At 48.6% G+C, this 278,035-nt stretch overlaps 15 protein-coding genes and 2 long non-coding RNA genes across 36 annotated transcripts; 5 read left to right on the top strand and 12 right to left on the bottom strand.

Moving 5' to 3' along the window:
• Nucleotides 1-7,500: 7,500 nt before the first annotated feature.
• Nucleotides 7,501-14,403, bottom strand: RGS21 (regulator of G protein signaling 21). 3 transcript variants are annotated; one of them, XM_090146127.1, is made up of 5 exons: nt 14,337-14,403; nt 11,587-11,663; nt 10,812-10,978; nt 10,133-10,340; nt 7,501-9,326 (listed from the first exon to the last, which is right to left on the bottom strand). In XM_090146127.1, the coding sequence occupies exons 1-4, from the start codon at nt 14,345-14,347 to the stop codon at nt 10,137-10,139; spliced, it is 459 nt and encodes a 152-aa protein (XP_090002253.1). In that variant the 5' UTR covers nt 14,348-14,403; the 3' UTR covers nt 7,501-9,326; nt 10,133-10,136. The 3 variants fall into 3 exon arrangements, with proteins under 3 accessions (XP_090002253.1, XP_090002252.1, XP_090002254.1); XM_090146126.1 differs by lacking the exon at nt 7,501-9,326 and having other exon boundaries at nt 9,822-10,340; XM_090146128.1 differs by lacking the exons at nt 7,501-9,326; nt 14,337-14,403 and adding an exon at nt 13,208-13,288 and having other exon boundaries at nt 9,822-10,340; nt 11,587-11,648.
• A 5,076-nt stretch (nt 14,404-19,479) lies between these two features.
• RGS18 (regulator of G protein signaling 18) lies at nt 19,480-29,118 on the bottom strand. Of its 2 annotated transcripts, none has more exons than XM_031595786.2 (5): nt 28,477-29,118; nt 27,696-27,797; nt 24,825-24,889; nt 22,639-22,805; nt 19,480-20,408 (listed from the first exon to the last, which is right to left on the bottom strand). In XM_031595786.2, the coding sequence occupies exons 1-5, from the start codon at nt 28,593-28,595 to the stop codon at nt 20,151-20,153; spliced, it is 711 nt and encodes a 236-aa protein (XP_031451646.2). In that variant the 5' UTR covers nt 28,596-29,118; the 3' UTR covers nt 19,480-20,150. The 2 variants fall into 2 exon arrangements, with proteins under 2 accessions (XP_031451646.2, XP_031451647.2); XM_031595787.2 differs by having other exon boundaries at nt 20,146-20,408; nt 24,825-24,886; nt 28,477-29,110.
• Nucleotides 29,119-51,504: 22,386 nt separating this feature from the next.
• RGS4 (regulator of G protein signaling 4) lies at nt 51,505-57,088 on the top strand. Of its 2 annotated transcripts, XM_031595783.2 has the most exons (5): nt 51,538-51,844; nt 52,871-52,975; nt 53,892-53,953; nt 54,754-54,920; nt 55,440-57,088. In XM_031595783.2, exons 1-5 carry the CDS (start codon nt 51,801-51,803, stop codon nt 55,689-55,691), a joined length of 630 nt encoding a protein of 209 aa, XP_031451643.1. In that variant the 5' UTR covers nt 51,538-51,800; the 3' UTR covers nt 55,692-57,088. The 2 variants fall into 2 exon arrangements, with proteins under 2 accessions (XP_031451644.1, XP_031451643.1); XM_031595784.2 differs by lacking the exon at nt 54,754-54,920 and having other exon boundaries at nt 51,505-51,844; nt 55,440-55,644.
• A 713-nt stretch (nt 57,089-57,801) lies between these two features.
• Nucleotides 57,802-65,439, bottom strand: RGS5 (regulator of G protein signaling 5). Its single transcript, XM_031595785.2, has 5 exons — nt 65,230-65,439; nt 61,766-61,876; nt 61,129-61,190; nt 60,859-61,025; nt 57,802-60,596 (listed from the first exon to the last, which is right to left on the bottom strand). The coding sequence occupies exons 1-5, from the start codon at nt 65,271-65,273 to the stop codon at nt 60,435-60,437; spliced, it is 546 nt and encodes a 181-aa protein (XP_031451645.1). The 5' UTR covers nt 65,274-65,439; the 3' UTR covers nt 57,802-60,434.
• Nucleotides 65,440-65,458: 19 nt separating this feature from the next.
• On the top strand, nt 65,459-69,033 carry LOC149916811 (uncharacterized). The gene is made up of 3 exons (XR_016469124.1): nt 65,459-66,531; nt 68,424-68,564; nt 68,637-69,033. It is a non-coding gene; the product is annotated as an uncharacterized LOC149916811 (long non-coding RNA).
• A 137-nt stretch (nt 69,034-69,170) lies between these two features.
• HTATIP2 (HIV-1 Tat interactive protein 2) lies at nt 69,171-72,041 on the bottom strand. The gene is made up of 5 exons (XM_031595782.2): nt 71,787-72,041; nt 71,610-71,717; nt 71,321-71,458; nt 70,025-70,086; nt 69,171-69,594 (listed from the first exon to the last, which is right to left on the bottom strand). The coding sequence occupies exons 1-5, from the start codon at nt 71,946-71,948 to the stop codon at nt 69,369-69,371; spliced, it is 696 nt and encodes a 231-aa protein (XP_031451642.1). The 5' UTR covers nt 71,949-72,041; the 3' UTR covers nt 69,171-69,368.
• A 5,248-nt stretch (nt 72,042-77,289) lies between these two features.
• LOC116230532 (P-selectin-like) lies at nt 77,290-86,583 on the top strand. 5 transcript variants are annotated; one of them, XM_090146119.1, is made up of 17 exons: nt 77,290-77,380; nt 77,751-77,848; nt 79,462-79,845; nt 79,917-80,024; nt 80,187-80,369; nt 81,951-82,136; nt 82,255-82,440; nt 82,578-82,763; nt 82,882-83,067; nt 83,205-83,390; nt 83,984-84,169; nt 84,303-84,488; nt 84,940-85,125; nt 85,249-85,371; nt 85,769-85,799; nt 86,103-86,196; nt 86,310-86,583. In XM_090146119.1, exons 2-16 carry the CDS (start codon nt 77,791-77,793, stop codon nt 86,155-86,157), a joined length of 2,430 nt encoding a protein of 809 aa, XP_090002245.1. In that variant the 5' UTR covers nt 77,290-77,380; nt 77,751-77,790; the 3' UTR covers nt 86,158-86,196; nt 86,310-86,583. The 5 variants fall into 5 exon arrangements, with proteins under 5 accessions (XP_090002245.1, XP_090002244.1, XP_090002247.1 ...); XM_090146118.1 differs by lacking the exon at nt 77,290-77,380 and adding an exon at nt 77,513-77,630; XM_090146121.1 differs by lacking the exon at nt 77,290-77,380 and adding an exon at nt 77,519-77,667.
• A 10-nt stretch (nt 86,584-86,593) lies between these two features.
• ATF6 (activating transcription factor 6) lies at nt 86,594-160,178 on the top strand. 3 transcript variants are annotated; one of them, XM_031595780.2, is made up of 16 exons: nt 86,594-86,801; nt 86,925-87,001; nt 88,430-88,526; nt 88,830-88,924; nt 89,417-89,546; nt 89,702-89,908; nt 92,304-92,524; nt 98,727-98,912; nt 99,024-99,115; nt 110,254-110,397; nt 111,932-112,051; nt 113,013-113,115; nt 113,678-113,742; nt 117,465-117,576; nt 144,044-144,128; nt 158,174-160,178. In XM_031595780.2, exons 1-16 carry the CDS (start codon nt 86,732-86,734, stop codon nt 158,380-158,382), a joined length of 2,013 nt encoding a protein of 670 aa, XP_031451640.2. In that variant the 5' UTR covers nt 86,594-86,731; the 3' UTR covers nt 158,383-160,178. The 3 variants fall into 3 exon arrangements, with proteins under 3 accessions (XP_031451640.2, XP_031451639.2, XP_090002250.1); XM_031595779.2 differs by having other exon boundaries at nt 117,462-117,576; XM_090146124.1 differs by lacking the exons at nt 144,044-144,128; nt 158,174-160,178 and adding an exon at nt 120,731-122,447 and having other exon boundaries at nt 117,462-117,576.
• LOC116230535 (uncharacterized) lies at nt 123,299-148,661 on the bottom strand. Its single transcript, XR_004167256.2, has 3 exons — nt 147,109-148,661; nt 129,676-141,972; nt 123,299-129,524 (listed from the first exon to the last, which is right to left on the bottom strand). It is a non-coding gene; the product is annotated as an uncharacterized LOC116230535 (long non-coding RNA).
• Nucleotides 160,179-160,368: 190 nt separating the features above from the next.
• OLFML2B (olfactomedin like 2B) lies at nt 160,369-170,532 on the bottom strand. The gene is made up of 8 exons (XM_031595778.2): nt 170,347-170,532; nt 169,403-169,666; nt 166,936-167,043; nt 164,808-164,972; nt 163,871-164,099; nt 162,415-162,945; nt 161,994-162,170; nt 160,369-161,738 (listed from the first exon to the last, which is right to left on the bottom strand). Exons 1-8 carry the CDS (start codon nt 170,488-170,490, stop codon nt 161,137-161,139), a joined length of 2,220 nt encoding a protein of 739 aa, XP_031451638.2. The 5' UTR covers nt 170,491-170,532; the 3' UTR covers nt 160,369-161,136.
• Nucleotides 170,533-178,526: 7,994 nt separating this feature from the next.
• On the bottom strand, nt 178,527-184,197 carry HSD17B7 (hydroxysteroid 17-beta dehydrogenase 7). Its single transcript, XM_031595770.2, has 9 exons — nt 184,024-184,197; nt 183,734-183,937; nt 183,558-183,650; nt 182,762-182,876; nt 182,045-182,239; nt 181,504-181,608; nt 180,133-180,189; nt 179,569-179,667; nt 178,527-178,919 (listed from the first exon to the last, which is right to left on the bottom strand). The coding sequence occupies exons 1-9, from the start codon at nt 184,056-184,058 to the stop codon at nt 178,824-178,826; spliced, it is 999 nt and encodes a 332-aa protein (XP_031451630.1). The 5' UTR covers nt 184,059-184,197; the 3' UTR covers nt 178,527-178,823.
• Nucleotides 184,198-184,327: 130 nt separating this feature from the next.
• DDR2 (discoidin domain receptor tyrosine kinase 2) lies at nt 184,328-193,380 on the bottom strand. The gene is made up of 17 exons (XM_031595767.2): nt 192,353-193,380; nt 190,316-190,413; nt 189,623-189,725; nt 189,291-189,522; nt 189,070-189,217; nt 188,897-189,002; nt 188,612-188,795; nt 188,302-188,545; nt 187,919-187,981; nt 187,613-187,743; nt 187,080-187,290; nt 186,735-186,958; nt 186,480-186,616; nt 186,058-186,249; nt 185,744-185,978; nt 185,344-185,493; nt 184,328-184,874 (listed from the first exon to the last, which is right to left on the bottom strand). The coding sequence occupies exons 2-17, from the start codon at nt 190,401-190,403 to the stop codon at nt 184,737-184,739; spliced, it is 2,586 nt and encodes an 861-aa protein (XP_031451627.2). The 5' UTR covers nt 190,404-190,413; nt 192,353-193,380; the 3' UTR covers nt 184,328-184,736.
• Nucleotides 193,381-193,477: 97 nt separating this feature from the next.
• On the bottom strand, nt 193,478-198,162 carry UAP1 (UDP-N-acetylglucosamine pyrophosphorylase 1). Of its 2 annotated transcripts, XM_031595768.2 has the most exons (10): nt 197,853-198,162; nt 197,559-197,763; nt 197,202-197,377; nt 196,747-196,919; nt 196,232-196,425; nt 195,980-196,123; nt 195,694-195,882; nt 195,416-195,463; nt 194,013-194,079; nt 193,478-193,939 (listed from the first exon to the last, which is right to left on the bottom strand). In XM_031595768.2, exons 1-10 carry the CDS (start codon nt 198,145-198,147, stop codon nt 193,847-193,849), a joined length of 1,584 nt encoding a protein of 527 aa, XP_031451628.2. In that variant the 5' UTR covers nt 198,148-198,162; the 3' UTR covers nt 193,478-193,846. The 2 variants fall into 2 exon arrangements, with proteins under 2 accessions (XP_031451628.2, XP_090002243.1); XM_090146117.1 differs by lacking the exon at nt 195,416-195,463.
• A 2,190-nt stretch (nt 198,163-200,352) lies between these two features.
• UHMK1 (U2AF homology motif kinase 1) lies at nt 200,353-211,901 on the bottom strand. The gene is made up of 8 exons (XM_031595761.2): nt 211,532-211,901; nt 210,892-211,184; nt 208,109-208,300; nt 207,116-207,210; nt 206,209-206,285; nt 203,869-203,967; nt 202,857-202,945; nt 200,353-202,370 (listed from the first exon to the last, which is right to left on the bottom strand). The coding sequence occupies exons 1-8, from the start codon at nt 211,821-211,823 to the stop codon at nt 202,224-202,226; spliced, it is 1,284 nt and encodes a 427-aa protein (XP_031451621.1). The 5' UTR covers nt 211,824-211,901; the 3' UTR covers nt 200,353-202,223.
• Nucleotides 211,902-212,031: 130 nt separating this feature from the next.
• Nucleotides 212,032-243,360, bottom strand: NOS1AP (nitric oxide synthase 1 adaptor protein). Of its 3 annotated transcripts, none has more exons than XM_031595755.2 (12): nt 243,193-243,360; nt 237,380-237,451; nt 225,983-226,075; nt 225,664-225,737; nt 224,823-224,931; nt 224,520-224,661; nt 223,330-223,487; nt 222,657-222,824; nt 220,863-221,028; nt 220,105-220,254; nt 213,218-213,479; nt 212,032-213,140 (listed from the first exon to the last, which is right to left on the bottom strand). In XM_031595755.2, the coding sequence occupies exons 1-12, from the start codon at nt 243,295-243,297 to the stop codon at nt 212,693-212,695; spliced, it is 1,947 nt and encodes a 648-aa protein (XP_031451615.2). In that variant the 5' UTR covers nt 243,298-243,360; the 3' UTR covers nt 212,032-212,692. The 3 variants fall into 3 exon arrangements, with proteins under 3 accessions (XP_031451615.2, XP_031451616.2, XP_031451618.2); XM_031595756.2 differs by having other exon boundaries at nt 220,105-220,251; XM_031595758.2 differs by having other exon boundaries at nt 225,664-225,722.
• Nucleotides 214,189-215,367, top strand: SPATA46 (spermatogenesis associated 46). 2 transcript variants are annotated; one of them, XM_031595764.2, is made up of 3 exons: nt 214,189-214,294; nt 214,487-214,594; nt 214,817-215,367. In XM_031595764.2, the coding sequence occupies exons 1-3, from the start codon at nt 214,189-214,191 to the stop codon at nt 215,287-215,289; spliced, it is 687 nt and encodes a 228-aa protein (XP_031451624.2). In that variant the 3' UTR covers nt 215,290-215,367. The 2 variants fall into 2 exon arrangements, with proteins under 2 accessions (XP_031451624.2, XP_031451623.2); XM_031595763.2 differs by having other exon boundaries at nt 214,484-214,594.
• A 15,240-nt stretch (nt 243,361-258,600) lies between the features above and the next one.
• On the bottom strand, nt 258,601-277,775 carry TMEM121 (transmembrane protein 121). Of its 6 annotated transcripts, none has more exons than XM_090146116.1 (2): nt 277,759-277,775; nt 258,601-261,066 (listed from the first exon to the last, which is right to left on the bottom strand). In XM_090146116.1, the coding sequence occupies exon 2, from the start codon at nt 260,553-260,555 to the stop codon at nt 259,617-259,619; it is 939 nt and encodes a 312-aa protein (XP_090002242.1). In that variant the 5' UTR covers nt 260,556-261,066; nt 277,759-277,775; the 3' UTR covers nt 258,601-259,616. The 6 variants fall into 6 exon arrangements, with proteins under 6 accessions (XP_090002242.1, XP_031451614.1, XP_031451612.1 ...); XM_031595754.2 differs by lacking the exon at nt 277,759-277,775 and adding an exon at nt 276,861-276,996; XM_031595752.2 differs by lacking the exon at nt 277,759-277,775 and adding an exon at nt 272,142-272,317.
• Nucleotides 277,776-278,035: the final 260 nt, after the last annotated feature.

The raw sequence follows: 278,035 nt of genomic DNA, 5'->3' as shown, positions 1-278,035 counted from the left end.
GCTCAGAAACTGAAACGTGCCAAATCAAGGTGAAAAAGCAAGTGGAGAATGTGAAGCAGGGACAAAGAGTCTGGGTTAAAAAAGGACTCAGTAGCTCTGTGGTTTAACCTGGCAAGCGGGTTAACACCACGCAGCCCTTTGCTCACTGCATCATGCCAGGTACCATGAAGGAAAAAATAAATCTGTCACAGCTAAAACCAAGATAAGGCGATGTGTCAGAATAGGAGATGATCAGAAAGTCAGAATTCTTCCTTAGGAAAAATGCAAATAGTTGCAGTATTTACTTTTGCTCTTTACTCTGGAAGAACTGAAACTGCTGCTGTCACAGAGATATACCCCCAGCAGCCAGCCAGCCAGACATCACTTAGTCACAGGATACACGGACTCTGATGTGAGGGAGATCTGAGGCTTCGTGTGTGCCTCCCTGCACCCCAATTTAGCCTGTAAATCATGAGCTCTCTCAAAGAGAGAGAGAAAACGTACTTATCTAGCTTTCTCTAGTGGTTGACTTTCTGTGCTCCATTTTGCATCTGGGCAGTGCGTGGCAATGTGCAGCTTCCCTGTTCAGTGCCTCTGCTGGGGGATTATTCAGCCTGTGTTGAGCTTAAAAAGCACATAAGGAAGTGTGCAAGGGCTGTAGCAGTCTGTAGACTCCCACTGAGCCCTCAAGGTTTCAGTTCTCTTTATACAAATTGCTGCACACAACTTTGTGTATATATAGTGTCTTTCGTGGGGAGAGTGTGAATGAAAGAAATTTTTCACCCGTCTTCTTGCCAATATCTAAACTGATTTCTAAGATTGTTTCTGAAGAATTCTAGATCTGTTATACATTGTCCTCCTCATGTTTTTTGTCGCGTTCCCTCTCTCCCACTCCTCTTTCTGCCCACCAGCTGCTAGATGAGCGTGTGTTTGAGGGCATTCTGCATTGGCTGTCCTTCTTGAGGAGATGGCATGTGACGCAGTATATCACAAGTATACAGCAGAAAATGATTAACAGGAGCATAGCGGGCTAAGGTTAAAGAAACTGTTTAAGAAACCTTCCTTTAATTAGCTCAATATATCTCCTCTTTCTGTTTCTCCTCTTGTCATGAGTTACAACTATTTAAAATAGCATCAAGGCACGGGCATTTAGTTACCATACATGATAGATATTTGCGAAGATTATTTGACAGCTTGTAGTCAACATTGCCTTATAGAGTATGTGTGAGAAAGGCTGGAAAACAAACGTCTCAGGTACATAAGTGCCTCCTGAGTGGAAAATGTTTCACCCCAGGAACAGGCTGTGACACCCAAAGCTGAGTGGATGTTTAAAGGCTGGCTTTCAAAACCAAAGGAGATGGTAAAAAGTCCATCTGGCTATTTTGGCAGGAGTCTGTATCCATCAGGCTGCTGCAGGACAAATTGTTTTTCATTCCTCTAATCACCCCATGGGTCATTTTTATTTCATTTTATTTTTTAATCTGAGTCGGAGGTGGAGAGGCAGCACAGGGTTTTGGTTGGAGAGATCAGGATGTGCAAAGGAAAGACTGCTAAACAAAGGGTGGTCTTGAGATGCTGTCAGAGCCTTTGTTTAATGTTTTAATCACCTTACATTTTACTATTCAAGCCTTCAGCTTGAGCTAAACGCGTCATCTATTGGAATCTTCCTATTTCAGACTTAATAAATACAATCCCAATGATTCTCCCTTTGTGATTCATTGGGAGTCTAGAAAGTGGGATATTGGCAGAGACAAAGATATCAGAGGGTCCGAAGTTCTTGCTTTAAATTGGTTTATTTGTGCATAGTTTCTGTACCAGCTTTTAATCTTCTTTTTGCACCAAAACTGATGCTTGCTGTTGGTGAACAAAACAGGAGCAGGCGTGAGTTTGAGCTGGAATGTGGCAAGCAGCTCCAAAGCCACATTAATGTGAAGACATCCAGGACTTCCCTGCACACACACTAAGCAGCCTGTTAACTCCCATTTTCAAACAAGAGGAGTTCTATTTCCTGCTCTGTGTTTGCAAATCAGTCAAAGCTGTAAGAGATTTGTACCTAAATTTCAATACCCTAAGATGGACCTACAACAAAGCCCAAAATTTGAATGGAATCTTCATTTTCTGCAGTGATGTGGTGAAAAGGATGAAGGTGGCTGTGAGAATAGGCTAAATGGTGCTTGAAGCAGTGCTGCTGTTTAAATACCAGTCTCTGAAAAATCCAGAAGCATACAGAAGGGCTCATTAGGACCAACGCATCCAGGTCTCCTAAGCTGAATGCTCGAATCTGATGTCTCCACTCAGCTTAGCTAACCTTGTTTCAGTGTCTTCTTGCTCCCTAGGTTAGCTAATATTTGTGTACGTGAGCAACTGCAGACCAAGAAGGTTCATCAGTGACTTAGCATGTACACAAAGTGATTTTCTGAAGTGCTGGAACACTGGTGTGCAGCTTCCATGGAAACACACTTAACGTTTACCTCAAATATTCTATGACCACAAGTCTATGAAGCACATTACTTTCTCTCAGTGCGCAGGTAAATCTGAGCATAGCTCAAGCCTCTCATCAAAACAAATGCTGGTTATTTCTGTCTCAGGAATACCCACCGTCTTAGTGCTGTCTGCAGAGCTGCCACTAGGTGGTACCATAGGATTTTGTAGATGTCGAAGAGACCATACCAAAAGTAAAATTGTCTTAATATCCGTGTAATGTAAAATAGATGAGGATATGCAAGCCAAGCCTTTCTTTTAAGATAACACCCTTGTTTGGAGATAGCACTCTTCAGAGAACATTGATTTACCCCTGCAAAGGCAGGAATGGTTGGGAGGACAGTTGGTCCTGGTCCATTTAAAGGCATTTACCTGAAAATTGTGGGATATTTAGGAGTTAATGGAGCAGGAAGCCAGCACAGTAGTGCAGTGTGAGATCTGAGTGCCCACAGTCTGCAGTGGCCGTGTAGCAGTGGCAGGCTGAAGAGGAATTGCAGACACAAAAAGAACTATCTATGGTGAAGACCAGGCTGCCCAAAGCCACATCCAGCCTGGCCTTGAATGCATCCAGGGACAGGGCATCCACAGCCTCCTTGGGCAACCTGTTCCTCTTAAACAAATATCCAGTTGAATAAAGAAGCTGTTGCACTGAGGTGCAAAATGTTCTCCAACAGTACTGATAGCTCACACCTTCCAATCAACTGTATTTTAAGCTCTTTTCCCTCCAGTATGTTAATTCACATTTATGAAGCTGTCTTCTTATAATTTTTGTCTTCATTCTGCTTTATGCGGTTTCCATGCAATTGCATTGTACTGCCCACCTCCTTAAGGCCCCTGGATTACATTTGCATATGAATTTCCCTCACACTGTGAGATCAAAGAACTTAAACATCTTGAATGAGTTTTGTTTCGTTTTGTCATTTCTCTTTTTTTCACGTGGGCTGACAAAGAAAGAATAATTCCCCAGGAAAATTTTAATGAACAATTATTACAAAAATAAATAGTAACACAAAAAGGATATTGGAAATTATTACTAAAATACTGTAGCGTGAGATACAGTGACTGTTTCTATTTTTGTAATTATTAAACTCATAGATACTGCTGAGCAACCAAAAATTCCTACTGGAGTCCTCCTCCTATGTCCACCCTTACCATTCTTCCAACTCCAGTATATATACATTACCTTGCCATACATGGTTAGGTAGTTTTAGTCCTAATAAAAAAACTAGAAATATTCCTGATGAAGAATTCAGCATCACAATAGAATGTATTTTGTCAGCGCAGAGAGATCAACATAAGCTGTAGTATGAGAATGACAGAAAAAAGGCACAAATCAGAAAGAATGAGGTGTGACACAGGTACAGTTCATTCTCATAATTCCTGTGGCAGAATGTAGAACTTCTAGTACTTCCAGTATTGATTAACTATCAACCGTGTTGAATAGTGAAAACCATTTGTGAGTGTAAAAGGTGTCTGTCTAGACCAGAGTATGCTGCACTTTTTGTTTGACATGAAAAGACAAATATATCATGTCACAAAACCTCCTCTGTGCCATGTGGCAAGCTGCGTTTTTCATTTTATTCTACTGAACGACAAAGCTCTAGAAAGAAATTCAGTAGATACAAGGACCTTTCATGACTGCTATGTTAAGTCCTTCCATCAATTGAAATGATTGCATTTGGGTCAAAATCCAGACCATTTGTTCTAGAATTTAATTAAAGGTATTTTAGGTGCTTAATTTTGTGTGTTTGCTGATAGTGCTTCAAGACAAGTGCCAAAGAGACTTGAAGAATTCTCTTCATATTGATGAGCCAAGGCAGGAAGGCCAAATGTAGAACTCAGGAGCAAACGCTAGTAATGCAAGCACTAGTCTTAGAGGCTGCTAATGGCATTTTATCAGGCATCCCCCAGTTTATGTACCATTGTGTCACTGCAGTGAGCATTTCAGGTCTTCTGGTGTCAGCCTGAATTTGCCTATGCACCTTCTCTACTGGTGTTTGAAATAAGAAGCCTGTGAAAGGAGCTCATCCTGCTAGCTGCATGAATTTTTGAGACTGAGATTTTCTTTCATGATAGACTTTTTTAGATTCTTTATCCTTTATCTGTTTAGGAGCAAATGTCCCTTGTACCATTCATGCAGTTTATTTGCTTCAGTTAGTCACAGAAATATATCCAGATTAGAATTACTAAATAACATTATTTACACATGCTGGGAGATTAGAGACTATTGCCTGTAGTTAATGTAGTGCAATTCTGTATTTCAGAGGGAGAAAAAGGTAATAACACATTTTAAGTAATGCTTTTATTTTTTTCACACTAATTTGGTGAAAAATTGAAAGGTGTGTACAGGGCAGCTCACCAAAGAAACTTCAGCCTAGGGATTATTGACAAGTGAGGGAGACTGAGTTGGGCAGTCTCTCCTTTCTGTATCCCTGGACTATGCTGGTGTCAAAACAAATGAAAATAGAGGATACTTTATTCAGAATACTACATCATGCAGTTGATGATTTCCCTTCCCATACTCTTTTCTGTGCTAAAACATTCTAAAGACAAGATAATCACGTGAAGCTTTTCAAGAAATACAATTTAAGAAGTTTTTTCTTTTCTTTCTCCTTTGTGATTCTTCAAGGTATAACCATATTAGAAAAAAAAAAAAAAGTTTCCCTAGAGTTTTATTGAGTACAAGGTTTTGTTTGTCTTTCCAGTGTGGTTATGCGTAGATGGGAACATATACATAGACCAAAATATAGCTTCACATGCAAACCTAAATGCAAACTGGTGTAAATGGGGAGACAAATCCAGCTGTAGTCACTTTATATGCAAATATAAATGCAGTACAAAAACTAAACAAGGCAACGTCCCGTCTGTGATAGAGAAATGATATCACTGCAATCAGAACCCATGGCAACAAAACAATAAAATAAGAGAATTATTTACTCTATAATTGTCTCCTTTTTCTCACTAAAGATCAGAGCATGCAGGGCTTCCTCTGAAACATCTAGGGATGCATTGAGTCCTATTTCTGAGATCAAACTGTAGAGGTTGAAGAACTGGAGAAAATGAAAAATGAAACTGTTCTAGGAGGTATTTACTTTCCAAATGAACAGCTAGGAATATTTGAAGTAAAGCTTTTAGGGATATTTTTAGTGCCACGTTTCTGTCTGTCACTAAATGAATGTTTCAAATGGAGTGATTTTACTTCATAATTACAGTATCGAACAATTACAGTTCCTAAGCACCATAAAGACAGAACATCACGCTCTATTTGAAGGTAAACATGAATGAGGTTCTTGTTTTTGTTAACGAGGTAAGGAAACTGAGACTTCTCGAGCAAACTGAGATCTTTAACCAATGTAGGAAATGTGACTATTCTTCTTTTCACGGCTTCTCCACCCTTGGCTTTTAGTGCACCAAAAGGCAGAAGATGCATTCCATACTTCAGGCCCATAATGTGCTTCTAAGTCCCACATGTAATACGAAGGGTAGCTGTCATTCAGGGGTTAAGGTGTTACGTGAGGTTAATGGTGCAAAACTGCTCTCAGGTCATCCTAATGTGATGCTCATCTCATTTAAGCAGCAGACAATGCTGGAGAGATTCTCTCTTTTGAGCTTTTTGTTCAAACTTCATGTTTGGATCAAGACTGAAATGAGTCTGGGGAGGTTCTTGTGCCAACCCTGTGATTCAGTGTATTGGTGTTCAAGTCGTTTTGTGCTCTGTAGTTCAAGCAAGGAATTTCCTGACAAAACAGAAAATGCTGAGTCTTCAAATCCAACCTTTGCAGAGGTGTCATTGAATTTCTCCATGTGGAAAAAATGGCACCCATTGGAATTCATCAACGCTTACTGAATGATTGTAGAGACCAAAGAGTGGATGTGAGCTCAGTGAGGGGTGGATGGTGCATTTCAGCAGTGGTGACAGTGGGTCACCTCCACTGCTACAGATTGCTACAAGTGAGGAGACACTACTTTCAGAATAACCTCTCTCTCTTTTTTTTTAATATATTTTTATTCATTTCTTTTCTGTCTGTTATTATTGTGTCTTTAATTGTAATTCTGGGGCAGCCTGGCCATGATGTGCACATGATGGATCTGACAGAGTCCAAGTGCCTATGCTATGTGCTGTGGGAGGTTTAGAAGTGTCACTGCGTGCGGGAATTCAGTTCTTGTTGATTTGGGTTGTTGTTTTTTTTTCCAGTAACATGGTGTTATTAAGAAATAAATTGCACTTTGAGTTTATTCCTACCATTTGTATTTTGTAGCTTTTTTTTTTTTTTTTTTGGTAAATCCACTTCTCGTGTTCTGAAAGAGATTGAGTCCTTTAAAGCATAACAATTCTCAGAATTGAGCTTTTTGCGTGAGTGAAAAAAGGAACCATCACTATACTTCAGTGAAAGCAAGCAAGAGACTTGCAGTACAAATGTTCTTTCTAATAGAACTCTCTGAGAGTGCTTTATATTTAGGTACAACAGTACTTTTTGTCCTTATGGACAAAGCATAAGGAAAAAAACGTCTTTGGCAATGAAGATATTTCTCTGCCTGATAGTAAGAGGCTTTGGTCAAAAGGATCACCCAGAAGCCTGAACATCTGTAATGCCTTCCTGTAGTGCTGACACGCTCCTTAAATATTAACAGGCACCCCTGTCCTGCGTGTTGATGTTCCAAATGCAGGTAACCTCTCCATTTCACACTTGTGCACAGCAGGTTATAGAAACAAGCCAAGATCACTCTTGGAAATTCTTGGTAAAGCTGTGAGATTTGGGCAAAGTTCAGCCTTACAAGTTGTACTTTAGTGCCTGGCTTTTTTCCTCTGTCAAATTACCGGGTTTGGGATGCTTGATTATGACTTCTTTAAATGTGAAAGTCATAGACGTAGGGAATGAACAAGAATAAAGATGACTGGCTCCCATCTTTCACATCTAGACGTTTTCAGATGCTTTGTGAAATGGATCTTTAATAATGCATATTTTGTATTATATAAATATTCAAAAATCCAACTGCTCAACTCCAAAACACTGCAGTACGTAGTAAGAAAATGCTTTAATGATTTGAAAGATTGAGAATGCACATCAAATTATCATATACAAATCTCAAGTGATCGTGTATATGTATTTAAAGCAATCATGCAAAGTGCCTTCTCATATTTAAACAGGAGACAGAAAGATTAATTTATAAAGATTTGAATGGTCTGCTCAACAATTTTTTTAATTTACTTCGTTGATGTAGTTTTAATTAGAAGATTATGGAAAAATTAGTATTCTCTATTATACTTGAGTTGTTGATAACCCTTAAAAGTGTAATCACTGTACATTTCTGTTTAAGCATCCTAAATTAACTGAAATAGTGTTAAAATCCTCCATGATACTTTATTACAGAATTGCTAAAATAATATGTTAAGAACGGTTTATTTTTTTAATGATAATTAGGCTGATGATCAGAGAATTAGTCAGATATCCACTTCTCTGGATATAGTCCATGTTCATCTGTGCAGACGTATGTGTTTCCACTGAGGGTTTCCCACTATTTCTTTATAGAGTTATCAGAAAAAAGATAAGGGATTATTTTTATGAAGATGGACTATTTTTTTTTTTAACTTCTCTTTATCCTGTATTTTTGGTCAGGAATTAGAGATCCCTGGCAGCCTCCTGCTCTACTGCTCTCTGGTTTTCTTTGTGGAATGTGTCAGGAATGTGGAATTTGAAAAAGAGCACTGTCAGGCATCTGTGATTTCATTATCGCACATAGAATGATTGAATCATAGGATGGCTTGGGTTGGAAGGGACCTCAAAGATCATCAAGCTCCAAACCCTCTTCCTCAGGCAGGGCTGCCAACCTCCATATCTAAACTAGAACAAGCTATTTCAAGTCTCTCTTTTCCTTAGATCACAAACCATTGGTGCAGCAGATTTTTCGGACTTCCTTCTTGGCCCACTAAGAAAGGTGACTTGACCTCACCTCTTCTGAAAACGAGACCTGGATTTTTAAGAGGGAAAAATGGCTTGCTATATATTTGAGTAAATTATGTAATTTCAGCAGTCCTGATTACTGTCTTCATCGTGACTTCAATCAGCAGAAATTCCCCAGTGCTGAAAGGATACCGAGACGGTGCCCAGGCGGAAGTTGCGATTTTCCACTGAAGTTTCATTGCAAAATGAATGGTAGCTGCGGGGCTGCCGAACAAAACCACATCCTCCTTGTAGCTCAGCCTCGGCTCTCATGTTCATTTCTCTGCTAACCACTAGTGCTGAGGAAGAACGAATTGAAAAAAAATGCAGAAAGCCAGAAGAAAAAGTAGGTGATAGAATAGGCTATGGGTATTGGAGAATAGCAAAAGGATCAAATTCATATAAAATGAAAGTTACTAGGGTTTTTTTTGCTGGTTTAGTCTTATTGTTACCTCTTGTATTTAGAATTATTTTCAATTGTGAATATTCCTCCTTCTCCATATAGAATATATTTTTCTTCAGGAATATATTACAGTTCATTCTTCACCTAAAAATATGCTATAAATCTTTGAGGAGCATTGAAGAAGATCACAGTGTGCACTTGGAGACACCCAAAAATTGCACTGGAATCCTGTCATTTCTTGTGACACTATGACAAATTCCACTTAATATGGTTACTCCACTAAAACTGTTCAGTGCTTTTCAGGCTGGATATTAGGAGAAACTTCTCCAAAAGAGCAGTGAGGCATTGAAACAGGCTGCCCAGGGAGCTGATGGAGTCACTGTCCCTGGAGGTGTTCAGGAATCGTGGAGATGTGGCACTGAGGGACGTGGTCAGTGGGCAGTATTGGTGGTAGGTGGGTGGTTGGACTGGATGATCTTAGAGGTCTTTTCCAACCGTAATGATACTGTGATTCTATGGGTCTGTATTTAATTAGGAAAAAAAAAAAGTAGTCATTATTACCATTCCTTCGCCACGAGTGTAAGCATACATTGTAACTAGTGCATTTAGAGAATAAAAGTAAATTAATCGCTACTTGAAAATGTATGAGGAGAAGTTTACTCTGTTTTTTTCCTCCAAATAGTCAGGTAGTTAACAGATGAGATGTTTCAGTGAAAAAAACTAAGTGAGATAAATACAAAGGAAAATGAAGAGAGTCGTGTTAAAGAGCATGTATTATGAAACACCCCTTTGCTCTGAATGCTAGGAACATTTGTTAGAAAACAGCTTTTTGTTAAGTAATGCCCTTAATTCATTGTCATTCACAGTATGGCATCTACCACATTTCTTCTTCTATTTTGAGTGGTGTGGAACATGTTTTAAAGAGATTTTTAATTTTTTTTTTCTTTACAAATAAGTAGATGAAAGGGAATAAGTGTATTCAAGTCCCATGAAAGGAATTTATTGAGTCCGTACTTCTAACAAAAAACTGATGGTAGACCACAGAACCAGAACATTTCACTTATAAAACGCAAAATCACTGCAACAAATGAAGAAACTATTGGAAAAAATATTAATTGCAAAATTTTTACTAAAAAAACTCAACTGTCAGCGTATTCCATTCTGTTTCTAGAATATTTCTCCACCAACTTTGGCAGAATCACACACATTAAAAACAAGCCAGTTAAGAGTTCTGCTTCATACAATCACTTTAATAAAATATTACCTGTCCTGAGTTGTAACAGGAGGCATCTACAAATTCATAATCACTCAGGCCTCTAGCTTTTACCTTCTCACAAAAATGGGAGCCACCTTTTGTCATTTCTGTTGTCTTGCTTCTTTGCTAGGTCCTTATACTCCTTTGACCTTAGAAACCTGGGAAAAGAGTCTTTTGCCATGAGACTATAGATTAACCTCTGGGCATCATCAAAACAACTGAGGGTGGGTTCTGAGATGTTCTGAGAGATGTGATTTCTTGTATGGAAGTCAATATTGATCTGTAGGAAGGAAGGAGGAACAAAATCAATATCAGTTGGATTGGAATGCTGAGGTGTACAGGACACAATCAGCTTCTGATTTTCCTCCCACATACCCAAGCTGATGCCAATTGGCAGGGAGGTCATCCCTTCTTTTTCTAGCATTCCAATTTTTCAATTTTATTTGGTTCTTAGACAATTGGCATCACTGGGGGAAAAAAAAAAAAGTGGAAAACTTGATTTTGATTATTTCATCTTTTTGCCAGACCAAATCCTATGAAGTACAGATCACCAAAGAGCAAATTAGGAATTTGAGCAAATCAGGCTCTGTTTCACATGAAGTTTTCCACCTGGTAAATTGCTGACATAACAATTGAAGGACAGCCAAGTTGAAATGAGTTTTCTGTCATTCCAGGAGTTTGGGATTTGAACTTTCCATTCGATTCCCATCCTCAGTCAGTACCCAAAGTACATGCAAAAAAAAATCTTTACCTCCTTTGGAGCATCAGGTTCGATAAAGTCAGCATAAATCTTTTGGGCTTTGGCTGCGATCTTGGTGGAAGACGTGGTTTTTTTGAAGTCCTCACAAGCCAGCCAGAACTCTACATTCTCCTCACTGAATTCTGACTTCAAAAACTTCCTAAAAGCTGCCAGGCCATCTGGAGAAAAATGCGTGAGACTTGAGGGGGGGAGGGAAGCTGAAAAATCAATATAGATTCTATACATGTGTGCATATATATGCAGGATATATATTGTCACTTATGTTTCTGAAGTTGTTTTGCCCACCAGCCAGCAGCTAGCCCCAGGAGGCTCTTATGGGGAAAATAAGTAGGGTGTGAAACAACAGCAGTGGTAAGGTGATGAAGGGAGTTCTGCCAGTTATTAACAGAGGAAGGCTCCCAATACCTGCTTCGTGTGAGCCGGTCTCTCCAGTGCTCATTATTCAAAAGGAAATCAGGGTCATGGTGGTCTATAAGAGGATTTGGAGCAACTAGACAATCAGGGATGTGAGGCTGACCCCACTCTAAGCATCGTGCTGAACATTAATTTGTGCTGTGGCAGTGTGCTGCTCTCAGAGTTGAGGCTAGCTAGCTCCTATGCCACCTTTCAGGTGATGAGTTTCAATCTGAGCAAGGCTTATGCAGCAGTACTGTGGCTCAGAGTACATGGTGAGGTGGGCAGACAGCAGTGTGCAAACCTGATGGCAACGTCTGCGAGTTGGTTTGACATGGTTTTGTTATTTTTAACACTTTTCATGTACTCTTACCTTTATTAGCAAGTAGTGTATCCACAGAGTCAGACCAAGCCAGTGTTTCTTCTGTGTTTGACCTATGGAAACAACATCTACCCTTGAAAATAGCATCGTGATCTTTTGCCTGTGCAGGCCATGGCAGCTACTCTATCATTTGGATATCTCATTGAGGGAGCATTTTTGGGGGTGGAGGCATAGAGGACCTACACTCATAAAACGGAATGTTATTTGACACTGGAAAATTCATTCAAGAAACAGCATTAATAATGTTTGCAATTGGTTGAACTACAGTAAAAGCATAGGAGGGATATTAATGTTCTAGAGTACTGAATTCCTTCTCAAGTTCAAATGGATTAACCATCAATATGACACTTACTGCTTGGAATGAGTAGAATTATCTAAACAATTATGCTAACGCCGGTAGCATTATGGGCTTTTTTTCTCAGTTTCTTAGCAGTATGAAAATCTGAATACATGTAAATAAAGGTTAAAGTAAACACTTTCAGTCCTACTAAACTTGTCTTTGATTGAAATTAACACTTTATGAGCTTTTAATTTAAACCTCCAGCAGAGAAAAGTAACTCCCTCGATCAGTATTATTGTTATTGCTTACAATTTTTGTTTGGAAGAAAACGGTTTCTTAAAAATGAAGCACTGTGCAGAGATGTGCCTCTTAGCACACAGCTTCTGATGGAATCAATGTGTGCTTACCTGCTTTCCTGCATGCTATTTTCCTATTTGATTTTCTCAATATCAGGCATCTCCAAATGAGTGTTAATCTCGTAACTACCATTTAGCAATAAGGAAGAATAAATCTGATTGGTGACATTGGTCATATTCTGTTTGGTAAGGAGTATATTTCATCACTGAACCTCAGTTCAGTGGTATGCAACTAAAATTTTTTTGCTGAGGAAAAATTTAAAAAATATATAAAATGTGAAAGATATCCTCCAGCAAATCTTGCAGGCAGGTCATTTCAAGAGTCAGTCAGTTCTCCACGTAACCTCTAAGGACATGCAGTGAAAGACAAAGGATTTATTTAAGTCGGTATCCTGTTATCTACTCCAGACAGACTGAGTAGGAGATTTTTTCAAACATCCTTTGAATTCTACTGAAATTAATGCACATTTAAAATACAATTGCTTAAAAAGTTCAGAGGGAACAAAGAAGAGGTTTTGCTGACATTTTGCACTGAACAAAGAACCCAAATTAAATAGTTTAAAGAGCAAGCCCAGAGCAGAGTAATTGAGTAAGCCATTGATTACTCCCTCCCCTCCAAATTTTAGATACAGATTTTCTATGTAGTGAAAAGAGGATGAAAACTCTAGAATACCTAGAAAGGTATCCAACAGATCCCTGCCTCATGTTGCTTTTATTGAAACTGTTATATTTTATACAAAGATCTTGAGAGGAAACCAAGTTTCCCACCCTGTGATTATCTATCTTACACAGGTTACGATGGCATGGGGGTTTGAAACTGAATTTACATTCCATGTGAATGCAATCATCACTTGACTTTCTGGCAGCTCTGGAAATATTTGTATGCATCTTCCCTCTATTTGGTAGTAAGGGGGAACTGAACAGTTTGGAAGTGTTTTGTTTCAGTGCAGTCAAAACAAATCATGGAATTTCTTACAGACACATAAATCATATTTTCTGACTAGCCTCTGTTCCTCAAGAAAGCTCACAAATTAATTGTTGTGAGGCTGGGCATTCTGTGTGCAAGGCAGGCAGGAAGAACCAGAGGTGAAGGAGGGCATTGTTGTGTTGGCAGAGCATCACAAGCCATTGGCAGTGTCTGCGGTCACGATGGGTGGGAAGCTGGGATATGTGAACAACAGAGTGAAAAAGGATCCCATGTACCACTAGTGCTATTTTCTATGTATATTTGTCAAGATCTTATGTGATTATATGTAAGGAAAATGCTTTTTTACATGCAGTGAGGCATGGCACAGGCTCCCCAGACAGCTGCAGGTGCCCCATCCCTGCAGACAGCCAAGGTCGGGCCAGGTGGGCTCTGAGCACTGATGGAGCTGTGGGTGTCCCTGCTCAGTGCAGGGAGTTGGACCAGATGGCCTTTAAGGGTCCCCTCCAACTCGAACCATTCTGTGATTGTATGATTCTATTATGGTGCCACCACGTACTGTAACTGCAGTTATATTTATAATGATTACAGTTGGTTTCTGCACTGACATTTTTAAAAGCAAGTGCTTTTGGAGTTGTTGGTTTACTTGTATCCAGATTGCACAAAATGACATTTAAATAAATAGAAGAAAATGATATACGTATTTATAAATATGTATGCACGCATACAGGAGGGAAACTGGAGAGCAAATACATTCAGTCTGGATTGAAAAACAGAAATGAAAGCTAAATGTAGCATCACGTAGTGCTTTGTGGGATGTTGTGTGCTAATGAGATTAATCAGCAGAGAATTTCTTTCAGTGACAGTAATAAATTCTAATTAAATATAACAAATTTGGGGTGCTTCAGCAGAACAAAAGGCAAAGATAAGATAGTACAAACATAATTCTGCTTCTCTTCATCGTCAGTAATACTATTTGATTTAACACTGATCAGTCAGAGAATGATCTCACTGATTTCGTTGGATTTAGATGGGAATGGCAAGCAGAAGTGACAACAAGGAACCAAAATCATCATTTTACACTGTAAGGGAGAAGGAAAACAAAAAGTGTCCATATCATTTAAAAGATGACCATCTCATAAAAAGCCTAAGATTAAAATAGCCATAAAAAACAACTCACTTCACTGGCATTTTTTGTTCCACTGTCTGACTGTCACGGGTAGGGCAGAATTTCTTTTCCTGACTGATCTTCAAGCTGAAGGTGATATGATAGCAGGAACAATACAATTAGCACGTGCGTCCCCACAGAGTACAATGCAAGCTGACAGACTGCTTTTAACACCTCCTTTACAATTTTCTCTTTCAGAACTACAGCTTATTTTTCAGCAGTGGCCATGCTATCTTACAGTTATGCTCTGAACAACATCTTATTAGAGAAATCAGCTTACTGTGGAACAGCAGGATGGAAAATAGGTTCAGTGCACCTAGCTAGAAAATTCTTCATTGGATTTCTTTGCTCTTATTATTGTATCTGCTCTAAGCACAGCTGCGACTTATCCATTACCTTACTCATCTCGAAGGTCTAAGCCCTTGAAGTGCTGTCTCTCATTTATTCAAACAAGTCTTCTCTCACTGATGCTGTTACAAACAATGGGGTCGTGTGGTATTTGAAAACTGTAATGCAGCAGTTTCTTCTGCTCTTCCTGATACTTCATTTGGTGTGATCTCTGCGAAGAGCACCACTCTGTCCCAGAAACATCCTCATATAATTTTTCCTTTTGCTGTCATATCTCTTTCTTTATTCTTTTCTTCTCAACACTTTTCTTTCTCAGTATATTCCTTGCTCCCTTGCTCTCCTGAACAAGGAAGCTTTTACTTTCATGCCTCTCTCCTTGCGGTGCTGCCTAATCCTTTGCTGCCCTTACCCAGCTCCTTTTATTCTCCTTTAATAGAGAAATATATATATATGTATTAGCTTGAGAATAAGATGAATATTGGTAAAAGAACAAGTGGATATAAACAGTAAAAAATTTTCATTGGGAAAACAGAAGGCTTCAGAAAGTGCCACTGATAATTTCCCCCAGTGGGGTTTTTGTCCTCTCTACTTCTCTGTACTTCAAATGTAGAGACTGATACATTTATGAAAGAGATTATTTTACATTATTGCCTTTGATAATAGGAAACTATTATCAAATACAGTGACCCAAGGTACCCCTTTCAGCCCTACTTTCTTAATACTGAAGAAGATTTCCAGCAGCAAAATGAAGCTGTTGGGTTTTTTTTTCCTGCAAATTTCTTATCTTTGAACTCACTTGCTTCTAAAGTAATAATAGAATGACAAAATAAGAACTACCATCTTTATTCTCTGCCATTAGTTATTTGGTCTAATTTGCACAGAATATATACCATGAACTATAAAATAGTGCCAGACAAGACCAATATTTTACTGAAATTTCATAAGGAGAAAAATTGTCTCGGTATTACAACGCATCCATCAGCTACTTGTGCAAATGTGTTGGTTATTCATAACACACTGCATCAAACAAACAAGCTCTCTATTGACCTGCAATGGATTTATGAATGTGCTGCCTTTGGCAGATGGTAACAGAGCTAGAACTGTAGGAAAGGGAATGTGGATCTGTTGGTTGCACATTTCGTCCTTCACCCCTATTACTTGATAAGGACCAACATCCTTTATGAAAAGGTATTGGCTGATTGGAGCAATTAAGCCTATCATCTTGTGTTCTGCTTAACCACACCTGAGCTAGATGCTACTATTTCAACAGGCAGTGTAAAGCAACTCTTCAGCTCGCACTATTGGTGTATTAATCTAAGAAATCACTTGCATTTTTTTATATATTCCTAAAAGAGTTGCCTTGTACTCACCTTAATGCAATGTGAGAAAATGCCCCACTCTCCCACAAAAGTTTTAAGTGTGTTGCTGTCAGGTTCAATACCTTAATGCCCTTCAGCACTTGGCCTTTGTTGAATCCATTCCACAGCCAGGCTTGTTGGATCACTCCATATAGCATAACCTCAGGAGGAAAATGAAGGTTCTCTTGATCCAAGCAATACAAGTAAATGTAGATTTACCACGTTTCTTAAGTTGGAAGATGACCTAGGCACTGCTGGCATCCTAGTGAAATGGAACCACCTGTCATAGCAGATGCAAATACATTTTAATCACAGCACTATGCAAATGCCCATCTTCCACCTTCCAATAATATGGCATGGGCAGCTTACAAATGCATTTTTTTTTTTTTTCCATGTGAATAACTTTGTGTATCTTCAGTATACCACAGAGCTACTCTGCATAAAGAAATTAGCTGTTATTTTCCACCCAAGCAATGTGTCCCTTCAGGTAAAAGATTTGATTTCCAGAACAATCTGTCAAAATGTTTTACATCGTGTTGTGCTCCTTATGCACATGATTTCTAAGTGCTATACAAACACAAATGTTGACTAAAGGAGAACTGGAAGTAATTCTCAGAAGAAAACTATGGAAGCTTGATGAGTTTAAATTAGTACTAGTCAGCAGATTGTTTGTCCCAGATCTTGTCCTGGATGAACAAACTGCTGTTTTTATAGCAGCAGATTAACAAAAATTCCTATTTGCACAAGAAGCCTGTATGGTGCAAACTTACAGGGTGGTATCAGAACCTTGCACTTGGAGGTAATATATGAAAAGTAGGCATGTCATAGAGAGATCCTGAGCCATAATTCCCTGTATCAGTTGTCTTTTGAGTCGTGCCTTGCTGGCAGTGTGTCCCAAACCAGGCTGGGATAGGTAATGGATGAAAGGGAAAACCAATACACCAATGTTTTTGATTGTGAAGAAACAAGTTTCTAAAATACAAGAAAACAGCACAGTGAATAAACAGCTGCTTAGGAACTGTAGTTATGTTAGCTTTCAGCTTAACCTTCTGTTCTGTTTGAAAACTAGGTATTAACTTCTACAGGGTTGTTTTTCACGCTACTTAATTTTAACTAAGTTTTCTAATGAAGTCAAAGATAAAGTCTGAATCATAACAACTCCTTCTCTTGTGAGTTGACATCTGAGATGTTTACGCCAACACAGGTTGTTTAGGAAAGCAGAGATAAAAGCTTTAAAGTAAAAACAGGCACCCTCACAGCTCAGTTATCACTGGCTGGTGTTAAAAAAAAAGAAAAAAAAAGAAGATGTCAACAAGACAGCAGGAGAAAAGAAGAAATATAGGCAAGCTGGATGTTGTATAGAGGGCTGATATTTATATCTTTGGCATACAGCCACACAGGAGCTAAATGGTCATTTGATTGAGACATTTGACTGTAATGCAAAAAAACAGAGGGGGGTCTAGCACAGGTATCTGAGCAAGGTGTTCATGCATGAGCATATAAAGCATATAATGCACTGAAAAGAAGATGATTTTATGCATTTTTTTTTCAGTTGGATCCTTTCAGTGTTATGCATGGAAAATAATTTGGAAGGGAGAGGGAGCTGTATTCAAAGTTAATTAAGGCAGCTGAGCAGCTGGGGACAAAAAGAAAGGAGAGAAAAAACAACCTGTCATTTGTGAGTCACTTACTTGCCTCTATACACCACAGCTTCTAAGAGCCACATTATCAATTGCCTACAGTTGTGGTAGAAGGAAACCTTTCTTTTCCTTTGAGATTCATGATGTTAGAACTCAGTCCTCTTGTTTCTTGTCAGTACAAATATTAATTAAGTTGTCATTTGCACAATATCAAATCCCAAAAGCCAAAGAAAAGATGTGAAGATGTGTATTTTGATCTCCTTCAAGCTAACAACAGCAGATAATAATTCAGTTAATTCAATGCATCTAATCAGAGCAGGTAAAAGAAAATAAACAGGCAACAAACATCTGTGCTACAGAATTCTGTAGATTATTTCCCTCATACATTGGAGCTGGAGACTTCACATATGTAAGGAATAAAGTGAAGTGTTTATTTAGGGTGAAGTGTTGTTAAGAGGTATTTTGAGAGCTCTTACTGAATACTGAACAACACACACGAATCCAAAAAGCTGCTACATAATGTACTTCCCAATAAAAATATATACCCAGTAGGTTTCGTATGTGTTACATCAAGCCAGCTAAACAAGAGGATTTATTTAACTGCTACATTGATTCTGCCAAACCTAGAGAAGCCCAGCCATGATTTCTGGCACTGCCCATGCTATAAATACATCCCTGCAGAGCTAGCCTTGAATCTGATCAATCCTGTCTCTCTGAAGCATGGAGAAGTGTCACGGACTTCTACTCAACCTGTTTAGTTCATCTTCCAGCACTCGTTTTTCTGCCACAAGAAAAGAGTCTCCTCTAGAAAGCAGATAATTTGTCCTTTTGGTTTATCTTTCTGCCCTTTGTCTTCCTTTCTCTGAATTTATCTCGACTTTCTTCTTATAGTAGTTCCCATGGCCTCAGTCTGCTGTAAATCATGGTTCATAATTATCTCTGAAAAACATACATGCATAAGTAGCTTACCAAGAATAGCTTAATTGTTTGTTGTAATTGCAAAACTCATGCAAGGGACTAGCACTGTCAGTACTACAGAATGATGGCTGTGAGGAAGGCCTCCCTGGCGATAAGCAACATTTTCCATGTTCCTGTGAAAGGAAACAAAGGCGCCTGCTGACTTTTATTTATCACTGCAGACAGTTTTGAGTAACTGCTTGGGTTTTTTGCTAAGGAGGAAACATCTTACTCAAAGTACTGTATTCGTCATTTCTCTGGGTTTTGGAACAGTAGTAAATGCGTGTATTCTTTTACATTTGTTTCATCCACAGCAAGAGCAAACATTAGATTCTGTGAAGGTATGAAGTAACGTGATCACCAGTTGAGAATCTGGCTACAAACATACAGGTTTTATGCCTGTGTTGTATCTGACCCACTGTTATCTCTCAAGTGAACTATCAAGTATGGCATTTGAGAGCTGGATGTGACTGTGGGCAGCCTGGTCTAGTGGCTGGTAACCCTGCACACAGCGTGGGGGTTGAAACTAGGTGATCATTGTGGTCCTTTTCAACCCAGGCCGTTCTATGATTTGAGAGGATGCCAGTTATGGAGGTGAGCACAGAAAGGAGCATTTGTGTGCAGTATGGATAGTCAGCTTTAGGGCACAGAATTATGTACTGAGAGCAACGGTTGGTTGTGTTGTTTAACTGGCTTCATACCTAGCTTAGCATGGGGAGAAAAGGACGCTTCCTTCTAGACAGACATATGCATCCACATGACCAGATGTTTAATGACACGTGTTGTGTTAAGAGGGCATTCTTGGCCATTGACTCATTTGGTTGGGGGAAAAAAAAAGAGAGAGAGAGAATACAAATATTTGATAGCAACGCTAGTTTATACAGCATAGTTTAAATATAAAGAAAAGATGTACATAATAAGAAAAGAGTATATAATATATCCCTATAAAAAAAATTAAATAGACATTATTATCATCCTCTTGAAATATGCAATAGCTAAATTTTAATTATGCAGTAGCTGTAGTTAAAATCCATATAATTTTTACATTTCACCTAACTAATGTTCCCATGTGTTTTGCAGTATGAGAAAATACTACAAATATTCTATGCTTAGTGTAGGAAATACTGCAAAAAACAAAATCATGTGCAAAGGTTAGCTATATAGATTCAAACTGTGACGAAACTGTCTTACAATACAGGCTCAAAATACATGATGGGTGTAATCAAATAGCGTTTTAGACAACATTTTTACGTCAGAAACTCAGATTCTTCTTTCTAATATGATAACAGCTCCTGCTTGAGTTTAAAAAAAAAATACTGTACAAAAGCTTCACATGGCATGTCTCAGGAATAAGTTGCCTGGTTGTCTACAGTAAATGGGATTACTCACTAGCAACAAAGCTATGACCGGGTATGAATGCATGCAACTTTGCTTGCCACTTATTTACACCGCCTAAGGATTTGTAATTTATAACACATGTACAATTTGCTTGCAGTAGCTAGAATTCATGAGAGCTGAGTTCCCTATTGCCAGATGGTAAAGTCTGGTCGCACACCCTGGAAATCATTGACAGTAAAGGACCGTGATCGTCTCCTAAGAGTGGGACGACCAGGATTTCTCCCCTTAACCAAATTCAAATAAAGATCAGATCTTAGGAAGCGTGGATAGCTGTCTTGCTCCATCAGCCTGTAGACTGTGTTTTGTGCTGCATCAAAGGTGGTAATGACGGGCTGTTCAATATTCTGACTTGTAACTTCTTTGGTTTTAAAGTCCAAATTCACCTGGAGAATGAGGAAAAGTGTACTTGTTTAACGTGCATTAACACAATTCTTTTGTTGTCTGTAGCAAAGATACATTGGTGAAAGAGTTTCCTGATAAAAAGGACTTTGAATCCTGTATATTACTCAGTATTAATGCCATAGAGTTAGTGTATTCCTTTTCAGTTATGGCTGCCAGAAAGTCTACACAAATGTGTCACTGGTACACTGAAGAACTGCTAAAATATCAGTTAAGATAAAACCAACACATTTTGATGTGGTAGTGTCTGATTAAAAGTAACTCACTATCAGCAATCTTGGAATAGTTGCTGCCGCCACGTTTTACATCACCAGCCTAAGGCTGGACTCCTTCCTTTTTCATTTAACATACATGTAGGACTTTGTCTCATTAGAATACACTAGTGTATATTAAAAATTTCTAGATGCTGTATGGGGTTTTGATGGCAGGAGGACGAGAAAATTGTAAGAATTAAAATATTAAAATAATTTTAGTGAGTTTCTGGAGGCTCTAGAGATGTGGAAAGCATATCAAAATGATCATTTATTCCATGCACTGGTGCATTTTCCTGGGAAGATTTCACACAGAAATCATAGAATCATCGAGTCATAGAGCAGCTTGGGTTGGAATAGACCTCAAGGATCACCAAGCTCCAACCCCCCTTCTGCAGGCAGGGCTGCTAACCTCCATATCTAATACTGGATCAGGCTGCTCAGGGCCCATCATTATGTTACTCTTGGTCAAAGTATGACTTCTATGCTCTGTCCCTTCCCCAGCTTTCTTCCTGCTCACCCTTTTGTTTGTCAGTCTCAAGGCATGACAACATCAGGACTCAATGTCCTACCATAATTGCTCATAGATTATTTAGCAATGATAAGTTCCGGCTCAAATAATTAGAGAACCACCAAATGGCTTGGGTTGGAAGGGACCTTAAAGGTCATCCAGTTCCAACACCCTGCCGTGAACATGGCAGCCAACCACTAGACCAAATTATGGGTTTTTCTTTTTATGTAAGGTCCACCCACTGAGATGCTGCAGGAGAAGGAGTAAAAAAGGCTGTAAGTTTTGAAAGTGGAACTAGTAAGCCAGGCCCCTGTCAAAAGTGTATCTGAATGTTATATATAGTCTGTGAGAATTATGGGTGGAGATTGCACCGTTTTGTAATCCTTCTATTGAAATAAGGATTACACTTATTTCACCTTTGTTACAGGGAAGTAGTAGCTGGAGTTTAACTTCTGCTATTCTGACAAGTTTAAAAAAAATATAAGGGAAAGGGAGAATTGGCAAGTGCCATGTTTCTGCTCAACCTTGACAGAATTAGAGGAAAATGTAAGTACAGAATATCTACTGAGGAGGCTGAGCTTGATTTCAGTAAGAGTTCATCATCTCCTTCCCAGAGCAGGCAAAAAGAAAAAAAAAAAAAAGTGTTCTTTTTGCTCATTTACAATATGATTACTTCATAACACATTTCAGAAAAATGAAGAAATTGTAAATATTAAGACTTTTTGCACTACTATAGTAATAAAAAAAGGCCTTTGTGTTAATTAGTATTGACATATCAACTTGTTTTTATCTGTAGCAAGAATGCTCAGCCAGAGCTTTGAGGATGGAGAACATTAATCGTGAAAAATCTTTGCTTAAAACGTTATCACTATCATTTAAGGGATATGTTTAATTTAGTAAATTCTTCTAGCCTCCTTCAGTCCTTTGGCTTATTTAAAACAAAAGCTTCTGAGTCTGAGCTGTGTAATCATTTGACAAATAGTTTAAGGGAATGGGAGAATTATTCTGTTGTTCTGGAAGCAGCATTGACTACAGACAGATAATACTTCTTCAAAAATGCTGGCTGATACGTTTGGTGGCAGCATTAACATTTATCAGTGCTATTTTTCACTAAATGAACTGTGTGTGTATATATATCTATATGTACATATATCTTGGCTCTATATACCAACAGGAATCTTTGATTCCCGTGATGTAAAATTCAAACTCAGAGTTCTATACTTAGAAGAGCAATATGGAGTGGGTTTTGTAAGGAGTCTGGAGATGAATAAACTAAGCAATTACTTCCAGGCTTCCTTCCAAAGCTTTGACATGTAAGATACAGTCTCCTTAAGTCAGCGACAACACAATTAATGGTTGTTACTGTTTCTGGACACACACTTCTTAAAAGCAGATTTCATCAGATGCAGTTGTGAAAAACACTGTGTACGCTGAGGAATGTTTTCACTGTACCTCTTTTGGAGCATCTTTCCGTATGAATGTTTCATAAATGGTCTTAGCTTTTGGGAAAAGTTCGTCTGTAGTTTTGCTTTTCTTGTAATCCTCACAAGCTATCCAGAACTCAATGTTCTCCTCACTGAACTCCGTTTTCAGAAATCTTGTGAAGGCATCCAATCCATCTACAGAAGGGAATATTGAATTGTGTTAAATGAATATATATATATATATATATACATATCCTTATCAGACAGTTAATATCTTCAGGCAGTCTAAGCAAAGTCACAAAACGGGTTGTGCTCCCTTTAAATTACATTGCAACATAGATCATTATTTTAAATTGCATAAAGGCTTTAAAATAACTGCATGCTGTAACTCCCATGACAGAATTCTCATTATTGATTGCCAAGACCTTAAGAATGTATAAATGGAAGCAATCAAATCATCTGTATGTATCTGGAAGTGATGGAATTTGCCAAATATCAGATTGAATTAGGTTAACCCAAATGCAATGAGAATGTCTGCCCACTGCAGCTGGATTATGTGTGTGTCCCTCCAGAATGGAAGGATGATGACATATGTGCATCTGATACCTATGTAAGCAATGGGCCATTTCAAATAATGGCCATCTTGGATCCTATTCCTGTTTTAGGACCAAACTGCACCAAAACTGACAAATTCTTTTCTTTGGTCCATTGAACATGTTTTTGTTTTTAAGATTTTGGTCTTGCAGTCAGAAATATTTGAACAATATTCAAATGTAATAAATCTCTGTCATAACCATAACGAAGAGTCAGTTCTTTCGCCAAATATTGCCTCCTATAGCTCTTATTATTTGTAAAGCAAATGATTGTTGCCTTGGTACACTTTGTATGTCCACTAAATATTCAGTGCTGAATCAACCATTGATTCTCAAGAGTTTAAAACCACTGAGATTGTGGCTCTGGATGGATTTATCTCTATGAAAGGGAGTACTAAGGATGTGGGTCAGAAATGCTGCTCCTAAGCTAGAGTCTTGACATCTCCAAACTTTTTAGATCCTCTGTAGTCCATTTAAATATCTCTTATTTTCCCAGAGTTAACAGAAGACTAAAATAATCTAGCTCCAATGTAACAATCAACATTTAAATCAACATTTAAGGGATGACTTGGCTAAACTTTTTATATGAAGATCAATACATTCCACTAAGAGCAATGTTTCCATAATGATCAGTTCACTCAAGTTCTCATCTTCAGGCAAAGTCCCAGTGCCAGTAAGTTGTTTGACTAAGTTCAGAATGAAACTTGCAGACAATATACAAAGATACAGTATGATTTCCATGCAAACTCAGATTTTTTTTTTTGCTATTTTTATCTTGGATAAAAAATTTGCTATTTTTACCTTGGATTAGAATGGAGAGGCATTTTCTTTCAATTTCTCCCCTACTATAAGCTTATTTTAATTTTATCCCTATGTCACGCGTGGCTACTTATCCCTAATAGAAAAACAATCACTATAAAATGTTTAAGAACAAAGAGGCTGTCACTTCATGAAAGATGAACTAAGAATACTGATGATAATACAAAAAAAATTAGCCTTTATTATACAAGCTGTATAAGAAGACTGGACAGGAACAACGCGATACTGGGCAGAGGCCAAATGATGGATGAGACTGCCAGCAGATTTCCAACCATTTTTTAAGACTGCCATTTGGGATTTTAATGGTAATAGAGCAGTTAGCTCATCAGAACATAGCTCTTCTTTTTGACAATACTGAAAAACGTAGTCTAGAAAAGACAAGATAGCCTTCTGCTAATGTGAGTGAATAATGTTCTAAATAAATGATGAGCGTGCCACTATTATAATGGATTTTTCCAAGAGTCTGATTAGAATTCATACAGCAGAAAAGCATTTTATTCATTACAGAACAATTTAATTACCTTTGGCTGCCTTTTACTAGTTATTGCAGAAACTCTTCACTTCCTATCACTTTGTCCAATAAAATACCAAGCTTAGAAGTTATTTTCAACTACGTTCAGTAGTTGACAGCATGCTGTAGCCTAAGCACATGAGCAGAGCAGGAACACATGCTGCTATAAATGACCCAACGTACCTAATTTAGGTAACTGACAGATCTATTTAAGTGCACAACTGCGTTTTGTAATTTTCCATCAATTTTCCACCAGCATAGTCTTCAGAAAGAGAAGAAAAGAGTACTAACCTTTCTGGGAAAGCAGTTTGTCAAAGGATTCTCCCCATTTCATTGCTTCTTCAGGAGACACACTGCTTAAGAAACAGAATATGGTTTTGTGGAGCTGTGCATGCCGTGTATTCATCAAGTTATTTTGGTATGCTATCAATTACTACTATTGCTCTGGACCATTTCACAAAGTGATAAGGTTCTGTTGCTGTAGGAGCTCTATTACAGACTTCAGAAACATAGAGTGTAATGTTTTCTGACTCTTTCCTGAAGTTGCCTCTTTTTTTTTTTTTTTTTTTACCTTTAAAAAAATAAAAGATCAGAGCAGAGATTTTTCTTTTGTTGTTTATGTTGTGCTTCTGTGAGGAATCTTTGAGGAAATAGAGGTGATGCAGTATGGCAAAACTCACAAGGGAAGCAGGTCAGTCACCTGGTTAGTTAGTAAAAATGTTCTTGCAGAGATGTGGTTGTGAGGCTGCATTACCACAGCCTATTTGTGATGAAGTACGGGAAGTTCAATAGGCTGAAGATGAAGCTGTAGAGGTCTGGTTTAGATGATAGTTTTCTAGGGTATAAGCACTTACAGTCTGGTTTGTTCACCACAAACATCTTTCAAATGTCACGTTATTCTGAGATGCTGCACTTAATTTGCAAAACTCCACGTATTCTTCATCATCTGTGCCAAGTTAGATCTATTTCTCAATTATTTGCAATATTCTGTCTTAGAGAAATATACAGGTAGGAAAAAAAATAATAATTTTATTCTTCCAAATAAAAATCTCAGGAACCTCTTTGTTTTTGTGCTGCATAGGTTATTCCTATACATACACATACAATGGGACACTACAGGAATTGGCACAAGGCTGGCATTAACTTTATCATGCTAAGACTATGCCTTAGTGAAGAATGAATATTAACATTTAGAACCATTTTCATTTGGTGACATAGCATTGTACTCTGAGAATGGAAATGTCCTCATTTAAGCAGCTTGTCCAGGGTTAGTTGATAGTGGAGCTGAGAACCAGAAGAACTTGTTCTGCATTGAGCACTTTTGGAAATGATGCCTCTTTCCTGCCCCAGGCTCACATTTTTTCTGCTGCCTGATTTACACAGCTTGGGTTCCCTTGGCAAAATCTGTAGTCACATAAATTTTAGATGAAGGGAAATTCCAATGACTATGAGAGGGAATTTAAGCTAGTAATGCTCTCAGTTTTGTATAAAAAGTAGAAGGAGGATTTGTATTTTATACTTTTACAGGTGTCATGTGTCTCCTAGCTGAAGTCATTGCTTATAGGAATGAAATTCTTAGCTAGGGAGAGACAAACAGTTCTCAAGGCGTACAAATAATGGAGAACTGAAATGTGAAAAATGAATGTAGGCCAATAAAGCAGGGGAATTCTGGATTCAGGGAAAGCGAGACCTCGTTCCCTCACAGAGTTTTTAATTATGGGAAGTACAAAGAGTGCAGTTCTCTGAACTGTGCGTGCTTGTACATCTGGGAATAATGGGTTACTACAGCCACAGAAGTGAATTTGGTAATGGTGAAAGATAAGCCCTGACAGCTTCAGAGCACATACACAGTCCAGTAGCGCACAGAATGCTGGAGAAGTTCTTTGCTGGAAACTCCTAGTGTGATTTCTTCATTTTCTTTTAGAAAGAAAGTAGCTTCACAGATCCCCAAGACATTGGCACACCAGGGGGTGCTGCCATAACAAAGAGAAACCAGAACCTGGGTACTCAGCCACCCAAATGAAAATGAGCACTGAAAAGGTATCATCTGCCTACAGGTGGCATGGAGGCTGTGCTTTCTCATTTTAGGTCCAATCTTAGCACAGTTTTACATGTCTGGAACTGAGGAACTGAGGAACTGAAAAAGGTTGTTTGCAACACTCCTTTACCTTTGTTCATAGCTTCAAGATTTTTTAAGTGAACTGTAGAACCACTGAATTAAGCAGAACAGCACAACAAAAAAGTTGGGGGGGGTTGAGGGAAGCAATGAAATCCTACCCTGGGAGTGTGGAGAGGAAAGTCTTCCAGATCATGAGTACTGCTATCGTTTGGATAGCCACGATATTACACATATGAGAAAGCATTCTGGTCAAAGCAGTCGGCCCCTAAAGCAATAATTTAACATTAACAAGACTTAAAAATGAGATAGGAATCTCTGAAGTGTTCTGCATTGGAAAGAAAGGAGCTGCTAATTTTTTAGGCCTTGGAGCTGCAGTACATCTGCAGTACTTTTCATCACTCAAGACCTACAAATGTAATTCTTCGTGTATCTCTGAGATTCTGGTGTCCTGGTGAGGTCAAGAACTAAGTTCTCACTGAATTTAACAAAAATAATATTTCACTCTACATCTTTGTGGGAAATAGTGTCACAGAGACTATTAGAGCAGTGTTTAAACATCAGTATTTGAATTTGGGAGACGAGACAGTGTTTTGTCAATACTGCAGTTATCAAGGAACTATACATCCAGTATTTGAGATGCATCCAGAATTCTTTGGAAAATCTGTTTTCTCGAGAGCTATATGATTTCCTTCTAAACAGTAACTTTTCACCTCCATTTCTGAGTAAATGCTTGCTTGGGATAACCAGTGGACTTAGAAAAACGCTGTTGGCATGAGTAAAGATTTTTGTATATGTGCACATGTGGGCTACAATCTGCACTTAGTGGTGTGAAAAAACTACTGGTGAGTTGTTTTGTTCTATGCCAGATAATTCTATACTATCTGTATGCTTGAGTTAGATAGCCAACTTTAAATGAAACGGATTTTGAAAGTATTACTCTCTGCCAAGTCTGAATGAACACACGCATATGCAGGAAATGTTCTGGGTCACACTGAAACTTCCTAGAAGGAATCCCCATCGTCTCTGCCTTTTATAATGCCTACCTTGATGCTTTTGTCAAGTTTGTCGGTTTACCAAGATGTTCAGCTTCGTGTAATTCAGATTTCTGCAGGAGAAGGCTCAGCCTGTTTCTCTTCTGCTTTGCTCTACAACAGAGTTCAAGTAGCTTTTAAATCAACTTTGTTAAAAGGTTTTTTTTTCCAGGCATTTTCTTTGACTAAAATCTCTGCCTCTGCACCACAGGTCCACAAAGGTTATCTTACACTAATATTTCTAATACTTCCCCTATTTATATTATTCACGTTAATGAATTTCTTTTTCAAATATTAACATGAATTGCATATGAAGCACAAGCAAACAGAAGTGGGAATCTCTTTGTTTTTAATGCATTTTCCACTAATTTTGAAGGAGAAGGGTAAAATTTCATATTAGGGACATGAGCACAGTTCATGAACACATGAAACAGTTGGCTCAGCATCTTCTACTTTTAATGTTCTGCAAAGAAAAAAGGAAGCAGTGCTTCCTCACGCTTGCAGTCTTTACAAAGAATATTTTCCAGATCATACTAAGGATTTAAAAAGCATTTTTCAGAACTCTGTGAAACCTGCCTATCTTATTTACCTAGTTTATGTATTTGTTTCTTGTATCTAAAAACTATTTCCTTAATGAATAAATATTTCATGTCTACAATTCCCAGGCTTGCAGTTCACCAGTTTTACATACGCTGGTCAAGATGAGAAAGATCTGCGCCCTAAATTCACACCACGTTAGAAGAATCCTCTGCATAAACAACACTCAAAGTGTCAGCATGACCTTAAAACTTACCCGGGCTTGCTTGCTTTATTTGGCTCTTCTTTAACTGTTGATTTCATGACTTTGTAATAGGATTTCTCCTTCGAAGCAGAAATGTTCAGTTGAGGGAACAAAAGAAGTGGGTTCTCCATCTTCTAAAAAAGCTTCCCAGTTTTACAGAACGCTTCTCTGAGTTCCTTACAGCGGTTTCATCTCTATACGTGGTGCATTCAGCAAGGCGTGTCTCGGGCTGGATTCCCCCAATTGGCTGTAGAACAGTTTTCGGAGCAGGTTGTGGGAAGGAGGAGGGTTGCCACCTTAGCTGTCGGTGCAGCTGCAGGCACACAGGACAGAAGTAGAGTTCTGCTTTTACAGTCGTCATTTAAGGAAGTGAGATTACAACTCTGCAAAATGGCCGTTGCTCATACGGACAAATGCAGCTTTCAGCAGAGCGACTCCTGGTTCTGTGCTTGTGGAACTCCACGGCCTAGAATAATTAGGATGATGCCACCATCTTCTCCCAGAAACGTGTGAGAAGTGCGTATAGCTCCTCTAAAATGAACTTTAACGAGAATCACTTGTAGTACAAAATGGGTAACGTTACCCTTATGCTCCTAGAAGAACTTCCAGCTGACCTTAAATTGCCTTCTGCAGTCAGATGCCATATGCTGAACACAGAGTTAGCTCTACCTACAACATGCTAACTGGAATCTCAGCATTTCTGAGGCTACAAGAGCCTGATGAAGCAGTAGTTGATAAAATATTTTTGTAAGCAGAGATTTTGTTTTTTGCACCATTTCTCAGAAGTATCGAAGACCTAATTCTAATTTCAAGCTTGTCCACTTACAGCTTCTCATTTATCTTTTGTATCTATGGCTTTATTTTCACTTACAATCTCCCAGCCTGGATAAAAACTCTTTCAACACACACAAACACACACACACACACAAACACACACACACACACACAAACACACACACACACAAAGTGACTTCTTCTCATTTTGATACCAAATAACCAAAAATTTCTTATTCCAATATGCATAACCTAAATGTGCTAATTTCTTAGGCTAATTGTCACAAATTAGCTCTTAATGTACAAGCTCGTTCTTGGTTAAATTTCTCATTCTAATACAATTTGTGTTGGAGATGCCACGGGAATAATAAATCTACCAAAGAAACCACTGTTAGTTGAACAAGAGGTTGGAAAAGAGCAACTGGCATGATGGTCCCAGAGAAAGTCTCCTTGCTATAGCTAAGTGATACCGCAGTTCATTGAGTCTTCCTCTTCTTAACAGCAGTGACTCATTCTGATAACTCAGATAAGATACCTGGCCTTGAGGAGAAGGCATGACCTCATCCCCTTTCCACAGTGTTGGCTAGTTCTGTGCACTCACTGACATTCTGCTAACTTCAGGTCCTACCATGGCTCCTTCCTTGTGGCTGCAGGGCTGAGGAGGAGGGGAAGTACTCAGAATCCAAAGAATTTTAAAAATTTTTTGCTGCTACTCCAAATTCCTGAAATATAACATCTCCCTCTCTCTATATGTATATACTGATTTTGTTGGTTTTTTTTTTTTTTTAAAGGAAGAGATAAAAAGTACCCTGTGTTACACATTTTAAAATCAGACTGAATGGAAAATCTTCAGTGCAAAACTGCTTTTTGTAGCCTGAGCACCTTTGAGAAGAAGGGCTATGGTTTGAAACATTTTCAGTTTCAGAGTAGGCTTACGTATCATATCCTGCCTATTGAGAACTCTTTAACCACAGCTTTCTTTAATAATATATTCTGCATTTTACTAGTAAGTAAAAAATAAACAAAGAAAGCATGATTTTATTTCACTGTTCCTTAACAGAGATGGTCACATGAAATCTTTGTTTTCAGCTTTTACAGCTCTGTAATGCTGTCTAAGTGCTCATCTGTCAGTGCATGCCTGAAGGCCTTGTCCAGTCCACTCTTACACGACTCCAAAGCAGACGATGTTTCCTGAAATACGGCTGTGCTGTAGTGTGACAGTGGTATCAGTCCAAATGCAGCACCGTGGTGTGCATCTCCTGAGAATTCAGTTGGACATTTTGAAAGGAAATACAGAATCACTGCAATCGGTCTTTCTCTCTCTCTTTTTTAAATTTTTCCATTAAAAGAAAGCTAATATTAAACCCTGTCCCTGAAGTAGCCAAATGACATTAAAGTCAGCCTGTGTTTTGTCAGCGATGGTGCTGGTGCTAATGGTGTTTTGCACTGCAGGCTGCAGTTGTTATAGCAACGGTATTAATGACCCTGTAAGTGCTTCTGGGATGGTTTATATACTGCAAGATGATGAGCTAGAAAAGCGAGTACGTTATTTTAAGCAGGAAAAAACAGACCCGGAATATGATGTTGATGACATGACTTCAGCCTAAAAAGCTCTGAAGAAATTCAGGATGCGAACTGATGTCTTAATTAGCAACCATTTTTCTGACCTCTGAAACATAATTGCAAAGCTTTCACAGATAATTGAATAGAATATGTATTTTCAGAAGTACCTTTACTTGACACAAACAGCAAAATTGAGTAGATCACAAAGTGCAAGATGGGAAGCACTGATCTCTTTGGGCCTGTTCCTCAGCTGAAATGTCTCTGCACAGACTGCTGTCAGGGTTTGGTAGGGATCCAGCTCAGCTTGTGATTCAGTCATGCTTGAGTTAAGTAGAACTTAGAACTGCTCTCTGTGAGAGAAATATTGACTGGATATGTAATTTTTTTTTTTTTTTTTTTTTTTTTGTAAAGGTGAGCTCTGAATAATTCAGATTTTCATGTTAGCTGAAAACAAGTGAAGTCCTAACTGAGCTCAGCTCAGCGCTGGGAACTAGAACACAACCAGCTTCTTTCTAACTAGAACACAAAGTCGTTTCTTTCTGAGCGACTCCAACACATCTTTTGTCAAACATATTTTATTGCCAGCCCAGTACGTGCAAACCTTGCCACCTTCACATCCATACTTGTGTTCCAGCATTGCCCAAGCTTCTCCAAAACCAAGTTCTGCCATCGTTCTTACTCAGTCCCCTTCCACCAGCTGTATGCCTTCTGTGGGGTTACGTTTATTTTCTGCTGAAGGGAAGTGATACCCATCTCCATGCCAAGAAAAAAAAAGCAACAGTGTCCTTATTGTCCTGTAAAGAGTAAGCACAGCACAAATCTTCACTGAAGAACATGGGTTGTGAAAACGTACTTCCATGTTTCTCCTTATTGCTATGGTATTTAAAGAATGGAAAATGAAAATTACATCTTTTGGATGAATTAATATTTGAAAAATAATTCTGCGACTCCTCTGAAACACCTCAACTTCTATCACTCATCAATATTTATTGACTACCTGTTATTGGAAACTGTTATTGGAACTACAATTTAATAATGTTCTGATCTGATATATTGTTATTTTGAACCAATACCAGAGGGAAAGAACTTCATTGTACACCTCAAGTAGAGGAGCTTGCAGTCTGCTACTTCTGTGAATGTCTTCATTGGTGTGCCTAAAAGATTCGTCACGATGTCAGAATTTGGCATGTGAGATACTTCCGAGTCACTGGAAGAGAGCCATTACATCTATGCATAGTTCACGTTACAAAACCTTTTGCTGCTGCTGTTTAAAAGGAAGGAAACACAATTGCATTGCTGTAGATATGCATCACAAACACAAACACAATGCTTTGCACGTGCGAGACAGGAGTGTCGAAAGAATTTCGTAAGGCATCTGAGATGAAAAATCAAACTCAGTGCCGGCTTGAGAACCTCTGTTATTTCAGCACAACTTCTGTAATGAAAAATGTTCTCATCTGCACTGTGCTAAATTTATTATTTCGTCTTTTGAAAGGTCAAAATAAGAAAGTGAGTCTGCAAAGTTCTCAGCAGCATTCATTTCCTGCCTGCCCCGTGGCTCTACGGCCTGCATCTCTGATTAGTTCTATTTACATAGTGCATACATCACTGTCACAATTAATCTGCAGGAAGCTGGTTTCCCAGCCGAACCGCTCCGTGTTTACAACTGGCTTTCCACAAGTGTATTGCGGTGACATCAGCTCTCATCAGACAATTTTAATGCTCAGCTTCCGGAAGCGCTCACCTTGGATGCTCTTACACATTTTAAAGTGTTTTTTTCCTGGTGTGTATCCACAGGAAATGTCGAAGGCGGGAATGTACTCTTAATCCTGCCCGAAGTATCTGACCGGAATTAGGTATTACTTACAGAAATCCAGATGGATTCTTGATGTGACAACCTTCTTGTTTTTTATTGGCCCATGACATGTACTGGGCTGAGCATTTTCTGCTCCTTCTGTGCAAGACGTGGGAAAACAGAATGGAGAAACTATGGCTTAGTAACCTTCTGCCAGAAAGCAGCAAGCTCTGGTCCACAGACCATAAGTCATGAGATGAAATTCCCTACAGCAGACAAGGGAACAAAATCCTTTTTCTCACACTTGAGCCCGCTGTCAGTAAATTACTGTGTGGCTTAAGCACAGCCATCAGGTGTTAGAGGTTAGCATGGAGTCATAGAACGGTTGGAGTTGGAAGGAACCCTTAAAGGCCATCTGGTCCAACTCCTCTGCACTGAGCAGGGACATTCACAGCTCAGAGCCCATCCAGCCTGACCTCAGCTGTCTGCAGGGATGGGGCACCCACAGCTCTCTGAGCAACCTGTGCCAGGGATGTATTAGAAAAAACCTTCTTCCTTATAACCAATCTAAATCTCACTGCTTTCCCACTCAGATGATTTGGGGATATCTCCAAGATACCTACAGCATAGGTGGAATTACTAGGCCAGGAATTGTCCGTAACACAGAACTAACAAGGCTGTGAGGAGCATTTCATATTTAAACAACAAAGAGAGCTGCCGCAGGGCTGGGAGAGCAGTCAAAACGGGTTCTGAAAGTCATACCTTAGGTATTCAGAATGGAATGAGAAGGATGTCTAATTGCAAAGCCTCCCTTGATGGTTGCAGAGCTACATTGTGTGCTCCCTTTCTCAATATCAGTCCACAGTGATACAGGCACGCAGACTTTTGTTAATTTAAAGCACAGCTAAGATTTTTGCAATACAAATTGTTTCTTCTTCCTAAAAGTGCACTGTTCTGATGTCCGATTTAGCTGATGGTGCTAGGGTTTAAAAAGTAGTATAGTTAATTGCTCATGGTATGTTGTAGATATGAGCAACCACTCTTCACCTTGTACTATAGCAGCTGTATGTACTTCATGCATTCCCCATTTCTACTCTTGCTGTTGTGTCCATGGCAAATTTCCTTACCACCTGGGCACTGACTAGCTTTTAGCCCATGTCAGGGTGTGCTTCGTTATTATCATAGCTTTCCTGAACATTGATCATGCCATCCTGATATTTCAAAATTAATTTCTAAGCCTAATCCCCATCTGGTCCTGCCTGATGGTCCTGTATTTCTGTCGTCTGAGTTTCCCTGCCACATCTAGAAAAACTGTAATTGCAAAAGTAAGTTTTGCAAAGATTGCAGAGAATGCTTCCTCAAAATGGAGGAAATGTGATACTTTCAGTATGCACACCAGGAAGCAAGCTATTCCAGCCTCTCAGTTGAGGAAAAACAGGTGATCATTTCTCAGCTTACCCTGTCAATTTGATAAACGTATTTAATAATTCTGCCATTTCTGGAGCCACCAAATCTAATAGAAATAATGTATCTGTTGCAAATTGGCCCAAATTGCCTGAGGATGAGAATTGTTAAGTCTAGAGCTCGTCTTTGTGGCATTTATGAAATAATTTCCATTCTAGTTCGCAGTGGCCACACACTATTTTTGTAATTTGTAGCAAAGATCTGCAGACTGCTTTACTGCATCCACGTGTGCCTTTCACCTCCTAACTTTATACACTGTCACTGAGGTTAAGTAAGGCTTGATTTTTTAACAACTTTGCCTTCTGATGACCAGATTATCCCCAAAAGAAAGGTGAGAACAGTTGTAGGCTCTCAGATGCCCCGCAGGGAAGGGGCAGGCAGTGTAATAGCCACATCTGTCCCCGTGCTCCCTCTGTTGGAACAACTCTGCCATGTCCTTTCTCCTTCAGAAAACGGGCCCCAACAGCCCTATGTGGGTAACAGTGGTTTTGTTCGAGTCCAAGCACCCTGTGTGCAGTGTGAACCCCTGTATGGCAGGCGCTTTCCTTCCTTTTATTTTGGTCTGGTGCTGGGCTTGCCTGATACATCCCATCAGAGGGTTTTTGTTGTGACAGCAGAAACACAGAGCGGTACGCAAAGGACCTAAAACACTGCATTATTTAGTCTGAGCTCTGGTGAATATTTTGCCGAGTGAACACTCCAATGAGAGGAGCTGCTTTATTTCCAAGAAAGGTTGTGGGAGCAGGGCAGCAGGCCCAGGGATGGGGAGAGCCCCAAAGCCACCACATTATTTGATGGGCAGGAGCACAGTGCTGTGCTGGGTGCAGCCAGAGCCGAGCAGCCCCTTCTGCTGATTGAAAAGTCCATGACAGCTCTGCTGGGCACTCCAGTTCCTAGCCTGCAGGCCCAACATGGCAGCCTGGATGGCTCTGCCCTATGTGACAGCTCTCTCAAGACTCCATCTCCTGGTATTTCCTTGCCATGCAGTATTCCCATGTTTCCTGATGTTATTGCCATGCTCAGAGCTCAGAAAAAAAATCATTAGTACTGCAGAAACCTTCTGTCCCTGCTGAGAATTGACAGAGTGCTCTTTCCTAACACCTGTCCAGCCTGCACATTTTGCTTCTGATAATGCACGTCATTTGTTTTTTGTTTCTGCTGCTTTCATGGCAGGACTGTGCAGACGTGGCAAAACACACAGATTGCTCCTGATGTTTGTACCTGGGGTCATTTTCTAGTAACTGAGTGCGTGCAGGAACCTGCATAATCTCAGTTGCAAAAAACAGATGGGCTTTGAGCTGGGGTCCTTTTATGGCTGCTGAAGAAACGTGTCACTGCTCCACCTCTGTGGTTGCTGTGCTATATTCATTTAGTGATGGTTATCTGAGCAGAGCTGAAAGCAAGGAGCCCTAACCCCATCCCTGGGGCAGAGCCAGGGCAGGCACTTCAAAGTAAAACGCCAGGCTTGAGCCTGCATCAAGTGGAGGAAAAGCTCTTGCACACAGTTGAGCCTCTCTATAGTCTCTCAAGCTCCTGCAAAACACACTTATTTTCAGGTAACACCTTTATCTGAATCTCCTGCTTATCATCACTTTGGGGCAGTTAAGATTGCGCCAGGTCTTGCTTTTGCTAGTCATGAGCTGATCACATTTTAGCACTGAAGCTGTAAAATGATACAAAACAGTGCAAACAAGGGAAATCTCATGACTTTGGGACTGGCTGTGCCCAGATTGTGCTCAGGAAGCTGTAGTTTGCATTAACCACCATCTTCTTAGGTGGGATAGGATACTCCCCCCTTTGCTATAATACTGCCTGCTTCAGCAGCCAGCTGGTGCACTGTAAGGCTGCATGTGCTAGATGTGAAATGGTCCTATGGTATGTTTATCTTGACACAATCTGACTCACGCAGGCCTCTCTTCGATCAAGTTGCTGACAGACATGAGTCATACAAAACAAGTGGTCTTCCAGTGACCAAGGCTCAGCCCTCAGTGTTTAATTGCAGCTGGATGCCACAGAGATAGCAGGAGGTGAAGGGACACGGTGTCATTTGATCTGATATTGAAAGAACAAGCAATAATGCTGTGGCCCTGCAAAGCTTTGTGTGGTCTAATTAGTCAGGGAAATAGCACTGCTAATTGGACAAAGCTGGGTGTGGTGCTGTTACAGCTATCTTGGTGGTATCCATGGAAAGGAATTCTTCCTGACCAAAATTAACAACCTTCTAAGACTTTCCTAGCATGCTTGGTTGAAAATTCCTTTCAGTGGGACTTGACACCATCTGCTCCATAGAAAGGGTGCACGGCAAATGTTGAAGCTATCATTGCTTTGTGTAAGTGTTGGACTAGATGGGCCCTGGCTCCCTTGCAGCCTTGGAGACTGTGACTCTGAACTCAACTGCAGGGTTTGAGAAACTTCCCCAGCACAAACAAGCCATTGAGTTGTCTCCAGTGAGCCAGAAACTTGCAAAGCAATAAATGGCTCAAATCTCATTGATCATTGTCTCAATCCAGCATAGCAACTCTGGGAATCATATCCTGGATTCCTCAGCAGGCTGTACTGGGTGCTGCAGGTCCTTGGTAAGAGAGCTGGGGGGAAGCACCTGTCTTTGCCAGGGTCAGGTGCTACAGCTGCTGCTGTGTCTGAGCAATTGGCAGAGGTGCATGTTTCAGGGAGCAGCTACACAGAGACTGTGTTCTGTTCTTCTTGTCAGACAGAGATCGTGGAGAGTCATTTAGCTGAAGATGGGCAGAATCAAAATATGCGACGTTCACCAAAGCAGATGTTTTGCGGCATACCAGCAGTGGGCAGTCTAAACCCATTCTAGTGTCCTCCCAGTTTCCAACCAGCAACTGCACCCAGAGAGGGAAAGTGTCCCCAGCTGCCAGGGGAAAGCACGAGCTTTGCCTTGTTCTCCTGATCTCAGGTAGCAGCACAGTGGCCCATTGGCCACCATTATCAAAGTAGAGCCTGCTGGCCAGAGAGGAGCTGGCTCTGTGGAAGGGAAAAGGTGAAAGAGCTTTGATTTATTTCTCGAGACAGTTGAGACCATTTCTTCCCACTAAGTCACAGTCCCGAGCCCTTGTATTTTTCATGTTTCATTACAAGTATTTGTAATTGTATGAGTGGCTTTTGAGGCCAATTAAGCCTTCATTTGGAGGCTGCTCTGGATGCTGGAAGCTCTCCATTAGTCTGGGTTTCTGCCAGGGAAAAACACTACATTGTCTTTAACAACTGCACCAGCTCCTATCTGCTTAATGTTGATTTTCCTACTAAGTTCAGCTAATACTCTTCTAATTGTGTGAGCTGGGCCTGAAGCCAGGCTGAGTGAGTTTTGCTGGCTACTTCCTCGGCTGAATCAGAGATGAGCAAATCTCTCACAAACAGTTCAGTGTGCACATGTTCAGCCCCATCTAAATAGTGGCTGCTTTCCCAAAAACTGACTCAGGCTGCATTGTGCCTCACATGTTGACTTCCCAAGACAAGTCATGCACAGTCATGAGCAGTGGATGCTGGAGAGCACACTCATTGGAGCACTAGGGGCCTGGCACTGCACACAGCTTACACCATGAGCTACCAGAAAGCGTGCAGTGCAAATCAAAGGCCAGCTCACATCTCTGCTTATGGATGAGCCACAGACTAGGAATTGCTCTGCGGGCTATTTGAAGCAGGTGATACAGCAGAAACTGCCCAGGAGGGGCAATTCCTTCCAGAGAAAGGTCGCTAACAGATTCAGTGTGGGATGCCCCCTGCAAAGTGTGGGTGACAAGAGCCTGAAAGCCAAATGGGATTTTGGCTTTTAGGACTAAAGGTAAAGGCAAAACATCAAACAAAATCGGTGTCACATTGTACTGGCAGAGGGAACTTTGGTCATCATCTGGTAGTCTTGCTGAGAAATAAGAGCCATTATCAGCAGATGACTGACAGCCATTCTAAAGGAGACCAAGGTGTACACATTTAGTGTATGCATTCTGTGTGCACCTCTCAAGCCTTTCCTCTCAGATTCTGGTTCAAAATCACATCTGATTAACCTTAATGAAATTTAAGCAAATGTGTAGACCCACTGCTGAGTAGGGATGAAAGTAAGCACACCCAATGTCCCTTCTGCTTAAGGTGTTTGATACACAGAAAGGAAATTTTTAACAGAAAACTAGACTTCCAAACAAGTCATTATTGTAGATGGTTTCCTGGTAGCATGAAGAAACAAGAGAGAGCTAGGGCTCTTTCAGTGCCAAACTGGAAACACTAATTGACTTTTACTCCCTGAGAAAGAAGATGTAGCCATGACAAATAGCTTTGTGGTTTGAATCATTAGAGACTGAAGAGAGAGCTGCTAGTTAATGGGACTCTACTGGGCAGAAATGGCTGTATTAGGATTGCTGTGAGCAATTTGCAAGATGTGTTTGTAGAGCATAGGAGAAATCAGCAGGTCCCCAGCTGATACCATGTGGCCAGGCAGAAAACAAAGAGATAAAGCAATGAGACTGGGAAAGATCATAGAGGAACTGGCAGCACCTGAGGACTGTCCTCCTCTCTGGGGCAGGCAGCACTGTACAGTCTTGCACCAGGCAACTGCCCCTCACCTGCCCACAGACCAGGAGCTGTGTTTAAACTCGGGCTGTGGTCCTCACTCTTCTCCTGAGCTCTCTTGTTACATAGGTCTATCTCTAAGCCCATCTCTTGCTATTTCTGACAGGCCTTCCTGGATGTCCTCTGCCTGTCGGTAGCTCCCTGGGCTGCCTGCTCTGGGATGATGCCTCTTAGTTGAGAGCACAACCTCATCCTCATCTCCAGTCCTTCTCCCACAGCTCCCTGACACAGCACGTTGTGCAGCAGATTTCTCCAAAGAAGATGACTCTCGAGGAGGAAGGATCTGTTCTTCTGTCTCGTTGCCCCTCTTCTGGAGGAGAGCTGCCCTCCAGCTATAGCAGCTGAATGTGTTTATTTGCTGAAAAAACAAAGTATGGGTCTGATGCTCCTTATTTAACATCATAAGCATTAGAATTTATTCTAGCTGCTGGAAGAAGTGAGCTCAGAAATAATTCAAGGGTCAGTTTTCTAACATTAGACTGGAATTGTCTTTATTTACTTTTACAAACCTGGCCAAGGCTCAAGGCATTCTAATGTTATGTATTCTTCAGTAAACACAATTAACTGGAAACTTAGAAACACTGATTTCATTCTTTCCCTTGGGATTGGTCACTATGAGCTGTTTTCTCCAGCCAGAAATTCGGATTCTATTTCCCCATGGGTGCAGCGTGCCTGGAAGTTTATGCAGCTCTAAAAATAATAATAACAGTAATATAAAGCGGGGGAAAAAGAGATATGAAGTAATAGAGCCCGTGTCCTCTTCATGAATGGAACATCATATCTAGAGTTTCCCCAACATGTCTGGGCCAGCATGGCTTACACAGAGAGGCTTTGGCACTGCAGAACTTTACAGAGCAACTGGGGAGTGACCTGGCTGTTGGTAGGTTTGATGATGTGGGTAGCAAGCTGCCTTACTGCAGTGGCAAAGCAGCAACAAAGCTTGGTACAAATGGAACAGCCTGGATTGCAGAGGGCAGCTGTACCTTCCAAGCTGAAGACAGGTTGCCCAGAGCCAGTGAGTTCCTGCTATCCAACAGCAGCCAGGTGTTTGTCTCTGCAGCAGCCAGGCAGGATCGTTAGGAGCAGGAGATCCTGTGCATACAATGTTTAACCAAAACCTAGATGTGAGTGCTAAAGCTGGACTTTAGACTTCTGTTTTATCATCTCCTGATAACTCTTGGCTGAGGAAATGCAGAGAGCTTCATCAGCCAGAGCCTCAGCAAGGTGGAAAGAAATGAAGTGCACTTGTAGTAGAAGTTTTTCTACCTGGTAGTTACAAGCTCCAGTTGATCCAGTTCAGTACTTCATGAGCTTACAGCTAGAAAATCTTGTCTACTGTCTAATCCTTCCTTGTTCAGGACAAACATTTCTTGTCCTAGCCAGCATGAACATGGTGAACAGCTTATCGTCTTCATCTTTGCAACTGCAGCCTTTTATGGATGTGACATTTAGGTACTTGGTGTATCATTAACCCGTGTGCCTTTGGTTTGCTCACATCTAGATGGAACAAATTCTCATTTTTCCATCTTTCCTTGTAGATCTGTGATCTGGAGTCTCTCCAGTAAGTCTACAGCCTTCTTGAAGAGCAATACCCATCTTGCAACCTCCTGCTGAATGTGTGAGTAAGGCAGAACATATTGATTATCCCACACAAAAATACACATGAGATTTGTGACAGAAATACTAAGGTTGAAGTGAAGTTTGAATGGAAATGTTTGTGTAAACACTGAGAGAAAGAAGTGAATGAATTTTGAAAGAATGGCCAGCAGTGATAATGAGGAGCTCCCCTCCCAAGCCCCAGTTCCTGGGATGCCATTCCTGATAAAACTGGAGGATGTGTTTATGGCAGGTCCAAAAGGTCTGTGTCCTGCCTGATAAGATCACAGCTTGTCAGCAGAAGATCCTACAATCTGCTGAGAGGATGCCATTGCTTTTTCTGACAGGCCACCAAAAAAAGAGACAAATCCTAAGCAAAAAAAAACAAATGTAGGGTTGCAGTCTGGAAGCAGCTTGGTGTGTTTCTGAGGCAAAGGACCACTCCTTAACTACCAACGATTTCTGCTTTGCATGTGGCTGATCTCATCCAGGCCCCTTGGACTCTCACAGCGTGGTGCTGGTGAGTGTGCAAGGGTCTGGGTGAAAGAAATGTGTAAGAGAGGGATTGAGGGATTGTATGTGTGTATAAAATCAACTTCTTGTTGAGAGTTAAAAAAAAAAAAAAAAGACGACTAAAAAGCCCCACTATCATCTCCTCCTCCCAGAAGAACTCTCACTGAAATATATTGTGCAAATATTTCTACACCTAGTGAGAAATATCTGGTGTTATTAGCAAACATCTGGTATTAACCAGCATGAATGAACCCCCACTAGCATGAATAATACTTCAGATAGAAAAGGAGAGAGTAAGGGCTCAGAGCAGTTTGGGAATGTTTCCAAATAACTAAGAATTTTTGACTGCAGTTGATTTGTAGGATGGCAATGGGGATATCTACAGCACCAAGAGGTCCTCCATCCTGCATCTACTGCCCTTCTGGCTACAAATAACATGGGCTAAACACTTCAGATCTGAGAAGTATGCCATGTTATTTGTAGCCAGAAGGATGTTATTATAGCTTCAAGCTGACAAGCCTTGGCTTTTGCACCTCCGGAACCTTTTCCATTCCATTTCTCCAGCAACACTGTGCCATCAAGGTCCTTGTTGTTCTCCTTTCTGTACCTTCAGGTCTTTTTTTCCTTTGATCTCTTCTGCTCCTCCCATGCAGTCCATTCCCTTTTTCTTGTTGCTCTTGCAAACCTTTCACGCTGCTGCATCCCAGCTGCCTTTGTTTTTCTCCCTGGTTGCCACTATCTCACAGCTACCTGCTGTCCCGTGGGCTGCTCCCCATTGTCACAGCTTAATGAAGCTTTGGCTCTATAGTCCTACTGTGCTTCTCAGTGCATGGACTGACAGCCTTTTTTCTCCTGTTACAGACTGCAGCATTTGCTGTAGGGCTCTGCTGATCTCAGGCTACAGGTAGTGTACCTTTCCCCTCCCCTGAACAACTCCAGACATATACAAAATGGGAAACTGAAGAAAAAAAAATTGTTCCCTTCTTAGAGCTGTTCCCATTCCCCTTCCTTGTGTGACTCATACAGAACAAGGACAAACTGATTTTAGAGCTAATGTCTTTAAAATTAGAGCCCACTTGGGTCTCTGCTGCTGACAGAATCCAACTTGCTTCTCCTACTGGACTGGTCGTTTTTGGACCAGGTGTGCAAGGATTAGAGAGTTTAAAGAACAGTCAAATGGCACAGCAGCACTCAGCCTGCATTATCCAAGAGCCGTGTATAAAGGCAATCCTCAGCTGGATACAGGAAAAATGGAAATAAAATAGGAGCAAAACTCTCTCCAGTCAACACCAGTGGAATAAAACAGCTAAGTTTAGTGCTGTCATATTGATGTACCCTGTCTATGAACGTACATGATGTGGGTGTCACCTGTCAGCAGTGCCTGCACCAAGTCCTTTTGACAGAACAACCCTGGGGATGTGTCACTGGCCAGAAGATACCAAAATGGAATGTGGTGACCCTAGGGCAGTGAGTTCTTGAGCAGAAGCAGGCTGAGATTTCGTGGGAGATACCTTGCCTGTGCCGTGCTTTCAGGGGTCATGTCCCTGTTTGAGCAGGGGATGCCCGTGCTTGCAGTCCTTTCTCCATGACTTTTTTTTTTTTTTTTTTCCCACTTTTGTTTTGATAAATGTGTAGTTGCCTCTGCTTAGGTTCACATCTAGTTGGTCAGAAGCAGCTTCAAGATTTGTTCATTAACCTTCAAGGAGAAAAATCCTGTTGGAAGATGTTTTTGCTTGATACAGAAAGCGTCAGCAGACAGAACAGCACTGCAGAGCAGTGAAAGCATGCCTGGGATGCTGCCTTACTGAGTCTCTGAGCATCACAAGGGTGTGAGCACAGCGATGAGCAGAGAACCGGGCTTGGGGGGCTTGTTTTGATTTCTGCTTTGGCCTTCCAACCCAACACACTTAACACACATCAGGGAACAGACAAGCAGACACTTTGTTCTCATATCTTGCAAAGTCAATCAGTTGCATAATAGGAATCACAGAGGCAGTGGGAACGTGATGAAGTGCAGGGGAGGAAAACATCAAACATTTTATTGTGGCTATGGGTGGATGAACCCTCTCACTGCCTGAGTTATTTTTCCCAAACTGCCTATGAGCCTGTTTTGCATCAGCTGCCTGTCACTCTGGATGCAGCTCAGACTGCAAAGTAACTTCCCTGGAGCCCCTACCTTTTAGAATAGGAGAGATAAGCACCCCCAAAAGCCTCCAGAATTACTTAGAGAGTTTAAATCGGCCAGTTTCCTTTCCATTAGCCTCACAGAGGGGCAGGGATTGCTTAGTGCCTGTGCAGCACAGTGCTCTGAGCAATACCAGCGTGGGTGCGAGATCAGTGGGAGCAGCACCACATCCAGGTATTGCCCTGATCTCTTGATTCAAAGGGATGACCTCCTAAGGGAAAGTGACCTTTTTACTAGGGTTGGAGCTCCTGCAGCTTGGAAGAGGTGTATAGGCCACTGGTGTGGTGTGATGCAAGTCTGTTCCTGTGCCTCTCATCTGAAGCTGGGCTGCACCAGGGATTTGGCTAATTTGGTAGCCTGAGCTCTTGGCTGTTTCCTCTCCTGAGGTTCTGCTTTTCATTTATCAAAAAGTGCTTAAAAACATAGCAGATTCATAGAGCTTATTTAAAGCTTGATCTGCTAATGAGCCCACATCAGAAGCGACAGGCCTCCACGCTGGTCAGAAATTACAACTGAGGGTCAGCCTGAAGAGGCTGTGTGTGCTGTTGGCAGTGTCTGACTCTGATGAGAAAGAAAAGCCTCTTTGTAGGTCGTTGCTGACTTAGAAAATGGCTGATTATTAGCCTGTTCTTTCCCAGTGCAAGGTCTGATGTGGAGCCTTACCAGATGCACTGTATGTGCCTGCTGGCAGCTTTGGGAGAAGGAGGCTGAAGAAAGCAGGTTTGCAAAGTGGAGAGTACTGGGGTGTATTAAAAGGAGAAAGGCTAGAAATAAATCACTCCCATATGATGCCTTCCACTGTCTCAGGCAATTTTCTTCTTTTGCTAACAAACTGCAAAGCATTTGCTGTTGACAAGCACAGCCAAGAGCTGTGGGAGAATATAATGACTGTGAGGGGCTTCTGGGCTTTCTCGCTCTACTTTGCAAATTTATCTCTCATCCTTGCGATATTAGCACTATTTTTAGCTTATCTTAGTCAGAGAGAACATAAGTGATTCTCCATTATGGATCTCAAGCTCAGAGTAATAGAGATGGTTAGGGATGTGCTAAGCAGAAGGCTGGTGCTGGAGGCCCATGCACAACACAGCTCCTCCACGTGCTGCCCCAAAACCCTGGGGTGCTGCCTTTAGTTCTAATCAGCCTCTCTTGCAGAGCAGCGAGGCTGCTCAGCACGTGCACAGGCTCCCTCCAGGGACAGCCACATCTCTCAGGGGATCCCTGGCTGTCAGTGTTCCCAAGGATTGGATTGATCAGATACCATGGGATGCATCCTCCTCCTTCCCACAGCTCATCTCTTGGGGTTTTTCCTCACATAGCCTCCTCTCCCCTCTGTACGTCACTGACCACTTTTCTCCCTCCTGCTCTCCTCCCTTCCAGCTCTCATGACCCCAGTCTTTCCCCTTTGTGGCCAGCAAGGCTCCATCCTATTCCTCAGCCTGACCTTCCCTCCTCAGACACTCCAACATATTTGATGCTCGCACAGCTGGCTTTATTGCTGGGAATTTGGTAGGACACATCTCATAGGGCAGATGTGAACGCAGAATGTGGCATGACAGGGGTGTGAGACCTCTTCAATGACAGGTGCTCTCTGTAACAAACCTGGGTCTGTATCTGACAATCCTTTCCACCTGGGACTAGCCCTTGGAATTGGACAGCAATCTCATGAGAGAGCTTTGTGGGTGGCTGGGCTGACTGCAACTGCAGTATTGTTTCAAAAAACAGGGAAACACAATTTCACAGTGCTATCCTCACTTGCAGTTTCCAATGATGGACAAATAAACACTCTGTGTTTAAGGCACATCAGGCACTCTATAGATGATAGCAATTTATACGATGATACACTGAACACTACAGCTCCCTTTGGAGCCATGCTCGTCTCTACAGTGATCTGAAACAGTGCCTTGGATCTGAACATTCCTGATCTGAGAATGTGTAGATCCAAAATGCACCTTCTCATGCCTACCTCTGAGAATAATCAAGGCAACATTTCCTTTGGCTCTTGCACTGCATCCTAGGGACCACAAGTCTTCCATGGTTACCAGTTTAAGGACTCCTGCTATGTGTCTTTATCACATTCCTGTTTTGCACTCCAGAGATGCTGATCCTTGACAGTCCCAGCATGATTGGCCAGGCTGGATGTGGCTCTGGGCAGCCTGGTCTAGTGACTGGCGACTCTGCCCATAGCAGGGGGGTTGAAACTAGATGATCCTTTGAGGTCCTTTTCAACCAATTCTATGATTCTATGACCAGTTGCAGTGGTCGTTATTTTGTCTGCACTGCACCTTGCTTTACAGGAAGAGCTCGTGGCATTCCCAGAAGACCTCCTTCCCTGGGCTGCCTCCAGCTTTCAGCAGCTTGAGTGTCTCCCCGTGACACGGCAGTGTGACATCCTGCAGCAGGCCCTGCATTTGGCACAGCATCACCAGGCACATGGACTGCTCTTGGTCACGCGTGCCAAGAGTGGAAACTGTGCTTCTGCCTGGCATCTCTTCATTTATTTATATTACATTTTAATCGCTTCATTTAGAAGCCTTCCCCTGTGGAAGTTTCCGAGTGATCCTACTTTAGAAGAGCCGGTTATTGGTGCTGGGGCTTGATTCAAACCAGGTTCAGAGCCCCTCTTTTTCTTCCTGCGTCGACTTATGCCTCTGTGGAGCACCACAGCACAAAGATGCTGTGGGATGGCAGGCTGCAGAGCCACACAGATGAGCCTGACTGCAGCCACCAGCATCCAGCCTGCAATCCAGGCAAGCACGGCTTCAGAGGAGACAGGAAAAATTCAGCCACAGCCATTCTGCTGAGGAGGTCAGAAGGATGAAATACAACAGTATGGAACATTTATTTCTTTTTTTCTTTTCTTTCCTGAAAAAGCAGACATTTCTAAATGAGGAAGCTTTAACTGCTGTTGCTCTCAGCATGATGCTGCGAACATCAGCTGCCTGCACAGCTGAGCACTGTGTGCCATGGATTCTGCTCACAGCTTTTCTCCATATTTTTTTCTGTGGCACAGTGGAGCTCAGATCTGCTGTAAAGTGCAGCTGTAACAAGCATTTTAAACAAGAGGTGCTGGAAAACAGCTCATCAAGCAGTGGCTGTTTTCTAGTAGTTTCATTGCATGTCTGTGACAAACCGTGTGCCTTTCTGTGCCACCAGCCTCTGCAGCAAGCGACTTTTTTCCCCAGTGCTGCAGTTCCACATTTTTGCTACACTGGATGTTTACCATTTGCAGTTTCATCTTGTCTGATTCGCCTCCAAGACACGGGTTGAGGAACTTCAGGCTGGGATCAGCTTTTGTTCAATGCCCTCTCATTTGACTGCTTGCTCTTTGTGATTCCTCAGCCAGCAGCCTATTGCCCCGCTGACAGCTGACACCTTTTAGAGCTGCACTCTTGGCATCACAGAATGCTTTTGAATAGATGCTCCTCTGGTTGAGGTGCTATCCTTGCTTCTGTGTTCCCTTAGCCTGCAAACGCTCTGCATCCCCACCCACAGACTTGCCAGGCATCACCTTTTAGATAGCCAGTGTACCCCTGAGGCAGGCACTGCAGATGCTTGCTGCTTCCAAAGTGCTGTTTGTAAGCACGCTTAGAGAATTAAACATCCAACCTGTGATTGGAGCAGTGAGCAACAAGCTGTGGCTGCGCAGCCGTGACCTCACTACAAAGTGTCCCCGGGGCTTTGCTCTCCTGAACAAAGCTGTGTCCTCATTCCCTGGTGTGGGCCTCTGAGGTATGGCAGCTCTAATCCTGCTCTGCTGCTGCTGGAAAGATAAGAGGAGAGGAAGGAAGGGAGGAAGGAAGATCAAGGCTGCAGATCTCGCCAGATACACAGCCATGAAAGATGTAGGCTGTAACTTCACATCCTCCAGTGATCACCTCAGCAGAAGATAGCTCAGCCATGTTTAAAAGTCAAGCTTTTCAAAGCTATAGACAAGAAGTCCCTGCACAGCTGGGTTGCCAAGGCGCAGGAAGAGCAGGGAGTGTTTCAGCTGTATGTAAAGGAGGTGATGCTCATCATTCCTGATGCAGCCATGCTCTCTCCCTTCTCACTTTCTGCCTCCTCTGCATCCTTGGTTATGTTCATGTGAAGCAGTCAGCCCATCAGTGAGAGATGCCCAAGGGAGCTGCGCACAGACCAGTGTCCTTTAGCTACTGGAATTAGCCTGGACAGGTGGTGGTGCCCAGTCCCTGCAAGCACCCAAGGTCAGGCTGGATGGGCTCTAAGCACCTGATGGAGCTGTAGGTGTCCCTGTTCAGTGCAGGGAGCTGGACCAGATGGCCTTTAAAGGTCCCTTCCAAACCAAACAATCCTATGCTGCTATGATGGTGCCAATCTGAGCTGTCCCACCTTCACGTCTCACTGCTGCTGCCTTGGTAGGGTATTTCCCAGCAAGCAAAGAAGCTGTGTAGTCACCAAGCTATTAACCTTTTGATCAGTGCAGGAACACTGGTAGCACAGATGATAGCAGACCCATCTGAAAAGGAGGTGATGTAATTGATACCAGCTGACATGATTTAATGGAAAAAAACAGACCTTTTCTAATGAACCTAATAGTGCTTTTTTTTTCTGAGACTGATGTGGTGATAAAACAGATGAGTCTGACTTGCTGTCAATATTTGGGTTAAAATACTGTAAAATCCATATTAAATGGACTCAAACTGGCTGAGACATTTCAAAGTGTTTTTAGTATTTGGAAAGCATCAGTGAAGAGGCATATGGTAGCTTGGTTTGTGGTCCAGTGTTATTCAAAACTTTCTGAGTGATCAAAAGGAAATGTTTAATGGGCTGTTAATCACAATTGATGATGAGATGGAGATCTGGGAACTGGAAGGCAAATTACTCAAACTGCAGCTTTTTCTGCTGTTTGATGCCCAGAAACAAGAGCAGTGGTCAGACAAAAAACTCTTTGTTTCATTGGCAAACCCAAAACAGGAGAAAAAAGGTCTGTTTGGGCAGAACAAAATTCTTCCTTTGCTACAAGTTTAAGTATTTTTTTCTGATTTTTCTCAGCCTTCTTGATAGCAACAAAAGTAGGCAACCCAGAAACTAAGGATTGAAGAAAAAGCAATACCCCAAAACAACCACCACCCCAAATGAGTAGTATGTAATATAGGCACAGTACAAGTAGGAAATACTTGGGAGTGTGGAAACATTGAATGAGTTGCTTCTTTGGTTGTATAAAGCCTATGAAGATGGAACCTGCTTCATGAATAAGCCAACATCTACAGAGCATCACTTCAGAGAGGAGCAGGCTCAACAGAACAACTCAAAGCTGCATCACCTTTAAAAGTTCATCTTTATCGTAGACAAGAAAAGCAAAGAGGTGACTGGGTCAGCCTGGAGATAAATCCACTCACAGAAATTCTGCGTGTAAGCAGCGAATGGAGCATGTGGCAGCAGGGTGAGTCATGGCTCTTGTCAGGGCTAATTGAGGAATGGATGCTTTCCCTGCACAGGCTGCCTTGGGCTGCTTACCAGGGCTGTGGCTGCGGTCATGCATGAAGTCAGGCGCTGCACTGCAGAGGCAAGGGACAGTTCTGTTTCTTTGTGCTGTGGAATGCCACTTCTAGGAATCCCTGTGCTGGCTGGGGGACCTGATGGAGACAAATTAGGCTTTTCCATGCATCTTTGAGAGAAGCCAGGCCCCGGCAGAACCCCAGGACAGGAAACGTGGCTGCTTGTAGTGTCAGATGCAGGCACACACAGAATTGACTCATCCAAACTCACACCCAAACAGACCTTCCAGGGCGCCCTGCTCCCAGGTCATTAGTGGTAATTCAATCAAACCATGCATGTGAGTGGAGAAGATGTGGTCCTTGTCAGCAGAACAGTCTTATTCACTGACGGGTGTACTGGAGAAGGAATCTGTGGTGGGTGGGATTCCATGCAAGAGAGTGCTTACAGGCAGGGAGCAGGCATACTGCCATGGGGATGCTCAGCACCCAGACACATGCTAGGGCAGTCCTGAGGAGCCTGGCAGACCAGCAGGAGCAGCAGAAAGAGGTATCCAGCCTGTACAAGCCTCAGCAAGGCACAGCAGGGAAAGAGCCTTGTGCTGCAGGGAGGGCAATGGCCTCTGGTAGCTTGACGCTGGGCAATGACCACAGGAACAGTACTTCTACGCTCCCAGCCTCCTCCCACAGCCTATACTGCGAGCTGAGGGACACATCCTGCACTGCTGAGGGATGCATCCCACACACACACTAGTGGGGGAGGTGGATGAGCATGTGTGTGGATTGTTCCCTAGCAATAGTGGCAGGAGAGAAAGCTCTGCTTCTCGCTCTATCTCCCAGGCCACTCTGAGGAATTCCTTGGCATTTACTTCGTTTTTTTCAGGCTTTTTTCACTTCTGACAGCATCATGTTTCAAGGCTGTGGCAGTATTCGTTAGAGATGTTTTGGCAGGGAGCCCCCAGCCTCGTACCCCCTGCCCATCCTCACTACTGACCTCCCCACCCTTCTCTGTCCGCAGGCAAGGCAAGCAGAAATTGCATGGCACACACAAGAGCTGCCATGCTTCCACTTGCAGGGATGAGATCTTGGCATCAAGAACAGCCCCACCTGTGTGCTGGGAGAAAAGGGCTCATACAAGGGGTAGAGGAACAGATAGAAGGGGAATATTTCTCATTGGGGACCATCTGGAGCAGCTGAGACGATACTGAACTTCAACAGCTGGGAAACACAACGGAGAGGAGAAACACAACACAAACCCACGCTCCTGGCAGGAGGAACAAACTGAACAAGCATGTGTTAATGAGCTGGAAAGAGCAAAATTTTGAATGCTGCAGTTCTGGGAGTCTGCATGCCCAGTCTGGAGAAGGTGGTCTTAATTGCAAATTGCCTAATTCTTAATTGCTGTCTGTTGTGCTGGCAGTGTTAGAAAATGCCTCTTGTTCTCACAGCCTTTGGGGTATCCAGAAGGTAAGTGAATGTTGAGAACTGCACAGGAAATGTGCTTACTGTATACAGAAAGTGTAAGATTCCTAAATTTCTGAATACACCCATTTGCAGAAAAACTGCAGAATTTCTGTGTCCTAGACACAGGTTCCTTGGCTTAGCAAGCATGAGTGTGCTACAGTCTGCTAGCAGCAGCAGAATCTCACAAGTGTAAGATTAAAATTAATTAAATCGTTTAATTGCTCAATTAAGTAAGATTTTTTTCCTTGGCCATATTCTGCTCTTTGACTGTTGAAACAGGAGACATCAGAGAGCTTTGGCACCAGCTCTGCAGTGCTCTGTCACTCCCTACAGACCCACCCAAGTGCTGTTGGCTCACCAACACCCAGATGAAGTGTGACAGCGCCCTGTGCTAGAGTTAAATTATAGTCCAAACAGTGTGGGAACTGCACAGCTCAGGTCTGGCAGTAGTCACATTAGAATAAAAGCATTTTAAGGTTTATTGGAGCACTTAATGCTTCACTTAACGAACATCCAGTGCAGGTAACGAACTGAGAGGATGCAGTGTGCCAAGGCAGGTAAGCTAGTCCAGGAGTTGGGTCTTCTGTGCTGCAGGCTGGAGGTTGTAAAGATATGGGAGGGAAGAACTTACCCCTGCACCTTTTCCAGGCTGTGGGCAAAGTGTTTCAAGTGTCCTTGGGAGAGGGAGCCCAGCAGTGGGCAATGTGGGCAGACAGCCTGCTGCTGAACTGAAGTTGCTTTGTTTTACAGGAGCAGCCTGTGCGCATGATGGTGCATGACACCTCTTGTAATGATGGTAAAGACTGTGCTGAGCAGCAGCTCAATAACTATCAGCCAGCTCTCGCTTCCAGAAGGGTGCTTTCAGCTTCCTTCTGCCTTCTGCACCCTCCTGGAGTCATTCAACTCTCCTTCAGAACTACACCAGAGCCAGGCAGTGCAGCCAAGCATTCCCATGCCCAAGTGTGTGGTGCGTCCATCCTTTAGCACAGAGCAGCCTCAGTGCTGCCAGGAAGTCCCCTCCGAGGAGGCACTGCTATGCCCAGTGTGCTGATGAATTCTCTCCCCTTGGTGATCAGATACACTGGGTAGCAAGGCCTGGCTTTTGACTGGGGGCAAATGCAGATGAAGAATTGAGGTGTTAGTGATATCCGTATATGTAAGGCAGCCATGTTCTCAATGTCTCATCTTTTTTTTTCCTACTCATATGCATGAGCTGTCCTTAAATATAAATGTGCTGGGACTAACTCATTTTGTATTCCAGTGGTGATGTGCTCCTCAGACCTTTTCTTTCAGCCTGATCAAAGGTGTATATCCACACGCCTCCAGAATGAAAGTACCCAGTCTCATCTGCCTGGGTAGTTCCCTGGTGAATTCACATTCCTGTTTCCTCACAGCTCCAGCTTCTGCATTTGCTGAGGTTGTGGGAACCAATGGGGTTTTGAATTCTTGTCCCTTATTTTCACTAGATTCCTTTAAAAAGAATGGGAAAATGAACTGAGGAACTGACAGAACCGATTCCCCTGACCTTTTTCACTGTGCCCCTCTGAAATCTTCCCCCAGCTTTTATCAGCACCATTCCATCTTTTGAGACAGGGGAAAACCCCTGGAGCTTTTTCCGTCCTTTGCAAAGAATCCACCCAGCCACCCAGCTTCGTTTCTGGTAAGGTTTTCAGTCCCACTCAGCCATTTGTCTCAGCGTATACGTCACCCTCTTCCTCTTGGGTGGGCAGAAGGGGGACGGTGCAGCTGCTATGCTGGCTGCTGACTGGGTCACTGAGTGCTGCTGGGCTGGCTGGGCTAGGCTATAAAACAGAGCCACACCAAGCAGCTGGCTCACAGGCAGACCGAATTCTGCAGCCAGCAAAGGACCTGCACAGCCCCTGCTGCCTCCTGCCTTGTGATTATTTTTTTCCTGGAATACAGACCTGACCTTGGGAGCAAGATGTGCAAGGGACTCGCTGCACTGCCAGCCACTTGCTTAAAAAGGTACTGTTTATTTCCGAGCATCTCTCGTGGTCTTGTTTGCCTGGAGATACGATGATGCACTTTGTGTTTGAGGCAGAAGTACCAGATTTGGCTCTGATTCCTTTGTAAGATTATATACAAATGATGGTTTACAGGCTTTTTACTGTTAGTCAGAAACAGAATTGCCTAAGGGATTTGTACTGAGCTGTGGGAACGCTAAAACCATCCTTCCCATCAGCAAAACAAACAGCTCACAGCATTGCTCTGCCTTGATATTCCTGTCATCTGCTTCTGCCGCAAGCTTTGCACCCCTTTTCTGCTTTCAGCTCTCTATCTCTGGTGAGTTTCCTTTTCTTGATTTCTTTGAGGGGGAAGCAAGGCAGACATGATTTCACAACAACTGGGGCTCATTCCCCAGAACACAGCCCGAGTGCAGAAACCAAGCTTTGCAGGAGCAGGAGACAGGGGTTGATGTGGGGTCTGGCTGTGTCCCATGTGTGGCACTGGCCAGGCCACCCCTGTGCTGGCTGAGCTGCCTGTGCACCTCCAGCACCATGACCTGCCCCACAGCACAGAGGGTATGCCTGCTGTCATCTGGGGAAAAAGGCTGCCTGCTCACCATGGCTTTGGAAACAAATAATACTGACACCCTCCTGCAGGAAGACATTAGTAAGCATAGAATCAGACACCAGTAGCTGGGCAAGTCAGTTCAGGGAGAAGCAGCAGATTTAGTGATGGTTTTCTATCACAATATTTTAAGTGTAAACAATTAGTAGTAATACAACAGCTTCTCCCCTTTGCCCACCCTCCCTGTAGGCTGACGGGCTCAGCAAGATGATGCTCCTGAGAGTAACATATGAACACTTTGACTCTGCTGTATTTTGTCTAGCAAATGAAACAAGGAGTGAAAAGCCAGCACTGGAGTCACTGGCTGTGACCTGCTTTGGTCTAACCAAACAGTGCTGAACAAGCTTACTGCAGGCAAGGTGGCTGCAGAGGGAGTTGTAGTGCACTATTCTCATGTCATTATTGAATCGTTTCTTTCAGTGCCAAGGATATGAAGCATCGTCTGGGTATCTTGCTGCAGAAGTCAGATTCCTGTGACTATGGCTCTTCCCATGGCAAGAAGGAGAAAGTATCTCCAAGCCAAAGGTAAGAGCCATGCTGCCATGCAGTTGAGCAAAGGTTGGCTGCATTGTGCTGTTTACTCCTGCAGTGAGATGGAGTCATTAGCATTTCTGCTGCTGCTGCTGCTTCTTAGTGCCTCCTGAAGTCCTGTGTGTTTGAATACAGAATTGAATGCACTCTCAATAGGTTTGCAGATGACACCAAGGAAGTGTCAATCTGTCTGAGGGTAGGAAGGCCCTACAGAGAGATCTGGACAGGCTGATTGCTGGGCTGAGGCCAATGAGATGAAGTTCAACAAGACCAAGTGCCAGGTCCTGCACTTTGGTCACAGCAACCCCATGCACTGGTACAGGCTTGGGGCAGAGTAGCTGGCAAGCTGTGTGTAGGAAAAGGATCAGGGGTGTTGGTCCATGCTCAGCTGAACATATGAGCCAGCAGTGTGCCTAGATGGCCAAGAAGGCCAATGGCATCCTGGCTTGTATCAAAAATAGTGCATCCGGCAGGACCAGGAGGTGATCATCCCTCTCTATTGAGCTCTGGTGAGGCCAAAAACAAGTGCTGTGTTCAGTGTTGGGCCCCTCACTACAAGAAAGACATTGATGCCCTGGAGCGTGTCCAGAGAAGGGCAACAAAGCTATGAAGAATCTGGAACACAAATCTGATGAGAAGGGACTGAGGGAACTGGGAGTGTTTAATCTGGAGGAGGCTCAGGGGTGACCTTATTTCTCTCTACACCTACCTGAAAGGGAGGCACTGGCAAAGGCTACCCAGGGAAGTGGTGGAGTCGCTGTCACTGGAGGTGCTCAAGAACTATGCATATGTGGCACTGAGCTATATGGTTAGTGGGCATGGTGTGAGTGGGCTGATGGTTGGACCAGATTTTCCTAGCTTTTTTTTTCAACCTTAATGATTCTATGATTCTCCCTTTTTCTCCTGACAGGGTTAGCCAAGAGGAAGTCAAAAAGTGGGCAGAGTCATTGGAAAATTTGATCCATCATGACAGTAAGTAAAAAGTTTCCTTCTGCTGATGCTGATGCTGAGGAGGAGATGCTGAGGGTCCCACCAGCAGCCAACATGCCTAGCAGTCCCAAGAGGCTTTGGGTGTTATTTTGTGCCTTTTAACAGCACGAGGTAGCTCCTTTGGCCTGTGGGAGGGGTGGTGAAGTGTGCTGTATGTCAGATCCAAGGGGCAGCGAATGTGGTTGTAACAAGAATGGGGCTTTGGCTGACTGCTAGGCTGTCCCTTTTGTGAGGGCAACTGTTCCACTCCTATGCCAGATGATTTCAGGAGCAGCAAGACTGCAGCACACAGTGAACATTGGGTTAAACAAGAGGCAGAAAGCAGAGAAGCTATTTCCAGCTGAGTCCATGGGAGACTTTGTCTTCCTGTCAGTTCCAGACCACACTGATGCCCTTGAGGTTTCCTTCACGCCATTCCCATGGCCTGATACTCTGCAGCATATGCTAGCTGGCTCCTCATGGCCTTCTGGGAGCATGCAAGTTGCTTGTGTTCTGGCTGAGCCACTGAGGGTCACGGTGTGAGGGCAGGCAGCTGAGGACCCACGTCTGACATCCCAGTGGGACCTGCCTGAATTCCAGCCTCCTTTGGCCTGCACGAGCTGCTGCCGTGGAGGCTGGAGCTGCTGCCAGCAGAGAGGAATTGCTCAGTCAAGGGTAACACAGAACTGCTGTTTGCTGAGGCATATGGTGTTCATATGTGTTGACCAAACCCAGAAATTAAAGCTCTTACCCGCTCTGATTTTCCTCTATAAACCCTATATATCTTCCTCTATAATCTGTAGGAGGTCTGGCTGCTTTCCGTGCTTTTCTCAAATCTGAGTACAGCGAGGAAAACATCGAGTTCTGGGTCAGTTGTGAGGACTACAAGAAAACCAAGTCACCAGCCAAGCTCAGCCCCAAGGCCAGGAAGATATATGATGAATTCATCTCTGTGCAGGCAACAAAAGAGGTATGTGCACAGAACATTTCTTGGGCATAGGTATCACCCCAGGTCCTGAACCAGGCCAGAAATAGGGAAAAGAATTCTGGTAGTTTCACAAGAAAGGTGCCTCTTCTCTTGTGCTTAGCAAGGAAATGGTGTCATCTTTATTGTGTTAATATTTAACTTGGATAGAGAGAAAGTGGATCTAATTATGTGGCCATCCCACATGCACACTCAGGTGGGAAAAGCCCAAGAGGATGCTGATTCCCAGTGTTCCACCTGCTCCCAGTGTTCCACCTCCTCATGAGATTGCTTGAGTTTAGTGGCAGGCTGAATCCCAGAGGAGTGTGTGTCAGTCTGCCCTGACAGTTCATCTGGCAGAAGAGATGCATTGGTATCCATCTGCAAGGCTACAGGGTGTCCAAGGGTCATTTCAGATCATTGCCCACACGGACAGATTAAGTTCACTTGGTGGAGTTAGGAGGCACTTGAGTATGCTAACCATTCCTGGGACAGATGCTGTGATGCTGTCCCTTTGGCCCACAGGTGAACCTGGATTCATGCACACGGGAGAAGACGAGCCACAATATGCTGGAGCCTACACTGTCCTGCTTTGATGAGGCTCAGAGAAAAATATTCACCCTCATGGAGAAGGATTCTTACCGCCGTTTCCTCAAGTCCCCCTACTACCTGGACTTGGTCAGCCCACCCACAGCTGGCTGCGGGCCCGAAAACTGCAAAAGAGCCCACGCTCATGCCTTAGACTGTAACTCTAATATCATCTCCCAGTGTGCCTGAACCTGCAGCGAGGCCAGGAGCAGGCTGGGCTCTCGTAGGAATATATGGCAGCAAAAGCATTCATTGGCATGAAACAACAGAGCTGTCTTCAGTAGCTGTCTTATGTCCCTGTTGTGTCCCGTGTCATGCAGCAGCCAGCATTTGTAACCCAAACCAGGCTCAGTTTGTGTAGCAAACCCTCCGACTCCAACTGTGTAGGAGCCCTGGGGTCTGTCTGATGTGAGAGTGCAGTGAGGTCACTGTGGTTCCATTTCTGACAAACACTGAGCCCAGGAGGGTGGGAGCAGCAGGGAAGGGGCACACATACTTATACCTAGCGCTGGCCGTAAAGGGAACAGTCTTGTGATGTCACAGTGTGACACTTAGCAAGGAGCAGGGAGGCAAAGCAAGGTGATGGGGACTGGTATCTCGCTCCCCTTCTAATCAGCAAGAGCTAAGGTGGGAAGGAAGGACTTGGTCTGGTCCTTAGCTGTTCGTATAGCTCCCAGCTATCAGGCACAGGAAGAGCTCCACTCTTTCTTGAAGGGAGATCAACACTTTCAGGCTAGCACACAGTCTTCTATGGTCATTACACAAAATTGCATGAAAGCTCTCCCCGAACTGCTTTTCCCTCTGTAGCATCTAGATGAAGTTGGCTAAGTTATCTTTTTTCAAGGCTACACAGAGCTATTATCAGGGGGAGGTTCAGTTTTTTGAATGTAATTGTACTCTTCATGATCCCAAACTAAAACTACCATTCCAATACCATAGCAGAGCAGAAATGAAAAATGTTCCTTCTCTTCCAGACAGCTGTATATTAGTAACTCTTGAATGTAGGTTTGCCTGTCCTGACTTGAATGAAGCAGTTTGTAATGGACTAATACCATTACCACAACAGCTGAGGAGGGAAGGTGCTGCTTGGGAGTACCTGAAATATTTCAGGGTTTTTTTGTTTGTTTGTTTGCTTTTTAAGTTATTAATGTAAGTTATTCATGTCATCCAGTAGTTGCATTACTCACTTTTGTCCTGAAGATGGTGGAAGGGGTGTGCTGGCCTCATTACTGCTCCTGGGCTCTGGTCATCCTCTCCCCAGCTCTCAGTCTTTCCCTAGCTGGAAATTGCTGCTCTGACAGCCATACATTCCTCGCTCTGCATCCCTCAGACAGCTGTCCTCACAGGGGTTCTGACATGGCAGAAGGCTGTGGTGCTTTGAGGCCCACACAGAAGCGTCTCTTCTAACATTTGCTTTCTTTTGCATTTCTTCGTGTGCTGACACATACCACCCTGCATGTTCAGCTGCAAGATGGAGAGCTTCTAATACTCTAAGCATAGCTGAGCATGTGGCTATGTTTTATTTGCCTCTGGTACTGGGAACTCTTGACAACTCTTGCAAAAAAAAAAAAAATGTATCGATATTTAAATAATAATGAATACATATTAAATAAAACATATTTGGATTAGTCCCTGCTAAAGTGCCATTGTGTGAACCCAAGAATGCGTGGTGATGCAATTCACTGACTAAAGTTACTCTGAAAAGTCATTTCACAGGTGGCTCTGCTCCCATTGTTTTAAATCAGGGAAGGGTGAAGCAGCCATTATACCCCTACAGGTGTGCTCCCCCGCAGAGGAATCTATCATCTTGGGGCTGGGAGTAGGGGTAGGCTTTTGGGGATCCATGCTGTTCCTGACAGGGAATGCCCACCCTCATCACAGGGCTGGGGTGAGCGCGGGGCCACTCATGGAGGGGGGAACCTCCTCATTGCAAATCCCTGGTGTCCCATGTGCCTCTGCAGCTGGGATCTCCCCTTCCCCAACTGCACATCAGAGCTCCAGAGGGGAGCACACTGCAGCTCAGTGCTCAACCTGACTGTGTGCCCAAGCACTACAGGTGTAGAGCTGCCCACTGGGGGATGCCCAGACTGTGCTGGCGCCAGGGGTTTCCTCCACTCCAGTCTCGTGGGGTGATATTTTTATTCCCTTTTCCAGTTTCTTGGGAAACTGACACATCTGGCACAGCTGAAGCTCTCAGAGGACTTTGCTGCTTGCCAGGGCTTTGGGAGTACCCTATGGAAGGTAAGGACATACTGCCCCTTCAACACAGAGACAGAATAAATAGTCCACTGAGACAGTAGCAGAAATAAATGTTTATATGTGGATTACTGAGTGGTACAAGAATGTGGGTTAATGCAACCAGTTCCTCAGTGCACACCAACATCCTGCATCTTAAAGCATGGAAACCACATGGAGAACGTCAAACTGAGAAGCAGCTCCTTGGACCTGTAAGGAGCCCATCTTGCTCCAACCTTGGATGTTGGCCATGGCCCTCTGCATTCCCAGCCAGGGAGCCCAGACCAGTGGCCAAGGGCTGGGGTGAGCCCTGGGACACCCTCAACCACCCATGGGCACCTGTGGCCATCCCATGCTGGCATGGTGCTGGGGCCCAGGCTGCATCATGGGGTTGCCTTGCCCCATGGCAGAGGAGGATCCCCAGGCACCCTATGGGCCTTGGCGTGCGCAGTGCCAGAGCCATGGCACAGAGTGGCTTCTAAGGGTGTGAGGGAGGATGCACCTCTCTTTTCAGCAGGTGAGGGCCTGAGGTTTCCCTTGGTGGTGTTGGGGACCATGCTAAATCCATTTACTTATCCCTCAGACCCCAGGCACTGTATCCTGCACTTTGATTCACAGACTGACTGGGATCTGGATGCCAATATTAAGACTATGTTTATGTGTGTGTGTATACTTAAGTATGGATGCAACGTTATAGATGTATAATGTCATGTGAAGAGTGCTCATATATATGCCAAACTTGGTAAAAGCAAGAGTGACAAAATACATGAAGCATTTGCTACCAGAGATATGATGGTTGGTACTAACTTGGCAAACACTCCTGGGCCTGCAGAAAGCCTGGCCATGCGGTGCAAGCATCGCTATGTTTCCAGGTGAGCATGCCCAAACGAGCCTTCTACACAAACACAACTTCACAAGAACTCCGAAACACTTTGGGGGGCACAATTCATGGCCGCCCTATTCCTTGCTGGAACTGTTACATCACCCCTAAAGCAAGTTTCCAACATTTTCAGCAGAGGTCGAGCTGGGGTGGGATTCCCAATGGGACCGTTTCACCTCCATGGCCTCCAGCTTTCTTTTGGGCATTCACATACCCCAGCCCTGTTTTCCTGCCCCACGCAGAGCTGCTGCAGCCAATGACATCCCAGGTTTTCTTTGCACATTCAGCTTCCGGTAGAATCCAAACTTCAAGAGTGTCAACATCAGAGTTCAACTGTGTGAGGGTATCTGGAAATAGCTGCCAAAGCATTCATGGGAAGTAAAGGTCTGGGTCTTTCCACGGAGAGGCCTGATTGGATTTGCATTTCTGTGCTGTGAACAGGGAGGTTAAACATGCCAGACTTGGTTATGGTAGCATCTCTTCATGAAGACATGCAGGTGGTGGTGGGGATATCCTGATGGCGGGGCTGCCTGAGCCTCCTGCCCACTCCTGTCATGCATCCATGCTGAGGTTATCCCACACCTTTGGGCAGCTTGAGCCACCCCAGAGGACTCACCAGCCTCACCCTGCTGCTCCAGCTCTGACTTTCCCAGCCACTTGCTTGAGAGGAGAAAAAAAGCCACTGCCAACATCATGCTTATGGTTGCCTTCATCTTTCCCCTGCATCCCCTCCCTGCCTGGAAAATGCAGCCCACTTCATGTGGTATTTTTATTCGTTGCCGTAGTGACAGTGTGTAAATATTTGGGTTTACTGAGGTTTTGATCCAATTCTGTAAACGCTGAGGAGGCTTTGTGGAGCCTCATGGCCTAAAGTTTAGCAGTCTGAGTGCGGGTGAGTGCAGGCAGTGAGTCCCTGCCTGCTGCTCCTTGCACATGGATGCTGCAGGGATCCCCCAGGGATGGGGCTCAGATCATTCCACATCCAGGAACTCTCTGTTTCGGGGCTGGATGAGGCCCCAGCTACCTTTTGCATGTGCCTTTGCCTCATCGTCAGATGCAATTTCTTCTGGTAGCAGACAGCAGGCTGGATTTGGATTGCTTGAAAAGATGTGGTCTTTTAAGAGATGGCCTTGTGGAAACACATGCCCTGGGCAGAGAGAGGGAGACAGAAGAGAGAGGCAGGCTACACAAACTCAACAGAGTTTGTTATCTGTTCAAGAAGATGGGGTTTTATTGTTCCAATGACATCTTTGGCTTTGCTGTTTGCTTGCTTTATGTTCCCTGGAATTTGCTCTGACGGGTTTCACCCAGCAGCTCTTTTCTCCCCCAGCATGACAGTCCTCCCTCCTCTCACCAGTGCCCCTGGTTTGGGTTTGTGCAGAAGTATCGCTGTGGCATGCCTGCTGCAGAGAAGCAACCAGAGAGAGAAGCAATCACAGCAGCACCCCCAGAGATGCCACCTGAGTATGGCATCAGCCATCAGGGCCACAACACCAGGCTACATGTCAGCAGTGGGGATGCAGCTGCGGGCTGGAAACTATGAGCTTGGTACATAGGGTTGCTAAACAACGCCAGTGTTTTGAACTAGTCAGGCCCTGGAGCATCACCTGGTGCTCCTGTGAGCTGGTCCTCTATGGAAAAGAAAGGAGACACTGGGCCATCTGAGTGTCCAAAGCACTGAGGCAGGTGTTTAGCAACATTCCTACGTACTCTTGTAGGGTGGCATCATGAAAGCAAAGTGGCTATAGGAGTAGGTGCTGAGACAAAAGCAATAGGGCTGCTCGTGGTGAGCTGCCTCGTGCAGCCTGGCCGCATTGCTACTTGATTAACTCCTGATAAAACTCCGACCGCACGAATCTGGGCAGGGAATCTTTCTCCATCAGAGCAAAGATCCTCTTCTGGGCCATATCAAAGCTGCTCGGCGATGGCTCCACCAAGTTCTTCATGGTCACAGCCTTGGTGAAGTGGTCAATGTTCACCTGCGATGGGAGCGTGAGAAGGATGGGAGCTTCACATTTGTGAGGGGATGGTGGCATCACCTCACTTGCTCCATCCCACTAAAAGGTCATGGGGACAGACCTGGCGGGTTCAGCCAGGCAAGAGCTGAGGGTGGCTGCTGAGTCTGCAAACAAGGCACCGGAGCTGCTGCAAGCCCCTTGGCTGTGGCACAGCCTGCCCTGCAGCCATCAGCTAGAGGAACCCCCATCCCTCCCAGCACCGTCCCACCCTGCAGCCACCGACCTCTTTGGGTGCCTCGGTCTGGATGAACTCCTCGTAGATCCTCTTGGCCTTCTCTTCCATCTTCATAGGGGACTTGGTCTTCTTGTAGTCCTCACAGGCCACCCAGAACTCGACATTCTCCTCACTGAACTCAGAGCACAGGAAGCTGCGGAAGCTGGCGAGCCCATCTGCAGGGGTCAGGCACTGCTGAGCACTGGGGCATCCTGAATCCCCACTGCACACCAGGGGAACATTGGCTGTGGGGGGGCATGGTCACAGAGGGGGACTTACAGGGGTTCTGCAGGAGCTTCTCCAGTGAGTCACGCCACTGCAGGACCTCCTCTGGGGATGGTCTGAAGGGGTAAAGAAAGCCTGGGTAGCTCATGCTCATCGTGCAGCAGGTGGTCATTCCTTAAAAATGGGGAGGGATGGAGTGAAGAGCTCTGGAGAACTGGGGTGATGGGTCACCAGGATCTCTGAGGCTTAGTTTAGGAATAGCAAGGCGGGGTGCCATAGAATCGGGGCAAAAGGAAAGCACTCCCCATTGAGGGACCAGTGCAAGTCAGACAACTCAAGTCATGATTTTTAAAGTGGAAATGAACATTAGGCCATGTGAAGGGTGACATGATGGTGACAGTGCTGAGGGATTGTAAGTGCACTGGGGCAGCAGCTCGGATGTCCTGATGCCCAGGCTCACAGTGAGGCTGGGCTGGGGGTAATAATGGGACTATTGACTATGTACAGGACACCATTCTGCTTTTAGATTTAAGTTAACTTTTCTTTTAAAGGCTCATTTTGCCTCCTGACATGATTCTCAATCCACCCACTCCACAAAACTTGTGTTAAATGAATGTGTAATCTCAATGCAAACTGAGTTTTGTGAGAATGCTGCATTCCATGGAGCCATGCTACCCAAACCCATGCTCACTTCACAGCCTTGGCTGGCTTCTCCGGCTTCTCCGGGTAGGGGATGATGAAGTCAATGGCCGAGTCAGGCTTCTGAAGCAGTGTGCCCAACTTGGTCTTGATCTCCTTGGCCCTGCAGGAGTGAGCAGAGGCAGGTCAGGCAGGGATACAAGAGAGACCACAGAGCTGCTGGGGTGGCACAGCCATGTGGCCAGGCACCCAGCCTGGTAGAGAGCCATGTTGCTAATTACATGTGATCAAATGGGCCTTAATGCTGTAAAGGAGCCTGTCTGAAGCGTTTCAAGCCAGATGCTCAGAATTAGCCACAGCTCGTAAGCTTGATCACTTTGTTTTGTCCCCATCTGTGGCCGGGATAATCACATCACCTGTCCCATACAGATGGATTGGGGATGTCTGTGCAGTTTCTATGGCAATAAGTCCAAAGGAAACGAGCAGGCAGGCTGCCCATGCATGGTGCATGGTGCCTACCCCATGTCAGCCTGCTCCCGTGCACCCACTGCATTGCACAGCTCAGCCCTCAGCAGCACTTCAGCCTTGTGCCTGTAGCAGGGAGGGCTCTGCAGACCCTGGGGGCTGCACTGGAGCCTCACCGTGGCGTGGTGACAGAGGCCACGCTGCACATCTCCAGGGCTCATTGCACTTCTCCTCTCAACTGTTTATTTTCACATGCTCTCTGTGCAAGATCGTTCCCTTGCTATGTCTGCTATTTCACTCCCATTCTTTTTTTTTTTTTTTTTTTTTTGTCTGCCTGCAAATCTCTCTCTGTTTTGCTTTTCCACCCTCCACGGGTGCGTGCTGCCTGCTGCAGCCACCAACAGCAACCCTCACATGGAGCAGAAGCACAGCCAGAAAACTAGCTTTTCTTAGAAAATGACTACAATGACAGGACAGCTTCCATCCCTCGTGCTTCCAATGCAGGTCAGACCCTGCCTGGATGGAGCAGGACCTGAGGTGAAGGGCAGTAAGGTCCCCATACCCCCATGCTGAGGGGACCCTGGGGCTACATCCCCTTGGCACCACCACCTCTGTCCCAGCTTAGCTTGGTGGCAGGACTCAGGTGGGTGGGGGACGTGGGCTGTGCTGGCAGCAGGTCACCAGGACCCACATCTAAGCCACAAGCATGACTACATAACAAAGAAGAGAAGGGGACCAGACATCTGTCCCTGTCTGAGCAGGACACGGTGCTCCACCACCCTGCTATTGGTGCTGACCTGTGCTGCGGGTATGGAAGTGGTCAGCATCACTTTACATAGCAGCAGGTGCTCCTTGGATAGCATTTGGCCCTTGCTCAAATTCCCATCCTGTAACAGACTCAGAGCCAACACCTGTGTGGCACAAAGGGCACAAATGAGCACTGATAGCCCTCAGCAGCCCCACCTGAGCTCCCTGCCCTATATTTTAGGCTCAGGGCTGTGTTATGACCTCTTCTCCTGCTGCTCTGTTCTCTGAGCAGCCCTAGCCTTGCTCCATCTCTTGGTCTGGCTGTGATACACCTGGGGCTGCCTTGACACATGTCCCAGCTGGTATGGGGATGGGACCAAGGACCTCCCCATCCTGAGTGTGCATCCTCAGCTGTGGGGCCTCATTGGTGTACAGGGAAGCTCCTGAAATGAGAAGGTTGCCGAAAGGAGAGCCAGAAGGGCTGAGCACTCACAGGCATGTGGGTGGGCAGAATTATTTAAAAGGCGCTGTCCTGAAGTGCTCAAGTAGATGTGTCACCAGTTTTCAAGCAAGCCTTCAGGAAGACTAAACAGCGGGGTTGAAAAGGAAAGCGATAAGCAAACAGGCTTTCTTCACAAACGCCAGAGTGAGAGGAATGGAGAGACCGTGAACTGTGGAAGGTTACGTGTGAAAATACGTGGGAGCAAGCCAAGAAAAAGTCTGAGGAACAGCTTCCAAAAGGCATTAAGAGAAAATATGGACTCTGTCAAACACATGAAGATGCAGGCCAGGAGAGCTTCAAAGTTAGAAAACAAAACAAGAAGCTCAAAGACGTTAAAGCTGCAACTGAAGGACTGCAGCTCTTGGTTTGCTTCCAGGCAGAAAAGCTTCTGGGGCCATTTGTATGGGGAAAGCTTTCTCTGGGCAGGATCTGCTTGATGTCCTGACAGGTGGGAGAGCCTGGGGAGCGAGCAGCCACCAAGGAGCCTTTGTGGCATCACAGTGCAATATCCCCACGATGGCTGGTGTGGGATGTAACATCCCTTGTGAGGAGATGGACTTTGGGGATTGCTGGGGAGCTGTGTGGCTGCACAGCCAGTGCTGCTCGAAATGTCAGCAGCAGCTGTAGCAGCTGGCTGTGGTGGACACATGGACAAATATGGAATGTTAGAGAGGAGGCAGTGCAGTGCTGGCTGCAGGAGCAGCCTCCAGACAGGCATCTCGGCTCTCTGCAGAGGCCAGCAAGCGTGTGCTGCGGGGAGAGGGTCAGGAGGGACCAGTCTTGCAGTCTAGCAGGCCTTCAGCAGGACCTCCCCATACGCGCTGCAGGAGAAATCACTCCACGGTAGACAGCATGGAAAAGGTAGGAGCTGGTGCTTGGGGATCCTCATGAGGGTGAGGGAATGTGGGCTGAGATCTTACAGGAGGTGAGCAGGATTGGGCTGAGCTGGCTGTGAGCAGGGCAGCTGCCAGATTGCTGGAGCCCTGAGGAATGCAGGTGGAGTCTCATGCAGCAGGTTCTCTTCCAGCAGCACATACGGAGAGCCCCTGGCTCCCCAGACCTCCAGAAGCCTTTTGTAATAACCAGAGCCCGAAACGGAGGTGTCTGCCCCAAAATGCTCCCGCAGTGTGGAAGCAGCCAGCTGGTGCCACAAGCATCATCATGGGCAGGCAAGGTGAGACAGCAAGAGGGGACAAACAGCGCTGTGTATAAAGCTAAGCCTCATGAGAAGGCTCAGGGCTGTGGTCATCAGTGCTGAGGAGAACACAGTCAGCCAAAAAGGATTTTGAGGCACTTCAGAGCTAGAGGAGGTTTTGGAGCAGAGTGGCAACAGCTTTTCTGCTTTCCCTACCATGCTTTGCAAACATTACTGTTGCAACCCTGAGACCCACAGGAGAGTGCAGCTGCACAGACCCATAGCTCCGAGCAGTGAAACTATTATGGGGGCTTGCCAGCAGCATCCCCAGGCACCTTGCTGCATGCTCAGCCTGCTCCTGCACCAACAAAGCTGCCCTAAGGTTTCTTGGGAACAGCAGCTCCCTGTTCCCTGGTAGGACAGGTGGGGAGGCAGGACTAGATGCTGGTTCTCTGTTCCACAAGCATAGGCAGAGATACAGCATGGGGGAACAGTGGGGTCAAGGGGTGGTTTTTGGGACACTGCAGCCTTGCCAAACAGAGAGGTTCCCAAACCAGAGTTTAGGACTGCATCACTGCTCACCCTCAAGCTCTAAGCCACCCACAGCTGGAGCAGCCCCATCCCTTCCCTCCCAGTCCATAAGCGACGCAGAACCAGCTGCTCTCACCTCTCCAGGCATGTGTGCGGCAGTGCGGCGAGTCCTTTGCACATCTTGGCACGTTTCTCCTTCCTCAGCTGCAAGAAAAGGGAGTGCGATGACTGCGACTCGATCTGCAGCCCAGCTCTCCCTCCGACAGCTATATAGTGCAGTCAGCTGGATCCCTGCCAGCCCCCAATGCCGTCCCAAAGCAGCTGGCCCGGCCGTCTCACAATTTTGTTTTCCCCTCTCCCAGCTTGCACGGGGAAATGCATGTGCCTGGGGTGAGAGCAGGGAATGGCAGCGCCAGGGCCAAGCTGCAGAGCTTGGAGAAACCTGCCAGGCTTCCCCTTGGTGGTGTAGCACGCTCTGGGGCAGTGTTTAGAGGAGGTGCGTAGTAACGCTGCTTGCAAGTGAGCGTTTTTCCTACAAAAATACTACCTGTGTGAAAATCAAGTGCTTAGGAGAAGGATTTGCCTTTGAAATAAACATTGTGATTAATGTCAAAACCTCCAGTTTCAGCAGTGCTTATCAGCAAGTGAGTGATAGGTAACGTTTGTTCCAGAACAAGTTATAAACGTAAAAAAGTGTTTTAATGATAACAAGTGGTTTGGTTTTATGATGGTGATGCTTTGATAAGGCTCAGATGGTTTCCTACCTTGACTTTTATGTGGAGTTTCTTTTCCCACCCCCTTGCAGATGAGCCGAGCAAACATCAGAGCCCAGAGCTGCCTGCAGAGTGGGGAATGGTGCCTGAGCATAGACCCAGCACCTGTCCTCTGCAGTGTGACAGCACTTCTCTTGGATTGAGAATGTTTACTTTGTTTGCTCCTCTGAAGCTGGAAACCGTGGAGCCAATGCCTACCTATGGTGTGAGTTCTTCCCAGCCTCAGCCAGGCATGGTGAAGAGGCAGTGCTTTGGAGTGAGGCTGAGGGGCAAATTCCTGGGCGTCAGCCTGGCTGTGGGTGGCCCAGCACCAAGCCTGTGGCTCCAAAACTGCTCCAACACCTGCTGCAGGTGTGTGCACGTGGCACTGGGGATGACCTGCTCTGATTTCTGACCCACGTTAGTCATTATATATATGCTGCAAGGAGAGCCAGGCAATTCCTTGTGCTTTAACAGTACGTAAAGTGGCAAGGGTGAACGTAACTGCCCTGGATGGATTTAAGCTCACCCCAGATGTGCTTTCTGCTCCCCAGTTGTGTCAGAGCTGTGCCCCTCTTTATCCCTGGGGCTGACGTGGGCCCTGTTCCAGCCCATCTCCTACTGCTGTGCAGCAAGCTGGTGTCCACATTTGACTAGAAGAGGAGGGGAATCAACTCTTTGAAAGGGTGAGTGACAGCAGGACAAGGGGAAATGGTTTTAAGCTGAGGGAAGGGAGATTTAGGTTGGACATCAGGGGGAAATTCTTTACGGAGAGAGTGGTGAGGTACTGGAACAGGCTGCCCAGAGAGGTTGTGGATGCCCCGTCCCTGGAGGTGTTCAAAGCCAGACTGGATGGGGCCCTGGGCAGTCTGGTCTAGCATTAGGTGGAATGGTTGGTGGCCCTGCATGTGGCAGGGGGGTTGGAGATTCATGATCCTTGAGGTCCCTTCCAACCCTGCCAATTCTGTGGTTCTGTGACTAGGAACCTAAAGCTGGAAGTCTGCTAGAAACAGGCATGGCCATCTCTGCCTCTGGACTTAGCAATTACTGGTTTGCAATGGCAGTGGGATAAAAGGAAGGACGCCTGAGGTATCTGAGAGGATCAGGCGCTCTATCAGCCTCTGCCTGAGCTGTTATTGGCACGGAGATGCTGCACCCTGTGCTGGAGACAGCCCAGAGCCCCATGGCCCCAGGGCTGTGGGGTGTGCCAGGCTCTGCAGCCTGCCTGCAGGTGCCGTTGTCACCCAATGGGGCTGCCGGGAGCGGGACGGGCAAACGGCACGGCGGTTCTCACAGCTCCCCATCCAGGAGGGCAGCAGGGCCATGAGAGCCACACGGGAAGCCATGCGCCCGGCTGCGGAGTCGTGGGGACTGCAGTTGTTTTTTCCTCATTAATCTCCAGCAACGAAGCCAGGGTCGGCTATCCCGGGGGAGCTGGGATCTGTGGGAGCAGGAGGTCTGCGTGGATGCTGTCCAGCAGACACTGAGCAACCTTGCAGCTGCAGCACAGCTCCCACTGTGCCAACCTCCTGCTGCTCCGAGGGGATCTCAGCGGCTCAGAGCACCCAGGGATGCCCCTGCAGACCTATTCCCCCACCTCGTGCCTGGTCCTCCATCTCCTTCAGCCCCAGCTGGGTGAGGAGGGGCTGGGGAGATGCTGCGCGGTGCCTCTCTGCTGAGCAAAAACAAGGGCTGCACAGAAATAGCCGGTGTTTTCCCCAGACCTTTGTCTAGTAATAAATGTTTGTTTTGTCCATTTCAAGGCTTTGGAGTGCTAAGAAAATATTTCCTAAAAGGAATACGCAGACCTTCTTCTTCTTCCCACGACAGCTTAATTTCTTTAAGAGCCCTTTTGGGAGAGCGTTTTGGAGACCCAAGTGCCCTCTGAGGACCATGTCCTGTGTACACAGCAACTGACATCCTCAAAGAGCAATATGGGCTCGTGCCTTCAAACTGCCCACTCAAAAGCCACATGGAATCTCCCATTGCACCGTATTTATTCTGGTTTCTGTTATTTCAAGCCTTTATTTTCCTTTCTAACAACTTGCCTTTTATAGAACGCAGCTTTGCTGCTTTGCAGCTTCCTGGTTCCCACTGGAACTTTCTGAAAATTAACATCATATTTAGCAACACTGACTTCTTGGTGGATGGATTGCCCCAATTCTCACCCAAGGCACTCTCTGGCAATCCATCTGAGCACTCCTTCTGGCACTGGCCATTTTTTAAAACTATGCATTCTAAAAATGTGATTAAAAATCACTTTTTCCCCTACACACCCCAATGCTTTCGGACAGTCTTGTGTCCCTGAAGGAATGATGCTGGTGTGAGCCTGTTCATAGGCTGATATGAGTCAACTCCTTAAGCTTTCCTATGCTGGCTCTCTCATAAAACCTGCTTGTGTCATGCCCCACCAGGCTCTCTGGAGAGCTTTTTGCCTCTCACACTGTTGTGATTTATGTTTACGCCTTAAGGATGTTTTCCTCAAACCTTCTTGGTCTACCTTTTACCTGTAACTTCCCAGAGTTTGCATTCTTTATTTTCATTCTCTTGTACGTATGCAATTTTTGCATCTTCACAGGTCTCGTCGTTTCAAACATTCACCTGCTGAACACATCACCTTCGATAACAGCTCTGAGCACGGGAATGCATTTACACCAGCGTAGCCCAGCACTGCATGTTTGAGCAGCCTTCATGCTGCATAAGCCACAAACCCCTCCAGGTGTGTGTGTGTGTGCTATTCCTGAGCGGCCCACCTTGCATGTCCCTTTTTACATTAAGAATTACTCTGCAGGTCTCCCTTTGGCTCTCTCAGGATCAGCCTCCCTGGATTACTGCTTGGTGGTACCACGTCTCTGAGTTACCAGCTCGGTGATGCGAATGTTTGTGCGGGAGGACAGAGACCAGGCACCCATCTCCTCTCCCCTTCTGAGTCACTGACACAGGGACCACAGGGAGGTTGAAGAAGAGAAAACCCTGGAAAGCCACTGGGCCCACAGCCAGACGGGAGCGCAGGAGTCACGTAAAGCTCCCAGCTGCGGAGCCACCACGGTCCTTGACCCTTGTGAGAGGCCTGAGAATGGCTGTGGTGCAGGGGCTAGGATGGAAGGGGGTCCCGGGCAGCCCAATAGCCCTGCCTCCTTTGCCATGCAGCAGAGCATGAGGACATGGGTGCTCTGCAACTGCTGTGATCACAGCCATGTGAAGGGTGCTGGTGCCTGGGGACAGCTGTGCCCCAACCACATACCCAAATGCATTCCCTGAGGTGGCACCAGGAAATGCAGCCAGGCTGGCAACATGCAGGTGGAAAGCAGGATTTCAACACAGCTAGCACACGCCAGTCACAGGGACCTTTATTCAAGATCTCAATTCAAGGAATTGTTTAAATTATAAAATGCTTACCCAGATTTGCACCCCAGCTCCCCATTGTCCATGCAAACACTCCACTATTATCCCATACATTCATCATCAGCCCAGAAGAGAATCCAGAAGGTCAGCCAACCACTTGTTGCCCATGCCTTTAGCTCTATGTGCCCGGCTGCGGCACTGCCTTTCCCAGCTGATGGATGGCTTTGTTCTCCAGCACCTCCACCTTCTCCCCACTCGGCTGGAGCACACTGGCCACCATTGCCCTCGCCACCGTTTCTACAGGCACTGTGTAAGCAGTGGGGCAGAACCGGGCGCCGAATCCCAGAATCCGCTGCGTGATCCACTCGGTGGGGCGGAACTCCTGGCGTTCACACAGCAGCACCCTGCGGGGCAAGAAGGTGAGGTGGGTCAGGCTGCAGGGCCCAGCCAAGCTGGAAAACTTGCATTGGGCCCAAGTGGCTTCTGCAGGGCCCTGGAATGAGTGGGCTGATCGCTGGGAGCTCCTTTTACCCATGGCGTTGCCAAAACCTGGGATGCTGGTTCTCCCAGCTAGAGTATGGTTGAAAGGATACAGGAGAGCAGCCCCTCCACACAGGCTGACCTCCAGATGAAGTTAAGCTTCAACCAATGTCCCTCAACCTGTGCTTTGAGCCTGGGCTTGCTGCTTATAGCAGAGGGGAAGAGGTGCAGGCAGGAGCAGCATTTGCATCTGGAGGATCTCTTCACTTCCTTTCCAACCCTCCCCTAACATACCCTGCCCATGGCCCCCATCTCCCAGCCCTTCCCTGGCTCTGTGTCCCCTCTGCTACTCACGCTGGCCGAAGAATGGTGCAGCGGTCAAAGCCGACAGCCTCAACCAGTTTCTCCACTTCTCCCTGTCACAGTGGGGACAAAACAAGTTGAGGATGATCACAGGCACCTTGTCTCCCACCCTATGAATCAGGAAGAAGGAAGAGCTGAGCTGTGGGCAGGACAGTGTCTGGCTGGTGCTGCATCCTGCAACCTACCCCAGGACCCCCAGTGCACAGCACAGCCACAGGACACGGCTGTAGTGCTGGGGCTGATCAGCATGGATTTAGCTCCCAAGCTTTTACAATGTGGCAAAGGTAAAATGAACACACAAAGGAAAGCTTCTGAGTTGGTGGTACAGAAAAATATGGACACAAAAAGGGAGGAGCAGAAGACCTCCTCAGAGGTAGGTGGCCAAAGAGCAGCAGTGGCTGACCCTTCCCCACCTGCCCAGCCACAGTCCCAACAGCCTCTTGAGGGCTGTGAGCAGTCTTGCATCACCTCTGTACCAGCCACCTGCAAGTATTGCCCAACACGCAACTGGTGTGTGCTTGTGAGCTGTGAGTAATCCTCCAGATAACTTAGGAGAGGAGGGTTGCAGTAGGAAGGGCACAGAGCACCCAAATCGGCAGGAGCCGGGTATGTTTGGCCATGGGTAAAGGTCACTCCTCTCCCAGCATGACAAAGGCAGGGCCACAACCATGTCAGAGGAGAGGGGTTTCTTGGAGGGCAAGGAAGGGAGAACCAGAGCTGACCCTGCTTGAAATGCAAAGCATTTTGCCAAGATGCCAATCACCAAAGCAGAGGGCAGGGCAGTGCAGGGACCCAAACGGGGCAAAAGGATGGGTCAGCAGAGAGCCCAGGAATTCAGTAACAACAAAAACAAAACTCAGCTGTAGAAAGACAGCTCTAGAAAGCTCTCTAGGAAAGAAGTGTCAGTGCCAGACAGCCAAACAGCAGTCAGCAGCGCTCCCTTGTAGCCACAGCGCTAACTGCAGCAGCAGCAGCACAGCGGGCAGAGCTGTGGCAACGGGATGCTGCCCAGCCTGGGCACTGCCGGTGTTACACACTGCAGGCAGGAGCGAGTCCTGCAAGAGTAGGTGGTGCTGAGTAGTGTAAGGATGCTGAGCGCCTGGTGTCTGCCCTTTAGGACGCAGCAGGGCACGCTGCTGTGCTGCCAGCCCACCTCCTGGGCTCTCTGTTCCCCCTCAGCAGGGGAGTCCTGGGGCCACTTGGACCCCTTGCAACCTCAGCCCCATCTTCGTTCCCAAGTGTCCCCGCATCTCCATCTCTAGGAGCACGCCCAGCTTCCCTCCTCACCTTCACCCGCAGGTACAGGAAGCTGCTGCGCTCGTTTGCTCCCTGGGAGGACTGCAGGACGAAGTGTTTGCAGCCCCCTGCCCGCGCCAGCTCGGCTGCCTGCGCCACGTAGTCCCGGTCCACACGGACAAAGCCATCCTAGGGCAGGGCAGGGAGCGGGGTCAGCAACCTCTCACCTAACGGCACCCCGTTGGGAGCGGAGGCACCCACGGCACATCCCCCAGGCCTGAGCATCTCGCTGGGCGAGGCGATGCCCGCTGACCCCCTGGGACCGTCCAGGGCCACTCACCGCACCCGCTTTGCTCCGGGTGGTGCCCAGGCAGCAGAAGCCCACGTCGTGGCCGCGGAAGGCATCGGCGTGCTCGCCCAGCCGCTCAAAGTCCACCACCGCCTGCTCCTGGGGGAGGCACGTGGGTCAGGGTGGAACCTCCAGCACGGACCCCGCAACCCCCGGCCCACACCGCACCACGGCCACGCCGCTCCCCTCGGGCAGGCTCAGCTGCCGCCTCCCGATCACCGTCACTCTGCTGAAGGGCCGCTGTGCGCACAGCTCCCGCAGCAGCGCCCGGCCCGTCGCCCCCGAGCCCCCCAGCACGAAGCAGGAACCTCCGCTGCTCGGTGCCGCCATGCTTAGGGGAGGTGCCGCGCTGCAGGCTGGGCTGCGCTGCTGCTGCTGCTTCTGCTGCTGCTGCTTTCCCCGCCTGTCCCAGCGCTCCGCCCTGCTGTGATGGCTGCTGAGGAGCCAGGCCCTGAGCAGCCTTGCAAAGTGTCACCGGGATGATGAGAGACAGTACGTCATGCCAGCGGGGGTGGCAGCAGAATGTCCACACCCTCAGCCTGTGCTGTCTCTATGCTGGGGTCAGCTCAGTGAGAGCTCTGACAGAGAGTGTCCTGGAGGCCACCCTGCTCTGTGTCCCCAGAGAGATGTCACAGCAGGGGTACTCGTCTTTCGAACATCAAAGCCCTCAGGGCAGCATAGTGTGAGGCAGCCGTGTCCCAAGGGCAGGCAATGAGTCACCCCCAGGTGCTGCCCTCATGGGGCTCACAGCTCAGTGGTGATGGCATCCCCAACCAGCTGTGCCTTTCCGGGGACAGGCAGCTTCCCAGGGCTGTGGGGCACCCAGTCCCGTTTGTCCTGATTCCTGAGAAGGGAGGTGTGCAGCTTGACCGGCTGCTTTCAGGATCAGCCCAGCAATTTTCCATCCTGCTGAGCTCTCTCCTTGGCAAAGAGTGAGCCCGGATCCCTGCAGCACGTGCCACATGAGGGACATGACGTGTATCACCCAGATAATGGCCAGCATCCCTCTCAGCCTGCCAGTCACTGCCTACACCCCATCCAACAGACTGCACCCCGCCACCACAGGCTGGCCCGGTGCTGGGGTGCCCGTGTTCACTGCAGCATGGATGCACGGTGCCAGCACAGTGCAGCGTTTGACAACACGGCCCAGCCTGCTGCCTTCTGCCCCGACTGGATGGCAGCGCTGCCTGACGCCCTGCCACTCTCCCGCCTCTCCATCCCCGGCACGCACGACTCCCTCAGCCTGTTTGGTGGCCGGCGCCTTCGCTGCCAGAGCTGGGGCTTGGAGGCCCAGCTGGCGGCTGGCGTTCGCTTCCTGGATGTGCGCTGCAAGCTGGAGCGGGGCGAGCTGCGCATCTACCACCTGTGTACCTTCCAGCGGGTCAGCCTGCGGGGCGTCCTGCGCCGCACCCTGCGCTTCCTCCGCGCCCACCCTGGTGAGGCTGTGCTGATGCGCATCAAGGAGGAGCTGCCCTTCTTCCCGCGGTCCCGCTTCGCTGCCCGGCTCCAGCGCTGCCTGCTGGAGGAGAGCAGAGGTCGGCTGTGGTGCCGAGAGGAGGTGCCCACGCTGGGCCAGGTGAGGGGCAAGATCGTGGTGCTGGAGGCGCTGGAGAGGGCGGTGCTGGGCATCCCCTATGAGCGGCTGAGCATCAGCGATGCGTGGAACGTGCTCTCGCTGGAGAGGAAATGGGCACGAGCACAGCGGCACCTGGACGCAGCAGCCAGCGGGGACCCTGCCACCATGCATCTCACCTTCTGCTCCGGCAATGGGCTCTTCACCTGCCCCGAGGACGTGGCCCGCTTTGTCAACCCTCAGTGCTACCAGCACCTGCAGCGCTGCTCGGGGCAGCCGGTGTGCTGGGGAGTGGTCATTTTGGACTTCCCCGGGGCAGGCCTGCTCCAGCTCATCATTGAGAGCAACGCCCCAGGGACAAATGGAGGTGTGCCAGATGCCCCCAGCACCCCACAGACACCCCAGCGGCAGCGGGGACGAACGCTGCGGGTGGCACCGCTGGGGCCGGTGTCTCCCATGCTGCGGGCAGCCTCACGTGTCAGCCGACAGACATCAATGCAGAAGTGTGCCCGGAGATCCCGCACGGCATTGAGACACCTCTATGTGACATCCGTGTGACAGCGGCAGGGCTGGCAGTCAGTGGTGAGCAGCCCTGAGCTGCCCCTGTGCGTGGCATCCCTCCAGGAGCCAGGTATGGTGTTGGTGAGGTGGGGGCGAGCCCCAGTGTGGGTCTAAGCCAGCAAAATCCCCAGTGGAGTTAGGGATAAAATCAATCATGGAGCCATTTGAGTTGGAAAGGACTCTGGCCTGTAGTGAACAGTGACACCCACAGCTCCATGAGGAGTTCAGAGCCCCATCCAGTCTGACCTTGGCTGTCTCCAGGGATGGGGATTCCTATATCCAATCTAATTTCCTCTCTTTTAGTTTGAAACCACTTCCCCTTGTCCCATCACAGCAGAGCCTGCTAACGAGTCTGTCTACTTCTGGGACAGGGGATGGGATGGAGTAGAAAGATCCTGGTCTTAAATGCATCCAGAGAAGGGCAACGGAGCTGTGAGGGGTCTGAAGCACAAGTCTTAGTAGGAAACATTTCTTCTCAGAAAGAGTGGTTGAGCACTGGCACAGGCTGCCCAGGGAGGTGGTGGGGTCACCATGCCTGGAGGTGTTCAAGAACCATGGCACTGAGTGAGGGACATGTTCAGTGGGCATGGTGGGAATGGGTTGGGGTTGGACTAAATGATTCCATGATTCCATGATAAACCATAGATGTGGAAAGCCAGAATGTGGAGAAGGAGGAATTAATTTCAAAGTGACAGCAAAATATTGGGGGCACCCTTGCCCCCATTATTTTAGGTGGAGTTCTTTTCTTTTCAGAGTCTCACCCCATAAGTCTGGACTTTGAGAGAGGAACCAACCAACTCTGAGACAAGAAGCAGGACCAGAATGCAGGAGAGATGTCTCCTCAGCTCTGCACCCAGAAGGCAGTGAAGAGAAGGACACTTTCCAAGGAGCGAGGTCTTCAGGAGCAGAAAAATAACCAAGGTCCCAGAGTTGAGAGCATCAAAGCACTGCTGGCACTGAACACAAGAGGGCAGGAAGCACAAGGCAGGGCACTTGCCTGAGGCTGGAAGGAGAGGAAAGCTCAGCTCTGAGCTGCCAAAAGGTGAAGAATGAACATGCTCAAGGATGCTTCTGTGTGCAGGAAAATGGAGCTGGCCTCGCTGCATGGCCAGAGCTGTCTCCGGATTTCCTGGCAGGAGGACAGGACATTGTTTGCTCCGTGGGGCTGGCACCAGCCGGAGGCAAAGCTCTCATGGATGAGTGCATTCATCCGCTCGTCTGCATGGCTCTTTGCAGAGCTGCATGGCTGCAGAGCCACATCTGCTGGGGAGAGGGCCAGAGTGAGGGGAAGGGAAGAGGCAGAGGGGGGCAAAAACGTGCTGGGGGGGACGGGCAGCAGAATCCACCTCTGGGCTTTCCCTCTTGAAATAAGAAGACTGCATTAAAGCATTAAAGCAGACTGTTGCAGTAGCACTGGTGATGTCTGGGGGACACAAGGCAGTGCTATGAGGTCAATGAGTAGGGCTCCGTGGGACAGGATGCCCCAGGCTGCACTCACCCTGATAGGCAGGGCCACTTGTTTACTGCTCACTACACCGGCGCTGAGATAAGTTTCCATTATCTCCACCCCCACCATCCTGTTTGGCAAATCTTTACCCATGCCAGGCACGTGCTGCTGCAGCCAGGCAACGGGAGCCAGCCTCAGGGGTGCACAGATGGCAGCGATGCCATATGGCTCTCTGTCCCTCTGTTGTAGGGTGAAGGCACAAGGCTGAGATCTCCAGGGTCAGAGAAATGGCTCTGATGGGTATCAATAGGATAAGGGGGACACAGTGTGGTGGGCAGGGGCCCCAAACCCCCCTGCGCCTTGCAGCTAGGGTTGTTCCACCTGGGGCATGGCAGTGACATTTGGGGACATCCCCATCTTGGTTCAACAAATCAGTGCCACCATCTCGCCCTGCCCTGGTTGGGGTGATATTTGAGTAAACATGTCTTCCTGTGGCCAAACTGTTATCAGTTTCAGATTCTGAGAAAGATTGTATTGTGTGCCACACTGCACTCAGAGGCACCTCCCAGCTCTTTGGGGACAAAAAGCCCCCGTGGTGGCACTGTGGAGGGGAGCCATCCCTAACCCATACCCAAAAGGTGCCTCCAAAGCATCCTGGCTCAGTGTAGGGACTGGAAATGGGGTGGCATGGGGGGAAGGTGGGAGCAGGGCTGCACCCGATGGCTGCACCCTTTGGGGATGCCTCATGTTTCCATGCCCTGGGGGCTGTACGAGGTGCCCAGGAAGGTGCCTGTGGTATCACCAGAGGCAGCTGCTCCAGGCAGGCTGCGTCAGGGTGAGTCGGTTCCTCTGCGGTTTGCAGGGAATATTGCTCAAGGAGAGGAGAGGGCTGTACCACACAGGGATGGGGCCTCTGCCAAAAACAAGAGCAGTGTGCTTGGTGAAGGGCTCCTCCCAAGTGGCAGGGGAGCACCCCACTCAGCCTCGCGATGCCAGAGGAGCCTGCAGGATCCTTGTGAGGAGCATGTGCTCTGCAGCATGCCAACACCTGCCCAGAAGCTGGCCCTGGAACACCAGCAAGGCAAAACAGGATTATCCCCCAGATTATCTAGCTCCCAGGAGAGCTGCAGAACTGATGGCAATCCTCATTCCCCTCTGCCATGTGTACCCCTCTCCTCTACATGCACAGCATCATCCTTGGGTTCAAGGCTACGTCCTTCCCCTTGCAGTGGCTGCCTCCAGGTCTCAGCCAGTTCACTTCTGTTTTTACAACACTAGGGACTATTTGTAGCAACAAAATGCAAGTGGGAATATTTTTTTCTATTGTTTTGCCCCACTGTGCCAGCAGAAGTGAAACCAGCAGGGGCACGGCTTGTTTTCCTCCTGCCCTCCCCTGGGGCCGAGCATCCAGCAATATCCTTCTGACTGTCCTAGTGCAGCAGCAGCTTCGTCCCTCTCAGGGGACCATGGCTTCCCGAGGTGTCCCCCTGCCCAGCAGCCACCCCTCAGCTTCTCTGCCCACTGGGATGTCATTCCCTGTCCAAAGCACGAGAGCTGGCAAAGCGAATGCTGCTGAGATACTGCATGTACAGAAAGAGGGAGAATTGCAGTAGAACATTTTGCAAGGATGATGACCAAAAACAGGAACAGAATTTCATTTACACTGGCCAAGCAGAAAGGCATTGTAATGAGTTATGGATTTTGTAGATGAGTTCCTCCTTTTGTGTTGTATGAGTCCCACTGGAGCATTGTTTATTTCTCTGGAACTGGGATGTGCATGTGAACCAAAGGGCTTCTGCCTTGGCTTTAACTGGAAGTGAGCGGAGCAATTCCCGCAGAAAACCTTGCCAAAATGATACTACTTAGAAGAAGAATATGTGTAAAAATAAGTATATGGTGATAGACTGTACACAATGGGCACCTTCCTGAAGCATTGGTAGATGTTCATAAAGGACATCTAATGGGAGAAAGTTTCCCCATCCCACTTTTGAACCTTTCTCATAAAGATTTAAAAAAGCAGAAACAGGAAAATACATTGTGTAACTAATTGGTCTTAAGTGGTATATGACAACTCACAGCCTGCACAGGATCTGGGAGCCGCACACCACACTCCTGCTCTGCTTGTGCAGGTCCACACACCTCATCCTGCTCTGTCCTCTCTTCACTGCTGTCACCTACATGGTGGGTTGGAGGGCTCTGGGTGGCCGCACACCAGGCTGGCCCCTCGCTGGGGTCTCAGTCTCCAGCTGGCAGCAGGTGCCTGGCAGTGGGGAGCACAGCTGGGCAGGATGCGGGCTGGCAGAGGGGCTGGGTCAGGAGGGGAAGAAACTGAGGGGAGGGAGCGATGCTCTGTGGCTTGCAGGAAGTGTGAGTAGCGCTGCCTGCCCAGGGCAAGGGCCAGGCACAGCAGGCACCCTGCAGCACCGGCGTGGTAGGTCTGCCTGCTCCTTCCTGCAGGGACAGCTGGGGTATGCTCGGGTAGGGGGCAGGGAGGGTTGTGGGTGGGTACCCTGCTGCTGGCAAGGATGCATGCTCATGCCCCTCTCCCCAGCACACAGGGCACCACTGTGGGACAGCGCTGCGCTCGGAGGATGTGGGCTCTCGGCTCTTGTGGTGTCTGCTGCCTGGGCATCGCTGTCGTCACATGTGGTAAGGTGCCCACCGTGACCCTGAGGGAAGGGGAAACTGGAGAAGGGCAGCAGAGTTATTTTGGGGGCCCCGCAGACACGTGGCTTTGGTGCCTGTAGGATATTTGTTTTGCACATTGGCACTGCAGGGGGAAATAAATGTGCTCTGTCCTAGAAATCCTGTGTGATCTGGGTCCGTTTACAAAAGACCTTTCGCAAATCAGCAGAAGAGCAGAGGCAAAAGTAGAAGTGTCAGGAGGAGACTGAGATTTAGGTCTGCAAGGAAAACAAAAATACAAATGCACCTTGAGTGCTGCGAGCACTGTGCCAAGCTGCACAGGACGGGAGGCATGGGAGCTGTCTGGGTTGCTAATGGAACCCAGGTGGAGCTCAGCTCAGGTGCGTGGGGAGAGGTGAGACAAGACTGAGCATACAGGGCTGCATGAGCTGGAAGAATGAGGCAGGAGTGTCTATGCATGACAGGCAGGCTGTAGATTTGCTCTCTGGTCTTTCCTGGGGTCTGATCCTTTTTGGGATTCTTAGGGGAGGTGGTAGGGGTCAGGGCAAGCTCCCAGTGGTTGCCCTGAGCTGTGCCCTGGGAGCCCATGAATTGAGAAGCTGGGCTGCTGTTGGAGTGCACATTTTTCTTGGTTTTGTTTAACAAAGTGGGTAGTTGGATCTTCCACAAGGAAAACCAGACAAGTTGTAGGGATTTTGCATAGGAAAATGTATGGTAACTGGCCTAGCTAGAGCCCTATTTATATCCGTGAGGCCCTGTATTTGTATTTAATCTGCAATGACTAGAAATTTGCCTTCACAATGAAAGTGTAAGATGTGCTCTCCCATGACAGGGTATCTCAGGTCTGTTGCTTGGAGTGACTTTGCTTCCCACCTTACTTTTGGGCTGCTTTCTGCAGCCGTGGGCATACCTGCTTCTAGAGAGAAGGGAGGAAGCTTTTTTTTTTTTTGTGGCAAAAACTTCTTGATTACATCAAGTTGTGGTGGGAAACAGAAGCAGTATTTCATCACAGTGCCTTCCATTTCTGGGTGTGGGTTCCAGTTAATCTGGGCTTTGCTTTCTCTGGTGGGCATGGCCAGGACGTGAACTGCTTTCTGCAAGGCTGTGTTTTGCAATGCAGTGTTCTGCAGCTCTTTGGGCCACCTCTGGATCGGGGATGCAGTATGGCACAAGGATGCTTTTGGGCATGGGGGCATGCTTGGTCTTCTTTCTTGTGCAAAACCGACCCTCCTTTAGAATTGTAAATTAAAGAAAGTAGGGAAAACAAACAACTAAACAACAAAACCACACATGTGGAGCAATTTTACATGTGTAGAAGGAAATGTGTTTTAAGGAACTCTTTGGGAGATCTTTATGGTGAGGGACGCCCCAGCTCTTTCCCACCTTCCTCATTTCTCTGCTGCCCCTCTGCTCCACCATGGCATGTTCTGCCATGCCAGATTCTTACACATCTCTGTATACTCTCTTTGAACTCTGTTTTCATCCACACTTCCCCCACCTTTTCCCTCTGGTTGCTGGTGGCTCTTGGCCCTGGTGCCAGCCTCAGGTCTCCCAACCCTGTCCCCAGACCTGCACTGTCTTCCTGCAGCAATCCCAGACCACATCCTCTCCCGCAGGCGTGGTGATGCAGGTGGGAGCCTGGACGTACTACTACAGTGAGGAGGACTATGAGTGGGACAACGCCAGAAGATACTGCCAGACTTTCTTCACCGACCTGGTGGCCATCCAGAACAAGGAGGAGATTGAGTACCTCAATCGCACCGTGCCCTATCATGGAAAATACTACTGGATTGGCATCCGCAAGCTGAAAGGTGTCTGGACCTGGGTGGGCACCAAGATGGCACTGACAAAGGAGGCAGCCAACTGGGCCACTGGGGAGCCCAACAACCGCAAGTTCAACCAGGACTGCGTGGAGATCTACATCAAGCGGTCATCAGAGGCAGGCAAGTGGAACGATGAGCCTTGTACGAAGAAGAAGAAGAAGGCACTGTGCTACAAGGGTGAGTGGTGAGAACAGGGGGAGGGCTGAGAGCAGGACAGGGCACCCCTTGATGATGGTCAATGTGTACAGTCTCCTGCCAGCCCCTGATCTGCGGCCTGCATGGTGACTGTCTGGAGGTCATCCAGAGCTACAAGTGTGAGTGCCACCCCGGCTTCGAAGGAGACAACTGTGAGAATGGTGAGTACCCAGCAGGCTCTGCTTGGGGCTGAGATGCTTGTCCTGGATGGTGCTTGGGGCTGTATATCCCCAAAAGACCCCTCTTCTGTTGGAGAGCTGAAGCCCCAGCACAACACACAGGTCTGTCGTGCTACTGACAGGCTGTGGCTGCATCTCTCCCAGCTGTGCAGTGCCCTATACTTGAGCCCGGAGGAACGTACATGAACTGCAGCCATCCCTTTGGAGACTTCAGATACAACTCCACCTGCACCTTCTGGTGCCCAGAGGGGTTTGAACAACGAGGTGTGGATGAGCTGCAGTGCCTGGCTGATCGGCAGTGGTCGGCGGAGACCCCCACGTGCATAGGTAGGCACTGCCATGGACTGGGGTTCTGGAGTGTGGCACTGATGCTCAGCATCATTCCCACAGTGCATTCTGGTGTGTACATGCAGCAAACCCTTGCAATTTCCCACATGCTGATGCTCAATCCCTGTTTGTGTTGGGGTACAACTGATGTCCTGGCACCTCCATCATGCTAGAGGCACTGACTGCTCCTTGGGAAGGTCCTGGGTGCTTCAGAAGGACTTAAAGAAGAGAAATGGGAGCTGTCACATGGCTGGGGGATGGGTGCACCCTGACTTGGCTGGGCAGAAGGGCAAGAGGTGGTGAGATAGGGTGGAACAGGGCAGGCAGGAAACCACTGTGGGGAGAAAGCCACAAAAGAACCAAGCTGTGGTGTGTTATGCAGAGAAAGTCTTCCTGTTTGTATCTCGAGGACTTGTAGCTGCTCTGCTGGTGTCCCAGAGGCACTGAACTGTTTTGGGTTGGGGTTTGTGTGGAGCCTTGCTCCATCTGCTCTGTATAACAGGTCTACGTGTGGTTACAAGGATGTGACAAGACCTGAAGCAGGTACAGGACACAAAGGGGTATCTCCTGTATGGAGAGCCCCAGCAGTATACAAACTATTAAAACTAGCAGCTTGCCTTGCAGTTAGCGCTGCCAGTGAGGCAGTGCTAGGCAGGCCAGTGGCCCAGGGATTTTTGGAGCTAAGGGAGCAGGCACCAAGGGCTGATGTGATGTCATTTTTGTGGAAGTTCCCCCATTCAGCAAGTTGCCCTGACCTTTCCTGTCCCTGACTTTCCAAGTTCTCACATCTGGTTTTCCAGAGCACAGCTCTGTTTTTTCCTGCTTGATGTATGATGGATTTTTCTTTTCTGCAAAAAATTGGCTGACTTGGTTGCCAATGCTGATAACAGAGCTGTGTTAGTGAGCATTGCCAATTGGGTTTATTCCAACACCAAGCACAGGCTATGGCTGCGACAGGGTTGGACATGCCCTGGGCACTACAGGGATATAGGATGAGATGGCTGTGCTCACCCCATCCTCACCAGCTCTGCCTGTATCTGGTTGTAGCTATTACCTGTCCTGCAGTGGTGGATCCTGAAGGAGGCTGTGTCAACTGCTCCCACTCACACGGAGCCTCTGCCTTCAACTCCATGTGCACTTTCTCCTGCCAGGAGGGCTTTGAGAGAACAGGATTAAAGAGGCTTTGGTACATAGCCGAGGGCGCCTGGTCAGGGTCCCTCACTTACAGCAAAGATAGAGCCAGTGTGCCTGGGTGCTGGGTTGGGAGGTGGATATCCTATATGGAAACAGGCTCTGTGTAAGGTGCCCATGGTCTTCTGCCATGGAACTGTGACCCAGAGAGTGCCAGGGATAAACCAGGTCCTGGTACAGCAGCAACTGCTTCTCACATGGAGCAAAAACCACTGTACCAACGGTGCTACTGCTGTGTCCAAGGAAGTGAGGCTTGCCATCCAGTATTGAGGTAAGAAGGGAAGATCAAACACATGCCACCTCAAATTTGGGTTTATTAGGTTGGAATTAAACACTAACCTGTGTATTCAGTTCCACCCAAATCCTGCCCTAAGACCTGTTCTCTTGCAGCTATCACCTGCCCAGAGCTCAGAGCTCCAGAGCATGGAGAGCTGAACTGCTCCCACCTTCATGGGAGCTTCGCCTTTGGCTCCATCTGTGACTTCTCCTGCCAGCCAGGGTTTGAGCTCATGGGGTCACAGAGTCGCAAGTGCATGGCCACGGGGAACTGGACTGGAGACATTCCACAATGCAAAGGTAGAGATGCTCCTAGAACTTTGGGATGGCATTAGGATGTTCTTCAGCCTCTTAGTCCCAGCAGTTCAACCCCACAGTAACTCGGCTGCTGCTAGAAGTGTGCCTCTTCCCCCCGCAGCTGTCACCTGCCCGGCACTCAGTGCTCCAGAGCATGGAGAGCTGAACTGCTCCCATCTCCATGGGAACTTCACCTTCGGCTCCACATGTGACTTCTCCTGCCAGCCAGGGTTTGAGCTCACAGGGCCTGTGAGCCATCAGTGCACAGCCATGGGGACGTGGACTGGGGACACCCCACAGTGCAAAGGTAGAGCTGCTGGTAAAGATGTCACTGGCCTGAGATTGGCTCTGGGATGTTCTCAGCTGCATTAGCCTTCTCATCCTAACAGCTGAGCCTTGTAGCTTCCTGGCTCCTGCTTAAGATGTGCTTCTTTTACTTTTCAGCCATCAGCTGTCCAGTGCTCAGAGCTCCAGAGCATGGAGAGCTGAACTGCTTCCACCCCCATGAAAACTTCACCTTTGGCTCCATCTGTGACTTCTCCTGCCAGCCAGGGTTTGAGCTCATAGGGTCACAGAGTCGCAAGTGCATGGCCACGGGGAACTGGACTGGAGACATTCCACAATGCAAAGGTAGAGATGCTCCTAGAACTTTGGGATGGCATTAGGATGTTCTTCAGCCTCTTGGTCCCAGCAGTTCAACCCTGCAGTAATCCAGCTGCTGCTAGAAGTGTGCCTCTTTCCCCTGCAGCTGTCACCTGCCCGGCACTCAGTGCTCCAGAGCATGGAGAGCTGAACTGCTCCCATCTCCATGGGAACTTCACCTTCGGCTCCACATGTGACTTCTCCTGCCAGCCAGGGTTTGAGCTCACAGGGCCAGAGAGCCATCAGTGCACAGCCATGGGGACGTGGACTGGGGACACCCCACAGTGCAAAGGTAGAGCTGCTGGTAAAGATGTCACTGGCCTGAGATTGGCTCTGGGATGTTCTCAGCTGCATTAGCCTTCTCATCCCAACAGCTGAGCCTTGTAGCTTCCTGGCTCCTGCTTAAGATGTGCTTCTTTTACTTTTCAGCCATCAGCTGTCCAGTGCTCAGAGCTCTAGAGCATGGAGAGCTGAACTGCTCCCACATCCATGGTAACTTCACTTTTGGCTCCATGTGTGCCTTCTCCTGCCAGCCAGGGTTTGTGCTGATGGGGCCGCAGAGCCGTGAATGTGTGGCTAAAAGAACCTGGACTGGGGACACCTCACGATGCAAAGGTAGAGCTGCTGCTAGAGCTCATAGTGTCACTGACAATACCACAGAGCTGCCCTGTGCTGTCCTCTGCCTCTGCCAATTGTCACTTCAGCAGCCCCAACACCATGTGCACACACAGGCCCATGATTCTCACCAGTGTCCCCCTCCACAAATGGTGACAGCACTGGTGCCTGCAGCACTACTGCATCACATCAGCCCTGAGCTTTCAGGGTGGGAGCCATGCCCCCAGCTTGCCCTATGTCTGCATCCAGAAGGCAGCTTCCAGCTCTGTCGTGCTGTTCTGTGCACTCTTGATACTCTGACACATGCTGGTACATCACTGAGGTCCTGCCATCCTGTCCCAGTAGTGAAAATCCTCTGTCCACAACGGCCACCTCAAAGAGTTGCCACTGACAGCCCTGCAGAGCAAGGGACTGAGCCTGCCAACACCTCCCTGTCTAGGCATTTACACTCCCTGAGACCAGGACACCATCCCCTGCACCTAGCAGGCACAGTCAGAATTGACCCAGAACTTCTGGGTGCCCCATCTCCAGACATGGAGATGTGCTCCTGCCAGCATGTACAGGATCCGCCCTGAGACCTGCTCTCCTTGCAGCTGTCACCTGCCCAGTGCTCAGTGCTCCAAAGCATGGAGAGCTGAACTGCTCACATCTCCACGGGAACTTCACCTTTGGCTCCACGTGTAACTTCTCCTGCCAGGCAGGGTTTGAGCTCATGGGACCAGAGAGCCGTGAGTGCACAGCTATGGGGACCTGGAGCAAGGACACTTCACAATGTAAAGGTAGAGTTGCTGCTAGAGTTTGGGGTGTAACTAGTATGGGGATGGCATTAGGATGTTCTTCATACTCTTGATACCAGCAGTTCAACCCCACAATAACTTGGCTCCTGCTTAAGGTGTGCTTCTTTTTCTGTAGCCATCACCTGCCATGTGCTTGGTGCTCCAGAGCATGGAGAGCTGAACTGCTCCCACCTCCATGGGAACTTCAGTTTCGGCTCCACATGTGACTTCTCCTGCCAGCCAGGGTTTGAGCTGATCGGGCCACAGAGCCGAGAGTGCATGACCACTGGAATCTGGACTGGAGACACCTCGCAATGCCAAGGTAGAACTGTGGTGGTCATATCTGCTCCTGGACTGTGTGCCCTGATGAAGAGTTGCCCCTTCCCCAGGATGTATCCCCAGTCTCTCCTCTGGGAGATAGAGGAACTGACCCATGTGCACTCAAGCAGTGTGAGTGGAATGGAGCTGTGTAAGGATGCAGGGATGGAGCCCCCATTGCTGCCTTTATCCCGACACTTTCTGTGACTCCAGTAGGCCTATGCACAGTGAATATGTAGCATCATGAGGAGGCAGACTCTCTGAAATCTCCAGTTCTTCTGAGAACTGCCAGGACACTGCCCACTGCTCTGTGCTAGCAGACTGCTTTCCCCAGGATTCCTTTTCCAAGCACCCCAGCTCATGGCAGCTCATCCCCTGGCTCTCTAGCCCCTGTGCCCTCATTCCACTGCCAACAATTCTGTCTCATGAGTGTTGCTGCTGTGCTTTACCTGCAGCCATCAGCTGTCCAGTGCTGGATGCCCCCAGCCATGGCCACCTCAACTGCTCTCATCCACATGGGAACTTCACGTTCAACTCCACTTGCACCTTTTCCTGCAAGGAAGGATTTATCCAGATGGGAGCAGAGATGCTCAGGTGTGCAGCCACAGGGAACTGGACCAGGCATCCCCCAGTCTGCGAAGGTATGGTGGGGCTGTGCTTCCCAGCCTCCTGCAGTACATCTTGAGGCTGGAGGAGGCACCCAGCAGCTTTGTCTCTGTGGAATTCCTCTGATAACAACCTGAGTGTCTGTGGGCCTTTTTCAGAGGATTCTGCTGCCTTTCTGAAACAAGTTCTGATTTACACCAGCACCAGTGCTCTGGCAGCAGCTGGCCTTGTGCTTTCCGGAACGCTCATTGCCTTGCTTGCCAAGCGGCTCAGCGACAGAGGTACTGAAACATCTGCAGTCAGGGTGTGCTTTGGCTAGGGACTCTCAGAGCAGGTGGCTACAGAGCCCCAAGAAAAGGGTGTTGATCAAAAGAATTTATAGATGTGACCGTTCCAGTCCACGTCCTGTGTGCTGTGGGTTGGCTCAGTCCAGCAGCACCTCCCTGGCCCTGGGTCCTGCTGAGAGCATCAGCCACAACTTGGGGGCAGAAACAGAAAAACACCATCACTGTTGAAGGGGCAAAAGGCAATTATCCCAGGATGAGATGGAATGGGATTGCGTGACAGATTTGTTTTGGTTTGTCAAATCCTTCGGCTGCTTTTCAAGCCTTCACTAAAAAGATCTGACTCTTTCTTTTCTGTCTGCACTCTCCATGGACACTTCAACACCACTCTCAGAGGAGAAGAAGAAGCTCCTGAACCCCACCAGGTAAGATTTGTATTTGGCAGGAGTGTCTCTAACTGCAGACAGGTGGATATTATTGTAGACACCTCCCTACTACCATCACCTCTACCTGCACGTGTGAGGCTGCCTGTACAGCAGTAGGAGCATAGCTAGGGGCTGATGAGGCTGTGCCAACTAGCATGCTTCAGAATACAAGGATTCTGTAGCCTCTGCAGGGTGCAGCCCATGGGGAGAAATGGCTAAGACATGAGTGCTTTTCTCATGCAAGCATGATGTTCCTTATCTCTTTTTTTCCCCCCAGCTGACACTCTTTATGTTTTTTCCCAGTGACCTGGGGGCACCAGGCATCTTCACCAATGCAGCCTATGACTCCACCTTGTAAGGTGAATGCCAGCGCAGTGCTTGCAGCACATTGGAAAGTGTGCGTGAAAAATCCATCTGCTTCTGGGCAGCACCTGGGCTTACCTGGGTAGAAAACTCAGGGAGCGTGAGCCCAGCCACCTCACTTGTTTCACTCCTCCCATCTCACTGCAGGCAAAGCGGAGCCAGAAGCGCTGTTTCCACCAGCACCAACCCCGACGGTACTTCGCTTTGCCCTGCAGACCCTCGCTGCCTGCTGGCCTGAAGCTGCGCTCAGGGGCTGGGACTGCAGAGCTCTGTGCCCACCCTAGTCTATACCCACACGTGGGCAAAGCCTCCGAAGCAGCAGGGGCGTGGAAAAGCGGACTGTAGCCCCTTCCCTTCGCCGGCCCGCTGCTGGGGCCGGACCCGTGCCAACGGGGCTCTCAATAAACGCCTTTGTCCTCGACCGAGGTCCGCGTGCGCTCTATGGGAGACGGTCGCAGCGTGGGGGCGGAGCGCGATGGGGGCGGGCGTAGCGTGTCCTCTTGCGGCCGCCGTAGGTGGCGGGGCTTCTGCCGGAAGTATACGTGTGCGGGAGTAGGAAGCCGGAAGCGATGGCGGCGATGAAGTCCGAGTGGGAGCCCGCGGGGCTGCTGCCGGCGGCGGGGGGCGGCCTCGACTGGGGTAAGCGCGGCTGGGAGGGGTCGGCGACCGGGGATCCGGGATCCGGGATGGGCACGCGGCGCGGCCGGGCGGAGCTCGGCTCCCTGCTCGGCGTCCGGTGCTGAGGCCGCTATCTCCCCGCAGAGACGGTGCTGGGCGAGGAGCTGGGCGAGCTGCTCGGTGCTGCGGAGTCGCGGCGCGCCTCGAAGGACGAGCCCGACGTGAGTACTGGCGGGCTGGGGCGAGGGGAGAGCGGTGCTACGGAGCCGTGTGGCGACGGCTGGAGGGCGTCACGGGCACCTGCGGGCCGGGCGGGGCTGCCCGTCCCTTCATGAACCGTCAGTGGCACGGCGGTGGGTTTGGAAATGGCGTCTAAAGGCACGCGTTTGTCTGTTTGAGAGTTTTTTCTTCAACCTTTACTCCTATGCAGCGTATTAAACCCTGCGCTTCTCAATGTATGCTCACACCTCCTCCTGGCTCTGTCCCGGGACGTTTGCCTCGTGGATTTCCCACTCTCTGTACCTCCTCCTGCCTTCCCTCTGTTTGCTGTGGCTTTACATACAGCTTCTGTGCTGTCCCACATCAGTCCCGGGTACTATTAGCATTCCTATAGGAGTTGTAGGACAGGCATTAGGGAGAACTTGGGAACTGCTGGATTGTGCAAGGCCAAGCCATCACCTTTCAGCATTAGTTACACGTGGGAGACTCTTACTGCACAGCTTGGGCTGTGGCTTCTGTTCATTCCTTCTACTGATGTGCTCTGATGAGCTTTTTCTTCATCCTTGCCTGCAAATTTCTGTGCAGTCTGCAGACTTTCTGAGCCACCCTTTATGAAGCAAGCTGAGAATTTAAAGGAAGATACATTTTCAGGAAAGGTTTTAGCAAGTAAATCCTATCTATGTATTTATATAAACTGAATGTATAACGTTAGAGAGCACTCTGTTTTTTATGCCAGCGCTCATAGAAATGTTACATTTTGATAGAGAGCTGAGGCTTAGCAACAGAAAAATGTGAAGCAAAAAGGTGACTGTTGTTTCAAGGGTTGTACAATAACTGATGTGTAAGAGGTGATTTTAGTCTCCTTTTTTTTTTTCCCCCCCGTTGGTTTATGAGCCTGATGTCTCTGGTTTTAGAAGGTGGTGATGTCAGTTTATTCAAGTGTAGTGAGGCCTGATTCATCTCTGAGATGGTCAGTATGTTCCTGAGCAAATCACTCCTTGAGTCTCTCATTCTCTCATTAAACTGATGTTGACACTACTTTCGTTTACAAAGTGCTTTGAGATCTGATGATGAAAGAGCATTAATCTTTCAATGAAGATGAAGGTGAGTAATGGCAACAAGTCACCAATCCTGTAATTTATTCAAGGTGGTTCAGTGACTTCACTTAGAACTTTTGCTTTACAAATTACTGACAACGCGACAGTAATTAACGGTATTCTTGAACAGAAATGCTCTTATTCTATAGTTCCAGGCTTTAAAAGAAGCCTCGTCTCACGTAGTCCAGCTGAGAACACTCCCTCTCAAGGCTGTGTTCTTAAGGCAACTGAAGTGATAGTCCCTTTGCTTGTCCAGAAACGTAAGAATGAGAATGTAACAGCTGATGGTCTCAATGTATATTGCCTTCTTATCTTGTTTCTTTTTCTGAACAGTCATTTCAGGAAAATGATCTGTATAACTTTCATTTTGACTTGGATTTGATGTCCTGGGACTCGGACCTTTGGAATATTACAAGCCACTCTTATTCAGGTAACTTAATAGCTGAATTTTGCAAGTATGACAATTCCATCCTGCTCCACAAGGGTGAGCTGTTACAGCTTTATGGTACTGGTAATTTTTGTGGAACTACTTGATCTACGGTGAGAAGTTATGCTGTGTTTCTGTAGCATGGGTCCAGCTGCTAGGAGCTGCCCTACAATCTAAATATCTTTAATCTCACAATTTTCTGCTGTGTCTTGCTTTGGGGATTAAATAGCTGGTGTAGAGTGATGTTCTTTATTGATTTCCCCTTGTTAAAGACTTGTACAGAGAAAAATTCTTCATCTTTTGCAGATGCAAATGTGAAGACGGAGCCCTTATCACCAGCCCCTTCAACTTGTTCAGTTCCTTCTCCATCATCTGCGGACTCTCCAGTGCAGAATGTACCTGTATGCAGAAACCTCCATGTAACACAGATAGCAAGATTAATTCAGGCTCAGCTGAGACAAGCAAAAAAAAACTATTGATTTATCTATTTGGTCAACTTCATAGCATAAAAAGAAACTAATATTTATTTTTTTTCAACCTTTGTGAAAACAACTTTCCTTCAACTATGTTTTCCTTCTTCTAGTCCTGTAATCCATTCCTAAAAAAATCATGTTCAGTTGTGTTTATTAGTCTGTTTGCCAAACAAAATACCTTCTAAAGGCGTCTGAGTCTAGCAGTTGCTGGTCTCTCCACCCTTTTGTTCTGCTGATATAGAGTGGTGGTGCTTTGGTTGTCAGTGGTACTTGACACTGACTAGAATAAGATAGCAAAGGAAAGCCTTTCTCCTATTTCCTGCAGTAGCAATGCCTGTGAAAGACAGTTGTATTCTGAATTTCTTGTAGTCACTTTTATCTGCTTCTGAAGCAGTAGTCTCCTCTACTTTCTGTTTACAGGATGATACGGACTTCAGCTGCAGTTCCCAGATGTCTCCTATCTCCCTCTACTGCAAGAGCTCCAGAAGCCCCGCATCCCCTGAAGGAGATGCAGAGAAGAAACCGATTGTTGGTGTCACTCCTCGGTCTGGTACGAGAGATTGAGTTACTTAGATTCCACACCTATGGATACATCAGTTTTAACAGATATAGATGAATAATGAAACATACCAAAGACCAAGTTATCACTACTGAAATTTTACACTTCCGAATTTCTCATCTAACTCAGTCCCTTTCTTTTCCTAGCAAATAATTCTGTGAAGACTCTGAAGAGATGTGGTCAGACAGCGTCTAGGCCATTGATACAACCAAAACCTCTTTTGCCTGCTGTACCTGAGGCTCAGGCTAACATTGGCATCCCAGCTAAAACTATCATTATTCAGACACTTCCAACACTTGTGCCACTGCCAAAGCATCAGCCAGTAGTTAACATCCAGCCAGCACCTCCTAAAGGTAGGTGAATTGTCATCATGGAGCCAGGTCCTAGGGGCAAACACTATGTCGGTTTGGGGTAGTCTCTAGATTGAAGTTACATTTGGCAGGTGGAACAGGAGGGGTAGGATTAAGAGAAGAGTGATGCATGCTTTGCTGAAAAAGCTTTATGGTAAGAAAACAACCTAAATTCTCTCTTGCATAGCTGTGTGGAAAACATCAGGTACCTGAACATTGTGTGGAATAGAAGGCAATATGGCAAAAGAGGCTATCCTGAGCATTAGGAATTGTGGAGATAAAGCTGCTATCTGGATGATCTCTAGGGATCTTTTGCTCTGCTCTACTTGTGATTGGCAAGTGATGCATAAGGTTAATCCAGTTGTACTCTGCTTTAACCAAAGGAAGATCAACAGAGTCAGTAAGGATGGCTGAATGAAACTTGAAAACATGGGAAGGAGCAGTAAGCCACTTTCACCCATGTGAAACATGAGTTTATGGCTTTTTGTCTAACTAAATAATATTAAATAAGATATTACAAAATCTGCTAAAAGTTATGAGAGTGGTGTTAGGAGTTAGAGTACTTCCTTAAAACTATAAGCTGATGATAACAAGGCAAATCATTTCCTGTCTATCTGTATGTTTTCATTCCTCCTGTTACTCTGTAACTGGTTTATTTAAGCCTGGGTCTTCATTTCAGAATCCTAAGCATTATTTACTTTTCTGCCAAGAGAGCAGGAACGTTACTTGCATTGCAGAAATAGTCAGATGCAGTTGCCTGTTTTCACCGCCTGATGGCTGCAGATTCTTGCAATTTACTACACAGACGATAACTGGGAGGGAAAGGAGATAAATACATTCAGTGAAAGTATCTAGAAATTATTTTAATAGTGAAAAACTTCTTTCTTATTAAGTGCTCATCCATCAGGAACTAAGCCATAGCTGCACAGGCTGACATTTGTTGCAACATGCCTAAGACTGTTAGTCTACTTAAAACACAGGTCAGCGCAGTCAGCGTGACCTAATTCTTACTGTCTGATGTTCCAGCTGATAAAATACCATCTGGAATGAGGGATGTTGGAAGTAAAATTTTTTTGTTATAAATACAGTACTATGAAGATCAGCTTCTTTTCCCTGAGAGCAGCTTCTATGAGGCACTAGAGAGAAAGAACGTGTTTACTTTGATGGTGCACTTTAGAATTCTTAAGTGCTACTTCTGTCACAAAAACCATAGGGACTTTTTTCATTTTTAAAAATTCTCTGCACGTGGCAGGTGCTGCCAGATTAAAAGGAGTGTGAAGAACAATACCCTTATAGACCCTTTCATGAAAGCTTAGGAGAAAGCACAGTGTTAGACCGTCACATGTTCAACGCATAAAAAAATTGTTGGAAGTATCTCAAATTTACCATTTGAAGTTGTTGAATAGGGTAGTGCTAACTTACTGTGCCTTTTAAGATCATCTGTACAATAAGGAGACCTAATCCTACACCTCGAACATTAGACCATGGAGTACTAGGTAAATGACTTCATCTTCCAGAAAGTTGGCTAAGTGTTGTAATACAGAGTCATGCATATTGATTGGAATGTCAGCTGGAATGTGCTGCTTCTAAAAGGCAGCCAGGTCATCTTGTTACAAAGGATTAAAGAGATGTTCATGTGCTTTCATGCAAAAAAATATTACTCGAGCACCTGCTTGAGTTAAATGTAGTTCTTGGACTGAAATTTCTTGGATGTGAGTGTTCTTAATTCCATTTCAAAGCTCTTTGGAAATTACCTCATTTTTTCTGCTTGTTTTTCTTTAAGTTCTGTTCAGTCTGTGCATAATGTTTCTAATATGTGGCAGTACTTTTTTTTCCAACAACTTGGTCTTGTCTTGTCATAGTGTGAGTTGAGGCATTAACTTGTATTTTGAAACTATAACTTTGTTCTTTCCTGTTCTTTTTTTTTAAGTATGAGTCACTTCTGTGTAGTAACATTTCCTCTGAACAGAGCAGTGAAATAGCGGTGGACAAAAGGGAGAAGAATTAAGATGAACTGATTAGGTTCCTTGAAAAAGTTGCTTTGTGTACTTCAAGCATTAGCAGTACTGAAATGAGTAATGCTTCTAAAAAGTATTGATTTTTTTTTATTTTTATTTTTTAAATTAAATTTGAAAAGCCATTAGGTTTGGGGGGAGAGATTGATGTAATGAATTCCTTTAGTAGGTATAGTTTTGGTTTGCAGGATGGGTTAAGGTTAAGAGCCACGCAGACTAATTTTGAGACTTTTTTTTTTCTTTTCCCCTGTGGAGCGTACTAATGCTGAAAATGAGCAGTGTGGATCAGGGGAGCAAGACTTCCTACCAGCTGTATCACTGTTGCCCTATAAACGGATCATATACAAATCCATTTCACACTCATGTTTGTTCTTGCGTTCTAGGTCAATCAGTGGTGCTTTCCCAGCCTGCAGTGGTACAGCTGCAGGCTTCTGGGGTGCTGCCTGCCTCCCAGCCAGTCATTGCTGTCGCAGGAGGAACCACGCAGCTTCATAATCACACCGTGAGTGCACTGCCTGCGACTGCTGCAAGTGGCTCAGCAAATGGCAAAATCACAATGACTAAACCCTTGCTCCAGAGCACCACACCGGCAATGGGGCTGGATGTAAGTACTGGTTGTGTGATGATAGCCAATAATCAAAGGTTGGCATTAACCAGTTTTCAGTTACCTGTGCACCAAGTGTCATAGGGCCCCCAGGACACTTCAGAGTTTTTTTGTTGCCTGAAGTGAAGGAAGGTGCGTTTGGGTGAGGATACTGAAGCTTCTTATTTGTGGCCTTTAGACTCTCAGGTGTTGTTCTTCTCTGTAGTATTCCAGGCACAATTGTTGTGAGCTATGCCCTGTTGCATCTCTGTGTGGGGGAAGAAGCAGTGTCCACTGACAGGAAATTTGACAGTATTGTGACCCACTTACCTGGCAAGGATCATAAGTTTCACTGTGCTGTTCAGTTGGCAGCAGTTCAGTGTGGGTTCTGGCAGAGGTGCTCAGCCATTAGTATTTCCTAAGGACACTCACTCACCATCTGTTCTGCCTCTCTTTCTGAAATAACTTTTGTGAAAGGTGTTATTAAGGCAATTAATTTTATGCCTCTAAAGTGAAGAAATTAACAAATGTGAATGTTGGGGAAGTTGTTCTTTATGAAATTGCAAAGGACATGGGACAAATAAAACTGGAACGACCTTAAATAGCTGAAACTTAATAAGGTGTGATATGGAATACTTAATGTTTGAAGCCTTTAACCCCTGTACTCAGCAGGCAGAAAATAGCATTGCTGTACTAAAGGTAAGTTAGCCGTGCTGACTGTTAGCTGTGTGTTCATTTGGCATTAATGCAGAACAGAGTGGAAGTGTCAAACTGGTTGGATAACTTTCCAATGCATTAATTATTTAGTAGCTCAGACTCATTTTTTACCCTTTCTTCAGTAGTGTCACGCTTTGCAAAAGAATTTCCATTCCAAATGACCTATTTCTGCTATCAAGAATTTTCTCATGCACAGAAACAAGCATTATTCCCAGTTTCAATGCAAATAGAACTCAGGTTCTTCAGATGTTTTCTGTTCTGCCTGTCTGTTAGTGGTAAAGTTGTTCTCTTCTAACTTTGAAACTTCAGTTAGACATTGGATCCGAATCTTCTGGAAAAATGGAGTTCCATCTTTGCTTATGAAGCAGAACTTCTTGTAGGGGTTTCTTCTTGAACAATGGAACCCTTACATAGTTTTCTTGCTGGAAAGCATACCTGTCTAGGTGAAGAGATACTGTGCAGTAACAGGCACATTGGCTGTGCTGGACCAAAACAGAATTAGATTTGTGTAACTGTGCAAGAGAACTGCATTAGTATTTTCAAATTGTCTTGCAGGCTTAATTAAAACTTGTAGGATTGTTTTTCAGACACTATTACCACATATTTTCAAGCACTGACATCTCTCCTTTAACTGAGAGAGAATGGTAAATCTCTGCTGTGTTTGTCATCTTTGTAATATTGCTTCAGATATTTGCTGTTGAGAATCCTATTCCACATGTCAGTGAGCCTCTGTAATGGACCCTGACAGAGCAAAGGACTTGGCATAAATTTGAGCAAGGTCATTGTTACAGCTTAGCCTAACAAAGTGGTGATATGGGTTGCAGCACCTTCTCATCATGCAGTTTGTTTGAGATTCCTCTTCTTGCCTCGTTTTCTTCTACATAACTGTGTACCATTTGTTCTGCCTGACGTGCCACCTTGGCCACCAGAAGTTTCAGTACAGGACACTGATTCTCAGAGGCATGTGCCTTCTTTGAAAGGGAATTTTTGTACAATGTCCTAGCAGCTCAGAATTGCTGGTCACTCTTAATGGTAAATTTTCTTCACTTGTTATGTTTGTGTCTTGGCTGCGTTTTTTAATTAAGAAAAAATTACTTGCTGCAAATAAGTCAGAAGCCACACTGCAATGGAAACTTAATTGTTAATTTTTGAAAGGCAGAAGAAGGGCAGTTAGAGGTCATTATTAAATAATAATAGCTAGATATAAAAAGCCAAGCTGAAGAACTCTGTCAGTACTCATTAGATTTATGGCTCCCTGTAGTCACAATGAATATGGCATCTTGCCACTGTGTTAATATGATATTTAATTGACAAAAGCTCGTGATAGGTATGCAGTGTAATGATAGTGTCTGTGACAGTCCGTAGTCAAATATATATCCTGGGTAATGGTTGGCTATGTTTTAAATGATGGTTGTGTGGGTATTTTCACCTAAAGAAGTTCTAAGGAGGCAATTTTAAGACTTGGTGTCAGCCTAAATACTGGACATCTTACCTATATTCACCAAAGCATGAAAAAAACAGCTGCAGCTGCTCTTTGGTACATATTGTGAAACAGCACTTTGAAGGAGAACAAATGTTCCAGGATACAGGCAGCATCAATGGAGTTAAAACATCTTGCAACTGCTGTAGACACCATATGTGGCATTCAGAACTGCACAGATGTAGCTGTCATATGAGCTCCCTAACACATGTTTTTGTTTGCTAATCTAAGCAGATGTTGCAGGATAAAAAGAAACACTGCAGAACTTTCTTTTGGGTTTAAGAGGGATAAACTATGAGCTTAACACCCAGCCCTTCAAATGGATCAGGCTAAGATTGGTTGGTACTAATATGTGTGGTGCTCATCCTGGTGGGCACGTCTAGGCAGCATGCCAGCAGCAGAGGAGTGGAAGGCTTTCATTGCAGTTATTCTTCACTAGGAAACTGGTGAAGAGCTTTTCACTATGAAATTGGACAAAAGACATGCTGCCTCTGCAAGCCACTCTGCAAGCCAGCTGGAGGAAAGAAGCTCTTTTTAAAAAAAAAAAAAAAAAAGATTGCTATTCCCTTTGCAGTTAAATGGTATGAGGATACAAGCAGTAGGCGTGCAAGGGAGTCCGGTTCAGTTGTGTGCTTATAGATCCTTCTTATGTTTCCACTCTAGTGAAAAAGGGTTCAATTCTAACTCCTAACTTTGTTGCTAATAAAAAAATGATTGTGTGAAATTACTCAGTGTAAGTATGTATTTCTGTTAAAGAATCCCACTTTCTGTGCTGCGCATTGAGTAACTTTAATACGAGATAAACTCTTGTGTTCTGTTGAGTTGGAGAGACAATCTCCAGATTTTTCAACAGAATAGAGAAATGCTTTTATAGGTTTCGTGTTTCTTGCAGTTAAGATGTATTTTCAAGGGCAGCAGCTTTTATAAGTTGAGGTAAGAAGCCAACTAGTGTAAAGCTGAGATGGGTTGGGCTTTCAGCTCTGTGTTAATATTCCCAGTGTGTGTATCCAAAGCCCTGGGGAGGGCTGTTAATTTTTGTCATTAAATTAACTTTTGCCCAGTGACCTGTGTGCTGTCTTCTGGCAGGAGTATATAATCGTGTGCCACACAGCTTGCATCCAAGTGGAGGTTACATCTTGCTCAAACTTTGCAATCCTATTTTGAGGTAGCAGAGTTTATTTGTAAAAGTGCATGGGTTTTGCAACGAGCCTTTCCCTTCTCTGTATTTACAACATCTGTTGGTTTTTTATGTGATGGTGTAATTTTTAGAGCTGGGAAGTAAGAATTTCATCACTGATTAATGTTTGGTTTTAATGCTGTTGTTTTCCATTTAGAGTCTGTGTCCCTTGAGAACCAGAAATTGTTAAGTTAGCAGAGATGTTTGCTACCTTTCGGCTGTGTTCAGCTCTTCTGCAAAGAAATATTGTTTAAGCTGTCTGTTGTTATGAACTGGTTCCCCCTCTTTCTTTTGATTATCAAAATGCTCAGCAGTCGCTGTGTTTGTCTTGGTGCCAAGCCAGCTGTGTAGTGCCTGGTGCTGTACTGCTTCCAAGTTTAAGCACTGCTGTTATTTCACTCACACAGCTCTTTCCACTTCCTGCATCAGAGTTAGGTAGGAACAAGCATGCAGTTAGGGTTTACTCCCTGTGAAAAGCCAGGCAAGTACTGGAGGGTTGGCCAAGGAGCCTGAAGTATTTTAGGGATTGTTTGCTAAAATAAAATGAATCAGGGACATAAATAGTTGTTTATTTATGGAAGCTTGGATCTAAGTGAGATTAATGTGTCGTTGACTGACAATCAGTTATTGCACGTGGACCTTGGATCGTACAGGACAGAGCTGCTGTTCATGATGTTGTTTGGAGAACACTGATTAAAGGAGAGCAGTTGAGATTAAACACCACCTGAAACGTAGCAGTAGGGGTGGAAACAGCAATAGAGGTACCGTTTAACATGCCTTCAGTGTACAAACACTGTGCTGCTACTTTAACTCCAAGATTTCTCCAGGGGTGGGTAGATTCACCAGAGGTTCCAAACACTAAAAATAAAAATCTGTATAGTGAGTAATTTTTAGCAAAGTATGCAAGCAAGAATTGGTCATCTTTGTTAAACTTCAGGATGCAAAACCTCTTTTTAAAAGAGAGAAAAGTAACAGTACTTGTTTGGAGTATCACACAACTCAGAGAAGCCAAAGCTGCTACATGAACTCATGCCTTGTTTTTTCATCTCTGGATAGTTGAAGTCCTGGCTCCAGACTGGTATGTGTTATGTATTCCAGTCCTCAGTTAGCCCAAATCTTGTTTTTATTTTTTTCTCCAAAAAAAGTTTTCTATGTCTCTAGACATTTGCTTACATTAAGTATTGTAGCATTACAGAATTCATCACAAAGCTTAGGGCTATTGAGAACATGATAAAATCCATTCCTTTTCCACTCTCTTCTAAAAGCTAGAATAAGTACAAGCAGCTTCACTTTCACAGGCTTTTGATGGCAGCAAACGAGACATGTAATAAATGATCTTTACAGAAAGCAATTAGATCAGCATGGAGGCAGCCCAAAATTTTAATGCACTGTACCATGTATTCTTAGTCTCTGTCACCAGACCCCAGTATCATGAAGAAGAATGACACCCTGTAGCCAATTTTCCTTGTAGACATCAGAGCTCTACAGCAACATATTGTTATATGCCAGTATACACAGAGTTCGAAAGCTGTGATTTAAGGTTCTTTAGGCAGCTAAACCTTAACTATCTGATCTTTTTAATGCTACTGTTCTATGACTAATTTGCTTAGTCTCCCTACGCTTCTAAAGTAGATCTCATCTGTTTTCTTCAGCTTTCATGCTCTAACATAAATGTTACTCCAGGGTATGTGCTGGAGGCTACTGGAGGATACTCAGATCTGTGTAAGATACACCATTCGGTTGTCTCTCAGAGTAAATATAATTAAATCACATCCTGTTGTGGCTTAACGATGCGATGGAATTCTTCTGGTTTTAATAAAAGAAAAAACACAGTTGCCATTGCTGATCTGTGTGGAAAAGGAAACTTGCAGAGTAGCCTTTGAGCTTGGAGTTTCAAGTTGTTTTGTGTAGCTCTGCCATATCAATCATCGTTGTCTTTCTCAGCAGCAAGATGCCTTCAGTCTGGGTCGTCCCACTCCGTGCAAACCACAAAATGACTAAGTGGTAAATGAAGATAGATTGTTCTGCTTCAAAAAGGCAGCAGAGTCACCAAGGCTGCTGGGAGATAGGGAGGAGTGCCTTTGAAATGTCCCTGTCTGATCTCACAGTCTGAAAGCCAGCTAGTAGCTGGAGTTCATTCTGTGCTCTCCTGGAGTGTATTTGCTGATTTGGCATCATCCAGAAGGAATCCAGTTTGTGTGCTGTTGGACACTGCTGAGTGAAATCAAGCATATTAAGTGGAATGATCAGGAAATTTGAATCAAAAACACTCTTGTTATATAAGTTAAAATGTTAATGTAAGATACTCCCAGATATATGCCATGTACATGCTTGATACACATAGAATATGTAGTCTGAGATCAGCTACAGTATTAAAAACTGTATAACAGAGCTGGAAAAAGTGCAGAAGCAAGTGCAATCATTACAGAAATGGCTTCCATTCAGGAGAAACCAAAAAACTAGGACTTGGGAAAACAGCTGATTGTAGCCTATGTGTATTACATGTTGAAGTGAAGACGTTCTTGCTGCCTTGCAGACCTGTAAATATGTATTTACTTTGTTTTGGTTGATTAAATCAGACTGCTGTTTGAATGTACTTCGTGTGTCCCCTGCAAAGGTTGAGAATGCAGCAGAGAAGAGAGATGATGCAGGACTTGTTTAGTTTAATTGTCCATGAGCTGCAACTCTTGGAGATGTACGTTGATAACTTCTGTGCTGAATACATTGGCTAATTTGAGGCAGAATGAGGGATGCAAGACTTATGGCAAAGTAGAGAAGCAGTAATTACATATGAAGTAGAGGCACTTGTAATTGCATGCTGTTAATAGGACTCTGAATTGCCTCTCTAGATCAATGTGTTGAGAAGACAGCAGCGCATGATCAAAAACCGCGAGTCAGCCTTTCAGTCACGAAAGAAAAAGAAAGAATACATGCTAGGACTAGAGGCCAGGCTGGAGGCAGCCTTACTGGAGAATGAAAAGCTCAAGAAAGAGAATAGCACGCTGAAGAGGCAGCTGGATGAAGTGGTGTTAGAGGTAAGTGGCTGCAATGAAGGTCTGACTGTAATGAAGTAAGCATAATTTGGTTCGTTTCACTTCTGACATACCTTTGTGTTGCTTCTGTGTCTTCTGTTTTTTCCTCTCTAGAACCAGAAGCTCAAAGTATCATCTCCCAAGAGAAGAACCTTATGTGTGATGGTGATACTGGCTTTTATAATGTTGAATTACGGTCCACTCAGGTAAGCTGCCTAGAATTCCTCTTTACTGTATTCCTGATACAGTTGCTCGTGATTGTAGTTAGGAGTGAGTTTACTGTGGTTTTTGTTTGAATTTTTAGTGTTGGCAGTGTTGTGTTTGAAAGCCTTGAGCTCAAAGCCTGTCTTCTGTCCTTCATGCTTCTCATTCCCAGGGGCGAATTCATCTATATAATGGGTGTTCTTTTGGAATCTTTCTCAGCAACAAGACCTGAATCTTGTACTTCTCATTTCTCTTGAGCTTGGTGTTTTGTTAACCAGTGCAGCATACAGCATTTTGCTTCGTCTATACCTGAACAGATTAAAGACCTGTACTGAGAATCCTTTTAGAGTTGAGAGCTTTGGGAGCTCATTTGTTTATTTGTACCCACGCTAATCTCAATACTATTAATTCAAGCTGCTTCTAGAACCCAGTGCAGGAAATCCCACTGTTCATTCCAGTGCTTTGCAGTTCTGTCCACTAGGTGTGAAAAGCTATGATTTTCCCTTTATTCTTGTGCTATGGATCTGGTAACGATGTTGCTCTCCTCTCTTTCCCTCCAACAGCTTTTAATAGTCTTGAAGGCTATTTCTTTCCTTCTTGTAATCCTTTTTGTTTTTGTTTTGTCTTAGGTATTTTGTTGTGAAATTTCAAACCATGCAGATTTCCTCTTATTTATGCATACCTGCCATTAGGGAACAGCCAGACTCATGAATATATGAGTATCTGTATCTGTATATAATATACATAAATCAAATTTTGAGCTTTTCTAGCTCCAAAGTCTCTGTTGAATTGAGATGCTATCAAGTTGTTACTGCCTTGTCTCCAGGACTGCCAAGGTTCTGACAGATGTATATTTTAACAAGTTAACTGTTATTTTTAAGCTAAGAAGTGTGTTGGGCTAGTTGACTGACTCTCTTTTGAACTGTATCACTGTGGCATAGGAACTAGAACAGCAAAAAAATGCTGCATTGCTTCCCACCTGTTTTACCATCCCCTGGATGAGAGAAGATTAAAAGGAGATGTTTGTTACTTGTATCTGTATTTGACCTGACTTTGGAACGTAAGGATCTTTTATAGGAAGTTGATGACTTTTTCAAAAGAGGAGGGGAAGGGTATTTCAGTAGATTCTTAGTAGTCATTAATGTCTTCATTTGTCCTTAAAGCCCATATCAAACTAAAGGAATGAGATGGGCTAACTCTGGAGGAAGGGTTTGTTTCTGTCCCGGATAAACTTCTGAAATGTTGGTGTTTTGTATTTTAATGATGTTAGTAAATTTGCTAAAGATGAAATGACTTTTCAAGTATTTGTACTTCTTGCAAATACTGTTTCTTTTCAGGCAATGAAATGCGCTGATAATTTTACTTTGACAGGGATGAGGTTAAAGAAGGCTGTTTTTTAGTGCATTTAGGGTTTGTCTTGGGGATTTTTTTACTATTAAGCAGAAAAATTAGCTTCCTGATACTATGTGATTGCTTTTGATATCCCACCTGCATTTGTAAGCGTTACTGCTCACTCAAGAAATGCTATTCTTGGTGAGACATAGAAGAGCCAGAGATCTTCCTGAAGCCAGCAATTCTAGTTGCATCTCCATTACAGCGACAAGATAGAATACTTGAAGCTTTTGTTAGTTGTGAGAGACTTGGAAACAGAACAGAAGATGAGAGTAGAAAGTCTTACTGCAGTGCTCTGAAGTTGATGTGTCAGCTTCTCTGCTCCAAGGAGTGAGTGGTGAGACTGATAGCAAGGAACTGCTGTCAGGGCAGACTGAAAGGTCAGTTTGCATTCATTATCCTTGTAATGACTGGCAACTTCAGAAATGAGACAAGGTTAATTTTTTGACCTATTGGATATTTTATGAATTAGGTAGAGCAAGAAGAAATTCTTGAATGTCTGGTTGCTCCTGGCCAGTGTTATAGCAGTGTGTGCCAGTGTAATTGCTGAGACTGAATGTGTGGTCTGAATCAGAATTGGATTTAGACAGTGAAGAGAAATGTAACTGCATATTAGCAAGGAGCTACTCTTATCTTCATTTTCTTTTTTTATTCCCAGCAGTATGATTAAGCAATCACAATGCAGTTAAAATACTTGGCTGTATCGAGGTGATGTGAACATGGATTGTGCAGCATCCTTTGGAAGGCTCAGAATGTGGAATGTACAAACCACTATTTCACATCTCACTCCTCCCATGTACATTTCCTTACGTTTGTAGAGGTGTCACTGACTTGTAGCACCATGGCTGGGTAGTTGTGATTGCTGTTGTGCTTAGTCTGTAACGAGGGAGTTTCCAATACATGTGATGTTTTTTATCTTAATATCTGTGCTAGCTTATAGTTCAGCAAAAGAAGTTAGTTTCCATGAGTTACTGACTGCAGAGTATGTAATTTCTATACAGAAGTCAACTGGAGATGAATCTGATTTGAAGCTTTGTGAGATGGTTACCATTTCCGCTGTGTAGGAAATTGTCTGCAAACCTGTATGGAGGCACAACAGCATTCAGGCACAAAATGTTTTGGTTCAAACATATTAGCAGTGAATATTGTTTTATTTAAAACCAACGAACCATTGCAAAGAGAGAGTGACATCTGAACAAAGCAGAAATGTGGGAATTTCATAGCCTAAACTCTGCAGCAGATTTTGCAGTTGTCTTAGTTGGCTTTATTGTAAGATACTTCTCAATTTTGTAATCGGAAGTGATGGGATTCTTTGAAGGCTGGAGGTAAAACAAAGGAACAGACATAGGTTTTCTACTTAGCTGTCTATTTCTGTCAAATCAGAGAAGCCAGGGAAGCGCCCCGGTCAGCCCTGCAGACCATTCTTGGCTTCCAGAAGGCCAGCAGAGGAACCCCAGGTAGTCCTTCCTTCCTGCAGGGAGCGCAGCCACTTGTTGGCTGTTTATTAATGGTGAGTTGTCTGGGATGCTCCATGGAGGACTCTGAAGCTGATGATGGGAAGCGGTCCAGGATGTGGCAGCCCTTGGCAAATGAATTTAGCACATAAGATTACTCTGCTGAAACAGAATGCTGCCTGCTGACAAGTATGTTGTGTGTGTAGGTGATCACTAGCACTGAACTGGTGAATAAGAGAGCGGTGCAGGGAAACTAGCACATCAGCCTCAAAATACTGCTTGAGAATATTGGAAGGAGTGTCTAGTCCTGTTCACATAACCAGTGACAAGAAGCATTCTTCACTCTTAGAAATGGCACCATGTTATCTCTGATAAAGAATGTAATCTAAATTCAGTGAGAAAGAGAAATTAATACTTTCTGGTTACAAAAGTGGGTCTGATAGAGTTAACTGTTACTAAACTACTTTAAGATTGTTTATATTAAATATTAGTGTAGAATCTGAAATTTTGAATTATTAAAAGTAATTTAGTGAGAATTCTATTAGTAAAAGCCAACATTTGCTTTATACGAGATGAAAAGTGCACAGGAATGTCTCATCTGTGTGTCAATAAACTATTCTCTAATCTTTGCATATTATTTAGTTTTGGATATAGCATATATAAAAATTTCCTTTTATATTATTACTTAAGAATGATTGGTGAGGTGCATGAAAGGAGAAGGGTGCACTTTGATTTCATTCCTTAGAGAGGTCACCCTTTTGCCTCAGCCTTACATACCATGAGGTGCAAGGCAGGAATTGGCAGCCTGCACTGTTTGCACAAAAGGCAGTGAGAGCACAGGCTTTGGCATGCAGCTGGAGCAGGAAGCACAGCATCTGGAGGCAGGTATCTGCCCTTCTGCTTGCCTTCTGTGAGAGCGTGCGTCGGTCAGCGCTGTCAGGTTCTCAGCTGGCTTCACACCCTGAAAGAGTGCTGACTTCTGGCATTAAGCAGCATCTGATTAGCTGTACTTTTTTTTTTCTCACTCACTATAGGAAATCTGAAAATTTTCCAGACTGGTGATTTCCGTATTTCTCTTAGAGCATGCCAGGGTACTAACCAGATCTGAGAATGCGTTAAAACAATGCTGAAACAAATAGAAACCAAACACATGTGCTAGTCTGAAGAACCCATGCATTTATTATTTATTTTATTTATTTTCTTTTATTTTTCTTCTCTGTTTCCATTTGAATATAAATTATTTTGTGCATTCTTTTTAAACCAAGTTATAGCCCTACTGGTAGAGGCAGCAAACTGCTGACCTTCTTTTTTTGTAGTAGGAACAAAAAAGTAGGAAAGGGAAAATGTCACAGAAGATGCAAAAGATGAATTCTCTGCATTTCTGCTTCTTGAGGCAGCAATGCCTGTAAGCCTTGCTTGCTTGTGGCCCTAGCACTGCTTTTTTTTGGCTATGAAGAATATTCAGCTAGATACGCTGCTTTTCACACTAATCAGTCTGCTCAAATTTACGTGGTTATCATCTAACAACAGTTTTAGAGCATTTATAAGGATAGCCAGCCAGAATGTCTTAACCACTGTTTTCGATATTTAGTGGACAGAAAACAAAAAGACTAAGTTGGAAAGAGGAAGGGCAGATCTATGAAGAGACTGGAACCAGGGTGGGGAGGTTGAGAAAGTGATGTGGGTTTATTTTATTTTTCTGCTTACAAGTCAGCCATCTCTGCATGGCTGGAATCCCTTTCAAATAGGAAAACGAACTTGGTGATGTAACCAAAAATTCTTAAGCTGTGTTTGGGATGGAAGATGACTGAGGTGGTGATTGATGCAGATAAGTAAGCTTCTGCTTCAAAATCTCTCGTGTCCTGTTGACCTGTAGCAGCTGCACTGGAATTGCTGGCCTTTCGTAGAGGTTTTGATGCAGCTCCTCCCTGGAATGTCTTGATGGGTTTTCCTCTACTTTCTAGAACTATCCTGGAAACTGAATAATCTATTTACAGTTCAGAACCACTGAGCAACCTGCAAATAAAGGCACTTGCCTGGGTGGCTGAGAAATAGGATTTGTCTGCTGCTGTTGCAGTCTGCAGCTTGGAGAATCAGTAATTTTCAATTCTTGAAAGACTTAAGGGTGTGTCTCACTCTTGTTCTGGTAGCACAAGCATTGGGCAGAAAACAGAAGTAGTAAGGTTAATCATCTTCTACAAACAATGAGGAAACCACCCGAGGGTAGTTGAGCTGCATGCTACCATGTCTTGCTCTTTGTAAGCATGTGGCAAGCAAAGCATAAATCTTTGCCCATTGGGATGGTGTCCTGCCTAGCCTGCAGGGTTTTTGTTGGTAGTGGTGTAGCCTCTGAGCTTTCAGAGCATGCACTGTTTGGGGGCTGCTGGAAGTACCATCCATCAAACATACTTGCATTGGTGTCTGCGTGGCTTGGAGCCTTTACTTAAGCTGAGCAATCTCAAGTTAATGCGTGGGAGAGCAGGATTACTCAGACGTTTCGTGCATTCAGTGGTGGTTTTGTGCACAGTTGCTATTGTTTGAGCCTTACCACTGGGCTCTCTGATTAAAGAAACAGACTTGTCTTGCAGCGAGCAGGAGCTTGGGGAGCTGCTGCATACCTCAGTGATGGGATAGTGGAAAGTCAGAGAAGGCTTTTGGTAGTTCCCTTAAACCGTGAGCTGCGTGGGCAAAGGAGTTACTGTTATATCATGTGCAGCCAGTGCTGCATTCCTGCAGAAGTGTTGGAACTGCATGTTTCAGGTTTGGCCACGCACGTTCTTCCCACAGAAGCCAGTCCTGGGCTAAGGTCTTGGTGTGGTCTGCTTCACACCCCCATAGTGCTCATCACGGCAAGCTTTGTAACATCCCAGATGTGCACTCAGAGCAGACTAAAGCCTTGTGTCTGTCACCTGCCATAAATGAAAGGCTATAGCTAGTAACCGCAAGAGAGCTTTTGCTTCTGTTGTCCTAACAGTTCTTCCCAATGCTGTGTGCTCATTCCTTACTCCATCCCAGCACTGAGTTGAGCAGGTTGCTTGAAACCATCACTTTCAGAGTACTGGAGGGGCATTCCAGCCAGGTGTCCTGCTTGGTGAGTGCTGTCTTCCCCATGCACTGGTGGTGAGTGGTTAGCAAGCAGAACTGGACAGGGAGCATTAAGTCTTGTAGCCATGCCCTGCGATTTCAGCTTCAGGCTGGGCAGCGGTCTCTGAAGTTGTGCTGGCCACTGAAGCATCTAAGAGATGGCTAAGAACAGGATACCACAAGTTGCGGTCTGTATAACAGATTGAGTTTCTCATTCCCTGTTCATCCACTCCTGGGCTTCTTTACACACAATGAAGAAAAACTTCTAAAGGAATATGGAGCTTCTCAAGTGTTTTAGGAGACGCAGCAGAAGTCCAGGAAGATGTTTATGGCTTTAAGACCCCTAACAAGGGAAACCATCTTTACAGTTTGTGACAATGGAAGTGTAAGTCTCAGTTCTGAGCTGAGTGTTCATTTGAGTTGGAGATGGCCCAAAGCTCAAAAACTCCTGTGGTACATCTTTGCTCTGGTGTTGGAATTTCTCTTTCAGGGGTGAGAAAAATAGAAAGGAAAAGGACAAACTGGGTAATTTGGACGTAAGGTTTTGTTCCAGACCTCTTAGAGTCTCTCTGAATGTGTTGGTAGCTTGAGTAAAATTGAATACTCTGAATTTTCTTACAGACTACAACTGCAGGAAGTGATTCCTTTCTCCTCCTGCTGCTGATCATAGCCACATGTTCATCCTGGCAGAGCAGTGCCTTGGGCCGGCTGTGCTCTCCTGTTTACCTTGTCCTGCTGGTGCAGTCACAAAGCCTGCACACAATGCCAGACACTCACTGATGCTTTCCTCTTTTCTCCAGCAGTTCATCCGCTGGGGCTGGAAGTGAAATTTGCAAAGGTTTCACCCTTGATGAATGTTGAATTGCTTTTTAAAGAAAGCAAAACTCAAAAGCTCTCTGACACTGCCCCTCCAGTTTCAGTGGCTTTTGTCATCCTTCTCTGCACAAGAGACAGCCACTCTCCCTTCGCCAGCCCAGCACTTGCAGATAGGAGCTCCGGAGCAGAGCATAGTGCCTTGCTGTTTTGTTGGAGCACCCAGGCAGATAAGTGGTGCCCTTGCTGACAATGAGAAGTGGGAAAACTCCCCGGAGAGCATTTGGTGTTGTCACAGCCTTGTCTGGAACCAGTTAGGGAGAGGACATCATTTTCAGTTGGTATCTCCTAGCATTGTTAACTTCACCCTGTTGGAAAAATCCCAGCTTGTACTCAGAGATAGTTCTGTCCCCAGAAAACTCTTTGTTATGATATCACTGTTGGCTTTCGTCTAGAAATTCCTGTAGAACTTAAATGTCAGTATTCAAAACTTGAAGTGCGTAGGGTTTGTTTAGCCAGAATTAGAAATGAAATTTAGTTCAGGCTCTTGGCAAGGCTGGCTTTTACATTTATCAAACTGACATTCAAACCAAAGAAGTAAAAATACAGCTAAAATATCAGGTGCTATTGGCTTCTTGGAGAAACCGTGACAGGAGGGTTGCTTTGCTTTCCCTCCTACGATCAAATTTATCTACACTTCTGAACACACATCTGCATGAGGCAGTTAGTGGTTCATTCTTTTTTTATTCCTTGGACCTGATTTTGCATTTTAAATGAAACGATAGCTCAGCCAGCTTGGACAGAGCATTTATAGCTGTGTGAAAACCCTTTAATGCCCACAATATCTGGAATGTTCATATGCAGGCTGCAAAGATTTGATAAGTGCTCGGGGTGCGTAAGCATGACCAAACAGAAGAAGGTCCAGTTTCCAGCCTCTAAGTGTTCATCTCCAATAAAGCCACTTCTCTGCCTTAAGTTTTCTTGACTTCTAAGCTGGGACGGCAACTCATTTCCTCCAAGTAGCAAAACTTTCTCACAGCAGATATGCCAACACGCTCTTCTGTTTCCAGATTTTCATCTTGAGGGCCAACAGAATGAAAAAATTTTCCTTGCTTCTACTATGTAATATTAAAATATTTTTAGCTAAAAATGCTGGGGGTTTTTTAGATTTTTTTTCTGTTCTAAAGGGGAGATTATCCACCTTCTGTGGATATTCTTCTGCATATTCTGTAAAAATACTTTACACTGACTTCATCTTCTCTCATGGTTGGGATGTGGTCTGCAGACCCTTTGTTTTCCAGCTTGTTTGCTGCTGTTCTACATAGCATATGCAAAGCTCAGTATGCTGAAGGTGGGCAGGTATTTCCAGTTGTACCACTGCAAGAGAGATTTCATCCTAGCTGCTGCCTTTGGTCATAAATTATGCCTTTCTCATCCTAAGTAAAGGAAGATTATTTCTGATATCATACCCTCATGTACCTATTTGGCAAGTCTTTGGGAATGAAGAGTCAGAGGAGGATACAGACTGTTACCTGCATGTCCACTCCTATCTATTACCTGAAGATGGAGCCCTGTTTACAGGCAAACTCTGCAAGTGAACCTTTATGGAAGGAAGGAAGAGACACTGTATGCTGAAACAACAAAATCTTCTATTCTGGTGGGAAAATCTAACAAAACTCCCTAGATAAGTAAAAAATGGAAGAGAGGCAGTATTTCAAGTTGTGTTGGGAGATTCTTATCAAAAATAACGTTTCTTTTAGTATTGGGTCACTACCACAATCTAAAGGAGCTAGGAAGGGTGTGTTTTGAGATTTTGGGAAAGGTGCTTTTGGTCATCATCCTACAAAAAATGAATGGGATAAGGGAGGCAAGTGTAGTCCATGTAGCTTACAACTTTGCTTCAAGAGGAAAAAAAAGGCCATTGCAGTAAATAAAATAAATAATATCATATTTTACCCTCAAGTTGCGTGTGTATGTTCTTAGAATTGGGAGCCATGCTTTTTGCCCGTTAGAACAGTAAAGGATTTTCTGTTCTTCTCCTTTATTTCTTGCTGCTGAAGAGATCATCTTTCATGTTGATACATCCCGTAAGCAATGCCAAAAGTGAAATTTAAGATTTGACAAAAAGTTTACAGTGTCTTTCCCTAGATTAAAGCTGACATAATTAGGGAATTAGGAGTGTGTGTGTGGTTTTGAGTGGCTGTTGAGATAAAACAGGTAAATTAGGACAAAGTGAAGATTACCCGTGATTGCAGAAGTCCACATCTTTTTCCTCAATGGACTTGGTTTGGATTTCTCTAATTCTGTTCAGCATTTGGAATGCATGTTACATGTGACACTTCACCTCAGACTTTTCACCTCTGCTAGCTGAAACCTGAAACAATAAAAATTATCCTTTCGGAACTGTATTGCAAGGAAGAAGAAAGAACCATCATGGAAAAAAATGCAGAATTGTTACAAGTCTTCTGATTTGGTTGTTAACAAGCTTGAACTAAAGAATTAAGTGGCAAGTTTTTCTGGTTTGAATTGTCATTTTGAACAGGAAGGAAGAGAAGTAGGACAGAATGAAATGCCATACCCAGCAGGTTCACCAATAGTGCTCATTTCATTCACTTTGAACTGTAGAGAAACAGGTTGCCGGAAATTGTTGAAATTTTCAGAGCTTCTGTGATAGATGTTTTTGGTTTCATTACTAAATTTCTGTAAACCTGTAGCTGTGAGGGCTTGAAATTAGCTAGAGTAAGGACCCAAAACTGCTTCACAGATAAAAGATTTCCAGCAGGAATGCATGGCATCCCTTTGGGTATCTGTCTCTAGTTGCTGCCAGCTGAACCAGTGCTTCATTGAAAGAGAAGGAACACAATCTCATAAAATTGAGTAGGTCATGGAGATTGGTTCTGTGAAATTGGATAGCCTGACGTTGGCTAATACACAAGACTACGAACAAGCCATCCAGCTTTCCATTCTACACATTAGAAGCAATGAGACTTCTGGATGTTAGCGTTCATATACGATAAGGAAGCTGCCTATAGATACTCTTCTGCCCACTGTCCCTGTAGTGAAAACAAGCTCAGAGGTTTCTGCTGCCTAGGTTCTGTGCTGCTGCATGGAAACCTGAAGGACACAAGGCAGTCCAAGTGACATCAGCCCCTATCTGGATCACCCTGGCTTCCACAGCTCTGCTGAACGTGACCCAAATACTCATGAGGAGACTTGGGTTGCTGTTAACAAGAATATAAGTACATTGGCAAAAGAGAGGGAGTGCTAGGCAGCTAGGTCTGCAAGCCTTCTTCTTAGCTGGGGACTACTCAACCTCCTGTCCTTGGTAGTTTTTGTCTTTCTTTGTTATAGCCATTTGCATTCATTGCCTGTTGCAATGTGATGCTATGTAACAAATAGGAAAATGAGACCTTCCCCTGCAGGGTTTATGCTCTGCTACACAGGAGAGATGGGGCATGAATCAAAATGTACTCTGTAAGCAGTGATCAACATGCATGGCAAAGTCCTCATTGGCATAGTGGGGTCCTCATGCATTTTTGCTGTGCTGCTGCTGGCAATGTTCTGCTGTTGTCGGCCAAGAGGGTTAGGGCTTCATTTTGATGTGTATTTCAGGAAGCAACCATATTTACAGAAGAGTAAAGCTAGCCTCTGGGAAGGACAAATTGAAGTAGTGCTTTTGTGCTTTCAGGATTTTTCACTCATAAATAGTCTTTCTGAACTAGGATATCGTCAGTCTCATGTGGCAGTTGTCTCATTTTTCCTGCTAGTGTTTGAAGTTCTATCCTGCTTTGCCTCTAGGGCAGCACAGACGTTCTTATGCTGCGTGGCTGCCTGAGCAGGCTCCAGGGGAAGATGCTGCAGTCAGTGCAAACACAAACCAGGAAGGCAGGGTACATGGTACCATGCTCCACTGCCTCTGCATTGTCAATCCTGCTGTTGTCTGTAAATCCATATAGAATTGAACTTCATATACAGTTCTGTTGAACATCTGGCATAATGTTCCAAGCTAGCAGCTGCACAGGATTTGGGAGCTATATTTTCTTTACATGCTGTACTAGTATAAACTATGTAAATTGACTTTGAGGCTGATGAAAGTGGAAGTGTGGAGTACTTTTATTTGTATACAGGTAATTTTCTTATGCCTGCAGATCTAGGTTACAGATTCCTTTCAATTTCATCAGGTGAAGCTTAAGACAACGAGAGAACCAGAGCCTACGACAGGGGGGTTGGAACTTGATGATCCTTGAGGTCCTTTCCAACTCAAGCCATTCTATGATCAAAATCCTTCAAAAAAATAAAACTGAAAAGGGAACGGAATTGCTTTTCTCTACTAGTGCTCAGAGTCATAGTCTTGCAGATCCCTTGTATATAAGCAAAATGCCTGTTGTGTTTTCCAGTGTATTTGAAAAAGATCCCAATGGAGTTGATTCCACTGTGAGTTCCAACCACCGGACCAGAAATCTCCTGGAGTTCTCAGCTAGCAAGGAGCCCAGCCCAGCTCAGAAAATACCCATTGACATAATTTCCGAGAAGATTAATAGGTGAGATGAAGACTTTTCATGTGTTTTAGGTGGCAGAGGTTAACGGTGCTTGTTCAGTTCTTCATCTGTTTGATTTTTTTTCCATGATCTTTATTTTGGCTTGCGTGGTTAAGATATGTCTTACTATCTTTCTTTTCAAGCTATAGTATTTATTTTCTTAGTTACTCGAGGGAAAATTGGAGAAGTTAATGGCTGAGAGTTCTCTGAAATTAACTAGTACTGCACTTCTTAAAAAATCTGAGTCCAACCTTATGCTTAGCATTATTTAATTATATAGCTGCTTTCAAGTTCCTCAATCTATAGCACTCAACGCATAAGTGAACATATAATTGTCTCCAGACTGAAGTCTGGCTAATCCAGCTCATGTTTTCCACTTATAGGATCTATCCTATCAGATTGTCCCTTTCCAGTAGAGTATTTTGGCTGGTTGAACAAAGCCAGGCACAGATGTGCAGAAAGCTCTAATACGTTTTACCACGCAGAAAGATGGCAATAAATCACAAACACTTTAATGCTGTAGCCATGGTGAGGGCTTTGTGTCCCATGTGACACGTTTCAGACCATGACTTATGTGACATGATTGTAAGTAATTCCCCTAGGAGGCTGTGCTAGTGTGTGTACCTCCTCCTCTTCTTTCACCCTGTTTTTTTGCAAGTGAGCTCTTTACTGTATCTTATACTGTATCTAATACTGATAAAGGAGAATATGCAGCAAACAGGAGAAGCAGATGGGGAGAAAAAGCTGGGGAAACAGGATGTGAATAAGTCTTTCATAAGGTCTTATAACTGATTTTTTTTTTCAGCTTGTAGGAGTTACAAGTCTGTCAAAATCATGATGACTAAGGCTGTTATACCTATACCCTCTCTCAAGGCAGGATATTATATGGCAATTTGGTGATAAATAGTTAAATCACTCAAGTAATACAGATAACAAGGAGAAAGGAATGTTATTCTTTGTTTTGTTACTGAAAGTTCTAAGGAATTTTGCATTGAAATACATGCTCTTTTTCACATTTTCTTAAAGCTAATCCAGCTGCTGGAGGCTGTTGGAGATGGTTGGGAAAACAGTTCTCTCTGCTTGGCTTTAATATAGTTTCTGGCTGCTGTACTGTCATATAGTTTGTATTCTTTCTATCTGCATAGTTAAAATGGCTAATAATAATCCGTATTCCTGTGGCAAATCCTTCATAGCTCTGGAATGAAAGAGAAAGTTGCCTCTGCTGAGATCTCACAGTTTGCATCTTATGATGAATATTTTATGAGCTGCATTTCTTTTCAATATCTGGCCTATAAGGGAAGAGATTTTGGAACTGTTAATGTTGATCTCTGCCTTGTGTCGAGAGCTACCAGACTCTTCTGGGGGGTTGACTAAGACCACTGGATGTTTGTTAGAAATTGTTATTCATCTTCTTTTAAGGTTTCATAGGAGCAGCCATAGCCTTTGTGGGTTTACCAGTGTTTTTTTTTTTTTCTCTGAGTTTGGTCAGAGTTTAATGGAAAACTTCTAAGGATTTCCTGGTGTCTTTTTTTCTCAGATATGATAATTCTGTGTCTGATAACAAAGCATTGATGATAGTATCAGAAGAACCACTGTTGTATATTTCACCTCCACCACCACCCTGTCAGCCCCTGATCAACCGGACAGAGTCACAAAGGTGAGCAGACCTTTTCTGAGCACTTAAGCTACCAAGTTAGGTGAGTGGACAAATGGCTTTGGTTGATGCTGTTATTCAGTCACAGTATTCATCCAGTCTGTGAACAGTGCCTCTGCAAGTGTCTGCACTGTCCAGTGTCTACTACCATGGAGACAGGACATCCACTCCGATCTTTTTAATCTTCTGATGCTTTTAGCAATGATTTTCACTCAACATATACAATGGTCACTTAGCAATAACTGAACAACAATTTGCTGGTTGCCTGGAGGTTTTTAATGACTTAAGAAGAGATTTCTCTTATGTGGAAGTGTTTACAGTATGGAAATCACAGCCGACTAAAAAGCACATCTGTCAGATATATGTAAAAGATGGTCTCCTGCCCTTCAGCTTCTGATACAAGCAAAGTTAACTTGTCATTGCAGATCTGCTTTATTCATTATTAGGAGATCCTTAGCTCCATCTTTTTCCAAAGAGTAAATTTAATTTCTCTAAATTTAATTCCATTGTGCTTTGTCCATACTTCCTTAAATTTGTTTGTTATATTTCAGCTTTCTTAACCAATATTTCATCTTGATCTGATAGTCTTTTGATTTTAAATTTCAGTAGTCTGTCTAGTAATTTCAGAATTACTGTTCATTGGGCAAAAGAAAGTACCACACGTGCTTTATTGAAACATCCATAATTCCAATACTTTATAGATATTTGGCAATTGGACTCCATAACCTTCGTTGGTTCACACCATCTGAACCACTGTATTCTATTATAGTCTATGAATTCTCTCATAAATTGAGTCTTGCAGTTAAATTTGCGTATTCTGATGTTAAGAATTAGGCAGAAGAGTAAACTGCCATGTCTTTAAAGCATTCTCTATAATTAAGAAGTTCTGCCACTGTTGTTTGAAACATCTATTCATGCTGTTGTTTTGTGGTGTTTGTTTTTTTGCTGTTTGCTTCATTTTTAGGCTGAATCATGAACTTCGAGGATGGGTTCATAGACATGAAGTGGAAAGAACAAGGTCTAGAAGGAAGTCCAATAATCGACATCAGAAAGCACGGGTTATGCAGGTAGGCAGGGTTTTACTAGTGAGTCAGTATCACAACAAGATAAATAAACATCTCTCTACAAAATCAGTAGATTCTTCTCACCAGTGTCCAAAGGAAAACGATAGAAAGTTTAAGTAGGCCAAGTTCAGGCATTTCTGGTATCAGAGCTTTCTCTAACACCAGAAGCACGATGTGGGTAGTATATTTTGGCAGAGATACAAAGTGGATGTGATTTCAAAAGAATTCTATGAATCTGACATTCATATTCAATTGTAGCAAATTGTGTTCTTGGATAACCTAATATATATACCTACTGTGTACAATATCAACATCTATTATTTGTTTCTGATCAAATTGGCTGTATTAGAACACTTGCCTTTTTCTTTGTCTCAAGCTTGATTGCTGCTTCAGTTTTCAGTTATTCTCTTGTCACTAGTGAAAAAATGTCCATCTGTTGTTCAAGGTCACTCTACTTCCTTACATATTCCCTCTGCTACAGCTGTGCATTGTGTTTTATGTAGTGCCAAAACAAGAAAATATTTACTGTTTTCTGTTGGTGTCATTTTTTTTCCCCTTGTTTCAGAGCTCTGTTAGTGAGAAGGTACATTCTCAACTAATGACCATGCCTTACACAGACACAAGCCTCAGGTAAGGAAGAACAACTTGTTTGTTGTTGCTTTCTGCTTAATGACTTTATTTTTCACTAGCAGCTGGTAAAATTGCCTGTTTACACCGTGTTGTCAGGTTTCTTGAGTGAGATGCTAGCTACATTTATTGGCCTAATTTCTGTACCTCAGCAGTTAGCTGCTTCTTGTGATTCAGACTACACTTAAAGAAACCTAAAGAGCTTTGCTTTTCCTGGGTTTTTCTACCAATGAATCTTAATAAAATCTGTACTTACAGGATCTCTTTCTAGGCAGATTTGAATCTTTAAGGGAAGAAAAAAAAGCAGGGAAAGAAGTATTTTATAAGAAAGTTTCTAATTGTCAGAAGTCTAGTAAGACAACAGTTTCTATCTTCAAGAGTAAAAGTACTGTAGTTAGCACCAAATAGACTATTTGGATGAAGTATCATTACATCTTATATGTATAGTTTAACTTCATCTCTTGATTTTCCTTGCTGGTAATTAGTACGTCCTAATTTGGAGTTTCTTGACTCCTTCTCACCCTCACCTGCATGTATCCTGTCCTTTTCTTGGAGGATGGGAAAAAATGGTGACAAAAGCTGAAGGAAAACAAAAATTCTCTCCCCTGTGTTCTCTGTGACAGTGTTTAAAAGGATCTCTGCTTTGAAGTGACAAGGGGGAGTAAGGAAAATGGAGTATAAAGTGGACTTTTTATTGAGAGAAATAAGTGAAATATTGCCACTGAAAGTAAGACAGCTGTGGCCCTTCCATTTGCATTGCAGCTTTGTAAGCAGAATCATCCTAGGGGAAAGCAGTGAGCTGTAGGGAAGTGTTGTGGAAACCACACTGCCAAACTCTGATTTGTCTTGACCAATAAGTCAACAAACAAATTAAAAAAGCCACTTTTATAGTTCTATAGGCAGATGAAGGATGTCTATTTTAACTGAAAACTGAACTAACAAGCTTTTTCTTATAGCGTAGGGTAGTTTAATGTGTATACATGCATTACTCTTGAAAAAAAAAGTATCAGTATAATAAAAAACAGTCTGACGTCATGCAGCTCTGCATGGAATATTGTACTGTGCTCAGATTTAAGTGAGGTGCTTTTTGTATTGTCTTTTTTTCTGGAGGATTGATGTTTAAACGAAGGAGAGCATTGAGTGAGTCACAGCAGTTACATGCTGTGACTGTCCTGGAACAGATGAGAGCATAGAAAAGACTTCCAGTTTCTCCCAAAGACATCAGTTACTAGATGCCCTGTGAAATCACAGAGTAGCAGAATAATTTAAGGTATTAAGGATCTCTGGAGAGGTTCAGTCCAAACTCCTACTCCAAATAAATTTAACTTCAAAGTCAAATCAAGTGGTTCAGAGCAGTGTCCAGCTGAGCTTTGAATATCTCCTGAAAGAGAGATGCCACCAGCTGTCTAGGCACTTGTCCCAGGGCTAAACCACTGCCATTGCGAAATATTTTTCCTTTGTAGCCACTTGGAATATTTCCTGTAGTAATTTGTAGCTTGACTCTTATCCCTTCACTGTACATCTCTGTCAGAAGAGACTGTCTCTATCTCCTTTATTAGTTTCCTGATATATGATATATATAGATATATTCCTGATATATGTCACTTAAGTACATGTAGACAGCTCTGAAACTCTTATAATGAACTAAATGCTTTTTATTTATATTATACTCTCTAGACTTTTATTCAATACTTGTTTTGTGATTAGAATCTAATCTAGTGACCACTACCTTTTAGATCACCCTTGCTGGTGACCTGTTGGTCATGGGTGAATCCATGCATAGGAGGGTACTAACAGCATGTGGATTTATCTTTGTGTGCAGTACTGGCAATTCCAACATTGCTATCTTGTGTCCTGAGTACCTAAAGAAAATTTATCAATTGTAAGGCATAGCAGTAAAGTCAGAGAAGAGGAAGATCAAAATCAAGTTGACTTAAAAACAAACATATATGAAAAATTCTCGACTCACTTCAGTCTTCTTAGCCTTCTTCAGTGGTGATTTTGATAAGAATTTCTGCAAATGTGCATCTGGGACTCAGATATCAAGCTCAAATTTTTTTCCCGTTTCTTATTTTTGCACCATAAAAACTATGGTTCTTGATGCTTAAAGCACAGCATCCATAGCCTCACTCCTTAAAACAAGCACTCTTGCCACATGCTTGTGCTCTGTGATGCATTACCAAGTATCCTTCTAAGTTTGAAAATGAAAAAGACTCATTTATCTTGGAATAAATAGCCAGATTCAGCACCAGTGTTTGGAGACACAGTCTAATACACAATATTACTAAAAAACTAGAAGCTTTGAACCTGTTTTGAGTCCTCCATTTCTCCCATCCTTTCATGAAGCAATCTGTGGTGGGTACCCTTTAATGCACAAAGGTCAGCATGATATAATGCCAGTAATCAACTGGTATTATCTGGAATTCTGAACTAGTGATAGACATGGAACTCCTTTACCTTGCTGAAGGTCCATTGATTCCCATGTACTTTGTTGTTCCATCCTGCGGCTGGATTTTAAGTTATAAAAGACTGTTTTCCAGATCTAGCTGGATCTTCTGTAGCGTGGGCGAGAAAACGGAACTGTGGGACCTATTTCAGTTTTCAGGATGTGTTTTACTGAGCAATATGTGGGTGTTATGTCTTTTATCACAGCACAACTTCAATGCTGAATCTCAGGGGTGTTCCCATGGGTGTTTTTATGAATGAGCAATCAAGCTCAAATTAGCTTGGATCTTTGTTTCCTGTGTGTGAAGGATGTGATCTTAGTCTTCACTTGCATAGTTTTGCTAATGAGGGTATACAGAATAGAGCTGTCTACTCTTGATCCCCAGGATTTTCACCTCCCCATCTTGCTCAGGGAAGCCTGGTTTGGCAGCTGCACTCCTATCTCAACAGGGCCAGATGAGCAGTAAGAGTGGAGAGAATGATGGCCTGCTATTACTGCTGCTCAAGAAAATCACTTGATGATAGATTTGAGCCTTGTTTGAGAGGCGTAGTTATGTATATTTTAGAAACATACCAAAATAATCTAAATCAGCCACCATAGTTTAGAATCTGGGTCAGCACCAGACAGCTTGGGAGGAATAGTCTCATCAGTGTTTTTGCCACAAATACTGCAAACAGATAGTATGCTATTAAAGTGGGAAAGAATTAAAATGACTGGTTGGAGATCCAGCTAATGGTTTGTCTAAGTACAGCTTTGCAATTTGATTAAATGTGGTATTTTTGAATGGGAGCAGATGATAACAAAATGTGCTGGGAATTTCTCACCTTTCCAAGATAAACAGTGGATTGCATGATTTGCTAGTGTTTTCACACAGAATATTTTTGACAGTGTATTTTCCATATACACTGGGATATTTAAGATGACTATTGTGAAAAAGATAAGCCAGGATTACATGAATGTTGTGAATGTCTTCTTTTTACTGCACAATCTCAACTGAAAATGAAGAGCAAATCTTTGAGTTGACCAGAGATGCAAAAAAAGGTGAATGAAAGAGAAGATGATATTGTTGCATGAAAAGCTCTGTTTGTTTTTTTAACTTTACACTCCTACACTGCAGTAGATCTCGTTGGCCTCACCTGTATTTAATGTTCTTCATGCTCCTTCAATGGATAAAGAGCTGCTGTTTTTTGAAAAGCACATGATTTAAAGCCATTTTCTCATTAAAGTTAACTTTCTTGTGTCTAAAATAATTACTTTCTTCCCTTCTTAACTTCAGCAGGAACTCAGGGAATGAGCTGCAAGTGTATTATGCCTCTCCAAGGAGCTATCAAGACTTCTTTGAAGCTATTCACAGAAAGGAAGATACATTCTACGTGGTGTCATTTCGCAGGGTAAGTGTAGCAGTTGTTCAGTGCTGTTTTTTTGTATGAATCCCTCAGTCTGTTTGTTACACTGTGAGTCTTGTGACAACAGATGTTGTAGTCAAACTTGAAGCTAAACTTGCTTCTTCGTAAGTGATGGTTCAGTATAACCTTCACAGTAAAATGGCTGGATTGTGGTCTTCTCAAATAGGCCTCTCACAGTTAAGGCTGGAAAGAGATTTTTGTAGAAAGCATTGTAATGCAAGGGCAATATAGCATGAGATTGTTTGAAAATCCCAGGAACAGGAGAAGCAGGATTGAGGTAGGAGTATCTGGAGGTGAGAGACCGTCTGCACAGAAATGGTCTTTCTCTTTGTACAGTTTTTAAAGTAAAACACTGATGCAATTTGATCAGGTAAGCAGTAGGTGCACTCCATGTATTATATGAGTTTCTAATGGGACTAATTGTTAGACACCTTCATTGAAAGGTTAATATTGACTGGTAGAGTTAATACCTTAAGCTACCGAGTTGTTCACCCTCATCATAGTTATAGTAGGAGTACTGAGCCTTGAGATTGAATAATTTTTTCAACATAGCCATAAAATCCTTCAAGGCCAGTATGTGATTTCTGCTACTCTGCAAGAATTCCACTGAAGGGTTTCATCGCTCTTCCTGTGCCTGCTCGTTTTTCCAGATGTGCAATGTTTCTATTATGGATTATGCAGGCAGGGAGGGGATTGAGGAACACAGGGACAATTTGGAGAGAGAGCCTGTACATGGCCATGCTCAGGAAGCTCTAAAGAGGTGGAACCTTTTTGCGTGTGTTGTAAATGTGTTAAGAGCTCTTTTAGTGCATATGTCAGTACAGAGGCACAGAGCTGTGCTTAAAGGCATTCAGTTGTGCACATGTACCTCATTGTATTGTGGCAGTCAATCCTGACAAGCGCTTCAGGATGTTGTGAACAAGTATCTTACTACAGCATTTAAGGAGTTGCTTCTGCAGGGTGCAAAGTACCCTCAGCCCAACACACCCTAAGTGGAAGTTTCAACCCTCCATTCATATGGAGTGTTCAGAAAGTATCACCATCTGTTTAGTGTCTGCAAGGAAATTGGAAATAAAGGAAAGATGCTCAGGCAAAGGGGGCTCTGTGGGGCTTTTTGCTTTTGCCAAACTGGCAAATCTGCCTTGCCAATTTCTTCCTCTCAGACACCCTTCTCCCAGCCCTGATTTGACATTTGTAAAGTAACAAATAGGCCAAACCAATTTTTTTTTTTTTTAACATGAACAGGATGACTGAAAGAGCACGTGTTGAAACTGAAAGGCAACAGCTTGAAAAATAAGTGTTTGTATTGCTCAGTATTACAGCCTTGGTGGAAATGAAGTGTACGTTCAAAGTTTTGTAAGAATAACTTCCCTTTGGCAAGCTTATGCCTGCTTTGAAAACAGCATAGAGTTCTGGGTTTGTGCAATACTTGCTGGGGTCTCAGTGTAATACTCAGGTCCAACCTGTGGTTAAACACTTACATGTGGTAGCAGGCCAATAATCAGAGTAGTTAACTGGATATTTGTTTAATAGGTGTAATAAATTTTTTATGCTTCAGGGTTTAGGAATAAATGTACTCTGTGCACAAATTATTTCTGCTAGCTCAACATAATGCTATTTCTATCTTCCCCTAAAATACTCCCATTTGACATTTTCTGTGTCCCGTGTTGAGAAGGACTTCATTCAGTGGTACAGTTATTCTGTTGTTTTGTGATTTTCAGGTTGAGACAGGTGAGCTCTTGTGCTAGTGTACAGGACAGGCTTGTGCTACAGCTTTGGTAGGCATATTCTCACATGTACAGCACACTTAGCAACAGCAAAAGCTATTTTAAAACTGGAATTCCAAGTGTTTGATGACACTTTCAGTGCTGAGTGGTCTTGATTGCAAGGAAAGCTACAAGAGGAGAAGCTGCTTGGGATCTGGTGATGGAAATCATTAAAGCAAATGGTGGTTCAGGCAGCAGCTGATGGGTGGGAGAGTCTATTTCTTTTGTTTTGTAAAGGTCTTGCTGAGTCCTGAGACTTGTCTGTAATGCATATTTGACCCAGATGTGAATCTGAGGTCTTACCTTGCTAAGCCTCCTGCCTTGCTATTTTGTGGTTGTAACATTAGAAGAGAATTGTTATATACATGCTTATTCACAGCTGATGTTTTCCAAGGACCCCGCAACACCTTGTTTGTTTCCTCATCATGAAAGTGTCCTGAGTGGTAAGGTGCAGGAAGCTGGTAGCTGTAGCTACAGCAGCTCATCCACATACAAGTAGTCCTTGCCTGAGGTGAGTGGAACCCCTCAGCAAAGACAGCAGCTGGTATTGCTCAGCTGCCCTCTTTCCTGATGGCTTCAGGCAGGGGAATGGACAGGGTGGCATCCATATGTGTGTGCTTATGCAAGGCCAGGAGCTTGAGCACTGCCAAGTCTCTGGTGCCTGTTTAAGAGCACTGAATGTTATGCACACAAGAAACTGAGTTGTGTGGTGGGATGGCCCACAGGAAGCAGTTCTGTGGCAGTAGAAGAGTGCCTGTGGCCACTATTCAGCCAACAATACTGGGCTGTGCATCTTCAACTCTTAGCAAAGCTGGTTTGCACCCTGAGTTAGAGAGCTGTGTTTCAAAGCTGAGAATGGAAATGTCTTCTCTTGCTCCAACTGAAGAGATCTCCCCACATCATAAAAGATGCAGAGTTCAGAAATCAGAATGCATGACTTTGGTTTTCAGACAGTGATAACAGTGTTTGCCATACAAAATTTTATTGCTTTTTGCACAGATATTTTATAAACAGTAGGACAAACATGATCATTTAGAAGAAAATTACTGGATCTGGATCTGAGATGCTATTTCTTCCTGGCTCAATCTTCCGTCAGTCCGCCCCGTGTAAATCAATAGATGTACATATAAAAGTTTGTGTAACACATCTTTCTGTGGTCTAGTCTGCAGTAACTTTCTTATTATGTGAGATATATGTGTTTAGAAAAGGTTCAGGCAGAAGAAAAAAATATAGCAGTACTTTTGTTAGGATTAGGGTTTTATTAAGGGTTGAGTAGAAATATGAGATTAGTTTCCAGTATTGGGATTACTAGGTTGTGTCACAAGGCTGGAATTTTGTTATTAAATGCTTGGCATGTTCTGCTGTTCTTTCAGCTAACAACACAAATACAGCCAGCACCAGGCTCTGCATATCCTGGATGAGGATGAGTAGAAGGGAGTGGAGAATTGATAATAGAAGACTTTACAGGAAACTCAAAATAAAAATCAGAACATGTTTGTCTAATTCCTCATTTTCTGTCATGGCTGTAATCCACCTGAATGCTTGTGCTGGTACACAGGTTCTGTTTACCCTGTATGCCCTGTTGGATTAATGACCTGGAAGCTGTCAGCTTTCATTTGGACTTAGAGCTGTCCTTGGAAATCAAGTGAGCCTTGTGCTGCAGAATTCCCATCGCTTGGCTCTGCTCTCTTTCAGGGAGAGGTTTGGAGACTTTTAAAAACCATATATGAAGTTTATTTGGTAGCAAAGCTGTGGGTATTTTTGTTTTATATATGAAACGTTGTCAAATTAAAAGCAGTTTTATATACCACCTCGTTTGTTACTTTATGGGGCAAACCTGATCTCGTGACAAGTTCTGCCCAGAGGCATTTTCAGATGGCTGGCCTGGATTCTTTGTGATTGCAGGCAAAAGGAGCCCTGCAGGGCTGAGGCAGCCACCAGCTGGGCCTCAGCCGGGGATGCCCTTCACCTCAGCACTGCTGGCACCTTTTTCTCTGGACCCTGTTTCCTTTTTGCTGATGGTTAGGAGCTGGGAGGGGACGGATTTCCTCTTAATGTTGAGGGACAGGGACGGTTCCCTTGTGTTTACTTGCTCATTTGCCTAGGTAGAAGCAATGCCCAAAGGTGCTGGGTTTTGTTCTCCTGTCTGGCTGTTTGCCACACAGGCTCTCCCAAGCATTTAGTAGGTTGTTATCTGTTAGAAAGATACAAAAGGACAGAAATCATACAGTTAGGAGAACCAGGGATTGGGTCACTTTGGTATTGGTGATGTGAGCTTTAGAGCTCCAGAGATCCCTTCCACTTCATGTCTCTGGGATCCCCATTCTTTGTGCTCTGTGTATAGTACCACGTAACCCAGTGTTTGTCCCTGATCTAAGTGCTGAAATGTAATAATTTTTTTGGTGAGTTTTCCAAATACTCAGACTTGCAGTGGAGGAGCTGTGCCTTCACTTCCCTAGATCTTTGGGAAAATGGCATTTGCTAGGACTGACCATGCATCTCTTACATGGCAAGACTCAGCTTTCTGAAGATGTAAGGCTGGGCACAGTCATCCCTGAGTGGTGCTTGGTGGTTCCTATAAGACTGAATTTCTCATCATCTCTTCAGCTTTTTCTCTCTGTGCTTTGGAAGGCTTGCATGTGCACATACCACAGTTGGAGTTGGCTTTCTTTCCTTTTTATAAGGAGGTCAAAGGAAGATAAAGTAGTACTTGGACCAACTAAGACCATACACGAAGAAGGACTTTCACTAAAAGTCTACAAAATTTATTTTCTGCTATTGCCAGGAGACACTGTAGTATAATTTTTTGAACCACAAGAAATATGTAGCTGACAGCAAGCAAAGAATTCTTGAGCTAGGTCAGTGTTGTCTCCCAGCTCTGCCAAGCTTCAGCAGCCAATGTCCTTCACAGGCAGGCTTTGTCACAGTTTATTTCTTGAGATGTTAACTTGTTAATTTCATTATTTATCCAGCTTTTAGGAACTTGTGTTCAGCTTTCCCTCAACATTGCAGAAACTGGCACTTAGCAATGTAACAAAACATGTTTCCTGGTATTCACACCTGCTGTCCCCAAATGCTCCAGTGCTCAGAAGCCATGTATTTACACCATGGATGTAAGCTGTGTTGCTTTGGCTTGGCTTTAAAAGTGTGTTCAGAGCAGAGAAGTCTGTGCAGTGAATAATAAAAGCAAGTTGCCATGCATCACTGAAAAGAGTGCCACAATTTGTAGCTCTGCTGCTAACTGGAGCCAGGAGAGAATGGCGTGGAGACGGATGCCTTACTCTGATACAGTGATTTGTAGAAATGTTTGGAAACACTGCTGTTAGCAGAAAAGAAAGCTTTTGGGGGTGAAAAACGTGTCTTCTAACTTGTTGAGTTTTAATTAGCTTTCCCTCGCTGTCGCTAGATGGAGGCCAAGTGGAAATCTGTCATCTCCCTGAAGCATGTTGTAATCTCCAGTTGGTAATGAACCCCTCTGTTCATTTCTCCCAGGTCTAAGAGACAGAATTCAGTGTCTGTAGCTTTGCCAATACCATTGATTTCTGCCCTTTGGCATCTCTTACCAAATCTGCTTGATCTGTTCTAAAATTCCAGTGGAATGTGGCTGTGAAATTGAAATTTGTTGAGGTAACGTGCTCTGTCAGCTGGGAGGAGAGGCACCTGGCTGCCACTGCAGTCATCCTGTAAGCCTGGCACTGCCTGCTGTAAAAACTGTTCTCTTTCCAGAGCTCACATCTGTTTTGCCAGAGCATTCAGACCTTGCCATTGTTTCTAGAATTACTTTGTTAGCTTACATATGTAGGAATGAATTTCTGCTGGTGTTGGCTCCAAGTGAGTCACAGATAACTGCACAAAGATAGCTGTGAAAGCAGTAGGAGGTTTTGGTACTATCATGCTCAGAGAGAGTGAACATTCCTGCTGGTTGAGCACAAAAGGTAAGAAAAAAGCATAGGATTCTTCTGAGGAAAATTTTGTGTTTCCTGGCTAACCTTAGCTGCTTTTTAAAACATGAATAGCTAACAATTTGAAAGGCAATTAAGTAGATCACAGGGGAAAACAGCCCTTCCAATTTACTTTGAACTGTAAATGGTGCTCCAAATCCCCCCACTTCTCTTGTGTGGTTAGAGGCAGAATCCCCCAGCTCCCATGGCTAAGCACTAGATTTCACTCTCATGGGAGGCTGTCAGAGATACTTGGCTGACATCATTATAGGCTTATTAAGGACAATGGCATTTGTAGCATAAGCGTGTAATTACTGATATTAATGGAATCGTGGCTTAAAGTCTAATCTGTTTGGGGAATTTAAAAGGCCACTAACATTCCCTCTCAGTAATTTCCCTATTTATTTCAAAGTGCAGATGTCTCCTAGTATTAAAGCTTGCCAACTACATTTAATGGCAGTGCACATACAATATCTTGCAGTATATTGCAGTAAAAAATGGATATTAAAATTTAATTCTGATTATTACATGTTAGAACAGGGGTAATGCTGGCCCTATGGAAATCAATGGCAAAGCCATTACCAACTTGAATAGATCCAGAATTTCACTTTGCAGATCTGCTTCAGTTCTATGGTACATAAACCATAGAGCTTCAGATAAATATTTTATTTGAAGATGTGAATTTCTGCTCTTAAAAGTCAACATCTGAAATGGACATTTAAGGATTTCTCAAGTTCTGCAAACAAGCTTTTACAGAAGTGATTAAACCAAATTGAAATGAGAGGTTTTTTTCTTTCTTTGTCAGTATCTTTCTCACACACACAGTGTGTTAGAAATAAAATACCTAATTTGTGTTCTGCTTTTGTTAGTAAGAAGCTTGTGTCATGTTAATTGTATTTTGGGTGGTACGTTATTTACAGGCAGCTAAAGATTATAGTGTGTTGAAAAGAAGAGGAGACCCTGCATTTCCAGTGGCTAAGAGACACATACATAGCAGCCATGGTCTCAGAGCAGTTCTGTATTGTATCCGCTTCTTAGAAAAGCAGATGAAGCTCAGGTAGTAGCAGTGATGTCCCCAGTGTTAAAACAGGTGTGACAGAAAAGCAAAGCAATGGCAGTCCTTTCAGGTGTCATCTGACCTTGCTCTTCTTACCAGTTCTCTGTTCTCTCATCAGGTGGCTGCTGTGAAGGACCAAAGCATTGCTGCTGCATGATGTTGCTTGGCAGAAATGCTTGTGGCAGTACTTTGCTGTGCTACAAACATAGTTTTGGAAATAGTTTGAACTTATTCAGGGAATGTAAGCAAGACAGGTTCCAGTTCTCGGCAGATTTGATGCCACATGTGTCCTGCAGGCAAAGATGAATTGTAGCAAGTTAGCTTCAGATGATGTTTCATATCTAGTTTAGTTCTAGCATATTTTTCTCCTATTTTGTTACATTTATCAATGCGTGTTTTGCCACTGAACTTGTAGTTTTCTTCTCTGGACTTTGTTTGGGGATTTCTGTGATAAAGTTGTATCATTTGGTCTCCCATTCAGATAAAATGCAAGGATGAGACTTTTGAGCATTGCTGCTTCTGAAGACAAAGCATTTTATTTGTATATTTGCGTCTTGTGAGTTTGCAGCTGCTTGCAAGTTAAAATGCAGGTTTTTGAAAGATTTTAAAAGCTCCCATGTATCCCATGAAACCTAACCTAAGCTATTGAGAGGGAAATGGCTTTACCATAAGAATTTAAGATCTTGTCCTGTATAGCGTATGGACAGAGTGAATTATATGCACTGAAAGACCTGAAGCTAAGGACATAGTATCCATAATAAAACTGTTAGGCACTTTCAAAACAAAGGTCACCCTTTAGCCTGTCTTCTCTGTGGAGCTGACCCTTGCCTCTGGAAAAAATATGAGAAGGAAAGCAGTGTGCGTGGTTGTGCTTCATCATGCCCTGAGTCTCACGAGCAAGCCACTGTCAAATTAGAGCTGCAGTTGACTTTCAAATTTGAAAATCTTTTATGAAAACCTCCTGTTTCCATTTAAATATCACTAATGAAAATGAATCCTGCCTGCTACATGATTTGCTACCAGTTCTCTTGGCTAAACTGTGCATTCTCTCCGTGTCAGATAGAATGTTCTCCCTCATGTTCTCCTCCCAAAGCTCTGGTATCTGTCTGAAAATGCAAAATGAACTTTGCTTCTGGCCTTTCTTGCTGTCATCCTCCCTAGCATGGAATATTTCTGGTAGGCATGGTGTAAGGGAGAGCTGACTGCAAAATGTGATGGGAAGAAGAGGGTTCTCTGTGGTCTTCTGAGTACTCAGCTGGGAAATGTTGCTTTTCATAGCAGCTTAGGACTGTTGCTCAATCTAAAAGTCTTCAGAATGAAATGTAATAATCTGAAATTAATGGTAGTGTATAGTGTACAAATGGCCCTACTTTAATCCTGGGATTATGGAAATGCACACTTAAGAAAGCAACTCCAAGTTTTAAGTAACAGCTCAGAATGGCATTTCTTCTATGTTTGTTGATAAAGACCAGTGATTTCTTAGAAAGCATTTCTTTCAGAGCGTTATGGGGTTTTCCAACAGAGCCTCCAGTGGTTCCTTATTTCTCCCTGCTGTTACTCTGCAGTGTCTGGAAGTTTTGTCCTGCCTTGAGAGCATGCTCTCAATGGTACAGAAACAAGAGCCATGCTTTGTAGGGCTGGCATCCAGGAAAGTCGGCTGAAGCAGACAGAAGAGCAGGAGCCAGGCAGTGAGGCACCTTGGATTTACGGAGCAGACAGCAAAGAGGAGCAGCCAGCAAGTACCAGCTGCACTGTAGCCTCTTCCGGGCAGCAGCTGTTTGGCTCAGCCCGATGCAAACAGTGGTTAGGAGGACCAGAACAAGAATGCAAAAGCGTTCCCGAGGAGGGAGGTAATGCCTGTCGCATCAAGTGTGGTTTTGTTTCATTTGGAAGTGCCTGTTGTGTTGTTAGCTCTCCAAGACGTTTTGGATGCAAAGCCTTCGTCACTCTGATTTTTATCTCCTCGGAGTCCCTTTGAATCCTGCTGTCCTCCAAATAAAATTGAGAATAAATGTGGTGTTGAGGACATATGTGTAAGCACAGACAGAGAGTCACTTGAATATGTCTGGCGTGGACCAAGAGGCACTCTTGACTTTTGTGTGCATAGTCTCGAGTCGTTTGTCTTCGGTACGGTTGCTGGAACTTCATGAAACATATTAGTGCTGTCACTGAACTTCTTTCAGCCTTATATGTCCTGGGCCTAACTAATACTTTGTTATTTTTAAACTAGTGTTTGGAAGGACAACATACACTGTAGATAATTACAGTGAAAATAGAACGTACTGCAGAAATCATCTCCAAAACCCAAACTGGTTGCAGACAGATGTGACCAGTAATAGCATACATTCATTCAAAATCTGCTGTATGCTTGACAGACAAAGAGTTGTGGGCAAGAAATAGAGGAAGATTGTTGGTTTTGGAAAGCCCCTGTAAAATACCCACTGCTTGTGAAATAGATGTGGAGATAGAATAGAGAAATAGAACTGGGAAGTATGGGAGGAAGAGTGGTTATGAAGTGGGAATTGTCTCAGTGCAGGAACGTGACAGCAGTGTCTCACTTAGGAGGAGTGGAGAACAGGCACTTGCCTACAATAAAGTCTGCAGGAAAGTGAGATTGTCTACAGACAAGTGAAGGGCTTCGAAGTACAGCACGCAATGGAAATGCAGCTCTGAAGCAGTCTCTCTTCAGGAAAGAAACCAAATTTAGTAATATTTTAATAACGCCAGATAGTAATGCTTTTTTTCTTCAATGGTAGCACTGTGTTCTTTGAAACAAATTCAGCTGGGATTATTCAGAGCAGTTCCCAGAAGGGAATGATAGACTCTTGTTATGATCTGTAGCAGTACTTAATTATAGAATTGATGCTGGCTGAGTCCTATCTACATGAAGACATAAATAGTACCTTCAACTCCGTAGCTGCAGTAACCAGTAAGGCTTTAACTTAGTGTATGGTAGGAATGAGTTCTTGGATGAAAAAATGACCTTCATGATTTTTCACACAACTTCATTGACGGTATATGCAGAGAGCACCTTGAAATACACCTCCTTATTTTCTTATTTCAACTTCATGCTTTCACAGCTTCAGAGTACTTAATTTTTTTTTCTGGTTGTTTTCACTTCTTGTCTGGCAGCCCTACATGGAGTCTTTATGAAAATACAGTGTGCATCATTCAGGTGTTCTTGGTTTCCCTAAGCAGTGTATGTGTACACAACACAAATCCTCCTTCTAGCAAATGTTAATCATGATTATAGTCTTACATCTGAGATCATTATTTAAAGTCTTACAAACACATTTAGAGTTAATTCTGGTCAGATGGAGTTATTTGCTTCCAGTTGGAGTTAATCCTTTTGCCAGATTTTTAGCTGGACAACACACAAAGCTTATTTTCTGAATTAAGAGCCCAGGTGCTATTATGAGTGTGCACAGATTATCACCAGCTCCCACTGGACCAAACGGAACTCTTGAGCCTTCCAGGTTTTATTTTTAAATCAGTTACTCCTAGGGTAGGAGGCATGATAAAAATGAGCAGTACATTTTTATTTTTAAACTGTTTTAAAACTTAGTAACTGTCTTTAAAACTGAGACTGAAATGTAGAAGTTGTTCTGTGCTTCTGAGGCTCTTGGTTGCTTGTAGTCTACCTACTGGGATGGAAAGACAGGCTGCAAAAGTCTGCTTTGTTCTCATAAAGGGATAAGAAAAGGGATTAGAGAACTCTTTGGCACCTCAGTCTCCTTTCTGAGAGTCCTAGAAAGCAGTTGGCCCTATTCTCTGAATGCAGTCTTTTTTTTTTCCTTCACTTGTTTTTATCCAAGCATCAGGATAGGCCTGTTCCAGAAGTGTATCCATGTAGCTAGAAGTTTTGTCGGAGAATCCTGAATGGATACGTTCTATCTTCATAGTAAGAGGGGCACACAAGCAACTCAGTGTCTGCACCATGAGAGCCCTGGGTGAAAATGGCTCATGTTAAATCACATGGGAGTTTGCCTAGCAAAGCTCTGCTGAACAAAGCTCCACTATCCACAGTAAAGTCAGGAGCGTCAGTTATCAGAGAGAGGCGTCTGATAAAACTGAAAAAGACCTCAAGCTGTACGCAGACCAAAAGCTGCCAAGGAAGGTGCACTGTCCATCTTCTCAAGTCCAGCCAGGCTTCTGCATATTAAACAGTACTCTCCTGTGAGGCTCTAGAAATGGACATTCCCAAGCTGTGCCTCATTGATGGTTCCTTCCCTGAAGCCTTGGCCAGTGCTGAGTTTCCTGGGCTGAGTCACTTGTTAGCATTTGGGAGGCACTGTTTGAACTTGCCAGGGAATCCGTGCGTAGCTCTCCTCCTTTCTAAGAACAGTCCTGAGTGCTTGAACCTGGAGTTCGATCAGGAGCTAATCCCTGGGCAGGTGATTGCTGAAAACAGGGCTGGAAAAGAGCCATTTCACTGTCTCTGGCAGTCTGGGGCCAACATCTCTAGAAGGGTGGCTCCTTAACATTAGGAAAATACATCATGGGCTTCTCTTTGCTTTTGCTAAACCATGTGTTTGGTATGTGCTTACCAGCTGTAACTCTCCAGCAGGCAACCAAGGTGCTGCATACAGTGTAGGTAAGAATTTTCCTCAATTCCCAAGCCAACATAGAGAAATGTGGATAAAAAATGAAAAGGAACATAAAGGTGGTGATGTTTGTGGAAAAACTGGGCAGATGTAACACTCTACTTTGTGTAAAATCCTAAGGTAGTTAATTGCGGCTCTAGGAGAATAATAGTAAAAAAAAAATCGTAAAGAATTATATTTGCAGATGCAGAAAGGAACCATTTGCATTCAGGCAGAACACAGAGGTAATACTGCAGGTGCTGAAAATGGAGCATTAGCTCAGTTAGGAAGTCTCTGGCAGCCTTGTGACAGGGTACATCTGTATAAGTGTCATGTTGGTTTGTGTCTGTTTGTTGTGACAGTCCAGGACAGGAGTTACCTACAGCATGTCATTTGTTAAGAGGTTAAAACAAACATGTAAAAAGTATATGTAATTCTTTCTTGTTATCTTGCATGTGCAGGTCTGAAAGCAGGAAATGAAAGCAGAAAAGTTAACATGTAGACTTTTTCACAAAGAACGGTCTGATATCCCATATGTTGTCAAATAATCAGCATTTGACTCCTTCCAGCAGCCTTGTTCCTTTGCCTGGGTGGGTATAATAACCATTACTGTTGTATAATCAATGAGAATTATATAAAGGAATATTACATAATCAAATAATATTAAGATGTTATAATAATGAAATAAGCAAGAGAGTTAGGTACAGCGAGACAAAGAGAATAAATAGGATGCTTACCAGTGTCATGGGCTCACTCAGGATGCTCCAGTGGAGTGGATCTTCCAAAGAGAGAGAGATCCTTCCCTACTGGTAGTCAGCTCTTAAATGGGTCTAGGAGCGGTGGAGCCAGGCTCCACCCCTTCCTGCAGCACAGGTGAATTGCTTTCACCTGTGCTCCCAGGGCTGAGCCTCAGGTGATTAATCAGAGGTTCAGGCTGTGACTCAGCAGTTCCCATACAATTGTCCATCATCCTCCTGCAAATTCAGGACCTCTTCACACAGCTCAAAACCAACAGCCATTATGACTTACAAGTCTCTCCAGGTCTAAGTAGTTGATATAAAAACTTGCTTGTTGGCTTATAAAAGGTCCTGTAACTAACTTAATTCTCTGAGGAAATAGGAACCCAAGAATGAGATGGATCTGGGTTAAAAGGAATGAAAAAAAAAAAAGAACCAGAAGAAAAAACAACTCTGAATCTTAGCTGTGGCACTTCAACTTTTGTCTGATTTTGTTAGAAATCACCTTTACTTGCTTTTACACTTGCTCTGTTTGAAAGCATAGTACCAAAGCCTTGATGCATCTACTTTATGTTGTATGAAATCACACTATTGAATTCGACCCACTGACAGTAAGTTAACGTGTTCCTTGTCTGTATTTCCCTCCCGGCAGTGGCATGTGTAGTTTTTCTAGGGCTGTGTGCACTGTAGGTATGCTTGTAAACACATTTCTGTGTGATCATAGAAGTGGAGGGAAATGATCTGCAGCTCAGGGACTGCCTGAAGTTCACACTGCCTTTGTGCAGGTTCAGGGGTAGCTCTGCAGAGCCAGGAGTGGTTCAAAGGGCAAGGAGGAATGTAAGCAAAAGTGTGTGTGTCCACCAGAATGAAGCAGCATGAAGCTTTTACTGTTCTCTCTATCCCCTTGCATTGAAGGCCTGTTTAGTTAAATGTGAAACATTTATCACTGATAGAAATTGTGTGGGTATGGGTTGTGAAACTCAGCCAAAGGCAACTTAGAACCTCCAGAAGCTCTAGAATCACCAGGAAACTCAGTAGCCTCCTGGGGTGTACGTCAGATGATGCCAGTCACATTTAAGATACTTCATGTTCTCCACGCTTTTCCTGTTTTCTCCTACAGCTGGTGGTGTGGATCAGGAAAAAGCTGAGTAGATGATATATCTTGAATTAACTTCTGGCAGCAGTGCTGGTGGTATCCTGAACGGGGGGAGGACATGGTGATGTGGTTGAAAACACACTGAGCTGTCAAATTAACAAAATCTACATGCAGCATTGGTTCGGTTGTGTTATGTGAAACTCGAAGTATTTATTGCGTAAGGCTCTTCAAACTTCTTCGTGTCCTGTGCTGTCTGGTATTTTCATTGGTGAGTTGGGGTGATAGAATAGAGACTGTGTGTATTAAATCGGTTCATGACAAGCTGAATGGGTCTCCAGCTGTGCTTGAGGAGAGGATTGGAATGTAATGCCTTCAAGGTGCTCGGTAGTCCTCTGATACTTTGCAGGCGCTGTGGTGAGTCCATGATGCTCGGTCTTTTTGTGTAGAGTTAAAACTACTCTAGTAGTAAAAACGAGAAAAAGAGGATGGGATTCACACAGGAGCATGGTTCAGAGGTCTGTAGCTTTAGACATGCCTATGCAATTAACGTTACCCACATAGTCAGATCAGTTGTTTTGCCAGAGCACTCATCAACACAGTGCCTAGGAGTTCACAGATGTACCTACTGATTCAGCCATCATTTCTTGAATCTTCATTCTGTGATCCGAATTTCAGTAGAGCCTTTCTTTGACCTGAAGGAAAAGCCCCTCCCAGTTTCTCCCACCTATCCCAAACACCTACTGCTACGTGGACTGAATTTCCTTCTGGGGGTGGCTCTCTCCTCCAGGTTCTAAAGGGAGCCTAGACAGCTCTGTCAGGCAGCTAAAGCTGGAAAAAATTAATCTCGCCCTAAGTGGGGAGATGAAAGGCTCCTATTTGCTTGAGCCATTATGTTTTAAATGTGGTTAAGAGTTGGCAAGTACTGATAGAAGCAAACATATTGCTCTCCAGGAAGAGCAGTACCCCGGAGACGTCAGGCCCAGTCTGCTATAGCTTGATGTCTTTTGAGTAGCGTGCAAAGAACTATCTCCCTACATATTTATCTTCCAAAAGCTGACCTTTCACTCTCTTTAATCTGATGCCCATGATGTGGCTCAGCCAGTTGCTGCAGCAGACAGGCACTTGGTCACAAGCACTGTCACGAGATGTGCAAGGAGTGCAACATTCCTGCACCACTTTACACCCCCCGGATCAGCCCCTGCTTATCCTTTTATCAGTCACACAATCCAAGTAAATTGTTGTCACAGGAGAGAGCTTTTTACATAACAGCTGTCTTGGGTGTGAAAGTTTTGGCCCCCACAGTGCCGTATGAGGCTTGTATGAATTCCCACTGCTGCTCAAAAGTTGAGGATGCCTTTCCTTCCCTGGCTAGGTGAGCTGCTTCCAGTAATACCAGTGAGAACGTGTGTCACTGCCAGAAGAGAGAATGCTGTTTCCGTAGTTGTGCGTGCTGCTGTGCATCCTTCTCTGAGCCATTTAATGTTCTCAGAAAAATAGCTCATGGAGAAGCTGAGCTGCTTTTCTGCTATTTATGGAAGACAGGGGACTTGCAGTTGTTTGACAGCTGCCAGAGGCTGGCAGAGGGAAGGCATGAGGGCTGAGGAAGGAAGAAGTAAGCCTTCCTCTTCTGGTGCCCATGAGAGGCTGGGCTGCTCAGCTCTCTGTTGGCTGTGCTCTGAAGTGCATTAATCAGGGGTGTCTGTAGGTAGATTGAGGGTGATTAAGGAAGAATGCCCAATGTCAGGCATCCAGATCCTTCTTGCCACCAAGTGTGAGTTAATTATGTAACTTATTTATGCCTGTAAGGGCTCCTTTCCATTGGATTATTTTCTTGTTTTGGTGTCAGGTTTTGTTTTGGGGGGAAAAGAAAGCTAATGTTTACAGACATTTTTCCCCTTATAAAATGAAATCTGTTTCTAGAACTGATTTACGTCTTCCTCAGCAACACTAGAAATTCAAACAGAGCAGGCATTTGGCAACAACTCTGGACTCAGAAGTGAGATTTAAAAGTGAAATTCAGCTACAGACTTGAGGAGGAGGAAGCTCGTCGGGCTGGGGTAAATGTAGGTCGAGCAAACTAACAGCCAAAAAAAATGAAAAGAAACTTCATCTTCACACTCTTGATTAAACTGAAGTAATTAGTAACAGAGGTGACAGCTTCTTTGACAATATTATAGTGAATACCTCTTTAATTAGAAGAAACTATGAATAGTTGATGAATCCTCAGCCATACAGATGTCCTGGGATCTGCAGAATGAGAAACATCTTTCCAACAAGCATTGGTAATGCGATCCACATTGCACAGTTTAAAACACTGCCATCAAATTTCAATTCAGCCCGATGCATCTTGATATTAAAACCTCCTTGTCTCTGAACTGACATTTTAAGAAAAACAAAAGGCAGCTTGAAATTGGAGCACCAGCCCTGGCCCCTGTGCCAGACCACCGTCCAGCCATCACGGCGTAGGAGCTTCGCCTGTCCCCGCTGCCAAGACGTACAGAGACCCACCCAAGTCTGAGCTGAAGTCATTGCAGAGCTCTGGGTAAATCTAGGGGATTCAAGGAAAAATGCAGCCTTGCTGCTCGCTGGGAGGAGCGTTTGTTTCCTCGTTATCTAGCTGTGTTTCCTCCTGTATCTTTTCCACTGTCTATTTTTGTGGTTTTGAAAGCGGTGTCCCCATTGTTGGGAGTTATTTAAAGGCACGCTTTTATTCAGCTGTGCCAGAAGGTGGAAGGAGTGGGAGATCTATAGAAATAGATCTACGTAAATATATCACATATGCGCACATGACTGAAGATGTATCACATCTTCCTACCTGTGATATAATCCTCATTTCTTGTTGCTGCTGGGAGATGCTACCTCCATCTCAGTGAACAAGAATTATACTTCAGAGGTTAGGAAGTACCTCAGAATAGAAGGATTGTGATCAGGAGGAGATCTGCAGAGAGTTAACAATGAGAGTTGATCTTTCCAGAAAGGGAATTTTCAGTCCCTCTGATATATGTCTGTGTAGCCCATCTGCTTTGTTGCTGCTAATTTCCTGTAGATATGTTGGTCTCTCAGAAGCAGCATCTTCCTGATGATAGGTTAGAATCAGCATGCCACTGTCCGCTGCTGGACAGTCACAGGCAAACAGTAGCCAAGTGTGCCTTTCCTACAGGGAGAACAGAGAGGGGCACGCTGTGTTAACGAGATCTGAGTTTTTGCTGTTGGCTGGAACCTTCACAGAGCAGAAGTTTAATTTGTAGAACTGGGATGCTTTTAGGCAACTTTAGTTGCATCTATTTAATAATGATTTTGACCTAAAGTTAAATTTGGTTACTTCATTCTGTCTTCTCATTAGTCTTGAAAGCCATTCCTTATTCTTGCTATTCATTGTTGTTCTCAGTTCTTCTTTCCTCCTCCACGTGCATCATCAGTGGCTGAGATTTAAGATGCTGTTGGCCAAATGTTATTTTATCTCCTCAAATCATATGAGAATCCATTACCTGACTGTGAAAGACATACTCTTGGAAGAAACAAAAACATGGAAGGTAAATCCCATGCTAAGTTTTCAGCTCAATAACACATATGCTGACATTCAGTATTTGAGCTGAAGAAGTGTATAATCCCTTTGTGGAATATGATGGACTGAGTAACATGCTTTTTAGAAAAGCTGTTGCTGTTCATACGGGATGGAAGGAGAGAGTAATTTCAAACCAGGGGTAGATTTTGTGTCACATGTTCTAGGATAGAACACAACATAATCAAATGAATTGTCTTCATTTAAAAAAGGTTAAGGTTGTAACACAACTGGCCACTTGTTCTTGGTTGGGAAAACTAAAAGTTATTATTTAAAGTTCACTTACTTTCCTGAGTACCGGTATGTGTGGGCACATCTGCTGTGTAAGAAAGCATGTGATTTCTGCTTTCCAAGGAAATTCCTGCATGAAGAAAGGCTGTCACCAACATGAGTGAAGTTGGCTGTGACATATCTAATGGGCTCCAAAGACCTCTAAGGATAGAGATCTCACCACATCTCCGGACAAAGTGTTTTCTAGTGTTTTATTGTCTTTTTTACTCATAAAAATGAGAAAGCAGAGTGCAGCTACACTAGCAAATGGATTTTGAGTCCCAGTGTCATGTTGATCCAGCGTTTGGAGAAAGCCTCACATAAATTTCCTTTCACTCATCCAAATTTTGTTTCTGGTCTAGAGAGAAATAAGTTATTGTGTTGTTGTTTTTTTTTTTTACAGTCTAGACCATCTCATGATGCTGGATCCAAGGAGCATGTCCATAAAACCCACACTGTTTGTGAGCCTTGGTTGGCTCTCTGCTTTATGTGGCAGAGCTGCAAAAGCAGAACAGCGGAAATAAGGTGTTTGTTGGTAGTAACACTGCCCACTCCAGTTTGTATCACTTGAGGCTCGGTCTCCAGTTGGGCTGTAATTCTGGGAATCCAGAATTTGCCTTTAGTAGAAGACCTGAGGTCTTGCAAACAAATATAGAAACTTTGGGTTAACATTTTGTTAGAGAAGCAAAGAATCTGGATTATATCCTCTTTGGTTTTCCTGGACCCTATTCACACGCCCTACCTAAATTACATGTTTTTGCAATTACAGATTGCAGTTGCAAAACTAATAGCCTGCAGATGTTATGCAAAAGCATAGCTCTGCTGCAGTGAATTAGAAAAGGAGGGGAATATGTTTTATTGGTAGTAGTAATAAAGCAGTTAATTCTTTTTGGGTCTTACAACTTGTACAATCTCCAAAATAATTGACAGATTCACCTGGAAGTTAAGGATGAACTACATTTTTCTGCTTATACAGCCAATGAGAAGGACACAAAATAGCAGAGAAATGTCATTTTTAATAACTTAGAGGGAAAAAAAAAATATGTTATTAAGGTGCTAGTTTGTGAGAGAGCCTTAAGAAGAAAATCTGATGCTTATCAAACATAACAGGAAGAACTGTTCGACCAATATAATCTGGGGTATTTTCTTTGTCTTCATATACACATATCCTTTCCAGTTTATCTTGAAGCTCAGTTTTTACAAATAACACACAAATTATCAAAGCAATTTAATTCCTTAAAAATCTTCCTATATGATTTTAACCAAAACAGTTTACTTGAACATAGAATTCTGTTCTTCACATCCTCTTACTTTGTGTTTAGGAATTTTTTTTTAATCAGCTGCCAAACCAAAATTACATCATAGCAAATGCATGCATTGTTCTTTACTTTTGGGTCTTGCAAAGGAGTTCTGCAGAGAAGTGTAATTGGCTGCATTTCTGTCCAGTCTGTCCTGTGTCCTCCTTGTTCACAGAGGGTTTAGTTTTTCAGGAGTCTCCTATGCATCTTTTTTGGGGGGGAGGGAGGGGGAGACAAACCTTAAGACTACATTCACGGTAGAAATAGAGTCCAAATGAAGTGCCAGCACCTCCTTCTCCTTCATTACCATATGACTGGCATTACTGTGTATTTGTGTGCCTGATTACTTTATGTACACACAAGGTTCTTCTAACTGTGTTTCCCATAGTATTTCCTATTTATGAAAGAATGCTGTTTGTATCTAGTGGCTTTTATTTAGGATGTGTTGCAAGTCAGAAGTGAGATTCAAAAAGCTCAGCTAGGATCGAGGCAGGTTTGCCTGAGGTAATTACAGTAAGAGAGCTTTGCAGAGGGATGGGAGGACTGAGGTCATTTGGCAGCTGGTGTCACTTTGTTAACAGGATTAAGATAGACGTTTCAGTAGGACATAAGGTCAGCTGGCCTGGCTTCTGGATTCTGATTCCTGAAGAGAGACAGGAGCTTTTTCTCAGAGGCTGTGAGATAGATTCCGTTGAGTAATAAATACTGAGAATTACCACCATATTTTGGTATTATCTTAAGGCTCTATAGCTCCTCCTATTTGGCCTTGGAAAGTGAATAACGAGATCATAAATTACGACAATAAATTAGGTCACATTAATTTGACATCTGCTTTTTAGACTTCGTATTGTCTTTAAGGTAACATAGCATAAATTTAATGCAACAGGAAAATGGACAAAATAAAGTAGTAGTTCCCAAACTAGTGATGTTTGCTGTCTTCGTAGAGGACTCACAGTAGGTTTCCATATCCTCATTAGTCTCAATAATTGTTTTAGTTCTTAATCCAGAAGAGGTCCTTGGCCACTGGTTCTCCTTTAGACGTGCTTAGCACTGCCCTTCATCGACCTGCAGCAGTGCTGCTGTTGGAAGAGATCGGAAGAAACTCCTCAAAAAAGAGCCTTGTGATGGGGTGAATTTTCCATTCCTCTCAGGGTCTCTGGGATTTTCACAAGGCTCTGGATCACACTGAGATACTTTCCAGTTGGTTTAGTTTTGCAGCCCATGCCCATATCACATCTGCAGTAGCACAGTTGATAATAAAAGGCAGTGAGGACCTCTCCGTTAAGGAGTTTCTCATGTGGGAGCTGAGCTGGATGGCCGTTCTATCTTCCACAGCAATAGTGTCCAGAAGGAGCACAGTTAGGTGTTATTTATAAAAGTTAGACTGGGAATGTCAGAAAAAGTGTAATCTTACACTACAGGACTTTTTATGGACTGTGGGATTGAGTTATTTCTGGTAAAACACTTAAATAAAAAGCATATCTCATCACTTCATTGCTTTGTGCGATGTATAGGCTGTAAAAACCACCTGTGCATAGAAACACCGGGTTTGGAACAGCGTTGGTGTGAATAGGAACACTTCTGGCCAAAATAAAAGCAGAGAAAGCAGTTCTATTCTCGCTCCTTCTGAGAGCTTTCCTGTTATGGGACAGTTTCCCTTCTCCCCAGTCTCAAAATAGCTTTAAAACTTAGAGAAGAGTAATAGAATTTTGTGGTTGGGAGGTAGGGGCTGAATTCTCAGTTACAAACTCTTCTTTAATGTGCAGCGAAATCAAACTGAGATAATATGTGTAGCCAATATCAAGTTTAGTATGTACTGAACTGACACTTGTTCAAGTTAAGCTAAATTGTTGTAGTTAAACCGAAAACTTCAGAGCTACTGCTCTGAAAGTGGCCTTTCAAGATGAATTGTCAAGAGATTGTGCAAAGAGGCTCAGACCTTGTGAATTCTTAGTGCAGATTTCCTGCAGCTTCCTTGCGGTAGTTGGCCCATCTTCTGCTCACTTCCATTCACATCTTTGCTTGTCAGGAATTTGCTGTGAGGATCCTTGATGGGGTGGGTGAATGCACTTGGGCTTATAAAGCCTAGTGTTGAAATAATAACAATGGTAAGTGATACTCCAACTCTGAAAACAGTGCAGCTTCTACAGTTTGTGATATAGTGGGTAAATGCTGCGGCTGAGAATCACAGTTTATATAGAGCTTTGAACAGTTTTCCTCTTTTATTCCCTTCTCTTAAACCCATCCCCTTACTTTTCTGATGCAAGGTCGCACTGCACTGGAAGGACAGAAATAGCTTTGGAAACACCCTCCGTTCTACAACGACTGCCCTGTTCCACGTCCTCTGGTAGCACATGCAGTATTGCAGAACCGGTGGCGTTTTCAAATGGCCATTGGTGAATCCATCCTCAGGACACCATCTGGTTGCCATCACCCAACCCAACAATAGTGACATTATACAGCCGTTTCCTGTTCAAATTTGTAAACTTCCATACACGTCCTTTGCAGTTACTCTTCGTGCTGACAGAGGAAACCAGAAACAGATATGCCAAGACGTGATTCTCATTTACACCGTGGTCCTTGTTGTGTGCTTGGCAGTGTTAGGAACTGCTGTTGAAAATGAGAATAAGCCCTTAGGCTGTGGGTATGCTGCAGTAAGATCTTTTCCCTGGGGAATAGCTTCCTTTTGTGCCCAAACGGTGTGTTGAAGAGCAGCTGAGGTTCAGGTGCCACTGTATTGAGAACCAGGTTCCATCCAAAGGCCATAATGCAGCTCAGGTTCCTTGGCCTGCTTAGGAGATCAGAATGGAAATGTCATGTCTCTGGCAGCAGTCAGGCAGCCCAAAGCAGTTACTCTGAAATTATCAGAAGGTGTGAACTCTGTGGTAGAAGAAAGAAAAGCTGGCTCGTTGGGCCTCCCAGCAGCACTCCTGTCAGCTCTGGGTTTTAAAAAGCCTATCTCCTCAATGGCTTTCCCAGGGCAGCCTCTGGAGTTGATGCAACTTTTTGGGCCTCTGGAAACACACTTCAGTTTCACAGGCCAAAAGCATAGCTCTAAAGAAGTTCCAGTCTCTTCTCATTGATCTAAGATTCCTGCAGATGTTCAGAAAAACTAAGTTTAAAAGATGGTGCGTAGATTTTGTGCACAACTTTTGTGATCAAATAAACACTTGCTTTGTATCTCCTTCATCCTGAGGTTGTTAGGCATGGTTGGGTAGTTGATAGGTAAGTTTTTGGCTGTCAGGACTTGCTGGAGACAACTGAGGTAGCACAGTTAAATAAAAACAGTGCCTGCAGCAGCTTTGGGGAGGTGCCAGCATGAGAGCTGGATGTGGGAAGCTCCTCAGCCGTCATGGGCAGAAGTTGTAACAGGCTCCAAGAATCACAGTTGTGAAGATTTGAGCTGGAAGAGGTCAAGGCATGATTCCCCAGGAGACCTGTTAGTCATAAACAGATGAAAAAATGCCCAGCTACAGTGTTTGTTTATTACAAGAAAATTTCTAAAGCTGCCTGGATAGAGCTGGCATGCTGAGGTGCCTGGCTCTGCTTGCCCTCTTTGCTTTGCCTGTGTCTTTGTTAGCTGCAATGTTCTAGCATATCGCTTGGTTCCAAGGCAATGGTAAAGATTAAATCTCCTCACTGGGGCAGATGACTGCACTCTAAGATTTTCCTTTGGTATTTTAATCCAGTCTCTGTGGAGCTTTTATTCCCATAAAGTAACAAATGTCCCTTGTTTTTGAAAACATTGTCCTTAGTTTGTCAGAGATGAGTCTCTGATGGAGGGCTGGGCTCATCCGAACATCTTGGCAAAGCCTTCATGATAGGAGATGAAGCGATAGGGCCTGCAGCTTCCACACTGTAACAAAGCACACTTGGATCAAGTCATGTTCGTTCAGGCTTTTGAATAATACTTATCCATTCCTAAGCAGATCAGTTAAGAAGGTAAGAAAAATCTTGAGAAGTCAATCTGAGAGAAACGCAACATCGGGGTAGGAGAAAAGACAGCTCCTGTTGAGCCTGGGGTTTGGGAATCTGTTCCTTTGTGTCCCATGTCACTTGGATATTCTGCAAATGTATGTACCTCTCCTCTAAACATTTCCCATGGCACTGATACTGTTTTCCTACATTGTAGCCACACTGTGGAGTGGAGAAGCTCCATTGGTGTCCATAGCTATGTGGCACACTGATCTCAAGGGAAGAGGTTGTTCCTGGGTGCAGTGTTGCTGAGGGACCACGTGCTGCAAATCCCAAACTGGCAGAACTGCCAGTTCTTACCATTTGAAAGCCAAGTGCCAGCTAGGAAAAAGAAGAAAAAAAAAAAAAAAAAAACTTTGGAGCAGCATCTTTTTTCTGCATCTAATGAAAATGATATGCAGTGATGTTTACTCTGTTCTAGGAGAGTTAGAAAAGGTCTCTTTTTATTGAAAGCTTAGATTGCCTGCATGTTGTCATGCATCTAGGTGGTAGGTGCTTTGAGAAACAAGCCACATATCATATGACTCAGGCTGAAGCTGTTGGAACATCCAGCCTTGGAATATTCTAGCACAGTGGAATAGGGTTTCCATTGCCATCTGACTGTGTGGGTTGCAGATACAGAGTCTCCAACCCTTAATCCCTGTTAGAGCCTTGACACTGATCTTATGGAAGAAGCCTTGAAATCTCTGTTGTGGTTCCACGTGCTGCTGAGTCCAGGAGCAGATCAGCAAAGACTGAAGTGCAAACATTCAGTGAGAACATTCATCCTATAGCAGTACCTAATTTCTAAAAGCTTTAATTTAACTTTTATAATTAACTGCAGTTGATTTATCCTAATTATATAGTGCCCTGAATGTTTTGTGGTGGCTAGGATTAATAATTGTGATCGTTATCAGATGTTTAACAAATAACTTCAGATTTTATCCCCAAGAACAAATGTGTTTCTGTATCCCAACTTAATAAAAAAAGTAATACATTTGTGGCTGGATTTTTAGTATCCATATCTATATTTATCTATCTGTCCATCTCAGCTGGCTTCAATAACACCAAACTGTAGAGATGATCAAAAGCAAAATGAGAATGCTGAAGCTTGGGACTCGTTTGAAATATTGTCTTTCCAGGCCGATGTTTTTCCAGTCATTATGCCAGCACTTTCAGGTCTGCATCGTCTATTTAAATTGTCATCCCATCTAAGTGCAAATCTTGGCCCAAGCCAGAGCCATCTGTTGTTGGGTAATAGTTGTGATTTATTTTGCCTCTGGTTGACGTTCATGCTCGTGGGCCAGATGCTGACTTGTAGGATTTGCTTTTATTCATTTTCAGTTTTATGCCATGTATTAATATCACAAACGGTATGTTAATTTTAGATATTTTTGTCTAGTGTTTAAAATTAGGGATGAATAATGCCGTCACATTCCCCTCAGGGCTGCAATTCAGCATGCTTCTGAACAAGACAGGAAAGGACAAAATGTTTTACACATTAGTAATGCATTCACATTGTGTTCATAAATGTTTAAATTCTTCCTGATCACTAATATTACACTCCTTTGTGTTCCATACAAATAATTAAGTATTACTTTGAAAAAAACTTCAGGACTGTTTGAAGCTTTCTAGGCTGCTGAGAATGCTGCAGGTAGCCAAACTTGTCAAAATATTTATGACACTTTGCATCATTGATGCAAGTTAGGACCAAGTATCAGAGGGACTTTCCTGCAAATTAAAGATGACAAGGAGATGGATACATTTCTTTAACTCCAGGTTAAACAGTAACTCATAACAGTCCTTTGTAGCGAAGATGAGCTGTATCCAGGTCCCAGACAGTCTGCTCCTCTTGCACGTTGGCTCCTGCCAGCACTTGGGGCTTACAGCTGACTGCCTGTTGTGTGTATCTTCTCCAGAAGAGTTGTGCCACAACTCCAGTGAGTGCTTGGATGCACAAGCATGAGTGGAAATGACTTCAGTGTCTCACTATCTGCTGTGGGAGCAGCAGTCCTTCCCACGCTGTTCCATCTGCACCAGGAAAACGGAGGAGCAGCAGGTGAATTGCTGCTTGGATGTACTGCTTTCCTGTGCAGTTTTAGGAGGCGTTTCAGATTCTGGAAGTTAAGGGGAAGTTAATTTTAACATCTTGGCTAGCAGAGCAGTTTCACTGAAGATGATTCCCTACGCAACTTCCTTCAGACCCTGTGGTTGCTTGGGGGATTTGCTAATTAGAGTGCACAGACGAGAGGTATCAAAGCCCCACTCCCTCCTCCTTTCCATGTAAGTTTGTGCCCTGGGCTCCAGACCTCTGACCAGCCTGGATGCTGCATCCTCTCAATTTCTCTACCTTTGCTTTCTGTCTGCCGCTTCACGCTGACCTTTCAAAAATCAGCCAAAAAGGTAATTGGATAGGATGGTCTGTCCTGACATTGCTGTCAATTTCTGTAGAGGTTACTCTAATTATAAAGCTCTTGTGATTGTTCTGAATACATTTGATGCATACAGTAAGTAAAGGTGCCATTAGAAACAAACCAGTGTTAGGTAATTTACCAATTTTGAGATGTGTGCTAGCAAAAAATAGTAGTTAGTTTTAATAATTCACAGGTAATCTGAGAAAGCAGTTGTTCTTTGCTAGGTAGTACTGTTGTGGGCTCTCAAAAGCATTGGAAACAATGGGAAAAATGCCCTTATCCTGAAAGTAAGAAGTTAACAACTGTGACCTGAAGGAAATATAATTCAGAGTGCCAAAACCTTGTCCAGAGATGTGAGGTGTTTGTGTGGCTGTTCTCAGCCTTAACCAGGTAGCCCAAGAGCTGCATTGACATTTCTGAGTGCTAGTCTCATAAAGATACCATGGGGGTTTTGCAAATGGAAAAGCATGAAACGAGAAAAAAGGATCAAACTTCCTGCTGCTATTTGCCCATGTGAGATACATGGCTGGATCCTGAAAAATAAAAGGCAGTTGTTGGGTGTGAGTTTAGGGAGGTTGCAAAAACTTTTTAAGGAGTTGGTCGGCATATGTTGGACATGATGGCACCTGTTGGTTTGGTTCTTCCCAGTGACACAGTCTGAATGTGGGATCATTGGCATTGAGAGGGCAGTAAATGCATGGACTGGGAAAATAAAGCTTTGAATTAATTTGGGGGGGGGGGGGCTGGAAAAGATGCTTAGTGATCGGCAGGATTTTTTTTCACTTAGAGCTTAAGTTAGGAATTTACACTGCATTTGTGAACTCTATAAACATGATCCTTTGCTCTTAATTACTAAGTGAGGGAAAATATGCTTCCCTCACAGCACCCACTGCATATTGAGGTGTTATGGTGAAGCAACCTGCAGGCAGAGGAGCTGATCTTTGAAAAGCTTGGGAAGTTTTCCATGTTCTTCATTGTCTTTCTGTGGTCTAGGTCAGCATAGCACAACAACACAGTCTGAACGATAAGCAGTGAACCAGATTTTTCCAGACATCAGCCTGAGCAGTTTGAATCCAGCTACAGTTAGGAAAAATAAAATTAAAAAAAAAAAAAAAAGAAAGGCTGCATTTTTCCCAGGTCTGCATCTGGAGCTTCTGTAGATGCAGCTTCTCCTACTACAGCCAAGGGTTGTTTGAACGCTTCTGTTCTACAGCAGCACCCAGCCACCTCACTGTGAAATAAATTGCTAAGCACAGCTTTGCCATCAGACTTCCTCAGTAAGTTTTTGTCAGCAGAGCTCATAGTTTGCTCCCCGTCGAAGCCCTCACTGATACGGCCCTACTGCAAGAGGCACGTGGCATGAGTTGACATAGATAGAGCAAGAAGGTATTTATATAGAAAGCAGACAGCACTGCCAGTAAAGGCTCCAGTTCAGCAAAGCCCTTAACCACATGTTTAAATATCATTGAAGTCAAGCTCAATTACTTTAATCATATACATAAGTACTCTGTTGAACGAGAGCCTAATAGCAGTTTCCATCTCCTTCCACATGATCAAGGCTTTTTCATATTGTGCTGCATGAGATAGGGATTTCTTCTTGGTTACATAGCATGAGCAGCTGTTGTGACTTTTGGAAGACTCCCTCTACAACTTGAAATTGCTAAGCTGTCGTAAATAGTTTTACGTGGAATGCCTGTAACACAGAATGGAAAGGAATTTTCCCAGCTCTATGCTTCTAGGGTGGATTTAACAGATCTTTTCCCCTGTTTTTCAGGACCACCTGTTACTGCCAGCCACCACACATAACAAGACTAGAAGGCCAAAGATGTCTATAGTGTTGCCAGCTGTAAACATCAATGGTAAGTGCAAAACATGAAAGATAGATTGTTATGAGAATAATTTCAAAGAGATGCGTCTGACTTGTGTATGGAAACCAATCTTGGACCACGTGTTGGTTATTACAGCTTTGAAAAAGAAGTGAGATTGGTCATCTCTAAGCTGTGGTTGCCAGGGTGCCCCCTGGAGCTGGGGTGCTGGCATCTTATCCGTGCCTGTCAGACACCTCTGACTGCCTTGGCCAGCAGTCTGCAGTCTCCCTCTGTAGCTCCCTCAGGACTCGATGGCAATGCCATCCAGTCATGGTGGTTTATACATAGCTGATCAGAGTTGTCAGAGTGCGATCTAGCTTCTCTGATGTGGCATGCTTATAGTGGAAATGCTAAGTGACAGCCTGAAGCAGTGATTGAGCACCTGGTGGGAAGGCAGAGCCAACCCAGGGGAGCTCAGGTGTATGCAGTGAACCTGAGTGATGGAAGGGGTGGAGCCAGGATGCACCCCTTTCCAGACCTCATTTAAGGGTTGTCAGTGGAGGTGGGGGTTTTTCTCTGGAGATCCCATCTGAAGCCTTCCAAAGATAAGCAGCTCTTTTCATTCATTTCTGCACCACAGCTGCTGCATTTGGGCTTGTCCTCATTTGCTGCAGCCAAAGACTTTTCTACTCCACTATTATTGCTGTATTTTCCATCACATGTATAGCGTTAACACATGTACAAAGATTGAGTGTGGAGACTGTCCTTGCCGTCCCATTTGGGCTGCCTAGCAGGGCAAATTCCTTGGTCTTTCTGATTTGTTGGGATGCTGACTGCCTTCCATCAGCTTCTCAGCTGTTTGCCACTGTGTTATACAACGCCCAGTGTGAGAGGGACCTCTCAGCACTGCACCGTCAGTATTAATAACAATCATCTTCAAGGGCTGCAGGACAGCAGAGAAAGCAGCTTTTCACTAAGGGCACGGGCTTGTTAGTGAAAGGAAATGTTCTTGATCTCCATTTTAGTCCCACATGAGAGATAGGACATGAACTGAATAAACATATCATTAATTCAGATGCCACAAGGTTAAGGCATGTTTGGGAAACTGTCACTGTCACAGCCATCAAACACATTGTGAACCCTGCGACAGCGCAGACTTTGCTTACTGAATATCTATACGCTGTAATGCCTTCTTAAAGCTTACGTGTTTTACAGTACAAGTGAATCACAAACCCAAATGTTTTTGTGAATTCAGGCGTGCTGAAAACATTGTCTGATGATGTGAATTTCCATAAACAAACAAACAATCCGTTCAAGCTTCCAACATTTTAATAATTGCACTTTCCTAAGCACTATGGTAAGTCGAGTGTGATGGTATACAACCAATTATCTGAGGGGAATTTTTGTGAGATGTGTCAGAATTATTTTTGGCATTTGTCAGTCAGAAACTCCCTTTTCATGTCCCTTACAAAAATCCTTTCTTGGCTGAGCTGAATTAGCAAATAGGCACTTTATCACTTGGAGAACAAGCTCTTATTTCTAACTTACAGCCTATTTATTCTTAAATGTTATTGAGTCTTAAGTATCTTTCCAGTTACTGGAGTAAATATGATTTGGAAAATACACATCAGAACCCAGTGATGAATCTTATCCTTCATCATTAATGAAACATTGTGAAATTGTAGTTACTGGAGTTCTTTGGGATTTTTCTTCAGAACATCAGTATAATCCAGGAAATAAAAAATATCCAGGGATTTGGTCAGGGATGTTGAAATGGAGCAGACACAAGGATAGTGGCAAAGTAAACAATGCCATCAAACACTTCTTCCTCTGTGGCACTCAATCAGGTGCTAGGCAGAAATTCCAAGATACATAACAGGTAGGAAACTCGGCTTCATTTTTAGTTTGTTCATTAGTAGATTACTAATAGGAGGCTGTTAGCTAAGAAGTTGTGCTTGGAGAAGAACCATTTCTCTGCTTTGAGAACATTGCTCCTCCTCCCTATCCTGCCTCTGTGAGGACTCATACATCCTAAACAAGCATCTGGAAGTTTGCTGACAACAAAGCTTTTCTCCCAGCTGTTTGCTGGGAGAAAGCCCACCTTAAGCCCACCTTAGCTCTTCATCCACAGAGAGAAGTGAAGCAGAGAAGTGGCTGCTGGAAGAGGCTGGGTCTCTCTGGGAGGATCTGGCAATACTTTCAGTGGAAGAACTTGTCCCCTCCTGCCTTTTCTCATGACTCAGCCAGGTCTTTGTGAGAGAAGGGGAGCCTTTTCCACTTGCGCTTACTTGCTGTTCCTTTTCTCTGCCACAGCCCTGGCAGTGGAGGTGAGGAGAGTGCAAGTGGAATGGCCTCTGCTTTGAAACTTTTTCAGAACTTCTTCACTTGTTTTCTTCTACAGGATCTTCATTTTATCTTTGTACCAGAGTTTACCCATTGCTCTTTTCAAATACGAAACAGCTTACAGTTCATTCAAAAAGAAGATTTTGGATTACTCAGGCAGTCTCTTACCAGCAGGACTGTCATCCTTTTCTGATTATGCTTTGAATGCTGGAGTGCCCTCTGAACTCTCCTACAGACTCTTCCCATGGCTGGTTTGAGCAGTTCCCATTGACAGCAGCAGGAAGAGAGAGCAAGTATGGACAGAGGTTGGGAAATAACATGAGTTGTCAGTCACTGTCTTCTGTGTCTGTGCATGAAGGTTAGTGACACAGTTCTGCAAGGTTTGTCTGGCCCTTTTCACCATTGTACAAACAGAGGCTACTTTACAGTCTGAAAAACATTTCAGAATTCTTCTTGGAGGGAAAACGAGATACAAACCTGGCAGCACAGTGCTTTTCAGCTAATGGCAAGTATCAACAGAAACCTTTGTAATAGGAGTGTGTGTGTGTTCAATACGATGGAAGTTTAAGCTGGAGTATTTAAGAGAATACTGTACAAAGCAAGAACAATAAGATATTCCTCTTAGAGACAAGAAGTTAATAAAAGCTATTCAATAATTGTGTGTTAAAAGAGTAAAAATGGCCATTACCTTTTATGCCTCTCCTATGTGCTCCATCTCTTGTTCAGCCCAGATTGCCTCATGCATGAGGACAGCTGGCAAAGTCTCCACTGAGGACTTCTGTGCAGGTGCCTGAAATTGTGTGAACTCCGTTTAAGTATTAAGGTGTTCAAAAAACCCCATTTTTAAGCAAAACAAAAATCAATGTTGGTATGTGTTAATCCCACCCCTCTTACCAGTTTCTTTCTCCCCACCCTGTTCCAGCCCCCTTTCCAACCTCACTGGGCCACTCCTGCAGTTTGCAGCCAGTACATGCCATCAGCTCCTCCATTTCAGCATCCTCAGACAACCTCACTGCCTCTCACCCTGGTCCCACTCCCCTCTTGGCTGCTGTCACTCAGTACCACTCTCCCTTAGGCTCCTGCAGCCAACTGTGTCCACATCTTAACCTGCCTCTACCCAACTACAAAGCCCCAGCATTTGTGGACTCAGCTAGCACTCGATTGATCTGTCTACTGGGACATAGAAATTCCATGGCTGGTAAGCCTGGAGGGGAAAAAAAGCAGACTTGCATAGTCCTGGTCCTGCTGTACATGGTTCTGGGGACACCACTGGTATGCCTGTGCTGAGAAGTTATTCCAAGAAATATCTCGCACTTTCTCATGGGAATGAAAGCCAACGGCAATTTACAGTTAAACTTAAGCTTTTGTTTTTAAGCAAGTCATGTTTGTTATGCTGGATTGCAACTATTATTTTAGAAATCTAACTATGCGCTTGAGACCAGTTAAGTCTCTAGTAGATTTGGTTCTAAATTTGCTTTTTTTTTAACTCGGAGTCTTGTTGGCTCATTACACCAGAATTTCAAATTGACATATAGGCGGTGCCTTTCATTTCATTTTAAATGAAAACATCTGCCATTAGCCCTGTATTTACTTAACTGCTGTAAAAAATGCAGCAGGTTATAACAGCAATCTTTGGATCAAAATAATCTATAGAGTACAGCACAGCTAAGCCACTCTTCCTACCCCAAGCAGGGACCTTTAGTCTCTGTGGGATGTCTGCAGCTCTGCAGTGCAGCACACACCACCAGTAGTCCTCTCTGTGCAGTGTACAAAAGTGAGAACATATGTACAGCCTCTGTTGTAGGAGATAGCATGCAAAGTTTAGCCAAAGAAGATACTCTCTTTACTGCATTTCTCCTTAGGAAAGTGCCAGTGCTCCATGTCTTGCAAGAAGTATCGTTATAGAGTCCTTGGCCTTTGTGCCAGTTACAAATGCAGTGGCATTAGTGCCAGTACCAGGCCCTTGCCCATGTGGAAACCAACCAGCTGGGTACTAAGCTTCAGATTTCCTATGTATTTCATAAGGACTAATGTGCAGTCTTCAGATAGACATGATTTGACATTCTTGCTGATATGGAGCTGAAGTGCTGTACATCCTCTTGGAACCCCCAGGCATCCTGTATGCCAAACTAATTTCCTTGTGCTTTAATCTCTCCCCTTTCCTTTGCTCATAGTATGTAAATGTGTAAGTCAGGACCAGAGGCTGTTTACGGGAAAGCTGATTCATGCAGATCAGTTCATCTGCCAGTATGTGGAATAAATCACTGGAAAAGGTTACTGAGTTCTGAGCTGCCACTGATCCCAGAGAGAGCTGCTGCAAGGAGAACGTAGACAGTAAGGATGCCGAACAGCAGGGATTTCAGTTGCATAGCAATAAGCAAGTGCACATCCAGTCAGCAGCTAAGTCTGAAGTTCCTCACCTTGTTTTCTGAGACCTGACAGCTGTGACAGAGTTTTGAATTTTCTAAAAATGTTCTGGATAGGTCCGTAGTCTAACGTCACACACAGTGGGTCTTGTTTTCAGTCTGCCTTTGAGATACTTGTGTGCTTGCCCTCTATAATTAACGTGTACCTGGATAGACTTCTCTTAAGAGTTGCTTTTTGTGATGAAACACAGCACCCAAAGAGGCTCTTAGCAGAAAAAAAGTACTGAGTGGGATGGAGAGTTTTGCAAAGTCCATGTGCTCTGTTGTGTTGAGCATCTTCTGATCGCAGCCACTTCCTCAGCCTTCCTTTGTGGCAATTCTCATCCTGCCAATGTAACAGACTTCATAAGTCTCTTCATGCTCTGAAATAATACACATTTCAATTCAAATGATCAATAGCAAATCTAATGGTTAGGCTTTTTGATCAAAACTGGAGGGATTTTGCCATCAAGCAGCATGAGTATTTGCATGCAGCAGATGTCCAATGCTGGTAGCAAACTCTGAGAAGTCTGTAAAGCAAACAGAAGCCACCCAGGCTGAGAAGGAAGATAAAAACAAAATCTCTTTGGGAAGTGATGATGTGCTATAAGTTCCCATGTCTTGGGGTTAAGTAAATATAGTCTTCAACATCCTCTGCCTTGGGGTCAAGCGAACAAAAGATGCCATTTCCGTCTTTCAGAGTAAGAGGCAGAATTCCTTGTCACTCATCAAGTGAAATCTAAAACAATACACTGGTGAACAGCTGACTTTTCTGAAGGTTACTGCTCAGCAAGCACTCTGTCTCCGGGTGTTGTTGGTTCACTCTTGATGCTTAGAAGCCAGATCTTTGTTCCCGTAGCTTCCTCTCAAAGCTGCTGTGCTTGGCCTCAGGCTGAGAATCTCTCATAGGATTGTTTGCTGGTATCACAGATGTCCTTCACCCCTCATGCTTGTATTGAGTTCTGCTCTAGAGGTTGAGACTGAAGCCTTGCCAAGGACTTTTAACTACAGATTTTAGTCACATTATAAGATGCTGCTGTTCTCTTTTCAGAGTGATGTACCCTAATCTTTTCTCTCTGCAAAACTGATTATTCCTTGAATTGACAACCTTTGAGAGATGCTGTGCTTCCCACCAGTTTTCTGTTAATAGATGTTGTCCCTGACAGGAAAAAGATGATTAAATTATTCATAGAATTATGACAGAAATGGTTCAAGTATTCTGCACACAAAAGCAATGGAATCTGTGTCACTTGAGTTCATGTTTGTTTAGTTAGACAGGAAGCGATCAAGAAATGAAATCATAAAGACTTATTCCCCAGTGACTTTTCATAATGGTCTGTTTACCTAAATTGCTAAATAAGTAACCTATTTTTATGTATTCATAAGAACAGGAAGGCGATTCAGAAGATCTTCTGTGTCTTTTTGCCGTTTTGTTATTATGAAAATCTCTTGGGTTTTGTGTGATGTAGCAGACCAAAGCCCCAGCACGACTGGTCTACTCTGTATAGACAGGATAAATGCTGCAGATGGCATTTTCTTGGGAACACGCTGTCCGAGAGGGATAGAGAATGAGTCATAAATTAATTGGACTTCACATCTAGTGTGTCAAATGCCTGCGTAGAGTTAATACACCAGATTGCTTTTCCATACGAAAGACAAGCTATATAAAATCCCCAATGTGGAAGAAAAAGGAAACCCATGACGCTAGCTGCCAGTATGGATGCTGCATGCCAGAACCGAGTGCGTGTGTCTCACTGCACAGAGCCTGCCCTCTCGATGTCCATCGCTCCTGGAGCTGACACTGCCGTGTGGGTATGCTCTCCCACCAGGCTGCAAAGCAAAGAGAACGTTTCAGTCCTGAGGTGAGGTGGTGTTCGCCATCTCAGCTGTACCAAACTGTGTTTGTGCAGCACGTCGTAACTCTAGCCTTCAGTCCAGCTGATCTGCTTTGATACGTTTTCAAGTGTTGTAAATTTAAGATTACATAATTCCTCTTAGTGTTAAATTAGACGTGGCAAATACAGTTTTATGTTTGTGATACGTAGGCCAGCTTTGATTACTGGTAGCTCTTTATTTCTGCTGTGATCTGAATCATAATTATCCATAATGAGCTCAGCCTGTAAAAACATTAAAAAAAAAAAAAAAACAACTGCAAAGAACTGGTAGAGGAGGTTCACATTTATGAGCTCTGTCTTGAGGACATCACTGGAGTAAACCTAGAGATTAGGAAAAGCACAGCAGTCCAAGACGGTCTTTTTCTGTGTTTGGATTGCAGTCTCTAAGGAGACTGCAGCCAGCGGGGCTGGCATGATGCTGCCCTACTCTCCACTCCCAAGCCCAGCTTTCCATGCAGGGACTCTTCCTCACCCACTCCATAGGACACACCTTTCCTGTGCCTCCTCCCAGCTGAGCCTCTGTAGCAATCGGACGGCAGAGTTGCTGTGGGAAAGCATTTGAAAAATACATCCTGAGATTTTCAATTTCAGTCATCCCCCAGCACATCGTTCCATCATCTGCCTCTGTCCTGTCCCTTGTTCTGCAGCAGTCCGTGTGAAGAGGTGGCGGCATGCCCCTGCACAGCAGCAGTACGCTCTGGGTGGCTGTGGATGGAGAAATGATCAGAAGTCTGGGCTGCCCCTCGCTGTGCAGAAGAGGCATCTCTGGTTCAAGGCAGCGCTCCTATCTTGAAGCCGTAAATCTCCTCTTGCTGTAGCTGGGAGGCAGAGGCCTTTGAAAGTGACTTATTTTTATTAGCGTGCCTCATTCACATAGGCACTCTGCAGCGTATGTGAGTGATTTATTTGTTTTAATTAACTGGCAAATGTATTGCATCAGGGAAGCTCACACGGAGGAAAGCAGTTGCCCCATGCAGACAAAAACTTGCACAGAGGTTGCATGAAAAATGTTCTTCGAGCAAGGGCTGATCACAGTTCCTAAATAAATGAGGTAATTTTATGTGTCCAAGTGAAACAGGTGGAAATTTCAGCTCACTATCTGGATATCATCCAACCTATAAAGGCATATGAACTGTAAGTGAATACAGGCTCTCACCAGCCTTCACTCTTAAATCAGTGAGACACTTTAACATGAGGCTATAAGTGATAGTGGGTGATAGAGAAGGTCCACACCAATAAAAAAATGATGGCTGCCTATTGAAGAATAAGAAGTCAAATAATTCAGTTAATTTTATCAGTAACTGCCTACAAGTCAAAATGCTGAAGTAGATACTGCAAGTCAACTTCAAAGGTTAAGGGCTGCATAAGGATGGGAAAACATGCAAAGCAAACACCGTAGGGTAAAATGCTGGCAAATGGTATGGAGATTGATTAAAGATTAAAGCCTGCATGCAAGAGGACCGTTAAAAGGATCTTAGAAAATCCGGCAAGCTTAAATAATACATTAAAGTAGGTTCTTAGAAATAAGAACTCTCTTAAAACAATGAGAAGGAATTACAAATAGCCAAATGAGGGAGTTAGAAATGGAGCACCATTTCTGGGAGGCTTAATATCAAAGCATAAGAAGTCAAGCCAAAAGTGATACCGAGGAACAACTTGTTTAAGGCATGAAAAGTAATAAAAACATTTTTTTCAGAGGAAGCCTGCCAGGGAATCTGTAGTGCTTGTAGAGGACCGAGGTGTAAAAGAGCACTTAAAGTTGAAGTCAGTGCTGTTGAAGGAAACCTTGAAGTGTTCTTGTGTTGGTGTTAACCACAGAGGATATATAAATATCAGAAGAAAGAAAAGTGACAAATGGGGTCAGGAGCTGTAAAAAGTCAAGTCTCACTTCAGCACACGTTGGCTGAAATTGTGAGAGTTGAGCATGCCTGGATGGACCAAGAGAGCAGAGCTGCTGCAGTGGCAAGTTGTACCCTTGTGCTCCTGCTAGCTCCTCGTTGGGCACAGAAGGGAACGTGCCCGTATCTCTTAGTCCTGTGCTGCCACACTCAGAGGAAGAAATCCTTCAGCTCTGGCTCTTGAAGTAAGCTTCCAGTAGAATGAATGCCTTTTTAGGCTGGTCTCCTGTGTACAGCTATTTGTCTTGTAAGTGGGTATGTCTCGTCTTGCAGACCATGCGCGGAGTTTGTTTACAAGTTCTGTGCTTCCCAAGAAGCCATGGGTGGTTCTGCCTAATGGAGTTGCTCTTTCCCCAGCCTCTTTCCTTTCTTTCACTCCCAAGAGAACTTTCAGTGTAGCAAAACTGTGCCTTGCCTTTGTTTTCTCCTTTTTATTTCAATTCTTCATGTAGATTTCAAATATGGCCATAGCTCTGACAGCAAGCATGTCCACAGCCAGTGCTGTTACAAATGCCGTGGTGTTCACAAGAAATACTCTACCTGCAGGAGCTTTAAATGATGTGCCTGCAAGGATCAGTGCTGCTGATCTGCTCCTCCGGAGAGGGCCGTTGGCTTTTTCTTCAAACCAGCAAAAGCAAGTACAGTCAACCCAGACTGGGCCCTCTCTGTTGGCTACTGATCCCTTGATCTGCAGGCCCTGACCTTTTCCATGGTATGGGCTGAGTGCACATCGTTCTCCTCAGCCACAGCCAGTGGCTCCATTATTTACTTAGGAGGCCACAGAACTTGCTTCCTCCAGCTTTCTTACTCTCTCCTCGTGCTATGTATGTCCCCCTAGGATAGCCCCTGGCACCAGTGTTCCAACAATTTGGGCATGGGAAAAGGCCCTGTCTCCTTGCTGACAGCCTGTGGCTTGTCCGCATGTCCTTGTGTGGTCTGCAGTGTGCCTGGCCTGGTGCAGGACCTTCCCTGAGAAATGGAGACCAGGCACTGTGTTGGTGCCTCCAACCTGGCTCCGTCCGTAATAGCTCTGTAGATGAGCGTGTGCTCACTGCATCCCTCTGATACAGCCCCAGCAGTTGCTGAGGGACAGGGAGTAAAAAGCTCATAGAGAGGAAAATAGAAACACCCAGATCTCCCCTGATATGCGCCAGGGACTGAGGGCAGCTGAGTCCACAAGGTTGCAACTGGTTTGCTTAGAAACAGTTGCAAGCAGCAGCCTGCTTTTGAAAAGAAGTTACTGGAGTATCCTTACTGCTTTCTCCCTTGCCTCCGGAAACCCTACATAACAAGTAAATCTGTAAATATTTTAGAAGCCCTGCTGCCTCATTGCAGTGAGTGTATTTTTAGTCTTTGTAGCTGTTAGAGCAACACTGCTTCATTTATCTACTTATTTGGTAGTGTGTACCAACCCTTCAGCCGGAAACATTGTCCAGATGCAGCAGCTGGGCCAGTCGGGGCTGCTCAATGGAGATGGAGAGGATCACAGCACAGATAGGGCAGAGGAGCCCCGGCTTTGTATGGGGACAGATCTGTGCAGAGCAGCTGGTGCCCTCATCTTCTGTGAAGTTTGTGTTTCCTGAACACTGTGCTGCCTTAAATCCGTGTTTTGGGCCAGCACAGGCTGCAGTATAAATTGTTTTCATTGTTTGGTGCTAAATCTTTAAACCAAACCTCAGCATTGTGAGCTAGCACGAAGCAAGCGGCGCCTCTGATGGCTCTTTGAAAACTGCTGAGGTCCCTGCTGGTGTGATAATAGGGCTGCAGAAGGGCTGGAAGTGTAAATTAATGCCAAAACAGACTCTGCTGGGAGTCTGATATGGCACAGCAGACTTGCTTGTTAGAAAGAAGGGTGGAAAATACAAAGGGGTTTTTTTGTTCTGCACAGATGCTTTTAAAAGAGGCAGTGGTTTTGTATCATCTTATGCAGAGATGATTCCCTGGCATTTGACATCAATTAAACTAATTCAATGGATCCTGCACTATCATCTACACTATTGTACACAAGGAGAGGTGATCTTCTGGCCTTATGTGTATTTCTGACCAAGACAGGTAATTAAAGTGCAGGGGGGGCACCGGATTTCCCTCCTTGCATCTTACCAAAAGTACTGAGGACATGTAGTCCATATCTGACAATGCATTTGTTTGTAAGAGTGACTTCCCCAGAGAGCAATGCTGGGGAATTGGATTGGTGTTCCCAAGGCCAAGCTCACATGCTGGGAGTTTGGTAGAGCCCAGGCCAGTGAGCTCTGAGAAGGTGCTGGGAACAGCAGTGCTTGGCTCAGCTACCTCACTGTTATTTCAAAGTAATCTGTGCAGAACGCAGCCTTTAAATCTGGTAACAAATAGTAACTACAGCACATACAATTGGCCTGGAAAAGATAGTTTCTTACTAACACAAGGAAACACTGTTTCACTGTCAGAGTGCAGAGCCCTGGAGCAGGCTGCCCAGAGAGGGTGTGGAGTGCCCTGCTCTGGAGATACTAAAGAGCCATCGGGATGCCTACCTGTGTCAGCTGCTGTAGGGAACCTGCTTTAGCTTAAGATTGGACTAGGTGGCCTCCTACAATTCTGAGATTAAGCCTGTCGGGAATTTTATTCTGTTGTCATGTGGTGTGAAAGGCTTTATGTTCTGAATGCTGGAGAGGAGTAGTAAATCTGTTTATAAATCCAGACGCTTCTGCAGGACATTGTTCAGCTTCTTCAGCTTATGCCCAGCTCATGGCCTTCCTGCACAGGTGTCTGACTCTTCTCTCATTTGGAAGCTCATCTGCTGCACACCATCAGCAAAACCGCCAGCTTTCTCCCTCCTTCTCCCTGGGAAAGAAGGCTGGTTTGTATCAGCCCAGGCCCGCTCCCATCCTGCAGCCTGTGGGGAGCACAAGCAGCATTGGGCTCAGCTCCTGCCATGCAGGCATAGCAGGGCTCCGTGGAACCACACTATATTCCCTTGGCTTGTCCACAAAACTGATGGTGATGCACTCATGAGACCACCTAGTTTTAAAAGATCTGATGCAGGAATCAGCAGGCATTAGCATTAAAAACCTGGTAAGGGTAAGACTGTTCTTCTTGAAGCTGAGCTGATTATTTCTGGGCCTGTTGTGCTGGCTTATACACTGTGTTCTTTTGCAGTCCTCAAGCTGCTTCTGCCTGGCCCCATTTGTACTTGTGCCTTTCAATTCTCCTGAGCACCGTACTTCGCTCTTGCCTTTGCTGAAGTGCATCCTGATCTTGGACAGCTTCTCTCTTTTATCGAAGCTGTATTCCAGTGCTCCAAGGTGGTTGAAATCTCTCCAGCTTCCCATCTTCCAGAAACCTTATAAGTATGCTCTCTATTCATCATCCAGATCATGAAACAATTTAATGGAATCGAACTGAGGCCGGAGCCATGTGGAATAATTTCTGAAATGCCTGCCTGTTTGACAGTGAGCTGGTCTTTCCACACACTGTGCTACGCTGACTGCATCCAGGTCACACTGCTCCTCTGAGCATCACGTGCAGAGCATCAGCCCCTGTGCTGCTGGGCTGGAATGGCCAGGGCATGACCCAGCTGTGGTGGCAAGATGTCAGGGGCTGGCACGGCTTTCAGCCTGCTCCTCCATAAAGGATGCTTTGAACAGGGCAGGCACTGCACCTCTCGCACAGAGTAGCAGCTGCACCACAGTATTTCAGAGCCTTGGCTTACTTAATCGTGGTCCAGTTTTGTCGTGGGGGGAGCTGAGGGAAGCGGGAGGCTGGGCGAGAGGCGGCTGAGCTCGTTCCCATGCTCTCGCTGCCACCCACACAGAGCACGGTTCCTTTGCTCACATCACTGCTCTCTGGGGGTATTATTATTCTGTGTTGTGCAATGCCAAGGAACCGACTAGTAACCCACTGTGCTGGCCGCTGCAGGCAAATGCAGGGTAGTCTTACTGCCTGGGGAGCTGACAGAGGGGTTTCTTGGCTCTGGCTGCCGGCCCATCCCACCTCACCCACTTGTGGCTTTGGTGCACATTTTCTCACATAGCCAGGCTCCTGGTAAGCTGAGAGCCGTATTTCCAGCTTGCTGTGCCGCAGGAAGCCATCTGTTCCCATGTGCCCTCTCCAGCCCAAAGGCTAGGCAACCAAGAGACAAGAGGAATGCTGATACCCAAAGCTCCCCTGGATGGGTGTCCCCAGCGTGGCCCTGCTTGGGGACACAGCACTGGGATGAGATGCTGCTGCTCGGGGTCCTGGGGTCAGCTCATGGCGCCAGGCACAGCTGCTCCTGGATGCAGTTGCTCGGTGGCACGTTCAGAGCTTTTTCCATTTCATTTCTGCAGGTGGGAGCTTTGATTTCCCCTGCAGGCTCCCAGCCCCCTTAGAAAGGGTTTGCTCCTGCTTTTCATTACTATCCCAGACATATTTGATCTAATGGCTTCTACAGGTGGTGTAGGGTGCAAGAGGGTCCGGCCATAGTTGTCAGCTGTCATCCAGAATCAGAGTTAATCCAGGAAAGCAGTAAGAATTAGTAATGTATATTGCATTCCTCCAGTCCATACGCTTTCCATTAGGTGCTCTTCCATCTTCCTTAGAACAGAAAGAAAACCCTGCCGATGGCAGTCAGCGTTTCCCACTCTGAAAAGCGAGGGTTGGTCGTGCCTGGAAATCTGATCTGGGCTCTTGCATTCCTGGACACACTGTCTATGCAGGATAGTCTCCCACCTTTCAGAGCAGGCAGCAGATGCTGGCCATGTGCACAGCTTGTTTGGCTGCCCAGCAGCTCCTGTACTAACAAACGTGCCCAGCCTGGGGCCGTGCACAGCAGGGCTGGAAGCTTTGGTAGCTGAACTCCCTCCCTCTTCTGGAGACATCCCTGGGCCATTCTCAGGGAGAACATGAGTCTCAGAGAACTCAGCAGGCTCTCAGGATCATAGTCAGCGGACAGGAAGCTGTTACTGTCTCCTTCTTAGGTCTTTCTCTTAAATGTTTTTCCAAAGGCAAGTCTTTTGGTTGTGCCCATCGTGGTCTGCTTGGTCAGCAACTCCACCATGTCCTGCAAGTACTGCAGCCAGATCAGCCTGCTAATGAGGCACAGTTAATTCCTTGAGAATTTGCATTTTAACTTGTTTTTTAAATAGTAATCTGGGGAATAAATTCCTCTAGATCCTCAGTGTCATCAGGATTATGTTTTCTTAAGCCAATAAGAGAAAGTGAAAACATTCCTCTTTCTTAAATAAGCCCTATCTTTAATCAGCCCTGTGCTTTAGTATCTCAAGAACAACATTTCAGTAATAGACGTTATACAATGCAAAACCCATTGGTAATGATGTGCAGATGAAGAAGTGAAAAAGAAGGCTGGTGTTAGTTTTTAGGTGTGAGTGCACATGGTGAGCATGGTCTAGAGCCTTTTGGGTGCCAGTGGCAGGATGAGGCTCTGTGCATAGACCTACAGAAACAAAAGGGCTGCCCACACCCCAGCTTGCCTTCAGCTGAAGCTCCCAGCCCAGCATGATGACATGCCAAGAAAGCAGTGCTTTTTGATGCCATTGGGTCACTAGGTTTCAAGGCTAACACTGGCTTTTGTGCTTTTGCAGAGAACGTGATCAATGGGAAGGACTATGAGGTGATGATGCAAATCGACTGCGAAGTGATGGACACCAGGATTCTCCACATCAAAAGTTCATCTGTTCCTCCGTACCTCCGTGAGCAGCGCAGAAATGACACCAACACCTTCTACAGCTCATCCTCCTCTGTCTCAGAGACACCCCATGCCCTGAGGGCCATTGTCAAGTCCCTGCAGTAACTCCTGCACAGCAGCACAGCCCGTGCACCCAGCATGCAGCAGGTCCTGCTGCCAGACTGAGCCTTGCCATTGGCAAGTCCCCGGGGCTCTGGACACAGCAAGGGCAGCTTAGCCCATCCCAGTGCATGATGCTGCCAAATGGCCACATCCTGTCTAGCCCAGGGATTGCAGAGCTCTGTGGCCCCTCACTGGGGACAGGCCTGGGGGACCCAAACAGTGTGGTGCCCAATGCCAGAGGTGTAGGCAATGCACACCGCCTCAGTCCTGGTGTCCAGCATCAGCCGATGCTCAGCACTGGCACAGGGGGAGCACGGGCTGTCCTTGCTACTTATGCACTGTCCATACTTCGGGTTTGTTTTTTTTTTCTCCCTGTTAAACTGTCTCCTGAGGTCTGGTGCTGAGCACTGGGGTCCTACCCAGAGACACTGCTGCGCAAGCTCTGCCTGAGGCCAGGCTTTCCCCCAGAGCCCAGATCCAAGCTGCAGGCGGTCCTGCCAGCCCTCATCCTGGCCTTGCACCCCACAGCATCCACCCCTGCCACAGTGCCCATCCCCACTCCTTGTCACCCCATGCACCTTCCCCAAACCCTTCCCCGTGCAGCCTCCCTTGTGGGGGTGCTGCAGGCTGGTGATGGTGCCATGGGGCAGCCCAGCCACGCAGTGAAGAGCGTTAGCCCTGCACCGCAGGGTGCTCACAGCCAAGGCACTACAAGCAGAACAGCCTGCACTGCCTCCAGGTGAGACCTGGGCCACAGGGACCAATGCACAGGGGCTCTCTGCACCCCTCCACATGGGGAGCTGCTATCAGGGTCACCCTGCAGTTGGAACCCTGTGGTAGGACCCAGCAAGGCTAAGTGGTTTAGGCTGTGGTGGTTTAGCTCAGCACGTGCATTGCTAAAGGTTGTACTGCCTTTCTTTTGGGTTTGTTTTTTTTCTTCCCTTTTTTTTATTTTGTTTTGTTTTGTTTTCATGTTGGGTAATATTTAATGTTTTTCACTGCTCACAGCCTGCAGAGTGTTTGCAGGCCTATGGGGCGGGCAGCACCCTACTGGGGCAGCAGCTGAGGGGCTGCGGTGCTGGGCTGGGAGCAGCAGCCATGCGTAATGACTTCAGCATGTTGTTACGTTATTTCCCCCCTCGCACTTAGCACAGAAGATGATCAGCTTCAGTTTGCCAGACCGTTGGCTTTCCCTCGTCGTCTGAACCACTTACTGACTGATGTGTTTTTTTTTTTAATTATTATTATTATTATTTGTGTGTGTGTGGCTGTTAGGAAAGAAAGGTTGACCCAGCAGAAAGACAAACAGCTCGCGGGGAGGCGAGGAGGAGGGTGAGGAGCAATCCACCCCAGTAAAATATGTGCCTTGCAACACTGTGGAAAAGCTTTGCCCTTTGCCACGTAGTCAGCACCGCACAGCCCCGTCCCCCCGGCGCGAGCTGCTGGGAAGCAGCCGGGCTCGGCGAGGGGCCTGGCTGCTCTCCGTGCACCAGTCCTGTTTTCCTGGCCCAGGCCCCACCTGACGGCAGGCCAGTTCACACAGCCCAGAACCTCCCCGGCTGTGCCCCAACTGGAGGCACGCAGCCCCCCGGACGTGGGGCTCTAAGGGGGCCCTTTGCTGCTGGAGGTTGGCAGCACCCCTGGGTGGGTGGCAGGGCAGTGTCCTCAGCCTGGGGCTGGCACAGGGGGCTTGGGGACATGCTGCAGCCCCCGGCAGTGGCAGAGAGCACCTCTCTTTCCTTGTATCCTGTTGTTTGTCCCTAGCACTGAAGGCAATAAAGTGGTTCTCTTATTTATTACTATTATTCATTATTATTTTGCTTAATACACTGTTACTTATATAAAAGAGTGGAAGGCAAAGTGCTGTCTTTTGGGCTGCTGGGTACAGCGCTGGCACTGTCAGGTACTACTGGTGACAAGGAGGCCAAGCACCCTTCCCAACCATCCATTTTTTGTGAGTGACCCAGACCCAAAGAAGACCCCAAGCACTGCAGAGGTACTTGATCTTTTATTATTAACAGTGGGTAAATATAGGTGGTGCCAGGCTGGAGGGGGGGAGGCTGGGACCTCCGCGAGGCAAATACCAAGTGGGGACTATTTTGGTTACAAAACGCACAAAACAGAAGTCATCTACACATATTTACAATGCCCCCCTCCCACTGCCAGCTCCCAGCCCGGCACCCACAGCCTCCCCCAGGCCAGATGGAGCCCCCAGGGTAGGCTGCAAAGGGCAGAGTCAGGGGGAGAGGGGACAGTCTTCAGCTAAGTGCCAGCACCAGGGCTGTGTGTGTTGTACAGCAGGATCTCCCAAGCACCTACTGACTGTTGGGTGGGAGGGTGGTCCCCAGGGGGGACACGACTGGGACGGGTGGACACCACTGTCCTGCCAGGAGCTGGTGCCTGCAGCAGAAAGGCCAGCTTTGCACTGGGCCTGGGGTTAAGCGCTGATGGCTTTCATCTAAAAAACATCAGCAGGGTTATGTCAGGGCCACCTCCTCCTCAGCGTCCCCCCCAAAGGAGCAGCCCTGCTGCCACGGGCCCCGCCACACTGCCCTCGAGCACAGAGGCAAGGTCACACCAGGGACAAAGAGGTGGTCCTGGCCTGGGGATCGATCTACAATCCACCATCTAAACAGCCTGAGACAAAAACCCATCGCGTACTCTTTGATTTGTACAAAATAATAATAATAATAATAAAAATAACAACAATAAAAGGTGCTGGTGGCCCCTCGCTCGCAGTGCCCCATCACGGGGCTCTCAGTAGGCAAAGATGACGTGGTAGGTGACCTGGTGGCCATTGTCCCAAGCGTAGAGCAGGCGGTCCTTGGGGTTATAGTCTATCTGCGTGGTGTAGGCGTACTCATTCTCAAAGAGCAGCCGGGGGATGATCTGAGTGTTGGTGTGCGTGTCAAAGGCATAGGAGATGTTGGCGTTCCTCTTGTTGTAGCTGTCGACCGCGTACAAGACCCCGCAGATGACGAAGCAGTTCCCATAGAAGTTCTTTCGCAGGCCCGTCCGCCACGTCGTCTCTTTCTGGGTGCTGAGGTCGGCTGCGTTCAGCTTGCTCAGCACGATCACCTCCTGGTTGAAGCCCTCGTAGCTGATGGCCGGGTAAATGACCCACAGGCCGTTCTCATCCACGGCAAAGTCCACGTCGGAATGGCCACGCCATCGCCACGGTGTGGACTCCTCGTAGGCCACGTCGTGCAGCATGGCCCAGGCGGCCACGTACCGCTGCTTCAGGTCGTATTTGATGATGTTACGGGTGAAGGCCCGGTTGTAGTAGAAGGACCCGTTGTAGACAACGTGCCCCGTCCCGATCCAGCTGTAGGGGAGCTTGTAGGAGTTGCTCCAGCGCCCTGAGGGACAGAGACGCCACACTGGTGAAATCTTCCCCTTTGGGGCCCGGCCCACAGCCCTGCCTTTGGCTGCCTCCCGGCCCCTCAGTGGTGACAAGCACCATGGGCAGCTGCCCCATGCTCTGAGCCCCACACAATCCCACACACTGGGTACCACCACTCAAGAGGGTCCTTCCCATCACCATGGCAGGGAACAAGGGTGGTTTTGGGACCAGCTGACACAGCCATGGCAATGTGAGGACAGTGCAAACTCACCTTGCTTGAAGTTGTCGAGGTTTCTGAACTCCACCAGCGTGTTTCCATAGTAGTAGTTGGTGACATAGATCCGCTCCTCCCTGGCCAGAGGGTCCTTCATCCATGCCCCCTCGTTGCGCCCGTAGGTGTTCTGAGTGGTGGGCCCCGAGATGGTGGACAGCGTGTCCTTACAGCGCCCTGCGTGGGCAGAGGGAATGGCGAGGCTGGAGGCAGGGCAGCCCCACACTTCCCTCTGCCACTCCATTCCCCTGCCCACCACTTGCACAAGAAGGGGATGCGGTAGGTTGCAGAGTTAACAAGTGACGCTTGATGCCCTGCTAAAGCACTGCCCAGTGTCTCCATTCCACCTATGGCTAAATCCACAGCACGGGCACGAGCCAGCAGGAGGGGACAGGACCTGCAGCCACACGCGTGCACTCACCGATGATGTTCCTGATGTCCTCCTCCTCCAGGGCCTGCTTCGGCGTGGCGGGGATGGTGGTGCTGAGTGGCGGGGGGGTGCTGGCCTGCTCCGGGGGTCCCGGGCTGCTCCCCATGCCAGGCTCAGGGCTCATCCCCACATCCCACGAGGTCTGGGTGGTGGTAGCCACGGCAGGGCTGGGGACGGAGCTGTTGGCTACAGGCGGGCTCTCAGTGGCCATGGGTGCCACCACGCTGGCTGATGCTGTCGGCAGCTGCAGGGTTTCCTCCTCAGGCGGCACCGAAGGCGTGGTTGCAGACTCCATGGTAGGGGGTGGCCAGCTGGCAGTGGTGGGCTCTGGTGTCGGCCCCATGGAGGCGGCAGTGGACAGGGGCAGGGTGGTTGGCGCGGTGCTGGGGTCAATGCTGGGGGTGGGCGGCCATCCCACGGGGGATGGTTTCCTCACAGCCTCACCCACCCGCCCGCTGGGCCGCAGCAGCTGGTCCTCTATCAGCAGATCCACGGTGTTGTCCCCACTGAACAGCTCGTCCTCTGCCAGGCACAGACATGGATCAGCAGAGCCACAGCCACCTGTCCTGCCCTCCCCTCGCTCTTTGTTCTGAATCCATCTGCCTTTTTTTCCTAATCCCCAGCCAGAGAAAGGGATCTGAGATCTCCTTGCAGGGTTGCACTGACCTGACCTAGCTGCCTTGCACCCAAAGGCTGTGTGCTACTTTGTGCATCCAGTTTACTGGAATCCTGCCTCGCCGTGCCCTGGGGCACCCTGCGTGGAGAGAGGGGTCCTGGCTCCCCTCTGAGCCCTGCAGCACTTGTCCCTGCAGTGACATCAGGCACATTTGTAGGACTTGCGTGCATCATCAACTCATGTTTCCTTCCTGGAGAGGTGTTGATTCTGTATTTTTGACTGGCAGGGACTTGTTTCCTTAGCTACCATATATTTTCCATGCAATAACACCACCATGCTGTTCCCCGTGCACAGGACAGGGGCCAGATGCTCACACTGCTCTTTTCAGCAGTGATTTACCAATTGGTTCTGCCACTGTAGATCAATACACCCTGCTTCAGCCACACAGCATGCCGGAGGGGAGCAGGACTTGATAGTACAGCACCTTTCCCCTCTACTCCATGTCTCCACCTCCTGCAGCTCCAGTTTTGCTGCTCCCTCTCATAAACCACATCCCAGGATTAGCAGCTCATCCATCCCTGCTCCTTGTTGCTCAGTTCTCTCATCACTCACCGGCAGCCTTACCGTAACCCTGTGCATCCCTGCCTGCTCCTCTTGCACCCATGGATCTCCCAGCACACATCTCCATCCCCCTGCTCCCATCTCAATCTCCTGGAGCCAAAATCACCATGACAGCACTGCTGGACACCCCACACCCCTGCATTCTCCCTCTCTGCAGCAGCCCTGCACATTTTGCTCAGGGTGCAGGTGGCAGCCATCGGCCTGACTCACGTTGCTCCTCGATGTCGTTGTCGGACTCGGAGGACTGAGCCTTGTAGTAGGTGACCCCCCGCACAATGGTGGGCTTGGAGGGAGGGCGGCTCCGCGGGCTCAGCTTCCTCTGCAGGAGTTGTTTGGGCTTCCCCTCCTCAGGAGTGAGATGCAACTCTGTGAGGGACTCGACAGAATTGATCTGCTGTGAGATGGTTTCATCCTTCAGGAACCTTTCTTCGTACTTGCCCTGTAAGAAACAAGAGTATTTGCTATGGGATGGGCCCAAATAGCCAAATATGGACCTGCAAGGACCCGCTCAGCCCCTGGACCACCAGTGGCAACGGACAGCTGTACAGAGGCTGAGCTGGGGCAAGGAGCCCAGCACCGCGGCAGCTGCATCTCATGGCTGCGGGATTTCAGCTCATTAAAGCAAAATGGAAAGCCAGCCTGAGCATTGAAGCAGTGCCCATTTGGCTGAGGGCGGGCCCAGGATTCCTTTGGAGCCCGGCTGCAATTAACAATGAGAGGGAATATTGGGAAATGAGGTCGCTCAGGGTGACAGCAGCCCCGCGCTTTGCTCCGCTGGGCAGGGCAGGCTCAGCTCCAGCAAGGAGCAGTGCTGTGGGTATCACAGGGTTAGGGTGTGCCAGGAGCCACTCCATCCGATTGCTCGGGATGGAGAGCAGAGAGCAGCAGGCTGCGTGCCCCAAACCCTGCTAATCCACGGCGTCCCAGGCTCCCAGCCGGCCGCGATGACATCAGCCTTTCCGAGCACTTGGCCCCTCCGACCTGGAGGAGCAGGAGGGGAGGCTGGAGCAGCTAAGCCAAAGCAGCCTGGCTGTACTGGGGGACACGGGCTGTGCTGAGCAGGGAGAGCAGCCCGCTGCCAGCGCTGGGGCACCTCACCAGGGTGCCGAACCGTGCAGTGTGGCTGATGGGTGCCGTGCAGCCCTACCTCGGGGTGCACATACGCAGCCTCCGCGTCCCGCTGCAGCGAGCTCTCAATGTCGGCCAGGCTGTTGGAGATGAGGCCGGAGCAGTTCTCCCCAACACGGTGCTGGGGCTCTGATAGGGGCTCCTCCACGCTGACTCCTGCCCGCGTGGCATTCCTGGACATGCCCTGGGAAATGAGAATTGGGACATGACCCTGGCCCGGAGCCCTGCAGCCAGGGGAATGGCAAGCACTGAGCTCCCGGCTCTGTCTCCACGGGGCTGGGTGTAAGATGCCCCCCAACCGCCCCCGGTTCTTTGTTGTGAATCTGTCCTGCCATTAATTTCTCCTAAAATCCACCGTAACCTCCATCTGTGATCCCAGAATTGCCAGCTGAGGCAGCAGCTGCGAGCTGAACACAAACCAGAGGCACTCACTCTGCAGGCTGCATCCGGGAGTTCATTGCTCCGCTGACACCGTTTGGATGCAGTTGCTTGTTACACTGGAAACAACTTGCATCCCTTCTCTGCACAAACTCTGACTCAAGCCCCATTAGCTGGCCACTCTCAAAAGCATCAGAGTGCCTTTGCTCAGGGTTTGTGAGCCACAGCGTTAGTGTTGCATTTTCAGGCTGAGCGCAATAACAGTGGGACTTCCCAGCAAGATTTTTGCTGAGCTGAAGATGCTCTCCCAGAGCAGCACTGACACCCTCCTCCCTTTGGGAGGTAGGCTGCTTCCAACAGCCTTGTGCCCTTATCACCTACTTTGTGCCATTCTTGGCCTTTGTGACAAAACCCAACTCTTTCAGCTGAGAGCTACCCCAGAGCAGCACCCTGTGATGCTCCCTGGTGCTGCCCAGCTGCTGTGCCTGGGCCCAGCTGCTCAAATCACACCCTCTGACCCCCTGACACGGAGCCAGGCTCTCCTGCAGTGCCCCAGCTGTCCTGCACTGGATCCTGGGCCGGCGCAGGCAGAAATCTGGGTGCTGAGCCAGCAACAGGGGGCTGCTCACAGCTGCTCACAATCTGCCTGCAGCCCCTCCAGCCCTCTCTTGCTCTGTCACCCAGTGCTGTGCCCTCCAGCAGTGGCAGAGCAGTAAGAAGAGGCACAGCAGAGGCAGTACCTCCCTTGGTGTTTCCAAGCCCCCAGGCACCTCCAGCTAGCCAACCTCAGGCTCAGACAAACCCTCTCCCCTTCCCTGACAGCACAGAGCTCAGCGGCAAACCCAACTGGCGTCTGGAGAGCACGCCAAGCCACAGGAAGAGGGTGGGATCACAGACAGAAGCATCGGTGCTTTATTAATTTTAGACCTCAAAACCCCTTTCCCCTTTTTGGGTCAACTCCCTGCTTGGAAACCCAGGTCCTGCAGCCCTGTGCTCCTCCCAGCTGCCTCCTCCCTGACCTCAGGCAGAGCTCACCGTGCCTTCCCGAAACGCACTGCAAGTGGAATTTTGGCTTTCTAAATCATCGCCGCTTGGCTGCAGTCTGCAGGACTGTGCTGCTACAGAGAGAGCACTCAGCACTTTGTGTGGGAGCCTGGGACCCCACAGCTCAACACTGCACCCCATGCATCGCACCAGCCAAGGGAACACTCAGCTATGGATGCTGTCTTTCTATCTTTCAAGCTGCACTGAGGGCTCAGCTCTTCTCAAGGCAAGCCGAGACGTAGCTCGGTCATTGTGTGGCAGCTGTTGAATCACAGCCTGAACCACTGATTGAGCACGTGGGGGAAGGACCCAGTCAGCCCTGGGAGCACGGGTGAATGCAATTCAGCTGTGTGACTGCAAGGAGCCTGGCTGTACCTCTCTTAGACCTCGTTTAAGAGCTGACTGCCATTGTAGAAGGATCTCCTTCTGGAGATCCCTCCTTGCTGCAGTTTTTCCTTGTGAGCCTCGGTCTTCAGAGATGGGTGAGCAGTCCTTTTCCCTTCCCTTTTAACACCTTTCTGTTGTGTTAGTCCCTCTGCCATTACACCTGTTGTATCACCTTTCCATTGTGTTGCTCTTTCTGATCATTACAGTGCTGCAGAATGCAACCTCCTTGGCTACTATCAGGTCTGCTGTATGCACCCCAGCCATGGCCATGACCCTGACCCCTCACCCTAAAGGCACTGGGCTTTGACACCACATGCAGCCCCCAAGGACCCCCTTACCTCCTCCAGCCTCTCCACCCGGCCCACCAGCTTCGTTGTGACCGAATGCAGCTTCAGCAGGTCCAGGCCATAAAAGGCACTTTCTAGCATCTCAACAATGGAGGACAGCTGTAAGACAAAGGCAGTGCTCCATCAGGCTCAGAGCTTTGCTTTGAGGCATCCAGTATGGTTTCTATAGCCAAAATAATGCACACATCAGAGCACAAGAAGTTCACTAAGAAGCAAGTTTTCCACTGTACAGACAGCCCTGACCTCAGGTATGGTGCGTGAGATAAGAAGTGCTGCCCATGGCTCTGCCCAGCCCCAGGCTGTCCCGAGTGGCAGCAGATGAGCCAAGGGGAGAACCGCAGCACTAATAAAAGGGAGCCTGAGATCATGCTCTGAGTTCCTGCCATCCCAGGCTTGTTTTTCCTGGAACAAGAAGAAACTTGTTAAAAAATATAAAAATACTCTCAAGTGCAACAGCATGCAGGGACCTCAGTCAGCACCAGCCTCGTAAGAACTGCTTTCCCTGGAGAGCAACTTCACCTGAGGGATGCTGCATCCTGCCTTCCCATGACAGCCCTGTTTCGGAGATGTCCTGCACATGGCTTTCCTGGGTGAGGACAGGTGACCTCAGGGGACCCTGGGGACAGTGATACCCTCAGCACTGTGCTCCTGTTCTGACCGCAGCCTCCCCTGCTGCCCCCAGTCGTGAGCACACACAGCATGGCACCATGCAGCCACTGAGCATCATTGGTGCATGGGAACAACCTCTGCAAGAAGGTGGCATTTTCTCCCAGCAAGTCAAACCATTCAGCACAGCTCCATAAACATGGGAGCAATGCAGGCAGCACTGCTGGCGGCACTCGCAGTTTCCACCCCAGCCCCTGCAGTCTCCCTGTGGAGCTGACAGCGAAGGAAAGTTTCCTTTTGTGCCAAGTAAAATGGCAGCAGCAGAGACAAGGCTGTTTTATGGCTGTGCATCCACTTTTCTGGTGAGAACTGGACCGCGATGGCTGACACAGTGCATGTGGGCTGCCAGACAGACACTAGAGAAATGCACTTCCACCCGGGCTGGATGGCTTCCACCAAGGCACAGGGATTGTAGACCTCATTAGCTGTGTTCCAGCTCCTCCTGAGCATGCACTTGTTGGGGGCTGTACACCCAAGACCCTCAGAATGCAAGCTACAGCCACAAGCAGAGGGGCAGCAAGTCACCATTTCACTGGGATTCATTGCACATGCAGTGGGGTGCTCCTGGCACTGCCTGTCTCTTATTCTGGGGACCTTCTCAGAGTCGTGCTTGGTGACAAAGCCATCTGCTTTCACAGCTCCCGAGACTCACACAGCAAAGGAAAGCCCTGGATGTGGATCCTCGCCAGGCGGGCTGTGAGTGAGGCCAGTTCCTAGAGGAGTGCTCACACCATGGCTGGGAAGTAGACAGAGCCAAGCTGTGCTGCACTGTGCCAGCTGCATCCTAACAGCATCTAAAAGGGCTATGCTGGTCTCAGGACTTCGCCTCAGCCCAGCTGAGCTTCCTGGAGAGCGAGGGACCACTGGAGAGCTGCAGAGCAGTCCCTCCTTCCCCAGCATGCTGGGTTATCTGCCTGTGCTTGTCATCTCCCCCCGCTGTGGGGAACTCGGACAGCGGGCTGCTCCCTGCCTGCAGTCTGACAAGATGAGACACATCCCCAGCTCCAAACCAATGGGAATGAGTTATTGTGCAGGGCTGACCTCAGCCAGGATGCAGCCTCACCGAGGTACAGCCCAGAACCAGCAGGAAGTGTCACAAGCATTCAGTTCTCTGCCTTGGGACAGCAAATAGTACAGAAGTGCCAACATTTCAGAAGGGCAAATGCTGAACGGGGCAACAGCTCTCAGAAGGAGTGAGGCAGTGGGGATGGACAGCACCTCATCACTGCAGCCACACACCTCCATCCTTCTGTCCCAGCCTCTCTTCTCCATAAAGCGTCAGATGTGAGAGTAATAGATAAAAGCTTTCAAAGCAGGGGAAGAAAGAGGCTTCAAAAGACCTCTTTAAAGGGATAAAGAGAAGAGAAAAAATATTTTCAGAATCCCCTATGAATATTATATATTGGCCGTGTTTCAGAGTATACCCCCAAGGTGTTCTCTGGCTGCAGCAGACAGCATCTGTCTAAAGCACTCTGGGCCACACTCTTCTCCAGGGCAGGAACCTTAACGTGGTGATGGAAGGAGACAACATTATCTGTCTTCCTGTCCACCCATTCACCTATCCAGTTATCCCATCCATGTATCCAGCCATCCCATCTCTCCATCAATCCATCCCTCTATCCCACCATCCTGTCTATGTATCCAGTCATCCCTCTATCTATCCATCCCTCTATCCAACCATCCCAACTATCCAGCCATTCATTCTGACACTTGCCAGCTGGCAGCAGCAATCCCCAGAGGCTTTCTGAGCACTTTTGAGCAACACGACCTCAGCCTCCAGCTCTCCTCCTACCTTCAGGTCTCCGCTGTCCGCCTCCCGCAGCTTCTGCAGCCTGAAGTCCCCCTCGCAGGGGTTCAAAGCCGAGGGGGGGGCCACGCAGGCACACTTGCAGCCTGGCCCAGAGGTGATGGTCTCCACGGTGTAGAAGTCCTCGGCGTGGAAGGAGCCCTGGTTGATGCGCTGGCAGGCGCCACGGCCCAGGGGTCTCACCAGGCACTTGCAGCGGCAGTCGGAGCCCTCAGACACCGCCTTCACCTTGTCGTAGTCACCTAGCAGCTGAGCACAGCACCGTCACGGCCCTGCCGGGATGCCCAACTTCCCCACTGACTTTTGGACATCCTGAACCTTGTAGAATCCTAACCGAACAACCCTACAAGCAGCGTAACCTGGCGGTGGGACTGTGCTGCTGATTAGCCCCATACAATGCCAGGAATTTCCTTTACGGAGATTTGCAGACAGAGCTTCTGAAAGCCCGAGCACAAAAATAACTTTGACGGTATGTTTCCAATAGGCTCCGCGTTAGCCATTTCCGAGGGCAGATAATAGCACACGGTCGGATCGGCCAAAGCCAACAGAGTCCTCCACCGCATCCCGGGCGAGGAGAGCTCGCACACAAAGAGGCAGATCTCCACCCACGGATCTCCCCCCCTCCCCCCCCCCTCTTCCCCGAGCCCCCCAGGGAACTCCCCGGGTCGGTGTTTCAAAGCAGGAACAAAGCGGAGCGATAAACCCCTCTGCAGATGCACCCAGCCCGATCCTGCACGGCATCTCCCAGCACAGAGCAAGGCACGCATGTCGCAGCACCCTGGGTGCGCTCAGCACCCCAAGGAGCATCACCCCATAAAAGCAACGTTCCCCCGAGCAGCACGGCCCCGAGCCTCACGGCCCCCAAACGGCATCCCTCCAAAAGCAGCGTCCATCCAAAAATCATCGCCCCCCAAAGTGCAGCCCCGTACCTGCGAGAGGATGTTCTCCTGGTTGTCCGCCTCGTCCTGCAGCGGCTCGGCGGAGGGCCCGGCGGTACCGGTGGGGGCCGGCCCTGCCCGGCAGCCGGCGCCCAGCGCGGCCAGGCAGAGCAGCAGCGGTAGCGGCCGAGCCATGGGACGACGGGGCCGGAGCCGAAGCCGGGGCCGGGGCGGGCGCGGAGCCGCCGCCGCTGCTCGCTCAGGTGCGGCGCGGCGGGCGCGGGCGGGGCCGGGTCGGGCCCCCGCCTCCCTTCCCCGCCTCCTTCCCTCCCTACTTCCCTGCCCCCCCACCCCCCGCACTCCCCCGGCGGCAGGACGAGGCGGAGCCGAAGCGGGGCCGGCCGGCGGACCCCCGGAGGGCAGGTGGACCCGGCGGATGCCGCGGGCTGTGATCGATCCGCGACGCTCCCGGAATGCATCGAGGGGAACATCCTGAGCCTGTAACAGCCCCGCCAGGGGGATGCAGTGCTGGACCTGCTGCTCGCCAGCGCTGGGGAGCCGATCTCAGGACTGGTGTCTGTCCGGGCTGTAGCGGCCATGTAGCAGTGGACAAGGAAAGAGCCTGCGATGTCGTCTATCTGGACTTCACTAAGGCCTTTGACACGGTTCCCTGTAACATCCTTCTCTCCAGGTTGGAAAGATACAGATTTAACAAGTGGACTGTTCGATGGATGAGGAACCAGTAGTGAGATCACACCTACAGAGTGGTGGTCAATGGCTCGGTGTCTGGATGGAGATCGGTGACAAGTAGTGTCCTGCAGGGGTCAGTACTGGTCAGCAGTGGGACCAGGGCTCCTTAACATCTTCCTCACTGCATTGACAATGGGGTAAAGTGCACCCTCAGCAAGATTGCGGATGAGGAGGGCCACAAGTGTGAGCCAAGGGGCGGAACGCCTCCCCTTGAGCACAGGCTGAGAGATGGGTCTGTTCAGCATGGAGAGAAGGCTCCAAGGAGACCTGAGAGAGACCTGTCAGTGTACACAGGGGCTGTAAGAAGGAAGGGGACAGACTCTCCAGCATGGACAGGACAGGACAAGGGGAAATAGTTTCAGATTAAAAGCCTCAGAGCAGCCTGGATGCTATCAGGAGGCAGAGTGGCTCTTGTCCCTGGCACACCATGGGCACACAGTACAAGCCCATGGATGCACAGCGCATGGGAAAGGAAGGATCTCACGTGTTATCAGCATCCTTTGTTGCTTTCTTTTCTGTACTTGGGAAAGCAAGTGGTTCTGGTGGTATTTAGTTTGGGCTGAAGGCAATTTTAAGCCTGTCCTTTGGGGGCAGGAGGAGACAGTGGTGAGAGATGCAGACTCATTGCGGTCATCTCTAAGTTCTGAATAATCCCCCTCCAAGAAACAACCCAACAGGGCAAACCAACAGAAGGAGGACAGCAGAGTGTGCCAATGTGTCTCAGGGGCTGCTCAGCTCTGTGGGAGGCTGCAAGCTCACCTGTGCACCACTTCTTCCTTCCTGCACAAGCTCTGCCACAAGGCTGGGGCTGTGCCATGTCAAGCTGAGCCAGCAGGGCGTCCCTTCTGAAAAAAAAAAAAAAAAAAAAAAAAAAAAAAAAGACAAGTGGTGTTGGGCTGCATCAGGCTGAGTGTTGCTAGCAGCTCAACACAGTGATCCTGCCCTTCTGCTTGGCGCAGCTGAGGCCACACCAAAAGCACAGTGCCCAGCTCCACAGTACGGGAGGGACATGGAGCTCCTTGGAGGAGAGTGCTGTGAAGGGCCACGAACATGGGGTGAGGCTGAGAGAGCTGCCTGGAGAAAGCTCAGGGGAAGCTCACTGATGTGTTCAGACACCTGAAGGGAGAGGGCAAAGAGGACAGCGCTGTCGAGTTGGAGCAGCTTGCAGTGTACCCTGGAGGTCAGGGGTGGTACAGTCCCGTTGAACCTCCGCATGGACGATCTGGGTGATGCTGCACTCTCAGCACAACTGCAGACAGCAAACCTGGGAGCAGCGGCTGCTGATCCACCAAAGGGATGGTGCTGCCATCCAGAGGGACTGGAGAGGTGGGCTGGTGGGAACCTCCTGGAGCTGAGCAAGAAGTGCAGAGTCCTGGCCTTAGGAGGAACAAGCCCAGGCATTGGGAGGGCTCAGCACGGCTCGGCACAGCTTGGCACTGCACAGCACGGCTCGGCGCGTCCCCGCTGCAAAAAAGCTTGGCCGTGCCATCCCGATGCTGTACCGCGTTGTGCAGAGCCAGACCGTGCCGAGCCCAGCCGATCCAAGGGAGCCTTCCGGCTGCTGCCGCAGCCCCGGGGCTGCGCTGAGAGGCACCGCAGCACCATCCCGCGGTACGGCCGCCCCTGCCGAGCTGCTGCTGACTCTGCACGACTTGGGATGCTCACTGATGAAATTCGCTGCTCGGAGCGTCCCGGGGCTAATGCCTGGCTGTCCACCAGGTGTCCCCCAGGACCGTCAGCTCCATCTCCGTAACGCTGCTCTCCAGGACATCCCAATGCCTGGGCTTGTTCCTCCCAAGGCCAGGACTCTGCACTTCTGCACTTCTCCTCGCTCAGCTCCAGGAGGATCCCACCAACCCATCTCTCCAGTCCCTCTGGATGGCAGCACCGCCCTTTGGTGGATCAGCAGCCGCTGCTCCCAGGTTTGTCATCTGCAGCCGTGCTGAGAGTGCTGCATCACACAGATGCTCCAAGCAGAGGTTGACCAGCACCACACTCAGCACTGAGCCCTGGTTTCACAGCCAGTTACTTCCTTGGCCGAGAGGTACCCACCCTTCACGGTGGGACACACCGCCTGCACGTGCCTGGTGCATGCCAGAGCTGCCAGCACCTTCCCATAGCCTCATCCCCTGCATTCTCTGGTCCCATGACCTCCGGTGGCAGACCACATCCTCATAAAAGAAGCCAAAGCTGCTGGAGGCAGGCCCCATTACCAGCACTACGTCACCCAGCTGTGCCTTCTAGGGATCACAAAGAGAAACAGGGTTGAGGTGTATGCTGTCACATCCTTGAGCTCTGCAGCCCAAGGGGTTTCATGAAAGCAATGCTTCTGCCACTGCCAAGGGCCAGCTGAGCACTTAGAGGTAGCCCCAGCAGAAGCCTCTCACCTGAATCATGGTTAGAGGGCAGGAGGATGGACGCACAGACCCTTGTGCATTGGCTCCTGTGCCAGAACAGGGAGAGCTCACTGCCATCTCCATCTGCTGTAGGAGGAAATCCATCCCAAGGAGGTGGGTGACTGTGCAGGAAAGCTCATGACGCAAATCCGAATTGCCCAGCAATGAGTAGCTCCCAGCTGACCTCAGCAACGACAATTCTGTTTCTGCCTATGAGTCAAATGGTGATCAGTGAATGCACACCTGCCCTGGAAGGCAGCTGGTTCTGAGGCTGCCCAGCAGGTTGCCTGCAGGAGGCACACCTATACCAGAATTCTTCTGCAGGGTGCCCTGGCCAGGCAGGGAGCCATGCCCAAGCCAGGAGTGCTTAGCTGTACCAGCAGGCTGCAGCGTGCCCTCAGCTTCCTGGGCGGGCCTATTCCACGTGGGAAGTGCACCTTGAAGCTGGATTTTGGAGAAGCCACACCAAGCTGAGCTGCACAGGAGCTGAGTACAGAGTTAGGGCCAGATCACACATTCTGCTTTGTAGCCATATTACTCTGAAATCTATGCCCCCCAGCTGCTCCAGCCAGAGGGCAATGGAGGGGAGAGTCCAACATCCATCCGCATTTCACACCTCTGTTCTCCCCCCATAGTGCATGCACACAGCTCTACACATCCTGCCTCCCTCCAGCTGACTTGCACTGTCCCCACTGCACACTGTAATTAAACCTGTTCAAGCCCCTGTAATCAATGGGAGGTTCCACCTCATTGGGTTTCAAAACACATTCTCCTTATGCCCACACTCTGGAGCAGAACAACACGCTCAGTCTGCTGGGCAAAACCATCCTAGGGTTCTGCAGCCAATACCAACGCTCAGCCCAGGAGCCCAGGTCCCTGCCCTGGTGGGGGACAGCCCACAGGGGACACAGGGGCTGAGGAAGCCCTAAATGACAGCTTCCAGGGGCTACTGCACTGCTCACAGCTGCACGAAGCAAGGAAGCAAAACCCATTCTAATCTCCCAGGTAAAACTCCACTCAAATGTCCTGGGGATACTTCAAGCTCAGAGAGAAGTTGGTTTCCAGGTGCTGCAGGGAAATGCAGGCAGAGCTCCATGCAGGCAAGCAGCCCCTGCAGGAGCTGCTGGTGCTCAGCACTTGACGGAACCACAAAGCAAGCACAGGTAATGGCCGGAGCTGCCTGTCCTGCTCCAATAAGCTGTGCTCTCACAGAGCTCAGGACACTGCAGTCACAGCTCCCACGTGGACGAGGAACCGACCCACCACGTGCCTGCACCCCATGCTCTAGCCTGGAGCACCGATGCTGCACAGCTAAGCGGAAAAGGTGGGGAGCAAAGGCAGATGAGCACGGGCTGATAAAGAGGTGATTGATAAGGCTCCCCGGGTCATGCGGGGCGCTGGCAGGACATGTTGTGGCTGATGACGCAGCACAGTTTGGCACCAGGTGGGCAGCGAGCAGCAGGGCGGGCGTCACAGGGACACGTTCACCACGTGCCACCAGCACCACGAGGTACCCCAAGCAATATATCTGGGACCTAATAACCCCCAGTGTCACCCAGCCTGGCCCTGTGTGTCATGGGACAGCAATGACAGCCGTACCGAGACACCCACGGCCCAGCTGCAGGCCTGTGGGGGGGCACAGGGAAACAAGATGGCGGATCCCATCTCTACCTTGTTCCTTCATGGCAGGCAAGGAACCTGCCTGCAGCCAAAGCCTGCAGCAAAACAACCCAGTCCCGTGCCCTGCTGGTTCTTCTCCCTGGAGCTGTTGTGCTCCTGCAAGGATCCCTAGAGAGGCTTTATCCCCCCGTGAGCAGCCCAGAGCTTCAGCACTGAGTCATCTGCCCCCAGCCTTGGCAGCTCCTGCCAAGCACTTGCCAACAGCAAAGTTGCCACTGGAAGATTAATTAATACTGGATGTTTTGAAACAGGATGGCTGCATTGCACCTGTTTACAGGGACTGATCTGCTTACTGGTGATTCCGTGTTAGAGGGGCAGAGCTCACCCAGCCCAGCGGATCTCAGTCCTCCCACTCCCACAACCAGTGCCCTACATAGGTAAAGCCAGCTGAGCTGTAAGTGATGGTAGACCTGAGCTGCATCAGGAGCAAGGCAACTCCTTTGCCTGTAGAGCTAAGAAATCAGTGGTCACGGACCAGCCACAATGGCTAGCAGAGGAGGAACACACAGCCCAGCCATGCAGGATGTTGTGAAACAACCATGGCAAGCTTTCACGCTTAGCACCCACGTCAGAGCATCTCTGGAAGCCCCCAAACCTGCAGAAGACTCCTGCTTCAGCACTGACTCACTGTTGCCATTCCAGACTTGTCACTTGTCACATGTCCCTGCATTTTTCACCCATCTTTGTCACACCTGGCCAAGTGCTCAGGGCGAGAGCTGGTTTTGCTGCATGAAGGGCTTGCCAATTTCACGTGCACAGCCCAAGCAGTGCCCTTGACTCACACCTTGGCATTGGTTGGGTCTTCTTCGCCATAGCACACAAGATGAGGGGACAGAAGTGTGCTGGGAAAAGGCTGATGGATGTGTGCAGCACTCGCCTGCTCTCCTTGACCCAGTTGTCATTGCTCCATTACCAGTTTTATGACTGGATGTGCCTCAGGCTAGAGGGATTAGCTGGGGATAAAGCTCCACACACACACACTGCTCAGCAACTCAGTGTCCCTGGGCACACCTTGAACCTAGAACAGCTCCAAACACCTCCTTACCTGCCACCCCTGCACCAGACAGCACAGAACAACACAGAACCAGGGCAGGAAGAATGGATAGGGAATTAGGGCAGCCCAGCCCTCACTTCTCCAGCAACACACATTGACCCGCACGCTCTCTCCAGGGAGCCAAACAAGGAGAGTAAGCAGCTGGGCTGCACCCAGGCATGGGGCAGCTTCCCTTCCAAGGCACCAGGTTCTGCCCATGGTTCCCAGCTGAAGGCCAAGCAAGAAACAGAGCCGGATCCTCTGTGCAGGCAAAAAGCACATGTCCCATCCCACCAGGCTCACCTTCTCCAACAAATGTGCAACTGAAGCACGCATGAGAAAAATCATCCAAGATCCCACCTATTGTCATCAATTTCTGCCCATCCTGCAAATTGGTTACTTCATCCCAGGCTTAAAAGGTTGCACACCAGAAAACATTTGCTTTTTCCACATACATAGAATGGCCTGGGTTAAAAAGAAGCACAATGATCATCTAGTTCCAACCCCCTGCTATGTGCAGGGTCACCAACCACCAGCCCAGGCTGCCCAGAGCCACATCCAGCCTGGCCTCGAATGCCTCCAGGGATGGGGCATCACAACCTCCTTGGGCAACCTGTTCCAGTGCATCACCAACCTCCGGGTGAAAAACTTCCTCCTAGTATCTAACCTAAACCTCCCGTGTCTCAGTTTAAGACCATTCCCCCTTGTAGTTGACTTCCAGTTGATGGAAAGCTGGCTTCTCTAGATCCCACTGCAGTTCAGCTCCTCACACCATCACAGCTATGGTGTCAGGACTGCACGCATTTCTTACTCTATACCAAGCCATGCAGCTGGCTCTGAGAGGAGGCACAAACAACACCTGTGATTACCTTGGCATAAGAACCCTCTGCTTCCCACCTCCCACAAGCTGCACTCATTTCGTGATGCGTTGTGTCAGACTGTTGTGAGCTGCTGCTCCATACGTCACAAACTAAAGAAGCTAAGAAAGAGCTGTCAGAGCAGAGCACAACATCCACAGTATGAGGAATGATGGAGTGTCTCTGACTATGAGAATCCAAAAGCTGTATGGATGAATGATACCTAGCAAATCCCAGGGCAGAAGCACTGCAGCGTTCAAGAAACATGTCTAAAGCCAATCAAGGGAAAGGCTTAATTAGTCTCTAGAACAAGAAGCCAAATAGTGTTGTAAGACAAGGTACACAGAAGCCCAAGCGGAGGCAGCCAGCCAGCCACTGGCTTAGCTATCATTACCTCCTTTCCTGCCCAGAAAAGTGGGATTACAGCCCTGAGAAGTTCAGCTGAACAAAGCTAGAGCCCAGGTTGGCCCAGGACAGCCTTTACTGTGCTTAACTGAAGGCTCACTCAAGCACACCCTCCATCTGCTTTACAGAAGTCAGAGGCTGCATGCTGAACTTTCCTGCCAGCTCCTGCCTACCCCAGGGCAGTGCCTGGGCACAGCCAGTGTTCCCAGTAACACAGTAATTAATCACTAGTTATGTGACAAGGTAGGTGAGTAAGTGCTGGAGACATCCACTTGTCTCAAGCACTTGAAGCAGGGAAATCATCTCGGACAAGCATTCGATGTACAAAACCACACTGAAGTCCTCAGAAGTTACTAACGCCTACTAATTAATTAAAAGGCACATGAACAGGTTGCTCACAGGGGATGCCCTGCTCAACAGGTTGCCCTGGGGACCCCTCACTTCCCTGCTACACACAGGTCTGCCCTCCCTCCCAGCTCACAGCATCCCATATCGCAGCAAAAACTCCATCGTAGCAAGGACAAGTGAGTGCTGATTATTTATTTGTTGCAGCATTGAAAGTACACCAGGTACTCATGAGATAGGTAACAGAAAGAATACTTATTAAATATAAAAAGACAGTTAAATAGATATAAATAACAGGGTGACCTCATTCTTGCAACAGACAGAGCAGTCAGGCCCTGAAACCCAGCTAACTTCAACAGCCTCAGCCTTCCCAGTCAGTCATGGCTAGAACATAGGGCCACAAATCCAAGGGATGGCTCACGTTTTCCAGCTATCCAAAAAGCATCTGTCCTCACAGCAGAGGCAAGGGGTGCCATTCCATTTCAGGAACAACCCCTCTTTTTCAGGAGCTTTGCTTCAGGGCCATACACAGCCTGACCTTCAGCAAGGCTCAATCTTGCCAGCCCCTCGGAATGCTGGCCCAAGCTCTGAGGTGCAAACAGAAGCAGCTCAGCTGAAGTTGGACCTTCAAGTATGTCAGGATTAGCCACAGGTCATGAGTTCAAACCATCTCGAAGGACTGGTGGAGCCACAACTCACAGCAGCACCCCAGGCTGTTGCCTTCCCCACACCAAGCCACATTCAAACCACGTTTTGAGGCTCCTCTTGAGCTGTACACAGTTCAGTCATGTTTTTAGAAGACAACACCTCACAGCTGTGTTAGGACAGTTTCCACCTACACTAGGTCTCCAGTTTTATGCCAGAAAAATCCCATACCAGAAAGACTAAATATTCTTCTTCAGTTGTCACATTTCCATTTTCAGGAACTGTTCACCTTCTTTAGAGAAGGAAGATCAGTGCTGAAGCCATATGCCCACAGAACAGCAGGCACCCCAAGTAGCACCAGAATGAAGGAAGCCATGTTACTGATAGAAGCCTTAACTCATTGAGAATGAGTTTTATTTAATCTAGGAGATCGCCGTATTTCTCTAGAGTTTGCTCCTCCAGTTCCAACAGCTTCTGGTAAAATTTCTCAGCAGTTTCTTCATCCACATCAATCTGGAAAAGAATAAGAAGGGTGAGACTGAGACATGTCATTGGTGGCGGCCCGTAGAGATACTGAGGGCAGCTCTGGATTCTCTAGAGGGGCACCCAAAGGCATCCATCTCCAGGTCACAGCCCAGAGCATGTTGTGGGGAAGCATCGTAACACACTGATCCTGTTCTGAGCAAGATCTTTGTTGCCAAAACACCAGGTCGTAGACAGAGCCTGTTCAAGTCGAGCTTGTGGTGCAGCAGTCTCAACCATGACACACTGTCAGAGACCAGAAGTACCTCCAGCTCCCACATTCCCCTGCTACCACCTGAACATCAGGTGACATCAGAAGTACTTACTGTTGCCTTTGTTCCCACCTTCCCCCCAGCCCAACAGAGGGATTGCTCAATTAAAGAACAGATAGAACAGAAACCAACACAAACCCTCCTAGGTGATCCTAAGAGCTTCCAGACTGCAGTATGAGGATGGCAGATGTGCTACTCCAGGAAAGCCTCATAGATATCCCACATCCCTCTCTTCTGCTCAGCACGCAGCTATTTCCTCTCCAGCCCCAGGACCTCCATCACCAACCCTTCTGCTCTGTACCAGGCAGCACAAAGCAGGACCCCAGCCAAGCCAAGCCCCCACAGCAGGAAGCTGCTGCTCTGTTCACCTTTCTAGGCTCCACAAAGTTCTTCCCCAGTCCAGAGGTACAGCTGTGGTACTTGACAAGTGGATCCAGGTATTCTGGCTTCTGCTTGAACAGCCACACCTAAGAAGAACAGCACAGTCATGCAGGCAGTCCCAAACAAACCTACAGGTAGGGTCCCAGCTGCTGGCTGACAGGGGTGAAAACACCACGGGTGCTTTCATTAAGCATGGGGAGACTAGATATCTGGAGAAATTCCAAACTGGCTGCCCTAAGCTTCAACCTACCCTGCCTGCATTGCCCTCAGGCTATGCGCCTGTGGTTTGACAGCAAGCAGGCAGGGCAACACTCCCATTAGAAGAAGAAGGGGCAGAGGTTTGCCTAAATCCTCCATTCTCTGACAAAGAGACCTGTGGGATCAGCCCTGGTCACTTCTGGTCTCCCAGCACTCCCTGCTGTAAGGGATTCAGAGGAGAAATCCAGCACACAGACCCCAGCCCTGTAGAGGGGCTCTTAGTTAAAGCCTGCAGGTGCTAGGAAGAGCTACCCAAGAGAGAGGGCTGTTAAATTAAATAGTGAAGCACTTACATGAGCTTCTGCTCCATTATAAGGTGTCAGAGTGTAAGTCTTGGCAAAGAAACGTATCTGATGGGGGGGAAAAGAAAAATACAAGAAAGAATCAGTATTTTGACTCAAGGTTTCTTTGACAAGCTCAACAACACAAGACCATCTACCAGGGGTAGAAATGCTTTCAAAGCTGCCTACAGTCAATGCTGCACACTTACAACTGAAGCATCCCTCTGTCCCCACAAGCTTGGTTCCCTGGGCCACCCACCAGACCAGCAAGCCTCACTCCATAGGCAGAAGGAGGCAGGCAACAAGGCAAGCACAAAGCCCACAGACACTTTGCCACCTGCCCTGTGTGGCTGTGGTATGGCTGGAGACCAAATGGGTCTGCAACACCATCAGTGCTGAGGACAAGTGAGAAGGCACTTGTCAGGAGAAAGGTGATCTGCCAGGATCAGCCACTGGCTGCTCAGACAGCTGGGGCAGGCATCCTGCAGCAGGGCCAGAACTGCACTGAGTCTAGAAAGCTGAAGCTATAGGAAGAAATGCAAAGAGAGATTTTGGGGAGCAGGAGAAGGGACAAACAACTTGGCACTTTTTCAGTGCTCCTTCTGTACCTCTAAGAAAGACAAAGTCTGTTGCAAAAACAAACAGCATGTCAAGGAATGAGGGACAAGCTTTGTCCAGAACTCCACTACTGCTGAAAAGCATGGTATTTTGCAAGCCCACACCAGGCTGGCATTGGGAGTCTTGCTGATGCTGCTGCAGCTGAAAAGCTGAGCTCTATCTGTGTGAAGTACTTCCCAGCAGCAGACTTCTTTGAGGATCTCTGCTGGAAAAACCAGGACCTGCCCTATAGTACCCAAGGGCAGGTTGGCAAGACCTAGAACACCTTCTGTTTCTCCTTCCCACAAGGAACCTACAGCAGAATAAGGACACTAGCAGTGCCCTTCTCCCAGTGTGAAGCAGATGCAGCAAGGCTTTCATTCTCCAAGCTGTGCTTTGCACCTTCACTGGAAGAGCAGCCCACAAGAAGCACTCAAGTCCTGAAAGCCACTCCAGACAACAGGCTGTGTTTCAGAGCACACAGCAAGAGCAGCAGCACCTACCTGGAGTAAGTTAAAGGGGTATCATTAACTCTCCCCTATGTGCCCCATGCTTCAAGAAGTTCCTAGAGGAGACTGCCATCTCTCTCCTCTCAGGAAGCCTGCTGCTCCAGAAGACCAGAGGGTTGCTTTGAGGAACCACCAGCTCCTCAAACAAGTCAGCAAGTTGCCCACACAGGGCATGGCTACCCAATTCAACTGAAGAGCTACAGAGCCATAATAGTAGTGAGAAGCCACAGGTAGGCTGCTCCAAAGAGCTCCCTCCAACCAGCTAAGAGCCTCTTACCAAAAACATGATGGGCATCAGCAGCACCCACATAAAAACTGGCAAAATTCGGAAGGTCATGTTGGACATAACGAGGCCAGGACAAACAACACTGGAATACAGACCCTGCAGAGAAGAAACCGAGTCAGTTTGTAACTACACAATAGTAAAGAAGGGCTCCTACCCCCTCCCTCTGGCAGAATCTGTGCCTCAAGTGCACCAATTGGCACATGCACCTGAGAAGACTGGCCTGCTCTTCAGCCCTTTGCTCTTTAAGACCAATTCTTTGGTTTCAATAGAAAAGTAAAGCTTGTGAGGTAGGAACCTCTCCTAAAAGTTTCTGCTATCAGAAATACTCTGTAGTGAATGGCCCAAGCAGGAAGACTTGTGGCTGGCTGCCTGCATGCCCCACCAGTGCAGCCACAGCCACAGCTAGTTCCTACGCATGCATTAGGGCACATATCTGCTTGCTGTGAACTAATGCAGCAGGGCAACAACAATGTAACAATAATTACAAATAGCAGCTGCTCATTAAGTCCAGACACACAAATCCCATTGTCACCTGCTTATTAAATTTCCTGTTCAGAACCACACTTGTCAGGTCAGTGGCATATTTGGAGGAACTGTATGATTCCTGCCCCTTGGCATGCTGATAGTCAGACAGGCTGAAGGCAGATTCCCTTGCATTGCTGGAGGAGGTCCAGATGAGTCGTGATGGCTTTTCATTACCACAGAGCAGAGACTCGAGCTGACGAATCTGAAAAAGGATTGTCACCACAATTGTAAAGTTTTATGGCATCGTTTTACCATACTGAAAAGCTGCTAGCTCATCTTTTCTAGTAATGGCCAACCCTCATAGATGGGCTGCACATGAGCCACACCAAGCAGGGAATGCTGAAAAAGCAGCCACAGCTCAGATGCAGCTTCAGCCCACGTTTCCCCAGGAAGCTGTACATACACGCAGTGGCAGTGTTCTGCACAGCTCAGAGGAATACTTCAAAAGTCCACAGAGCCAAGCTTTGGTGGCCTGCTTGGAGAGGGAAAGAGTTGTGCCTGGTTTACCCACTGACTACAGTAAGCTTTAGATTGCATTAATCCTTACAACAACTCTGTGACCACTTTAAAGCTATTTCAACACGGCAGAAGACCTTTCTCCTATAATTCTTTACCTTTCAGGCCTAAGCTTGCACCAGGATCAGAACCTGTAAGGTAGAACCCACATCAGCACCCACTGTGCTGTGTTACCCAGACCTACAGCCCAACCTTCGCACAGCCTCACCAGGATGAAGTGCCCAAAGAGGTTGGTGGTAAACACCTCCTGCAGCCCATCTCCATTCAGTCTGTCGGTCTGTGTCATGATGCCTTCTGCAGTGGTCAGCATGTGGAGCACCTTCCTAGATACCAAGGGTAGGAAACAGAGAGGAAGCATTCAGATATGAAAACCAATCTCAGGCATGGAACAAAGACCAACTAGCAGATAAGGAAAGCAGCCTAGCATCTACATTCAGCACCCAGCTGTATCAGAATCCATCTCATAACTTTGATCTTAAGCTCTGCTCTCCCATTAACAGCCTGCTATCACAGCATCACAAAACACCATGACCTACAGCTGGGAAACCAAAAAGCACAGAAACAAGATCCAGTGAGAGCACGCTTCATCCCCCAAGAATACATAAGTATTTTTCACTCCTCCCCAGGCCTGGGCTGAGCACCAACCTCCCCTCCAGCTGGCCCTACAGCAGGGCTCAGACTGCACGCAGGGTGCCCCGAGCACAGCCACACTTCCTGGTGCTCCAGGGCAAAGGTTTTAAACTGAATTTCAGTCAAACATAAGGATCTTCTCTATGGTGGCAAGGCCCCGGCACAGGCAGCCCAGAGAACCTGGGGATGCCCCATCTGTGGAAGTGTTCAAGGTTGTGTGGGATCCTGGGCAGCCTGACCTGAAGGGCACCTGCAGATCCCATCCAACCTGAGCTGTGCTGTGCTGCTAAGCTGAGTTAGGGTCCATCAGTTTGGACACTTGCTCACCAACCCCTCGAGTCAGGGCTGGCTCACAGTGACACCCACATCCTTACCCAGTCAGGAGCCCCTTCCAGAGGGCCTTGAAGTTGACATGAGGGTTGGGCATGATGCCGGCATTGAGGTAGACAAAGTCCAGACGCTGGAACCTGTAGGGAGAGCGGGACAGCGGGGTGAGCAGCACAGGGGGACACGACAGGGTCAGATGGGGACAGCAGGGTTACCCACTCACCTGCAGCGCAGCTCCTGAGCGGCACGCAGCACGGAGGCCAGGTTGCCCAGGTCTACCTCCACGGTGGAGACCTGCGCGGCGGGGTACTCCTGCAGCACCAGGTCCCGCGTGGCCTCTGCCTTCTGGGCGTTGCGACAGGCGAGGCACAGGTGGATGCGTCCATCCTCCCCCAGCAGCCGGCGGCACAACGCCAGCCCCACGCCGCTGCAACGGCACGATGATCAGCGTCAAGCGCAGGCAATACCCACCCCAGACCCCAGACACCGAGACGTCCAGCCCCACGCGCTTACCCGCTGGCTCCCGTCACCAGCACCACACGCTCCATGTCGGTCCGGATCTCGCTCCCGGCTCGCCCGCTGCCGCTGCCCTATATCCGCTACCCGCCCTCTCCTCCTCCTACGTCATCGCTCCGCCTTCCTCCTCGACCAATGGGGGCAGAAGGAGGGGGCGTGGCCACACGGCCGGTGGCGTGATGGTGGGGCGAGAGGCGGGGCGGGGCGAGATGGGGGTTATGGGCGTGGCCTGTTTGGCCCCGCCTACTTCCGCGCGCTCTCGCCCCGCCCATCGGGCGCCGCGCTCTTTGGGGCCGCGTTCCCACGTGTCACCCGGGAGCCCCAAGGAAACCACGACACCGAGCATCTCTTCAGCGGGTTCTCCCGTATATACAGGTGCTTCTACTGAATATATACATGCCTCAGCAATAGGGTACTGCGAATGGTGCCGCGATGAAGTAACGGTGTAAAAAAAAGTCAGAGGGGTCCGTGCACCCTGAAATCCACAGTTCTTCCTGTCCACATGCAGGGGTCTGATGGTGCACGGCGAGGAACCGGATGGGTTCCCTTAAGGCACGTGGTCCTGGGCCCACAAAGTCACCATCCCCAATAAATAACCTCTGTCCAGCCCGCAGCGCTCCCAGCTCGGAGCCCCGGGGCCGTGCTGCCCTGTGCTCCCCCTGCCGCACTGGGGCTCTCCTCCTGGGAAGTGGTGCCCGCTGAGCACGGGGTCACTCCTCGGTGGCCGCCTCCTGCAGCTGGCGGTGCAGGTCCTGGAAGGACGGACGGTCTTTAGTGTCCCGTCTCCAGCAGCTCAGCATTAGCTTATAGACAGAATCAGGGCACAGTGCAGGCTTGGGAAGGTACGTCTTCAAAACAAAAGGCAAAGAGAGAGAGTTAGCTCCATGTACAACCACCGGACAACAGCAAAATCATAAAATCACAGAATTGTTCGAGTTAGACGGGACCCTAAAAGGCCATCTGGTCCCACGCCCCTGCACTGAACAGGGACACCCACAGCTCCACCAGATGCTCAGAGCCCCATCCTGCCTGATCTTGGCTGTCTCCAGGGACGGGGCATCCACCACCTCTCTAGGCAACGTGTGCCACTGCACACTCACCATACTGGCCCTAGGGAGCCTAATTCCACCATGCTCCAGGACTTCGTGTTCATGGCAAAGAGCCGCCGGACTCCCCATCCATCTCCCTTAGCATCCTGATGGTTTGATGGTTGGACAAAGTGATCTTAGCAGTCTTTTCCAACCTTGATGACTCTATGATTCTACTATTCTCCCCAGGCCTGCAGCTTCCACCCAGCACTGCCTGTCCCATTCCTACCTGCCGGCCCTGGTCCCGGAAGAACTCTCCGGTGTTCTCGATGACCTGCTCATCAGACAGCTGTGAGTAGGGCTGCTCCCGGCACAGCGTGAAAGTCTCCCACAGTGTCACACCAAATGCCCACACATCACTGGCCGTGGTGAATTTGCCCTGGCAGGAGTAAGCAGAGCGGGATTGGGATGAGCAACACCCTACAGCCCCACAGCTCCTAATGCCTGGAGATCAAAGCCTCCTGAACCTCCCAGCTCCATACCCAGCATGGGGACAGAGCATGACCGCAATGCTCTCATCCCATCTCCCAAAGGGGTCCCTTTCCCCTTGTGCCTCCCAAGGCCACCCGCCAGGCATGACCCATCCAAGATGAAGATGCCACGGGCTGACCCGTGACACTTGGCCGTACCAGCAGGATGCTCTCCCAGGACATCCAACGGATGGGCAGCACGGCACGGCCCTGGATGCGGTAGTAATCCCCGCTGTAGAGGTTCCGGCTCATGCCAAAGTCAGCAATCTTGATGGTGTACCTCTTGCCCACCAGGCAGTTGCGTGTGGCCAGGTCACGGTGCACGAAGTTGAGGGAGGACAGGTATTTCATGCCGGAGGCGATCTGAGTGGCCATGAAGCGCAGGTCGCTGTAGCTGGGGACACCGAGCAGGGCTGAGGGGCTGGGCGACACTGGGTGCCCCACTGTCCCTGTGCCCCCACCCACAGCACTACCTGATGGTGGGCACCTGCGCGTCGGCAGGGCTCTGTGCCTCGTGGCGGGACAGAAACTGGTTGAGGTCACCGTTCTCCATGTACTCAGTGATCATGCACAGCGGGTCGTCCGTGATGCACACCGCCAGCAGTCGGATGATGTTGGGGTCCTTGAGCCGTGACATGATCTTGATTTCCTTCAGGAAATCATTCCTTTCCAGAACAGAAGCCACAGGGATCAGACATCCCGGTACAGGGGGGTGAAGTGCCCGATAATCAAAGGACATGGCAGGGGGACCCTCCCCTTGGCTTGGGGACAGTGTGGGATGGGCTTTGTGGGCAGGGGATGGTAAGGACCCGCGGCACATAAGTGTGCTGGAAGCTGGGGACACTGCTCAGAGGATACAGGTGTCCCACCAGGGGCTGTGCTATGAGAGCAATACCTGGCATTCTTGTTGGCATCAGCCCGCAGCATCTTCACAGCCACTAGAACGGGGCAGTTAGGGCTGGCATCCAAGCCCTCCAGGGTGATTTCCTTGTCTGCGAACTTCTCCATCCCCTCCACCTCACAGAGATGAACCTGACAAGGAGGCCACAGATGGGCATCACCTCCAGCAGTGGTCTCCTTTGGTCACCACAAGGACCAGCTCCATCTGTCCCAGCCCACGGAGGCTTTGTGCCTGCCATCTCCAGCTCACCTCCCCAAACTGGCCCTCCCCTAGCTTCTCTTTGAAGGTCAGCAGCTTCCTGGGGAACTCCTCAACGGCCACATCCTTGCCAGACAGCAGGTCCATGGTGAGGGCTGGCACCGAGTAGGTGTTGCCACCCGTGACACCCTGCAGGTTCACAATCTCAGCCTCGGCGTAATGCGGGACACCCTCGGGGCCGCTGGCTGGGGATGGCTTCACGAGGCCACTGCAGCCTGGGGAGACAGTAGGGACGATCCTGCCATAGGCGTGCAGCCCACAGGGCATGGGGCAGCTCCCACCCAGCACTATGCCCATCACACTGCAGTGAGTCCAGGAGGATCTCCCATTCCTTACCCGTGTCCTCCTCACCCGCCGTGAACTCAGGCAGCTTGCGAATCAGGCGTGAGGGCTCCTGGTAGTCCGGACCCAAGGGAAATATGCGGTCGTAGGTGGAATTGGACTCGTGCTCGCTGGAGGAGGAGGAGCGATTGTGGTTGAACATGCTGGATTCGCTGGGCAGGGAGAGGCTGACGGTCATCTCATCATCCAGCATCCTCCGTGATGCCTGTGGGAGGGGGTGAGGGAGGAGATAGCTGGGATAGGACCCCAGTGTGTGCTATCCCATGGGTCTCCTGGGCTCTGTACACTATGTCCCAACACCACAGCCATGGCTAACCCTGAGCCCACACTCAGAGCCCCTCTCTTGTGCCCTGTCCCATAATGGTGGAACTGGGGAGGGCACATGTCCTTGCATACCCCCACTTGTCCCTCAGCCTGTCCCCCTCTGTCATCTGGCCCCATGGAGAAGCATTTGGAATGGTCACCACTGAGCCCTCAACTAGCTGGGGGTGGCACAGAGGCCCTGCAGCTGTCCCATGTGCACTCACCTTTTCCAGCATCTTCTGCCAGAACTGCCGCCACAGAATGATGACTATGATGGCCACCAGGATGAAGATGATTGCCACCAGGCACCCGATCAGGATGCGTGTGTTGCTATCATCCATCTTGAGCGTGGGGTCTGGCAGGAGGGACAATACACACTTGGTCACACTGGGGTGAGGGGACAAACCCTGTACCCTTTTCTCCATCAGATGAGGCAGATCTTCCCCTTTTGGAGCCTCCGTGCATCTTCCCAAGAGAAGGTGACCCCAGCCTCCACCAGGTTTTGTGCAAGTTTCTTTTTGGTGCCTTACCGTATGTGGTGGGGGCCATGGGCATCTCCGGGGGAATTGCTGAGTTGTTGTACATGGCTGCATCTGGCAAGGGAGAAGAGGAGATTGTCAAGGATGGGTTGGATATTAGGAAAAATTTCTTCTCTGAAGGAGGGGTGAGGCACTGGCACAGGCTGCTCGGGGTGGGGGTGGTGGAGTCACTATCCCTAGAGGTGTTCAAGAACCACCTACATCTGAGATGTGGCACTGAAGGACGTGGTTTAGTTGGCACAGTTGGGATTGGTTGATGGTTGGATTAGATGATCTTAGAGGTCTTTTCCAACCATTCTAAGGACCGGAACATAAGCATCCCACATCCCTGCTTTCCCCACAAGCCCCAGGAGGACCCTGCAGGGCAGTGGTACCCGATTGAAAGGTGATCTCGCTGAACATCATCCAGGTATCAGCAAAGTAGTACTGGCACTTGATGGCGCTGGCCATGCGGTGCAGCAGGGGCACGGTGACGAAGCGGGCACTGGGGTTGACGTCGTCCAGCACCAGCACCGAGGAGATGGCGTTGGGCTCCCACTCGCTGGCATCGGATCGGAAATAGCACTGCACCTCCTTGAAGATCTTCACCCCTTTGGCGAACATGTTGTTGCAGTGCACCTGTGGGGCAACCCGTCAGCGGGGCACGCGGAGGGGACGGGGACGGGGAGCGCGGGGCATGCGGACCTTCATTGTGGTGAAGTTCCTGATGCGGTCGAACTCGAAGGTGATCTCCACGTAGCCGCCGGCGGTGCTTTCATTGCGCCAGCCCACGTAGTCATAGCCTGGCCAGACGTGGTACTCGTGGGTCTGTGTGAAGTCATCCAGCCCCGACACGCCATCTGTCAGCTGGCCCAGGCCCTCCGTCATGCTGGCATGGGGACAGGGGCACTCTGTGAGCCGTATCTTTACCCCCACCAGTGAGCTTTACCATGAGACCCTCTAATTCCTGCCCAAGACTCTGGTCCTCACCTGTACCCGAAGGCCCCATCATACACAGAGTCGTTCAGGTAAATGACGGTACCGCTGGGTAGGACGAGCTGCTGCCCGGCCGGAGCACTGTAGGACACCAGCCCGTCTGTGGGGAAGGGACAGTAAGCCCAGCCCCAATGGGTGGACGGACAGACAGACAGACAGGCACCCACCAAGCCACGCACAGCCGTACAGCTCCACACGCAGGCACACGTTCATGGAGTGGTCAGTGACGGGGATGAAACGGACGAAGCGCGCAATGAGCGGTGGCTCCAGGTCCTTGAGGACGATGTCGTAGGGGTTGGAGTTTCCATCCAGGACCTAGGGGACAGAACCCAGTGGGCAAAACGAGGTGCTGAGGCGTGGGGCGGGCTGTGCCCTGCAGCCTCCTCACCTGCTTCCCGTGCCGGTTCCGCCAGGAGATCCAGCGGGTGCCATCCCGGCTGTAGTTGATCTTGTACATAGGGGCAAACTCGTTGCCATGCCCCCCGGCGTGACGGCCCTGGGTGCCCACCAGTGTGATGAAGTGCAGGGCACGCAGGTCGATCTGCAGGAACTCCTTCAGGTCGTCAGGCTCAACTGGGATCTCAGGGCACCAGGCACCATCACCCTCCTCCGAGTCCAGCCTGCGACAGTATGGGGAGGGCTCAGAGATAGCCAGTGTCAACCTCATGCCCCAGCAGATCCTGCCCCTTCTCAGCCCTCCCTGCCTGTTCCCACACTCACCGTCCATACTTGGCGGCCGTGGACTCAGACCACTGGCTGGAGGCTGAGATGTCCTCATCAGGGATGTGCCCACCCGACATTCCCAGAGGGTACCGGCACACAGCTGCCAAAAAGCACATAAGCAGTGGTGGAAGAGGCCTCCATCCAGACTCTATGCACCCCAAATTCCACCTGCAATCCCCCACTCTTGGCCATGCTGCTCCCCAACCTACATATGGGTCAAAGTCAGGTGCTTACCCTCCCGCCTGCCTCGCAGGGAGTGGAAAAGTACCAGGATGGGCGGGTGGGCTGCATCCCCTGTGCAGCACTACATCCCAAGGGGTTGTTATTTCGCACCTGGCTGCCAGGAGCGCTGCTGAAAGGCCACTTGTCTGGCCCTGTTTACCATCTCTCTGCCAGCTCCAGCCCGCAGCGCTCCCCCCGCAACCAGAGGGCACGGAGCAGTGCAGAGCTGGGCGATGCCAAGCCCCAGTGGAGCACACTGTGGTCTCGTGTGGAGGGGTGGGCACAGAGTACAGTGTGCCTTCCTGCACGGCTTGGCACGCACTGCAAGGCAGCCCACTGAATTCCCAAACTGTAAACCTGGCTGGGGGGGCAGCCAGCCTGGCTGGATGAGGCCAGGCATACCCATGGCTCAAGCAGGGGCCGTGCCCCAGCCCCGTAGCCTCTGGCTGCTGCCCAGCTCCCACTTACCAGGGTTGACCTGGGCTCTGGCTGCCAGCAGGATGCACAGCAGCAGAAGCAATAGCAGCAGCAGGGCAGCTCTGGGCAGGGCCGGCATGGCGAGAGTCCTGCAGAGACACGACCAGAGGGTCACAACACTGCTGGGATGGGTTGAGTATCCCCTGCACTCAGAGGCACCCCAATGCCACAACCCCAGTGCCAGTAGGGCCATGAGAGCCACACGAAGTCTCCAGGCACTGTCCTGAACCCAAAGGCAGAAGCGCCAGGGATGGCCATAAAAGCAAGGCATTGCACAACCTCATCTTGTATGGCAGTAATATCACATTGCAGAGCATAGTTTCCTTGCCTTCTGGCTCTGAGAGATAATAACAGGTAATTGCCTGAGATTTATAGGGTATTTACTGAGACAGTTCTCGAGCTTGGTGCTGCTGGAACAGAGGGAGGATGCAGCGAGCACAGCCTGTGTGCAAAGGGAGAGTTCCACAGCAGCACAAACACACCCCCTGACTTACAGCAATCCTTTCTTTCCCTTTTCTTCTCTCCCTTTTGGAAAAGCACGTATGTTGTTGCCCTTTTTCCTGCTGACAGCTCGGAAAATGCAGGGAGCGGGCCGAGCTGCCAGCCTGGATCTTCAACCACACGGCTCCGGGCGAGCGCAAGGCTCCCGTTGGTGATGGCCAACTCCTCCAATGCTAAAATCTCAATTTCCTTCTGCATTCCAGGGGACATCTGTAGACATTTTTCCCACTATTCTTTCAGGCTGAGTAAACCCTGTAAGCATCAGGGGACCAGATGCCGCTGTCTCTGAAGGCGCCGGGTTTCTATTTGGGCGGATGCAGGGAACGCTGACTGTCCCACCAGGGGCAGCAGCAGGACGGTGGCACAGGCGGAGGTACCAAGCGTTGGCACAGCAGCTGGAAATGGGTTTTGTTCCACCACTCTGACAAAAGTGACCAGTCTGTCTGAACAACTTTGCTGAAGTTTTCTGACCGTTGGAAATTTTTACTGCACAGTGTATTTGGAGTTCCTCCCTGGCACCTTCTGCTGCTTCTGAGCTTCCCTCTTCCGCTTCAATTTTATTTATTTATTTTTACTTTTTTTTTTTTTTTTTTTTTACTTTTTTTTTTCCCCCTCTTCTTCTACTGAAATTAGCAGGGAAAAAAAAAGTAAATGAAAGTAAATGAAGCTTGGTGATGACCCTGTGGGCTTTCTGAGTACACTGCTGCAGGGGAAGGAGGCACTGAGGCTGTGCCAGGAGCTGGATCCCATCTCCCCCAGAATGGCCATGACGTGCCAAGCACAGGGCTGCTGGTGTTTGGGTGAGGGTCTGGAGCTGACACTATAGTCCCAAGCATGCCACACCACCAGCACAGCCTATGCAGAACAGCACAGCATGCCGGAACCCTTTCCTCACAGAAAATGTCGCTTTGGACCTTGGTTGAGCCAGAGGCAGCCCTGTCTTCTGGATCCACAGTGTCTCCCCAACCACAGGCTCAGCAGGGACATCCCAGTGGCACATTACGAGCATCAGCCGCATCCCCATGACTGCCCAGAGAGACGCCAACGGCACGGCCCCGTGGCAGTGGGTGCAGACGTGGCCCTGCGGCGCTGCACCCCAAACGGGCCCCCAGCAGCTGAAAGCTGTAGCTCTCCTCCCGCTCCGTGCCACGGCACACAGCCACGCGGCATCACCTCGCCATGGCGCATGGCATCACCCCACCACGGCGCATGGCATCACCCTGCCATGGCACACAGCCACACGGCCCTGGCACGACAAGCCACGAGCGGGTCCCCAACGCTGGGATTGGGAAAGGGTGCTTGGGGGCACCCAAGCGGCATCCCTGCGTCCCTCACAGCCATGGGGACACGCGTGCCCGGCTGGGGACCGCAGAGACAGCGCGGCACCACGGCCATTCAGCACCGCCACCAGATGCATGCTCCGCGCCCAGCCCCAACACACAGCGTCCAAACAGAGCGCAGACCCCTCATCCCCCTGAAACCCCCGGACTGGGGTTGGGCACCTCCCATACACCCCAAGGGACTCACCGGAGCGGGATGGGGACGGCAGCAGGCGGGCTGCTCGCCCCTCGCCCGGGCGGCGGGAGCCAGGCGAGGAGCGAACTTCCCTGGGCTGATGCAAGATGCCTCTGCGAGCGCGCTCACATTCTGCGGATTCCTGGGAGCCGGCCAGAAATCCCACAATCCTACATCTCGCACATTTGGTTTCAATTAGGGAGCGGAGAGGGGGAGCCGCTCACCAATCCGGGCTGGCTTTTCGGCAGAGGTTATTTTCCTCGACCCGAGGGAATGTGTGCAAAGCTATAATTTACAGCAAAACCCATTCATAGAGCGGGAGAAAAAATAAAAAAATACCCGTGGTCGGGGAGGGAGCTTAAAGCAATAGGCAGCGCTCTCCTTTCCGGCACTCGCCCCACAGCAGTGGGATGCATGCGGGGCCTTGCTGCGACCCTCCTGCGCCCGATGGGGACCCATGGGGCTCCCCAGAGTGGGTGGTGGAGCAGTTCCCTGAGACCTCACTCTAGTTATATGTGGGTGCCACCTCACTCCAGGCCCTGGGCAGCGCATGGCTCAGGGGTCTCGTGGCACCCATATCCCGCACAGGGCACAGCAGGAGCTGGCGGCTCTGCAGGCTGCGTGCTGAAGTTGGGCTCTGACATCATTTCCAGGCAGCTGCTTGGCACCGTGGCCGCTGACAACGCAACACAGCACGAAGAAAATAATAATATTGGGTTCTAAGCATGATTTGTGCAATAGTGTCAGGCTGTGGCAACCTCTTGCCCCCCACTGCCAGCCCCAGTGTTGCAACCCCCCGGGGACAGTGCCACCCCGTGCCCACCATCCCTACGTGCCCGCCAGCACAGCCACCCCACACCTCCTGCTACCCAGAAGCAGTGTTCATATAACTTGGCAGCAGGCAGTGCTGCTCCATCCCAGAACCTAATGCAGAAGTGTTGGTGTGCAAACAGCCCAGCAGCCAAGGCAAACACCAGCAGCCCCCACCTCCCTGCAGTGCCCCAGCACACACTGAAAACCCTCTTCTGGGACACGGGCATCCCCAGGACTCCCCTGCAGCTGCCCCAGCCCGGTGCCCAGAGGGACTGCAATGACAGTGGCACACTGTCACCGCCGCACAACAACACCAGGTGGCAGTCAGGAGGGACACAGAGGTTTAATGGGGCAATTCCAGTTGTGCAATGTACAAAGTATGAGGAAAAAGGGGGTGGGCCATAACAAGGATCCTATAAAAAAAAATAGCCACATTGCTTCGAGAAAAATAAAAATCTAGGGTTAACCCCAGCCCTGTACCATAAAACCCCTCTGCCGGTACATTGACCATTGGTATGTACAGGTTTACAGATACACACCCACAGTGCAAAGAGCAGCACCGCGGATGTGCTTCATGGCAGGGGCATCCACCAAGTGTTTGGTTTTTAAATTAAAACATAAATAGAAGCAGACAAGATGCCGGAGCCAGGCACAGCTGCAGCATATCCGAGCACGGCCGGGTCCCAGCACTGCCTACATGCCGTTGTGCACCAGCTCGTGGGTCCCATCCTCATCGATGACCAAAGGTGCACGGAACTCCCGCTCCTTCACCAGCTCCTCCAGACCCTAGTGGAGCAGAAAGCAATCTGTTAGGCAGGGGGAGGAGGTGGGCGCTGCCCCATGGCTGAGCCACACTTACCTCTCCACCGTAGGAGACAAGGGGGGAGATCTCACACTGGATGGGCACGTCGCTGGCGTCCTTCAGACTGCGGAGAGATCCCATTGTCAGCCCCCCACAGGCGACTGTGGGCTGGGGGCTGGTGCTGGCAGGCTGCTGGCACATGGCCCCCCGGTTAGCAAAGCCCTGTGTGCTCCCCAGGTAGGCGTGAGCTGTGGTTTAGATAAGGGCAGCAGCTAGAAGAGGAGAGAACTCAAGGCACAGCTTTAAGAAGGATCTTTGTGTGCACTACAGCAGCACCATGCCCCCAGCCCTCTGCCCCACTGCATCTGATGCTCCCTCTTCCTACACCCTGCTGCCATGGGGACTGCCCCCAGCCCCTGCAGCACCACCCCAGGGTGCCCCTTCCTTGACAGTGATGGCACAGTGGTGCATGGGGTCCTGGTGCCTGTGTCCTCCTTAGGGTCTGGCTGCTTTCATCATTAAGTATCATTAAAAAACATTCAGTATTGAAGAAAAAAAATCTGAACTGCCACTACCTGCAACTACCTACATTCTAACTGCACGATGGTATCTATAAACCTGGCAGCACCCAGAGTTCTGAATTAGAAACTAAGAACACAAGTGCATCCGTCAGAAGGCAGCAGTGCAGTGTCTATGAAGGGGATGGAAGGCAAGCAGTGGGAGTGCCCTCCAACCCATTGGTGTATCCTTCTGAGATAAGCCCAGTGCCTGGACCACAGATATCCCTGTGCCTGCAGAGCATGCTGCTATTAGATCAATAAATCTAACACCTCTCTATGCTTCCCATGTTTGTAAATCATAGAATGGTCTGGGTTGAAAAGGACCACAATGATCATCTAGTTTCAACCCCACTGCTATGTGCAGGGTTGCCAACCACTAGACCAGGCTGCCCAGAGCCACATCCAGCCTGGCCTTGAATGCCTTCAGGGATGGAGCATCTACATGTGCCTTTTGCCATCAGCTCTGCTGATGTCAGCCTGGATTCTGAGCCCAATGGCTGGAGTTCCCAAGCACAGCTGGCCATCCCCACTACGGCCAATACTACATCAAAGCCTGCTCAGGGTGTGCAATGCCTTTCATCCCATTCCAGCGAGTGACCCGCTGGGTGTCGGGCGGACCTTGGGAGACATCAGTCACCTCTCATGCCCTGGGGCTGCTCCCCACCAGCAGGGCATGGACCAGCTCACCACAGCAGCACAGAACCCTTCACCTTTTCCCAAAGCCTCTGCGGAAAGGAGCACCAGGAAGGAGCAGTGCCACCACTCTCCTACAGCAAGACATGCCTGCAGGCAGCATGCGCCCGAGCCCCTGTTAGTGCCCGGTCACCTCGCTCCGCCTGCAGCCTGTTAGTACCTACACCCAGCCCCGCCACCATGCAGCCCGGTGGCACGTATAGTTACTTGTCATTGACATCGGCCGGGTTGGCATCTGACCTTCCGTTTGTGATGCTACGTGGGAATAAAGAAGGGTTAAGAAGGATGGGAAAGCCATCCCCGACTCGCTCTGCTCGGTGCCATGTCCAACCAGCAGTCTCTTGGCCAAGGGGTGCTGCGATCTGCTGGTGGCAGCACTGGGTGCAGGAGAACCAGCACCAGGAAGGCTGGGGGCTGCCCAATGTCCTACAGCCAGCCCAGGGGGACGGAGGAGGCTCTGCCCTTCCAGGGAAACAGCAGCTCACCGGGGGATGGCGGGGAGGCGTGTACCATTCTCGTCCACAAAGTGTCCCCCTGCGTTGAGCACCCAGCGGTGGTGCAGGGACATCAGGGCGTGCCGTGCCGTGGTGGGGTTGTCCTTGCCGTTCTGGCTGTCTGCATTCTTCAAAGGAGAAAACTCATCCTCACGCAGCACCTCGTACACCACAAACTTCCTGGGGAGGAGAGAATGGGACATGGAGGGTCGGGTCTGCTCTTGGGGCATCCCCAAGGACACATCCCCACCCATGGCCCAGGGACAGACAGCCATACTTGGAGAACTGGAAGATGTCAAAGACAAACTTCTCCATCTTGATCCCATTGGGCTTCTCAGGCTGGATCAGCTGCCCCGTTTCAATATCCACGTGTGGGATCTTCTTCTCAGCAACATGGTGCTGCAGCTGCGGCTCGTAGGTGCTGCGAGGGGCCAAGAGAGCGAGCCTAAGGCGGGCACAGGGACACCACGCCGGCCATGGCTCATCTCATCTGGAGGACCGGGTCCAGGATATGGAGCTGAGCCCGTACTTGACGACATCTTTCAGGAAGGAAGTGGTGAAGTAGTGGTTGGCGATGTTGCCGGCGTTGAAAAGCAGCCGCCCATCTGGGCCCCGCTTCTGTGCGGTGTCCAGGGAGATCTCACTGTACTCCACCACCTGATAGACACCATCCACGCGGCACACCACGCCGACTGGCTCCGTGGGGTTGGTCTTCTCCACCACCTGCCCAGAGAAGGGCATCCGGGTTTACTTTCTCCTCCTGCCAGCCAGAGGGAGGGACCGCTTTCCCTTACCAGCTCCAACAGCATCAAGGTCAGTGAGATCTACTGTCTGTTTGCCAGAGCCGAGCCCAAAGCAAACACAAATGCTCAGCACCTTTTGCTGTTAATCCAGCCTTTGAGAAAAGCTTTGGCTGTGCAAGATCCCGCAGCTGACACGTGGAGATGTGCTCAGTGTTAGCTGCACCCACTGCATGTGTGGCCAGCATGTCACAGCTGGAATGGGACTGGGAAAGCCAGGGTGGGGGCAGCCTGAGAACCATACCTTGGCCCCGCAGTCCGCTCCCTTCTCCAGGCAGAACCCGATGAACCTGGGATCAGCCACCTTCACCAGGATGTTGTCCACACAGTAGACATGGACGCTCTGCACACCCCTCCGCTCCATATCATCCACGATGCCGTGCACCCCCAGTGCCCGGTACAGACCCCCATTGCCATCTGGGGTGGGGAAGGAGCATTGAGCACAGCCGTGCTGGGCCCTCCTCCTCAGCATGGCCAAGAAGCGGGCTCGGAGGCTCCCCAACTCTGCTACACCCCACCCCAGCCCTCCTGCCAAGCCGGCACCTCCCAGCTTGTGTCATTCACACACGTCATGGCACAGCCACCGCCTGCTCCCACGGGAGGGGTTGGGCTGGCCGACGGTGGGGAGCCCAGCTGGGGGAGTGGGGAACAGGCCGGGGTGCGGCACTGAGCCCCTTGCACCTGCTGCCAGCCACGGACCTGGCGCCATGGCGACCTTGCCCTTCTCCTCCAGCAGGATCTTCCCATCGAAGCCCAGGGCGGGCAGCATGCCCTGCTGGAAGAAGATGACATTCTCCTTCTTCAAGCCAAAGTAGCGATGCTTCTGGAAGAACTCCTTGGTGGACTCCATGGTTCGCCCGCTCGTCATGATGTACCTGTGGGGGAACACTGGGTCTGGCATCCTCGCTTCACGAGGGACCTACAGAGCCCAGCGGGGCCATCTCTCGGCCGAGCCAACAGCGGGCATCACTCGCAACGTGACAGCCGGCAGGGAAGCGTCAGCCCAGGGAACGCACCGACCCACACAGGAGCACACGGCAGCCGCGGATCGCTCACCAGGGGATGCTGCACGCCGTGCCGTGCCGCTCCTCCGCCAGCTGCTGCAGCCGCCGCAGGCGCTGGGCCTGCAGGTGGAAGAGGCTCTTTCGGGAGGGCAGCCCCACGTCGCACATGCCCTTGGGGTAGGGGACGCCCAGACGGGTGCCCTGTCCTCCGGCCAGCAGCAGCGCGCCCACTCGCCCCGCCGCGATCTCCGCCAGCCCTGCGCACGGGAGGGACGGGACACGCGTGGGGCTCCGCGCGCCGGCCCCGCTCCGCGCCCCGTCGCGCCCCGCCGCTCCCCGCACCTACCGCGGCTCTCCCAGCCCGGCAGCAGGCGGCGGTCGCGGGAGGCGCTGCCCAGCACGTCCCGCGGTACCGGCTCCAGCCGCGCGTCCGGCCCCGCCGCCGCCGCCGTTCCGCCGCCGCCCCGCGCCCGGCGGAAGAAGAGGTTGATCTCGGCCACGTCCATGGCGCTCAGCTCGGCCGCCAGCGCCCGGCGCTCCGCCGCGCCCAGCTCCGGCCAGAAGCGCAGCACGTGGCCCTGCCCGCCCGCCTCCAGCCGCCGCCGCAGCGCCGCCACGTCCCCCTCGCCCGCCGCCTCCATCCCTCCGCGCGGCGCCGCCGCCGCCGGCCGCCCCTTTTATAGCCTCCGCCGCCGCGCGGCCAATGGCGGGCGGAGGCGGAACCGCCCCGCGCGTCCTCACTGGCCCGCCCGCCTCGCAACGCCGCCAATCGGAGCCGGGGTCACGCGCAGCCCCCCGAACCTCGGCCAACGAGAGCTGCGATAGACGGGAAGGGGGCGGGAGCGACCGGCCGCCACGGCAACGGGCGCCACGTCGGCGGAGCGTGCGGGAGGACGCCCGCACGGCGGCCCCGGGAGCGCGGAGCGGCGGAGAGCGGGGCGGACCCGCTAACCCAGCGGAAAGCAGGGCTGTCCCGCAGGCAGCCGGCCCCCGCGGCCGCACGGCGCACACGGCCGCGCCCCGCGCGTCATTTCGCCGGCGCCGCGCCCCGTCCCCGAGGGGCCGCCGCGACGACGGGGCGGTTGTGCAACGCGGCCGGGCCCTCGGCCCCCGCTGACGGGCAGCCGTGAGGCACCGCTCCCACACGGAACCTCCCGACCCCGCCGGGCGGATGACGCGCGGGAATGAAGCTGGCTGCACGCTGCCGTGTCTCCAAGCGTCATTTATTGGTCATCGGGGAGGGAACGAGCGCACGGCCGCTCAGCGTGACGGGGCACGACAGCTCGCGCATAACCCGGATGGAGAGCGCGGTCACGGATCCGGCCAGGGGGAGGAGGACGAGCCGAGGTGCGCCGTGCCGGCACCGTGCCGAGAGCAGCGGGGATGGAGCTGGGAACGAAGATGGGATCTGGCCGTGCCTCAGGCAGTGACCCAGAGTTACTCTCCCTGGCTGGAACAAAGAGCTGGAAGCGCAAAGAACTTTCTCTCTCACCCTGCTCGCGCACACACACACGCACAGCAGCTGAAACTGGCTGCCGGATTTCATTCCACCTTCGGCCCTCAGCTTTAAGAGCCAGGAAAAGCCCCACACAGGGACACCACTCACAGCTGTGCTGTCTCCAGAGGCTTCACCTTTCGTCCTTCTCCCTGAAGCAGACTTCTCCCCAGGTGACACATTCCCCCAGCCACAACTTCTCTCCAGATGCTGCAAGAGCTCCAGCCTACACTGGGAACGTGACCTCAGCTGACAGCTGCAGCACCAGGGAAAGACCCAGCACTGTAGTTGTGGAGAAGGACAACTCGTAAGAGGAAACTCTACCTGCACAACCAAGAAACCTGCAAGCACCTGGGGGAAAACCTCAACACCTCACCCCTTCAGCAAGTGGTACTGTGAGACAAGGAGAGCCAGGCCCATCCACAGCCAAACAGTCACTTTAGATCAAACCATCACACACACTCAGGTACAATCTAGAGTTAAGGAACACAGGCTTTAGCAGGGCTGGAACTTATGCCAAACCACCAAGAGCTCACTGAGACACCAGGGTGAGTTTCAGAGCCTTTTTCTATCAAGCTGCAGGCAGATGGTGACAGATAATCCTAAAAAGCTTCTGTTCTGAGGAATTTCTACAGCTCCCTGCAGCCTGCAGGGAAATGTCAGAAACTGGACCCAGTGACAGAGATCGGCATCTTCAACTCCAGCCAGCAGGAACAAAAACAAAAAAACAAGAGCCTTGGGTTTTTTTGCTCAAATCAGCACTCAAGCCTGGTCTGAGTGAGAAAATGTGGCGGCAGGAGTTCACATCTTGCAGATGTATTTAGTTCCTGGCACAGCTCTCACCTTTAACCAAAAATTCAAAGCCAACTGCCTGAAAAGGAGATAAGCTTGAAAGAGAGCAGAGCAGCTCACAGCACTGGAGAGATGCACAGGTCCCACCGTCGCCGAGAGCCTCCATGCTCCCATGGCTGGCATTTAGCTGAGCAGATCCCTCGGCCCTGCCTCTCCCAGCTGAGGCACAACACAGCCAGCTCAGCGCTGCTGACACAATGGCACTGAACCTGGGAAAGTGGCAGTACCAGTGGCCAAGCCTGCCAGAGACAGCAAAAACTCAGAGCTGAGGAGGTCAGTTAATACCTAGCAACATTTAGAGCACTTGATACAAATTAAACACTGCTCTTCACATAGAAAAAAACCCTAATCCAGCCATCATCTGGATCCTCCCAGACAGTAAAGCTGCTTCACTGCAAAGACAGTTGAATTAAAAGCAATGAATCACACACCCCATCTAAGCAAAGCTGCTTTACAGCTACGTACACCAAAGTAGTATAATTCTGGGTACAGTCTGATCAGCAAATCATACCTTAAAACTCGCCATGGGATTTTTATTCCTGGAAAATCTACCACCTCAAAGGCTACAGAAAATTCAAAGAGATTGGTCCTTTCTGGGTAAGTTTGGCAAGGGCTGTAGTAGACAGGCCTCCACGCCAGCACAGAGACTAGTGAAATGCTACAGACGTTGGTTCTTCCAACACACTGCACACATGCACACACAGGGCAAAAATCAGGAGGACCATTTAAGTGCGGGATTCCAGCAAGTCCAGCATCAGCAAGATGCAAGAAGTAAACTGCAAGGAAGTAAACTGCAAGGTAATTCAGGTATTATTAACTGCCAGAGACAGTTTGGGCAGCTGCCTTCAAGTATTCCAGCTGGAGAAAAGAATTCAGGAGGATCTGTGATAGGAGGGCTCTCCTCATCACTAACCTGGTACCAGGGCTGCATGCTGGAATACGCTATTCCCCTCTGTGCAGGGCTGCTCCATGCTGGGAGCGAGCTGTCTGTCCCTGCACACAGACGTGGGTCTGTGTGCCCCCGGGAAGCAACCATCTGGCTGCTCCATGCTAGCAGCTGCTCTACGGATCTTTTGCCTGCACATTAAAGACACATGAGCAGAGAGCACGCTCTGGGGGGAGTGGTGATGCTGCTCACCCAGGTTCTTTCTCCAGAAGCCTGTGGCTGTTGTCCCTGACACTGGGAAAGACATCAATCTGGCCAGTTAAGAGTGATTACTGGCCAAGCCCTTTCCAAACAGGATCTCAGATTGCCCCAGGCCCTTTGTGCAACCTATTAAGGACCAAAAGTGTCAGTGCTTCTAATCTACAAGTCTAGTGGGTTAATGCAAAAACAAAATGCACAACACAGAAAAGCCAAGCGTGGAACCTACAATAGACAAATACATTATTTCTTGTAAGACTCTCAGGCAGAAGTCCTGCAGACACACAAAGAATACTGCACACCCCTTTCCAAAAACATCACCTAAAGACACTTGCATATTACAGATGATTTGGCATCAGAGCTCAGAGCGTCAGTGCCAGCACAGGGTGCAAGCTAGAAAGATGACTCCGTGTGACAGTTTTCAAATCACCTCAGGCTACAAAGTGCTTACAGGTTGTGTTGGGACTGAAGCTGGCACTGCTCTGAGACATTGAACCACACCCAGTCAGTCCCTGCCTATCCCACGCACACAAGCAAGTTCAGCTCAGCCACACCTCGCTCCCCGAGCCCAGCATGCCATCTGTGCCAGGTGAGACATGTGGCTCTTCTCAGATCACCAGTCAGTGACAGGGAAGCACTGCAGGCTCAGCAGGTACCATTTTCCTGCTTCCTTCCTTTTGCTCTAAGGGACGTGGAGACTCAAAGTCTTCCCAATACAGTCTTGAGAGGATGAGGATGGTGCTTCTGCTCGATTCACCACAAACAGCAAAGGCAGGGAAGCCTTCTTCCTCCCCACTAGAGGAGAGCACAGGTATTATAGGAAAGCTTAATAAAGAAATCCTCTCTGCAGAGCAAAACCAGGCGCTAAGGCCAAGACATTCAGTGGTCTCACTTCCATTGTTTGAAAGTGCTTGTCGAGACCTGCTCTGCCTGCAAGGCTCCCGCAGTCACCTTCCTGTCACCAGAGTTTCCGCCAGGACAGGCAAAGCCACACATCCAATGTAAACAAGCAAGCACTACACACACACACAAGCACACGCTTAAAGCCATCCAGGCCTCCTCTGCACATCACAAAGCAGCAGTAAAGGTTTCAAAGCCCATTTCAGTCCTTTGCATCTCTCCTTTACAGATGACTCAGAAGCAGGGCTAGGAAGCTCTTTTGTACATTCAACTGTAAAATACGTGAGGAAGAGGAGTGAGACAACTCTCCTGATTGTTGCTACTGCCTACAGCAAGTTTTGGTACAGATATCCTCTCTTATAGGCACTCAGTGGGTAAAACGTAGCCACAACAAACTTGCCATCAAAAATCTTTCCAGTCAGCATTTTTTGGGCAGCTTTGGAATCACCAGCATTTGCATATTCAACAAAGACCTGAAAAAGAGAGAGGAAAAGTAATGCCCCTGGGGCACCATGCCACCTGCCCCCCCTCCCAACTCTGCAACTGAGAGAACAGTCTCTAAGCAAATTTTTCCCCTCCATCTGTAGAGGAATCCAGGGCAGTGGACCCAAAAGGAAGAAGATGCATCTCTGAGCTGCAATTTCAATTCTCACTCCTCATTTCTATAGTGTGTTTTGTAAGGTAGGAGAAATTATGGTAATGCTCTACATCCTCAACACTTCCTCTCCTATACATTGGTTTCTCCCGTTCTCTCCCATATTCCAGACCTTCTTCTAAAGCTGTTTTTGGGGTCCTCTCAGGTTAGGGAACTCTACATATCTGGGAAGGAACGTGTGCTGTCCTTCAAGACAACCAGCTATTTTTAGCACTGCTGCCAGTCAGGAGCTGAGAAAGCAGTCCTGCAGCACACAGAGCGACCAAGAGAATGAATGCACAGCCTCTTCCCTCCATTCACTTACTTGGCCTTTACCAGGATTTTCCTTTGGAATAAGCAAGGAAACCACCGGTCCATATTTCTGACACTCCTCCCTTATGTCTTCCAGGATATCTGAGAAAGGAAAGAGCTGGTTGTCTTTCACTTTGCAGACCAGAGTGTGCTAAGAAACAACCAAAGGCTATAAATAAACACATCCTGAACTTCCAGTCAACACAGTCTTTTCCTCTCCAATTTAAAATCAATAATCAAGAATTCCCACCACAGAAACTGATACTGCTCAACAGCCACATATAACAAGAGAGCATCTGAACTGAGGCCCACAGTCACAGGCGTGCAGGCAGGGAAGCTCTGAAAACAGAGTACTTCTCCTTACGTGTGGAGCCTGGCTAAATCATTCAGGATATGTGACTGCTTATTTTTGCTTATGGCACTTGAAGGAAGGGATCTAAAGTAACTGCTACAAACCAGTTTTTGTGTGAGCAGAACACAGCCTTTTAAACTCCTATCCCCTGAGATCTCTAGCTTGTGCCACTCACTGGGATTTGAAAGCAAGGAGAAAAATAAATTCCACAAGCATGCCTTGCTACCTATCAAGTACAGCTTTGATACAGTTCAAGAACTCAATTTATTTCAGTTCTCTTATGAGATCTTGGATGTCACCAGTAAACTATTGAGGATCCTGCTCCTGGGCTCCACAGAGTCCTGTGCATGTCCTACAGAAGCTCAGAGCCACAAACACATTACAGGTTCTCTAAGCATTTCATCAAATAGGAAAATAAAAACTTTTTTTTTTTTTTTTTTCAAATCTGGGATTCTTTAAGAATTCCCTATAAGCTCTGCATTCTGCTTCAATCTTTAAATCTTAGCCAATTTTTTTTTGGCACAGCTGACCCTCTTGGTATCAGAGCTCAGCTGAGGAGCTCATTATTCTTGTGCCTATTAATTGCTCCTCTGGTTGCTCTCTCATCACCAAATCCAAACAAAACAGTTAAGATGACATTGCTATGTGAGAAATACAGAGCACACACACCAACCTTCATATTCTTCTTCACTCTGCAGAGAAGCATCACTTAGAACATTCAGCAGCCTCAGCACAGGTGTGGGGAGCATCACCAAATCTTCGATATGGGGAGCTGTTTGACAACCACAGAGTTAGAGAAAACAAAAGAAATCAAAGGAGAACAAAAACAAAACTGACTCAACATGCGCTCCTATGATACACAAGAACTTCCTGCTCTTTCCAGTAGTTTTGCTTCACTCTATTATTACCTGCACTTACACAGATAACGTATTTTCCCCATTTCCAACATATCTCTGCCAGTGCACTGATGGATTCTCCCAAAGGATTCAGTACAGTCTGCAATTATACTGAGGCCAGCCCTTGAAACTGCTTTTGAAATTACCAAGCTAACAGCAATTAAGACTAGCATTGTGCCTGCTTAGCTCAGATTTAGAACTTGATGAGACCTTAAGGGCTATGATAGTTGAGCAAACTACCCCTTATATACAGCAATGAGAGAAGATGAAAGAACTATTCTGCAACCTGCTCCTCCTGTTACTGGTACCAGACAAGCTAGAAACAAGCTTGTATAACTTCAGTTCTTAAGCTATACTAAGGCACAAGGCTCAGCTGATTCTACATTATATTCAAGTTCTTCCCTTAACATCTTCAAAATCCAAATGCACCATGTTATTTTGAAGACCTGCACATGATCTTGCAGCAGAAAAAGTGAAAATGATTAATTACATGAAACAGTGTTAAGAAGTTCGAGCCACATAATGAAGGTAAGATCCTGTGATCAACTTTACAGAAGCAGAAATAAAGAGAAGGGAGACAAACCTTACAACTCAGAGCCATCTGACAAATGCATTTCTTGCAATACCTTTCTGTCCTAAGGTGTACTTCCTGCCTAGCAGCAATGCTCCTGTTCAGTCCCAGATGATACCAACCGCACTGACAACACAGCATGCTGCAGTCTACAAGCAACTCAGGAAAGAAGCTGAGGGATTGGAAAGTAAAGACTTGGTTGTAAATGACAAGGAAAGCCATTCTCAGCTGTCTGCTCTAAACCGAACAGCTGTGTCCAAGTGAAAGGTAACGACAGATCATATTCTGCCTTCGTAGGAAAGCAACTGTAAATGCTTCTTTGTGCAGACATGCTTACGTATAACCTGGGCAAAGAAGACGACCAGCAACTAAGAAAAATTGAAGCTGTTGTATGAACTTGTAGCACTAACCACAGAAGCACCTTCCTAGTACAAACAGGTACAGTTTAAGGTCTGTGTGTTCAAAATGAGACCAGAAAGCAGTGCCAGTATACTATTCCCTCTGCTCTAAAGCAAGTCTGGCAGAAAGGTTCAACTCCTTTTATGGAAGGTGGCTTTGATTACAACAGTCACGGTTTCTGAAATGCAAGAGAAGTTTTAAAACAGGAATGAGTTTGTTACTTTTGCTCAATAAGCAGAGACCCCAACATCTAAATGCAACCTCAGAACATGCAATATTTAACTGCTTTCACTGCAAGCTACGCCAAGCAGCTTAGGAAAAGTAGGGCTCAGATTCAAGGGAAAATGCTAGCCCATCAAGAAGCTGGGTGCATTCATTTATGCTGCAGAAAAGCTGGACGTGGAGCTCTTCACCAGTGTTCCTGAGAGCAGGCAAGCTCTGAACAATGCTACCATATTGCTTTTGGAACATGAAATGCAGAGGGGTATGAGCCTGAACAGGACTGTCCCAGCCCATCTTTTGCTGACAGCCTGCAATCACACAGGGAGGGTCCTGGGGATACACCACCTTTTTTCTCTATTGAAGAGAAATCTCCAATCAAAGAGAGGTGACATCTGCCTGACCTGCCACATGGACACCATAAAAGGCAGGCCCCGACTTGCTCCCTGCTTTCCAGGCCCAAGATGGGCTCCAGCACCATGAGAACACACTGGGACTGCTCAGCCTGCAGAGAGGAGGCAGCAGCAGATGCAACCACCAGCTATTGCTCATATTCCAGGCTTCTGAACTGGGAATCTGTTAGCATAGTAAAATCCATCCACCTACCATAAATAGCATCACACTCTTCAAAAGCATCTTAATGGTCATAATACCAGTTAAGTACCTTGGTTATTTCTGTCCCCTTGGTTGAATAAGGCCATCAGTGTGTTCTCAGTCAGTTCAATCTGAGCAGAATTTACTGGGAAGGAAAAGTGACAGCCCAGACATCCACAGGGACAGAGCAGTGCTGAGAGCAAGGACAGCACTCTGACCTGCCTGCTGCAGTACCAGAGGTCTGACAAGTGCCACAAAACCAGGGAGCAGCAATGAGGACAAGACAGGAAACAAATGCACAACCATGTGAGCAAAGACAACATGCACAGCTTACCAAAGGGAATGCTGAAGAACGGGCTGCACAAAGCCTTTTCAGCAGAGGCTCGCTTGCCTTGGTCACAATGAAGCATGCTGGAAGAGAAAAGACATCCTTATGCTCTTGCATTCAACATTCTTTCATCAACAAATTCAAGTTGGGCTGGAAGGCAGTACTCAGAAATATCCTATCTTTAGGGCACTTATGGTATAAAGAAAACAGTCAAGAGCACATCTTCCAATTCACAGCTTAATCACACCAGAAGGATCCCTTGAGAACATCTGCAGAGCATAATACAAGAGGTGTTGCTCTGAGATGCCTTTCAACACCAAGTCAAGTCGCTCACTTATAGGTTTACAATGAACACTATATGTTCCAGCTCCACCTCTCCAGGCTATTCCACCCTTGTCTCAGACATCCATCTAGAGTCACACAAAAATGACTGCATCCCAAGGAGCTCCCACATCTTGTCACAAATGGGATTCAAAGCAGCTAATAACCCAGGGCTTGCCTGAGAGCATCCCTAACTGAACTTGAGAAGTGGCTCTCTGGCAAGCTGTGGCCTCATACACTCCGCAGCTTCAAAGAAGTGCCACAAGTCAGGAAGATCTCTTCTGCAGACCTCTCAGCACAGAGTTGCACAAATACATTCAAATACTGTCTGCCCCTCTTTTGTTTCTGACAGTATTCCCCTAAAGCAGCAAAGTTTTCACTGTACTGTTACTTTTCCAGTTTTATCCAAATACAGACTCACTGGTGTGAAGTGCTGACACAGATAATGCTTGCACTTGTTACTAGCACAGTGACAAGGGCATTTAAAAAAAAAAAAAAAGTGGTGAGAGTAGGCTTTAAGTTGCCAAGAGCGAGGCACAAGACTTCACAGGGCACATCTTTAAGCAACATTTCATAAATGCAGTAAAGGTACCTTTTAATAAGGTCTCTGAGGTGATAAGCTGGAATGGCTGAATTAACCACCCCTTCACTGGCAAAAATGCGATCAATGATGGCAGAACTGTTTGTCTGAAAAGAAGAAGCAGCAGTAATTAGGGATGAAAGGAAATAGTAGTGCAAAGCTTGAAATAACCTAGGTTCTGGGAGAGGTGGGCTAGGCATCATTTTCTAAACTGAACGTGGAGGGCTCTGGTACTCTGGTGTTACATGAGAGATCCTTGATGCTGCAAGCTCACCTCAGATTGAGTCATTTGCCCACATGAAAGCTGGAAAGGTCATGTGCACACAGATTTGTTCTTACTGAGAACCTTATGATGTTGAAAGGATACTGTTACTGCGAAGGGAAGCAGGAAACAAATTTATTTCACAGAAAGGAGAGGATAGAATCAGGCTCAAGGCTCACAATACAGAGCCTTCCTCTTGTCTTCTCAGGATAAAGACGTAGGAGAAAAAAATCCCAAATTAGAGCTAACACAGAATCACAGAAACATAGGGGCTGGAAGGGACCTCTGGAGATTGCCTAGTCTAACCCTCCTTCACAAGTGAGCTCCCTACAGTAGGTTATACAAGAAAGGGTCCAAAGTTAGACTTTATGGTAAAAACAGCAAATAACTGTTGAGCAGCATGGTGCTGCTGAACCAGTCACCACCTAGCTATTTCATTCTTCCATCTGTGCAACACTACAGCCAGAAAACTTCACCCCACAGCTCGTGGGGGAGAGACAGGCTCCAGACACAGAATCCTGGAGCTGTACAATTGCAGTAGCCTAAACACAGACAGTGTTCAGACACAGTCCTACAGTGCCCACAGGTCTTTAAGGCTTTGAAATCTTAATTCCCAGGACAATAGGATTATAGAAACATCAAGGAAATACTTTCTAGTTGCCAGGTGCTACCTTACAAATCCATGGTACAAATAAGCAGCAGGATAACGTGTTTGGTGTAAGCCAGCAGCAGTTCTTGCTCACCTTCCATTCCTGAGATTGGACTGTATGTTTCAGTTTCATTCCTGAGAACATTTCCAGTAAAACGATTCCCAGACTCCACAGATCCACAGCAGAGGTACACTCTGTCTCACTCTGGAGCCCTGCCTGTGCTAGGCAGTTCTGCAGTTCTGCCTCTGGAGCCCGATACCCGTCTGTTTGAATATATTTCACATCCTACAGAAGACCAAGCAAACACATGAATTAATTTCACAGATACAGGTTCTCTGCTCTACTCTCAAATCAGTTTACAGAGGCCCTTCCAGATGGGTCACCAAAATGCTAATGTTGCTAAATTTACTAAAAGCATAGTACAGTCAGTACTATGTGGTCAGAAGGCAGCTCAACTTGCTGCACTGTGTTGATGATGGGGAAAAAAAAAACAAAACAAAAAGACTACCTGGAAGAGAAAATGCCCCTCAGCAACACAGAAGCCATCCCACTAACACCTCTCTGAATGACAGCACTGCTGGGAGAAAGAATCTGGATGTCACACTGCATGTACAGAGGACATTGGAAGTTTCAGAATAAGGGTGAATGGAACACACAAAATGTGCTCCATGTACCAGAGCACAAACAGCTCAGTCTGAACAGTGAGGATCAGTAACAGCCTTTGTTATTTAAGCACTGATGATCTCCAGAACGAAATATTAAAAGCATGAAGCAGGCATTTAACACCCAGACGAGGAAATTATCAAAGCTGCTTCCCACGCACCTCTTCCTTCTCTCCCCTTGCAGTCAGAAGTGCTGCAGCAATCAATACCTGCTCAGCTGCTGTGGCTGGCAGAGGAAAATGCCCACACACTGCCTAGTTAAAACAAGACAATGACAGAATCACACGAGGGCTGGCTGGGGGCAGCTCTGAAAGTTTCCCATCCAAGCTCCTGCCCACAGCCCACATTAAATCAGACAGACATGGCTTTGTCTAGTCATGTCCTCCATCCAATATCTGTTCAATAATACACTACTGTAACTCGAGGAATGACAGAAGAATATGAGACTACTTCCTGGACAAGGCACAAGACTGGGAATTCTTATGTAGGGGATATATTAAAACCAAAACGACCTGTTAGATAAACTGCACAGTAGGGTACCCCTCTCTGATCAACAAAGAGCAGAAGCTCTAGCAAGGTGAAAGCAGAAGTTCAGCAACCCCACTAAAGGACATTTCAAGATGCAGAGAACACAGTGGTCATTGGCACTGGCAAAAATAGAGAGATGGAATTTCACTCCTACCATGTGAAGTATGCTGATAGATTTACGTGGTTGAGACCTTGCTCTGTGTACAGCCATTCCCTGTTAAATGGTAACTGTAGAAAAATTATGGAAGGATAACCCTGGCAGAGCTGTCAGAAGTGGGAGGAACACAGTCTTGACTAAGATAAAAAATTCACGCATATATTCTGCTGAACAGGGGCAGAGACTAGAGGCTGACATCCAGTACATATTCAAAGCAGGGTCAGATGGTTCATCTGAACAGCCAGAATAATTCCAAGAACCAGAGAAAGAAATTCAGCCCAAAGAGAGCAGATTGGAAGGAATGGCAGAAGCAAACAAAACACGGTCAACTATTAGGATGCAACTCACTCAGCAAGCAGCAAAACACAGACCTGAAGGAAAAAAATATATCTGTATCAGACACAGGACACCAGAAGAGTGGTTTCTGCTGATAGCGACAGATTATCAGCATGAAATGGTGTTCAGCCAAGAATGTGGGAAAAACCAAACACAACAAGGAGGAGCTGCTAAGCACACACATTCAAATCAGCTGTACCAAAGAATTCAGACAGGCCACCCACGCAGTTCTCAGATATTCACAGATCAGTGAGCATAACTGTCAATACTGGGTAGACCAGCCAAAGAAATACGCCAATGTATAATCTCTGAGATGCTCAGAGGGCAAGGAAAGGGACAAGGCAGGATGTGTGTAAAGAAGTCACAGCTCACTCACCACCTACCACCCTGTGATTCAAGGCTCATTTGTTATGAGGCTATCTGATGAGAAACATTCCTGATACCCCTTCAGAAAAGGTTATAAGGAGAGATGAAAAGCAGTTCCATCGAGCCAACTGCAGAACCTCCTGAGGCTATCTGTCAAGCAGTCTGTGCTTTCAACAGAGGCCACTGAAGAGAATAAAAGGGGCAAAAACAAATTTACAAAAACCACTATCACCAAAACAAATAAGTGACAGCCGAGGGAAGGAAAGCAAAGAGGAAAAGCAGCACAAAGCAGGCAAAGACCTGACCATGTTGGTTAAGAACAAACGCCACCTACCCACGGCCAGGGCTTTGGTCAGCACAATGACGTGGGAAAGAAGCATCCAGGATAACAGAAAGGGAAGCTGCTGAAGATAAGATGAAAGTAAAGACAAGAGCAAGGACGCTGCTAGGGATGATGCAACTGGCTGACAGCAAAGCCCGGATTACTACTACATGCGATACGAGATGATAAAAGGAGATCCGACAGAGCTGGCTGCTCCCACCAGTCTGACCACATAAAAACCAGCAAACTTGCCAGGAAGTTGTATCATTAACTCTGGAATCCACAACTGTGTGTAGACACTGACGCTAATCAGAGACATGCACGGGGAATGGGATCATGGCTTCTGTTTCCTCACCCAGCCAACAGTTCAGCCTTCCAGGAAACCCTCAACACCAGCCCATTCTGACCATGCCACCTCCCCTCCTACACCCAGCAGCCGAAAGTGGCACAGATCCGCACAGCTCAAGACAGAGCGAACTGCTTTAGAGAGCAGAGCATTCCAAACCTGATTCCCCTCTTTGAAGCTAAGTCCAAAGTCAATGAGCTTAAAGCACTCCTCCTCCGCGCTCCACAGGATGTTGCGTGGCTTGAGGTCTGCGTGCACGTAGCCTTTGTGGTGCAAGAAGGCCAGGGCTTCCAGGACATCGCGGGCGCAGTGCTGGATCATCCACATGGAGCAGCCCTGGTTGCTGGAGTGCAGCAACAGCTCGGACACACTGATGTCCAGCAGCTCCAGCAGCAGGCAGCGGGACGGGCCGTTGGCCGAGTAGTGGTTGGTGAACACGCCATACAGAGTCACTGCAGCGAGACAGGTTGTAAACCTCGGTCAGGAGCAACTACACCGCGATTCTGCTCCTCCCTACCGCTGCCCAACGAGCTGCGGCACGCAGCGCCGTACAAGAGAACGGAGCTCGGGAGAAGCCCACCCACAGCCCCGCTGCGTGCGGCGCAGCCGGCGGGACCAGCCGTGCCGGTGAAGGCGATACCTCCCGCCCCGGCGGCCTAGGGAGCCTCCAGGAAGCAAGGCCGCCGTCTGGGGATCCCATCCCGGGCCGCCCCCCGTGCCCACCCCGCAGCCGCAGCCCCCGCGGGGCCGAGGCCTCGTAACCCGGAGCGCCCCGAGGGCGGGAGGGGGGGGCCGTTACCGATGTTGCGGTGCCCGCGGAGCTGCTCGAGCGCGGCGCGCTCCTTGCGGAAGCCGTACTCGGCGCAGTCGGCGGCGGGCGGGCGGGCGCCGGGGCGGCGCGCGGGGCCGGGCCGGGCCGGGGGCGGCACGAACTCCTTAACGGCGCCGGGAGGGGCCCGCGGGTCCCCGCAGCAGCGCACCCGGTACACGGAGGCCGAGGAGCCGCTGCCCAGCGGCGCCTGCACTTCCCACAGCCGGCCCAGCGCCTCCAGCAGCAGCGGCGGCGCCGCGCCCCACACGCACCCCGACATGGCGCCGCCCGCTCACATCGCCCCGCCGCTACCGCCGCCCCGCCGCGCCGACACCCGCCCCGCGCCCGCACCCCGGCCCGGCCGCCGCCGCTCTGCGGCCGCCATGACACCGGAAGTGGGGCGGGGCGATGCAGGCACCGCCCACCTATGGTCACGCCCATCTCTGGCCACGCCCCCCTCTTCCGGCCTCGCCCCGTTTGCGCGGGCGCTCTGGGTGTCGGGTTACAAAAAAAACCTTTATTGTGCAATCCGCATCTTTTATCCCAAACTACACACACACCCCAGACAACATAAATAGAGGGCGCCACCCGCACCGCTGGCCTCAGGGTCGGGGTTTGGGACGCAGCTGTGTGGCTGGGGGGATGACACAGCGATCGCTCTGCCCCGCCTCGGGCCTCACCCTCCCCATAACCCCCATCATAACCCCCATCATAACCCCCCATCATAACCCCCACCGTAACCTTCACCGCAACCCCCCCGAAGCCATCGCTGTGCTCCAGGTCAGAAGTGCTGCCCACGGCCGCTGATTTGCCCGGTTCCCCATGTGGATAACCCCTCCTGTGCAACCCCCCCGGCCAAGGGGCACCTCGGGGCTCTGAGAGCCTGCGGGCACAGGTGGTGGTGGGTCAGAGATGTGGGCAGGGAGCTGGTGCTCCTGCGGCCGCCCGAGTCAGGCTGTGCTCCTCCGGGGCGCCTGGGAAGAAGGGATGAGGTCGGGGGTGGAGGATCCCTGCACTGCAGGCTGTTTCAGGGATGCCTCCTGCTGCCCTGGGGCTCTCCTCTCCCCAAAATAACGACCCCGAGAACGGCATGTGGCAGAGAGAGAGATGTTTGGGAGAGCCAGCCCCCTCAGTGCCCTTTGCCTGCTGCTATTCGAAGGACAGCAGGTCAGGATGGGGACCCTCTGCCTCCCGGCTGGAGGTGCATGGCTCTGCATGCCCTGCGCTCCCTGACAGCTCATGCTCCAGCCCTGCTTCCCGGAGGGGCTTCTCCATGTGAGTTGGGGTCTCCAGGCCACCCTTATGGATGAGGTCGGGCACGGGGAGGACAGCAGTGGGCTGGTCCCCACTCGGCCCTGGGATGCCGGTTGTACTGAGCACCCCGGGGCGCTCCGCAGGGGAGAGGTCCCTCGCCCCTGGCCACTCCTCCGCGGGGTCGGCGTGTGCTGCAGGTGGCTCATGGGGCTCCTCTGTGCTGCTGCCCCCTGGCTGAGGCGCGATGAGCATGTCCTGCGGGGTCTTCAGAGCACGCGGTGTCCGCTTCTTGGTGATGGGAGGTGGGGGATCCAGCCGGGGGAAGGCATCCAGCCCCATGCTCCTGCAAGCAGAGAGAGGCAGTGATGCTTTCCAACCCAAAGGACTCTACCGTGGGTTGTGCAGTGCAGGGACACTCACCCATCCTCACTCGCTGGCTGCCCCGTGCCCAGCGCGGCGCCGGCGCTGGTGTTCACCTCCATCACTCCCACGTCAGCGGGTCCGGCTGGCTCCTTGCGGCGCAGGAGGTCGTTCATCTTGGCCCCCACAGCCTTGCCCAGGTTGCGAAGGTGCTGGCTGCCAGCAGGGCGGGAGGGCTGTGGCAAGGCACCAGCGGGAACGTGCTGCAGGCGTGGGGTGGGTGCCGTGGCAGCGCTGGTGTTCTCAAACATGCTCTGGTCCACTGGAAAAGAAAGGAAGCAGAGAGTGGGTATGAGGCGGGATGCAGGGGGCTGAGTGTCCCAAGGCTGCCTCCCAGCAGCATGGGGAGGACACCATCTGGGGACAGAAAGACCGTTTCTTTAGCCCCACAGCTGTGTTGTGCATGCCGTGAGGACGTGATGGGGGAGCAACAATCTCAGGGCACCACACTGCTGCCACCAGCACACTGAGGACATCTCTTACCTGGCACCAAGCAGCTTGGGAAGCAGATTGTGGAAAGAAAGAGAGAGAAGGTTTGTCAAGGGGTACAGCAAGGGGACGCCCCCAGGATCCCTCATTTGCTGGGGTACCCACCACCTGGGATCTGAACTGTACATCCTCAATACGGCAGTTTCTACTGCTCACTCACCTTGTGAGGCCAAGTTGCTGGAGCCATATGTGTGCAAAATCCCACATTACCACACCACCCCATGCTCAACTGGCCTCAGCTTGAATAGACCGAGTCCCCCCACCTTGCCCCTTGCTCCCCACCAGTCCTGAGGATGGAGCCAGCAAATGTCACTTCAGCCACCACGTCCCCAGAGACTCTGAGGGGGGCAGAACCTTGTGTTCCAAAAACATTCTGCTGTGTCCTGCATGCATGTGTGACATCAGCCCTTAGCGATGCCAGCTGATGGTATCACAACACAGTGTGGATTCTGGGGCCTCAGCAAAGGACTTGCACAAGGGTGATGGATGGATTTTTCATGCCAGCTATTTTGATTGAGGCCATGCCCTATGCTCCTGGAAGAGGCAACCTAGAGTCAACCCCCTCCTGGGATCAGTGCAGCCTGCCTGGTGAGCACCCAGGATGCATCCAGGCAGGGGAACAAGGAGGGGTCTGGCTGGGTGTACCCGCCTGCATGGGCAGGGGAGGAGTAACAGGAGCCCCTACAGTAGAAGGTGTTTTCTAGGAATGGGGAGGGGAATCCTGTTGTTGCAGCCCACCTCTGCACAATGGTGCTTTTCACCCCTATGTTTTCCCAGCAGGAACCTTGAAAGCTGGGGATGCTGCCTCCAACTGTGCCAGCTCATGGCCCCCAGCGCTGCCCCTATGCCAGCACAGCTCTTTGTGGGACAGTTCCAGCTGGCTGCTGGGTGAGTTCTAGTGCTGGTGGGACATCTGGCGACAGAAGCAGTCACCTCCACAACCCACAGAGTGAGACAGGCCAACCACCAGCCAGAGCCCTGGGCAAAGGGCTCTGCTGAACACCGTGCTGGGGGTGGGAATCTCTGTGGGTCTCCAGCACCACTCCCATCCCCATGGGTGCCTGTGCTCACGCTGTGACCCTGACTCACTCCTGCCCCTTCCCTCTGCAGACTGCAGCTCCACACCCTCAATGGGCAGCGAGCTCCCTGCCCGCACTATCTATAGACCTTGGTGCTCACCGTACAGCTACTTCATCTGCACCAAAGCAGCCCCTCAGCAGCACCTCTCCTCCAGTCCACTCAGTAGCACCTGGGAGCCTGAGGATCCCAAAAACTTCTCTGAGGCCCTCGCCTCATTCTCCTGCTCTTCAGAGGAGCTCCAGACCCTGGAGAGTGCCAGCAACAGGGTCACTATCACCACTGGAGACATCCTTGCAGCTTCCCAGGACCAGCATGTGCCAAAGCACGGCTACAAGTGCATGTCATGCTGCCGCATCTTCCCCACGCTGTGCTCAGTCAAGAACCACGTCCAGCACAGCTCCCAGGAGGGCTACAGCTGCAAGGTGTATTACTACAAGCTCAAGACCCTGTTGGAGAAGGAGCACAATGTACAAGAGACCAAAACCCCTTTGGTGCCCGAGTAGCTCCAGCAGCTGGGCCACTGCCGCAGGAGGGCACTGCTCCATTGCTCCACTACTGCACAATAAACACCATGCAGAGCACAGCCTGCCTGCTGCTCTCCTCGGAGGCACAGCTCTGCTGCAGCCCCTCGTTGAAACAATGCTTCTCATGTCCTTTAAGAGGGTGTTTTCCTTCCCTAGTGGCCAAAAATTCTCAATGCCTGGAAAGCTCTGCTTAGCATCTCTGCAGAGAGGTGTGCAAGCCGCAGCAGCCCACAGGCACCCTTGAGCTGTCGAACAGCCCTGAGATGACACCGACATCATTTGGGGCACTCCTCTCTCACAGTCAGCTGGCAGTCGGCACAGCTGAGAGCTGCAGGGTCCTGCTGGGGAGGATGCTCAGTTCCAAGAGAATCTGTGCAATGCTGGGGGTGCCACCCCCGGTGCTGGCTGCCAGCCCAGGCTGGCAGAGTGTGGCAGGAGGAATATAGAAAGAGAGAGAGTCAGCAAGAAGGAAGAGACAACAGAAAGCCTTGAGAAATAGAAAGATTTATTTAGCAAAAGCCAATCAACTAATGACAACACCCAAGGGTTAAGTGCACTTACATTGACAGATTGGTTTCTCAGATAGACCGAGTCAACAGTTAGTAACACGACAGTAATAGGAAAAGAAAGGACAAAAAAATATAGCTATAAAACCCCGGTCAAGGTCCATAACAAAAGTAAGAAGCTAGAGAGGCATTTTGTAGGCAGTGCTGGGTTAGGAGGACCACTCACACATACACGTGGTGCCTCAGTGCAGCAGGGCACAGGGTGGCTCCCAGCTGGCTCTGGCAAGGCACAGGGGGCTGCAGCACCCCTGTCAGCCCTGGGGCACAGCTCACCATTCCCTGTGGTTGTGCTGACTGTGAGCCCTGCCTGCAGGAAATACCCAGGATGTGCTGCACCCACTCCTGCTCTATCCCCTCTGGAGCTGGTGTGGGGGCTTCCCTGGACACCAGGCCGCTGGTGGGCACATTGAAACAATCACAGAATGATTAGAAGGTCCACCTGGTCCAAGTCCTGTTCCAGCAAAGCCACCTGGCACAGGGTGCCCAGGCCTATGGCCAGGTGCTTTTGAAACTTCCCAAGAAAGAGACCCTACAGCCTTTCTGGGCAGCCTGTGCCAGAGCTCAGCCACCCTCACAGCACACAGGTGCTTCCCAGTGTTCACACTGCACTTCCTGTTCCAGTTGTCTCCACTGCCTCTTGTCTTATCCCTGGGCACCCCTGAAAAATACCCGGCTCCGTCCTCGTTGCACCCCTCCCTTCAGGTATCTAAACACATCAATAAATTCCCCTGAGCCTTCTTCAGGAGGAACAGTCCCAGCTCCCTCAGCCTCAGCAGAGGTGCTCCTGTCCCTTCCCCATTGCCACGACCTCTCACCAGTCTCTCCTCCAGGAGAGACTCCTCCATGTGCCTCTTGCACTGGGGAGCCCACAGTGCTCCCAGCATGGCCTCACCAGTGCCAAGCAGAAGAGCAGAATCACTGCCTCGACCTGCTGCCTCAGCTCAGCTTGGTGTCCTCCAGGACCATCAGCTCCACCTCTGTCAAGCTGCTTTTTGGAATATCCCAATGCCTGGGCTTGTTCATCCCAGGGCCAGGACACTGCACTTCTTGCTCAGCTCCAGGAGGTTCCCACCAGCCCACCTCTGAGAGCAGCCCACCTCTGGATGGCAGCACCATCCCTTTGGTGGATCAGCAGCCGCTGCTCCCAGGTTTGCTGTCTGCAGTTGTGCTGAGAGTGCAGCATCACCCAGATCGTCCATGCGGAGGTTCAACGGGACTGTACCACCCCTGACCTCCAGGGTACACTGCAAGCTGCTGGCCTCCAATTAGTCTGCACTGATGATTACCATCTGGGCCTGGCTGTTCAGCCAGTTTTTAACCCATCTCACTGTCTGCCCATCCGTCCCATGCATCAAGAACCTGTCTATGAGGATCTTTTGGAGACAGCATCAAAGGCTGGAATCAGCTCAGAGATAACCTGCAATCTTCCTTCTGTCACCAACATACTTACAGAAGCCCTTCTTGTCTTTGACATTTCTGTGTAGATTTGATTCCATCTGGTCTTTAGCTTTCCTAACTTCATCCTGAGATGCTCAGACAATGTTTCTATTCCTCCCAGGTTGTCTGTACTTGCTCCCACCCTCTATATGCCTCTTTTTTGGGGTCTGAGTTTGACCAAGAGCTCCTTGCTCATCCATTTTTTTGCCTGACTTTCTGTTTGATGGGATGGACCACTCTTGAGCTTGGAGGAGGTGATCTTTGAGTATCAGTCAGCTTTATTGGGCTGCTCTTAACTCAAAGGTCACAATCTACAGGGTTCTTCCAGCAGATCCACAAAGAGGGATTTTCACTCCCCTCCCTGATCTAAGAATCTTAAGAATTCCACAGGGTCACTGCAGCCAAGGCTGCCTTTGACCTCCACATTCCCCACATGCCCCTTGGTGCTGACACAAGATCCATCAGAGGACATATCCTTCCTTCCCACTAGGACTCTCTAGCTCCTGACAGCTCTGCTACCTGCACTGCCCACCTCCTCATGGGGTGGACAGTGCACAGTACAGCCCTTGCTCCCCCTGGGTTCTTGCCCACACCCTACTCCTCAGCCCCGAGGGGACTGGAGCAGGAGGAAACCATGGACCTTCCTCACAGCAGGATCAAACATTGGAGTAGAGCAAGAGCTTGAGTCTGGGAGATACGCAGCCAGGATTTAGATGCAGGCAGAACAAGCAGAGACAGCTGGCAAAAGGGAAAGCAGCAGGCAAGCAGCAAAGCAAAGCAGAAGCAGGACAGGAGGGTGGAAGAAATGGACAATCATGCCAATCCTGTCTCCCCATGTTTCCGTAAGGAGCAGAGGGGACATCTGGCTTGCACCCCTTCAGCTACGTTCTCAGAGGCTGCAGCAGTGGGCAACTGGTAAGTGTGCCTGCAGAACAGGGAGAAGCTCTGGCTCTTGAGGGCCTCCCTCAAGAACATCTGTCAGCCTCCTAGGGGCTGGTGGAGGTCCTGACATTCTGGATTAACTTTTCTGAAGATGAAAACCGGACACATGAAGGTGCCCATGTGCACAGTTATTTGTCACTGTGCCACCCACCAGCTCCCCTTGCAGAGTGCCCACCTCTCCCATTCCAGCTCAGTGCAGGCACTGAGCCCTGCACCAGGCAGTTCCCAGCACTTCCTCATGACTGGTGTCACCTTCCAGAGGGGTCCAGAGCCCCCCTTCTCCATCCTGGGGTCAGCACACACCCTGAAGTAACCACCATGAATCCAGACCCTGCCTGGGAGCAGGGTTACCCCAGCCACATGATGGGCTACACAGCCACCAAGTCAACCTGCAGAATAACCCCTTCTGGGGAATGTGAGCATACACTGTGCCCGCAGCAGCTAGGGAAGGAGGAGATCTTGCTTCCCATGGAAAGGCTGTGCATGTCTGTCTACACACAGCCATTGCCAGCAGTGGTCTGGCGGCAAGCAACTGCATGGAAATGGAATGGTTTGTCTGTAAAGCCAAGCAGGGAACTGGCAGTAGCAGTGGTGCAGGGAATTGCTTGAAAATACGACTTGAGAGCACCAGAAAGGCTTTGATACCTGGTAGCAGTACCAAAAAGCTTCAGAACTAGGGAATGGGGTAAGGAGAATTTACCCTCCCTATGCTGTGCTCCCTGGCTCTCACTGCATGCACATTTGTGCCTCCCTATCCACTTCACAGCCCAGGAGAGGAGCAGGCAGTGCCCAGCACCCTCTGTCTGCTTCAGGCAAGGACAAGCCCTGCCCCACAGTGCCACAAACCCCAGTGCCTGCAAGGAGCTGCCCGTGCCTGGCCATACTGTGCAACCTCCTCTTACCCCCTCAACTTTCCAAGCTCCTCCCCAGCATTCCTGCCCCCTCACATACCCACATCGATGGGGCACCATCTCTCATCCCAGTAGCATAGCTCCAGTCTCATCTCCCACCATCTCTATCATGCAGGAAACCAACTTATGCTGGCTCTGTTGTCCCTCCTGTCCCTGCTGCATACCTGCTTTCTCATTCCTCCAGCAAAAACCTTCTCCAGTTTCAATGCTCCCCCTCATAGTATCGCTGCTAGCAGTGGCTCCTAACCCAGCACAGTTGCTGGGCAGCAATGCCAGCAGCACAAGGAGCCCTGCAGAGACTGCTGCTGAGGGTTCTTTGCTTCCCTTACTTCTGATCTCAAAATGCAGCTTGGGAGGACACGAGGACCAGGGAGCAACACAAGCCTGCATGAAGCTGAGGGTGCTGAGGGCTGGCTGAACTCAGGACAAGATGACTGGCAGCAGGGAAGGAAGATCTGTCCTCTGCTCCAGCTGAGACACTGCAGTACCATCACATCTACCTCCCTGAAGCTGCTGTGGACTGCACGCATCAGGGTCCTGGGCACAGCACAAGCCAGGGAGAGAGCTGCCAGCACGACAGCATCACGCGCCATGCCTAGCTCTGGCCCCTGCTGCCAACCAGCCCCACGCTCCCTCCGCCATCCCTGGGGGTCCCGGCTGCTCTGTGCCACCTCTTGCCATCCCCTACACCGCGATCTCATCCTCCAGACTGTCACCCAGGTCCTGCCGGGGATGGACGTTGAGCAGGCGTGGCGGTTCCTCCTGGGACCAGGAGTCGCGCTCCTCGCTCTCGTCCGTGTTGGACTCGTACTCGGAGGCGATGCCCGACTCACGGAATTTGAGGAGCTCCAGGCTGCCCAGAGCCGGCTCCGGGGCGTGCGACCCTGAGCTCGGCAGGAAGTGGTAGCACTCCAACTTCACCAGACAGTCGTTCCTACCTATGGGGCTGCCCAGGGTGCTGGGGAAGCCCGAGCCGGGGCCCAGCTGCGGCAGGTGGGTGTCCTCGGGCTGCGGGGTGGTCGGGTCGCAGAGCACGGGGAGGACGCTGGAGCGGAAGGTGATCTCCAGCAGGCTGTCCTGGGAGCCTGCTGCAAGAGAAGGGCACGGCTGAGAGGCAGGCAGTGCCACCCTGTCCCTCCCGGGCATCCCAAAGCAACCATGTCTGGTGGCCGCAGATGACAGTGGCACCAGGAACTGTTGGCCTGCAAAGAGCCAGGATAGAAAGCTAGCTGCCTTCCCCCGGCTCCTGCAGGGAGCTGATGGCCACATCTACTGGAAAAGAAGGTCAAGGTGGGTCTCTCATGGCAAGGAGGGAGCTGGCATAGATATGCAGCCACTGGGGAGAGCAGGCATACAGCTAATGGACATGTGTGGTGGCCACCCCACACCTCCCTCCATCCTGCATGCAGGTGTCCTGCTGCACATGCACAAGCCAGGCCAGAAGGGCACTAATATTGCCACCTCCCCAGAAAACATTAGAAATGCACCAAAAAATGGGGTATAACACCCACGTGTTTCCCACGGACCGTACCACTAGCCCCCCTCACACAGGGGCACTGGTGCTGTGCTGTGCCACGTCTCCAAGCCCAATGTCTCTCTGGAGCCAGGATGCACAGCAAGGTCCCCAGCCACACACCCCTTGTGCCGTGGGTTCCCGGCTAGCTGTGAGGTGAGAGGATAGGGCAGGAGTGCTTACTGGTGTTGTTCCCTGCCAGCTTCAACTCCAGCTCCTGCACCTGCTTGACCAGGAGTGAGATGTGCTGCAGCAAGTCCTTGTTCTGGAGCAGGAGCTGGTGCACACGTGCCTGTGCCTCCAGGCGTGCCGCCGCCTCTGCAGCCAGCTGGTCCTTCAGCAGGTGGACCTGTGGGACAGGAGACACACCATCATGTCCGAGTACACTCAATGACCGTGGGGAATGCAAGGGAGCCCTTTGCACAGCACTGCAAGGTGAGGCAGCAGCTGGCGGTGGTGGAATTGCAATTAAATGCTGAGCAGGTGCGCAATCTCTGTGCTGACAGCATCAGCCTGGAAAAAATCCTTCCCTTCTGCATCGCAGGAGCCTGCAGCAAGGCTCGGGGTGGTGCTCAGGTGCTGCAGGGAAGAGGCCAGCAAAGCCCATGTGTTGCAGCTGACAGAGGAGCAGTGCCTTGTGCCACCAGTCCCAAGGGACAATGCTCGGATGGACAGTTGGCCATAAGCCAAGGGACAGGTATCTGGAAACACCTTAAAAAAGAAGTCTCTCTGGTCAGTGAGGGAGATAAATGATATTTCATCTCCAGCTAATTACAGGCAAGGATAATTGCAGAATGGTCCCTGCAGCTACAGACCCATCAGTTTGACACAGATCCTGGTCGACACAGTGCAGCTACTGGTTTGTTTGTAAAGAATTAAGCTTGTGCCAGTCTCTATGTTCAGAGACAAAATGACTTGGTATTTCTTGAGAGAAGATAGCAAGTACCATCAACAGAGATGTTGATGTAATGCGTTCAGTCATCTAACGGGCATTTGACACAGCAGAACATAACTTTTTCATTAATAAATTAGTGTGACACCAAATCACCACGGCTCACACTGAATGGATTGGAGAGCAGCTAAGTGACAGCTCTGGGACGAGAACCACGCCGAGGTGGGCAGAGCTCCAGAGCAGGGTGTCAGCCCCTGGAGGAAGCAGGATGAGCCACTGGCATCCCACAAGCCAGCCAAGAGATATCTACACACTACTTCAGATTTTTTAAAATCTGGAAGTAGGAAGAAAAAGAAATCAGCACTGTAAAAGTCTGCAGATCCACAAAGATTGGGAACTACCAAAGGTAACAAACCTCTGTCCCACAGGGATGTGGTTTTTCCTGTATGAACAACATCCTGCTGCTTGGGCAGGAATGGAGGACCCCCAGAAATGCAGGTTCCTCTTTCAAAGGGAGAGCCATTTCCCAAGGCCACGACTCTTGTAGAAGGATACTGATACTGATTTTTGATGCCTGGGTTTTCTCCCCAAAGCAAAGCAGAAAAAGTCTTCTGGAGCTGCTTGCTCAGGCCACCTCCTGAGCAAGCAGTTGAATGGCCTTAAGCTGCCCCAGGGGAGGCTCAGTTTGGATATTAGGAAACATTCTTCTCTGAAATAGTGGTGATGCATTGGCACAGGCTGCTCAGGGTAGTGGCGGGATCGCTGTCCCTGGAGGTATTCAAGAGTTGAGGAGATGTGGCACTGGGGGATGTGGTCAGTGGGCATAGTGGGGATGGGCAGATGGTGATTATTCATTCTATGAAAGACAAACAATTGGAGAGAGCTCTGGAAGCGTCAGGGGACAAGCAAAGCTATGGTCATTGGTCAAGTGGAGGAGCCAGAGCTGCTGAAATGAGGAATACTCAGCCAGATTGAGCTGCTGGCTGTGGTTGGCCAGGATTAGTGCCAAGGTTTGGCTTTTTGCCACATGTTTCATGATGGGTTGCTTCAATGTTGCACCCCCAGAAAACAGTGTTGGGACAAACCTGTGCCACAGCCACTTGTGTCTGCTGCTGCTGCTGCTGCAGGAGCTGCTGCAGGAGCTGCATTTGGTGGTGTGCGGACAGAGGTGTGCCCAGCTCGGGCAGCGGGGTGGACGACGGCAGCAGCATCTTGGGTGAAGCGGTCAGGATGTCTTCAGGGTGGAGGCAGCCCTGCAACACACCAACATCAGTAAGGGCAACCCTGTGCCTCCACAGCCATGAGAGCTGCCAGGCACAGAGCAGTCCCCGAAATTTCCAGGAATAAGGCTGCTGCATTCCAAGCAAATCACGCTTCGCTGAGGCAGGGGGAGCCTGCTGAAAAGCTCTGAGAACAATTTTTGCCTGAGGCCGGCTGATGGGCTCGCTGACCTCCCCGTGTTCCCCCAGGCTTGTGACAAAAGCACAAATATTATTGCAGTAAGTTTTGGAAAAGGCTGCCGTTTCCCATGGAAATTTCCACCGTCTGAAAAATAACCCTTTTTTGAGGTATGTGAGAAAAACAATTATCCCTATCAGCTCTGCCCCAACTCTTTCCATGTGGCTGAGCTTCAGAACGGTGCTCTGCAGACGCAGCCCAGCCCGGAGCCAAAGGGCAGCGGCAGACAGCTTTGATCTGGGGGCCAGGAATGCTGCAAAATCCCTCCTGACCCCCAGGCTCCCAAAGGGACCCACACACCTTGGTGTCACCGCTCGCCTCCTTGCCCACAGCATCCAGGTCGGTGACGCCGCGGCTGAAGTCGAGGATGTCAGCCCCGGGCAGCGGCAGCTCCACAGCATCGATGTCAGTCTCCTCAGCTGAGGTGGCTGCTCGCTCTGCAGCAGTGAGGCGGCAGGCTGTGGGACAGCAGGGCATGGCTGGGGGTGAGCGCTGGAACCCTGCATTTCCCCCATCATTCCCTGTACCCCCATCCTCTGCTGTTTGATCTCTGCTTGCTTGCATTTCCCCCTGCAGGAGCTACCCAAGCACATTAATGTCCCGTTTAAGCCAAAGTCCCTCGCAATGCTCCTTAGGGCTCCCCAGATGCTGTGTCCCAGAGCAGTGCATGTCCCCTGCAGGCTGGGGAATCGCACATCATGTTTCCATGGCTGTGCTTCTGTGGCTGCCAGGGGCAGGGCTCACAGATGAACACACCCAGGGACCAGCAGCCAAAAGCCCTGGATTTGGGGCTGGCCATTGAGAGCAGGAGACACAGAAAGCTGAAGGTAAACAAGAGGTTATGGGAAAACAAAAAGGACGGATGCTCAGAAATCCCCAGGGAGCTGCATACCGAGGCCAGGACACTGTGCAGAGGAAAAACAAACAATGAGCCACTCAGGCCAGCGGCAGCCCCTCAGGACAGCACTGCTGCAGGGTCAGGCAGCTTCAGAGGACCCCGCACCCTATGGGGAGACAGGGAATGCAGGCAGCAGGACCTGCTGACATCCCAAAGGGCTCCTAAAATGAATTTGAAGAAGGCTGCAGGTGTGCAAGCCAGCTCTTGCAGAACAGCCACCCGCTCCCATCTCTTACAATTCCAAGCACAAGCTTGTGGACGTGGGGACAGTCCCTGCTTTGGCCCCTTTCCTGGCAACGGTGAGGAAGTGTTTGTAGCATGTGAAGCGGAGAGCACTTGGGCACCCAGCCGAGCCCAGAGCGCTGCTAATGGGCTCCCAGCACGGGGGATGTCTGTGAGGATGAAGGTTAACACCTAGCGAAGGTTCCTTGCTGGGCAAGATCCCGCCACACTGCAGGACAGACTGCCGTGCAAATCCGTTCCCTGCAGGTGTCAGCCGGCAGCAAGCTTCACAGAGAGACAGAGGCTCTGCAGATGGTGTCTGCCAGCCACCTCAGCAATGATCTGTGGCCCCTTCACCCCAGCACGGTACCTGGGACATCCAGATCATCCCCGTTCCTCTCGCTATCCCCGTCCTCCTGCCCGTCTGCATTTTGCTGAGTGTGCTGCAGGCTCAGCTTGTGGCAGACCTCAAACGCCTGTCCCACTGTCCGCACGATGCGCATGGCTTGGCTCTGCAGCAGGGAGAGGGAGAGCAGCAGAGGCATCAGCCCATTGTGAGCATCTGCCTGGCTTTCTGTGCATCGCCACTGCGACTGCAGCTCAGAATGCAAACCATCATGATTCCAGGTCCTGGCCCAGCCACCCTGCTGGGATGTGTTCCCAGCATCCTTACCTTCTTCTTGGATTTGAAGACATTGCACCTGAACACATTGCTAGACCCATCCCGGGCAATGTAGCTGAAGATCTTTAGGTCCTGCGAGTCATGGGACACATAGAATATCCTGCAAGGACAGAAAGAAAGGGCAGGACATTGCCTCCAACACACACTACCCACAGTGCCCAGGATGCCAGCAAGGCCACAGCCAGAGTCTCACAGGGCATGCTCTGGGTGCTGGCAGCTGCCCAGCCTCTGCAGCACAGCCCTGCAAAAGCCCAGCAGAAATTCTTTTTTGGCAGTGGTTCCACCTAGGGTGAAAAAAAAAATCCTCTGCTGACTCAGCAGCAGCAAACACTTCATGAAGACAGCACAGGGATTTCTCTGCTCAGCCCCCATAGCAGCGCTGGAGGTGCCAGGTTGCAGGAGACCCGCAGGAACAAAACCTCTGTGCCATTTTGATATGCTGGTCTCCTCTAGCCCAGCCTGCTGGATGGATGCTGGGAGTGCACAGCAAGCCAGAGCAGCTGCCCTGTGCCCTCTGAGGTCACCACAGGACAGTCCTATCAGCCACTCCACCTCAGCCCGGCTCCAGCCCATGGAGCCACCCCGCCATCGGGTCTCTCCCTTCCACAGCAGGGTGCAGCTTTATTGCTCTAATTGGGATCATTAAAAGGGGCTTAGTGGCACCTGGCCCGGCTGTCCTGCAGAACTCAGCAGAGGTTTTCCTGCAGGAATGTGCCTGATCCCAGCAAGCACGGACCCAGCAGCCATCACTGCACAGCTCGGGGCCCAGCTCAGGCTTCAGAGTGCTGGTGTGGCACATCAGAGCCTTTGTGCCACCCCCAAGTGATCTTACCTGTAAATGGGATCATGCATGACGAGCATTTTGTTCTCGTCCCAGGCCCATTCTTTTTTCTGCAAGGAAAAAAGCTGAAAATGAGTACGTCAGATGCTGCCCTCGTGATTGAGAATGGGGCAGAGGCAGTGCTGGGGCAGTGCTTGCTGTAGTCCTGCTGCTGCTCTGCTCTGCAGCCCCAGCAGATGACCTGCCCAGTGTGCAGCCAAAAAGTCCCACGCAGCCAGACTGCTTCCTGATTCCTGAGAATCCATGGGTTTCATCTCACTGCACACCCTGCAGGTCCCCAGCACTGCCACCTTGGTCTGGGGCTGCCTACCTTCTTCTTCTTCTTCAGAATGACCTTCACGCCGTCCACCGACACAACGAGGTTCACCTTCTTCTTCTTGATGTTCTTGGCTTTGAACTCATACTGCAGAGAGAGGCCAAGTTAGTCCTCCTGGGGAGGTCTGAGGGGCAATTCCCCAACCCATCCCCCAGTTTGAACTTTGGGAGGAGAAACGCTACGCCAAGCACAGTTCTGGGGGGCTCAGTGTAAAATCAGAGATGACTGCTAAGGACTCAGTGAACCTCACCGGGGGAGACAGCATAATGCGATTACCCACTTCAATTAGAAATCACTGGATGGGAAATAAAACTCAGGAACTTCCAAAGATCAGTGGCTAAACACAAAACTCCGGCCCAGCTACAGGGAGAGAACATGATTCCCCCAAACCCAACCACTCCTGCATGCAGAGCCCTACAAGCACTGAGGCTTAGGCAGGGTGAACAGGTTAGATGTTAATTCAGGCTGAGCAAAGTCCCACACAGCCCTAGTGAGGGCTGCCTTCTGCTAAAGTTCTGGGGTAAAACCGCAGCATTTTGTGGCTCAGTAGGACTACACACACTTTCGTGGCCCTGCAGGGTGCCAGGGGACAGTTGGTGCTTTGCCAGCAATCGTGCTCATGGAGCATCCATCTGCTCCCATTGCTGCAGGGTTTTGCAGAGTCACAGAACCTCCCCACCATTGACATTGGTACCCAGTGCCCCTGTGGCACAGCATCCCTACATCCTGCACTCAAGGAAGAGGGGTTTAATGAGTTTGTTCATTAGCCAGCCTTGCTGCAAAGGGAGCAGCAGCCGAGCCTTGCCTTGGGTCCTGCTGAGGCTCTGTGTGACATTTCCAGCACCACATGATGCATCAGCTCTGGCAGCCAGAGCCAGCAGGCAGCAAACGCTCCTGGCCCCGACCTACGATCCAATGATAAAAGACCTGAAAATACAATTCCTCAAAGCCATTTGGAAGTGGCTGATGGGGATGAGGGAGGCAGATGACTCAGAAAAGCACCTGACGGGGTGATGCAGCTCTGCCTGTCCCAGCGCACGGAGCAGGCAGGCTGGGCGAGCCCATACACTCCAAAGCCACAGCTGTGGGCTGCAGAAATCAAAGCTCGGGCTACAGGCAGACTCCACATCCCCTGCCTGCCTGCCAGCCGCTTGCAGGGCTGTGCCCTGCTCCCATGGTGCAGCAGCAGGTCTCCAGAGCCGCTCAGCAAGGAGCCCGTCGGAGCCAGTTTCCAAGGGTCACCTCTCACAAGCAGGGGAGTTGCAGAACTGAACACAGCCTTCACCACCTCAGTCTGACTTACAGGTCTCGCTGCTCATTGATCAGCAGCACCGTGCCATGCTGCCGAGCTGCTGGAGCCAAAGTTTGGTGTTCTGGGTGACCCTGCGTGCTAATTAATCTGCGCTCAGAAGAGACAACAACCCTGAAAAACAGCTCAGGGTTAGAGAGACTATTTTTAGCCTGGGCTTTGGGTGAGTAACAGCCCCAGGAAAGCGAAGCAGACAGAGCAGGATTCAGCAAAGGTGTTACCAAACCCTGGCACGGGCTGTATGGGGCAGAATGGGTATGGAGCTGCTGGGGAAGGCTCCCCTGTGCCTCACCCTACTGGGGCTGCTGGTGAGGGCACTTCCTGGGCTCATCCCTTGCCCGCCTGCCTCGAGGCAAGCATCCTGCCCAGGCCATGCTGCAGCCAAATCCCTTTGTGGCAAAGCTCCAGCATGAACTGGAAGCAGCTAAGAAAGCAAATTCTCCGAAGGGCTGAGCAGTCAGATTTGCTCCCATAAATCTGGCCCTTGATCCTGATGCCGAGGCGAGCATGAAGCTCCCCTGCAAACCTGAGCCACTCTCATCAGAACTATGCCACATCCACTCCAGCCCAGGTTCATTAGTGCAGCACTCTGACGAGCACAGACACTCTTTGGGATACGTTTCCCATGTAATGAAGCACTGCTCTAACCAATAAAACACTAATGAACTCATGCCCATTGGGGCTCTCTAATGAGATGCTAACCATAATTTAATAATGAATCGGTGACAAAGAGAATTCAATAAAACAGCAACTCAGCTTCCCCTCCTCTCTGATGCACACTTGTCAGTCCAAGGTGCAGAGGTCCTGGGGGAGGAGGGGGTGGGTCAGGAGGGCAGAGCTGACATCACCACCCAAAGCTGCCCCAGCACAGTGCTGGCAAGTCTGAATGATTCAGTGCATGCTGCAATTGCAGCAGGTGCCCAGCTGGACCTGCCCTCAGCCCACATAAACTTGTCCATGGGCACAAAGGCTGTGGGTGATGCTGGGGAAGAGACCTCCAATTGGTAGAAATAGAGCTAGGAGGGAGGGAGTGCAGCAGGGGGAATGAGCAGCAGAGCAAGAAGAGCCCAGACATGCTGCTCTGAAAAGCAAGTAGGAACACCAGCACCATTCAGGAGCCACTTTGCCCTGCTCATAACCACAGCATGCAATTCGTTCTGCCCTTCTCACAAGGCTTTGATTCCTCAAACCGAATGGATTTCACCCCGAGCAGTAGCTACATGTAGGGTCGAAGAAAGCACCAGGTTGTGCAGATCGTCTGAGCAAGACGTGAGTCACAGAGACTGCAAGGGGTGAACTCAGAACCAGGCAGGGTTTGCCCAGTCCTCCTGGCTCATGGTGCAACAGTTCAAATGAGCAGGGTTTTGTTTTATCCCAACCAGCACAGGGATCAGCCTGCGCTGACCCAGAAGATAATTTGCACCCTGCCCAGGGATGGGACACAGCCTTATTGCTTCCTCTCCCTGCCCTTTGGCAGAGCCTGGGCTGCTAACAAGTAGGGTTGTTTTTGCATGCAGCAAGCTGGGGAGCACCACCAGGACAGACAGCGGGCATGCAGCACATTGACATCCATGCTTGCACCAGTGCCAGCTACCTCACATCACCACGAGCTGTGGGATCCTACATGGGGAAAGCAGTGCTCATGGCACTGGAGGGGCTGCTGCAGGAGAAAAACCACATTTCCCACCACTGAGTAAATAAGGAATATAAGCTCTGCTACAGACATCTCCAGTTCACGGAGATGAAGCCCAGCCTACTGTTTCATAAAGAAAAGATACAGGACTCATCATGAAGCAGGGAAGGATGAAAGAGGGTTTTTGCAGCTTCCCCACTACCCCCTTATCCGGCTGCTTCCTTACAGAGAAGGTGTAATGGTTTTTGCACCTTCAGCACGGCTGCCTTCCCCTCTTGGGTACAACTCCAGATTTTGAAATACCCATAATATTATAAGTTGTGTTTAGCTATCTGAATTCTTGGTGCATTCAAGACAAAACCCAAGGATGTCTCACTCATGAAAAAACTTAGATGTCTTGCAAGCTCTAAGCAACTATGAAACAAGTGAATAAAGACTGTCCCTTAATTTTACAGTTCCCAGAAAAAAAGAAAAAAGAAAAAAAAAAACCAACAAAACCAACATGTTTATCTTCTCATTTGAAAAAGAACACAAGAGCCTTAGCTCTGACCTCAAGTTGGTGGGAGTCTATTTTCAACATCTGTCCTTCATGCAGAGTTTGCTGTTTAAATATCTTCAAAGACATGCTCTTAGAAGGAAAATAATGCCAGCTGGTGTATGCATCATCGCACAACACATTTCTGCTGGCAGAGTATTAGAAGTGCCCTTTCTTGAAAACAGACTGATGTATGTTACTTAATAGAGAGCGCATGTAACCTTGTCAGTTTGGAGTAAAATTATGTACATGCCTTGAGTGAGAGGGGTATGTGTGAAAAGCATGAAAATCTCAGCTCCTTTAGAAATAAATCTGTTGTATATCCCCATCTCACTGTTCCTACACAGCAAAAGTGCAAGGAAACTTCTACCGATGCGCTATGTTGGGCAGATCAGATGCTAAAGAAGGGACATGGGGCCTCACTAGGTTCAGCATCACCCCACACTCTGAAAAAGATTAATCTGCATAGAAGTGCTCTCATTTCAGTCCAACCCATCTAACTGCAGTGGGTACGGATTTAAATCTACCCACTGGCATCCTCCATCAGAAGGGGAAAGATTACTGGGAACTCTCTGCAGTCAGACTGCACTAGCAGGGTACAGCCAGATGGAAAATTCTTTGATGGAAGAGCACCTAAACGCAGCGAGCTGTTGCTGTCCCAGCCAGCAGAACACAAGCTAGGCTTCAGCCCAACGCCAGCTCAGGGCAATGAAGGAGAGAGCAGCAGCAGCTTTGCAAAGCCTTCCCCAGTCTGGTAACGACCTCCTAATGAACAATTAACTCATTACCAAGCAACAGCTGAGGATAAGTTTAATTAAGGCTCCACAGGTCCAGAAGCCCAATCCCTCTGCACCCAACCCAACAAGCCCCATCCCTCTGCACGCAGCAGCGCTCTCCCAGCTGAGCCCGGCAGTGCAACGCCGTGCAGATCACGTTGGCGAGCAGGGGCACGTCCCTGCATGCAGCACTGCAGAGCACTCAGGGACGAACGCCGTGTGTCCCCCCACGCACACAGACACACGTCTGGGTGTGCCAGGAAGCCTGCCTGCACAAAAACATCCTGCACGGCTCTCCTGCAGAAGGGACGCTTGGCAGGGCTCCCACCGGTGCATGCAGGGGTTGGGTTCCACCAATGGCCACACTTCATCCAAAGGTAACGTGGAAGGAGGAGTAACAAGGCACGGGGTGCTGGTTCTTGGGTTGGTGCTGGTTCTTGGGTTGGTGCTGCTTGGCAAAGCTCCTCCACAAATCAGCAGATCTGCACATATGGAAAAGTGCAGCTCCACGCTGCACGTGTGCATCTGAAGCGAGCTGTGATTGTGGTGTGTGCTGACAAGGTCAGTGCCTATATTCCCATCCAACTTCAGGTTTAATTTCAGTAACCGTCTGTGAGGGCCGCGTGTACTGATGGGTATAAATGGGAATCAGTCTAAAAATACCCGTGTTGCGACAGCAGCAGAGCAGAGTTAGGGCGGCTGCTTTGCAACAAGCCTGGATCGCAGCATACCATTTATCACACAAAATAGGTGTCCCAATAACACTGACTATTTCACAATAAATTCCGTCTGCTCAGTTTACTGTTCCCCACCATACTGATCCCTCTGCCTTCCCTTCTGCTCCCGAGTTCCATTAGCTGAGCTAACACCCTGCGGTGCCCCTTCAACCTGAGCAGGTTCATGGGAAGCTCAGAGAAATCAGAGCTGATAGAAGTTAAACCAGCAGCCAAGGCCAGGAACAAGCATCCCACCACCAGTGCGGGATACTGGTTTGACTGGTTGCAGACAACCAGGCTGCATGGCCACAGGCACTGCATCCACTGCCTTGGGTGCAGGGAAAGGAGGAGAGAGCACACAGCGTCTGTAGGGGATTCGCAGTGGAGGGGCAGCGTGAAGGCAGCAGGATGCCCCAGTACATGCTGTTCTTGTAGCAGAGCTCAGTCCAGCTCTGCAGACACAACTCCAGCAACGAGCCATACCCATTTTAGTGTTTATCATCTCTTGCTAAAATAAGCAGCAGCAGCACATTCTTTGGAAACCCCATATCTGACTGGAATTTGTGGCATTTTTAATTAGCTGCTCATTAGCTCTTCCAAACTGCAGGAACACGTTGAAGACAGACAACATGCCCAGTTGGGATAGTGCTGTGCTGAGACCTGGGTTAAAACCGACGGGTGAGGGCTGGCAGCACAGCCTGCAAGGAGGAGGCCGTGAGGAGGAGGAGGCCACACGGGCGCCATCTTGGTGCAGGCATGCACTGAGATGCTGGAGCTGGCTGGCGGTGGGCTGTCCTAGGATCAAAGGGACCACAGGCACGGTGTGGTTTCTGCAGAGCAGGGCTGTGCCAGTTGGCATGTTTGAGAGCACCGGGCTGCCCTGAGCAGCTCTGCAGAAACTCAGCCTCATCCAGCTTGCCATGGAAGAGTCAGGAAACGCCCGGCGAGCACCTTTCAAAGAGATCAGCACTCTGTGCTGCCTTCCCCCAAGGCAGGCCCCAAGGCAACTGCTGGGCAGCATCTCTGGCACCACTGGAGTGTGCCCATCCCACCTCCACCTCGGCACTGGCAACAAAATGGGGGCAACAAGAGGAACGTGCCCAGTGCTGCAGGGAGGTGCCGATGCAGGGAGCAGTCTGAGCACAGCAAGGTTTGCAGCCCAGGTTGTGACACAGGATTCATTCATTTGCCTGTTTTACTGCACCAAATTGCATAAAAAGCTTGAGCAACTCCAGCGTGGAAAGCAGATGAGAACGGCCAGGCAGAAAAGCAATGACAAACGAAAAGGAAGCAGGCTGGTAATAATGTAACTAAATCAGCAATTACGAAATTCAGACAATTAATAAAGACTGAATAAGCAATAGCATTAAATGCTTAGCGCATCAGAAGCAAGCCAGCCCTGTGGGTCTCATTAAATGGTAACGGTGCTCAACAATGTTTCTGGTTTGTAACAGGACAAAAGAGGCAGTTATTCATATCACACGTTTGTTTCCTGGCTCCTTTTCAGCAATAACTAACGCAGGTATTAAAAACCATTCACTAAACTCTACATTTAAAATCAGCAAGCCTGAATACTGTCCTTCAGCGAGTTTTATAAAGAGTTATAGTCTCAGATCCTTGAAAAAACTCTGAGTTAACAAAGGTTTCAAGCTTTTGGGCTGTTAGAATGCAGTCAGTATGAATGCCAACCAAAAGGATGGCAGCACAACTCGACACAGCAATAATAGTCCTATGCAAAATGAGATCCTAAGCTACCCCAATAAAATTAGAGGTGTACCACACAGAGGCATCAGGCTGGCTGAGAAATTTAAAGAATATCTTTCAATTTCCATCTCTGCAAGCAATTTGACAAATGTTATCTAAAACAACAGTACAGCCCAGCCCGAGGGGTGCAATCCACTAACCACTGGATTCCAAAGTGAAAGAACAATAGACAGAAAACTGACAGAATGCCACTGTTATCCAGTAAACACCACAACAGTGAGAGCACAACACTTATTTTTATGTGGGTCTGGAAGAAAACAGCTTATTTGATATCCAGGTCAAGTGAACTTGGTGTCTATTCATTTCAGCTTGATTTTATATGGCAACGTCCAAGCCGCTTCCCAAAGGAAAAGGAACAGAAACTGAATACATAAGATGCAGAAATCTATAAAAAAAAAATAGCTATCAGACATAAGTGTCATCCAGCAGAAAGGACAGTGAGCTGAGCTTCCACTGCCATGCTGCTGCTGCAATAAGGACAACAGGGTCCTAGGTGTGTGAAAAAGGGAATCTGCAACCACACAGAAAGGTGAAATTATCTCACAGCATAGTGCTGTGGGAATCCCTACTGATATAAATGATGAAATATCACCTGTTATATAGCGCACTTGGATGAAGCATTAGGAAAGAGGTTAGAAGGAAGCAAAAAGAACATGCATCAGGCTGCCAGACTCAAGTAAGAGGGGCTGAACCACACTCAGTTTGTTCAGCTTGTCCAACAGCCCTGCGCTGCCTGGCACTGCCCAGGGCAGGTGTCTGCAGGGCTGCAGCTCTGTGCAGCACTACATAGGTGACACAGCAGGAATGTGCCAGCAGATTAAACGGAGCAGTTCTTGGCCTTTGAGGACCAGCAGAGCAGCATAATAGCAGAAAGGATCATGCACGAGAGCAGCATTTGAAACATTGATTTTAGCTTGGATAAGTCTGACAAATCCCTTCCTCTTCCTAAGCCACAGTTTCTCATCCGTCAAACAGATATAACGTAGTGCTTGATCCTGACCTCCTCCTCATGAGATTTTTTTACTCTTTGCTCTGCTTTGTCCAACCTCTCTCTCCCCAGAGCCCTCACTCGCACAGCAGGAGCCAGGTAAGGCATCTCTGCCATGCAGACACCTGCCCAGAGGTGGGGGCTGCCCACATCTGCTCTGCCCAGCTCCGTGCTGTGCGGGCTTCAGCAGTCAGCAGAAGGGAGCAGCCAGACCGAGCGCCCTCCCAGGGGCACAAAGCTGTCACGGTGGCAGTAAGCTGAATGCTCTGGTTTATTCCGAAACCCACAGGAAAATTCCATGCTGCAGGAAACCAGAAGTAAATCTCAAAAGCAATGCTATGGGTGCTATGAGTCATAGAAACTCCTGGGAATTGGAGCAATGGGACAAGCCCAGCTCTGCGCTGCGCCTGCTGGGAGATGCCAGGACAAGCTGCAGCCCCAAATCAAACCCACCTCGGCACATCCCTCCCAACCTTATTTTCTGCAGTGCTCCTGCATCAGTTTCAGAATCTCTGAGATGCAGAAGGCAGAATGATCTCATGTAGAAAATGAGACAGTTCTAAGAAGTCTAACGTTAGGACCTTTTCCAATGCACAGGGAAGGTGTGTAAGAGTGAGCCTGGCCCCTCTGCATCACAGCGAGCACCCAGGGATGTTATGTGACACGGAGCACAGCCTTTCCCCTCAGTGACTGCACATCAATAGCAACACAGGATCAGCCAAAGCAGGTAGGGAGGGACAGCCTAATGAAGCACCTCCAGCAAGTCCTCCAGCACCTTACCAACGTCTCACCAAGAGAGCATGGTGCTGCTCCTTACCCAATACATGCAATCACATCCTCACGAGTCATTCCACAAGCATGTGCCCAGTGATGCCACCACCGGGGCAGGGTCTGAAGTAAGTGGGAGGTTGTTTCAGTGTGAAGATAAGTGGTGCCAAGGAAAATCAATAAGCTCACCTTCACCCTCTTTAATCCAATAAATGGCAATTGCTACAGATATCCCAGCCGTTCCTCCCAGGTCTAATAGAATGCAACCTTCTACATCTGGGATACTGATGGGAAGCTATTAGCTCTAATAGCTCACCCTGCTCCCAGTGCTGTGCTGTTCTCCCAGCCCCCATTGAGCCCAAGCCCATCACACATCCCCCCCCCCCCCCCCAGACCGCTCCCTGTTACCGCACAGACTGCAGTGCTTGTGCTGCTTGCATTCTTTCCTCCCTTTTGTCAAGCAAGACATGATGAGTGGCCTAACACTTAGAAACTCACCGCGGTGCTAACAGGTATATCTCAGAAAGACGCTAATTAAATGAGCTGCAAATTACACTGTGGGCTCTGTGCAAATGAGTGGCCACACACAGCAATTTTCGCACCAGTCCAACTGTGCCTGTAGCTTTCAAAGGATGTAAAATTCTGCTTTCAGCAAGCTTGTTGAAATTCAGAAACTTTGCCAGTTTGCTAAAATAAAGCTCGGCTATGCAAAGCAGAAATCACACAAAATGAGATGTACCTGGCAGAGCAGGAGGTCTGGAGGAGTTAGGCTTTAAAATGCCTGAAATGCCTCCACTTTTTGAACCTGCTGGACACTTCCCAGCAACAGGCTTGCAGAAGACCTCCGCAGAAGCAATTTTTACAGTGCCTATATAAGATTTCATCCTTTCTGGAACCAGAGAAAACCTGGATTAAAGCCACATTCAGCAACCCATGCAGCAAAGAAAAGGAGTGCAAATTGTCTGGAATGACTGTGCCAGGTAACATGGCTGCACTGGAAACACGCTAGGAGCACCAGGCAGAAGGCATTTGTGTATGCTTACATCATGGCTGCATTAAAACCCATACAGTTCTGGTTGTGCTCAACCATCCTGGGAAAAAGAAAAGGAAAAAGAAGTGTGTTTGTAGCTTGTTTGCCTATTTTCAACTCCAATCTTCTGCAACTCTGAGCCTATGTGGTTAGGACGGTGTTGTGATTGCTTCGAGTGCACAGGACACCCTGTTTGGAGATGAGGAGGAAAAAGAGCTCAGCAGCACATACATAAACCCAGCTGCTCACCAGGAAAACAAACCCTGGCCTCCTGTATATATTGCTGCACATGTGGCCAAAGATCGTAGAATCTTTTGGGCTGGAAGGGACCTCAAAGATCACCCAGTTCCAACCCACTGCCACGGACAGGGTTGCCACCCACTAGATCGGGCTGCCCAGTCTCACGAAATGCACAGGTTCCCCATATAAAGCCCCTCTCGATCCAGCTCCACAAAACAGACAGAGCCAAGCTGAGTGCGTGCATCTGGCTCCGGTGCACGGCTGCCTCTGCGGGGGAGCAGGGAGCACACAGGCAGCAGGAATGCCAGCAATGCCTGCTATGCGCATCCGGCGTGCCCCCCAGGTCGGGGGACGTCCCACCAGGATGCTGCAGGCCAGCCAGCCCCAGCAGTACTCTCATGTTCTCTGGCAGCATGTGGGGATTCCCAGGGTGTCCTCCCCAGGGCCCCCGCTGCAGCACAGGGTGCCCATGCACTTCTGCACCAGTCCCTCTGGCTCATGTCTTTCTGACAACTTGCATCTGTCCCATGTTACGCTGCACCAAGGCAGCTCAAGTACATGTTTCAAACACATCATTCATCACAAGAAGTCATTACTTTAACTTAATCTGCATCCCTTCCACCATCCAGAGCTTCATCTACACATTATCTAGGCTATGCTTAAGTTTGTTCACATAGGTCAACAAGGGATGCTTTGTTTTGTTCTTAAACATGGGGGGGTTACTGAAGTTCTCAAAGCTGTGCCTGTCCTCTCACGCTGATGTAGAGCTGTGAAACTTTGGGGCTGAGCTGCTGATTTCAGAAGCTGCATCCCAGGTGCCTTTTCCCAGGACAACAGCGGTCCCAGGGAACTTGAAGGAAGAAAGAGAAAACAACTGCCCATGAGCCTTGCAGAGTTCCCGATGGTGTAACACATCCTCAACCCAGCTCAGAACCAAGGTGAGCAAACCTAACGAAACACCTCCCAGCCACTGGGCAGGCAGGGCAGCGTGCAGGAGTGCTGTCAGGAAAAGTCCATAGGCTATTTACACACCAAAATTTTTGAAACTAAAAAACTGTGCCACGATGCCAGACCCCTCTGAGAGAGGCTGGAGGCTTCCCAGCCACACGTTCTGCAGGAGGGGAGCAGAGGAAGAGCCGCTCCGGTGGCTGCTGGCCAGGCATTATGTGACCGGAGAGCCCAGCATCCTGGTTGTCCCTATTTTGGGAAGCCTGATGACTTCAGAGCCAGCTGACATCCCCTGATCTGCTCGCCACCAAGTGAGCCTGCTGCTGGCTGGCCTGCAGCTCACCCATGTGCTGCTGGTTACTTGAACTCAGAGCTTCCGTTTGCACATAGCCATTTACAGGGCATGGACCTGCATCCAGCATCCAAAACGTCACATAGCAATGCTCTTAGGCCAGCAGGAGAAAACAAACGTACCTCTCCTACAAGCCATATGCTGCTGCTTTGGAACCAGAAACAACACCAGCACCCCTCAGATTGTACTGGTGCCAGCGATCCTGCACCCTGCACCAGGCACTCATCTCAATGCGGGAGCAGGGGAAGACTGCAGTTGTGGGAAAAGCAGGGCTGTGACCCTCACTCCAAGGGGAAGGAAGGAAGGAAGGAGCTCAGTCACATAGCACTCACCCGGATCCGCCGCATGGCTGTCACAATCTCCACCCTGCTGTTTGGCCGTGGCACATCCAGGCTGCCTATGTACTGCATGGAGAGGAACAGCGGGTTAGCCCTGTTTGCATGTCACTGACAGTTCCGGAACCTCACAGCCTCCCATTGCCCTGCTGCACCTACACACAGCCCAGCATTTTGCCCACCGTACCCAAAGTGCTGCAAGCAACAAGCTCTCCTCCCACCCCTCTCCCTCCTCACAAAGAGCAGTTGCCCTAAATTTCCCAGCCTTGCTTTCTGCCTGTTCCTGCCCTGCGGCATGGCTTGCAGACAGCAGTCGCATTTCCCCTCCTGTGTCACCTTTAGCTTCTTTAGCTGGTCCTCATGTGAGCATCCTTTCTGTTTGACAGAGTAAGAGGTTTTTTATAGGAAAACCCTATTATAGCTTGAATGACTAAAATGGGGGCAGTCCTTTGTACGCTGCACATGGCTCAGAAGCCTGTTGGATGCTGCACAGCTCAAGTTTTCTACCATAGAAAGGGAAACAAGGATCTATACCTCTTGTCTCATTTTTCATAGCATTCCCACTTGCAAGAAAGAGCCAGGTTAATCTCATTAATAAATCAAGATGAAGAAGTGTGAACTGTACAAAACCCTCAGTGCCCCCAACCAGTGCCAGCAGGCTTTGCCCCTACCACTGCTGCACAGAGCCCATCTGGGTGCAGAGCACAACGAGCTCTCCCCAGCATGTGCTGAGCCTCAGCCCCGCATGGATCCCATGGGCAGGAGGATGGTGACAGTGCAGGACCTGGCAGCTGATGCCATGAGGACACGCAAAGAGAGGGGATATAAAAATAAACATCAAACAGCTGGCTTGCTCATCATGTGCCGTGGCAGTGCAGGACAGCCTTATGCAACCAGGAATTAAGCCCCACGATGCAGCCACAGGCAGAGGCAGCACTCACTTTCTAAACCCCAGCAGCTAAAGCCTGACTGCAAAAGTAGCAATTACAGCCCCTAAACAGATTCTTCCCATCCAGAATCAAGGGTTTATGTTTTATTATGAGAGGTATCTTTGCCATGAATGTATTTCCCTTTTTTTATATCAAGCCTGGAGAGCATCAGTGGGACCTCTTGGCCACCAAACAACCCCACAGGGTTCACTTTGCTCAAAACCAGAGCATCCTGCCCACATCCCACACCCTGCTGCTGGCAGCAAAGACCTCAAGCCCACAGCACCTCAGCACATGGCTCACAGCCCTGAAACCGTCCACCTCTCCTTCACTCTGGAAACAGACAAAACCTAGCAGTGTGATGAGCATCTCCCAAAAAATGCAGCCGGGGAGGTCAGCCTTCCAGTGCGAAGGAGTGAGGATGGCGTGAGAAAGCACTGTGCTTATCAGCACCCCAGCCCTCCTACCCGCAGCTCTGAGCTTTGCTTGAGGAAGAGGTGTGGGAACATCCAGAGCTGCTGCTGGAAGCAGGGCCGCCCTGTGCAGCCCTCCCATCCCCTGGGAGGACAGGCAGCATGCCCACAGGCCTTTGCCAGCTCAGAGAAATACCAGCTCTCCCCAGGCAGGAGGAAAATAAACACAAGAAATCTGGGAAATACATTTTTCAATGTTTGCACAAATTATTTAGCTTCTGTGTTTTCTTGGTGTTTTTTCTTTTTGAGGTTGCTGAACGCTATCCTGCCCCCTCAGAAGCAAATTCCCTTGAGAAGGTGATCTGCCTGAAAACACAGGGATGCCTCCCAAGCGGTGTCCGTGGGACCAGGAAAGCCTTCATGAAGAGCAAGCACGTCAGCACCCCGCAGCCCAGCATCGTGCAAAGGTCAGGGCTGAATCATCCCACTGGGAAAGCCCAAAGAGGCCGCCTGGAGCCTCGCCAGCCCCGAGAGCTGCCCTGAGATAAGGAGCCAGCAGCAGGGGCAGAGCTGCTGGTGTGGGAGCTGGAGGCGGCACCAGTCCCAAATCCTGCCTGGGTTCCCCAGCTACTGTGCTAGCTCCCATGAGAAAGCAGGACAGCATTTATCTGCATTGCTCCCTGCACTGTGCCACTGCCATAGACACTGTAGCATGGGTGCAAAAAGTCAAGGCAGAGATTGCACCGGGGGGTCAGAGCAGGAGAGGGGAAGCACACCCCAAAGCATGGGGCAGCACAATGGGGAAACCCATGGCTGTGATTTCATCACTGCTGCCTGTACGTGGGTCTGCAGGAGCCCTGGTCCTGCTGGAACTGCTTTCCCAGAGCAGCCCAGGGGGACACATCTCACCCCCTGTTTTGCCCTGCGAGGGGAGAGGCTTGCTCACAACCAGCACGGCAGAACTGAGCTGGCATGAATGGAAAAGTTGATGTGCCAGCTGACTTCAATGGAAAAGCCTCCTCTTCCCGGCCCTGGCCAGTCATATGCCCAGGAGTCTGCAGCCTGTCAGTCCGCGTCAACTGGGGACAGGGCTGGTGGGACAGCATTGTGCCAGAGGGCGATGAACACACTATACTCTCTCCTTCAAAAAGACCCAGAGGTGAGGTTTGGGAACCCCTTTATCACAGTGATACACTGGCAAAGAGGAAGCAGTGGCAGGCTCTGGAAGGACAAACTCCCAATAGGATGGAAAACCACTGCCTGTGCTCCATCCTTGTGCACACACTGTGCTCCGAGTTCTGCTGCACAGCCACAGAGCCGCCCCAGGGCCCCTCTCTGCAACTCTGCCAAGTCCCGGCAGAGAGCTTTGCTGGGAGCTCCAGCGAGCAGCCTCCAAACTGACTTAACAAGTATGGCAAAAATATGCCACTGCTGCAGAGGAGAACTTCTGTGGTGCTCGGCAAGGTTATTTATAGCCTGCAGCAAGCAATCCCGCGCTGCAGCTTTGCTCCTGGTGAGCAGACCTTGCTGAACGCACTGTGTTCAAGAGCTGCCGGCACCAACACCCCCAAGCACTGCTGCCAAACCTCTCCCAGGCACCTGGAGGTATGAGCTTCAAGCAACCTGCTTCCAACTCCCAGCACTGCCTGGCTGCCAACAAGCCCAAGCAGGGGATGGAGAAATGCCTACAAAGGCAGCCTGCAGCAGGGCACGGAGATGGATGGCCCAGGTTGGAGGTGCCTGCATCTCTCCTGCTTCAAACTCTGACATTTGCTGGCACTGGCACAGCCCTGTGAGGAGCAGGCAGGCAAGTCTGCTGGATCTGGCAGGAACTGCAGGAAGGAACACACTGGATCCGAGCAAAGTCTCTTCCATGTCCTGTCTCCAAACATAGACGGTGGCAGATGCTCGGTTCATTCTCAGTTTCCCACGCACGAAAGTGGAGAAAAGTACTGACAAACATGACAGAAAATGCATGGTTGCCAAGATCCTCTAAGGGGAGTATAAAATTTAAAAAAAAAAAAAAAAACCTCACCCAAACCCCCAAACCAACCTGCAGCCAACAACAACAGCAACCCTCCAACCCACCCGCGTTTATCTGTTCACAGGTCTGCTGGCAGGGCACGTCCTGGTGGCTCTGCATGGGCACCCCAGGTATCTCTTTCTCCAACACCTGAGCTGCTCTTGGATTTCATCCCCCAGTTTTCCCTTTGGGTAAAAAAAGCAGGCTCATGTGCCCTTCAGCCTGGCCTCAACTGGAGGAGCCGTGATGGGAAGAGATGGACAGAAGGTGTCTTTATTCTTTAAATATCCATTTATTTAAACAGGAAACCATTGCACAAGTGGGGATTCATGCCAGCTCCCCTGCGACACGCTGCAGCTCGCAGCTCTTTCATCCAAGCGCTTCAGCACACCCAAGAGGCCCAGCTCTTGATTTAATCCAACAGTTCTGACCACAATGGGCAGAAAGTGAAGCCAGCTCCTCCAATTCCCACCAGCTTGATCAAGGCACTTCAAAGATGCAGAGACTTTCAGTGCCAAGAAAGGTGGCCAGCAAAAACAGATCAAAAAGCGTGAACCACATTACTACTCCCTAAGAAGATGGAATTGAATTGGATTCTCCAGTTATTGGGTTTATCTCCAGAAAATGGATTACTGCAAAGCTTGGAGAGTGCCCTGCTTGGAGAGCATCCCTATGCCAGACTATGTGGCTGCAAATAGCCCTAGTGGCAGCATCCTCAGAAGCAATGCATGTTCTCATCACCCCATGCTTGGAAAGAGCCAAACCTGGACATCCCAACTGCAACAAGAACAAAGGTGGTGGGCATGGGACCAACACTGGGTACCAGGGAGAAGAGGAGGAGGAGCAAGGCGCAGCTGAAGACAGAGGCCAGGCTGCTCACAATGCCCCATAGCCCCCAGGGCTGCCCCAGCCCACAAAAACACATAATCCTGCCAAGGGCTTGCAGGGATGGATTTCTTCTTTTGGTGTTACTCTGCTCCAAACCCGAGCCTCCCATTTCCCCACCCAGCAGTGGGACGCGTGCTCTGTACCTCTCTCCAATGAGAGCTGTGTGGGTTTCGGTGCCCGGGATTCATGGGGATAAAAGGAACTAAAGGAGTGTAAGCATTTAATTAATCTCCACCAATCTAATAAAAGGATGGAGTAATTGCCTAAGCCATCTGCATTCTGCATCTGGCATCGGGAGCTGCTGGAGAAATACACAAATTCAAGAGCAGGGCTTCATGCAGCTCGTGCTTGGCATGAACGTGTGCCACAGGATACAAAATAAGAGAAAGAGGAGCTAACAAAGACTCACATGCACCGCCCAGAATCCCACAGAGAAGAGATGAGCAGCGAGCAGACCAGGGGCAATAAAGCCACATCCTCCTTGTCACCCCAAGCCCCTGCTCCCACCCTAAGCCAGACAGGGAAGGGGCAGGACAGTCAAGAACATCCAAAGCGATTGAAAAAGGAGCTGCTGTGCAGCAGGTGCTGGCAATAACACTGCAACCAGCTGCAATAACCTGGGAGAAAAGGATGAAAAACCCTGTCATTCCCAGGAGCAGTTCCAATGCAGGTTGTAAGTTTGCTCCATAGACAACTGCACCGTGTTGCTCTCTGCAGACCCTGCCAGCTGCAAGCAGAAAGAACACGCAGCCCCCGTGCCCAGCAGCAGGACATGGGGTTGTCCTCAAGGCACCATGCAGAACTGGATGCAAGGGCTGCGATCTGTCCCCTGCCAGCACCTCTGGGCAATGGGATACAAGGGACGGGTGCTGCTCAGAAACTCTTCTAGACCGGTTTTTTTCCACTCCAGACTCACTGGAATAGCTCATTGATGTGACAACTGTAACTCCATGAATAGCAATGGAGACAGGAATTTAATGTCTTTGCTTTCCAAATTCCATTGCTATCTCCCCCCAGCTACCTGCCCACGGCTGGGCAAGGCAGACAAATGCTCAGCTCTTGTGGGCTGCAAGCACCAGAGCCGTGGGACACCACAATGCAGTACGAGCCTGAGAAGTCCAAGCAGAATAAAAACAACACCAGAGCTTCCTGACAAACACACTGGTGAGAATGATTTATATTTGCAAGGGGAAACAGCAAGTGTTCGCTTGGGACCAGCGCTGTCGCCTCCCAGAGCTCAGCACATGGCACGCAGTCCCTCCATCCGTTCACCCCAAGTTCTCTGTATTGGGGAGAGCCGGGGTAAGGGGCTCCCGACCTCACCTGTGCCCCAGTGCTGATGCTTCTATGCGATGCTGCGGAAGGGTGAAGGAGCAGGGTGACTGCCTGACCCACCCGGCCAGCTTCTACCCCCTCTGGGACGGTCGGAAAGACTCACTCAACTCTCGGCTGCCGAGTCTGGGGGAAAGGGCTCCCAGAGGCAAGCGAAGAAAGAAAAGAAAATCACGGGAGAGCCGGGGAACGGGGAGCACCGGGAGACGCGCGCTCGCTACCCACCTTGGCCTCGAAGCAGATGCCGTGCTGGAAGGCGTCCTCGTTGTGCAGGGGGATGCGGAGGTCGTGCCGGTCGTCCACCAGGTTGTACTTGGACTTGGCGGGCATGGCGGCCCCGCGGTGGCCGGGCAGCCCCGCAGCGCGCCCGGCGCCGCCGCCGCCGCCGCGCAACCTCCGCCCCGCACCGCCGGCCGCCCCCGGGGCGGGATCGCGCCGCCGCGCAGCGCCGAGGAAGGGAGGAGCGGGGGGCGCGGAGCGCGGCGCAGCCCCACTGCCCCGGGGAGGGAGGGGCCGGGAGGATTTCAAAAAAATAAATAATTGAATCAAAATAAAAAAGCACCCGAAAGGGGAGCTGACGGAGGCACCGCTGACATCTAGTGCGCGGCCCCGGCTCTGCACCCCAGCGCTGCGGAGGGCTCAACCACAGGGATTTTTATAAGGGTGGAGAGCGTGGGAGCTCCCCAGGTTGGGAGCTGAGCCCTGCGATGAAGGTGTGCTTGGAGCTACCCTGAACGCTCCGGCCCTGGGGATTAGAGGCCACGTGGAGCCCTACCCTTTGCAAATACCAAAAGTGGGAACTAAGTAACTAGAAGTGCTACAATCTTGTCTTAGACTTTGCAGCCTGGCCACACCAAACCCTATAAAGGCCCTCAAACACTACACATCAGCCCCACCTTGCTGAAGACACCCCAGTGCTGCTTTCCCCTCACACAGGAGCCTACCTGCGTGGCACTGAACATGAGCTGGGGCCCTAACCTCAGCCATCAGGCACGAGGCTCTGTCCCCAATCCAGCCTTGCACAGCAGATCTGGGGTTGTTCTCAGTGCAAATCAGCACAGAGAAACTTTCCTTGTTTAGAGCTGCGCTGTTTCAGCCACATCTGAAAAAGTGTTTTGCTTCCTCCCATTGGAGCGGACTTTCTGGAACCAGAGGCAGGGCCAGGCACCAGGGAGATAAGAGCTGCCTGTGCTCAGCAGTGCCATGAGGTGTGTGGGAACGCTCGCTGTGCTTCCAGCACTTTGACCTCTTGCTCCTGCCACGGCACACAGCCTTGGGGTGCTAAGGCTTGAGTCTGGGGCAAGCAGAAAGCAGTGTGGGTGGATAGTGCTGAGGCTGGGACTGTGCTGCAGCCTTTGCTGCTCTGGGCTCTGGCTGAAGTTATTGTTCCACCTCTCAGGAAGAGCACTGCAGTCCCAGGTGCTGGGAATCACGCAGTCACTTGAGAGGCCTCCTGAGGATTCCAGCCTTCTGCAGGCCCAGCACAGCTGCGTTTGCTGCAGCAATGCCCAGAGCAAGCCTAGAGCCGAGGATGCACTTCTCAGCCTTTGGGCTTCCTGTGCCAGCAAACCACAGCGTGTGACACAGCTGCTCTTCTGCAGCCCAAATCCCCACCTGCAGCACTCTGCAGAGATATGTGTGACATTTCACTCAGCTCCACTTTCCTCATAAGCTCCCTGGAAGAGACAATGTCCAACCCTGGACCCTCCACCAGCCCACGCTGGGAGCATTTAGCCAGACCCTGCTCCAACACACCAGACTCAGTGGTCCTCCAGATCCCCCCAACGAGCATGGAGGGCACCAAACCTTCACACCGTGTTTGTCCTGCACACCCAGAGCCCATTTCCTCCCTTCCCAAAGCAGCAATTACACCCCACAGCCACACACACAAGCGGTGTGACCGGTTGTTCTCCTGTTGTTTCAGCCCTGTCCGCTTCCGCCCCGCCGAGGCCGGGCACTTTGCCCGCACTTGCACAATGGATGGCAGGGACAAAGGTCCCCAGTGCCACACGGGAGGGTGGCAGCAGGCTGGCGTCACACAGGGCAGGGACACAAACACACCACCGGCACGATGGGAAGGAATCCCCCGTTCAAATAAATAGGGTTGCTTGAACGAGCTCAGGAGCTTGGGGTTGGCCGGGACAGAGAGCTGTGGGCTGCTCGGGGTCCCTATGTGGGCACCGGGGTCCCCTCCCGGGCACGGGCAGCACCTGCTCGCTAGGATGGCGATTCCTGGCCCTGCCCTGCCACCTCCCGGCTGCGAAACGCAACGCCAGAGCGTGCACCGACCCCGAGTCCCAGCCTTCAGCTCTGCGTCTGCGCTTCGCACGGAGCATCCCTGCGGTCACACTGACCCTCTGCCACCTGCACGGCGCAGCAGGGAGAAGTGCTGAGCAGGGCAGCACTGAGAGCAGCCCGTTTTCTGCCTAATAAGACTGATTAACATCTAAATTGCAACGATTGGAAAGGAAGCAAAAAGTTCAGGAAGGGAGGAAGGCAAGTATGCTAGAATTAAGGTCAGGAACTTGCTGGCATTTGGTGACATTTTGTTCTGGGAAGCTGGCAGCACTCGCTCACATCAGCTAAACATGCACGTGTGTATTTATTTTAGAGGTGTAACCAGGAACAGCTTCAGGGGTGCTTTTAAAGCCACAGATCTGCCTTTGATATCCACCAGAGTGGGGGCAAAGTGTTAACAGAAAAGCCTTTCAATTCATAGTTATCCCAGGTTTTTGGAAGCCCCCCACAGACCACATCCTCAGCACAACCAGTTACAGTATTTACTGGCAGATGTATCAATGTGTGTATTAACAGCTATGCACCTACAAATCAGTGCTTACCCCTCGACACACAGCACCTCTTATCTCACAGCAGGCACAGCACACAGCCCCACATTGGACTAGATGGTCTCCAGAGGTCCCTTCTAAGCCCTAATTCTGAGTCAGCCCTTCCTCAGGTCCCAGACAGGGCTGGAAGCACCTGCAGCAAGGCAACACGGGCTGGATACAGCCATCTGACACCACTTACCCCACTGCACCCAACCACCATGCTTAAGTCCCATCTCCTTACATCACCACCTCTGCAGGTGCACTGAGGGAGGGGAACGAGCTGCACCTGTCACAGCAGGGAGCAAGGAGGAGCCATCACTGTGGGTGCTCTCCCCCATGATCACTATGGCTAATTGGATCTACCTTTAATACGGCTATAATTTGCCAAGGCTTATTTGCTGTATAATCAGACACATGGCCCCTTTCTTTAATTGCCTTGTAAATTACCAGAATGATTAATTTCAACACGAGCCTGCATGACATATAGGGACTGGGGAGGATGGCTCACTGAGGACTGGGACAGCCTCATCCCACCCACCAGTGAAACCCGAAGGGCGGGATGTGAGCTCGTGTCCCCCTATAAGGGAATATACAGCTCTTGGATCCCACCCTGTTTTTTCCTTCCTGCTTCTCCTCAGCCCAATCTGCTCAGCCCAGTCACAGTGCTGAGTGAGGAATTAAAGAGGACTTTGTTTCCAAACAATTGCAAATGCATAGCTTGAGAATCTGTAATTGAAACTCAGATCCTACTCCTGTTACCGATGATGGATGACTTTTTCCTACTGCTCTGAGAGCCCTCGCAGAGCGCACGGCAGTCGCTGGCCTGATTTATGGCTCACTTCCCTGCATGATGGAAGTGAGCAGCCCGGCACTCATTACTGAGGTCTCATTAGGAACTTCTATTTTACCTCTGCCTTATTACTGGGGCTCCTGGCTCTACCTTACAACCAAAAATCCTCCCCAGATCTCACCAGCCTGCAGGGATATGGAGGGATGGGGCATGTGAGGGGCTAAAAATACATGTTCTCCCAAGAGAGAATCTTGCTGATTCAACCCTTTCCAATTCCCTTCCAAATTCTCCTCGGGAGCCCATTCACAGAGCAGATGTTGCTTTTCTTTGTGTAACTGGCTTGAAAGCAATAGCAAACCACCCCGTTCCCTAACAACTGTTTGAGCACGGGACTGTACTGCTACAAGGTGCTCCAGCAGCCAGAACAGATGCTGAAATCACCTCTCCAAGCAAAGTGCACGCGGTGCTATTTATGTTTTGAAAATAGGAAAGGAGCTGGGGCAGGGCCCCCTGTGCTGGTTGTCCTGTTCATTCCTTTCTCTTATCCACCTGCCGTTTCCCCCTTCTTTGGGAATGCTTATTTCTGACCACACGGTTGTGTGCCATTGGTGCAGGGACAGCGGTGCCACCATGCCATGCAGAGCTGTCCCAAGGCCACCGGTCATGTTCTCCTCCTGGCCCTTTGTTTTCACCACCAGGAAAACCCTTCATTCCCTTTATTTCAATTCATGTGCAGTCAACATGCTTTTATATTTCAAATTCACCCCCTGTGTGCCTGCTCAGAACAGAAGGGTCAGGGCAGAGCCCAATGTCCCCTCGGCTCTGTTTCACAGAAATTGGATTTTGCACGGTCAGCATCTCCTCAGCTCCTGCTGAAACTGTTCTGCCATCTCAAAGCTGATTAACAGAGTGCATCTGCAGTATTTAATTAACTTCTTAAACCCAGATGATAAAATTAGAGGCTGCTTAATTCCTCATCCCCCACCGCGGCATGTAGGTGAAGCAGCTCACGTAGCCGCCACGACACAGCCTCATACCCAGCAGCACACAGCAGCTAGCACACAAGGGCCGAATTTCCAATAGAAAAACTTGTGTTTGGGCTGAAAAACGTAGGTGAGGAGGTAAGAACAGCTGGAACCCCCGTGGTTGTGTAGCTCCCGTGCTCCCCGTGCCTTGGCTGCAGGGACATGCGGAGCTGGCACGCAGTCCTGCTGCAGCGATCCTGCCGTAGATGGCAGCAGTCGGCCGGGTTCGTGCTGGCTGAGAGCTGGAAATCTCTCCAATTGCTCCAGATGCTGAGAGGGAAAGAAACGAATGATGCTGAGGGCTTTTCCCTGGTGTAGGTAGGGCTCTGTCATCATCAGAGGGCTGGGAGCTGCAGCCGGGCGGTGCTGAGATGGCCCAAGCATGGAGCACCTGGCACTGGAGGGCCCAGAGGGATTATTTAGTATGGGGTCAGCATGTAGGCATGGGTCTGCTGCAGGGACAGCACTGAGCACTCCAGCTCATGATGCTCTCTAATGATAGCTGGGCTGCTCTCTGCACACAGATGGGTGGTCGCTAAGCCAGGATTTCAGGGCTTGAGGGAGGAATCAGGTGAGCTTCTTCAGCCACTACCCCACAGGTCGTAATAATCCCTTCTGGCCCTAAAATGTAAAAGAAATCTCTGGAGAAATACAAATGCTAGAGAGCATCAATTCTGCCATTTACAAAAGCCCAGTGGCTTTTGGTGGTGGAAATGTAGTTTTTATGAGAAGGAGGAAAGGACCCTCTGCATGCCCAGCAGCCCCGGATTGCACCCCTCTCCTGTGCCCCTGTGCTTTAACAGTTCACCTGTTACAGCTGTTTACAACTGTTAGATGTGAGCACAAAAATAGAATACAATAAATGAGAGAACGGCCGAGACTTTTAGCAGTTCTGAAGTTGTAATAATCCGTGCTGCTGCATGGCCAGGAGATAAGCCCATGACATATTCCAAACCCACCCAGATGGAGTTATTTAGTGTGCCTTCACCGGGGATGGAGATGGAAATGAAGTTTAATAAGTCTCCTGAACTCATTCTTTACTACCCGAGGAGACAACCGAAAGGCATTTAATTTCCTGCAACCCAAGAGCATAAACTGTGCTCAGACACTTTATAAAACCCGTCAGGCATCTTTCTGAAAGATTAAATAAGTAGGGCAGCATCTTCAAGTAGCAAACAGAGGCTTCACCAGCAGTGTGCGCCCCATGCCCTGCCCCTGCCCATCCCTGGGGTGCAAAATCAAGGTTCCTGGGGTCGGATGGGGAGGAACTATGGAGAAATCATCACTGTGAAAGGATTCATCCATCCCCCATTTCCCCCTGCTATATAACAGTGCTCCAGAGGTGCTCTTCAAAGCGCTCTGTCTCAAGGAGCTCCCGTTCATCTTGCTTTCTCTGGCACTCTGCTGCACATACCGCCTATTGCTATTATTAATGCTGTCATTATTATTACATATCACTTTGTTAATTGCCTGCTAAATTTGGGGTAGCTTGGAAAAAGAACACAAAGAGAGACGTGTAATTTGAAATGCTAAAGAGAGCAAAAGTAAAGACAAGGAAAACACGGCGCATCTAGCAGAATTATTGAAGAGGTGATGAGGACATTCTTAACTTTAATTATTTCGAATCAACTCATTTTGCAGAGTGTGTAGGTTTATGAATCAGATGAAATGTAAATTGATTCATAATTTCCCTTAATTTTCTGCTCTTTGGAGGATTTAAATCCATATTAACATAACCTGGATCAGGCAGTTACTAAGAAACAGGAGAAAAGCAGCACGGGTGAAGCTGGCAGACGGGCAATGCGACGCATTCAGCCGGTGCTTGGACTCACCACTGCAGCCCCAGCATGACCCCAAGCCTTGGATGCTGCAGAACCCATGGGCTGTGAGCTGGGGGCAGAGGGCAGGGCTGAGCTGCTGCTGCTTCAGGGAATGCATGCAATCCTAGGGCTGGTTTTCCACCTCTATGTTCCAGGGCTGGGAGGTGAGGAGTGCCCCTGGTTTGCCACCTGGAGAAATCCTTTTTCTTCTTTTCTCTTCAGGATAACGCTTCCCTCAGGCTTGCATTATTGGGTTTCTCTCCACGGCTGCTTTTCACAAGTACTTTTCCTTCCAGCGCTTTTTACTTTTTGACATTCTCCTCATTATTTGCTCTCTTGAAATCATCCTCTGGTGCTTGTTTTCTGCTGCCCAGAATTGCTCATTAAGGGAAATGTGTGAGTCAATCACACGCAGTGCTGGGAAGAACCAAGGGCTTTGCTGTCAGCCCGGCACTTAAGGGCTGCACAGGAGTCTGAAGGCTTCTCAGAACACACTCCTTGCTGTCAGGTTCTGTACAGTGTGGATGGAAGGCAAGAAGGGAAGCCCTGGGCACCCCCAGACTTAGGGCACAACCAGTGCCTAGGCTCAGCCCGGTTTGTGCCTTTTTCCCAGTGTTGTTGGGCTGCCACTCACTAAATCCCAGTGCTAGGAGTAAACCTGCTTTCATCTGAGGGGATGTTTAAAGAAGCTTTGAGTGAATTGTTCAGTGTAGATGTAGTACATGGGGATGTGGTCATGGAGCAATATTGGTGGGAGGTGGATGGTTGGACTGGATGATCTTAGAGGTCTTTTCCAGCCTTAATTATTCCATGGATCAACAATATTGCCAGTACTGAGAGATTGTCATTCCCCTGCAAGAGCAAAGGGCAGCAGAGGTGTCCATGGGGAGATGTCACCCCTCCGTGTGGCAGAGGTAGGGGTTAGCCATGGGACAGGATTCCAGCCCTTTTTGCCACCTTATTCTCTACCTTGATTAGGTCAGCAGATCACGATATTAATCCAATAAAACAAAACCAGCCATGGGATTCAGTTCAGGAGATGAGGCTGCAGTGGCTTATTTCCACGTCCTTGAGCTGAAGTGCAAAGACAATGCCAGTTTTGTCTGTTTAACATCTTAATAAAAAAAAAAGTATCTTTTTAATTGCTTTTCTCCATGTGCGATTTCTTCATCATGTTTGCAGAGATAAGCTAGAACTGACACGGAAGGGAGCTGAAAGGTTTGCAGTGCTGGTGATGGGAGAGCTCGGCGTGTGCCTGTGCCCATGGAGGTGATGGGGAGAAGCAATTTAAGCTCTGCACATTTGCAGGGATCATACCTGCGTCAGAGCATGGAGCAGACAGACCTCCTCCCCTGCTTTTGTGAAGGGCTTCCGCTCAGCTTCTTCTTCTGTCTTTGGTTCTTCATGCCTACCTTGGCTCCAAGGATTTGTCCATCTGTCCATTCGCCCATTTGGGACACCCTGCTCACACATTGCTGGGCACATCTGGGGGCTTGGGAGGATGACTCAAGACTTCATAGAGGTTGAAAGAGACTTCTCAGAACCCCACATACAACCCCAGCCCGCACCCACCATGCCAACTGGCCATGTCCCTCAGTGCCACACCTGCACAGCTCTCAAACACCTCCAAGGACAGTGACCCCATCACCTCCCTGAGCATTTCTTGCTGTACACAGTAAACGTGTGTGTGCTGCAGCCCTGAGAGCTCCTCACACGTCTCAGCACCTCCTGGATAGCCAACAGCACTTACACACAAAGTGCTCACTGCATTTCCAGGAAATTTGCTGAATTGTCAGTGCTGGACGTTGTGATGTCTTTATCGGCCACTGCAAAGAGCTCTTAAATAGCGCACATCATCACCTCCCCGCACAGGTACTTAAAGTCTGCGATCAGGTTTCTCCTCAGCCGGCTCTATAATAAGCTAAACGGGCTGAGCTCCCTAAACCACTGCTGCTGTAAGGATGGTGAAAGAGCTTATTGTCACAGAGATAGGGATCAGAGAGCAGGGCTGAGCAGAAGTGATGCTAGCCCGGCTGCTTACACAAAGTGGCACTCGGCACTGGGCTGCCCGCTGCTCCCATCCCATTCTCTCCTCCTTTGCCTTAATGTTTCGTTCTATTCTACTCTCAGGGTTACAGAGTTTATTCCACAATCAAGGGGCTGGGACAGTCATTAGCGTGTGAAATGAGGAATGCATGCATCAGTAACTATGGCAACGCCGGGAGAACACCAGCCTCCCTCAAACACCAGGAATTAAGCTACGTGGAAATATTGAAGCCGGAGAGATCCTATCTGCTGAGAGCTTAACACACATTAAAACATAAAAGAAAGGTCTGATTTGGCACACAGGGTGCCACTGCCAGCGCTCTGAGCCTGGGGACCAACAAGACAAGGGCAGGATGTCCCTGTCCTCCTCCTCCTGCTTCCTACTTCCATAGAGATCAGGCTTTTCTAGGAACAGGATGACGCTGTATTGCAGCTCACAGCACAGCGATGCTCTGCAGCACGGGGTTCAGACAGGGGATGCCTGGAGCAGCATCCATAATTAATGCTGGAGAAACAACACTGCCAGCTTGGGCTGCCTCCCTGCTAAATGCTCTGCCGTTATCGGCTGCAGCTGTGCTTCCAGCTGTGGGCCCATGCATGCACAGGCAGGGTCTGCATGGTGGGCATGAGGGGAGCAAGAATATGGCTTGTAAGAATGGCCTGGAGTTCCAAGTGATCCAGCTATAACACATGTATTTCGGCTGAAAAAATAATTGGGAAATTGCTTTGGGATGAAAACAAAGATTCCTTTTGAACCCTTGAGATGCAGTGCCCATTGCCTCTTCATTCTGCACATCAGAAGGATGGCAATGTGCACACGGAGTGTGATTGAAAAGGCACTTAGCATGAGTCTGAAACCTTGACCCAAATCCAAATTAAATGCTTTTCTGGCAAAAGAGGCTTATTTTAGATGGGTTCTTACCCTCACCAAGAGTACCTTGTCCTCTGCAAATTATCTGCAAGCTGGAGGCCTGTACATTTATTATGCAGATAGTAAAAGCAGCTTTTGCAAATGGCATGGAAATACTTCCCCTATTTTGTGCTCTTAGAGAGACAAGATGCATTTCCTTTCCACAAACATCCTGCAAGGATAAGCTGATATTCTTCAGCATTCACAAATAAAAGGGCCATAAGTACTGAAACAGCAAACCAGCCTGAAACATTTGAAGTCCCACTGCAGATGTGTTCCATGCCGTTCATCCCATTTGTTCAGGATGTTGCATGGGTCAGCTTGGGAGACTCTCAAGTCCTACCCTGGATGTCTTCAAGTTGGATATTAGGAAGTATTTCTTCTCTATAAGAGTGGTCAGGCACTGGAACAGGCTGCCCATGAGTCACTGTGCCTGTAGGTGTTAAAGAAGCATGGAGAAGTGGTACTAAGGGACATGGTTTAGTGTGGAATTATTTTTGCTAGTTGGGCAATTGGACTAGACAGGCTTAGAGATCTTTTCCAGTCTTGGTGATTCTATGATTCAGCCTCTCTTCCCAGGCTCTCTAAGGCTTGGGCAACTTATGTCTTACAGCCACTGCTGGTGCCAAAGAATACCTCTCCTCTACCAGCACCATCCTTCATTCTCCTGCATCCTTCCATCCCACATCCCCTCCATCCCATATCCCTTCCATCCCACATCCCTCCATCCCACAACCCCTCCATCCCACATCCCCTCCATCCCACATCCCTCCATCCCACAACCCCTCCATCCCACATCCCCTCCATCCCACATCCCCTCCCTCCCACCTAGGCCATGTTGCACACCCGAGCTGCCCCCATCTCTTCCTGCAGCAGGCTGGAGAGCCAAGTGTGGTTGGCAGGATTCTCTCTCTTTCAGGAGAAAACGATAAAAGATAAATCCTCCCTGGCCTGGCGCCGGCTGCCTTTGAAGGCAGCTCTTTCCTGTTTTACGGTCTCCTTTGATGCAGCTGCTTTGATTTGTGCTGCAAAGGCTGTATGGAGCCCTGGCACTCCCTTGGACAGGAGGGATGGGTGTTTTGGTGCCTGTGGTACCCAGCCCTGCATCCCTGAAGGATCAGCTCTGGATCCAGGCCAACGCTTATTGCTGTGCTTTGCTCATCTGAAGCCTTCCCCATGGGAAAGCAGAGCAGAGCTGCAATGGGGCCGGGACAGATTCTGGTGCTGGTGGGGTGCCACCAGAATTACATCTGTCAGCGATGCCATCCTATTTCCAAGTACTCTGAGATCTCTCTGTGAGCTCATTTTCAGTCTATGCACTGCACACATCTGTGCTGTGTGTGTATTAATCAGACTGATGGGTGACACTGATGCAGGCGCCTATGTGTGAGTGTATTATGCCAACACATTTACTTTTATCAATCAAGCCTGTAAGTACATGGGAACACACCAGCACCAATTTGATGGCACTGAGTTCCCATTTAGGTGAGCAGACTGGGATTCACGCTGCTTTGCATCCCCAGCAGCTCCCTCCACAAGACATGGGCTGCACAGCAGCTCTGTGAGCCTGTGCCATGCCAGGGCTGTCTGCCTGCATTTCCCTCACTGCTGTGCCACAAACCCCCAAACGCTTTCCATCACCTCCCTCACCCTTGCAATTACCGCCTGCCAAAGGAGCAGTGCTTCCACCCAGGGCACCTCGGGGCAGAGCAGCTGGGCACACAGGCTGTGAGCTCTGCAGCATCAGCACCTCTGCCAGCCCATCAGGGCGGGCTGCGCTCTGTGTTTCCCCATAGCAGAGCTCCCAGTGCCCCTGCAACGCTCAGGAGAGCAAAGCGTAATGAAGGGAGGAACGTGCTGCAGATGGCACTGCTGTGAGCCGGGCTTCCCTCCCTGCCACGCTCTCAGTGCTGGGGGCACAGTCACGTTGGTCTGGTGACGGATGGAATTAGCTCCAATGTGAAAGGGGAAATACAAAGCCATTCACCAACGAGACAGCTGCAGAGGCGCGGGGCTCGGGGCGACGATGCTCTGCACCTTGTTCTGCTCTTGCGCTTTTCACGAGCAGCTCCATTTTAATTAGCTGGGATGCGGTTCTAAGTCAACTCTAAATGATATTATCAAACTAATAGTGTGCGATCACACAGCAGCCTCAGTTGGGCTGGGAGCTGCCGCTGGCTGCCATGGGAACTGCGAATTTCGCAGCGCCGCTTCATATGTCCCCACAGGAAAGAAGGGAAAAGTGGCAAATCCCAACATTCCCCATGCTTTGTGGGGCTCCAAGGATTTGCTTTCCCCTGAGAGCCATCCAATGGGGCTGAATCAGGCAGCGTGTGCCATGCTGGTTCTGTTCCCAGAACAAACCCCCTCTGTCCCCAGCACAGGAAGCAGTGCCTCTGGACATGGCCACGCCATAGCTTCTGCCCCACCACAATGCACCTCTGTGCCAACCTGGTGCAGGAGAGCCCCGTGCCAGCCGTGGGGCTGGGGGCCACCTCCTCCTGCCCATGCTCTGCAAGCAAAGGATTGAGCACAAAATCCCAAGTCCCCATTGAGATCTCCTCCAATCAGCCCCCGCTGCTCTGAGTTTTTTTACACGGGACTAATTTTTTAATCAGCGCAATGTAGGACATGATCAGAGGCAATCAAAGGCTGGCAGGGTAATTAGTGTCAATCAGCGTGGTTTTATGGGTATCGGCCCTATCAATCAAACCCCACATTGTGTGTCAGTGAGATTGCTTTCACTTCTCAGAGCTAACACTGTACAGAGCTTTCCCTTCCCGCGATGCTCACCAAAATAGCACAAGTCCTTCAGGAGGCAGATAAAGGACATATTGCAAAGTTCCATCGGCGCTGACAATTACAGAGCGAGGCTGTGCTGGTCCCACTTGGCACTGCAGCAGATTAAGCACCGAGCTGCGTGCTGTGCTCTGAGTGCCCTGCCAGGAGCATCCCGGTCCCTGGGTGCCGTGCTGGTGGGAACGTGCTTTGCAAGCATCCAGCAGGGCTCACCCCAAATCCCAGTGCTTTCCTGTGGTTCACTGCTGCGTTTGGCTTTCCCTGAGCTTTTTGCATTAAATGGCCCAAATCCAGCTACAGTAATGCTTCAAGCAAGTCAAGGCTTTCAGCTAGCTGCCTTTAAGGTAATTACTGTAGAACTTCATTATTTTTGCCATACATTTGGCTTTGATTTGTGGGCGTCGTAAAAGGGAATGTGAGGTAGAAGCGTGCTCCATCGGGCAGAGACCCTGGGAGGAGGTGCAGGGGGCAGAGAGGCTCTTGCAGGGCACAGCCAGCCATCCTGCTGGCTTATCCCATCAGAGCCAAGCAGAGGTGACACAGACACCAGCTACCCCTGCACTGTGCTCCTGGCAGAAAATGTTTGTCTCATTGGCTGCTCTGTGCCTGAGATCTGCTGCTCCTTGCTGCCCCGTCCTGTAGGCGCAATGGGCTCCCTGCCTCTGAAAGAGACAGGAGTATTATTCAGCAGCCTCATCAAATATTATGTTTCAGCTGGCAGGGCTCTAAGTGGTCACCATTCCGTTTATCTCTTTGATTGGTGAGCTCGTAATATTTAAACTTCAGAGCTGTATAATTTTATCCTTCCCGAGCAGCAGGCAGTGCTGTGCCACAGCCATGGGACGGAGCTGCCCCAAGGAGCACAGTGCTCTGAGTTCAGCTCTGGCTATGGAAATTCATTGGCTTCCCTTTCCATCGCTGCAGTTCATCAACAGCCCCAGCATGCAGATCACAGCCATGTGAGGGAGCAGAGCCCACTGTTATCTTCCCACTTCAAACCCAAATACTGATGCTACAGGGGTAGAGCCCAGTTATTGCTTGAAGAGACACATTTTTTCTAAGCAAATGCTTAATTGCTCCTCACTGGACACTGGTCATGGGACATTAGGCATCCATAAAAGAAGACTCTTAAAATGTGGGCTGAATCATCTTTCTAGCTCAGTGTGCTGGTTATGACTGCAGAAGAGCTTTACTTCGCCATGGTTTTATTTTTCTATTTGCCTCCCGGGTTGGCACTGTGGCTGATATTCCCTCCATGGCCATGTCTCTGCTTTCTTCCCCAACCCACACTGCAGCAAAATGCCCCATGAGTGCACACAGCCCTTCCCAAGCAGAAGCTCCCTGCCTGTTCTCCCTCCCACCTCTGGCTCCCATCCCCCTGTGATCAATCACACCGGGACTGCACTCACATTAGCAGGGTGCTTCACTGCTCATGCACGATGCTCATGTCCTTGCTAATGGCACAGCAGCAGGGCCAGCCCATCCATCACCTCCTTCACTTTGGGATGTCCCTGTGTGTGAGGCACCACTGCCGTGTCCTAGCCCCGTGCTCAGCTGGGCAGTGTGGCTGCAGGACCATGCACTGCTCCTCCCAGGGCTGTCCTCTTCCCAGGAGGAGGATGGAAAGCTTTATGGGGATTTATCCTTTATTTAGAGCCCGGGGCTCTCCCAGTATAACTCACTGCCTATTGCCCGTTCCACTGTGCCCTATATGCAGGCAGAGTGTTATGCAGTGCCAGCCTTGCTGGGGAGATTAATGAGAGATAATTCCTTACACAGAGGTTTATTGAGTTCCCCGAGTACATTCACCAGCTGTGAAGTGAAACATCTGAGAACCATGCCTGAATACTAAGTGCTGCCTGGCAGCAGTGCAGGGAGGCACACAGAGCCTGGTTCTGCTGGCAAGGCTCTGCTGGACATGGCGTCCGTGCCCAGAACATGCCCACAGCCCCACACCAACACGGGGGCAAATTTCATAGAATGGCTTCATTTGGAGGGAACCTTAAGATCAGCGAGCTCCAACCCTCTGCTGTGGGCTGGCTGCCCCACATATGGGCTGCCCAGGGCTCCCCCAGCCTGGCCTCGAATGCCTTCAGGATGGGGCACATCTGCTGGGAAGAGCAGCACATTAGATGCTGTAGCACCAGGGATGCTCACCTGGACACGCTACGATCCCAACTCGTCCCTGACTGTTCTTTGTCTTCAAGGAACTGCAGAAGAGGGCAACTAGTACAGCTTGCCAGGGCCTTTTTAATGCCTCCTGCAACGTTATGGTCATAATGTTTCCTTGGGCTGCTGTGATCAATACATTTGAGACGCTGAACATGTCAAAACCACATAAAACATTTATTAAGGTGGAATTAAATGAGCACGCGTGAATCAGTAACCTAAATGGATGTTATCCTTCAAGGATGCCAGACCTGAAACCAGGCACGAGTGAAGCCCCAAGGCACTCAGAGCTGTGCTTTGGGGTGGGAAGCTATCCTCCTTCCCCACCTCTGCTTGGTGCCACCTGCTCTCACACACTGCTTCCCAGCCTTCCCCAAGGCACTGCCCATGAGCACCTGCAGGTTCCCTCTGCTCAGACTGGTGGAAAAGCTGCAAATAAAGGCTCATAAATCAATTACCCGAGTGACAGAATGTTATTAGATACTTGGGAGTTAATTGTACAGATGCTGATCGCACGTATTTTAATGGCACCAGTAGAGATGTAATATATAATTCCATAGGTATATTCCAGAATAATTTAGCAATTTAATTAATTTTTTTGCTAATGCCTTCTGAATCACCTGCACTCTTCCTCCTAGGGGGAGAGGAGGCAGAAACTTTTCCAGCCAGTCAATCTACTGCAAACTCAGGGCTGTTGGAAATGACTCTGCTTTATTTCTCCATGGGTTTATTCCCAGCAGAGAAGCCCCCACCACAAAGTGCCCCCCAGGCAATGGGGTGCCTGAGGAGAGCTCGACAGCAACACAACCAGCTGATCCTAAATGTGGAAAGCTGAACTGGGGCTGTGAGAAATGCTTTGGACAGATCATGATAGATTGAGAAGATGGAGGCTAAAATGAGTTGTGGATTTAGGTCAAATTCAAGGAGCACAGCCAGGAGAAAATGTGGAAGGAAAATGTAAACAGCAGCAGGCGTTTTATTCCAGTCTCCTCCAAATGAAATGTGTGGTTTAAAAAAAGCAAAAATATCCAGTTCTCTGCATTTGCAATGCAGTTTAACTGCTTGTATCCCCTTTTCTTCCCATCCCAAGCCAAAGGATCCAAGAGCTGCCCAAGCCCTTGGGACACTGCTTCAGCTGGGCAAGTGATCATTGGCTTTTGGGGACCAGGACAGAATGACACAAGAGATTTGGGCCACATACAAGCTGCCCTTCCCCATGTGGCAGAAAAGAGACCACAAGAAGCCATCATTCTCAATGGGCTTTTATTGTCCCTCTGGCCCTCGTTTCCCACCCCATACCCAGGGACTGAGCCCCTCATCACCTCTTAGGCACTGGAGACCTGGGGACGTCCCTGTGGTCCAACACACAGTCTGGGGACACTCCCAGTTTTCCACTGCCTTCCCAAGCATTTCTTTCTTTCTTCTTCTTCTTCTTTTTTTTTTTTTTTTTAAATTTGAAATATTTTATTTTAAAAATATAGTAGCTGTGGAAAGCAGCCCTCTTTACAAATGCTTGATGCCAGAGTGAAACGCATCGTTGCCATCCTGCTCGGTGCCCACATGCACTGGCATGGGAGGGGCCCAAGGGCAGGAGCGAAACAGAGAGACCCTTCCAAAAATAGAAATATTGTGCTGAGTCGTTTCAAGTGAATGAAATCCGTAAAACACCAGCATGAGGTTGGCTCCAACTTGGCACGTATTGCTCCCGGCAGAGCTGGGATGGGGCTGTCTTCGCTGCCACCTGCCCGGGGAGATGCTATAAACAGCAAACGGTAAATGGGATCATTGGGATATGAGACATCTATGGTCACAGGATTGACTGGTTCAGACACCCCACCCTCCCCCCCAGCCCATACACCCATGGCCCTGTCCCCACATCATAAAAAGGTCTCCGGTAACAAAATCTTCATTCCAGACTTGGGGTCAAGGTGAGGTGCTCCAGGAGTAAAAAGGGACATTGCAACCTCAACAGCCCTCGATTGGGAGGGGAGAGGCTGGCAGGAGGGAGAGAGAAGATTAGCTTGTTCAGGTCCTTCTCAAGTTCATTTGGTTTGACTGGAGGACTCCTAGGGTTATACCTGAGATGAAGACGTCTAGGGGACACTCCATAGCTCAATTACAACGTGGTTGGTGTTTTGTGCCTAGAAGAGCCCTCACTGCTGGCATTTGTCCCTCACGCTCAACCTAAGCAGCCAGAGAGCAGCAGCACCTCTCCTCCACTCAGCACGGAGTATCGGAACCAAGGCCCTGAGCCACCACCCATCATGTGTCCAGGATCTCGCTGGTGGGTGATGGCTCATGAGGGATGCCCTGCGTGCTGTGGATGGTCTGGTTGTGGGACAGGGAGTTCTGCTGGAGCTCCAGGGCGATGGCATTCTGGGGGAACTCTTTCACCTGCCTCTTGTACTCCAGGAAGGTGCACGCCTTGGTGGCAATGGCGATGATGTTCTTGCCAATAAAGATGGTGGAGACCCTGCTGTCCTGGAACAGGACCATATTGATGGCCCGGATGAAAATGGTGACAATATTAATGGTGACCAGGCTGAGGACAGGGTAGAGCATCATCTTCTGCGGGGCGATGTGCTCCCCTTGCATGCTGATCTCACTGAGGGACACGCAAGGCAGGATCAGGAGCAGGATGTAGCAGTAGAAGAACATGAGCCCCTCCGCCCAGATGGGCAGGCCGGTCCTGTGCGGCTCCCACAGGTTGGCCTGGATGTCCAAGATGTCCAGCAAGTCGAGGGCCACCCAGAAGAGGCGTCCCCGCAAGTCCTCTTTCTTCCGAAAGGTCCGTATGTACTCCATACTGTCCAAGGCCACCAGCACCAGGTAGAGCCCCGGCACGCAGATGGAGAGCAGCAGCGTCAGGGCCTTCCTGGCCACTGTCTCCAGGTTCTTCTTGTCCGCTTTGTAGTTCTGAAAGATGAAATACAGTTTGATCTCCAGCACAAAGATGTACAGGAACCACAGGATCATGGCGTAGCCCCGCTTGGCTGTCTTCACCTCCGCGCCCACCCACACCGCAACGTAGCGCAGCACGATGAGGAAGCAGATGTCCCCCACCAGCACGATGATGCAGACCCCAATCTTGCGTGGACCCTGGTTCTGCTCCACCAGGTAGGCGTCCATGAAGGCCATGCTGGTCATGATGACGATGGTGGTCAGGCAGACGTGGCGCTTGTCGGGTGGTGGCAGCACCATGGTGAGAGCCTCACGCCGGCACTAGGGGAGCAGGCCTGCCAGCAAGGTGCGGGCAGACATCAGCGTGGGCACCACAGGATGCCGTGTCCCCACTTGAGGAGCAGGCTGCGGAGAAGCAGCAGGTCAGCTGGCAGCCCCGCTCTTCAGGGCTCTGTCCTGAGCCCCTGGCCAGCCAAGCAGCCCCAGGCACCTTCCTCTGCCAGCAGCCAGGGCTCACATAGCGTCCCTGCTCTGCATTCCCGTTGTCTCCAAACTCTCCAGCCCCATGTGGCAATACACTCCTGGCCCCAAAGCCTCTCGCAGATCCTTGGAAGTGTTGCAGGAACTGAGGCGGCAGGGAGAAGCGGGCTGGTAGAGAAGAAAGAGGAGGCAGTCCTGGACTGAGGGCGTCCCTGTGCACTCACAGGGAGCCACCTCCACACCGATCCTGGCAGGGCTGTGCCATGCCCAAGTCAAACACCATGAGCTCCTGCTGCCTGTGGCTGTGCGTGTCTCGCTCCATCCCGTCTCTCTGGAAAAGATGGCAGAGAATGGGCATTAGGGACCCTCTGTGCCATGGGACAAAAGCCCCCCAGCCCCTCAATTGGAGCCAGGCTCCCACCCACACACCCTACCAAGGGCATACATCCAACACCACAGCCCATGCATACCTTAACACTAAGTGGCTTTTTCATAATATAATAAGGGTTGGAAAAGACCTACAAGATCACCTAGTCCAACCATGCCCACTAACTATGTCCCTCAGCGCCACATCTCCATGGTTACTGGTTACTACTGACTCCAACACCTCCCTGGGCAGCCCATTCCACTCTATCACCACTTTTTCAGAGAAGAAATTTTTCCTAACATCCAACCTGAACCTCCCTTGACACAGCTTGCAACCATTACTTCTCATCCTATCACCATTATCTTGGAGACCAACCCCCACCTTGCTACAACCTCCTTTCAGGTAGTGAAGAAGCCTAAGAAACCTCAAGACACCAAAACCTTGCCCTTCTGTGCATGAAGAAGCTGCATATGTTTGTGGATCCTCTCCCAGTTGGGACAACTGGTGTGCAAAACTCATGTCTCAGGTAGGAACTGCTCAGGACCAAGGCAAGGAGCCCAATGGGAAAGATGTGTGTGCAACACAGAGCTTCCCAGCATGGCAGGCACTGCACCCCAAACAGCCCTGCATTCACCAGCAGGCAAACTCGCAGGCACCGCTTGTTCATTCTGTTTGTTCCTCCTTTGGCTTTCAGGTTAAAAAAAATATATATAGTCACTGCTGCAACTGCTTTGAGACTTCTGCCAAGTTTTACAGGGGATTTACAGCCAAGGATGGATAATTCCAGATAAATTAGGTCTTTCAAAAGGGAATGGTGTTTTTTTTCTCTCCCCTTTCAGAGTTTATTCCTTCCAAGGATTGTGGTTAGTGGAGCGCAGTGGTTCTCACACCAGCACAGGTGCTGCAAGAGCTGTGCACAAGAGCCACTGTTCTCCCCACCTCCATCCAGCCTTGCCTGTATGAAAACAGGGAGGTCTCCACACTGAGTGATGCATGACTGTCCTACCGGGAGGGGGAAGTACAAGTCCCCTCGGAGGACTATTACAACAAACAGGTGGTTTTTAAACAATCATTTTAAACAGTCATTAGTTGGGAAGTCCCACTTCATAATTTTTAAATGACATTCCGAAGCCACTTGAGAAACGTCCTGGATAAACAAGAAAATGAGTTTGTCAGACAGCCACAAGAGCACATTGGAGGCAAATATTTGTTTAGACATGTATTCCCAATACTTTCCTCCCAGTGAATTCCTGTAAATAAAAGTGGGGAGGTACCACGCAGTCCCTGTCACCTTGGGAGGTCCCAGCACAGAGCCCCCCCAGGGTTGGGCTGCTGCCACACACATCCTCACTGATGCCTGAAGGCACCTCCTGAACCCAGCTCTACCTTGAAAATTAGCTTAAATTATTGAAGTGATTTGAATCCTGTCTATAAATAAAAAGAGGAGCGAGCGAGGCAAAAGCGTACCCATTGCGCTTCCCAGGTAGTTAGGATGCTGCATTGCTTAAAGCTTCATTTGCACTTTAATTGCATTGATTTATTCCAGCTTTCCTGATGTAAATCTGGAGGTGCCCTGCAGAGCTGCTACCGCCTCCCTCCTGCCTGCAGCTCCTCCTCTCCCTGCCCAGAGCTCACCCCTTGAAGTGCCACCGCATCCCCATGGGCGCATCCAGGGGTCCCCCTCTGGCACTGCCATGGGATGCTCACAACCCAGGGTCGTCGTGCAGCCAGCAGCCCCAGGGATCTGCATCCTCCCGGGCATCTCAAGAGCATCCTGTGCAGGAAATGAGATTGAAGAAGAATTTTTCCGGGCCCTGCCCACTAATTGTATCTGAAGGAGGAAATAGCCCTCTTGCTAATGATTACATGTAATCTGCCGTGTGGGCACAGCAAAATGGGAAGAGAGCTGCAGACTGTTCCCAGAAGAAGCAGAGCAGTGAGGCTGGCAGAGGAATCAGCCCCTGCCCACAGCAGTGGGCAAATCCATGCTGCACCCCTGATCCTGGTGCTTGTGCCCCTCCAGGGCTGTGCCTGCTCACAGCACCCAGCTGGGTGAGGTTAGACAGACACAGGGGAAAAAGCCCTCACAGACATTTCAGATGCTTAAATACAGTGTTCAGAGAAAGTAAATGAGTCATTTGGACTGGAATAAAAATGTAAAAATTATAATGCTCTGCTTCAACGCTATCAAAACAATTTCCCAATAAAACATGTGGCTCCAGTAGCAGAACTGCTCAGTGATTCCAAGGCAGGTGCACTTGTAAGATCTCATTCTGATTAGCACCAAACCCCAGACCTCCAAGCGCCCAAATCCCCCCAGTACCCACAGCATGGTGCTGCTACCATGGGAACACCCTGCCCTGGGCTGGAGAGGCAAAGCACCACACACAGATTGTGTGATGATCAGAGCAATGGGACCCTTCCACCCACACCTGGGTGCTGTGGACGGGAGCTGCACACAGCTCCACGCTCAGCTGGTAATTCCCTGGTGAAACAGCCCGAACCCAGTTGGCCACTGTGCTCCATCCATCCAGAGCTTCGGTCTGCTCAGCACTACCAGCAGGCACAGATCTGAGTGCCAGCCCAAGGCAGAGCAGGGGCACCAAGAGCACACAGCTTGCAGCTGAGTTCAGTAGTTCAGGGCTGCTCTTTTGCACACAAGTCACTGCCAGGTCCTCAGATAACCTCATATTATTGATATTAGGGGAAAGAAAACCAAGATACCAGTGAGGAGCTTTTATAGAGCTGCTTTTCCTTCTGCCTGGGCAGTGCTGGTTGGAGGCACACAGCTGTGCATCCTCCCCCCCCATCCCTCTGCACAGAGCTGCAGGGAGTGAGATGCAGAGCATTGGACAGGCAGTCTGCTGCCAACAGCCTGCCCTCTAATTGAGAGCAATGGTTATGCTCCCAATTAACACAAGGCGGCTGCAGAACAGGAGAATCACAGAGTCATGAAGATTCAAAGAACCTCCAAGAACACCAAGTCCACCCACCAGCCCACTCCCACCTTGCCATTAAAGCACATCCCTCAGTGCCACATCTCTGCTATTCTTGAACACCCCCAGGGGATGGTGACCCCATCACCACCCTGGGCAGCCTGCATCAGTGCCCAATGACTCTTTCTGAAAAGAGCTTTTTCTAAAATCCAACCTGAACCTCCACCATGCCAGATGACTTGCAGAATCAAGAGAACTGTGCCTCGCTGTGCACTCCGTGAATTCATTTTGGCAATAGGAGCCCAGTGTTAATTACCGATGGCAGCAGCTCCTCGCCACCAGGCTCAGCAACACAGCTCCCATGACACGTCTTCCTGCAGACACTGATGAATGTGGCAGTCCCAGACCAAAGCTGAGTCACTCATAGGGTGGGCAGTGACACAGAATACTCCATGAGGCAACATTGGTACCCACAGCTCCAACACCGCCTGGGAGATAAACACTGCACCCACCTCGATGCACTGCAAGAAACATAACACCAGCCCCAAGGTCAGCAAGAAGACATTTCTCTTCCTCTGTTTTCAGCCTTCCTCCTACTCACCATCTAATAAATCCAATAACATCCGTCTTGCTGGTGTCTAATTCAATCGCAGCGCCCAGAAAGCAGACTTCTATCACTCAGAGCTGACCGGCTGCATCCTTGGCATATGAGCCTGGCCACAGGGCTCTGTAGGCAGCTCCAGGAGAGACCAATTACTTGGGATCAGCACTCACCCTCCCCATCCATTGCACACTTACAGGTTTTCCCTGGGTCACGCCTAATGGAATTATTGAGATGCTTGAACAGTGTGGTCAGAAGCAGCTGACGGCTCCCAGCCTGAGCTCTGGGCAGAGCGAGGAGCTCTGTACTCCATCTGAGGACCAGGTTCGATAAGCTGGGCTCTGACTCCTGTCCTAAAGGCAAAGGATTTCCAAGATTGCACGGCAGCCATCACCAGGCCCAGCTCTCCAAGCACACTTTGGGATCGCCATGCCGGGTCACGCTCAACACAGTGGGATTCATGTTCCCAAAGCTCCCTCTGGCAGAGATGTTTGGATTCAGCTGTTCATTTCCATAAGCCATTGGCTTTTCAGGTTTTCTTTGGTAATAAAATTCTTCCCCCATGCAAAAAAAAAAAAAAAAAAAAAAAAGAAAGAAAAAAGAAAAAAGAAAAATACATATAGCCTTTAAAGAAAAAAAAACTGAAAATGCATTGTTGTCAAGGGAAAGCTCTATGAGGACAAGCAGTGGAAGGGGCTGCCCGCCGTGCTGCAAGCAGTGCCCGCACCCTGGGGGATACGGCAATTTGCTGTGTGGGAGCTCACTGCCAAGGAGATGAAATATTTACGGCTGCTCGCTCCTGCTCTCCGTCTCAGGCCGCGGTGCCTGATTTGTTACAAATTTACATGCATGTTTAAAGACATCTTTCCAGCGCTCCCGAGGACAAAAGGTTTATTTCTCTGCGTAGCGCTTTGCCATCCCTTCTCCTCGGTGCCCGCGTTTGTCCCCGTCCTCAGTGCTCATTTTCCTCCTAGTAATGATGATCATTATACGAAGAAAAATGGGTCATTGACAGCGGTTGCTCCCCAAATGAAAGGCTCTGTCATTAACATTCCAAACCTGGCTTCCAGCCTCAGAAACAGCTCTGGGTATTCGTGCATCTCTGAGGATGCAAAACCCCTTCCCTCGGTGCTGTGCGCCCTGCGATCCCAGCACAGTGTTCCCAGCCCCTGGGATCACCCCCAGGGGCCCAATGGGATGCGTCCCCTTGGAAAGACAACGCTATTTCTGTGCAGAATTGTTGTGCGCACAGCTGTAAGGCAACGCTGATCTGTTTCGAAGCTTAACAGGCTGCTGAAAGATGCTATTTAGGGATGGGGAACTACTAACACCCCACTGTGATATGGGAGGCATAGGGGATGCTCAGAGGATGAGGGATGGAGACAGATCCAACATGGCCAATTTGGGAACTGTTTTTAAAAAGGGAAACCCAACTCAAGTTGCCAACTTCTGAAGTCATCTCTTTCGAGCATCTTTTTTGCATTTTATATCATAGTGTGTGTGGGAAGCTCTTGCTGCTGACCACAACCCCCTGAAGGCACTGCCATTCACTCATCACACAAATCACTGCCAGCCCTGCCCTGCAGCTGCCAAACACCACAGCTCCAAGCGCTGGAGCTGCAGGAGTTGGAATCCAGGATGGGGGTGGGATGTGGGGCGCCCCCAGGGCAGAGCAGCATCATCCCTCACCTCCAAGAGATAAGTTCGTTTCAGTCCAGCAGTTTGGCTGGAAATCCAATACAAATTATTTCTCTTTGCCCACCATACAATTATCTGCAGTGGGGTTTTTGAGCAAAATAAAGAACTGTGAAGAATGGCTCAGAGCCAATCTGAAATGCTTTGTTCAGCCTGAAAAAGCTGTCCTTTCTCCCGGGGCCGTTTTACCCTTCTCCTCCTTCCACCCCTCTGCTGCTAAACCTTAGATTGACTTCAAAACAGCACAGTGCTCAGGCTTCTCAAGAAGAATAAAAATGACAAGCAGCACACCGGGTGCATGCAGCCCATGCTGCAGTCTGCTCCCCCCAAAAGCAGTGCTCCAGGCTGTGGCACAGACTCGTTGCTCTTCTCTGGACATGCCCCAGGGCCTCAATTGTAGCAAATATTCCAACACTGAACACAGCACCCAAGGTTCAGGCTCACCAGAGCTGAGTACGGAGGGACAACCAAGTCCTGCAGGCTGCACTGCTTCTGATACAAGCCAGGATGCCACTGGCCTTCTTGGTCAGTCACCCGGGCACACTGCTGGCTCACATTCAGTCGGATGTCAGCAAGCATCCCCAGGTCCTTTTCCACTGCACAGCTTGCCAGACAGTTTGGTTTACAAAAAAAAAAAAAAAAAAAAAAATCCCCCTTGTGTAAATCAAACAGTGCACCATGAGGGACCAGATGCAGCTGCATGGACCTGCCACCACCAGCCTGTCCACAGTGCTTTGATCCCCTTTCCCAAGGAGCACAGGCTCATCCATCCCACGCATACGTGGCTTAGGCTGCAGCCCTGCACGGAGCATTCTCAGAAGGAGGCAGAGAAAGAGGAAGGAGGGACAGAGCCTCTTACAAGAACCATACGCACATCTGCCCCACACCATCCCACAGAATTCACCGTGCATCCTGGCTCCTGTTAGACAGCATCAGCAGCAGGTGAGATAGTAGATGGACTGCTAGAAGTGATGCTGGATGCTGAGATCCCATTGAGCAGGGACCGGCACGCAGCCCAGGAGCACCCAGCAGCCCACCGCATTATGCTGGCAGCTGCTGCCTCTGGCTCCACACCCCCTGCATACACAAAGAGGGAAAATGGGATGGGTAATTTAATCTTATCCCACTAGAAGCACAGCAACAAGCAAGCCTGCTCATCCTTTGCTCAATGTTTAGCCCAAGAGTGTATTAAAAACCTGAGCTGGATGCTCACCAGCCCTGCTTAGCTAAATTGCAAAATAAGGGAAATTCTCCACCATCAACCAGGACAGATCCAGCCTCTTCCCAATCCCCCTCCACTGTAAATTCACAGATAGTGACGGATAAAGCAGTCACAGTTCACTTATAAATAGTTTATAAAAGGTTGGTAAACTGTTTCTGGATGCTTTAATGAGTAATTAATCAATTGCTGTGGGCCCAATAGGTCACAGATTGCTTACAGCCATCAATCACTGCTGATGAGCTCATCAGCATCACAAGTCCAGCAATGTGTCTTAACACATCTACAGAGAGTTAATAAATAATGAATGAACTATGCAAGTTCCCTCAATTGAGAGCTGCAGGAGGCCACCAAAGATGGCATTCGTGGGAAGGTGAAGGAAGCACCACAAGCCAACATCTGCAAGGAACAGAGAAGTGAGCAGGGAGCACTCGCAGGAGCTGCAGTGCAGCAGCACAAGGCAGTGAGGACACGGTGCTTGGCCTCCTCATGGCAGCGCTTTATTATCGTTAACGGGGAATAATTCTGGATTATAAAAGCAATTAAGTGTAAAAATAGGTAATGAGCCATTGCCTGTTGCATCCAAAAGTTATGAAAACCCCTCATAAAATGATCACCCTAGCATACAGTCGGACCTCAATAATTTTAAAACGTAAGATGGAAAACCTTGCTGATAGCTGTAGTGTTCGTAAGACATTCAGATTCATCACTGCAGGCTCTCTTGTTATTTTCAGGTCTCTATGAGCACAGAGGCAACCACAGTAGACTCTGATGTTTTGCACCGAAGACAAATGACAAGAGAACTCGAACAGAACCTGCTTGTGGCTCACCTAAGCGCTTGGGGCCAAAACAGATTGTTCACAAGTGGCTTCACCATGTTGGCAATATTTTGAACAGCAATCCAAAACAAAGCTTTGCTTGCTGGCTTCTAAGCCTCGAAGATGAGCTTGGCTCATGGTTAAAACCTTGTTCTGCAGCCACGAGTGCGAGACGCTTCCCACCAGCTTCCAGTGCCAGCCAAAATCCTCAGTGAAGCAACTAGCTCTATGCTACTTTTCCCAGAGCGCTTGAGTAAACCTGAGCACATCCTGAATCCCTCGGGGCATTCCATAGAAAGCTCTGGTTCTCCCCAAGCACTCACAGTGGGTACAAGAGCACGTGTGCATTGCCAGAACCCCTGCATCCCAAGGCTCTGCTCCCTACCGAGGTGGGTCAGTGCCTGCCCAGCACCCCGGTGCTGATCTCAGCTCTGCTGGCAGCCCATCTTAGGACCACTCTTTGGCATCCACCAGCTGCTGCTGCCCAAGGAAATAACCTCAATTATAATGGTATTATTAATATTAATGCGTTAATATTGCAGGGCATGACGGTACCCATGCAAGGAAGAGAAGGATTGCTGGCATGCAGAGCGCTGGCTGAGAGGGCAAGTGAGACAAAAAAAAAAATATCATAAAAAGAGCATGTATACAAATATCTAGTTTTGTATATATATATAAATATAAATACATACGCAGTTATGCTAAGCCAGGGAGGCACAAAGTGGATCGGCTACAGTCCTGACATCCTAAAATTAGGTTTTATGTAAAATAAGCACTCGTTTCATGTAGGGTGGTTGGTATTAAGATTTATTTTCATCCTGACTTGTATTACTGCCTGATATGATTGGGCACAGCCCAGGGCACATGAATACGGTTGCCATTCATAACATATACACAGATTCATGACCTAGCTAGCAAGCTGAATTGCCTCACAACCTTTTTTCCGCTGCAGAAAGCTTAATAAGCATGTGAGTCCCAGAGCAGGAGAGACTCGATGTATTTGCTGTGCACGAAGAGCTCTTGAATGGAGTTGTAAGAGCCAGGAGCAGCTCTCACTGAGTGTCTCCAACCCTCAGAGAGAGTTCAGCTCCAATAGAAGATGGGAGAGAAACAGATGGCTCCAGAGGAGGAAAGATATCACGGGGCTCTGCCAGTCCCTGTCCCCACATCACCCCACATGTTTTCACTGAACCACGCGTGGCATTTCTCCACAGCTTTCTGCATCGACCTTCACAGCTGCCATGGTGATGAGCACCACAGAGAAGCCTATAAATATCACGGATGTGCCACACGCTGGCCCTTTTATGGGCTCTACTCTTTTCCATTTACTTATATGCAAGACATTTTACAGGACAAGTCAATTAAGCCTGACAGCTGGTTGACAGAGAATTCCACCCAGCGACGGCTCACAGACACTTTGCATTAAGCACAGTGACATGATGCAGTAGACCACTACAAGCCACTGGTGGCAGATTGCACTTGGCCAATTCAAAAGCTTTCATCTGACATTTCACCTGATTTCCAGTAGCACCCCACTATCACCCAGTGCTTCCACCATCCCAGTGTAACTCCCAGCAAGGCAGTGCACACCCCAGAGGAAAGAAACTCCATCCCCAGAGATGCCCAAGGTCAGGTTGGATGGAGCCCTAATCTAGTGGGTGGCAACTAGCATGGGTTGGGTGAGCTTTAAGGTCCCTTCCAGCCTCAGCCATTCTGCAATTCTAAGGGCATAAGGAACAATGCAACCCCCTTCCTCATAAGCAAACAATTCTTGCTCTCCAGCTTCTGGCTGTACGGTCTGGCTTGCAGGCCCAGTACCTCCTTTCTGATCTTTGATCTTGAATGATCTAACAGTACTGAGGAAGGCAGGTGCCACATAAAATCACATTCATTCACTTGAAAACCTCAGTTTCCCACAATTTTTCAAACTGAGGTAGTTTTGATCAGCTCCAGTTTGATGTTGAGCTGATATCTGAACCTGGTCTAGAAGGGTAATGAACATCAATGAGTCCCCATAGCGTCACCTATGCCACCAGAGCTCAATGCCTGTTTGACCTCAGGGTTGTAAGCCCAGAGTAATAGTGACAGCTCTTCCCTTTCTTTCATCATTTTCTACTTTGATGGCTGCTGCATTTCCCTTTGCTATTTCTTTTCCCTGAATAGCTTTATTTTGCCTGTACCAAAGGAAGCGGCTGCCTCATTGCTTCGCATAGCTCTTCTGCAACTACAGATCCTGCACCAGCTCTGAGCAGGAAGATGAGCTCAGAGTAACGCTGCTCTCTCCCCATGACTTTGAGGCACAGCCTGCGTGGGGCTTTGGGTGTCACCAGCACAGCCCCTTGCACAGGGGATGGGGGCTCACCACCCTGCGCAGCACGTCTCATGGGTGCCCCACACAGAAGAATTCCAGCAAGACCCATCTGGGAGCTGGATATTTTGCAAAGGGATTAAAACAAAGCTTTAAAACAAAGCTTTAAAACAAACCAGGAGCCAGAGAGCCTGCAAGTAAATGAATTGCATGGAAGCTGCCCAGGAAAAGGCTCTAGAGTAGCAATAAAAATCTTTGTTAGCACAAATGGGTATGGTGGCAGCAGGCTGGTAAGCCCAAGAGCAGGCATGCAGCCTCACAGTGCACAAAGGGGGAAACAGCAGGCAGATGAGATCTTGCTCACAGAGGGAGAGGCAGCAGGAGCCTAAATCCAGCTCTGAAGGAGAATCAAAGTGCTGCGGCCCACAGCAGGGATCAGCTGCTTGGATGGAGGATTCACCTAGCCTCGGTGTAAGAGGGGGCTCCCACACCACCAGCAGTTCAGCAGGGGTGCTTTTAATGTACACAGGTCCAGAGAGTGTACCCAGCTGTCCACACTTTAAAAATGCAAGAACTCACAATCTTTAATAATAAAGTTGCTATCAGTCTACACTTGAAGCTCACAATGCTAATGAAGGGCAAGGGCTGGAGGGGGGTGTAGAAAAGCTCACACAAACCTGCTGCTGCTGCAGAAATTAACCTGCAGGAAAGCAGGACATCAGCCCAGAGCAGGGCAGGCCGCAGGCTGAGCTGCCTGCTAATTGCCACAGGCTCTAGGAGCCTCCTGCCTGGTTTTCTGCACCAGCACTGTGCATGAAGGTGGGCTCAGTGCAACACTGCTCTCTCCCCACAAATTCAAGGCACGGTCTGCAATGGGCTGTGAGAGCCACTACCAAAGCCCTTTACAAAGTGCCTCAGTCTCATCTCCTGTTTGCAGACAGATTTTTATATTCTATACTTATTTCCTGAGGGCCTTCATTTGGGCTCATCATCCCCAAAGGGATCGATAGGACTGCAGCTGCCGCCCCAGTATCTGCAGCCAACTCACCGAGTGGCAGCGGGGCCGTGGGACGGAGCTGGGACTGGCGGCCAGGACTGCAGGCAGGCAGGAATGTGGGCAGGCAGCCCAGCTCCTGCGGGAGCCAAGAGATCACTGGGGCCACCTTCAGAGTCAGCACAATGCCTTTGGAGCCACCTCGACCCACCCCAGTGCCCAGAGCCAGGCCTGACCCTCAAATACATCTCACCTTAACCTGCTCCCCAGGCTCCAACAGAGCCCCGGGGGAGAACAAGCACTGCACTCTGCCAGGGACATCTCATACAGTGATGGATTCTGCATCTTCTTATTAACCTCTCCGAAAAGCTCGGTGCTATCTTCCATGGAAGCAATATTAGGTTAAGCAGCTGTTGATAACTTATCTCCCATTATCAGCAATTTCATTCAAGGCCAATATTTACTCACATACTGGAGGCATTGCTGTATTCCCAGTAGCGTTCTTTATGGAGTCAGATGAGAGCAGCTTTTAGCATACCCTCAGTGCTTCAGAGGCCCACATTACCCAGGCACATTCCTATGCTATGCGTGAAAAGCCCTGCCTGCACTGCTGGTATAGGGCAGCCCCAGACATCAGAGGGGTCTGTTCCATGCACAGAAAGAATTCAAGGAAATCACCACAGGAAAGCAAGCTAAGAGTGAGCATCAAGCCCTGCACCAACTGATAGCAATCAGGTAATCAGCTATTTAAAACAGCTGTGACTCATTCATTAGTGCATTTGGAAGTGCTAACAGGCATGCCCTTAAAATCAAGTAGGGCAGCTAACTGCCTTTCCATGCTCCTTTTTCTTTTTTTTTTCTCCTTTTGGCCTGTCTGTCAAGCACCACCTGCATGCCTCATAATTTTTCTTCTGTGTCTCAGAGTGGACGAATGCTGGTTTTATCTCTAACCGTGCAGTTATTCTCCCTGATTTGCAATAGCAAACCAACGATGGGATCACTAGCAAGCTCCTCACGTGCCATCAAGTCATGCAAGCCACACTGTACTTGCATTTATACAGAGATTGGTGGCCTGCACTTGACTTCAGCCATCAGCCCAGCACCCTGTGGAGCCCTGTGACTACGCTCCATCCCTGTGCTGGCTGGGCAGAACCTCATCACCAGCATGGGATGAGCCTTGGTGCGCTCCTGCTGTGGCCAGCAGCACATCATTAGCTTCCTTTGAGGTGTTTTGCCAAGGAGCCCCACCTCTTCTTTATGCCTTTTTCTGCTATCATGACGGTGCTGCAGAGCCTTAGGCACAGACCAAGACCCCACTGTGCTGCATGTGGTGGAAGCAAAGATCAGAGAGAATTTGCATCCTAAGAAATGAGATCCCTGCAGCCTCGTTTCTCCCCGCACCATTTGCCAGGCGTGGAAGTCCTGCAGCTCGAGCACAGCACGGAGACCAGAAGCACAGTGTCTGGCTCTCAATATCCCCCAGCACAGTGGCACAGGCTGCCCTGACCCCAGCCCTGCCTGCAGGTGGGAGCAGGGCCAGCACAACCCTTCCAGCACTATGCACTGCGATGACAAATGGCACCTCGGTGGCCCCCGTGCTGCTGTATTGTGCCGCTGCAGCTTTGGAGTCGTTGAACTGAACCCTGATCTGTAAGCAAGTGACAGCCCCAGGAACAGCCAAGGGCTGCCGAGAGACCACAGTTAATGCTCAGTCTGTGCCACAAGCAGTGGGGACATTGCGAGCACGTCCCCTGACTCAGTGCCCAGCTGTGGTGAGCTTACAGCCCTCAGCATTGTCACATCCATCACCAGGAATCTCCCAGTTCCCTGGAAATGCAGCGACAAGCTCTCTGGGGCTGGTTTCAGCAGTTTTATTCCTAGGTAATAGCCCTCTCCCTCCTTTATAGCTTTGTCTAGACACACGGTGAGCAAATGCTATAACCACCCATTGGAAGAGCCCTGCTACCCCCCCGTTCCTGCATTTCGCATCCGTGCGCTGAGCACATGGGGCACTCGGTACCAGAGAGCTGGGTGTGCCCCATCCCTGGAGGTGCTGGAAGGGCCCTGGGCACTCAGATGTGGTGGGGGGCTGCCAGCCCACAGCAGGGGTTGGAGCTCAGACCCTTCCAACCCAACCATTCTGCAACTCTACAACTCTAAGACTTGTAGGGCTGCAGCCCCGGTACGTGGATGTGCTCATGGTGGCCCAGCTGCCAGGAGGGGTGGTGATTCCATCCCCTGATGCAGCTTGTTGTCGATTGTTTTGCAGTTCCTGTGTGTATTCATGCGCTGCACAGCACTCAGCGTGCTTTGAGATGAAAGGTGCTTTCACCAGCACTTGTTTCCTATTATAGGCCTGGGTTTGACACTCCCCCACCCTCTCATCTAACTTTCCATACAAAGCACTTCTCACTTTTTCATCTTTCTTCTGTGGGCCCTTGCCAGGAGGAAAAATAAAAAGGAAGAAAACATATTTATTTCCTTTTGGAAAGCCTGAGATTAATCAGACTCAGTATGGGGGAGGCTCTAACAGAGGTGATTCTTTAACAAAGAAGCATGCACCCACTCTGCATTCTCCACTCCTTAAAAATGGCTGGTGCCTGAGGAAAGACAGCCTTTGGTTTGTGCTGTTAACGAGCCCAGTGGATGTTTTAATTAAGTTGGATGGGAATTTTCAGAGTTATTTGATATGAAGATGTGAGCCTCTAAGAGCCGCCTTTGATGCTTGAGTTGTGTGATAAACACTGGGTGAGTCCTGCAGGGCTGTAGTCCTTCAGCACTGCCAACAGCTGCTGTTGGAGCACACCGAGCCCCACTCCATGCCTCCAATGCTAGGAGGGGTCCAAGGGGACGAGCACACCTGGCTGGGGCGATGCTGCCCTCCGCATGCCCTGGATACGGGCATCCCACTCCAAGTGCTGGAGTGCACCTGTCAGGAGTGCCCCAGTGCTGTGGGACGGCTCGGCTGCGCCCTGCAGCTCCAGGAGACAGGTAGGGAAAACCAACTGTGGGAAATGCAAATGCCTTCCGCCGGGATGCTGCAGGGAGAGATGAAAGCCAACTCCATTTGCATTAGTTCCGTAACTCTGGATGTTTTCCCTTTCCCGTTTAGACTGGAATTCACATACACACACACACACACTTCTGCCACAGAGCTACCCGGCTGCCAGCTGCTCCTCCCGGGAGTTCTGCAGAAATCCCCACTCCCAACACAGAGCTCAGCGAGCCCACGGCCGTGCCGTGTTCCATCCACAGCTCCTGTGCAGCTTTGCGGGGGGTTGGCAAAGAGCAAAGCAGCGACGCCGTGGCCCACAGGCACAGGGGCTGCGCTTTGCGTGGCACGCAGCGAAACGTCGGCAGCAATCAGTCAGCTTGTTAAGGCAGAGAAACAGCGAGAGGAAAACATTCGCTCCCTGGGTCTGCGTGGGAAATGATGCAGCAGTGCTCCCCCAGGTGGGTGCGGGCTGCACGTTGCTCTCCTGGGGACACCTCATCTCTGCCAAAGCTGCGTCTTCCTGGGTCCCCTCTGTGCTTCTCCATCAACAGAAAGTGCCACAGCCACAGGAGGGCACAGACTGTTATATACATGCAGCCTTCAGAGCTACAGAGGTAAGCGGGATGGGGCTTGGGCTCCTAGCCCTGCTGCTGTCTCAGCCAGAAGTGATTTTCTGCAAAACCTGGCTCAAGCAGACAGCCTTCATTCCGACAGCAAACACTTTGCATTGGAAAGCACGGAAATACGTTCAGTCCATTCTACTATTGGTTGCAGCAAAACCTGTAGAGAGCCCTCAATTCCCGCTTATTCCATTCTCCATCAGCAACAGCCAGAAGAGAATTTCTGGGGGAGGTTTTTGCACGCAGCAATGAGCATCTTGCATTCCTGCGGATAACACCAGGCACCCTCCACACCCACTGGGTACCCAGAGGACAGAGAACATGCCACCTGCAGGGGTGGTTGTGGGGAGGAGGGCACAGCATCCTCCCACCACCACACACACAGTGCTGAGCTGTGCAGCACAGGGGCTCAGACAGACACAGAGGGGCTGGCACTGGCAGTGGGGATGACGGTGGGCTCAGAAGCATCCAACAGCTCCCAAGGATACCTCAGGGTCCTCCTCATACAACGCCAAAGGTGCTGCCAGGATTTTGCACTGTCTGGCTGTGGACGCTATGGAGAACATAGAAATTTTAGCTCCTCTTGAATATGTTCCTCCCTCTTCTCCCATGATCTGAAGGGGTTCTGGCTCCTCTCTGCCCATACAACACTGCACACAGCTAAAGAGGCATACCCACTGCGGGACACACAAGCCCTGGTGCCATCTGCCCTATGACAAGTGTGGCAGTGGCACATCCAGAACGAGGACGCTGGATCCCAATCTCCTTCAGACAAGCAGCAGTCAATGGGATCCCCAAGTGATGTGCCAGGCTCAGCACAACCCCCACACGGCTCCAGAAGATCTGTGGACCCACGTTCTGTGCCCACACAAAGTCACGGCTCAGCTGCACAGCCCGGCTGCTCGATGGAGGGTGACAGCCTGCTGCCAAGGAGGGATCAGGGGGGGCTGCACACAGGGATCCAGCAGTGCTTGAGTGAATGTACCCGGGAGAAGAAGAGATGCACAGCCCAGGCACCTGCTCCTGGGGGTGGGCTTGGGCAGAGGAAGGCAGCAACAAACAGCCCCTCAGGGAAGCACTGAACCCAAGGCTGTGCCCATCCTCACTTTCTGCGGCCATAGAGGAAAGGATTCCCAACAGAGGGACCCAGAGCATCCTTCCCATCCAAGACAGCATCCTTCCCTGTCCCAACCGCTAAAAGAGCTGGAAGGAGCCCGAATTCTCCGGAGAGGGCAGGGATGGAGCATGGCACATCCCCCGGCCGGGGCCTATCGGAAAGCATTCGCTCCGTGGGGCGAAACGCCCCGAGCAGCCCCGAGCATGCCCTCGGGGGCACCGCGCTCTCGCAGCGCCCTGGGCTGAAGGCAGCTCCACGGACCTAAGTTTGCTCCAGAAGCACCGGAGGCTTCTCCCTGTTCCTGGTACTCAGCCTGCTTCATCCAAGCCCACGCCTGGAGGCGAGGGGAGGGCTGCGGGGGACAACGGGGGAAGACCCATCGTCGCAGCACCCGATGTCGGCGGGGATGCCCGGAGCCGCGCCGAACCGCGGAGCTACCCGTTGCGGTGCCTTACCTGCGGGCAGCCTGCGGTCCGCGCAAATCCGGCTGCGGCTCAGGGCGGGCGGGCGGCTGCCCCCACTCCTCCAGGGGGCCGCGGAGCCCCGCCGGCCGCCCGCCGCTCAGCCCCGCCGCCGCCCGGGGGCTGCGGGCCGCCCCGCCGCCGCTCGCCGCCCCTCCGCCGGCCCCGCACCGCGCTCCGCCGTCCGCGGGAGGCGCGCAGGGGGCGGGAGGCGGGGCGGAGCGGCGCGGCTGGTGGGTGGGGGGCCGGTCCCACCGCCCCCCTGCGATAGGCAGATGCCCTTCCTCCTCCCGTCCCCTCTCCCCGAGAACGAGCTCATCCCGCAGGACCCCCCCCTCGCCGCTGTCGCTGCGGGCTCGGGCTGCTCCCGTCTCCGCCGCGGGGACCGCTGCGGCCAACCCGCGGGGCTCTGCGCCCCAGGGGTGACTCAGCTGCTGCGGCAGAAAATGGGGAGGGGGCATTCGGTGCCCCTCACGGCAGAGCTCCTGCTCCACCCCCACGGGGAGTGCAGGCAGCAAGTGCCCTGCTTCCCTGCCGCTTCTCCAGCCTGACTCCCTCCTGCTCCGCTCTGCCCCCCAGCCTGGCACTGCCAAGGAGCTCTGACCCCAACGAGGACACCACGTCCTGGTTGGGCGATGGGGTGATGCCAGGAACAATCTATGCAACCGCTGTCGCTCACTGGCACCACGCTGAGCCCCTTAGACTGCCCAGCGCTCTGCTTCTTCGTTCCACGGAAGGCACTTGGGCACGGCGGGGCAGCCGTGTCCCCAGCGGGGTGGCTGCATCCCCCAGCAGTCCCCACTGTTCATCCTTAGCACCATAGCAATGTTCAGCCCAAGCACAGCAATGCGCTGAGCAGCAGAGATGCCCCCACCCCAGCAGTGATACCCACGGACATTTGGCGTTGCACCTCTCCTTTTCCCGAACTTCTGATCACTTTGCGAGACAGCTTGCTTGCTTTGTGGAATTCCCAGGGAGTGTTTTGGTCTCCGAGTGTGAAGACAACATTCTCAGCTGTGTTTGCAGTTGCTTTATGAAATAACAAATCTTCGGCACAGTGCCTTTGGTTCCTGCCAGAAGGACTGAGCTGGCACCGCCCGGGGTCTGTGCAGGGCTGGGAAGGGCTGGTGCTGGATGCCAGCACTGCCACAAAGGACAGCCCTGCAGGT

Source organism: Phasianus colchicus, chromosome 9 (assembly GCF_987193195.1).
Source record: "Phasianus colchicus chromosome 9, bPhaCol1.hap1.1, whole genome shotgun sequence".
Lineage (NCBI taxonomy): Eukaryota > Metazoa > Chordata > Aves > Galliformes > Phasianidae > Phasianus > Phasianus colchicus.
Note: the sequence above shows the minus strand (reverse complement) of the source record. Positions and strands in the feature narration are given on the sequence as shown.

Excerpts from the sequence above, each read along its gene's own strand:
- NOS1AP (XM_031595755.2), bottom strand. The coding sequence starts at position 243,297 with ATGCCCGCCAAGTCCAAGTACAACCTGGTGGACGACCGGCACGACCTC. Across the intron at positions 237,452-243,192 it reads GCATCTGCTTCGAGGCCAAG|TACATAGGCAGCCTGGATGT; the intron begins GTGGGTAGCGAG and ends CTCTCCATGCAG. Across the intron at positions 225,738-225,982 it reads TTCTGAAGAAGAAGAAGAAG|CTTTTTTCCTTGCAGAAAAA; the intron begins GTAGGCAGCCCC and ends ACTCATTTTCAG.
- SPATA46 (XM_031595763.2), top strand. The coding sequence starts at position 214,189 with ATGGATGGATTTTTCATGCCAGCTATTTTGATTGAGGCCATGCCCTAT. Across the intron at positions 214,295-214,483 it reads GGATCAGTGCAGCCTGCCTG|CAGGAACCTTGAAAGCTGGG; the intron begins GTGAGCACCCAG and ends ATGTTTTCCCAG. Across the intron at positions 214,595-214,816 it reads CAGTTCCAGCTGGCTGCTGG|ACTGCAGCTCCACACCCTCA; the intron begins GTGAGTTCTAGT and ends TTCCCTCTGCAG.
- UHMK1 (XM_031595761.2), bottom strand. The coding sequence starts at position 211,823 with ATGTCGGGGTGCGTGTGGGGCGCGGCGCCGCCGCTGCTGCTGGAGGCG. Across the intron at positions 207,211-208,108 it reads TCCAATCTCAGGAATGGAAG|ACAAACAGTTCTGCCATCAT; the intron begins GTGAGCAAGAAC and ends TCTTCTTTTCAG. Across the intron at positions 203,968-206,208 it reads GTTCTTCAGCATTCCCTTTG|CTCCCCATATCGAAGATTTG; the intron begins GTAAGCTGTGCA and ends GTTGTCAAACAG.
- RGS21 (XM_090146127.1), bottom strand. Across the intron at positions 10,979-11,586 it reads TACACTACTTGCTAATAAAG|ATGGCCTGGCAGCTTTTAGG; the intron begins GTAAGAGTACAT and ends ATTTTTCTCCAG. Across the intron at positions 10,341-10,811 it reads AACCTGATGCTCCAAAGGAG|ATCAATATTGACTTCCATAC; the intron begins GTAAAGATTTTT and ends TCCTTCCTACAG.
- OLFML2B (XM_031595778.2), bottom strand. The coding sequence starts at position 170,490 with ATGGCTCGGCCGCTACCGCTGCTGCTCTGCCTGGCCGCGCTGGGCGCC. Across the intron at positions 164,973-166,935 it reads GGGTGGAGAGGCTGGAGGAG|GGCATGTCCAGGAATGCCAC; the intron begins GTAAGGGGGTCC and ends CTCATTTCCCAG. Across the intron at positions 162,946-163,870 it reads CAACGACATCGAGGAGCAAC|AGGACGAGCTGTTCAGTGGG; the intron begins GTGAGTCAGGCC and ends TGTGCCTGGCAG.
- ATF6 (XM_031595779.2), top strand. The coding sequence starts at position 86,732 with ATGGCGGCGATGAAGTCCGAGTGGGAGCCCGCGGGGCTGCTGCCGGCG. Across the intron at positions 110,398-111,931 it reads ATTTCCGAGAAGATTAATAG|ATATGATAATTCTGTGTCTG; the intron begins GTGAGATGAAGA and ends TTTTTTTCTCAG. Across the intron at positions 144,129-158,173 it reads GCCAGCTGTAAACATCAATG|AGAACGTGATCAATGGGAAG; the intron begins GTAAGTGCAAAA and ends GTGCTTTTGCAG.
- RGS18 (XM_031595786.2), bottom strand. The coding sequence starts at position 28,595 with ATGGAGAACCCACTTCTTTTGTTCCCTCAACTGAACATTTCTGCTTCG. Across the intron at positions 24,890-27,695 it reads AACTTGACAAAAGCATCAAG|CAGTGTGTCTCCTGAAGAAG; the intron begins GTAGGCATTATA and ends CTGTTTCTTAAG. Across the intron at positions 22,806-24,824 it reads CAAACTGCTTTCCCAGAAAG|ATGGATTGGATGCCTTCACA; the intron begins GTTAGTACTCTT and ends TCCCTTCTGTAG.
- RGS4 (XM_031595783.2), top strand. The coding sequence starts at position 51,801 with ATGTGCAAGGGACTCGCTGCACTGCCAGCCACTTGCTTAAAAAG. Across the intron at positions 51,845-52,870 it reads CCAGCCACTTGCTTAAAAAG|TGCCAAGGATATGAAGCATC; the intron begins GTACTGTTTATT and ends CGTTTCTTTCAG. Across the intron at positions 53,954-54,753 it reads AAATTTGATCCATCATGACA|GAGGTCTGGCTGCTTTCCGT; the intron begins GTAAGTAAAAAG and ends TATAATCTGTAG.
- TMEM121 (XM_090146116.1), bottom strand. The coding sequence starts at position 260,555 with ATGGTGCTGCCACCACCCGACAAGCGCCACGTCTGCCTGACCACCATC.
- UAP1 (XM_031595768.2), bottom strand. The coding sequence starts at position 198,147 with ATGGAGGCGGCGGGCGAGGGGGACGTGGCGGCGCTGCGGCGGCGGCTG. Across the intron at positions 197,378-197,558 it reads ACGGCGTGCAGCATCCCCTG|GTACATCATGACGAGCGGGC; the intron begins GTGAGCGATCCG and ends GTTCCCCCACAG. Across the intron at positions 196,426-196,746 it reads GAGCGGACTGCGGGGCCAAG|GTGGTGGAGAAGACCAACCC; the intron begins GTATGGTTCTCA and ends TTCTCTGGGCAG.
- DDR2 (XM_031595767.2), bottom strand. The coding sequence starts at position 190,403 with ATGCCGGCCCTGCCCAGAGCTGCCCTGCTGCTGCTATTGCTTCTGCTG. Across the intron at positions 186,250-186,479 it reads GATGCCAACAAGAATGCCAG|GAATGATTTCCTGAAGGAAA; the intron begins GTATTGCTCTCA and ends TGTTCTGGAAAG. Across the intron at positions 185,494-185,743 it reads CCTGGGAGAGCATCCTGCTG|GGCAAATTCACCACGGCCAG; the intron begins GTACGGCCAAGT and ends TACTCCTGCCAG.
- HSD17B7 (XM_031595770.2), bottom strand. The coding sequence starts at position 184,058 with ATGGAGCGTGTGGTGCTGGTGACGGGAGCCAGCGG. Across the intron at positions 182,240-182,761 it reads TCTTTGGGCACTTCATCCTG|ATTCGTCAGCTCGAGTCTCT; the intron begins GTGAGGCTGTGC and ends ATCCTTTTTCAG. Across the intron at positions 180,190-181,503 it reads TGATGCCCATCATGTTTTTG|ATACGTTTCTTTGCCAAGAC; the intron begins GTAAGAGGCTCT and ends CCCCCCCATCAG.
- RGS5 (XM_031595785.2), bottom strand. The coding sequence starts at position 65,273 with ATGTGCAAAGGACTCGCCGCACTGCCGCACACATGCCTGGAGAG. Across the intron at positions 61,191-61,765 it reads AAGCCAGCCAAGGCTGTGAA|ACCATCCCCAGAGGAGGTCC; the intron begins GTGAGCATGGGT and ends TTACCCCTTCAG. Across the intron at positions 61,026-61,128 it reads GAAGCTCCTGCAGAACCCCT|ATGGGCTCGCCAGCTTCCGC; the intron begins GTAAGTCCCCCT and ends TGACCCCTGCAG.
- HTATIP2 (XM_031595782.2), bottom strand. The coding sequence starts at position 71,948 with ATGGCGGCACCGAGCAGCGGAGGTTCCTGCTTCGTGCTGGGGGGCTCG. Across the intron at positions 71,718-71,786 it reads AGGGGAGCGGCGTGGCCGTG|GAGCAGGCGGTGGTGGACTT; the intron begins GTGCGGTGTGGG and ends TGCCTCCCCCAG. Across the intron at positions 70,087-71,320 it reads TCCTGTACCTGCGGGTGAAG|GGAGAAGTGGAGAAACTGGT; the intron begins GTGAGGAGGGAA and ends CCACTGTGACAG.
- LOC116230532 (XM_090146119.1), top strand. The coding sequence starts at position 77,791 with ATGTGGGCTCTCGGCTCTTGTGGTGTCTGCTGCCTGGGCATCGCTGTC. Across the intron at positions 82,441-82,577 it reads GGACACCCCACAGTGCAAAG|CCATCAGCTGTCCAGTGCTC; the intron begins GTAGAGCTGCTG and ends TTTACTTTTCAG. Across the intron at positions 83,068-83,204 it reads GGACACCCCACAGTGCAAAG|CCATCAGCTGTCCAGTGCTC; the intron begins GTAGAGCTGCTG and ends TTTACTTTTCAG.